Raw genomic sequence first — 288,358 nt, 5'->3', positions numbered from 1 at the left:
ATACCATATTAGAACATTCTTGCTATGGGTATCCTTGAAGTAAAAATCATATGATGTGAGGCTAACAATAAAGTCACCAGATTTATTCTAAAATTCCATGTTTTTAAGAAACTTTGTTTTATATTATGTCCCTTCAAATTCTCTTCTGCTTTTGTTTCTTTGTACCATAAATACAGTGAAGTCCATTGGCTAAGTCAGCTCCTTCCAAACTGATGTTTTGTTACATAGAGATTTCTTTATGCTGTTATCCATGATAGACAGCTTGCCTGATAATGTAATTTAAGATTAGGAAATGCAAATACACGTCTATTGAGTCTTACAAAATTTTGAAACTTACTCTTGTTTTTTCCTCATCCAACATGAAACTGTTGATTGTTCTTTGCAATCCAGCAAGTTTTTGTCTTGAGACTAGAATTAGTAAAAAAAAAAAAAAGAAAAGAACATCTTGGGTAATGTATTCATTTTTATTGTCTCAAGCTGTAGCCAAGAAAGTTTTTAAGTTTTCCATCCATTGAGATCTTGTATTCTTTCTGTACATAATTTATTGTAATTGTTTTGAAATATGTCTTTTTATATCTTGTCAAATAAAGTTCTAAATATTTCACTGGATTGTAATATAATTATTTAGTGCACTATGAGTCTGAAAACAAAATGGTGTTATCTCAGCTCTCTTCTAAACAAAAGTGAGGCCAGCAAGTTTAGGATTGTAGCTGATGCCTCTACGTGATTAATGACTCTGAAATTGTTAACTATCAAACAATGTATCATGTCAGCAATACTGAAGGAGAGTTTAGTAAGGAGAAAATGTCTAAGTACTCAAACTTTTACCATCTATACACAAGGGAGATATCAAACTATTTATTTTTTATTTAAATTTATAAGACTGCCCAACTTAAGGAGATTCTGTGTAGCTATTTTTTTTATTCATCAATTCTCTGAATAAAGCAACCAGGATTAAACTTTCTAATTTTTTATTACCAAGAAATGCCTTCCAGCTCGGAGAGAATTTTATATGGAGGATATTTTCTATCAATCTTACTTTCCAAAACCACTGTGTTTCTCAAGGGTTTCAGTTTAACCTTAAATGAAATTGTATTATGTAAAGCAATTTCTGAATTTATTATATGAAGGTGATGAGAAAAGTTAATCCATCTCTAAATTTTAGGGCAATGTAACATAGCAACTTTGAGATAACTTATCTTATTAACTTTATTGTAACTTGCATTATTTATATCTTTATTTAAACAATACCAGTTTTTAAAAGATGATTGGTTACATCCTCATTATTACCTGCTTTAATATTTTTCATTTTGAAGGACTACAGCTGTTTCCATTTCTATTTGCAGGACTTAATTTCTGATTCCCCAATCATTTTAACTGCTCTTCTCTGAATCTCTTCCAATTTCTGTGGTTACTTTTCTTTTTGAAGAAAAAGTTCTCAATCACGTCAAGAGAGAATTAGGTAAAATGCAGTAAGACTGAACAAAAAATGTTTTGTCTCTATATAGTTACTCTCAGCATTTAAATGGCATAGAAAAGATTCTTATCAGCAATATAAAGTTATCATTATTGGCTTTATACCCTACCTTTACACCTGAAATATAAAATCTAGTTCAAAAAATTGACAATTGAATTAAATAAATACATAAAATATAATATAGGACTATAAATAAAGGTATTTTGAAAAGTTACATTTTATCAATAGAAATGTCTAATGCAGTCTTTCTCAACTGCGGCTAGGGGTTCTGTTAGAGACTGTGATTTTAAAAAGAGGAACTTTTTTGTAAACTGCATAATGCTAGCAGATTTATTTATTTCTATTTCACATTTCTAAACTGCCCATCTTGCTGAAAGAGGGACTCTGGACAGTGTACAGTAAAACATCAAAATATTTAAAAAGTATATAAAATTAAAATGTCAGAGTTAACATTTTAGAATTAAAAATGTAAAAGTTATAAAAAAATTAAGCAGGCAAGAATAATTAAATCCTGTTAAAATTTTGTTGTCAAAGGCAAAGGGGGATGGTTCTCATGGCATCAATCAATTCCATAACTGTGTGCTCTTTTGGGCTCCTCATGCAAGACTTCACAGCTATGTTTTAACTCCTTTTCGGAAGGCCAGGAGATTGGGGGCCTGTCTCACCTCTAGGGCAAGAATATTCCATAGTGTGTGGGCAACAGCAGAGAAGATGCTCTTTCTAGAACCCACCAAAATTCTTTAACTGATAGGGTCTGCAGCATACCTTCCCTGCCTGACAGGTGGGATGGGCCAATGTGATGGGACGAAACTGATTTCCTAGGTAATGTGGCCTTATGCAGGCTTTTAAGCATGAGGAATCAGTTGTTAGCTGTTGTAAACATCACAACATGTGGATTGTTTAGATTAAAAGTGAATTCTACTGTGAAGTTTTTATATTTTTTATGATTTTTTCATAGGGGTTTCCTGAGAACTGAAAATTATTTCAAGGATTCCTCCCGGATAAAAAGATTGAAAAAGGCGGATATAAAGATAAGAAGACATCATGAGGATGCACATTTGTAAGTACTTTTTAACCAATGACTTCTTTTTAACTAATTCAAAATATAGTTAATTACATCAGTACTTATCTCCAAATTAATCTTCAGTCAATCAGAATAGAGCTGAAAGGGATCTTGGAGGTCTTCTAGTCCAAATCTTCAGGGCAAGCATAGCTCTGTTCATCTACATTTCTTCATCCAAAATTAGGCTTTGCATTCTTGATTAGTAGAGCTCAGTTCTTAAGTTGTAATCTTTAAATTGACCCACATCATTCTATGATCTGAAATATTTTCTAAAATTCATTACTCATTTCTTAATTTGCTCCTAAGAACTGGTTATACAGATACAGAATCAAAATTAATGTTGCGCTTTTAAAATAATATAGATTTATAGGGTCTTAATCAGCTTTTTTATTTCTGATCACTCAATGTCTTTTCCACTTAATTCATCTTTGCCTTCATATTTAGTAAGTTCTTCCCTGCTATAAATAGCTATATTACATCTGCAGATATTTGCTTTGCTGATCTTAATCAGTAAGAAAATTATTTTCAAAATTAGTTGACATTTTTATAATATCCTCAAAAATATCTCATCAACATAACTTCTATACTCCATTGTATAAAATTCAGTGAGCATGCCTATTCAGTTTTTTATTGTTCTTATGTTCAGTTTTTGGTTCCCACTGATTTCTGTTGGAAAATATACTTTGGAACGCACTCTCTGCTGAACTAATATTATTTCATGTCATAAACCACTAATCAATGGCATCAAAAGTTCTAATAAATAAATAGAAGGGATTATTTAATTTTGGATGGATGAACTACTTGATTTTCCATGATATTAAGTAGCCTTGGACAAGGTAGATACTTTGCCAGATTCAGTCTTTTTTTTTAAACATTGGTGTGATGGACTACAGTGAAGTGGTAATCTCCCGGGAAGGATGGAACACATTCCAAGGAAGGGACTAAGACAAGAGACAAGCCTGGAGCTGGATAGGAGCACAAGAAGACAGTTAGGATAAAAACTCCCTAGAATTTCCAGGATACATTTGTGAGAGTAGTAAAATCTTAGTCTGAAGATTTTGTCAAATTGGTTTGAGCAAATAAAGAAATGAACTTTGGATGGATCATTCAGTGTTGTCTTTGGGCTGGGCAGAAAATGTTCCCTTTATAGGATTAGATGAATAAGAATACAGGAAAAGCCCTTCCACATCAAACAGTATTCCTACAGTGTTGTATCAAATACCTAAAGGAAGTTCACAATTTAAGTAATGAATTCCTTTCCCTTTTGTTCCTCTCCTAGATATGGTAAGTAGAGTCAAAATGCTTCTAAATCTACAAAAGTGCTTTTAGCTATTATGACTCACACTCATATAGGTTGTTTTCCATGAATTGCATAAACTTTTTAAAAAGTATCTTTTGCACTATTGGCCATAGGGACAGGTTTTGCATTGTTTTCTTCTGCTTGACTCTCCCATCAGTTTCACAAGACGACAAGATGTTCACAAGATGTTCATAAGATGTTGTTGTCACATAGCAACATATCTGCTTTCTTCAGATAAAATAATGATACTACAATACTGGTAACATATATTTTTGCTGGTATCTAGATCTGCATAATAAAGTGTTTATTTTGTCCTATACCTTTTATGGACAAAGCAGTAGCAAAAAAAATTTTTAAATTTTGTGGGAAAGTACAAAAATGGTTTATAGTTCAAATCTTGGTAACAATTTGTTTATAAACATTTCCATCGGATAAAATGAAACATTTTAAAAAGCAAATGTAAGTTTTCTATAAAGTTTGTCTCGGCTGTGTAGCCAACTCATGATTGTTCCTATTCTGATGTTTTGCTCTTGAACTAATAAGATTATTTATTTATTTATTTATTTTATTTATTTTTATTTAATTTAATTTGTATACCGCCCTTCTCCCGAAGGACTCAGGGCGGTGAACAGGGCAATAAATACCAAAATACAAAAATTAAAAAAAGATTAAACCATAGTGCCCAAATACAATAAATAAATTACTTAAAAACAATAATTAAAACCCAAACCCATCAGACCAGGCTAGCTTGTTCAAACAAATAGGTTTTTAGATCACGTTGGAAGGAGCGAAGGTCGGGAGCTCAACCGGTAAACGGTTCCAAAGGTCAGGCGCACCCACAGAGAACGCCCTCCCCCTGGGGGCCACCAGTCAGCATTCTCTGACCGGTGGCACCCTGAGGAGGCCCTCTCTGTGGGAGCGCACTGGGTGGAGGGAAGTTGATGCCGGCCGCAGGTGCTCCCTAAGGTACTCCAGACCCATGCCATGTAGGGCTTTGTAGGTCATTACCAGCACCTTGAATCTCACCCGGAAGGCAACTGGAAGCCAATGCAGCTCACGGAGCAGAGGTGTAACATGGGAGTATTGGGAGACCCCCAACACAACTCGCGCGGCTGCATTCTGCACCAGTTGGAGCCTCCGAGTGGTCCTCAAGGGCAGCCCCATGTAGAGAGCGTTGCAGTAGTCTAACTGAGAGGTCACGAGCGCATGAGTGACTGTACGCAAGGCATCCCGGTCTACATAGGGCCGCAACTGGTGCACCAGGCGAACCTGGGTGAAGGCCCCCCTAGTCACAGTTACTATATGATCTTCTAAAGAAAGCTGTGAATCTAGGAGGACTCCCATTTAACATAACATTTTATGTTGAGGTTTTAATTAAATTCTGCTTCTATTTAATTTCTTATCCATTTATATTGATTCATTTATTCATTTTACCTATAGTCTATTCCACAACCAAAATTGGCTCTCAAAGCAGCTTACAAATAAATTCACATGCATATATTTAATGTGTGGGGAAAAAAACCTACCCTCAAGCTATTCATGATACATTTCTGGTTCCAGATTTGGTCCTTAGAAGAAGGGGGGGAAAGGATAACAGATGCAAGGTTTGTCTTATGGGAAAAATACCTAATTGTAGAATTTTACTTAATGTGAAATTTATTAGCTAACAGTTACTTGTTTAGTCATGTTAATTCTTTGCTGTTATGATAGAAGGTTTTCCTTAATTTTGAAATAAAATGAAACCTTACTCTCTAGCTCCAATAATTTTATAACATGTATTGACCATTTCCATTAGGTGTTGTATTAGTTTCTTTTAACCAAAGTTTGGCACTAATTTTAATTTAAAAATGTTTGTTCTGCTTTGTTCTCTGTTGTCAAGAATAATTTGACCAAATTATGTTCTATCATTGTGTCTGAACATGATACATTCAACAGTATGTGATAACTATAAAACTGGTAATGCAAAAGAACATAGATTTTAGTAGTATAATTACTACTACTACTACCGGTACTTGCACAAGCATTAATATAAACTGTGAATTTACTAACTAATCTCAGCAAAATTGTTTAGCTGTTTAGCTGTTTCTTGTATTTTAAAAATGCCTTGAGTATCTTAAATTTTGAATTTATCATGATAAATCTTCATTTTTCGTTGTTTTTCTGAAAAGAATTCCAAGTATCACATTTAAAAATAAAACAATTATGACTTTTTGATATAAACAGACTTTACATTTACACATTTACTTAGATCATTTATACCTATTTTATAACTAATGTTTATCCTACAAATATGAACAAAGGATAGTTGAAAATACATGAATACATGCTACGGTATATATCATGAAGGTAAAAGATAATTAATATGTCTGCTAATTATATTTAGCTAGCAGTTCTCTCTCTCACTCTCTCTCTCTGTGTGTGTGTGTGTGTGTGTGTGTGTGTGTGTGTGTAAAATAGTACACAATCTTCACATATGATATGCTATTTTCTTACTCATTCATTCCTATAGACCTTTATAGACAGCCAGTTTGATGCAATGGTTAAGAGATCAGGCTAGAAACCAAGAGACTATAAATTCTAGTCATGCCTTGGGGACAATGCCAGAGATGTGATTTTGGGCTAGTTACTCTCTCAGTCTTAAAAAGTCTTGCTAAGAAAACTGCAGTTGTCAGGAATCAACATTAACTCAGACAAGTACCAACACATTTACACACACACACATTTACACACAGCACAAATCTTTTTAAAAAGGATATTAATGGTAGGAACTGCTGTTATTTTGATAACCTTAAACTGTCATTCTAAAACACCAAATGGTCTTTATAAAATTGTTACAATATATATGAAATGCTTTAATCTTGATATTTGCCCATTGAATATACCTGAGCATTCTAGTGCCACAGTCCCTCATCCTTATTAAGCATGCTACAAATGTTCAGAGACTACAGTTTCCACAATACCCAAAGATTATGAGGATTGGCTATTCTAAGAGTTCTAATCCCATTTCATTTGTAAATCATTTTATTTCTGTTCATTTAATCAGTCAAGACAACATTTTTTTTAAAAAAGTTTAATTTCTGATCTTCTGTGAAGAATCTAGTAGGGTGGCCAGCAAAATATCAACCTGGATTCTCTCACCCTGCATTTCACCCACATCATACAGCTGTAGGCAATCTCGGGTTTTATGAGTGATTTCTGTCTTAACTCTTTCTTTAACTCAAATTTATATGTAAGTCAAAATCTTGTACTTACACACAAGCCGCCTATTACTAAAAATGGTGGATGGTGTATTCCTTCCTCAAGCTGACTAATTGCTATAGCTATGAAGTGTTTTCATAAAATTGGTAAGGTTGCAATTCTCTGGCTGAGGGTTTAAGTACCGTGACTTTTAGCATCAACATTGGTTGTTTAGTGGTTGTTTCTTATATGTTATAAGAATCCTCAATTTATGACCACCATTTAGTTGAGGACTACCTGTAATGGGGCTGGGTTTTTTTGTTTTTATTATTGACTTCCAGACTACAAAAGCAAGGCAGGTAAGGTAGGTAAATAAACTTAAAGAAGTAACTAAACCAACCACTTGTACTACCTTCTTTGAAGCAGGTTTGTTCTGAGGACCTGAGAATCCACATCTCATTTGCCTACCCCGCTAAAATGTTTGCAGTTGGATTCCAACTATTGCCAACATAATAAAAATTAAAAGGCCTATCGTGGAAAAGTCTTTTCAGCTATGCAGTCTATTACATGTGCAACTACTTGTTTCCTACTATACCCTCACTATAAAAATCTTGTCAAAAACGTATATTTAACAGCAGTCACTGCCTGATCATGTATGATATTGCTCAGGTGCTTATTTCTCTGCAATTGATAGATTTATCCAATAAATACATGTACATACTGTATAAAGTGATGCACATCTATCAAAATGGATATCAAATGCATGTCATTATCATATTATCTACCTTAGTAATGGATTCATTCCACAAATTAACTCTATGGAAATATTGTTAGCATGATCATTTTTAGTCACATTCTAATGTTACACAGAACTGATTCATAAATATGTCTCTGTAGCTTCATTTCAGCTGTGATTCCCTTTCATTCCATAACTGTACAAAAATAAACAGAGAAAATATTTAAGTATATATTTTAGCCCTTCCTAATGGCACTGTTTCCTGATGAAGTTGCACATGCTTTATCTTCATTCAAAGCCAATACACTATGCCCTCTTAGTTTTAGGAAGTTGAGACCATACTTTGCTAAATGTCATTGGTATTTCGTGTTCCACTTGTAGTGTTTAAAATGTTCGGTTTCATTCTCTTCTTTCAGTAGTTTGTTTTTATCTGACTCAAGTCTTTCCATCCATTACTGCTTGGGGACTTGAAATATAGTACTGGAGAAAAGCAGTCCAACTCTGACAGCACAGCATGTTAAAGAAGTAGCAAATGCCATCTTGAACAAGAACTAGAGAACACTTCACAAACTAGAGGTCCTTTCTTTTTGTTAGGTTCTGCCAACAACATATTGTGAACCATAAAAGACAAGAAGTTCATGCCATATTACTTTTTGGCACATATTTACCAAAATAGCTGATAGTTACCTATATTGCACTGCAAGATTGTTTGTGCTTTAAAATGCTTTCACCAACACAATATTTGTCATTTCTGACAAATACTTTATAGCTGACTGACATCCCTTTTCTAGACACAATAGTCATTGTAACCATTGGATGTTCTTTGGCACTCTTTTTTCCACTGGAATATTGTGTGCATTATGAACAAAATACATTTTCTTATGAACTATCTTTCATGGCAAAACAAATTTAAACAATACTATAAGATGTGGATACTTTACAACTTTTTGGTACTTATCTTACAGACAGCAGTCCTAGTAGTACAGATAAGCCTGCATCACAAATTAGCAGTTTGTTAAACTGAAGTGAGTGTTAAATATAGATTAAGTTTTACCTTCTCCCCCTTTGATTCCTACTGTGTCTTATATTTGATCTTTCCATATTCAGTATGTACCAAATACTTGTATCTTTTCATAATATTACCAGAATTTTTCAGGAATATATCTAAAGCTGTATATATTTGACCTTCCTTTTTTACTACCACATGTTTCTGATGTCATGCACAATGTACTTTTCACTTCCCCCAAAAAAATATGATAGTTAAGCAGAAAGAATACATTTAACATTCTCTTAAATGTATGTGTATATAACAATTGAACAAATATAAAATTATTTGACCATCTTGGTGACAGACTTGATGAACAGGCAATAGAAAACCTCTGTTAAAAGAGTATAAAACAAAACAAATATATTTACCCATCTTGGATGTTGGGAATACATGAGTAAACTTAAGATGACAAATTCAGGGGAAAATGTTTAACATCCCTTTAAAGGCTCTTTATTAATTTTATATAATTCTCCCTAATAAATATCTATTGAAACAGAGAGTACCTGCAAATGCAAAAATATATGTATCCTTTGTGCAGCAAAAAATTAGCATGACCAAAGAGAAATGTTATTCTCTTTTAATAATTGATATACTTATTTAATTGTGCATAGGGTTAGATCAATTTGGTATTAGCAGTAAAAATGCTTCATGCATGTCAAACAATTTTCTAATATTGGAGACAGGACAGAAGATAAGAAGTACTTTTGGGGGTATAGAAACAAAAGGACCGGACCCCTTGACTCAGAAAGAATAGAAACATGCTCTGGCTCTGTCCCTCTTGCCCCATGTGGTTGCCCTTCTGTTGTTCTCAGCTCAGAAGAGAGATAATTTTAAGTCATCATAAGCTATACAGATTCCTGGCCACCTTTTAGTGCAGCCTTTTCCCCCACAGTTTGCCCTACCCATTAGCATTTGGCTTCAGAGTTCTTTTCGTGCCCATTATCTCCTCTTGCCCCATCTCTCTTTTTGACACCAATTTCTCTCCAGGTTTCCAGCAAAATAAAGGAGAGAGGAGAGCAGCCAGCCACTACTTCATTTGGGGAAGGCAAGGAAGAATGTTTGTGCTAATGCACTTTAATAGTATTGAGGAATGTATCTTTACCTTCAAATGCAACAGCTGCAACTTTTTCCTCCCGTATAGTGTCTAGAAAAATAACAATGGATGCTAAACTGGTCTTTTGTGGCTTATTTATAGTTTCCCTGTGTGAAGTTTTCCACTGCCACTGATCTAAGAGAGCAATTTCAGTTACCTCTCTAGTTACATAATCATGGCAAAATCTGCTTCTCTCGTTGGCACTCTTTCTTGTTTTTCCATTTTCATTTCCAAAGTCTTGTTTTCCCATTTTTTTATTTCAGATTATTTTAATATAGGAGATAATCAAATGAGATGGTGAATAAGTTAAAAAAAATCAACCTAGTGAAACCTACACAGAATCCTACAGTCCGCTATGCTGCAGCACCTTCACAAGTGGTTATTTTCTCTGCTGGCTGGTGTCATCCTGAAAGTACATGATAGACAGCTTAACCACCTTGTCGGTAATGATTGTCACAGTCACAACTCAGGGTGGTAACTGCAACTTGGCAGTGTCTCAGGACAGGCAAGTTAGGCATAGTATAGACTCTACAGGGCTTTTCAACCTTTTCACCCATTGTACCACTTTTAGGATATGGCGACATCCAAGTACCACCAGTCGCCTAGCAAGGTGTCAAAAACTTGATGACCAGGTAGTCCTCAACTTACAACAGTTCATTTAGTGACTGTTTGAAGTTACAATGGCACTGAAAAAAAGTGCCCCCCAAGCCACAGCCGAGCAAGACACCTGCCTGCCTGCCCGGCGGCACTCTTCCTCCTGTCCGAGGTTTTAATTGTTGTGAGCATTTCTGTTGATGATTGGCAGTGGGGGTGGGGGTGTTTAGTTTTTATTTCCCCCATTTGCTGGGTAGTTGGAGCAGGTTTTGGTCACTTCACATGACCCTGGGACACTGTGACCATAAATATGAATCAGTTGCCAAGCATCTGAATGTAAATCACAAGACCCTGGAGATGCTGCAAGATTCCAGCTGATCAGTGCTTCTTCTGGGCTCTGTCGGGCCTCGGGAGCCCGACACTCGAGGGGGGGCCCCTCCACCCCCCCCGGCACCCCCTGCCTTCCAGCCGCCGCACTCACCGGGCTCCTCGGCGACAACACGATGTATACGGGAAACATCCTCAAAGCGGACACGCAGGGCATCCAGGAACAGCCCAACGTCCCCGAGTTCACGGGCGTGGTCACTGTAGAGATCTGCTGCCCAGGTTGCAGCCTCTCCCTGAAGGCACGCGGTGACCGCCACCACCATCGCCCACTGTGACGTGTAGGCCTGGGCATACCCATCCAGATGGTTAATCACCTGACCCAGGAACATAGCCAGGCGGTCGGGGTGGCCATCATAGGTTATGGTGAGCGGTGGAGGTCCCCACACCACACCCGGACCCCACTGCCCGACAGGTGAAGGGGCCTGGGCCTGGGTCGCCCCCGCCGGCCTGGGTGCCGGACGTGCAGGGCCCCGATCAGGTGTTGGCCACGCATCACGCCCTCCTCGCGCCCGCGTGGATGAGGGCCGAACGCCACCCTCCCCGGGCACCTTGAACTTCGGGCTGGCCAGTCGGAAACGGGACGTCACTGGCTGACTGGCTTTCTGTCACAACCCGTCCTGCAGTCTGAATGGGTGGACTTGCTATCCTTCGCGGGAGTGGCCTACAACAACGCAGTGCATAGCAGCACCGGGTTCTCCCCCTTTAAGGTAGTCACTGGTTACGAGTTTGTTCCCATCGCAGGTTGTGACCAGGGGGCCCCTGCATCCTGCACACCTAGGGAATGGATGCACCGGTTGGAGGAAGTGTGGGGGATAGCAAAGAAGGCGTTAGAGCGGGCTGCAGGGTCATACAAAGAGCAGGCAGACAGATCCTGGACTCCCGGAGACGGAGGGGGCGGGTGCAATACTTGGTGCTCTGGAAGGGATACCCCATGGAGGAGGCCACCTGGGTGCGGGACGGGGATGTGTGCGCACCACGCCTTCTTCGCGCGTTCCACCGGAAACATCCGGGGAAGCCGGGGGGGACCCAGGGGGGGACTGCCGGTCACATAACGGAGTACTCACCTCTCTCTCCTTGCATTCCAGGTGGGCCCCTGGTAGAGGGGGCAGCATGTCGGGCCTCGGGAGCCCGACACTCGAGGGGGGGGCCCTCCACCCCCCCGGCACCCCCTGCCTTCCAGCCACCGCACTCACCGGGCTCCTCGGCGACTCGAGAGGCTCCGGAGACCGCGCCGCCGCTCCAGCTGCTCCCAGACGCGCCGCGGCTGCCGTCTTCGCCCGGCAGCGCGTCTGCGCGGGGCTCCCTGGTTCGCGAGGCTCCGGGGGCTGCGCCGCCGCTTCGGCTGCTCCCAGACGTGCCGCGGCTGTCGTCTTCGCCTGGCGGCGCGTCTGCGCAGGGCTCCCCGGCCTACGGCGTGTCCGGTAGAGGCCCGGACCAACCCAGCGTCTCGGCGGCCTGGGAGGCTTCGGGAGCTTCGGCCGCGCAGCAGAAAGCTTCGGAGACTCCGCCGCTGCGGCTGTCTCCTCCGGCCGATGCCATGCCTGCACGGGACTGTGTTGTTCGGGAGCTGGCGAGGCCATTAGGGGACGGGTTCCTCCCCGCCGCGGTGCCCGGGTGGCTGGAGGCCTCGAGCGTGGACGACGACAGGGGGGTTCGGAGTTGGGCGTGGCAGGGAGGGGGTGAGGGGGAGGAGCACAGTGGTGGCAGAGCACGGGAGGGGGTTTACCTGACTGGGCGTCGGGCGAAAGGCCTTGTAGGGGAGGGGTGGGGAAGATATGGGGACTGGGAGGGCGTGGGCGTGTTTGGGTGGAGTATGGGTGGGGTTTTCGGGTGTGTATATAGTAGCGTTGGCTGCAGGTAGCGGCCAACGCTGGCTTTGTTTCTTGTTGTGGCTGTTGCCTTGGACAATAAAGTGCTTCCAGACCGCAGCGGAAGTCTCTCATTCCTGTGTTCGGCACTCTGCCCTGCTTGCTGCAGGACGGGTTGTGACAGGCTCAGCAGAAGTGCCAAGATCAGCACCGAGCTCTAGCTGGAGCCTGGCACTGATCCTGGTGCTTCTGCTGAGCCCTGACAGCCCTGCAGCTCTAGCCATCTCTCACTCAGGCTTGTGCGGTGCTGCCACCAGTTCAACTCATTCCCGTCCCCTGCTACCACTTCTCTAGGATGGTCGCGTACCACCTGCCAGGTGCCAATGTACCACAGGTAGTACCCGTACCACTGGTTGAAAAACCCTGGTATAGACTAGCAAAGGGTCAACAAATTTTATACTGGCATTGTTTTATGCTAAGTTATGGAAGGGTGACTATTTATCAACTGCAGAATGCGAAAGAGGTCATCATTCAGAGTTGCTGTACTACAGTCTCCATCTTGATCTTTAGCAAGAGGTTAATGTGAACTTGAGACCAATCAGTTTAGAGGGGCACATGATTTTCATCACTGACCTATTGATTAATTCTGATTGATAGAAATTTGCCATGTTGGGTCATTGAGTAAGATAAGATTTTCAAGCAGACCATATTCAAATCCATACAATAAGCATGTAAGTTTAAATGATATAAGTTTAGTACTGGAAGAGAAACTTGTTCCACACCATTCAAGAATGCAGGATATGAAATAGTGAAATTAAATTTTATCAAGGCAGATTTCAGTGGAATATTAGCGGAGAGACCCCCTCAGTAAAAGCACTGGATAATGGTACTAGTAACTAGTTATCCAAAGAGATAGTGGGCTCTTCTTTGCTGAAGGTATTCAAACAGGAGCTAAAGGTAAAGGTAAAGGTTCCCCGGCACATGTGTGATAGTCGTTTCCGACTCTAGGGGCCGGTGCTCATCTCCATTTCAAAGCCGAAGAGCCAGCGCTTGTCCGAGGACATCTCCGTGGTCATGTGGCCGGCATGACTAGACGCCAAAGGCGCACGGAACGCTGTTACCTTCTCACCATAGTGGTCCCTATTTTTCTACTTGCATTTTTACGTGCTTTCGAACTGCTAGATTGGCAGAAGCTGGGACAAGTACCAGGCGCTCACTCTGCTACGCGGCACTCGGGATTTGACCCGCCAAACTGCCGACCTTCTGATCCACAAGCTCAGCACCCACTGAGCCACCGCGTCCCTTATAAACAGGAGCTAGATTAGCTCTATTAGGAATATTTAATTTGGATTTCTGCACTGAATAGAGGTTCAGTTCATGGCTGAAATGGGTGCTTCCAATTCCATGGTTCTACGAATCTAAGGCAAAATGTGATAGATTAAAGCTGTATTGAGGGCAGGACAAGAAATAATGGATGTAAACTAATCAAGGAGAGAAGCAACCCGGAATTAAGGAGAAACTTCCTAACAGTGAGGACAATTAACCAGTGGAACTGCTTGCCTTCAGAGGTTGTGGGTGCTTCATTACTAAAGATTTTTAAGAAGAGACTGGACAGTCACTTGTCTGAAATGGTATAGGGTTTCCTGCTTGAGCAGGGGGCTGGACTAGAAGACCTCCAAGGTCCCTTCCAGCTCTATTCTGATTCTGATATATCACAATAAGATGCTGATTTGTTGAAGATGCTACAGTAACAAGTTCATTCAATACCCTATAGTACAAAGTGTGAATTAGCTTATGGAATAATGCAAAATCAAACCCTGGCAATTCTACATGAGAAAAGTCCTTATGTCTGTGGTGAAAATATGGGGATCTTAAACAGTCATAAAATATATTCAGTCAAATACACTCAGAACTAAGGGATTGAGTAACTCTGTGATATTTCCTTGTGTCTCTGATAAAGAGCAGCAAGGCATTTATCACTGATTGTATTTGGAAGAATTACATTGTACTTCACAATTTGTGTTGTTATTTTTGCCTTCTGGAAAATGCTTGAGTACTGAATTTTGTTCTATTCTTGTGTAATTTATTGCTACATTTAAAGTTTCCTTCAACACACTAAAATCACTATGTGCTATAGAAGATTGTTAGACCTTCTACTTTGATAGATTTCTGAACTTTAAAGATAATACTGAAATACATCTGCTTCTCCTGTTCAGTGGTTTTATATATATTATAGGGTCATTTTGGGGTCAATTGCTTAGGTTTTTAAAATACACATTTCTGATAGTTTTACAAATATTTTGATTGTGTACTGAGCCTACCTTTACCTTTATGAAAATAATTTCCATAACCAGAATTAGAATAATTGATTGACCCTCTAAAATTAGTCTAATCAATCCGAATTATAGTGAGTCATGAGAAAAGAACAGAGCACTGCAGAAAGGAACAAAAAGTTTCCATGTATTTTCATTGTTAATGATTATAATGATTTTTAGGATTTTATCCATTGTTTTAACCTGTTGTAAGCCACAAAGAATAGCTTGTTCTGTGACATGGGCAGTTATACAAAATAAATGAATGAGGCTTGAGGACCTTTTCCCAGCTTCAATTGGAGCACCAGTAGCAAGCATACCTAGTGTGGGAGGACCAATCTGTAATAACTCATGCCTTCATTATCACCCAACTGGATAGCTGCAGTGGACATTTGATGCAGTGCCATTAATGATTTCTCTTAAACTGCAACAAACCCAGATGTGATGGCCTGCATGCCTACCTGATTCTGGCACTGGGAATACCTAGCATCAACTCTGCAAGCCTGCATGGGCTACTGAGTAGTTCCTGGGCCCAATTTAAAGTGTTGGTATTGACCCACAGAGCTTTTTATGGCTTGATGCCAGGTTCCTTGCAGGATCACTTTCTCCAACCAGAAGAAGCTTAACTCACTAGAGTTTGTAGTCATTTATAATCCTACCTTTCTGAAAGAGAGTCAGAGGGCTAGGAAACATTGCTTTTATACATCAGTGTTTTGGAGTATACTCCCTATGGGTATCAGGTTCCTCTCTTTGTGCTGGTCCTGAAGAAACTGTTGAACCTGAAATTTTTACAAAGGAATTCTCTTAACCATTGTTGAGAGAGAGAGAGAGGGGGGGGGGAGAGGGAGCAAAGCAAACAATATTCCTGCTCTGTAGTCTCCCACCCCCACCAAAAAATAATGACCTTTATTAGGAACAACCCTGTAATCAGTATAAGAATCTTCCTAGATTCTTCAGGCTGAACTTTTGTTTGTTTTCGTAAGGCAAGAATGTGGTGAGAGGTATTTTGTAGCATGATAGAAAAATCCTATGTTGAAATGTAGCATATAAAATTGGGCTACATCAAAATATCATTGCAAAATTAAAATTCAATAACTCAATACCTCAATATTTCCTAAGTGAAAAAATTTAGGTATAAATTAGGTCTCCATCAGAGACCTAATGGAATGGGGCAATATGGATTTATGATATGGAGTATTCCACTCTATTCTCATACAGTACTCAGATTTTTCAATGTCTATGGAAATTCTCAGTCATCCAGGTCATGGTTGTCCCAAAGGGACTTTTTCAAAAGGCAACTGGACTGTTTCTGTTTTTGCTTAAAGATGTTTCACTTCTCATCCAGTTCTGGATGAATGGTGGAGAATGGAAGATTTATATTCTTTGCAGTTATCTGGTCATTAGCACTCTTTCTGAAAGTTGTTGAGGCAACTTGGAGGTTTATCTGTGCCCTCAGGGTCATCTGAATAGTGCAAATGGGTGTGGAACCTTCCTGGAACTGCTGGAAGGGCTGTGTTGTAAACAGGAGACAGGTTGTGTCATATTCCCCCCCCCCTTTGAGAGAGGGCTGTTCAATCTTAATGTCCACTCAAAGTCCACATTGTGGACAGAGAAGGCCACTAGTTTGAAAAAGGAGTCAAAGAAGCCATCCACATTAAGATTGTGGTGAAGGGGGAGCGCGTGGGGGGGGTGTTGTCTGCCTTTCAGTCATTTCATTCCTGGCAACTGCTTGTAGTTTTCATCCCCCAGTGTATTAGTAGGAAAAGAACTTTGTGAATTTGCAAAAAGTCTAAACATATAAAAGTAACATAAAAAGCTGCTTCATTAGCTCTGGCAGAATAGGCATGTTATGAGACTTGTCAATTAAAGATTGTCATCTGGTGGGACCTGGTAAGAGAGACTTCTCTGTCATTGCACTTATTCTGTGGAACATCCGTCTACTGAGAGGTGAGATTATCCTCAGTCTTGTTGGCCTTTTGCAGAGCCCAGAAGACATGGCTGTGTTCACAGGTTTGAGTGTTGGATTGTCATATTGTTTGACTGGTGTGTTTTTTAACCTTAGCTGCTATTTATGCATTGTTGTTGTTGTTGTTTACTTTTGTCAACTGCCCATAGTCAACCTGGTAAATTGGATGGTATATGATTTAATATAAAGGTAGCAAAATTAAATAGCAGTAGCATGAAAAATTATTGCTACCAATGGAAGGAAAAGGGTCACAATGAAATCATTACAGATTTCCAAGCTTCTTTTTTTAACAATAGATTTATATGTCATATTCCAGACACTGTGTTTCTACATCTTCCTCCTGAAAAACTTATTGCAGTTAACACATGATAACATTAATATTATTTTTGATATTTTCATCTCCAAAAATCACCATTTTACAAGGAAGCACTCTACAACTGTTTAAGGTAGTAGACGTAAGTTAGCTGTAACTCAGGAGATTCAGGCAAATCTATAGCTAAATTAATGGCTTTCATAAATAACTAAAACAAAGCATTTTTGTTTATTTGCTGTATCCATTTTAAGACAGTTCTAGTGTCTGTCTGAATTAACTGCGTTTTCTTTAAAAGAAGGAAAGACAAAAATAGTGTCAGAAAGAGAGTAGTATGTGTTTCCTTGGTAACAATGTATTAGTTAACTTACAAAATGGCAGCCAATGTTTTTAACAGCAGAGTTTTAGGGCATTTTCAGATATTTTCAGATAACCTGGATCACTTGGGTCTCCACTGAACAATGGGCAGAATTCCTGGATCTTTAATAGATGCTTCATCACTTCAGCAAGAAGGAAAATTTCTTGCTGGGTAAACACTTTTATGTTTGCACAGGAAAGTACCTGCAAACTTGCAGCATTTTTATACTATTGAGTCAGATATGTTTATGAAACTCAAAAATCTAAGATGATCCCACGAGTTTTGCAAGAAATTTCCAAAATGTTCTCATATGATTTTTCTAACATTAGATTAGTGCACTTTTCATTGTCTTCTAGCTGTTTGTGCACATGTGCCTTTAAAAACATAAAAAGGAATATCGTGACTCTCCGGAGCTGACTCAGGTTTCACCTTCACACAGCTGGTTGATATGCTAGACTCTAGAGGCTGTAAAAATGCCGTTTTAACCCTGTATTTAGTTGACAACATTATTGTGTATTAAATTGGACCTTTTAACATTTAAAGTTAAACTTTTAGCTCGGCTATTTTAAACAACATATACATTATAAGAAAAACAAAATATTTATTATTTAGAAACAATAATTATGGAAGTAAGTCTTTGGTAGCTTAGTAGGACTTAACTCCCTGATAAGAATTGATAGAGGTGATTTTGCATTATAGCATATATGTATTTACATTTATACAGTATTTAAATAAAGATAAGATATGCTACAGTATTATCATCAGTATTTCAGCAAACTATTATAGCTATATTTTTACAAGTTGGCAGTATTGATTCATCAACAATATTTGCTATTTTTGTTTTCGATAGTTATTTCACATCTCTAAATCCAAAAGCTCGATGAAAGATAAGGATATTTTATTTAACTTGTTTTGCACATTATGCAAATAACATACCAAGCCCCACCACGCATTGGTAGTATACATTCACTGCTTTCTTGATTAAAAAAATAACAGAATTCATGTTTTGTGATTAAAGTGAATTTAACATAGTAGAGCATTTTGATGCATAGCTTCTTCTTCTCAAGGATGGCTTTTCAAGGCTTCTGCGTTCTACATGTCTATAATCTGTCACTCTGCTGTAACATAGGTTGCCATATGAATAAAAGGATTCCTTGCAACAATTCGTTTTCTGGTGAGACAAGTGGGCTAAGCACTATCAAACAAGTCTAGCTCTGTGACTTTAGTTTCAGGAAACAGATTGGGAAAGATGACTCCCTATCTTCTCGGACCTGGCTAGCTGGAAAAGGACCTGTTGCTGATTCTTGCCAACTGATCATGTTCTCTGTCCAGGCTGTGAAGTATTGCTACTATGCAGATCAAGGTTTTGCTATCATGTGCTTGACCTATATTTTTCTCTGAAGTGAAATGCAGCAACCATCTTCCTTTAAAGAGAGTATGAAGAAAGGAAACAGTAGTGACAGTAGGTCCTCCATGTACCTTAGTTTCTAGTTAGATTAGCAGACTGAGACTGAGCCAGTCACTTCAGCAAGTGGAAACTAAAGATATATATCACTTGTGCTGAGTCACTAGTTTTACCTATAAATGTACTGTAGTAACTTAGCACTAATTCTAACCCTAAATAAGAATTTATAAGCCATAGTAGTTGGGTTCACCCATCATGATAAGACAAAAAACAAACAAATACATTTTTGTGATGCCAACAAGCTGTACCTTACTTAGCAAGCCTGGCTTAGACTAATATGAGAATGAATCTAAATCTTCCAATATACTACATACTATGAAATACAAAATGTATCTTCCCTTCAATGCAAGAAGTTTTAGTGAGTATGAGTTGAAAGGTGCATTGGGGGTGGCTATTCCTGTCTCAGGCAGTGAAATAGTTTGGGCTGCTTCTGGTTCCACTTTTCCTAGCATCTGAATCTCTTTTTTTACATATTTTTACTGGTGGAATTTGAATGAATGCAAACCAGATGCTGTTAGCTTTGTGATGCATTTTGGCAGACTTTCACTGTTCCCTGCATTCTGTTCCTACACAACAGAAAATACTGGAATCGATGTAGTATCAAGATCAAAGTGGTAGGCAATTTAACTTAAATCTTTGCTCCAAGTGAACATGATCTTCTTTCTTGATTATCTGTGGTAATGTCTTCAGAGGTTGTGGGTACTCCATCACTAGATGTTTTAAGAAGAGATTGGACAGCCATTTGTCTGAAATGGTATAGGGTCCCTTCCAATTCAGTTATTCTGTATTCTATCATTCAGCCACTGTAAACATTACTTCTGTCCTTCCTTCCTTTTTTGAAAACAGTTTCACAGTGATCTGCTGTAGTTTAAGCCATCATGGATGGCACTTGGGAGGTTTACCCAACCCCAACCTTTCTTATCATATTTTACCTACCCTATAGATTGAAAATAGAAAAATGACAAGAAATGGTGTTCTTAGAAGAAACCTGTTTTTGAAGAATAACCAATGAGGTTTTTCTACTTTCAAGGACAGATAGTTAATACCTCATTATAGTAATTCTCTTGTTCCTGTTTGCGTAGCATAGCTGACTAGAGCTGGAACTGTTAAAGCTAAATGTATCTCCTCTAATATTGGTGTGCTTAGCTCTTCATAGGATATAAACAGCTAAGGTAATCAAGATAAGCATGTCATATGACAGAGCTTTAATCAAGGTAAGCATGTCATATGGCAGAGCAATTACACTAAATTATATTGCAAATTGTAAATTTATATATGATTGGAATATTCTTTGTGGCTTGTAAAACACACTCTATGTGGCATTTAAGTTATGATTAGAGTTAGGACTAGCTTTAGTTTAGATATGGCCTAGCTATGTGTGAATTATGTTAGGGTTAATTTTTGACCCAAACATTCTGTTAAATTAATCCATCCATAAAGTTATTTGGAGGATAATTGGGACAAAGGAAAGGAGTAGGATATTTCTTTTAATATGGTTTCATTTTAGAATCATTTGCACAGCATCAGCAGGATTTATTGAATAAAATTATATTACAAATGAAGGCAAAATTATATTCTCGTTCTATACATTTGATTTCAGTAAAGGAGAAATCTTCCATCCTCTCTTCCATTCTTTTCTGAAGTACATTTAAATGGAAGTCTATTCCAATATTAATGGTATTATTGAAGATGAGATTTAACAATCTAATAAATGAAATAAATCACAAAAAAAGTTAAATATTGAACCAAGAGATACAGAGATATTTCTCTTAGTTCACTTTTCCCTATCAGAAAACAGGCACCATATTCCCCAAGCATTTCATAAAAATCAATTGTATATATGCATGTGCAAATACTGGGCAGTTTTATAGGATGCCTAGAAATTCATAGAAAGCCAATTTGGTGTAGTGGTTAAGTCATTGAGCGAGAAACCAGAAAACTGAATTCTAGTCCTGCCTTAGACATGAAGCAAACTGGGCAAACTTTAGCTAGTCACTTTCTTTGAGCCCTAGGAAGCAATGGCAAAAAAGGTTTGCCAAGAAAACTTCAGAGACTAGTTCAGTCAGTTGCCATGAGTCTTGACATCAAACCTGACAGGAAGGAAGGAAGGAAGGAAGGAAGGAAGGAAGGAAGGAAGGAAGGAAGGAAGGAAGGAAGGAAGGAAGTTTTAAACTATTTGTGTATCTTTCAGATGACAGAATCAAAGCATCAGTTCATATCTATTATCAGTTATTTGTTTTATGAACTGCAAGAAAATAGCTGGAATTTTGACCAGATTTAGATTATAATACTGTCAGGTGAAAAAGAAAGTACACCCTCTTTGCGTTCTATGGTTTCACGTATCAAGACATAATAAAAATCATCTAGTCCTTAGCAATTCTTAAAAATAACAGAATAACAGAGTTGGAAGGCACTCTGGAGGTCCCTTGCTGAAGCAGGAAACCCTATATCATTTCAGACAAATAGCTGTCCAATCTCTTCTTAAAAACCTCCAGCATTGGAACGTCCACAATTTCTAGAGGAAAGTCATCCAATTGATTAATTGTTCTAACTATCAGAAAAATTCTCCTTAGTTCTAGGTTGTTTCTGTCCTTGATTAGTTTCCACTCATTGCAGCTGGACAAAGATTATGTTGGATAAAGATTTCGTGTGTTAGTCCAACAGAAGCTGTAAATCCAGGAGAACACCGAAGTCATGGACCTGCTACTTCAAGGGTGGTGCAGCTCCATTTATGGTCAATACAAGGTGTATGGGGAAATCCCAATGAATAAACATAGCTTTAACTTGCGCTCAATTTAAGTTTGTTCTCTCCCCTCTGGGATCCAATAGATTCTAAGCACTGCAACAAGATGAAGTGTGGGGCTCTCCATTGGAACCTAGCACTCTGATGTACAATTGGGTATCATCAGTATGCTGGTGATTCTAGATTCTAAATCACCAGATTGCTTTCCCCAGCAGTTTCATATAGATGTTAAATAACGAGGGGAGAGAACCAATTCCTGTGGCACTCCACAAGGGAGCAACCAAGGTCCAGCCTCTCTTCTCAAATCACCATTGACTAGAACCAGTGACTGAGGAATGAAAACATATAAAACAGTTGCTCCAATGCCCAACCACATAGCCAGCAAGCTATTGTGGTTGATGTTTTCAAAAGTATGAGAATTCTAAAATAATCAGGACAATGTACAACCTCCATCCAAGTCCCAATAAAGTTCATCAACCAGAACAATTGATGCCATCTCAGTCTTTACCCAGATTGAGACTGTACTCTGACTAATAATTAATCCAATTTCTCTAGTGTGTCCTGTAGTTAGACTTGAACAACTTTTTCCACAACTTTTACAAAAAAGGAAAAGATTGAGACTGGGTTGTAGTTGTTTAAATTTCTGGATTGAGGGAGGACCTCTTCAAGAGGGGATAAACCAGCCTCTCTTTCAGGGGTGAAGGCAATGAGCCTCCAGAGGTTTTCACAACTTTCTGGATCCTGGTTACAACATCCCCCTCTGTCTATCTGAGAAGCGAGGAGGGACAAAAATCCATGAGTGAAACAGATATCCGAGAGAGCACCCTATTCATTTCCTTGGATGTAACAACATTAATAAAAGCCAGGTAAGAGAGCAAGACAGTAACCCCACAAGAATCTGCCCAAGTAGAATCAAAACTACAACAAATTTGATTGACATTAACAAGCGAAATATCAAGAAAATCAATCATAGCAACCCAATAGTAATTCAGCCAGGTGGCTCCTACTCAAAAGGGCATTGGTCACGCAGGAAAGAGCTGCTGGCCAGCACCTTGCCAATGCAATAAGGGAGAAGAAGCAAGAACATTTCATCTAATTGCTACAGAATTATCTTGAAAATGAACTCGTACCTATAGTCGGTCAAATTCAATCTTCTTTGTCCTTCCCCTATACTCCAAGTATCATTTTGCTTGCTTCATTTCCTGTATGGCCTCGGAAAACCAAGAAGTCAGTCAGAATTATATACTGATTTCCTGAGAAGTCTCACTGTGTTCTGTGGAGCTTCCTTCAAACTTGTGGTATAGGACTGAACCTCAGTTTAGTGAACGTATAATGAATACAAGGTGATTGTATTTACATTAAGAATGTTTACATTAGAATACAATTGCTTGTTGCCCAGAAAATTGGATATGAAGTAATTACTGAAATAGTAAATACTTCAAGAGCCACATTCTTAATTGTAAGCAAAAAATAAATCTCTTAATAGCTGATATAATTCAATGCTGATATAAATCAGCAATACTGAACAGAACTAGTTGGTAAAGAATAAACCAATTCAATGTGTTGCATCTTCAAGGTGAGGGACAATTCTTTATATTTTGTGCATTTATACATTAATGTGCCAGAAAGTTCCTTGGAAGGTTTTTCTCAACATTGTGGTTTTTCTGATGCAAAAGGAAGAAAATTATGGTTAACATAAATAGACTGCTAATAAAGAACTTCCTACTTCACAGTGATTGGCCACATCTCCTGCTTTGGGGAATGCAGAAGTACTGGAAAATTATTGCACAGTTTAAAACACCTAGTTAGAGTAACATTTTCTTTCTGAGATGCATTAGTAATTTCATGTTGTGTTTTGCAGACAATCATGTTTTACCTGATTAGGCTGTAGTTAAAATTCAGAAGCAGGTCAGTGCAGAAAGAATAAAATATTCTAGACTGATCAGATTTTGCATGGAGGCAGATTGGCATAAAACTGTGCACAAGTGGAATGTGGTGTCAATCCAGTCTGTTAATAACATTAACTTTTCTATGTGATTCCTAAATTTTACAGAAAATACGTTGTGTGAATATTTTAATGAAGTATGTAGTGTAGGCAAGTGTATCTTATTCATAAATTCATAAATACTCTAAGCAGAAAATATTAAAATTCTTGGTGTTTATCAAAAAAGATTCTGTAGAAAAATTCCTATAGAATAAGATCTTATTTATATTTAATATTCATATTAGAGATCAGGTTTCAATTTCAGAGTGATTAAAGAAAAGAGAGAAATAGATCTGCTGTACTGTGTATTACAGCTGAGCAGTCACAGTTAAGATTGTAAGAGAGATTTTTGAAATCCATGCAGAATTTCCATCAGGTCACTAAAGGAATAATTATGCTTGTGTGCAGTTAATGTTGCCTGACTATTTCTTCTGACCCTTTGTGTCTGTTTCTTTCTGTGCAGTCCTGTTGTGATCATACAGTCTGAATCCAACCTTCTGTAAAATGCTCAGAATGAAAACCTCCAATGAATTATTTGTTTTGCCTATAGAACAGAAAGCTTACTATTCCTATACAGCATAAAGATTAATATAAGAGAAATGTTGGCCACTTGAATATATGCATTCTTCAATGTCTGAAACAGCTTTAGCTACATTTCTGTTGTTGCCCAGATATGCTTTGCTGTTACATCAGGCAATATATTTGCCTGGGTTCTTGTAAAGGTTGCGGTAGGTGGGGAATGAAATGAAAATCCTCAGTCATTCATAAAAATGAGATAACAATATCCTTTTCTAATTCTTCTTCCTCTTTCTACTTTTAAAGCTAGATGACAATACTTGTAGTACATGAGGAAATTGGATTCAAAATCTTTTTTTTTTAAAAAAAGCTATATATTATTGTACTGGTTTTATTGTTGTACTGTAAAATGAATTTGGATATTAATGAAAATTAAGAGACAGATTGGAAGCTTGGTGAATAGCGTTGAACACAATCTTAAAATGCAACTCACATTCTTGTCTCTGTAAACCTAAATGGTTATGCAAGAATGCAACTCACATTTTTCTCTCTGTAAACCCAAATGGTTAAAAACAAAAAGCAGCAAAATCTCTGGCTTTCCTCTTGCTGTAATTTTGATGGTATTTGATTTCTGTTTGAAAACCTATAGTTCTGTTTCTAACTGCATTGCAGAGAATATTCACATCCTATAAAACCTTGGGCTGCAATACATCCAAATCAATGGGGGTTTCAGGAGAGACAAACCAAAACCTAGCACTGATTATTTTCCCAGGCATAAAAGATTCAGAAATAGATTTTTTAAAAAATGTATGTACAACCTACATTCTATTGAAAAAGGTGACTTTTCACAGATTCATTAAGATGGTCCAAATACATAACAATATACTACTATTCAGATTCTAACTTACATGCTCTATTTTTTTAAAAAAAACATTTTTTCTTGTATTTATGTGTTTAATGTATAAAATTGAAATACTCTTTATTAACTTTTTGCTGATATCTCATAAAACATTACAAACACACATCCCAAATTGTGAAGAAGCATAAAGCTCCACCAGTTTCATTTTAAAAGCCCTAGCCTTTCTTTATATGTAGCAACAACTCATACAACTGGAAATTGTTTTCTGAATACCATTATTTTCAGACTTTTCAAAGGCTTGCAGTCTAAGTTCATCTCAAACTGTTCACAAGACCAAAATGATTTTTTTTATCCTCAAATTAGGAAAAACTGCACTGAGAATTAGCCATCGAAATTTATCTTGAGGTTTAGCATTGCTGCCAATTTTGTCCTAGGACAACCACATTTATTGCAATAAAATTTATATAAAAACAGTAATATTGAATGGAATTATTGTCATCATCATCATTAACATCTAAACATGCATTAAAATACTGTATTTCTTTATGAATAATATCTCAATCACAATATACTGAGAGCCAGTTTGGTGTAGTGGTGAAGGTGCTGACCTAAAAACCAGAAGACTGAGGAGTTCTTAGGCATGAAAGTTGATTGGGTGACTTTGGGCCTGTCACTCTCTCTCAGCCCAACTCACCTAATAGCCTGGCTGTTGTGGGGAAAATTGGAGGGAAAAAAGGAATATTAGATATTTCACTGCCTTGAGTTATTTATAAAGGTAATAAAAGCAGGATAAATATCTAATAAATATTGCATTGTGTGGGCCATTAATAGGGTTGTTCTGCAAATTGTCCAAAACACAAACCAATTTGTTTTGCTTCAGCAGCCATTTTAGTGGAAATATGTTCTGCATAATCACTCCTGCTCAGTTAACATGGAGATGCTCTTAAAGAGCTACCTCAGAATTTTAAGGGCAGCATGATTTGGGCAGCAGATTTGTTGTTTGTTTTCTCATGAAATATTTGTACAGTACCAATATTCATTTATTTACCTATTATTTGTTTATTAAATCTACACATTATCAAATCAAAATAGAACTACATTGACTTACAATCAAAATAAAGCCACAGTAGCAACAAGATATATAAGAGATCTCTTAGATCAAACTCTAGTCATGAGACATATAGACTTAAATCCTACAAAAGACCTGTCAAAACATTTTATTTACATGCAATTTAATTACTACCCATAGAAGTCCCCCATCTAATCATGTACATAAATGACATGGTAAATCTCATTTTTTTTGTATCTGTTACCTATAGCACAATAATAAAACAGTTATATGGCAAAACCTAGCTTGAAGAATCCTATCAACATAACACCCCAATCTGGAGATAAAATATTCTCTACAATCACATCTACATATGAACATGAAATTCCAAATGTTTAAACACCCAATAAAATAATCCATAATAACTCAAAAACAATAAACAAGACTTCTTTCAAAAATGCAAGGAATATATCTATCAAAATGACTATAAATCACTATGGAACAATTCTCACTTTGCTGATTTCTGGAAGCCTATATTACACGAGACATCTAATATTTAATAAAAAACTTTATGAAGTTGGTGTTATTAGAAAAAAGCCCTTTCTCATCTCAACCTCTTTAATTTTTGCAAAATATTGAACAACAAAGAGTTTTTCTCCACTTATTGTGTCACTCAAGTCTGATCTATTGAGGAAAGTAGTCCTAGACATATTTTGATGCTGAAATATATTGAATGTTATCAGTCAAAAAATGTACTTTGAATTGCCCTATCACTTGCCAATGAATGCTTTAAGTACATAATGTTCTATGGGCAATTGACTAGCAAATGGACTGCAGCATGCTATACTAAATGCAAATTCCAAGTGGTTTTCAAAGGGAACCCCATATTACAGAGTTCCCCAACCTTTCCAGCTTTGCAGACTGGCTGGGGGGGAGGGAATGATTCTATATGAGTGGTGGGCACGTGTGCCTGCCACTGGGCAAATGGAGCACGTGCACACACACTTGCTCACTGCTCATGTGACCTGGGGGTTGGGGATTCCTGCCATATTGAATGCAACAATTCAGGTATGTAGGGGAAAAGGTCATTGTTATAAGATCTTTTTGTCCCCAAAAGAACTGCACCTAATATACCAGCCACATCTGGGAAAAGAGGCCTGTGACCATGGCTTTCACTTGGCATTCCTGCAGGAACTAGGACCTCTGTTCTCTCAAGAAAAGTTGACTCTGGCAATACCAGCTGACTGTGGCAAAATTCTACCTTCTTGGCTTTAATTTCAACAGTTTCATCTCATTCAAATCTAAAAACTATTCTGCAAAACACTGCACAAGTCTGTACAGGTAGCCTTTGATTTACAAGCACAATTGGGGCCAGAAAATTCCTCGTTAAGTGATGTAGTAATTAAATGTGGCTCACCTGATTTTATGAACTTTTTTACCTTGGTCATTAAGTAAAACATTACATGACCATGACCTTCTCTTCTGGCTTCCCCATTGACTTTGTTTGTTGGAAGCCATCTGGGAACTTTGCAGATGGAAATCACATAATCAGAGGGATTCTGCAAAGATAATAAATGCAAGGATTAGTTCTAAATCAATTTGTTCAGCACCATCATAACTCTGAACAGTTGTTAAACAAATGGTCAGCAATCAAGTACTACCTGTACTTACTGTTCAAGCAATACAGGCATGAGGGTTAAAAAAAGCCTTTTGTGAATTAAAAATAATATATTGGGAAACTGAATACTGAACACTACATAAACGTTTGTGGTTCCATGAATTACTATGATCCAGCTGGCAAAAGATTGCTTGGAACATTTCTATAGCTTTTCTGATTAAGCTTTGGTTTTATCTAAAGTATCATTTTCATTTGCTTCAGTAATAAATATACAGATAAATAAAAGGAAATGCATATTGCAAAGTTTTATTAATTTATTGCATCTGATTAAAATTATTATGTAATATATGAGAACATGACAGAAGAAAACTAAACATATATACATAGTCCACATTATTATATATAAAACTAGTTAAATGATAGCCTAGTTAGTCACTGAGATCATTTTTCCATTTGATTAATAAAATTGGTTTGGCTTTGATTTGTTATGTGAACTAAGCACTGTGACTCATTTCAAAAATACTGGTTAAAATGTATCATGAATTAGCACAATGTGTAAATCCAGCTATTCTCACCCAGAATCCATATAATAAAATAGCAACTTGTCCATTATTACTGCATCTTTGTTTTGATTTTTTCCTGATTTAAACTGTCCCTTGCACCATTACTGTGCATGAATTTAAACAAAGGTATAGCTGTAGGTTACAGAACCATACTGCCTTCATTTATGGTGATAACTTTTCCCAACCTTCTTTCCTTCCTTTCCCAAAGCATACCTATATTTTAGTGCAGCTTTAAAAAGAAGTAGCATGTTCTTTAAAAGTAGTTTCTGGAAGAGCATGCATAAAGAATGAATCATGTCATGGAGACGTTAAGAGATGTAGGCAGAAACAATTCACAAAGCCAGTAAAGAAAGAAAATATCTCTTAATTTGTGTCAGTATTCTTGTAGCACCTTAAAGAATTAATATATCTCTAATGTCTTTAGTTACACAAATTGATTAGCACATCTACTGTATGATGTATATAGTTGAGTGGAGGAAAGTTGGTTATATCCAAGAAGCACCAGTGTGAAAACCATCATCCACTTCCCACAAGGTACCCATTTCATACCTGATACAGAATTGCCCACAAGATTTGTAGTAAACACAGCATTATATTGATTACCATGTTGTAAAACAGCAGCAATTTCATTTCTGATAAATAACAGCTTTAAAAACACTTGGAGCTTTGCTGAAAATAAATGTTCCCTCTTTTTCCTGATGAAGACCCACATAACATGTAGAATTTATCATTGCCTGTATTAGATAACAGGTCTGCTCTTCTAATGAACCTGTTATAGATATTTATAACAGAATTGGAGAAGCATCCATCCCCCTAACATCCCCTAATTTTAGTGATTAGCATACAAAGAGAAAAAAGGGTCAACCAATATTTTTAATAACATTTGGCTCTTCTAAATCTGCTGCAGGTCATGACTAATTCAGACAAGATGACATCATCTTGTCAGTTGGCTTGCAAAAGGAAAATGGTGCCTTTTATATTAAGTCATACTATTTAAATGACTGGTGTGGGGGGTTAGAGAAATTTTGGAAAAACCTAATGGAAATATACATTTTTTAAAAAGATTCTTTCTTCCAATGCTTAGCTTTCCTCTTCCTTCACAGTGAAAAGAACAGGCATGTTCAGCAAAGCAGCCTTGCACCATACCTCCAGGTACGTAGATTCAGTTCAGCAATAGTCTGGCTGTCTGGGAATTTCTAGAGTTGTTCACATATCCCACTTCTATAACAGAAATTTCCATTTTGATTTAGACATCCTGCCCCCATTCCATAATTTATATAGACTGCATATTTTTAAAACTCTTTCTGAAGTACTGTACATACTTACATTCTATTATGCACCTGTCAATCTTTTTTAAAAAAAAAAACTGGAACATTTTGGAAAGCACAATTTTACATCAGCGGTGTAGGTTTTTAATACTACAGGTTTGCACTAATCACCATGGTTTAAGATAATTTTAAAAGAATCTGTTCACCAAAAAACAAAACAAAACCCCAACCCACATCTAGTAGTAATCTGGGACTTTTGTTGGGAGACAGGAGGCAAAATTCTTCCAAGCAAAGTTCTTCCAGAAATATCCTGATGTGTCTTGATGATAATTTTCTCCTTCAAAGAGGAAGGCAGAAGAGATTCTGATGCTAACCAATAGTTAGCTAAGGGACAGAAGTAGGAATATGCAAGAAATGATTATCCAAGTCATTATACAATACTTTGATTATGGATTTAAGGAAAAGTAAAACTGAGTGTAAAAGGGACGCAGTGGCTCAGTGGGTTAGGACGCTGAGCTTGTCAATCAGAAGGTCGGCAGTTTGGCGGATCAAATCCTGAGTGCCGCGTAACAGTGTGAGCGCCTGTTACTCGTCCCAGCTTCTGCCAACCTAGCAGTTCAAAAGCACGTAAAAATGCAAGTAGAAAAATAGGGACCACTATGGTGGGAAGGTAACAGCGTTCCGTGCGCCTTTGGCATCTAGTCATGCCGGCCACATGACCACGGAGGCATCCTTGGACAAGCGCTGGCTCTTCGGCTTTGAAACGGAGATGAGCACCGGCCCCTAGAGTTGGAAACGACTAGCACGCATGTGCAGGGGAACCTTTACCTTTACCTTCAAAACTGAATGTATAGTCCAATATCTTAGTCTTCCAGAAAGCAGATCTAAACAAACCAAGAAAAATTATAAATAAAATTCCATGCTAAGAGAAAAGTGTGAAAAGTTGTTCAAGATCAGTGGACATTCCTTAAAAGAGGCACACAAATGTAAACAATTCCTACGGTGAAAAGAATGGAGAATAGCAGAAGAAGCCAATATGACTGCCCCAAAAGCTTAAGGACTATCCAAAAACAAAAGTGACTGCATATAAGAGGAAGAAATGAAGTGTACAGACAGGAATCCTGGAACCCTAGAGATGGGGGCAAGAACATTTAGCACTTTGTGGTTGGCAAAGTATAGAAATCAGTGAAAATCACTTTTTACGATATATCTTGTTCCTCATTAAAGCTTTTTTATTTATTATTCTCATTTCAAGGCTGTCCAACTGTGTATTATGAATGCTGTTGTGAACCCCTGATAACTGTGATCATCTCCCTTGGAATTTAATTGTATGCAGACTACTTGTTGCAGATTTGATTCACAGGCTGTCTCAACCGCAGCTACTCCTTGCAATCCAGATGAAAGGCTTTATCAGCAAGTACAACCAGGGCTTTTTTTGTCATAGAACGCTCAGAACAGAGTTCCGGCACCTTTTTGGGATGGAACCTTGTAGGATAGGCAAGGCGGGTTGTATGACATGTGTGAGTTCCAGCACCTTTTTCTTTTACAAAAAAAGCACTGAGTACAACTGTAACTGATTTAATGATTTACAACCAGACTGTTTACTTTCTGCTGGAACTAGTTAGGCTATAAAAAGAAGACAGAAAGAAAATAAAAAACTAGTTAGAGACTTCAACAAAATGAAACTTAATAGAGTCAAATGCAAAGTTAGGAGAAAAATCAAAACAGAATGGGAGATAACTGGCTTGTCATTGTACTGGTGCAAAAGTTCATACAGTAATAGCTGATTACAAGCTGAAGGTGAAATAGCAGTGTAATGTAACTAGGGAAAAAAGAAGAGGGATGCAATTGTGTTCTTCATGAATACAAGAACAATTTTTAAATCACAAGAATTAATAGTTCCAGCTTAGTCTGCATTGGTCAATCCCATTTGAAGTATTATGTGGGATTCTGGGAACTACATTTTTAGAAGAAATCATACAGATTAGATTGGTTCCCTGATCACCCTTGTTTCATACGAGGATGATTAGGGAACTAGAAACTAGATTCTGTGCAAAAAAATGGAAGAAACAGGAATGTTTAACTATGGGCAGATAAAACCTGAGAAGCTATATGACAGAACTTTTCAAGTACCTGAAAATATTCATCATTCAAAGTTTGTTCTATATTGCTTCAAAGAGCAGAACTTTGGTCAATAGATTTAAATTACAGTAAAAACAGATTTCTTGGTTCCAGCCTTGTCTTGGTTAAGGTGGTAGACTAGAAGTAGAGAGATCTGACTATTAGTGCTGTCTTCAGCAAAGGAAACAACTTGGTCACTTTGGACCAGTCACTTTCTCTCAGCCCTAGGAAGAAAATAATTAGGCCACTTTTGAAAATATTACCCAAAAAACTTTGTGGACTTGTTCATGTGGTCAGCAAGATTAGATACTGACTTGAAGGCAAAAACAAGATAAAGCAAAACAAAAAACAAATTTCAACTGATATAAAAATTACACGTTAACAGTAAGAGCAATTCAATATTAGCATCAAAAGTTTGCTCCTGCTCAAGAAGCTCTTCAAGAAGTGTCTAGACAGCCATCTGTTTCAATCTCAATTTCTGAATTTCCAACTGAGCAGGATTGGACTTAATAATCTAAATGGTCCCTTTCAATTCAGGGACTCTGTGTTTTTACAAATATACTAAGCTGTGTCTGGAGTTAGCCATGAGCAAGCTGCTTCTCAAATGGTTCAGTGTCAGACAACACAGGGAGCTGACCAACCACAGTTTGAGTATCCTGCCTTGTAGAATAAACACAGCAACTATGTTCTCTCTCTCTCTCTCACACACACACACAGAGAGAGAGAGAGAGAGAGAGAGAGAGAGAGAGAGAGAGAGAGAGAGAGAGAGAGAGAGAGAGAGAGAGAGAGAGAGAGAGAATGGGACAGGAAGAAAGAGTTTGCATTCTGTATTTCAGCATTTCTATGCTGGGCCTCACTGGGGGGGAAAAAGGACATGCATAAGATTCTTTAGCTATTTATTAAAAGTGAAGCCAAGTTCTTCGGTCCCCACAAATGTCTGGATTTGGTTAAAGTTTGGGAAAGCAAAGGAGGGCTTACATCAAGTTGTCTTAAAGTAAATTGTTTCTGCTGTATTTAAATGACAATAATAGAAAAAATACTGTCAGGACCAGAATTTAACTACCTTTCCATGACATAGTCTGAAATCTTATTTAGCTGTTTCTTTAAAAAAAACTTGTCTAGTCAAGCCTTGGATATCACATATGGCTTCTTTATTCAACAATTTAATAACTGTCATATACAAATATGAAGACAAAGTGACTTGAAATAGGACAGTGACTGAGTTAATACAGTGCATAAGTTATAATGTAGTTTGGTGAACCAAAGAGTTGTGATCTGTAATGTTAGATTATTTTTAGCATACTACATAAAGCTAACCAATTGTGATTTATTCAACAAGTCAGGTTAAATATACTATGGTTTAGTACATGGTGTGAACCAGTCTATTTGAAAGCCAGTTCACATGAACACTCAGCATATTTCAGTGTTTCAAAAGTATGATTTTGATGAATTTATCACATTTCCACCAGAGCTAAAACTCAGTACTGGATAAGTTTTGTCATGTAATTTTAAACATAGTTCTTCAATGGTTTGGAATCAATCTATCCTTTTTATTTGTACATATTTCTCCCTGAACTATGTTGCTCCATGAAGTGCTGCCAAACTCGCCCATCACTAATTATTCCAGTCAGGTGGTCAGGAAAATAGAAATAAAAATCACTTTGTTCTAACATAAATAAGATTAGTGATGCTGGGTCAGTGTCCTGACATAATTATCTTGCTGGAAATAGGGGAGCTGGTAATCCCAGTTATTGAAGCATTGGAAGCGAAATCTGCTACCTTTTTCACCAACATTGGTCACTTATAAGGTTTCTAAGCAAGCCGAAGACATAGTGGCAGGGATTATGGCAATATCAGGCACTCCAGAAATGCCTTTAAATGATTTATGATCATTCACAAAACTCATTCTCTGAATCAAACTTTGGTTTGCTCATGTATCCTTAATTTTAATTTATTATGTAAGGATTGCTTTAATTGTACAGTATCTTATTAATTCTGCAAACACTTCCAATCACTGGTCAGAAGACAATGATTTAGTTCAGGATTGTCAAACTGCCCCCTCCCCTCCCCCCCCCACCCAGATGCGTCATGCCAAAACCATGTCCACTCCATTGCCAGCTACAGGGGGGGGGGAGTCAGGATATGTCGCAACACGTCACGTGATGTCGCAAGTTTGACACCCGAAATTTAGTTGATCTATTGATTGCCAAGGATCAGTTCAGAGAATGCTAAAACTCTTGAAAACAGTTATTCTACAGCACTGAAGCATATAAAAGTAATATAAAAGATCAGAAATAAAACCAGAGGTTGAAAGAAATCTGTTGAATATTATAAGATGAATTGAGAGTCACCTTAAATAAAACCACAGCAAGCTTATGTGCTTCAATTAGATCAATTATTTTACCTATCATGAAGCTCTATTATAATTGCTGTCTGAATTCTGGACACCCTAATCTTAGCCATTATACCCGGACTTTAGTGTTTGTATTTTTTTTAATCTGGATTTGGTTATAGATCTTTCCTTCTCTATGCTTCAATTACACATACATCATGAAAATGAACTTCAAAGTATGATGATTCATAATATATTCAACATGGCCTGCTGTGAATCTGGTAGTATCATACAATCATTGAGATTGGTAGCTACTAAGAGCCTGATCCAATAATCTATTAATTTGTCTAATTACTTTAGATAATTTTTAAAGGAATTAGATAAATTCTTACAGGATTGGATCAGACTCTCAATGGCTAGCAATTTCAATGATTGCATATTGCCCTCAGATTCACAACAGGCCACCTTGAATGCATTATGGAGTGCTTATCTCCATACCTGATGGAAACAAGTTCCATAATTTAAGTACACATTGTGAAAAGTAGTATTCCTTTTTATCATTTTTGAAACTCACCACTTTCAGCTTCATTGGATGATCTCAGGTATAAATCTCAAGGTTTTGCAAAAATATGAAAGTGGTGCTTCACAAAGCATGTTAGTGCTGGTGAAGCACCTCTACCTGAAGCCTTTGGAAGACTTACATGGGTGCTTCAAAAACATTTTCTAATTATCTTTATGTCTGGTAACACAATAGTTCTTCTAGGTCTGTCAGCAAAGCAAATTCACAGTGCATGAACATACTTACACAAGAAGTGTTTCACACTTTCAAATGCTTTGCACAGCCCTATGATTATCTATTAGTTTCTACACCTGCAGATTTTTATCAGCCTCCATTATCTCCCCTTACTTGCCTTTTTCTAAGCTAGAAAACCACTATATTCTGTTCTTATAAATGAGATATCTTCTTTGGCAGTGGATGTTGGTACTCGGACAAATTGATTTAAATCAGATTTAAACCAGGAAAACCTTCCTGTTGGCTCAAACTACTTTATAGTTGAACTGACTGCTTGAAGAGTTAAGTTCACTTACATTCTAACCTATATTCTAGGTTTTAAAGCTAGAATGTAGATTTTGTGTATCAGTAATGCTTAAATAACCATTATGATTCTTTCCAGCTGCTTCTAATTTGTGATTTGAAATTCTTGTTCATCAACTGGCAACATATGTATCCATAAAATCACATTATTTTAGCTAATCTTTATTGTGAAAGGAGGTGTAATTGTTTTTATTGCCATGAATTGATATCATCTTAACTTCTTGGACACTGCAGAGATATAAATATTTATTAATAAAGTTGTATTTAGTGGCACTTAATGTTCCTCTTTTGCCTTTCAACAATGTGGACAAATGTTTCATTTATTCCCATGGTTGTTTCTCACTTTTAACAAAGCGTTATTGTATGAATGAAGGCAAATATACCTGCCCCAGGATAATGTTGCAGGATCCAATCTGCGTCGGTCACTGGGATCAGAGGTTCTCTCACACACATTTTGATGTCCCTAAGGATGGGCTCCAGCACAAGTCTGCAAGCTCGGAAGACTAAATCTCTGGTCTAGTAATCAACCCAGATCGGATCTTGTTATCGTATGTTTAGGACACTTTCCCTCAGGAACCAATACATGAGTTTCTCACTGCAGTTCTGCATCCTTTGTTATTCATTGGTTGTATGTTCTTTGTAATTAGGCTAATTGGGTATTATGTTTCCTATTCAAAGAGCCTAGACATCTGAGTAAGAAGATTTTAACAATTGTTGCACATCATAGACAAATTAGGCCAATTGTACCCACTTTCAGCATCTAGATATTTATACTCCTATATCTTTCTGTGTGGATTAAGCTATACTAATTTCAGACTTGGTCCTGTTGAGGATATTGACTCATAATAATAATATCTGTTTTTAATAAGAAGATTACAATCATATTTATTCATGGCACAGTTAGAATTTACTAGTGACAATTCATCAACAGTAGTTGCTTGTGTACTACCTTATTAATGCTTTTTTCAATGGGGTGCTCTCCAGATTTTTGAGCTTGCAACTCCCAGAAATCATAGCCAACATGACACATATTTTAAAGCAGATGATACAACTTGCAGAACTTGAGCCACATTATCTAATTCACCACTGGCTGTGGGACTCTGCAGGGTGATTTAAAAAAAAGTCAGGTTGATGGGTGTGATTGTACAAAGCTCTGTCCCTGTTTTACATATGTTGCATGTGCTACGTATTTAACAAACTGAGAATTCTGGGAGCTGCAGCCTCAATCTATTTGGAGAACGTTAAGTTGGGAAGACACAGTTTATTGTAAGTCATATTGGTTTTGCTACATATTTGGCTGATCTCTTGTTTGCTATGTAATCACTTCTCCATTTAAGAGATTTGTTAAAAATGCTGCAAATTAGTTAAAGAGAAAATCACCTTAAATCATATGCTATATGAACAAAAATATATAGTAATGTAAAATTGTTTATGAAAAATAGTGTATTGGGTTGCAATTGTTATTGGTTAATTGAGCATGCCTGTGATATTTTATTGTTCCTCAATTCCCTGGGCCTGCCTATATATGCTTTAGGAATTCTTACAGATTCCCTGGAATTACTACTTCTATAAGTTTCAGTAAAGCAAGCAGCAGGAAACCTTACTCTTGATTCTAGTGACTTTTGTTCGAGTAGTACAAAATACACAATAGAAGTTCTTTAAAAGCATTTCTCAAGCAAGAAAGATTTTCTATAACATTTTGCTAAAATCTCTTCACAGGAAGCAGTTTACTCAGTCTAAAAATTATTTTCAAGAAACATGACTGACCACTGAGTAATTTTTACAGTAGTTTTTGCACAGCCTTTTGTGGTAAATAGTGTTGTTAGCTGAACAGAAGAGTGACTAGACTTCACAATGAATAGGCCTACAGGCAAGTTCTAAAATACCTCATTGCCCAACACTACTCAAGAATTCTTTTATTATGAACACAGCACATAAAATTCCTAGGCAAGCACCACACTAGAAACATAAAGAAGCCCAGTTCTATTTAAAATCTTCAGCATTCTTGAAAACTAGAAATCTACTTCTGAAAATACAGCTCTTTATGTCAATAGAAAATTGTATTTATGTATTACTAGGACAACCTATGCTTTAAATATGCACAGTGTATAGCACTCCTCCTCTTTCTTCCATTTTAATAACAGGCAAATAGGAAAAATATTTCTTAAAGCTTCATTGGTAGTTCTGCTGTTTACAAAAATGGAAGCCAGGAGATTGCTGTGTTTATCCACTTCTGGGCTCAGATGAGCAGCATTGACCCCATTATTATAATATTAGTATTTTCTCTTTGTATAAAGTTTCCGAGAACATCAGATGCAGTCTAAGGATATGCATATGTTTCAGGTTTTAGATATATGTCACCTACTATACTACATATAATGTTCTGAAGCTTCCCTTGGATCTCTGACATATCCATGAAAGGATGTGGTAAAACTTTTTCTTTATCATGTTGCTTCTCCCCAGAATAATGTCAAATGGTTAAAAAGTACCCCCTCTCCCCACGTTCACTATATTTTTACCTCCTTGCTTCAACAGCATGAAGTTGTATGTTGTATGGTATTGTACTTTGAAATGAGCATGTAATTCTTGTCACTTGTGAGAATCATCTACAACCAGAACACATATTTTAAAAATGCAGGGGGTGGATAACCTTATGATGAACATGTACGTATATTATTTGGGATTTTAGGCGAAAAGGTTGAGAAAAAAGGGTAAAAAAATTGCTTCTGTATGTATATTTACAACAATTTCTTAAAAATAAGAAGGCAATTGTGGAGGGCCAGTTGGTAATAACCTTCTCAACCACCGTCCTTAAAAAGAGGTAAGGGACCTGACAAAAATGAACCAAAGGGTAGGATCCAGAAAGCCTTCTTGACAAGAATGTGTACCAATGCCACTTTTAATAGTGCCAGGAACACTCCCTCCTTCAAAGATGAGGTACCCATCATCAGGACACACCTACATGTCACCTCCCTGGGTGGCCTTGACTAACCAGGAGAGGCATAGATCTAATTAACAAGTGGCTGTGCTTATACTGCAGAGCATCCTATCTACTTCCTCAGATCCCTAGTTCCTAGGCAAATCTAGACAAGCCTGGATGCAACTAGATCCATAGTGATTCCAGAGTACTCTGATTGTTCCATATGTTCTGGAATACTCCATGACTGGGATGTCAGTTACTAAGCAAAAATACTTTTTAACCTTGTCCTTTACGTTACTTGAAATATATTCATTTTTTGTCTTGGAAGAGGATGCAACCTCTTCTTGTTCGCTTGACAACTGAATTGATTCTTTTAACAGCCATGGCAAAAATTGCTGTAAAACAGGTTGCAACTCACTTAACAAATGTGTTGCTTAGCAAGGGATATTCTGGTTCCAATTGTGATTATAAGTCAAGGTCTTACCTGTACTGTTATTCTAGCATTGGAGAACCAAAGAGAGTCTCTCTACTCCGTTTTATCACACTCTAGACCAGGGGTCTTCAAACTTGGCCCTTTTAAGACTTGTGGACTTCAACTCCCAGAATTCCTCAGCCAGGCACGCTGGTTGTAGAATTCTGGGAGTTGAAGTCCACAAGTCATAAAAGGGCAGAGTTTGAAGACCCCTGCTCTAGACTGTGTCATTTCCCTCCCAGGTTATTGTCCTCCTTTCATTCTTTTTTCTTTTGTATTGGGCCTTTTGGGTCATGAGTTGATAGGCAATTATTATTTTTAATATGCTTAGAATAGATGTTTGAGAAACTCTCTAAATTGTTAATAATGAATGATAATTTATGAGAAAATTTAAGTAACTAGGATTGTGACTAGATAATTTGGAGTGTTAGAAAATGGACTTTCTTCTCCTGCAGATTCTGCCCTGATAACAATATTTTGACAGTCTCGTCATGGGAATAATAAGATCAGACATTCCATTAAGTTGGCTTCCTGTTGGTTCTCTGCTCTTTTCCCCAAAATCAGCTTCTCTAACCTTCAGAAGGGCATAGATGAACAAAAACATGTTTCTCCTCAGTCCTGCACACAGCAACTCTGCTTTCAAAATTCAGAATTCCCACTGGCATTCAGAAACATCAGTATCAGGAAAGAAAGAAAAAATATATGCAGTAGCAGATATGTATCCTCAAAGTATGTCTGAAAAAAGAGAAATGAGGAAAGCCTTCTTAAAAATTGATTAACTGAATTTGTCTTTTGTTATAAAACAGTTAATATTGTCATTCATATTATCACAGTCTAATATGAAAAGACTTATCTGCATTGAGTGTGCTTAACCATAGAACACAGGTAGCTATTATAGGCTGGGGATTGGGAACTGCATTTGGATAATGAAGCTAAGGGGCTGGAAATGTGTCCTGTAATAAAAATACAAGATTTTATCTTGTTTTGTTGGGTTTTTTTTTCATTTCTAAACAGAAGGTGGAATATGTTCAGTACATTTGTGCAACTTTGGGATCTGCTTGGATGGGAAATTTTTCCTGACCATTCTATGCTATCTGGAGGAAAGAAGCAAGATATAAATACAAGGACTGATTAATTTATTTATGGCACCTGACGACTGGGCTTTTTTCCCTATTGTACTTTGGTGTAGTTACATACTGGGACTGGGTTTTGAGAGAGAAGTGTTGTTTCTCCATAAAAGCTGTTTTTCACAGTCTAAGACCATGATAAAATTACCTACTGTTTTTCAGGAACCTAACACTGAAATTCATCTGTGTTACTGCTGGTGTTTCTGGAGCTGCAAGAGGCAGAAACATGGTGAGGGCTGCATGAGGTCTATAAGTCATGGATTGCTCTCCTCTCTTCTAAGTCAAAATGTAAATGCATTGCTAGCTGAGAACCATAAAATTAAAGGCTAGCTATTTAATAGCATAATAAACCTTTTCCCCATCTAATAGCAGGCATTCACAGTTACAGTTCATTACAATGTGCTTCTTAGCTCTAATTGTCCCTCTTCACACATTTAAAATTCAGTAACCATCATCTAACATTTAATATCCACAAAGTTAAGCTGGTAGAGTGACTCATCATTAAAGACCAAAGTCATTATATCTGATGTTTCCAGGACCACCGCAAAATGTCTTGAATAGTGGATCAGTTGCTGCAAAGCAAAAAGTAGTTGCAGCTATTCGATTCTGAGTACTGTAGTATTAATTACATGGGTTAGAAAACAAAGGGTGATTCAACAATGCCCTAGGTAGCATTGCATTTATATTTGAAGTACAAATCTTGTGTCTGTGGTTATGCTCTACATTTGTGATGTTCATGAGATTTCATTGTTACCATCCACTGTGAAGATCTGATGGCTGAACTATGCCTAAAAGGTAGCTAAAAATGAATGATATTCTTTTCTCTTTTTGACATATTTTAAACCAGATGATACAACTTGCAGAACATTAGATAATACTCAGCCACATTATCTAAGTCGCCATTGGCCAAGGGACTCTGCAGTGTGATAAAAAAAAAAAGTCAGGTTGATGGCCGTGATTGTGCAAACCTCTGCTCCTTTTTTAGATACCTTGTATGTGCTATGTAAGGGACGCGGTGGCTCAGTGGGTTAGGACGCTGAGCTTGTCGATCAGAAGGTCGGCAGTTTGGTGGGTCGAATCCCGAGTGCCGCGTAGCAGAGTGAGCGCCTGTTACTCGTCCCTGCTTCTGCCAACCTAGCAGTTCGAAAGCACGTAAAAATGCAAGTAGAAAAATAGGGACCACTCCGGTGGGAAGGTAACAGCGTTCCGTGCGCCTTTGGTGTCTAGTCATGCCGGCCACATGACCACGGAGACGTCCTCGGACAAGCGCTGGCTCTTCGGCTTTGAAATGGAGATGAGCACCGGCCCCTAGAGTCGGAAACGACTAGCACGCATGTGCGGGGGAACCTTTACCTTTACCTATGTGCTATGTATTTAAGAAGGGATGGGGCTGCAATCCCACACTTGCAAGCACCATCTTGATTTTTATTTATTTATTTATTTTGCTGTTTCTCCCCCTGGGGAGGCCTCTTCTATTGCCATGATTTCCATAGAGATTGGGAATTTTATTCAGCCATATTAGGAAAAGAAGAGGTTGCATTTCACTAAAGCTAAAAGAGAAGAACTACCTTAGTTATCTTAGCAAACTGTTCTGAAAGCCTTTATCAATAGAAGATCAATTAAAAAGTATGAAATAAATAAATATTAAATAAAATTCCCTCTTTAATCTGTCTTTTTCAATGAGAAAAAAAGATAACATGTTTTCCTTAAAGTTGAAAAGAGTGCAGTAAAGAATAAAAAACGTAAGCAGGCAAATAGCAAGGAAACAAAGGTTTAAGAACTTGCTTTTCCCTTCCCTCACCTCCTCTTCACTTTTTTAAAAATTAAAAACACAAAGTAATGGTAGGAGAATCACAGAACTTCCCTCTACGCATATCTTAAATCAAATACTGAAAACGGGATATAGAAAAATGAAAGTAGAATAGTAAACATAAAATATAGGTTTGTATAACATTTTCTTCTTGAACAAATAATTATAAGAAATCACACATGTATAAAGATTCTGTTTAGGGAATAGTTTAATTATAAAAATGAAATTCATTTAAGCTTAATAAACAATTTAATTTAAATAAGTCTAGTGTTGGCTTCATGATATAAACGATGCAAAAACAATATTAGTTCAATAATGCATTTGGGCATAGTGTTGTGCCAATGAAAGTTGGTCCATACTGGCTTGTTTGAGGGTGAATTTCTCAAAATATCTCCCAAATGTTATCCTGCTATCCCATTATCACCATTAAATTCAACTATATGGGCAGAAAGATTAACAGTACTGAATTGCCACTATACCACTATTTTGTCAATTCTGTGTATCACCCTTGTAGGCTTCATGATTGGTGATTGGTGGACAACAATGAAATTGCTTGACTGTTGGTATGTTATCTCTGGTTTTGGAGATAATATTAGTTTTCTTATTGTTTTGCTGGTGTAACCTGTAGCTATGTAGACTAGTCAATACAGTTCTGATGTATCAGCCATCAACATAAAAGCTTGTGAACTCATATCGCAGTTTAAAATGTTTTAGTCTACTAGTTTATTATTACTTTTATCATGTTGTGCAGGATAAGTCAGGATTAATTACAGTTAAATAACTGTAAGAATAATTATAACTACTTTGTTCCTCTGTAATATTTGATGTGGACATGGTAGAATGCTACCTGGAGAACTTAAACACCATCCAACATTTGTTTTAGAAAATGGAGTCAGGTTTTTCCAAAGCTATCTCAAAATTGTTGCTTTGATAGTGTATTTTTCCACTTCAGATGCTGCTGCTTGTTTCAAAATCTTTTAAGTAAACATAAATTAATAGATGTTTAAAATTGTATGCACATTGAAGAGATTAGTAACCTCAATCATAATATCTCCCTGAGTGCAGGCCAGATGTTACATTCTGATACACTTGAACAACCCCAGTTACATCCACTTTATTGGGGAACCTGCAACATTTGGATTTTTACCAAGTACAAAACTAACTAAATGCTTCGTCTCTTCTATTAGTGGGTTGAGGATGGCAAAGCTCATCCTATCTCAGACGTACTCATATAACTTTAATTCTCTCTTTCTCCTTTTATTCTTTCTTTCCTACATAACATAAATAAAGACAGTTTGGTGTAGTAGTTTAGACACCAGGCTGGAAACCAGGAGAGTGTGAGTTCTAGTCCCTCCTTAGGCAGGAAAGCTAGCTGGGTGACTCTGGTTCAATCACTCTCTCTCACTTCTCAGCCCAACTCACCTCATGGAGTGGTTGTTGCGGGGAGAATAGGAGGAGGAAGGAGTATTAGGTATGTTCACTGCCTTGAGTTATTTTATAAAAATAATATATGCAGAATAAATAAAATTAAAAAAATAATAATATACAAAGCCAAGTATTACTGTACCTATGGCAGGGGTCCCCAACCTGTGGGGATTGAAATCAGGCAACAGAAACAGCTGGCAAGCGCATGCATGCATGCCCACTTACGCGAACAGTAGGTGAGCATGTGTGCACATGCTCCATTTGCATGAGCGGCAGGGGCACATGCACACAGCTCACACAGAACCATCCTTTCTCCCTCCCCCCCATGCTGGTCTGCAAAGTCGGAAAGGTTGGGGAACTCTGACCTACGGCACATAGTATATAACTATATAACCATCATAACAATCCCATATCCAGAAGTAAGGCTCATTTATTTCAACTGACCCTATTCCTGATAAGTGTATAGTTATATAAGATTGTTAACTTGTAATTTTCTTATACTGATAGAAATATACTGATCTTATCATGGTACAGCCACAAGGAATACTTAGGAATTCTTCTTACAATATTTATTTCAACAAATATTTGTACTGCTGTAATCTCCCTTTGATATTATAATGATGATGTACAATGACTGCTTATATGGCATGGTTTCTATGATACTAAGTTAATGCTAAGACACACAAAAAAAGTGAAAAATGAACAAAAGTCACACAGTTCCAAGAAAGCCCCTGCCATTTGCATTATTATATCTCTTTGCATTGCAGATGCAAATATTGCCAATTAGTTTCCCAATTTTGCTAGAAAATTAAAACTCAGGAGAAATGAAGGACCTAACCTAAAATATTTGTAGGCACTATACATTTTTCTGATTAGACTTGATTCCCATTATTAACCTAAATAACTGACATAAACTGGTATACAAATTTAAAAGTTATAAGGCTTCATAAATTCTTTGGTCTTTTGTTTATATCATTGTTTAGATTCATTGAAAATAAATGGTGTACTAAAGCGTGGTTGAACAATTTACAAGATTCCTTCCTTCCTTCCTTCCTTCCTTCCTTCCTTCCTTCCTTCCTTCCTTCCTTCCTTCCTTCCTTCCTTCCTTCCTTCTTGTAATGAGAAAATGAAACATGAGAGGGATCTCGGAGTCCTAGATATGAGCCAGCAGTGTGCTGCAGCTGCCAACAAAGCCAACATGCTGCTGGGCTGCATTAACAAAGGGATAGAATCAAGACCACGTGAAGTGCTAATACCACTTTACAATGCCTTGGTAAGGCAGTTTTGGTCACCACGATGTAAAAAAGATGTTGAGGCTCTAGAAAGAGTACAGAGAAGAGGAACTAAGGTGATTAGGGGACTGGAGGCTAAAACATATAAGGAACGGCTGCTAAAAATTGGGTATGTCTAGTTTAATGAAGAGAAGGGTGAGGGGGGACATGATAGCAGTGTTCCAATATCTCAGGGGCTGCCACAAAGAAGAGGGAGTCAAGCTATTCTCCAAAGTGCCTGAAGGCAGGACAAGAAGCAATGGATGGAAACTAATGAAGGAGAGAAGCAACCTAGAATTAAGGAGAAATTTCCTGACAATTAACCAGTGGAACAACCTGCCTCCAGAAGCGGTGAATGCTCCAATACTGGAAGTTTTTAAGAAGAGACTGGACAGCCATTTGTATAGGGTTTCCTGCCTGAGCAGGGGATTGGAGTAGATGACCTCCAAAGTCCCATCATCATCATCATCATCATCATCATCATCATCATCATCATTGAAATATAACCCTAATCTCATCCTCTCATCTGTATTCCTGAGGAAGGGGTTATAGAATGGAAATGGCTGAGTGTCCAGTGGTCTCCAACATTCAGCTAAGAGGAATATAATTGGGAGTCAAGGAGGAAAGGAACAATCAGACTGATTCTCTGTGTCTTTATATAAATATATTTTGTCCTAACATTCCACAGAGGAGAGATCTAATAAAACTCCTGTAGAAACATAGTTCCTATTTCAGATTAAAGAATACCCAAGTAATCTGCAGTACAGTATCTTATTTTCTCTACTTTGTATTGTCATATGCCTGCATATTCTTTCATGTTACATATTGAAAGAAAAAAAATATTCTATATATGTTTATTATGTTTATCATATTTCTTTCATGTTACATACTGAAAGAAAAAAGTATTCTATATATGTTTATTATGTTTATCATATTTCTGTAGGTGGATAGTTGTAATCTGTCAGCATCTAACTTTCACCTTTGAGATTCTCATTTTGAGGCTAAAGATTTTATTATTCATGTCAAGGTTTGGGCCATACATTCCTTTAGCACTGCATTGTTATACTTGTTTTTCAAATATCAATCAAAGATTGGGGTACCTCTTTTCTCCTGTTTGGGAAACTGCTAAGTTTTTTCCAGGTCAAATTGGTCAGCTAACCAATGTATTAAATTTTAATTACTTCTGGTCAGTTTTGTAATGCAGACAAGTAGTCCTTGATTTATGACCACAATTGAGCCCAAAATTTATGTTGCTTTAAGTTATTAACATGGTCGTTAAGTGAATCTGGCTTCCCCGCTGACACTGCAACCGTCATATATAGCCAGTTGCCAAGAGTCTGAATTTTGATCATGTGACCATGAAGCTGCTGCAATAGTCGTAATTGTGAAAAAACGGTCATAAGTCACTTTTTTCAGTGCCATTGTAACTTTGAATGGTCACTAAACGAACTGCTGTAAATGGAGTACTGTCTCTAGTGAAAATTCTTAACTTGAATTTTCTTTCCTTAAATACAGTAACTACCATCAATCCTACCAAAGTTGTGTTCGCCTGGTGGGACTGAGAGTACCAAGACTCTGAAACATCTATAATTCCTTAAAAACAATCTTAAGCACCAACTGGAAATCCTCGCCCTGATCTTTGAAATAAAGTAATACCTGGAAGGCAGGTCAGGACATGTTTGTGTGTTTCGTTTATCAAGCAGCTGTCACAAGCAGGCTACAACATCAATAGACACCAGGTGTCTATTGTTCTCTCTGTCATCATGTGAGAAAAGCCTATTGTCAGTATGGCACCTAGATATTTTATCCAAGGGATCTTGGTCTGTGACACTATTGTCAAGTCTAACTGAGTCAAGTTTGTCCATTTTCCATTATTAATTGAAAGCAGGAGGAGTAGAGGGTAGTTTTCTATTTGTGATCAGTGAATAAATGTTTTCCTTTCTCTGTCACTTCATTCTGTCAGCTCCATTCTTTGTTTCCTGCCTGTAATTCTCTCTTTTACCTGGACAGACCATGTTCACCAGCACTTTCCTTTCAAGGTACACTCCTACCCATGTTCTGCCATTGTCATTCTTTTTCAGACTTCTCCCATTTTAGTCATTCTTTATATTTGTTAGATTGGCTAAACATTGTACAAATGAGCCAGATGTTTAGAGTGGATATACTGCCTAGCTGCTTGGGTTTTTGTCACCAAAATTATAAAGTTAAATGGGAAGCTGTAGGAATTGTTCCCCATGTTAAACAATCATGAACAATATATGGATCGGTGTAAATTTGCTAACGTTCTGGAAAATGGATCTGTATTTCAAGAAACCAGTAAAATTTTCCTTGAAGATGCTAATTAGTAATGTAGCATAGTTCTAAATCTTGATTGTTAGCATTAGAATGCATTCAAAATAAGCAAGATAATAAGAGAATGCACTGTCATTATAAGGGCATAAATTACATACACTTGGGTATGCATTTCTTTGTATATTCTTTTTAACTAGTTAACTCTTTAAACTAGTAGTTGTAACTAAACTAGTAGTTTTTGATGGTCAAAACCAATTCATCTTTTGATGCTCATTAAAAATAATTTCCTTATAAATGGAATGTATGGTTTATTCCATCTCAAAATCCAACAAAGTAGGGTTTGTTATCACGAGTGAAGATAAAAACATTTCTGGGTATCTTTAGTAAATTCAAAATAAGAAATCAGACACAGTGCATTACAGGTAGTTCTAGATTTACGATTGTAAGTGAGACCATAATATGACTAAAGACAGTCATAAAGCAGATCACCATGTGACTCGCTTTATGACTGATTATATGATTTTATGACCATTTTTGCCACAGTCGTTAAAGTGAATACCAAGTCATTAAGTGAACCCATTATTCATTATGGACAGTTTTTGCCAGAAACCAGAAGTAAATCATAGGTGATCATGAGGAGTCAGACATCAGAACTTAAGTCCCATTTTTGGGTCTTGTAATTTCAACAGCAGATATAACTATATACAAGTATAGATACAACTATATACAAACACTACTTGCATCAATATTGAATACTTTTATCAAGCACTACTTATACTACTAATACTTGTATCAAGCACTACTTATATCTATAGTTCCCTCATTTCCTCCCTGGCCAGCATAAGTGCTTTTTTCTAGCTGACCTATCCACAGCATAGTAGTTATGATATCTTTGATTTAACATCTGACCTCTTAATAGGGGTTGCTCCATACAGCTTTGGTAGTTGTTCAAGGGCAAAAAAATCTTGTTCTTTCAAGCTGGTCCCAAATATCTCTTCTTCATCTCACTTCTTACTTTCTTGTCCCTGCCAGTCAATCCAATACCATTTACTAATTGCAGTGCCTTTTAAGCATTATTTGCTCATTCTTTTCTTTCACTATCATGTGAAATTCTGACTTTGCTTACTTTTATTTTTTTTCTTTATTTCCTTCCACACATTTTTTTCCTTTTAGAGTTATGAGAAATTTTAAATATTTGAATGCACATTCTTATTAAATAGTAACATCAAAGAGAACAGTTTCTAATACATCTCATAAAGCATCACAATACAGTGTGCATTTTCTATTTCTATTATATATGCAGCATGTTTGACTAGTTTTCCAAACTGAAGCACACTGAGAAACCCAGAAAGTATAATTGCAGTTGTAGAACCATGAACTAGTTCAAGTTCAATGAAGCGGAATGGTATGTTAGCCTTAGCAAGTTTTCTTCTGAATCTTTTGTACTATTCTACATCTTTCCCCTTGAGTGGGGAAAAAAATCACTGCTGAGACCTCAAATAGGTAATAGAATCAATAGAAGAAAATATATGTAGCTTAGAGTTGAACGGTGGAGTCTCTGTACTTGGTTGTTTGCCAGCAGACATTTCATTATCTGACTAAGTAACATCATTAGTACAAGTGAGTATGCGGGTTTACCCATTTATATACAGTAGCTTACCCTGCCAGTGTTGGTGGAGATGTGTAGGCTGTTGGAGAGGATGCGTTTTGGTCTTATTGTTTCCTTTTTAGATATTTTTATTGTCTCTTTAAAATGGTGTCTAAATGTACTGTATTTTATCTCTATGTGTTGATTGATGGCTGATTTGTCCAAATGCCAGACTTCCAGGAATTCCTTAGCGTTTTTTGGATTTAGCTTGGTCTAGGATGCTCATAGTTTCAATTATAGTTGAGTCCTTCTATGTGTTGTGAGGTTAAGGAGTTTTCATCATGTCTTCTGACTGCTAGTGGGTGTTCATGAATGTGTTCTGCTAGTCTTCTGCCTGTCAGTCCTATATAGGGCTGTTACAGTCTTTACACTGTATGTTATAGATGACACCAGTTTTTTCTTCTTGGGCTGCTGGGTCTTTTGATTTACTTAAGATGGTATGCTTTTGTTGGTTGGTATGCTGCTGCAATGCCATGTAGATGTATTAGTCTGTTAATCGTTTCTGAGATGTTTTTAATGTATAGCAGTGTTATTCTTTTCAGAGCTTGTGTTGGTTGTTCTGTAGTGGGCTGAATGGTCAGGCACTTTTTGATAAAATTATATGGGTATCCATTTTGTTGGACGAACATATATTTATTTATTTATTTATATAGGCATCTGTTTGTTGTTCTGGGTTGTAGTAGTATGTTTCTACTTGTCTGAATAATGTTCTTACACAATTCCTCTTGTGGGAGGTTGGGTTGTTACTTTGGTAATGGAGCACTTGGTAGTATGAGTTGTTTTTTGGTAATTTTATTTTCAGCGTGCTGTTGTTTTATCTGCTGATGAGGATATCCAGGAAGGGTAGTGTGTTGTTATTTTCTTTTCTTTATTCCTTTAAAGAGATAGTTGGTTGTTTCATATGCTTCCTTAAGTTCTTTCATTTTTATTATAATGAAGATGGCATCTACATAGCAGATCCATACTTTTGGTTGTAGGTGTGGGGGTGCTATGGTTTCTAGACACCATATTACAGTCTCTGCTATGAGTCCTGAAATGGCAATTTTCTCGGTGTTCTTCTGATCTGCTGGATTATTTGTCCATCAAACTACAATAATCAAGAAAATGATGTAAAGTGGGTTGTTCCTGGAATTTTGCTAATAATAGTTGGACTTTGAAGACATTTAGACCATTTGTTGATTTTTTAAAAAAAATTATAGATATTTTGATCCAAGATTAAAAGAAAAATTCAAAAGAAATAAACTGTAAATATTTTGTAAATACAAAAAAACTTCAAAAACCTTGTGGTGAGAGTTCAGTACTAATGCAAATCAAATGAAAGCACGGTCACCATTCAAAAATACATCATGTTTCTTTACAAGGAAAGTGATTCAAAACAACATAAATCAAAGGTAAAAAGAAAAAAAAGAAGAGGGAGTTGAAATAAATCAGCATTCAACCAGCTGATCAACTTTTAAAGATAAAAAGCAAAGTGAAACAATAAATTCGAAGTGAAAGTTAATACCCAGGCTTTCCTAGAAAACGAGCTACTGAAAGGAAAATGGATTTGCTTAGAGACTTTCAGACCCTTACCACAGGGAACTGGAATCTTCAAGACTTCCCTTCTCAGTAGGTCCATGGCAGTCCAAAAGTCATCTTGGGTCATTCTTAAGTGCTCCCATTCAAATCCAGGGAGCAATACTGCTAGAGAATTAGCTTGGCAACAAAAATAGCAGATCATTGGCAAAACAGAAGAAAAGCTCTTACCATACAGCATCCATCTTGGGGAGAAGTCCAAGGAATGGGCAAATGTGGATGTTTGATGGTTTTAAAGATATTGTTCAAGGATGTAAGCCGTTTCGAGAAAAACTCCCTTTTTCAATTGACTGATGGTGAATTTGTCAGTGCTGATGGTATTCAAGTGGTGCTCCAGTTGTTTTAGGATTGCATCTAAAGTGCCTATTACTATTGGTATTGCTTTTGCTTTCTTTTGCCACAGTCATTCTATTTCTATTTTCAGGTCTTTGTATTTTGTTATCTTCTCCAGTTCTTTATCCTCTATTCTGCTCTCTCCAGGTACTGTATGTTCACTATGCAACAATTATTAAGTCTGGGCTGTTATAGGGCTGGTGCCTGTCTGTTTGAATTCTAAGTCACGAAGCATTTTAGTTTCTTCATTTCCTATGACTTTCTCTATTTTATGATCTCACCTGTTCTTGTTTGCAAGCAAATGATATTTCTTGCAAATCTTCCAATGCATCATTGTTGCTTCTTTGTCATGCTGTAGTCACTCAGTGTGATCTTCTTGTCTAACGAGGTGATCCACTGCTTTTTTCAGTTTCTTTGTAGAGGCAACACTTGCTATCTGTTGCTGTCTTTTCAATTCTGTCTTCGTATGCATTTGTTCTCAAGGCTTGGTCTTATGCAGCTAGAATTAGCCCCTGTCTCTTTCCTGAGCTTTCTTGCTCTTAGCCATTCCCAAATCTTGTTATTATCTATTTTCGCTACTATTTTTTTAATATACTAGCCATGTTAAGGCTTTGTCTTCCCATGCCTCTTTTCTGTTCTTCATTTAGTCTTTCTTGTAGGCCAGTTTGGACTCTCCAGTACTCAATAGGCCTTCCTCATATACTAGCTTCTTCGCTATCCTTCAGTTATTCATGCAATGCCCCTTTTTCCTCTTCAACTACCTGATGTACTTGCCACATTCCACACCCACCTACTTCCCTTGGTAAGTAGTCTGTCAACATCACTGTGTGGATGAAGGGCATGATTCATTGTTGTTATTTTTATGGACTTCCTGTTCAGGGCCTTCAGTTCTGCTCGAGTCCAGTCCACTGTTCCAGCTATGTATTTATTGACTAGAATTGCACAGGTGTTAATTGCCTTGATGATATTTCCTCCACTGAGTTTGGACTTTAAGATCTTCATTCTTTTGATGTATTCATTTCTAACATTTTTCTTGATGTTTTCAGCTTGAGGGATGCCCAGATATTTGTAGTGATTGTCTTCATCCATAGCACATCTTGATTCCTTCAGTTTCCTCCTCCACCTCCTCCTCCTCCTTCTGCGTGCAGATCGAACTTTAGACTGCCAAAAGAAGCCAATTTCTTGGCTTTGTTGTTTTCCACTAATTTTCCCCATTTGACGGTGGGCATGGCACATTTATAAGGGACGTGGTGGCTCAGTGGGTTAGGACGCTGAGCTTGTCGATCGGAAGGTCGGCAGTTTGGCGGGTCAAATCCCGAGTGCCGCGTAGCAGAGTGAGCACCTGTTACTCGTCCCAGCTTCTGCCCACCTAGCAGTTCGAAAGCACGTAAAAATGCAAGTAGACAAATAGGGACCACTACGGTGGGAAGGTAACAGCGTTCCGTGCGCCTTCGGCGTCTAGTCATGCCAGCCACATGACCACGGAGACGTCCTCGGACAAGCGCTGGCTCTTCGGCTATGAAACGGAGATGAGCACCGGCCCCTAGAGTCGGAAACGACTAGCACGCATGTGCGGGGGAACCTTTACCTTTACCTTTATGGCACATTTATCCAATCTAAATTGCAATATCTTGGCTATATATATGGACAGTGTTGAATAGCAATTCTATTTCAGATGGTGTTTTTACATGTAGCTTCAAATCCTATGTTCCTATGCTGTTTGGGCGGTTTCCTTTCTTCTCAAGTGGAAAAAGCTTCTTTTCAACTAGATGCTGATGGACTGCATCAGCTATCACATTAGTAATTTGAAAGTTGTTGATAAACAAGTAATTGGCTAGTAGTTGCCTGGTGTTACCCATTTGCTGGCTCATTCATTATCAGGTAGGTTTTGTCATATGTTAGCCACTCTTCTATTTTGACCTCCTTGCAGTATGTTGTTAAACTGCTTAGCAATGAGTGGGTGTAGCTCAGTCAGATGTTTCAACCAAAAAACATGCAGTTCATCTTCACCTGGTGCTCATCAATTCTTGATCTTCCTTGATCTTTTCCACCATTTCTGCTGTTATTGTAAGTTCTTTCATTTCAGCTTCTTTTTTATTTTTATCCACTTTCTTTAAATAAGCTGCATTCTTGTTGTATTTCTTTGGATTATCCCAGAACTGCACTGTTTCTTTGTCAGGTGTTGGCTGATTCATTGCATACTTTGTTGTTATTATTGTTGCTGTTGTTGTTTGTATCTCACCTTTGAGCCCTGGTGGCACAGTGGTTAGAATGCAGTATTGCAATCTAGCTCTGCCCACAGTCTACAGTTCGATCCTGATGGGGCTTGAGGTTGACTAGGCCTTCTATCTTTCCAAGGTTGGTAAAATGAGGACCCAAAATGTTAGGGGCAATATGTTGACATTGTAAACTGCTCAGAGAGTGCTGTAAAGCTCTATGGAACAGTATATAAAGGGCTATTGCTATTTTACAAATAACTCAATGCAGTGAACATATTCACACTTTCCTCCTCTTTATTTTCCCCTCAACAACAACCCTGTCAGGTGAGCTGTATTGATAGAAAGTGGCCCAAAGTCATCCAATTGTCTTTCATGATTAAGATGGGACTTGAATTCATGGACTCCCATTTTCCAGCCTGGTGACTTAACCACTAGACCAGGGATAGGCAATCTTGGCTCTTTTATGGCTGGCGTGGACAGCATGGCTGGCTCAGGAATTCTGGGAGTTGAAGTCCACAAGTCATAAAATAGCCAAGGTTGCCTACCCCTACACTAGACCAAATTGGCTCTCCATAGTGTATTTATGGTAGGTTGGCTTTGGAGATGGGTCCGTCACTTTTAACTGATCCAGAATGTCATTGCACTATTCTTGCCCAAAATCATATTTGCAGCAGTAATCACTTTGTACAAGTTTCATTAAAAATGTTGGCTGTCACCTTTAAATCCTAAGTGCATCAAAGCTTGGGACTGCCTGTTACCAGAAGAGCCATTATTTAGTCAGCTAACACCTTTGTTCTTAATAATGCTAAGCAGTTCGTTCCAATGTCAGTTGAAAATCTGCCTGCTTAAGACTTCCAAAGAAGAAATCTCATTGCAAATAAAATTTGTGAGTATGACCATCATGATGATTAAGAACTATCTAAGAAGACATTTGGGTCCTTGATATTTTTTTTCAGGAACCAGCTTCTTGGACTATTGTTTCTGCTCTGCCTTTGATTTCCCACTTGCAATTCAATCTCAAGTAGCAAACAACACCATAAGAGATAGGATACAAATGTAACAAAAAGTCATTGCTGTTGTTAGGGTTGATGTATGTCTTTACTTAAGGTTGTAACTTTGTGGGGGTTGCCTTTACGTTTCTGGTTTCAATTTTTAAGAGAAGTTTCCCATAGAGCAGAATTACTGCTATAACTAATTATATGCAGCATAACACAGATGTAGAATTGCTTTTGCTGCAGTGCTCGGAACTTAGGCTGGTTAGAACATTAGGTTCACACAACACAGTAAAACAAATCACATTAGGGTTTATGGTACTAAATGTGTGAATCCAGGCTTGCCCTGTGAGAGAATGGGAAGGTAATTTCCAACTTGAGATGTTTTTACACACTAATTTTCTAATATCTATTCCTACTTTTTACTCTAGAACGGTGTCAAACTGCCAGCCCATGGGCCGGATGCATCATCCGGAAGCCGTGCCCACCCCATTGCCAGCAATGGCAAAACTCTCCCGATACGTTGCGTGATGTCGCAAGTTTGACATGTCTGCTAGAAAAAAATGTTTTTACATATGTTTTTCTTCCTAACTTTTCTTCCACAAATGCAGGACCCACTTTTTTTTTTTTGATAAACTGAAAGTTGATCCATTGGTTGTGACAGGAATTAAACAACCAGCTTCTTGTCCAACTCTAACATTGTGGACTGACAGTAACTAGCCAAAAGGCACAGCCTGGCTTTCATGTGGTAAGACAGGACTAAAACTCATTTGGTTTCATTTGCATCTTTAGCTAGTTTTCTCCTTTCACATATTATTTTTAAGAGACATTATAGATCAATGGTGGTGAACCTATGACACGCATGCCAGAGGTGGCACTCAGAGCCCTCTTTGTTGGCACATGTTCCATGTCCCAGAGATGGCAACCGTCCCTCTTCAACCAGCCACCCGACGTCCCACGTGGCCAGATGCATTCCAGCACGGCTGGTTTCCCTCTCCCCCCATCCCATCCCTCCTAGCCTCGCATGTTCTCCTTTTCCCAGGCATGACCCACTGCATCACCTCCTCAGATGTCGGCCAACTGTCCAGCTCAGAGGCGGCTTCTCTGAACTGCTGGCAGTGGGCTGCGGAGCCCCAGAGTGCACCACTTGAGGAGCCGGCAGGCTGTGGCTGCTGTCGGACACCATCAGCCCCCATGCACTCTTTGGCCTCTGTGTGTGGGAGCCGATGGTGTCAGGCAGCAGCTACCCCAGCCCCTGCCTCGCTTTGCCCTGTGGCAATGGCACCCCCGCCCTGCCTCGCCTTACTTCACCCCGCAGGATGAGCGCCCTGCCCACTGTCCCACCTGCCAGAGACCCCCTGGATCTCTTCCAACCCTGCCCGGCACCCACAAATATCCCTCCCCATGAGCAACATTGAGGTGACCATGCCCTCTTTGGCCACACCCAATCAGTCTGCCATGACCACCACAGCCATGCCCACCCAGTGGGCCATGTCCCACCTGGCACCTGGCGATAAATAAGTTGGTCTTGAGTTGCAGTTTGGGCACTCGGTCTCTAGAAGGTTCACCATCACTGTTACAGATCCTCACAAAACTTAAATTTAGATATGTTCACCATATAGCCATACTTATTGTTTACGTAGCAAACATTGTTCTAGTGAATTTCCTAAGTTTAATTATTTTCACAACTTTATTTAGTGTTCTGTTTCCAAAATCAGAAATCAGCTTTAGTTTTTTATGAATTACTCTATTTACTAGCATCTCCCTGGCGTAGTTACATTTTAAATATTTAAATTAGGGTGCATAGTTTAAAAGTCTTTTGAATTAAAGCAGAAGTAATCATAATTATGAAGCATGCCTTTACTTTATTAAAGTTTGTCAAAAAACTAGATAACAGATCCTGGTCTGAAAATGATCTGAAATGCTGTTCTATGCTGGCCTTCTTCCCTGAGGGCTTCACCATGAATCTGTAAACCAGTTTATTGTTACAAACACTGGGGCTGGCCAAGGGGGGATTTATTAAATCAGATTATTTTATTCATTTTTTATTTATTCCATTTTTATAGTTGCCGAATTCAACCAAGTGACTCTGGTTTATTTATTTTAAGGGTGCCCTCTTGATTCCAAGAAGGAAGCTGTTGTAGGTAGTGGTACCAAGAATGATGGAAACTCAGACCGTGACCTGGTGTACAAAAACAGAAAACTATTTTCTTTGAATTGAGTTTGGTAACATGGCCTGGCCTGATCAGACTTTTAAGAAGGCAAAAACTGAATTCACAAATATTATTGATGTTTGTAATGCAATCAGCAGTGGCTTTAAGATGCGTTTATGATGACATAATACACCACTGCTGCACAATTTGAATCAAGTGCATCACGAAAGATTCAGATGGTTCCAGACTGATGGCTCCTAGAACTTCCAATCACTGTGCTGGTAGTCTGTCTTTTCCTTCTTAGTTGATTTCTGCAGTAAGAAAGGGGAAAGAATCAGCAGGAAAACATGGAAGAATAATACATAGACAGTGATGTCAACTGGGCCTCCATGAAAGTATACAAAGGACATGGGACAACTGTCTAATATGGCTTCATCCTGAAATTCCCTCTGTGGTTCTGGATCTCTAGATTTCAGGGGGATCCAGTCTGCAAAATGCAAAGCCTTTCTTAGTACCGTTTCCAGAGACTTGCTATAATGTTTTTTTTTTTAAAAAAACATCTCTGTACATTTGGTGAACCAACTCTGCAATTTCCGCTGGCCTGAAAATGGTTGTGCCGACGGTTGGAGACTGAGGGGCATAGTCACTCTCGCAAATATTTGTAGGACGTGTCACTGGCTGTGTGGAAGTTGGCTTGAAAAAACGCCTCTCGGTGTAGGAACTGGGTCAGAAAGGCACCACCGGCACAGGGCAGGAGGCTGGTGCCGCTTGACTGACGGATGGACGGGTGGGGGACTCGCCCGGCCCTGGGAACGCTGGGCTCGCGGAGGGGGGGGCGGGCGTGTCCCCAGCGTGGTGAGAGAGACTCCAGGTCTCTGAATAATCGCGCTCTGACTTGTTGGGGGGGATTCAGCAGCGGCTGGTAACCATTCTGCTCGGAAAAGACGGAGGGAGCGAGGTCTGTCGAAAGGAACATCTTGCTGGCTAAGCGGGTTGCGAGGTTGCATGGCGAAGAGGGTGACGAAGGCGCGCGAAACGGACGAAAAATCCCCAGTCGTCCTGGGTGGTGCGGGCGATGGAGTCCAGTCCGCAGTTTCCGTCTCTCCTCAGTAGTCTTAGTCTCTGGCAGCGGCGGAGGGCGGAGAGACAAGCGCACGGAACAGCCAGTTTTTTAAAATCCTTCTAGAACCGTTTCTAATTCCCCCTTGCGCCGGGGAAGGGAGAGCGGGAGGGGGAGGAGGAGCCGGAGGCTGGTGGGGGGAGGCAGCCAGCGGAGAGGAGGAGAGAGAGCAGCCTGTCCTGGTCTCTGCGTGTCAATCACAGGGCGGAGGTGTGTCCGAGCTCGCAGCGGGCCAATGGCGTGTGTGTGTGGCAGCGTCTCCATGGTGACTGGGCTGTTCCTGGGGAGGCTGTGATGGGTTGACAGGTGCGTGACAGTCGGAGCTCTCTGCAGGCATGTACGGCAAAGGCAAGAGCAACAGCAGCGTCCCGTCCGACAGCCAGGCCAGAGAGAAGTGAGTACAGCCCGCTGGACCGCACAGCCTGACTGGGCGGGGAGGTGGGCGCGCGTACGCCCCGCACAAAGTAACTTTACCGCTTATGAGAGAGGGGGCCTCGCTCGAGACCGGGGAGCTTCACCCCGGCGCGGGAAAGAAGAGGAGATCGAAGAGGCGGAGGGGGGCAAAGCTACAAGTCGGGGTGTAGAGTGGAGGGTACGCGCCACGCTTCCGAGCCTGGGGAAGAGAAGTGCGCCGGACCTGGTTCGGGAGGCGGGGGAGTGGGTCTCGGACGCTCTTTCCCGCGTGGGCTGGGAGCAGGACAAGACGGGACGTGTCTACTGCGCTTTCCTTGTGCTGCAGATGGCGAGGAGAGACTATAGCCGGGTCTGAGGGGAGAAAGTGATTCCGACAGACGGCGTGGTGCCTGGCTCCACGCGAGGGCAGGGTCGGATTAGCGCGGAGGCTCCGGGTCCTCTCCCAGTGTTTTGGTTTTGTTTCTCCCTGCCTTCGCCTCCGTGTTTTATGGTGTCACTTTGGGGGAGGGGGAGGAAAATGGTGTTGGAGTAACTTTGGTAACAAAAGAGTCTGCCGTGTGCTCGTGTGAAGCTTCCGCTGGAGGGAAAGAAACAAAAAACCCCAACTCCGCGACATTCAACTCTCTTCTCCCGCTTTCCCCCCCCCCCCCCCACACACACACCGAAGATCTAGGGTCTTTTTCACTCCTTACCTTTTTGCACAGATCTGCAGCTCTTCCTTTGGGTCTCTAAGGGATAGGTGCTGCACGCATTTCAAAAATACGACGAAGTAGTTAGTAGTTTCTGTCTTTCAAGGACCTGGTATACAGGAAGGGCTTGTTGGTGAAATCGCGATTGTTGAGGGAAAATGTGAAATCGAACTGTAAAGTGAAAGAAGATTTTTTTTAATAAGCAGTTGGGTCTGGGCTTGGAGAGGATTTTGGAGATAATCCTGGGGTGGTAGACGTGTTGATAACAGTAGTGAATTGGAAGTCCTTTACAATATTGATAAAAGATCCATTCTCCGTTTCCAGAAAGGTACTTAATTTCAATGCAATAATTATTTCCTCAGTTACCAAAAAAAAACGGCCATCAAAACTTTTAAACTAAGCATGAAATCTCATGGAAAACATGAAAAAATATTTAGATAATTTTGCTAATAATAATTTGCTATTTGCTATAATTTTTGATTGTTAACATAAGAAAAAGTACAGCCAAACGATTAGATTAGAAAGTAGTGATAACACATTACAAGTAAGCAACTATAAAAGATTGTTTTTTATATTGTTTACTTGTGAATTAAAAAGTCCTGTTCAAGTTTCAGTTTTCACATTATTGTCAGTTGTAGTTACAACTTTCATTTTCCTCACTGAAAATAGTAGAACATAGAACAGAGTTGATTATGAAGGATTTTTTTTCTCTTTTTTTCTTTTTTTGTTAGCATATGCCCAGCAGAATCAGAAATTATTTATTGCATATTTTCTTTTCTTCTGAGCAGACTTTAGTAAAGTAGTGTATTAGATGCAGGGTGAAGTGTTTGAGTTATGGACATGTTTACAGAAATGGTTTTGATATCTATGATTTTTTAAAATGTCACTTATGTAACTTTGGAACTTTTACACAACATGAAAATGAATGTGCAAAGTAAGATTGAGCAGTTTCTCTTGAGGAACTTTGCATTGAATCTTCACCTAAAGATTTTCTCCCTTATAGCATTCTGAAAAGGATAGTTACTTCCTGATTCTAAAAACAAAGAAGTACGCCAAGTGATTTGTCCAATATTTGATATTGGCATAGAAAGAATACAAAGATAGGGACTGAAAACTAAATTTGAAACAAATTAATGGATGTTTAAAATTTGAAACAGTGAATCACATAAAGCTAAATAAGTTTACAATACTGTATAATAAATTCGTATCTTTTGGGATAAAACTATGTAGCCTACTGATTGTTATGTGTTTTTGACAATTCATAAATTTGCATTAACTCTGGTTAATGAAAGCCTGATTGAAAACAAATATTAAATTACCATTTTGGGTAATTCTTTATATAGAACTTTTATTGTATTGGAATTCTTAAAAAGTCTACATGTCTGAAATATTGTAGGACTTTATCAGTATATAGGGTATGTTGAGCTACTATCAAGTAAGGAATACCCTTTGGTGTGAAGTTAGGGGAACTGCTAGATGGTGCTGTTTGATCTAAATACATTCTTCGCCCCATTATTTACAGTTTGCTATACTGTCTGGTAGGGCTTTTTCTCCTGAATTTATACAATATTTTAAAATGATAAATCAGAAATACTCTGATATAAGCAACTTAGAATTGGAGGTTATGCTTGAGTCTGTCAAATTGAATAATATAAACAGTAAAGTACATTGTTATTAAATCATTTATATAAAACTGTTGTTTTATTATCACATTTTTTTCAATATGTCTTTCCTCCCCCTCTTAGGGCCAAAGTTCTTTCTTCAGAATTTGTGGAGTTCAGAGGAAGGAATATAATATAATATTCTAATCTTTTTATACATGCATGACCTGAGCATTTCCAATACTTTAGATATAATTAAGCATTGAAAAATGGTACATTCTGGTTAACATTTTTTTAAAAAAAAATTGTTAGAAAAAATGCTGTGGCTTCATATTTCTTGAAAAAAATTTTATGTAAATAGGCACAGGCTATATATAATGGTGGCAACTAGTCTGTTTTAAGGATTAACGTCCATTGTCTATAGAGGTTATATTTATTTAAGCAGATCCATTATTAAAAGGGTAATTATACAACTTTAAGCATGTTCATGCAGAAATAAATCTCAGTTTTAATATATCTTGTGGGTACATAATTATTTTTGTGATTCTAGCATAGCTGTTTAAATGCTAAAGAATTTATGTTAAAAAAAAATAATAATAATACATTTTGGCTAGTCCAGCTTTGGTAAACTAATACATACTGTAACAATTATATAGACAAGGACAGTTCTACAATGTGAATCTGTGATCTAAGACTATATGCTCATGTTGTGAACCTGTTGATGATGAAGACTTATCTGTTTATGGTTAAGATTATATGTTTAAACCAGACATGTCAAACTCGTGATGTCACATGACGTCACACAATGTATCAGGACAATTTTGCCATTGCAGGTAATGGGGTGGGCATGGCTTCTGGATGACGCATCTGGCCCGTGGGCCGGGAGTTTGACACTCCTGGTTTAAAGGATGAATTAAAGATGCAGTCAATTTAACTTTTTTTTTTTAAATTCCATTTATATCCCGCCCTTCTCTGAAGACTCAGGGCGGCTTACAAGCTTAGCAGTATGTCTAAAGCATTCCATATGTGTTTTCCGATTTCTTGCTACAATTCATGCTAGCATTGTTCTGGCAATGTTATAGATTCAATGAAGGAATTTAGTGTGTTGGAGAATACTAAGCGGAGGAGTCATCTAACTTCAAGAGAGCAGCCCCAAAAGATCCATGAGAGCTTCAAATAACTCTTCTCCTAGGAACACCTGCAGAGGTTGTAAACTTAAGATAAAATTTTCACAGATGTCTATACTTCAATACAATAGTTGCAATGAACTTGTCCATTATTTCAGAGATCAGTCAGCACAAATTTGATCTGTATCAAAGGTTGGCTGAATGGGGGTCTATTAAATTGAGGGTTTGCTGTAATTTGTGTCTTTCACAAAAACCTTAAGATTGCTGCCAAATTCCTATAAAAATGTTTTAAAAGATCTGTTTCATTTTAATAAATACTTAGATTAGGTTTTGTGTAGGAGGCCTATGGAAAGGACTCTTGACTGCTAATCAAATAAATGAAAGTTCGGCCACAGGGAACATAGTTTAAGAAATGCAGAAGCATTGTCTGTATGCTTATGCGGGCTGTTTTTGCCTTTCTATTTCTCCATGCTCAGATTAAGTAAATACGACTTCAATTAATCATTGGTCCTTATTCAAAGCCAGACATTTTCATTACTAAAACAAGCAAATTCAGGTTTGTAATTAATGTAAAAATACTTTCTTGTTTAGATTGTGATAACTATAATTCCCTGTTTTATAGAAACAGTAGTTAAGGTTTATGAGGTAATTGTGGTCGTTCTAAGGGACAATGATAGAGAAAGGACTTGCTTATTAGATATATTTCCCATCTTTGATTCAGGAGTTCAACGTGACATACATAGTGTTCACTGTTCTTTATTTTTTCCATAACAACAACCTTGTGAGCAGACAGACACTGAGAGATCGAGAGACATCCAGTAGTCTTCTTTGGCTGAGGTTGGTCTAGAACAGGGTTTCCCAACCAGGGTGCAAGATGATATTCCAGGGGGTGTGAAAACGGGTTTTCAAAATTATATGCATAATTCGTTGCCATTATTTCGAACATTTGTAAGGGGTGCGAGACTATTATCAGAAGTGTTCTAGAGGTGCGGGGTATAGAAAAGTTTGGGAGCTGCTGGTCTAGAACCTAGGTTCCAGTGCTCCTATCTTAACCACTATATTACATGGGTTTTCTGGAAATAAACATAAACATCTCATGATCAGTTAGAAGTGCATAAAAATGCCACAGAGAATGGCTTAACATTCAAGTGTCATTTGGGATTTTGGAAACTTTATTTAGTTTAATTATGGTTCTAGCAGCTTTAATTTTGACTATTCTAAACAAAATATGCCAACTCTGAAAAGAAAAAGTAAATACATTTTTAAAATATAAAATTAACTCACAAAGTTAATTTTTCTTTAAATTGTTAAGTGATGTATCATGAAATGAAGACGGTGTCTTGTGGAAGTACACCATTATGGGATTTAACTTTCATTTCCAAAATTCCATTGACTTGGAAGTGCCTTTTCTTCCAATACAGAGGAAAATGCTTAAAATAAGGAAAAAAAGTCATTATGGATAAAATGTGTGAGGCAACATATTTATTTGTATCACTAAACATTCATTTTGAAATGGTGCAGGCTCTGTTCAGAGAATTTAAAATAGGCAGCATATTACCTTGCCTGAGCAGGGAAGTTAAGCAGGATCAGATCTAGTTAGTACTTGGATACTAATGCAGGCTGAAAGCTACACTTAGTTGTAAAAAATTCCAGAAACGGGAACAGCAAACTGGTTCTGAATTGCTGTCAAGAAAAGGGTATTGACATGTTAGGAAGTCTCTATAACTTAAAAGCAACATTGGTTGCTATTGATAAGGATGAAGAACATTTGTATTGGGCTTTTGTGACTTTTCTCTCTCTTTTAATGACTGTAGCGTTAAGGATTTGATGCATTCAAAATGCTTTCTTTTGAGAACACAGAAAAGCTTGAAGGTTTTATGAGAAAGAACAAGATTCAGAGTGAAATAAGAAAGTAAGCTCACGTTCTTAGGTTATTTAAATTGTACCAGAAATTCAGGTTTCTTTTTAAATACCAATCAAATGTTCAGTATTCTTAGTGAGATGAGGAATAAGCATTTGTAATGAAAGCCAGTTAAAACTATTTTTGTCCTCTGTATATTTCTGAAAATATATTTTACAGTTAATTCAATAGAACATTGTTGTATCTCTATTAAATACAAATATTTTTAAAGAACAAGTTTAGGGAGCTTAATAGTTGAGAATGCAGTGTGCTCATTTGAAAAATTCCAAAATTCATTCTCTGAAATGTTCTCTTTTTTCTTCCATAACTTTCTGATCTGTCTGTTCTGAAGGTGGATTATTTTTTTTAGAAGTGGTTCTTTTAGAACAGGAGATGATTCATTGTATTGCAAACATGGCCAGATGCCAAAAAAGGTCCAATTTAGTCTGGGCACATCTTAAATTTTGCAAAACATGTTCTGTTCCAAAACAGCTGTGAAAAAGGACAAGCTCTTTTCATAATGACCAGATTAATATATTTTGGGAGATAATCAGAATATGTTTTGCCCAGGAATGTTCTGCAATGGACATCAAACTTTTGAACATAAGATGCTTAAAATGTGTAACTGAGTCATGTAGTCATGTATGTAATGGCTCCTTTTTGAACGGAATTTTTTTTCTGAAAAAGTAGTATTTGAAGATTTTTGTTTTGTAAACAATATACTAGTAGTTTATAAATAAACAAGGCAACAGATGCAATTGATATTGTGTACTTTCCTAATGATAAATATGATACAGAAAGGTTAAAAGAACACACTTTTTCCATCATAGAAAAATAGAGTTGGAATATGTTACCCCTGCTCAATGCAGGATCTGCTAGAGCACGGGTGTCAAACTCGCCGCATCACGTGACGTATCATGACTTTTTTTGCATTGCTGGAGGTGGGGTGGGCGTGGCCTCTGTATGATGCAACTGGCCTATGGGCCGGCAGTTTGACACTCCTGTGCTAGAGCATCTCAGAATGTGATCGTGTAGCCACTGTTTGAAGATCTCCAGCAGTAGAGAAGTCATTCCTTTATGTGGCTGAATGCATATTGTGTTGGCTGAAGCTCATGTAGTCATGAGGTTTCTTATGACACTGTCCTGAACTTACTTAAAGTATGTTCGGATTCTGTCAATTATATAACTATAAGGACTATATCACTTTCTGTATTTGAACAAGCATTTAATTCTAGAAGTTTTAGAAGATTATTTAGGAATTTAAATTTTAACCTTACTTCAAGTGCTTTACTCATTTTTAAATTAAGTACAGTTATTATATAGCACAGACATGTCAAACTTGCAACGTCACGTGACATCGCGTGACGTATCAGAACTTTTTCTCCATTGTTGGCAATGGGGTGGGCATGATTTTGTCATGACACGTCCGGCTCGCAGGCTGGCAGTTTGACACCCCTGGTATAGCATGACACATCTTTTGAATAGTTAAAGCCTTGGTTTCATTCTTATTTAATGAGCATTTGTCCTGTTTTTGTAGTTTTAACACAAAAGAAATTGGGGAAGATGTACAGTTCACTAACAAGCAAGGTAGTAACTGGGTTCATGCATCATTCTAAGTCAGGGATTGGCAACTTTTCTTTAACACAAATATAACTTGCTCAGCAGGATGCATTCTGATAATAGGGTAGTTTTTGTTTTTCCCCTCAGAATTTCTTTTTTGGCCCATTAAGGATCGAAATGGGAGCAGGACTTTTCTGGGAAGTAAATATTTGGCAGTTTCTAGGAACTAAACTTTTCATAATAGAAGACCTTTAATACTAAGAAAATTGGTGACTGCCTGTTCTATGATTTTAGTCCTATATATCAGTTTCAAAACTTGTATTTCTCTTCTTTTTTATCTTAATGAATTGAGAGTTGCTTCTTTCTCATGATGAAAACTGGTTGACATCTGTGCATAGCTGAAACTAATTTGCAGTGAGGCCCCTGACTATGTCAGCCGTAGGTCTCACATATGAAACTGTACACAAAATTGGGAAATAAAAGGCTTTTGGGATTAGATTAGATTAGATTAGATTAATGTGAAATACTTTTCTTGGAAATGTTATTTAATTATGTTATTGTTATTTAATTAGAATCAAATATGAGCACCTAGAAAGGCTGGCACAGGCTATGCATGAGTTGGGGAGAAGCACAGTGCAGGTGAAAAAATATTGGGATGGATGGCATAGCATGGGTTGAGCACAGGAAGGCCAGGGGGATTTAACTGAGCGGCTTACCCTTTGATTTTGCTTGTAGGAAACCAAGAGGGAAGATTACAAATGGCAATAATGTGACTGTGAGATACGGCAACTATTGCACATATCAGCTAGTTGCCAAATGCCCAAATTATGATCTTGTGACCATGGTGAGGGGCTGCAATGACCGGAACTTTAAGGAACAGTCATAAGTACCAGCCATTCAGTACCATCAGAATTTCACTTACTGAACAAGATGAGAACTACCTGTGTAATTTACAGGTAGTCTTGGACTTTTGACCAGTCTCCTAGCAACTGTTCAATGGACCTCCACAGAGCTACTTAAAACCCCAGATTCGAAGTTATGATGCCCCCCTCCGTATTTTGCACACTCAGCAACTGGCCTACATTTAGAGCTGTTTGAAGCATCCCATGATCATGTGAATACAATTTACAATGGCTTTTTTTGCCAGAAACCAGAGTTTACTTCTGGTAAAATACACCTTTTCAAGACAATGGATTTGCTTAATGACCATGGCATTCATTTTACAACCACCATATTGCTTTAAGACCACTGCAGAAAACGTAGTAAAACCAGGTGTTGTCATGTGGTGACCCTCTTAATGACCTGCACAACTTACAACTGTAATTCTGGCTTAGTCTTGGTGCTAAATTGAGGATTACATGTAATGTTAATGGAATTCCAGCCTTACAATTAGTGATGTAGTTTCTGTGTTCCTGTAATTAACTATAAATACTACAGTCATAAAAAACTGAATATATTAGTTTTTCAGAGTCAAATATATGCATATCTTTGAATGAGGGGTCCTTGGTGCTCTCTGAGCTTGTTTTATTACCCTAACTAGGTAACATCATCAGTGCTAGTAAGGAGTGATGTTTGCTGTCGGTTTATATTCTGGTGTCTTACCTGTCAGTGTGTGTGGGGTGGTCTTAGGGATTCTTTGGTTGGGCTGAAGTGGCTCAAGAACCACTCGGAGACAGCTGGCTTGGTCTAACAGTTTATTGAGGTACCGAACACTCAGGTGCTCCGCTTCTGCTCTTTTATAGTCGGCAGCCAGCTGGCTGCACCAATCCGCTGCTCGTTCTTCTCCCGCCAGGATTGCTGAGCCAATCGGCTGCGGTGTGTGTTTTGACAGCTTTGCGTCCTCGTGGCGGTTTGCGCATGCGTCGTGGAGAGCTGCGCTGACAGTGGAGAGCTGTCAGCTTGCTGCGCCTGCGCCTTCGCTGGTGGCAGCTTTTGACAGCTGTCAAAAGCTACCGGGTGTATTCCTGTCATAGTATTTACCTCATACAGCGGTTAACATTCTTCCAACTCTTAATACTAACATTAACAATTAACATATAACACAGGGCTATTTGCTAATAGTTCTTTGGCAGTTTCTAGATTGGGGTATTGCTTACTTGATTGTTGGTATGAAGTTGACCTTGGAGTTAATCTATGGTGATCTGAGTGCTGATTACTGGTGGAGAGATGCTGGAGTCTTTTTCTCTTTTGGTCTGGTTGATTGTCTCTTTTGCATAGTCTGTAGATGTTGTTAATGTCTATGTGTCTATTGATGGCTGATTTGTCAGCATGCCAGGCTTCTAGAAATTCCCTGGCATTTTTGGATTTGGCCTGGTCTAGATTGTCACATTTTCCTAATTGAAACTGGTTAAATCTGTCTATAAGGGACGCGGTGGCTCAGTGGGTTAGGACGCTGAGCTTGTCGATCGGAAGGTCGGCAGTTTGGCAGGTCGAATCCCGAGTGCCGCATAGCAGAGTGAGCGCCTGTTACTCGTCCCAGCTTCTGCCAACCTAGCAGTTCGAAAGCACGTAAAAAAATGCAAGTAGAAAAATAGGGACCACTACGGTGGGAAGGTAACAGCATTCCGTGCGCCTTTGGCGTCTAGTCATGCCGGCCACATGACCACGGAGACGTCCTCGGACAAGCGCTGGCTCTTCGGCTTTGAAACTGAGATGAGCACCGGCCCCTAGAGTCGGAAACGACTAGCATGCATGTGCGGGGGAACCTTTACCTTACTAAATCTGTCTATATGTTGTGAAATTAAAGAATTTTTGTCATGCCTTTTGATGGCCAGTTGGTGTTCATGGATGCATTCTGCCAGTCTTCTGCCTATTTATCCTACATAGTGGTTTTTGTAGTTCTTACATTGTATGTTGTAGATGATTCCTGTGTTTTCTTCTGGGGTTGCTAGGTGTTTTGGTTTGTTTAGGATATTTTGAACTGCTTTAGTTGGCTTGTGTGCTACGCTAATTCCATGTGGTTGTAGTAGTCTATTTGCGGTTTCTGAGATATTCTTGATGTGTGGCACTGTAATTCTTTTTAGGGTTTGTGTTGGTTGTGCTGTATTGGGTTGAATGGTCAGGGACTTTTTGATGAAGTTGTGTTTGGTATTCATTTTGTTGGAATTGTTGTATAGATCAGAGGTCCTCAAACTTTTGGGCACAAGGGACCGGTTCCATGAAGAGAGGATTTCCGCAGACCGGAGGGTGCAGGGTTTTGTGTGCTGCCTGCATCTCACGGATGGGACTTTGCTTGATTGTGCGGACCGGTTGCTGGCATGCTGTGGCCCGGTACTGGTCCACAGATCGGGGATTGGGGACTCTTGCTCTTACCACTATTGCAAGTTCTCTGTTCTTTGCTTGTCCCAAAGGTGCTTTTTCAAGAGGCAGCTGGACTTTTCTTGTTTTTCATTAAAGACGTTTCGCTTTTTATCCAAGAAGCTTCTTTAGCTGTGACTGGATGGTGGGGAATGGAAGATTTATATTCCTTGCAGACAGCTGGTCATTTGCATTCTTTTAGAGAGTTGTTGAGGCCACTTGGAAGTTTTTCTGTGTCCACAGGGTCACCTGAGTAGTGCAAATGGGTGTGGAGCCGCCTTGGAACTGCTGTAAAGACTGTTGTGGAGCTGTACTTTCTGCAGGATGTTTTATGCCCTGTGTCCCTTCACTGTTGAACATAAGTGCAGGCTGTTGGGGATGAGTCTGTGTGGTATGCATCTCAAACTGAAGCACAAATGGTTCCTGTAGTCTCCAGTTTTTCTAAAAATCCGTTTATACTCCCGCACCATTCGAAGGGTGTTCATCCCAAAGTGCATACTAAATCTCAATGGAGATTCTCGGTAATCCAGGTATGGTTATCCCAAAGGTGCTTTTTCCAAGAGCAAGGTGCAGTTCCAAGAAAGTTCCACATCCTTTTGCACTACTCAGGTGACCCTGAGGACACAGACAAACCTCCAAGTGGCCTCAACAACTCTCTAAAAGAATGCAAATGACCAGTTGTCTACAAGGAGTATAAATCCTTCCATTCCCCACCATCCAGTCAGAGCTGAAGAAGCTTCTTGGATAAGAAGTGAAACATCTTCAAAGAAAAACAAGAAAGTTCAGTTGTCTCTTGAAAAAGCAGCTTTGGGACAACTATGACCTGGATGACTGAGAATCTCTGCTGATATATTCTTTGTTTGCTATGATTATACTTTATTCAGCATGTTAGTAATTTTCCCCTTAAAATTATATTCATTGTGACAAGGAGAACACCATTAAATTTTCTGAGTTGGTTTCAGCTTAAGTCACAAACTAACCACAACTCAGGTTCACAGGGGAATGTGTAGATAATTACTAAAGCCTTCTTTAGATTTTAGTAAAATAATCTTAGTAGTAATCATTTTTTATAAAACCTTTTATGTAAAAGCATTTGTATTTACAGGAATATGGAATACTGAAATGAAGTTATATGAATGGAATGAAAAAAAAATGATCTTAAATGTACCCTACATATGTTTGTGTGTCAGTTTTTAAGTCAAGAAGTACTTAAAACCCATTGCTAACAATTATATTCTGCTTATTCAGAGTCCAATTTTCATTTCCATAGAGTATCACATGGAATACTATGTGCACAATTTTGATCTTTGTACTATGTACACATCATAATATTTGAATATCTTTTCCAAGATTTCCTTCATGGCTGCTCTACTAAATGCTAATCTGTGGCATATTTCTTGACTACTTGTTCCTTTATAGTTGATGACTGATCTTAAAAGGCAGAAGCTACCCATGATTTTAATATCTTCCTTCCCAATTCTGTGGCTGGTTGTTATACCTATTGTTATTAGTTTGGTCTTCCCTATATTTAATTTTAATCTCATTTTTTCACTGTGTTCTTTGCTTTAGGGCTAATGTTTTACATTTTCAGCTATAAGGATATCTTTAGCATAGTACAGGTTATTGAAGTTTCTTTCTCTACTTTTGTGGCAATTGTTAAATGAATTCCTGAATCATTAAGCAAAAATATCACAGTTGTTAAGCAAACCCATGGTTTGCTGTGAACTGGTTTTCGGCCAAACCCGTTATAAAATGCAGTCATGTGACCCAGGTCCACTTTAAATGGCCATAAATATTGCCAAGAATCTGAAGTACCAGTCATGGGACCATGGCGGAGGCCTGACCATCAGAACTTTGAATCCGGGTCATACATAGCCCCTCCAGGTGGTACTTATGCTCGTCTGTTGGAACTTCAGTCGATAAGCAACCAGCCGTAAGTCTAGGAGTACCTGTAATAAAATTAACTAAATCACACAGTGGGGCAAAAAATTCTGAAAACTTTTTTTAATTAGGTTATTGTGAATAAGTGATACAATTTGCTTTCCACTTTAAATATTTTCAAGGCAATATTTTTGTAATGCATTTGACTTGGGTCCCTCTCCTCTGTACTAGAAAATTTATATGTATATTGTTTACATAATTTATACACAACATACACATTGTTTGCTGCTCCCATAGAATGCATTTTGTTTAGATGATTTTTTTTATTTAGGTGAGATATGTTCATGACTGATGCTCAATATTAATGTACTAGTATATTTGTAAACATGACTATATTTTGGAAGAAAAATATATAAAAAATCTCATCACTTTTTCTCAGCTTCAGTGGAATTGTCTTGGATTGTTTGTGAAGATTATAATGAAAAATTGCATTTTTATAAGAGGATGTAATTAAGCATTGAACCATATTTTAATGCAAAGGGGGGGAAACGGCTTCTGGAGTACTGAAGTGGATATAGCATAAGGTTCTTTAATGCCATGCTATAGTTATATATAGTCAGTGTTAAATAAAATAGTTATTGTACAAAATGATTGTTAAGTTACTGTAGTTAGCATAGTCAGTTATAAGCTATTTTTCCATCACGTTGTCCCGAACTGAAATTTAAGTTACCAACCCTAAATGTCAGCAATAGCCAAATCAATCTCCAGAAATATTAGGCCTGAATAACCAATGGTTGAATGTGAGAACCAGACTATATTGATGGGTGGAGCAACAGGAAGTTTCTAAGTCTGGAGGGAAAAATATAAAGGTTAGCATGTATGCTTGTGCTAACCTTAAAAATGTATTCTGTAAATCTTGTATTGATTGTTATTAACAGTCTAGGGAGAATTTGATGGAGAACTCAATGAGCCCAACAATTCAGCTATTATTATTTAGAGATCCAGACCCAATAAAATTATTTGTCTCTTTCTCTGTCATCTCTGAAGAATTTTTTAAAGAAAATATATATTTGTATGGGTGTGTGTACATATGCACAGAGGTAGCAAACAAACAAGTTGTAAATTGCTGTTAGAAATGTTGGAACCTGCCAAGAACACTTCAGTCTGTCTTTAGAAATTCCAAATTCCTTCGTATCATTTAATGTGGAAAAAGCAAACTTTCAGAATATAAACAGGAAGAGTAGTATAATGATAATAGTACTGTTTCTCCATAACCAGCAGTGGAATATCTTACTCAGCAGTGATCAAAAATACTTACATTTTTTTTCTGATGTATATATATATATATATATATATATATATATATATATATATATATATATATATATATATATATATATATATATATATATATATATATATATATATATATATATATATATTAATGGATATATATATATATATATTAATGGATTGGAATATTTGCAGTTTTTTAACTTAAAAAGAAAAGAATGAAAATAGCTTAAATTTGCATCCTTATATACATAAATTATACAAACTACACAGTATCTTTCGAACCAAAACACATATCTAACATAGTTTTTAAAAAATGTTACATGAGACCTCTTTTGGAAACGGTTGCCTTGGATTCGATATAATTGGTGTGAAACTTTATTGACAACTTGAAAAATGATGGCATTTCTGATCCAGCCTAAGATTGTGTTGATTTTTATTAGTTGTGGAAGAGATAATAGGGAAGTAAGAGAGGAATTGAGGAAAATGGCTTCATAACTGTCATACATTGAGAGAATACAAAGCCCTCATACATTATGCTAATTGGAGGAGTTACTCTGGCATACTACATTTGGACTCAGTTAAGATGCAAAGAAGAAAGGGTCATAGGTGAACTTTTCTCCCATAGCTAATTGCATCCCATTAGGGAGTTCTGCCTCATGGCTGAAAGAACTAGTTCTTGATATACTTAGTTTAATATAGTATATTATGAAGCTGGTTTTCTGTGTCTTTAGAATATTAACCATAAATACAGCTAACATAGAAGACTCAAAATCCATACCATTAATTATTTGTACAAATTGAAATTTTATAATGGGATGTGCATTTTGGTGGTTACTCTTGGAATCTTAAATATATGTTGGTGCTTGAGCTATCAGTTAATGTCCTCCCTTTTCTAATTTTATTTCTTCTATATCATGTTTGCCTCCCTCAACTTTTAATCCTGAAAAATGTATATAAATAAATTCATTTCAGTGTAGTAACGTAACTTAATCAGAATAGGAGAAGAATTTTTATATGCAGTAGAACAGGGTTTATACTCTCCTGTAAAATATTCACTATCTCTGTCCCTTTAGGGAATAATTGGTCCTGCTTACTGAAGTCTCATTAAATTTCTAGCAACAGGTCACAGGAATAAATATATTACAGGCCCTGCTGAAGGATGTCAGCTCTCTGTGCCTGCTTAGATTTTGGCAATAAATTTCCACCAACATAGGGCATTCTTGGAGTTACAGTATGTGAATCCCAAATTGAGGAAGTATGCTGAAATAAGCATAATTCCAATAAATAAACTTTATTTGTGGGCAATTATACATAATAGGTTCTTAAATAATGGAATGCAATTCCCTACATGAGAGTGTATTTTTAAATTAAATTAATTTGAAAAATTAAATTAAAAAATATTTAATAGTGAACTTTTAAAAATATTTGCATAACTATTTTACAAAATGTTTACATGTATTAAAATACCTAGTGAGAAAAAAGTTAATAATTTTTTGTGATTTGTTTTGATAAAGCATAATGCATTTTACGGATTGGGGTTTAGTTGGATTTAAATGGATGAATAACATTGGTTTATATAGAATACAACCTGTACCTGATGATAAACTACTATTGGATATTAGCAGTGCAAGAGCAAGACCATAACTGGATTTGCTGCTACTATGGCATATATGGTTCTGCATGTTCTTGCTTTTTTTTTGAGATATATACAGTCTGCACTTATTTCTTTGTACATATTTTATGTACTTCCAAGTAGTTCTTGAATTAGTAGTTCCCAACAAGCGGCGCCGCTGCCCATTCCAAGAGGTGCGCGCGCACCTCTCTGAATGAGCGGAGGTGCGCGCGCACCTCCCCAAACCTTTGGAGAGGTGCGCGCGCACCTCCGCGCGAACGGGCAGCGGCGCCGCTCTTTGGGAAAGCTGTTGCGGCACGTTTGCAGGCTGCCGAAGGCGGTAGCTCTGCAAACGGGCTGTCGCCGTCGCGCAACCGGGAACCGGTTCCATCACACATAAAAAAAATGTCAACCGTGCGTGTCCACGCATGCGCAAGAAAAACCCATTTTGCGCATGCGCAAAATGTTTTATGCGCGTGCATGGACGCACGCACGCGGCTCCCACTTTTTTTTATGTGTGATGGAACCGGTTCCCAGTGGCTCTTTTCGTTTTTCAGGTTGCTGACCCCTGGTATAGGGTTTCCTGCCTGAGCAGGGGGTTGGGCTAGATGACCTCCAAGGTCCCTTCCAACTATTATGATGATGATGATGATGATGATGATGATGATGATGAAATTGACAACTACAGAGGCTGTTATTATAAGCTCCTACATTTGATCCCCAAATTGCTGTTTATAGTTTGATTTTCTAGCAGATCTTCCAAGAGAGCACAGTATTACATTAGATTTGTTATTATGAAAATTTCTTTTCCTATATATTTCAATTTGGGATAAACAAAAAAACCCCTATGCATGTAACAGTTGGCTTGGCTGTTTTAGGTTTCTTGTCTTTGCATAGAACAAAATAGGATTATTTTCTAGGCCAGGGGTGTCAAACTGCCGGCCCGTGGGCCGGTTTCATCATACCAAAGCCACGCCCACATTGCTGGCAATGCAAAAAGAGTTGCGATACGTTGCAACACGTCATGTCACGTGTCGAATTTGACACCTGTATTCTAGACAAAAGTGGACATTGGTACAGGCTGAGAAAAGAGGGAAGGCATTGGGAAAATTGTGGCCAGGGAGTCAGTGTGATAGTCCAAGCTAAAACATCAGTTGTGACTGACGAAGTGGGGTGGGGTAGGGTAGGGCAGGTACTAGGCTGAAATATTAATGATGATAATAATAGGCAAATGGAAGGAAAAGTGCTGAGGGGTCAGGGCTGGGTAAATGCTGTGAAACAGGGAAAAGGGACAACATGAACTAATCTTGCCATACCTTGATTTTATTTCACCCCAAACCTGGGACAAACTGGCTCAGTCTTCAGTTCACTTTGGCAGACATCACAGAATGTAATGAATGGTTTTGATTCAAAGTAAAACTTTTTCCCTACTTTGTTCTCAACTCTATTTCTGATACTGAAAATAAAATATTATACAAAAAGAATATGACTTTATAAACCCTAACATCAGAGATTTTATTTGGAATCTTTTAAATAGTCTGATAAAATATTAAAAGAAATGCAGGAAAGAACATTATGTACAATAGATTTGCTTTCTAAAATACATTCTAATATTTGCGATAATTCTGCAGATTATTTGCTAAAATGCTATATATATTGCTATGTTTATTTGGATAATTGCATACTTTAAGGTTAGACAAGTTAACACCTGATCAAAACTATCTGAGTAACATGCTAATCAATGATTGGAATTGTTACAGAATTAGGGTTGCTATTGGTTGATAACTAAAAAAAAAACCCTATTCTACAAACATGTATTTTCTGTTTTGGAGGGTGTGTGTGCTTTTCCAACAAGTTCATGTGAGATCTAGCAACCACATTTTGAAAGGTCTGAAGTGTAAAACAAGCTTTGATTCAATAGGGCTGTTGCACAAGGTAATTTTAAAGAATTATGTAAAAAAAACATAATAGTCAAAATAGTCAATAACAGCAGTTAGCAAAATAGGATGGTAGAGAGACAATGTCTTTAGAAATACATAAGGTGTTTTTTTAAAGTAGTGTTAGATTGTAAATTAACATGAGAATAGATATATTCTACTGCTTAGCTATTATACTTAGCTATATTATACTACTTAGCTACTGCTAAGCTTGTAAGCCGCCCTGAGTCTTCGGAGAAGGGCGGGATATAAATGGAATTAAAATAAATAAATAAATAAATAAATAAATAAATATTAGAATACAGTATAGTATGATTTAATTTCTAAATTTCAATTGCAAGTGCTCTTGATTACTTCAAAAACAATTTTTTTCTGTTGGTAACTGTAATTCGTCATATTTTAAGCTTTGAAAAGTGGTAACACAGGGAAAATGGTAAGAACTATGCAATGTTAATAAATTTAGCAGGAAAAAGGCATAACTGGAAAACATCCTGGCATTATAAATGGATTGCTGAAATGATTAAAACAGAGTAGAAGGTAATGTGTATCTTCACTCATATTACTGGTTGTAATAGCAGAGCTTACTTTTTAGGCCTTTCAAAATATTCCCCAAAGGCACTCTATAAGACGTTAATTATTTAAAGGTTTTAAAAAAATACATTTTGAACTTTCGTCTTGACTTCTCCACACATTCCTATTTTATAGAAAACAAACAGTTTGGGTTCAATCCTCAACTTGATGTAAAGCATAGCATTGTATGATGTTAACTGATAATCACTAGCCCACCTTACTTACTTGGAACCTGCAATTCTCTAGCATGATAGATGGAGAATCCACAAATGGGTTAACTCTGTCTTCCTGCCCAATTAGACTAAGTCAGTCAAACTTGCCACATCTCTCCTGGCCAGGATACCTCACAGTCACGACTTAGTCTGTGCCCAGAATAGATGTGATTTTGGCTCCCAGAAATCTTGCTGAGTCATCTCTTCTGAGTAATTGAGCAGGTCTTGTGTGTGTGTGTGTGTGTGTGTGTGTGTGTATGTATTTATTTCCCCCTCGTGGATTCTTCAATTAGCATTCTTTTCAGGATTGGAGTTTTGCCTTTCTCCTTCCAGCTGTAACTCCATTTGGCTTGTAGCTCTAATTGAGCTTCAGCCTTCCAGAGGTCTCAACTGTTTTCACTGTTGCAAGTCCGTGGGGAAGGTTTTTCTCAATTAGATAGCTTTCACTGTAGTTTTTTTAGGATCTTATCTTTCTCTCAGAAGCCCCAGGCTGTTCTTTCGTGGCACTCTAGTTGCGGCTGCCATTTTGAATTCCAGCTTACCAGCAGCTGGCTGAGAGGAGGCTCTTCGTCAGAAAGCCTCCGCTGCCTTTTTCAGCGTGCTGATAGCATCAGAGGCATGCAAAGACTCTCAGAACTGCCTGCCTTCTCGCTTGAATTAAGGGGGAAGGACAGGTTGCTTCTCTTTTTTCACTAACAGCAGTAGCAGCCGCCATTTTGGGTGCCACGATCGCATTGCTTTTACTCTCAAAAGGCTTGTGCAGCCCTCTTTGCTAGCTTCTGAGAGGGGGGTAGATTTCAGACCCCCCAAAAAACAGGCTTCAAAGGTGCTTGCCTTCCAGCACAGGGAAGTTGGTCCCTGAGCCTCTGGTCAGTTCGCAGGGGTCCTTTTTCAGGCTCCTCCTCTCCCAATCATTGCAGAGGGTTCTGTTTTCAGATTCTTTCTGACTGTAGGACAATAATTGTTTGCCTTGCCTGAAACCTTTCAAAGTGGATGGTCAAGTACAGGAGGCTTCAACTGTAGCTCTAGGCTCAACCTAGCTGTTTCATTGTCTATTCCAACAGAAGACGTGTGCTGGCCGTGCCATTCTTGGCCTTGCCGCCACCAACTAGGACCAGTGAAGCTGGCTGTTATCACTAAGGTGATCTGTTGCCACTAGGTTTCTACATGTGAGCTGGCTGTTATCACCGAGGTGATCTGTCGCCACCATAGACTTGGCCTGTGCTCCAAAGGTGCTTCAACTAGTCTTAAGGCCATCAGGAGCTTTGCAGGTGTGCCAGTTGTCCATTAAGTTGGGCCTGCAGCCACCATTACCATAGAGTACTTATTGATCCCTGGAAGTGGCACACAGCCTCAGATCAGTACTCTGCTCCTCTGTTTGAGATCTATCTCAGCATTCCACTCAGATATCTCCAAATTGTGATGGCAGACAACACCGCACCTCAGGCTTCACATGGTGCCCCCAACACTCCTGCGCAATCAAAGCATAAGTCCTCCAAAATGGAGGCTCCTGGAAAGCTCAAGGCCAAAGCCAAGGCCATCTTTGGCAAAAGGTCCTCCAAGGTGGCAGAGAAAGAGGCCAGCAGGAGGCACCAGGCCTTAGACAGTTTGCCAAGGCCTAGAAACAGGGTACGATGGGTGCTGAACAGGTCTCTTCTCCTCTGGCAGAGGACTCTGTATTTGGGCCACAGCTTGCTCCTCCCTCATCTTCCCAGAGGGTCTGGTCTTCGGAGGGGGATGATGATGACCAACCTTACCTTCCCAGGGCTGAGCAAGAGGAGATGGTTTCCTTTACCCAGGGACCAGGTATCCAACTGACGCCTCCAGTCCCCAGAGAAACGCAGTCCAGGCCCGAGTCCACCTTTACGCCCACAGCAGCCAGTCTTCGGCCCTCAGAGGCGCAGGGAGTGTGGTCACTGGAGCAGTTTCAGGCTTTGATCTGCTGGGCGGTTGCCCAGGGATTGGCCTTACAACATCAACAAAGGTATGCACCCGAATTGGTGGCCTCAGTGACAACACCTTATCTCCCCCAGTTGGGAGCACCAGAATATTCTGACCCTATTTCTCCCACCTGGTCTCCTCGCAGCAGAGTATCTTTTTCTGAGGAGTACGACCCGATGGAAATGCTGCTCTCGGAGGATGAGGATCTTATTCCAGACCCTCCTCCCTTTGTTGGTCTATTCAATCCGGCACTCTTTAAATCTCTGTTTCATAAGGCCAGCGCTACTGCTAAGATTGGTCCTGGCCAGGCTCCCCATCCTGGTCCATCCACCAGCCAAGACACAAGGCTGGTATTTTCAGAGCATGTGGTCACTGAGCGTCACATCCCCTGTCCCCCTCTCTTCCTCAAGATGGTACAGAAGCAATGGGGAACACCTGGCACTTTTCCCTCTCTAGGGGGGATGGACAAGAAGGGTTTTAATGTTGACCCGGCCTTGTCGGAAGTGCTAGAGGTTCCTTCTGTGGATGAACCTCTGACTCCACTCTTCTCCTCCTCCACGGTGTCCGGTGATATGGCTGAGACCTTGAAGGCGGAGGACAGGAAATCTGAACTTTCTTTCCGCAGGACCCACCAGGCCTCAGCATGGGCGGTGAGGGCAGCCACATCCACCTCTTTGCCAGAACCTCCCTTCTCTGGCTCCGCCAACTTCAGGCCAGAGTACCCCTGGAGGAAGTCCGAATGCACCAGGACTTAGCCAAGTTAGTGGCTGCTTTGGAGTACATGGCAGACGCATCTCTACATGCCACCAGGTTCTCTTCTAGGGCCATAGCCTCCAATGTTACCGCTCACAGGCTCCTGTGGCTCAAACACTGGCGAGCGGATGTTAAATCCAAGTGGCACTTGGCAGCTGTCCCTTACCATGGTGGTCAGCTTTTTGGGGAGGCCTTGACACCTTATTTGGTGGAGAACAAGGACAAGCGTAAGGTGATGTCTCATCTTAGGTGGGCAGATAGACGGCCTATCCCATATGTCCGCAGGCAATTTTTACGGTCAGGATCAGGATCAGAGTTTGCTCAGCCCTCCCGTTCCTTCCCTCCCAGGTCTGACCGTCAATTTGAGCGACCAGGGACCAGAGACAGACCCAGGTCGCAATTCCAAGCAAAACGGCCCTTTCGAGGCACGGGGGGGCCGTTCCTTCAGAAAGTCTAAATGATTTCAGGGTGGTCTCCCCAATTGGTGGCAGACTGGCGTTTGTTCAAAAATGGGAGGCCACCACCACAGACGCTTGGGTCCTCAACACTATCAGGAGTGGTCTGTTCCTAGAATTCATGTCTGTCCCCCCAGAGTGCTTCATTCCTTGTCCGCTGTCAAAAAATGCAGTCAGGAGGGCTCTCATGTCAGAGGCTATTCAGCACCTCTTAGAAATAAGGGCCATAGAACCAGTCCCGTATGGGCAGCTAGGAAGGGGATTCTATTCCATCCTCTTTGTCATTCCGAAGACGTCTGGAGGATGGAGGGCAATGCTCGATCTAAAGGGGCTGAACGCTCATCTCGCATACAAGAAGTTCAAGATGCAAATACTACAGTCCATCTTGGCCAGCATCAGGAGGGGAGACTTCCTGACGTCCATCGACCTCATGGAAGCATACCTTCACATTCCCATCCTTCCCGCCCACCAGAAGTTCCTCAGGTTTTGCTACAAGACTCACAATTTCCAGTACAGAGGCTTACCGTTTGGCCTTTCGTCAGCCCCAAGAGGGTTTACCAAGATCTTGGTAGTGCTGACCGCGCATTTGAAGTCCATCCCAGTACGCATCCAGTGTTATCTGGACAACATTCTCATCCAGTCCCTATTGGTCCAGGCGGCTCAATCGGACCTGGCTTTGTCTATCAAGACTTTCAGGACCATGGGTTCTCGGTGAACTTTCAAAAGAGCCAGACAGTTCCCTCAACCTGCCTTCATTTGGGCATGGTCATAGACAACGAACTATGCAGGGTCTATTTATCTCAGGAACAACAGTACAGCATTAGAGCTCTGGTCCTTCAGGTCCAGAGGGAGCGTGTAGTCACCCTGGCCGTTCTTTCCCAACTGTTAGGGAAGTTGGTTTCCTGCATGGGCCAGACTACATTCCAGGGACCTGCAATGGTTCTTGCTCCCATTTCAGACACTGGGCACCAGCTCCTCCAACCAAAGGGTAAGAGTTCCGTCTCGGACCCTAAACTCCCTCCAGTGGTGGACCTCGCCAGCGGTAGCCAGGGGCTCTTTGTTCCAGGAGCCTGTTCGGATCACCCTGACTACCGATGCCAGCCTGTTTGACTGGGGGGCACATCTAGGGTCTCACTTGGCTCAGGGCCGGTGGTCCCAGTCCGACCTACAGCACAACATAAATTGGTTGGAGCTCAGAGCCATGCATCTGGCCCTATGCCACTTCTGCAACAGGGTGGCGAGACAACATGTTCTGGTCCTCACGGACAACGTGGCAGCAAAAGCCCATGTGAACCGGCAAGGGGCTACCCGTTCCAGGTCCCTTATGGCCGAGGCCCAACTGTTGGGCTCTTGGGCAGAGACCAAGCTCTCATCACTCAGGGCCAAGCACATCTCGGGGTGGCAAATCAGCAGGTGGACTTTCTCAGCAGGTCGACAGTGGATCATTCCAAATGGTGCCTGCATCCCGGTCTCTTCGAGGAGTTATCGGAGAGGTTCGGTTGGCCGGTACTGGATCTGTTCGCTTCTCTGGCGAATTCCCAGCTTCTGAGCTTTTTCTCCTGGTTCCCCTCTCTGGGGGCAAAGGGAACGGATGCCCTCCGCAGCCCTTGGTCAGGGGGCTTGCTGTATGCCTTTCCGCCTCTCCCTCTGATACCGGCAGTCATCCGCAAGTTACTGCAAGAGCGGGCAGAGGTGATACTTGTTGCAGCACACTGGCCAAGACGGCCGTGCTTTGCCGACCTCATGAGTCTGTCAGTGTCTCCCCCGTGGAGGATTCACTCAGCCAGGGAGCTCTGCATCATCCAGAACCCCAGTGGCTCCAGTTGACCGCCTGGCACTTGAGCGGCGGCTCCTGACACATGAGTCTTATTCATCAGAGGTAATTACGATGATTCAGGCCTCCAGACAGCCTACAACAAACAGGATCTATGACTCCACTTGGAAGAGTTTCTGTAGTTGGTGTGCAAATAACCAGTTAAATCTTTCGGCTGTTACTATCCCAAGGATCTTGGACTATTTATTGGAGGGGCTCAATGAGGGCTTGGCACCCAATACCATCCGCCGACAAGTAGCAGCTCTCTCCACCGTATTTACATGGGGCAATTCAGAGGCATTGGCTAAACATCCTATGGTATGCTCATTTCTCAAAGGAGCGACCAACACGAAGCCTCCAGTGGTTCACCGGTATCCCTCTTGGGATTTGTCATGGGTCTTGCAGGCTCTTACCTCTCCTCCATTTGAACCCATCAGCATCTGTACTCTGCGGTTCTTGACAGTTAAGGTGGCCTTCTTGATAGCTGTCATGTCGGCTAGATGCATTTCTGAATTGGCAGCTCTCTCTGTCAGACAGGACTTATGCGTTTTTCATGCTGACAGGGTGATCCTTCTATTGGATCTCTCCTTTATTCCTGAGGTCAATACCTTATTTCATAGAGTGCAGGAAGTCATTTTGCCGGATTTTTGTCCTCATCCATCTCATGCCTTGGAACGGTAATGGCACACTCTGGACATCTGCAGGGCTTTACGCCACTATATTAAGGGGACAGCGTCTTTTCGCAAGTTGGAAGCCCTCTTTGTTTCCTTTCAACCCTCTACTATGGGGCGGAAGGGTTCTGCCTCCACTATAGGCAGGTGGATCAGGGCTTGTATTGCAGGGGCGTACCAATCTCATTCCCTGTCAGTTCCCAGGCGTATCACTGCTCACTCATAGTGCTGCAACTTCTGCGGTTTGGGCGACACAGGCGTCCATTGAGGACATTTGTAGGGCGGCGACATGGTCCTCGCCTTCCCCTTTTGTGAGGTATTATAAACTGGATAGGTTTGCCTCCGTAGACGCCTCATTCGGCCGGAGAGTGCTGCAACAGGTAGTGCCACAGGGTGGAACACAGGCCCAGACTGATTCCCTCCCATAGGGACAGGGCAGCTTTGGTATGTCCCATTCGTGGATTCTCCATCTTATTATGCTGGAGAAGGGGCATTGTCTTACCTGAACGCCTTTTCTCAGCATGATGATGGAGAATCCACACCCACCCCTTTAGTGTCCATCAGGTCCTGTGTCAGGGGTATGGGAGCCAACACGTTGGACTGTCGTCATTTGCTTCGCCTTCGTCATGACTGGGAGGTATCCTGGCCCAGGAGAGGTGTGGCAAGTTTGACTGACTTCGTCTAATTGGGCAGGAAGACAGAGTTAACCCATTCGTGGATTCTCCGTCATCTTGCTGAGAAAAGGCATTCAGGTAAGACAACGCCCCATCCTTGATGTTCCAGTGATTTGAAATAATGTGGTTTATGTGAGCTTCCCACAGATAGCAGCATATTCCCCAATTAAAAGTTAATATGAAAGGCCAGTGACAGTTGAAATAGAAGGTCTTCCTCCATTACCACTCCCGTTATTCATTTCCTATTTGAAAATATATTTGAAATGCTTTCACACTGCTGCAAATCACTTAGATCCATGTAATATCAGTGTTGTACTCTATTTGGATTATTACTATTTACATTTTTAATGCAACCAATAACAGTAATCCTCAGGGAGGAGTACTAAACAAATATCACTTTCTTAGGACTAAGTGCCTCATTTGCACAATACAGAGTATCAGAACTGCTCAGAATATTGTCTTGGGGAATAATCCAGTGTGTTGATGTTATTCTGTACCTCCCGTTTGGCTCCACCTGACACTAGGAATGGATCTTTTCCAAATCATGATACAGCTGTAAGCTCTATTTTATTCTTTTTCTTATGTAGAGAGCCCATATTTATTGTTATATACACAAAAGGAAGAGTACAGACAGTGCATGTGAGAGAGCATATGATTTGTATATCCTTCCATTTAAATAGTTAAGGCATAGTAGTTTGAACAGAGGAAATGTATGGTAATATTATAGGCTTTGTATGGTTGGAGCAAGAATAAAATCTTGAAGTTTATTGTGCTTTTTGCTCCTAATTCTTCTCTATTTTGGGATTATTTTGGACCAGTGCCGGACCGTGGCAAGCCACAACCTGGCCGTGCAAACAAATAAAGCCCATTTGCAAGATGCAGGCAGCACACAAAACCATGCACTCTCTGGTCCGTGGAAAAACATTTCTCAACAGAACCACTCCATGGTTCCCAAAAGATTGGGGACTTCTGTTTTATGATATCTAACCTCTTTTTCCTTCGCAACCACCATTTTCTGAAAGTAGTCTTAGGCTGTTGTAATGAAGGATTTGATATCACCTAAAATGTTATAAAAAATAGAACACATGGTGATTTTGTTAAAATGTAAACAGCTATGACAATTCAAAAAATCAAAATAAAACAATAGTTAATTGTATGTCATATTCACTAAAATTAACATTTTACATGTTTTCATGAAGCTGGAGGTTTTTAAATTACATCTTTCTTATCTTTGCAAAATACAAATACTTTTAGGAAAACACTCCTATTAATTATGCCAATTGGAAAATCACTGTAGATTTTGTAACCTGATGAGCTTTCAATTTAACCTTTAAAATTAAATTAATGAAATGTATCTGAAAATGCCTGAAATATGCAATAATTGCTATTGCTGCATGGTTTACATTAAAATTGTAAATACCAAAAAGGTTTCAAATACTATAGCTCTCGGATCTAAAAGAACAAGACTAATATAAAGAGCACTCCCAGAGGTGCTTAATTTTACATGGTTTTATGCCCTGCTTTTTTTCCAAGAGGTTACTCTGAAGAGATGCCCAGGTTACTTCATGAGTTTTGTAACTAAGTATGGCTTTTTATTAGAGAATCCACATCCAACTCCAAGATATCTATGATATATACTTCCTTTTTCATAAATGACCTTACTGCTAAAGAGAGATGACAAATTGCATCATCAACTCTATATTTGTATACTGAATTAGGTATTTAGGATTGACAGTAATTGAAATAAAATAAAAGTGATTGTGCTGACTCATTTAAAGTGGATTGGGCGATACTTTCACATGTGCTTTTTAAAAATGAGAAGGGCAAAGCCATAATATATATGATTGTAGCTTATGTTAATACAATAATGTGTATTGTAATGTATACTTTTATTTCATATTCCATGATACAAACATATTCCTACAACAGTCTTTAGAATATTTTTGACAACACAATCATTTCATTATTTTAACACATTCACACCATCTGTAGGTAAGCAAGGGGCAGCTGGCTTACACTAAAAGAGACCATTGGTCTATCAAAATCAATTGCTTGCCCCCTTACGGATTGGTAACAGCTCTTAAACATTTCAGACTAGATTGGAAAGACAGTGTTTTAGAAATAGTGTGAAAACCCACAAAGGAGTTTGAAGAATGTCTCTTGCAGTAAGACTGGGAAAAGATGCATATATTTGACCAGAGTTTAGAACTCTTTTTATTTTCTTATTCTAAAATCTTTTTTTAAAAAAATATAAGTTTTTACATTTTTACTACAAGACATACAGGTGTTGTGCCTTGTTGATGTAGGAGAAGGATTGGCAAGGGGCAAGGGTTCAGCCTAAAATCACTATATAGCCACATACAAACTAGTCCATCCCCTTTTGTCTACCATTGACCCTTATCTAACTCTAACCAAGTCCTGACCATTAGTTGAGAAGATTCCTGTGCATAGGAATCTTTTATGCCTGGCAGTTGCACATGTAATGATGAGTACAGTAACAACAATAATAAGAACCTGATTGTGTCAGAGAACATTAGGCCTGACCTTGAATTTTCCTTCTGTCCCCCCCCCTCTCTCTCTATCTATCTCTGTATATCTATCTATCTATCTATCTATCTATCTATCTATCTATCTATCTATCTATCTATCTATCTATCTATCTATCTATCTATCTATCTATCTATCTATCTTATACCCATGACTGTAATTCTCAAAGGTTAAACAGTTTCTGATATGAAGAAAAATTAATCTTTAATATAAATGAGAAGAAATGTTGCTAAATGGTCAAAGGACAAGTCAGGGAGTTATTGAAAGCTGCTCTTACAAAAAGGAAGATATAAGTTCAATAAATTAACAAATATTTTCCCCAGTATCTTGTCTTGATTAGGAATCTTCAAAACAGAATACAAAAATAGATTGGAATTCACAATAGAATAATTTATAGTACATAAAAATACTACTTTTTAGCATTAAAGCCCACACTAGAATATCCTTATGTTTTGCATAAAGGACTAGTCCGAGAGAAAGATGCTCCACCATAAAGATATATCCTTGTAACCATTGTAAATCACTACAGAATCTTTCAGGCCTTGATAATTGTAGTGAGACTACTACGTTCTCCACCCCAACTATATTTCCTTAAAAAACACACTTGATTCAATAACACAGCCTTGATTGCTTTGCATACAGCTGTCTTCTATGGGCAGAACAAGTACAAAGTCACTTTTAGGTGCAGTGTTATTCATAATCTTTTAGTCACAGTTTTGCTGTGGAGTGGGGGGAGAGAATAGGGAGTTATATATTGACTATAAAAAAAATTATTTAGCATGTATAATAATAACAATAACAATAACAATAATAATAATAATGTTTGAAGGGATCTTGGAGGTCATCTAGTCCAACCCCTGCTCAGGCAGGAAACCCTATACCATTTTGGATAAATGGCTATCCAGTCTCTTAAAAACTTTCAGTGTTGGAGCATTCACAACTTCTGGAGGCAGGTTGTTCCACTGATTAATTGTTCTAACTGTCAGGAAATTTCTCCTTAGTTCTAGGTTGCTTCTCTCCTTGATTAGTTTCCATCCATTGCTTCTTGTCCTGCCTTCAGGTGCTTTGGAGAATAGCTTGACTCCCTGTGTTATATTTTATTTTATTTTATTTTGGACCAAAAGACCCATTAGGGCTTATTTTCAGGGATGTCTTATTTTGCGGTCGCCCGCCCGCCCACTCACTCCATCTCATTGTCTGGTTGCTTGGGGCCGCAATGGGGCAAGAGAGCATGTTGCACCATTGTTGCCACCACGAGGCGAGGCAGAGAGTGGAGCTTCTCCATATCCCCCGCACCCATGCACCTCAGGGCCCCCAGAGCCACACCACTCCCCGCTTGGCAACCTCCCCTCACTTGTCCAATGACCCGCCTGCCTGCCTCTTCCCTTTTGCTCCCCTCCCAAGCTGGACTGCCATGTTACAAAGGAAGGGGGGGAGGTACGGTTGCCTTACCCGGTCCCCCTCTGCCATTTTGGAGCCAGGGGAGTAACTGTAAAAGGCCTCCGTCGCCACTGTGCATCAGCTGCATCCGCTGCTGGAGGGGCTTTCTTCAGTCCCCGCTGCCCCACCCTGCAGATCACCTGCCGGCGCCATCAGCCACCTCCACCTGCTGCTTGGGTCCTGTATTGCTCTGCCTGCTTCCTGTTCACCACCTGTATTGTATGGTTTTAATGGCACCAGCTCTGGAGGCCGGTGGTAGGCTCTCTGCATCGTCCCTGCCACGGGAGAGTTGTTGGCTAGAGTCATGGCAGCACGGTCTTCGCAGCGCCCCTGCCACCAACCCTGGTATAACTCTCCTGTGACTGTGAGAGAGAAAGAGCCTACCACAGTAGTGTCTCACTGTTTGTGGATCCTGGAAAGTCGCCTTCTTTACACAGTAATTCCAGGAAATAAAGCAGCAGAAGGCTATCTTTAGAGGAAAACAGAGCGAATCTAACTATGAGTAAGGACCATTACTGAGGATTGTCTTATAAAGATACAGCAAAATGTATTATTTTTCCACCCCTATTGCATGTATAGATTGTTGGCTGATAGCTCTGTTCAAACTCACCCATACCCTGAGTGAACGGAGGGCCATTGTGTTTGACAGATAATCATTCAGATCTGCTCTGAGGTGGAATCTGGTCATGTAGAATCTGTGATTGAAGCATTGTTTGGGAAAAGTTTGAATCTGTTGGTCAAGGCAAATAAGCGAATGGAATCCTTGGGGCTGTTAGTGCAGGTACTTAGATCCAGGGCACTGTGGTTGATCAAAGCTTTCCAAAAGATATGTGTTTGGGTCCAGGCAGTGTAAATCCATCATTGAGTAGGAGAGTTTTTACCCTGTCTTCAACCTTCCCTTCCTAGTTCTAATCTAGCATTGATCACACTTGCATGTTACCTTTGACAGAATTGGGCTAATATTGGTGCATCCTTCTAGTTCTCCTTGATCTCTTAGTGGGCTTTGAAATCATTAATCATGTATCCTTCTAGCCCTAACAAGACCTGGCTGTGATTTTGTGCCCTTGGCCCCTGCTCTGAATTTCTATCACTGGTTCTAGATGGGAATAATATTTCCGCAGCTTGACTGTCCTACCAAATAACAGGTGACAGTCATTGTTAGGAGGGCCTTTGCAAAAATCCATCTTGTTTGCCAAATTGCATGGATTTCTGGAGAAGTCCTTGCTCAGGATCGCCCCTAATCTCAGTTGCTGCAATCCATTTTCTAGACTGTCCTTGAAACCGCTCAGAAGCTACAGCTCATCTGAAATACAGAGATGTTTGTAACTATGGGTCAAATTCAAGAAAATCTTCAATTTTTAAGAGTCCACAAAAAGATAAAAACAAGAAAGATATTGATAGTACATCAGATTCAGAAAATTGAGAAAATATGTCCATTGGTCACTGTAGAAATTAGTTTAGAAAGAGGAAACTTAATTATTAGCCCCTTCCTATTTTGTGGCAAAGTTAGTTGCCCAGTTTTTGCTTAATTTTAATGTATCATACATTGAAATGTATCTAGTATGATACACGTATAATAAAAATATGTATTTGTTTATTGCATAGTAATTTATATGCCTCCTCTTGCTAGGACTGCATGTAATATATTTTGCTTTCCTCAAGTAACTTGGTTATGCTTTAGTTATTTTATTTCATTACATTTTTTCTTCATGCTTGTAAACTACTCTGGGAAAATAATCAAAAGGCAATATTAAAAAGAATCTTAAACTAAACATCAGGGTAAATTATAAGTCCACAAACAGTAGCCTTCATGTTATCATCTTTCTTCTTAATTTATTAGGACGTAATGACAAGACGTTCCTATTCTAGTGTCTTCTGGAATATCCCTATTACTACATGACAAAGCTCCTGGGAAATAAAAGCTTCTCAAGGCATCCCAATGCTTTGTATGGTGTAAGGGTACCATGGAAACTGTATTCCTCAGAGCTGTTATGGATGCTGCATAGCAGTGTTCCAAGAATCTCGAGGGAAGAGAAAAATTTCTGCTGAGATCTCCTGATTTTTCTTGCAAGCCTAGGTGGATATAATCAGAATTGAAACTGATATCTGAGCAAGAGAAGATCTAGTGGGATTGCAATACAGCACTAATTCCAAATAAACATAAATATGGTTAGCTATTAAAGTTTGGTAGTTATTAACTAGATCTTGGTGTAGCAGTTCTTTTTTTTCTTATTAACTGGGTGTGGTTGACAATTTGGAATAATTAGTTCTGACCGAGGACTTTTTTGTAAGTTAAGAGGTTTTTCCATAGTGAAAACCTACAAAGAAAAAGAAAAGAAAGGAAGTGCTATTATTATTTTCATGTAACTTTATACGTAAAAAAAAACTTGCCCAAAGAGAGTTCTGTTATTAGGAATGCTATTGTCCCATTGTCTGATTTTAATGTATTCTTGTTCTGGAGTAAAATTAGTATTGTTTGACTTGTTATGAACAATACGGCGGTGGAATTGTCATTAGAATCTAGAATTAAATGCCTATACAGATAAAATATACATAAGCATCTACAAACACTGGAAAATAAACTTTTCTTTTCTACATTAGTTTTCATCTCTCTCCATTACTATCTAGGGATATCTTATGAGTGTTAGATATTTATTTATTTATTTCCCATCTTTATTATTGTTACAAATAAGGCAGTGAACATATATCCACCACACCTCCCTCCTCCTATTTTCCCCACAACAACCCTGCGAGGTGGTTTGGGCTGAGAGAAAATGACTGTCCCAAAGCCACCCAGTTGGCTTTCATGGCTAAGATGGGATTTGAACTCATGATCTCCTACTTTTTAGCCTGGTGTCTTAAGCACTAAATGAAACTGGCACTACATGCATTTATATATATTAACAAAATATATTGTTAGCTTGTTTATACAATATACTATGTTGTATATATATTTTTTAAATTGAGGAAATTTACAGACAGTAACAAATCTGTATATGTTTAAACGTGGCCACTAACCACGTCCTGTTCCAAGATACATGTTACAGATTACATTATTTCTCTACACTGCTTAACATTTCTTGTGTTGGGCTATATAATATGTGTCATTTCCGGTTGTTCATGATAAATTTTGATTATATTATACAGGACGAAAGTTAGATTTTTTTTATTACTCTAGTAACTTCTTGTGGTTCCAGGAATGCAGAGAATACAATTACAATGTTTCATTTTGTCTTAAGAAAATGAAATATTGAATAACAATTGGCGTGTTCGGTACTTTAAAATATTTCTAATGAAAACTTTAAAAACCTCTAAGGTTATTCAATACACAGAGAGTATCTTACATTCAAAACATTAGTTCCTCCTCCATCTATCTTGTTGCCATCGTCAAAACCCAGCAGCCATAAACAATAATTTACCCAATGATGTTCATGTATCAGTATTGAACTGTAACTCCCATATCCCTAGGCAACATAGGAACAGACGAAGAAAATCATATCATTTGGTGGCTTACTAGAACCTAGATTGTAATGGTACTTTTACTCCATATTCATTTTATTTTATTCTAATATCTATTTTATTCTAATATCCATTCCATATAAAACCAGTGTGGTCTTCATACATACATACATACATACATACATACATACATGTATAATCTTGTATGTATGTATGTATGTATGTATGTATGTATGTAAAATAGCAAATAGCCTGTGTTTTTAGGCTGAACTCTTGAGGAAGCAATGCAGTCAAATAGCTCTGAAAGGATTATGGGCAACAGGGCAAGAAATTTAAGCAAAATGCTCAACCTGTCCTTAAACATTCATCTCTGAGATCCTGTGAGACAATCTGGCCTCCTCCACTGAGCACATAAGCTTTCTATGGTAACTGAGCAGTCTTGGGAACATATTATTTGGTTTAAATGGTTACTGACTGATGCTTTATGCATACGCATCTACACTCCAAAGCACCCTTCTAATCTGAAGTGCTCAATACAATTGCATATATAATAGCATTGTTTACTGGGGCTTTTCATGTATAAAGGAGATTTAATGTAGTATCCTTTCTATCTGATTTTTCAAAAGTTCATAGGCATATTGACAAGCAGTTAATCTTTAAAGAAAAACTGATGGTAGGGCTGTGAAGCACTTTCAATTGAGAAGGGACAAGGGGGAAAAGGGACCAATCTCTAGAATCTGTAGAACCCAAAACCAATCACAAATCCCAAGAAAACAAATCAAACAATGAGATGATAAAAAAGAAAAACTCAAACAACAATCGGGATGCAGGAAACATGCCCATGGACAGGCATAAAAGTCTTAAATGCTTATATACAAATGCTCAAAGCTTGGGGAACAAAAAGGGCAAACTAGAAGCAATAGTAACACAAGGGAGGGTATGACACAGTTGGCATAACAGAAACCTGGTGGGACAAAATCCACACTAGAATGGACTGATGGATGGATACAAATTGTTCAAAAGAAACAGGTCTACAAAAAGGGGGAGTTGCACTATATGTAAGAGAACACTACATATCTGCAGAAATACACATGATCAAAGATAAAATCTCTCCAAAATGTATATGGGTCAATATAAAAGAGAAAAAAAGTGACATTACCATAGGTGTATATTACAGGCCACCCAACCAATCAGAAGAAATAGATGAACTTTTTGCCAACCAGTTAACAAATGCATGTATGACACATACCACAGTAATAATGGGAGAATTCAACTATCCAGATATCAACTGGATATTAACAAACTCAGAGAGAAACTAGGAAAGATCCCATGGATAAAAATCCTAAAGGGGAAAACAACCCAAGAAGTGTGGGAAACCCTGAAAAATGTGATCACAAAAGCCCCAGACCAGCACAATACCATTGAGAAAGAAAAACAAGAAATCCAAGAAGAAACCAGCAAAGATCTCTCTAACAATCAAAGACAAAAAGGACAAAGACAAAAAATGGAAAGAGGGGCAAATAACTAAGGCCGATTATCAGCAGACAGCCAGAACATGAAAAGATGAAGTCAGGAATCAGAGCCTCAGAACAAACTAAGACTTGCAACAGAAATCAAGGACAATAAAAAAAGTTTCTTCCAACATATTAACAAGAAAAAAGTCAAGGAAACTGTAGGCCCACTAAAGAGGGAAGATGGCAAGGAAATAACAGGCAACAGGGAGAAAGCAGAGCTGCTTAACTCATACTTTGCATCGATCTTCACACAAAAAGAAACTAGCCCAACATACCAAAAAAAAACACAAACCACTGCAAAAGACATACTAGAAACAAAAATTAATATAAAATGGTAAGTGAACACCCATCCGACGTTGACGAATATAAATCACTGGGACTCGACAGATCACATCCCAGAGTTCTGAAAGAGCTGGCAGATGTTATCTCAGAACCATTGCACCACATCTTTCATAAATCCTGGAGCACCTGTGGAAGTACCTGAGGATTGGGAAAGGGCTGATGTGATTACCATATTCAAGAAAGAAAAGGGGAAAAAAAGGACCCAGGAAACTACAGACTAATCAGTTTAACATCAATACCTGGGAAGATCCTAGAAAAGATAATCAAAAAACAGATCTGTGAACAACTAAAAGCCATCAAAGTCATAACCAGTAGCCAGCACGGGTTTGTTAAAAACAGATTATGCCAATCTTATTTCATTCTTCGATAAAATGACTAAACTAGTAAACCAGCGAAATGCTGTGAACGTAGTATACTTAGATTTCAGTAAGGCATTTGATAAGGTAGATCACAACCTACTCCTTGGTAAGCTGGAAAAAGTGGAATAGACAACATCACCACCAGATGTATCTGTAGCTGGCTAACAAACCGTACTCAACGATACAAGTACAGATTGGGCGAGACCTGGCTTAAAAACAGTAACTGTGAGAGAGACCTTGGAGTCCTAGTAGATGATTACTTGACTATGAGCCAGTAGTGTACAGCAGCAACCAAAAAAGCTAATACAATCCTGGGTTGTATAAACAGAGGAATAGAATCAAGATCACGCGAAGTATTAATATTGCTTTATAAAACCCTAGTAAGACCACACCTGAATACTGCAGCCAATTTTGGTCACCATATCAAAAAAGATGTTGAGAGTTTGGAAAAAATTCAGAGAAGCAACTAAGATGATCCAAGGCCTGGAGACTAAAACGTACTAAGAACGGCTGCAGGACTTGGGTTTGACTAGTCTAAAGAAAAGAAGAAATAAGGGAGACTTGATAGCTCTATTCCAGTATCTGAGGGGCTGCCACAAGGCAGAGGGGGCCAGGTTGTTCATCAAAGCACCAGAGGGAAGGACGAGAAACAATGGTTGGAAACTTATCAAAGAGAGAAGTAACCTGGAATTAAGCAGAAACTTCCTGACAATGAGAACAATCAACCAGTGGTACAGCTTGCCTCCAGAAATCATGGGCGCTCCATCCCTGGAGATTTTAAAGAAGAAACTAGACAATCAACTGATGGTATAGGTTCTCCTGCTTGAGCATGGGGCTGGACTAGACCTCCAGGATCCCATCTCATTCCATTCCATTCCATTCCATTCCATTCCATTCCATTCCATTCCATTCCATTCTATTCTATTCTATTCTATTCTATTCTATTCTATTCTATTCTATTCTATTCTATTCTATTCTATTCTATTCTATTCTATTCTATTCTATTCTATAAGGGAAAATATGCTTTAGAATGCACAGTGAATGTTAATGTTGCACTTGTTGGCAATTCTTTACAGGTGTTATACATTTTCCTAGGATTTGCACAGATGACATACCAAGAAAATATGTTTCTTTTGAGGAAGTCCTGTCAGGTGTAATGTGCCCAATCTGATACATTCTTTTTCTTTTGAATCTGAAGTACTGTGCAACTCTAAAATGTAGATACAGTAATGGCCAAAATTGTGGAAACCTTTTGGGAAAAGTGTACAGCAGAAATGCCATCTTTGGTTAAGTTTCCGCCATTTTTTCTTCTAATTTCGTTATAACTATAGCCTTGTTCACTTAATAATACTATTTTACATCACTTTCTGGGCAACCAGTCAACTCTGCACCATTACTTTAATTTTATTACTTTTTACAAGCTCACTAAATGAAAGAAAAAAAACCCAACCAACTTGATAGCGATCACATAACACAGTGACAAATGTCCTCCTCTCAGCTTCAATACATGACATTAATAACTGAATCCTACTGTGATCTTATTGGCTCATTGCCAAAACAAGATGATACCTGATTGGCTCTCTAAACACTCATGCTCATTGGCTACAATTAGATGAAGGAAAGCTACCTGATATCAACCTAAGCAAGTTGTGCTTCCTTTTTCTGGTTATTTGGCTATAACTTCATAGAATACAGTACAGATAATTGAACAAACTTTGTTGCATTACGTTTTTGATTAAATTATCTTTCCATTGATATATAATTTTATGGTACTACTCCCAAAAAAGTGGTATTAGCCATCAAACCTCAAAAATACACTTTTCCCCAAAAAGTTTCCACAATTTTGGCCATTACTGTAACTTGATCCTGAGAAAGCCATTGACAAATAGTTTTTTTTAGTGATAATATTTAAGCATTACCTGAAGTATATATAAAATGCACTGCAGTTAACTCCAGCTCAATAGCATAATTTGAAGTCTGAAAAATGCAATAGTTACTGTATGTATGATGATTTGTGTTCACATAGTATGCCAAATGGGGATGTACCACCTTTGAGAAAAAAATTCCAGCAGAATTTAATGAATTCTGACAAGTAGAATTTTTACCTGGTTGTGAAGGATACCTACATTTGGATTCTACCAATAATTATTTTCACTAATAAAAATACTTTGCATACATAATTATTTGTTTTTAGTTATTTATGCTTCCTTTGAAGACATCTCAAATGGTATAAGTGAAATATTTGTACTGAATAGCTGAACATTTTCTTTAATTGTATATGAAGAACACTCAGATTAAGTTATATTGATCATGATCTAAAAGGTAAAGTGTGTTACACCAGAGTACAGGCAGAGTCCAGAAATTCACAAAATAATTTTATGTATTTCAATAGAAATTTCTTTTTATTCCATATGTTCTTGTCAGAAGAACATATGTGGTATAAAGAACTGTACAGAAAGAAGGGAAATAGTAAAATCTTTACTGAATTTTAAAGTGCTGCCAAAGAAATAAACAGTTCATCTGTAACTAACTATCTGGCACATAGAGCTGTATTGGCTTATGTTTATCCTTGAGAATTTATTTCCATAGCCATGTCCATTTAAATTTTAAAACTGATACTGTAAGCCTCTTTCAACCAGGAATATTTAAAATGTGTATCACTGTTACAAACATTAAGATATATAATTTCATATAATATATATTACATTTACAAGAGTATAAACAAGAAGTATTGATAAGGAAAAGCAGCATTTGTCCTTCGCTAGCAAAAATCTAATGTAGGGATGATTCTTCTCCATGTGTACAATTGTAGCACTGTATTCCCAATACTTTCAAAATAATGTCAGTTTCAATCCAATGATTAATTCACACTGACATAGTGTGAATTTGTAGTTGAGTTTAGTTCGTTTTTTAAATCTTTTATCTCATGCTGGATTATCAGTTCATAAGAATATTTGATACCTTTGGCATCATGGTAAGTTGATGTAATTCTTAAAAGAACTAATTTCTGCCAAACACAGTAAAGATAGTCCTTGACTTATGACCACAATTGGGACTGGAACCTTGATAATTGAGCAAAGCAGTCATTAAATGAGGCCTCCCTCATGTGACCATTTTTCTAAACAACCATAAATTCTGGCTGTCCCAGTTTCAGTGGTTAAGCAAATGGAGTTGCCTATTGAAGGAGGGCAGGCAGCTCACCACCATGCACAGAAGGTGACTCCTGCACTAGTTTAAAGAAACGAAGTGGGAATTGCAAAGATCCCTACTTTGTTTCTCCAGCTCAGTGCAGGAGTTCCTCTCACCTCTGTTTGTGGAAAGGAAGTTGAAGTTTGGAAGCCTGTCGTTCTCCCAATGCAGGAAGTGGCTTTGCCCAATGGGAAACAGCTGAGGTTTAGCTCAGAGATCTATATGTAGGAGAAGCAACCTACATCACAAGACCATCAGGTGCAATTTGGAGACCCATTGCAGAGTGACAGGTATGCCTAGTTCTTACCATGTTGTGGAAGACCTCAGAATCTTTTCAAGGACTTTATGAAGCAGTTCAAGAACAAGGCACCCTATTTACAGAATGGCAGGTGCACATTGTTTCCAGAATTCCTCAGAATCTTTCCAAAGGCTTTCTGAAAGTGTGGGATTAGATAATGGCAGGTGTGATTTGGAGAAACAAATGAACAACCTTGGAAAGAAGAGCTTGCTTGCCTGCAGCTGCCTTACATAAGTCAGGCCAGGTGTGCCTCATCATTAGCAAGAAGAACATGGTGAAAGTCAGGTGTGGTAGAGACTGGGGTGCAGCACGGTTGGGGCTTTGCACTTGAAGTGACACCCAATAGTGGTGCTATTTGTCCTGGGATTGAAGTACAGTAGAGGCCTGAGGATAGTGACATCTGACTGAGACTATTGGAAGGCCCTGGGCCACTAATTCAGCCTTTAGAGCTGCCACCACCATTGAGGAATGCTACTGTGCAGTGTGGCCAAGGGCAGAAATGGGGGGAGGGGAATACACAGGTGAAGGGAGTTGGAAGCAGTCCTTTACCATTGAGGTTCAGGACTGGGGAGGGATTGGGGTAGGTCTCAGCTAATGACTGGTAAAATTTGCTTAACAACAGCAAAGCATTTCAGTTGCTAAGTGATGCATTTATATGACATCCAGCTTTATGTTTAGCGATGGAAATTCTGCTCCCAATTGTGGTAAGTAGAGAACTGTGGCTCTAGTAAATGCATACAGTCAGACAAGATAACCACATACATTGCAGAAATTCTAAGGGTGAGACTGCATTAGCTACTTGTATGTAAATTCAAGGAGCCTCTAAGCCATGATGGGAGACTTAATAGGCTTCTCAATGTTAGAAGAAAATGTCCAATATTACAACAGTGTGGTACTATGGTTAGTTTATTAAATATGCTCTATACAAGAGATGAAGAAAAATTCACTGGAAGTGGAGTTGTCCTGTACAACAGTGAGTGAGGGTACTGGGCTCCATAAAACAAATCACAGATGGAACAAACAAACATATTGCACTGGTTAAATCTGTAGTTGCCTGGATCTTAGTCTCCAGGATGTATTCAACCAGATCACCAGTCAATTCTTTTGAATAGTGTAACCCACACTTCATGAGACCTTGGAAATTTAAACTCATTCACAGTAATTAGATTTTCTCTGTCCCTGTTTCTATCTATCTTAAACTTCAATCCTGCGTCTTCAGAATTTTATAGTGGGGCAAATCCTTTGTTCTTGTTGCTGCTGTTATAAACTGAATAAACTTAAGAAATTTTACCTTTTTTGTTACAGTTAGTTGTTTAACACATTGATTAAAATGCTGATATAATGGTTTTTTCTTTTAAACATATTTAAATATTTTTGATACTCTTAGTAATCTTTTCTAACTCATCCATTTCAAACATTTTCTGTAGAATTCTGACTTACTTGTCATTCTTCTCCTTAGTAAATTGTTCTTTTTATCTCTTGTATGTGTTCGTATTGTTTTCAAAGATGCTCAGATAATTCTTTGTCTGCAAAACTTTAGCTAGATTGTTTCATATGTAAAGTGAAATAAGCAATTTCCCCCCTTTTCTATTCCAAGAGGTGATGATAATTCTAGTAACAGCTAATTTATAATATACCAATAAAGCTACTTAAAATTGTCAATCTCTTGTTTGAAAAAAAACATGCATATTGTACTGAGGAATCACTGTAAGTTTAACAAAAGATTAAAATACTACATTTTAATTTAATAGTCAATACTATGAAATATATTTAGTAACTGATAGAAGATATGCAGTAATGATCAGTAGTTTATGTATTTGAACTTTTCTGAAATACTCACATATTAGTAAGGTGGGTCCCTCTCTGTATGAGCTTGCCCAGAAGAAGGGAATCCCAGGGGAGTTCTTTGATAGCCATCCCCAGTGGCTCTCGAGAGACTGTAAAAGTAATGCCACTGGCCTGCTCCTATTCTCCTTAATTTTTAAGGGTAATCTCCAAATTTTGGGAGGTAAGGATAAGAATTACACATACCCTTATACATACCACTCGGCCAATTCAAGTAGCGTACTGGATCTCTTTTGTGTGTCTAGAGATAAGGCTGACCTCTTTTTGGAGGTCACAGTACACCTTAGCGACAATAGCGACCATCAGCCTGTAAGTGTGACATTGCAAGGCCGCTCAGATTTAAGACCATATAACATGGCTGACAGATGGCTTGCCAAAAAGGTAGAGGTGACCCAAAATAAAAGGTTAATTTGGGCCAAAGTTGATACTAAGGCAATATTAGAATGCCTTAAAACAGAGAATGCTACTAAGTGGGCTAGAACAATCCAGTCATCTACTACTGACTGGATGTCAGCCTTCAATGCATTCTCCAATCTCTGTAATATACTGAAAAAAACACCTAACAGCTAAACCTGCTACAAAAAGAGCCCAAGTGGGTAGACCTCGCTGGTTTAATCCTGATTGCCAGCGACTGAAAAAGAAATTGAAGGCAGCCATGAGGCTTTCCCAGAGGAATCCTACTGCCCATATACAAGCTAAGATGCTGCACACAAGAAGGGAATATAAAAAAACTATAACATTAAAGAAAAAAAGTTTTGCCATTTCAATCTGGTCAGAACTCAAGTTGGCTGCCAGAAGTCATAACTCAGTATTATTTTGGGACTCTGTAGCAGGTATCCTGAAGGAACGGAGATTTGCGTTTGACATACCAATCTCTGCTGCGGACTGGGAGAATTATTATCAGTGCTTGTTTGCCCCCACCGAACCGGTAAAGAAACTATCTTTAAACAGTGATTTAGTAAACCCTAGAACTGCCCCCCCTTGGCCACCAGTCTCAGAAAAGGAGATACAGTCCATCATTAAAAGCTTAAAGAGCAATAAAGCCCCAGGTGAGGATTTTTTACCAGCAGAATTATTTAAGAAATTTCCCATTTGGCGGGGCCCTGTATTGGCAGGTCTTTTTACACACATAAATAACACCTGCCATATACCAGATGGGTGGAAGATGGCAATAGTTGTCCCCATATATAAAAAAGGGAATAAAAAGGATCCTAGTAATTACAGGCCCATCAGCCTGATTGACATTATAGCAAAAATATATGCTAGGTACCTTTTGAACAGAATTGAAATCTGGGTAGAGGAAAACAACATCCTCACAGAAGAACAAGCAGGTTTTAGACAAAACAGATCTACTATTGATAACTGCTTTATCTTGAACCATCTAATTGCCAAATATGCCTATAAGAGGAGACCCCTGTTTGCTGCTTTCATAGACCTTACAGCAGCATTTGATATGGTAAATAGAGAACCACTATGGAGTAAACTGACTTCTCTTAAAATAGAACCCAGACTCCTGGCTTTGATTAAAGCCCTTTACACAAGTACCTGTTAATGGGGCCCTGACTAACAGGATTCACACAAAGGGATAAGGCAAGGGTGTATCCTGGCCCCATTATTATTTAATTTATACATCAGTGACTTGCCAGGGTTAATGAAGTATACCATGGTACACATGCTGATGATCCTAAATACTTACTGTAACAGCTTGCTTTATGCTGATGATATGATTTTATTATCATACTCATAAGTAGAATTACGTAGGCTATTAAGTTTCAGCTCTTATTGCCAGGATAACTCCCTAATCATTAGCAAATCTAAATAAAAAAATAATGGTGCTTGGAAGAAACCATCAGAGACATAAGTGGCAATTAGATGGTGAACCAATTGAACAGGTTAACACCTTTGTATATTTGGGCGTAATTTTTTCCAAGACTGGATCTTGGGCCTGCCATCATCAACAGAGTACATTTAGAGCAAAAGCCCTTTTGAATTTACTGCTCAAATTAAAGAACCATAGTTACCCAGCGTCCCTAGCCCCATTAATCAAGGTTTATAAGGCTAAGGTTACCACAGTGCTCTTGTATGGAGCAGAAATTTGGGGTCTTCACTCAACCACAGTCCTAGAACAAACACAGTCCCAGCATTTGAGATGTACTTTGGGTGTAAATCCAAGAACATCTGCTGCAGCAGTTAGAGCTGAATTGGGAATTCATACAATTCATGCATTATCTAAAATTAAGGCTTATGACTACTGGTGCAAAGTTAATGAAATAGAGACTGATAGACTCACCAAGTTATGCCTACTAGAGCAAATAAAACTACAATCACAAATCTCCTGGATCACCAAACTAACAAATTTTGTAAGAAGCTGTGGCCTTCCTGTCTCTTGCGTAACAGGAGAACAATCCAAAAAAAGAGTTGCCCAAGGAATTAAGGATATAGAAGCACAAACTGATATAGCTATCCTTAGTAAGGTGGGTAACTGGATGCAAATACAAACGTACTTTTCAAGTAGACAGTTAATTGAAGTTACAACTCCCAAAACATCTTAGGGAGATATTTACGCGAGCGAGATTCGAACAGCTTGACACAATGGTCAGATATGGGAGATTTCGTGCTCTACCCTACAATGAGCGTCTCTGCATTTGCGGAGCGGCAGAGATAGAAGACCTGGCTCACATCCTATTTGACTTTTGCCTGTATAAGAGGGTGAGAGACAGGTATCTTGGTCTATATACCAAACGAATGACCCATTGGGATCCCCATATCAAAATAACTTACCTTATGTCCAGCCAGAACTTGAAAATAACATTTAACATAGCACAGTACTTAAACAAAATGGTTCTGCATATGGGACTGATCGGGGTAGATTGCAAGGGCAACTCCGAAATACAATTTTATCATATTTTATCTATATCTTAAATTATTGTACACTATTACAATTTCATTTTACATTGAATTTTATTACCATTTCATTTTAAATCGTATTTTATTCTAGTTCCATTTTAAATTGTATTTTATCAAATTCCATTTTAAATTGCTTTTATCAAATTTTAGTAACAATTTTTTGCTGGAACTTTGCACTTTGATATGGCCCAAGGGCTAATCAATAAAGACTTTACTGTAAAGACTTTACTGTAAAGTACTCACATATTAGTAAGGTGAAAAACCTCTAAATATTTATTTCAGCTTTGAAAATCAGATTACTTGGTTCAGAGTCTTGAAGTCGCAAAATTATTACACTCTATTATTAATATCTTTCATGGCATGACTTACCTGTTCAGTAATGAATGCTGCAGCTTCAAACTGTCACATTAAATTTGAATTGCACATTTGTCAGCTAAATAGAAAGATAGTGAGTAGCATGTGGTCTGTTGCAAATAATGTCAAAAGAATGCTATGTATAACAGCATGCATCACCCACTTTGGTATATAGAAGTGAGAGTTGAATACATCAGAAGAAACATAAAAGTAAATTAAGTGCAGTTAGGATGGATTATTCATGTGTTTAGTAAAACTAGAAGAGAGAGAATCAAGCATGTATGAATGGTTTTCATTGCCACTTTTCAGATTACTATATCTTTTTGACAGATTGATTCCTAAGAGCAGTTTCTTTGATACAGTAATCTCAAAACAGGCCATTGTATTTCAAACTATTTCCCAACCTACTACTAATATAGAACATGATGGGAATTTATTTATTTAGAGTTGTAGACTACATCAACGTATTCTAAAAAAAGTTGAAAAATAAATGGTAATGAAGAGTCCTTGGTGCTCTCCGAGCTTGGTTGTTTTCTTGCAGATGTAACATCATCAGTGCACTGACCATACAACCAATCATAAAAAATTGTTAAATTTGTATGCCAACTGTCTCTCAATGACTCTGGTCAAGGCTGTTAAGAACAATCAAAGAAATTACAGTAATATCAATAAAACATAAAGATAAAAGATGGCAAATGTGATAAAGTGTGGCATCTCACCTCCCCTTGCCAAAAGGCTTGTGTAAGGAGCCATGTCTTCAGGGCTTTTCTAAACAACAGCAGAATAGGAGCAATATCAATCTTGGGGAGACCTTGTTTCAAAAGGCAAGCACTACTACAGAGAAGGTGCGCTTCTGAAGTCCCAACAGATGGCATATAATTAAAAGAACCCAGAATACACAAGATTAATTTGGCGGGGAAAATTATATAAAGACAGTCTCTTAAGTAATCATGTAGGGTTTTATAGGTAATAAGCAGCAGTTTGAATAGCAAACTATCAACCAGTGTAGCTCATGAAGCAGAGTTGTTACATGGCCATATTAAGGTAAGCATATTATTCCTTGCACCACCACATTTCTGGACTAGTTGAAACTTCTGAGTGATCTTTAACAGTAGCTCCATATAGAGCATGTTGTAGTAATCAAGTCTTAAGGTGACTAGGGCATGAAGTGCTCCTTGATTTAGGAAAGGGTATGACTGGCACACCAGATGGAGTTTATGCAAGGGCCTTCTGGTCACAACCTATATCTACTCTTCAAGTAGGAACTGTGATTCTAGAAAGATGCCAGATAGCATAAAAATTTTGAAGGAAGATGTGCTATCCCATGCAAACTCAAAGATGGAGTATCCCCAGGCCCAGATGGCTCAAACAGCCACAGCCATGTGGTCTTGGGAAGTTTGAGGATAATGAACAGAAAGAATTTTGAGGAGGAGGAGGAGGAGGAGGAGGAAGAGCCGCAACCAAGACAGCAGTCAGATAAAAGAAATCACAGTCTGAAGTAGAGATGTAATTTGAGAAAGCATCTCAGACAGGACCCTCCCTTACTAGTTCTCACAAAGCTAATGAGAAGGAGGGGAAAGCATATTCAGACTTGCAAAATTTTCTTAGTGTATCCTTATAGTAAAAATAGTATTAGCATTCATGACTTTGGTTTCCTAGTCTGGTCTACCTTGAAATGTTGACATTGAGTTGAAGATGGCTCTCCCCATTCAAAACGACATAGCATCCAGGCACTGGAACAGAACCTTGGCAGCCTCAATTGGATGACCTGGGATCAATATAATTAGGTATTATTAGTATATTAATGATATCAAACCCCAAACAGTACACAACAACACTACACAAAATCTACAACAGTTTCATTTAGATATTGAAGGAGAGAGGGAGTAGAGGGAGTAGAATTCTATAGCACCCCTCACAGAAGGGATGTAAAAAGACACTGGAACCAGTCTCCCCCCAAAAAGATAATCACCATAAAAAGGGCTTCCAATCCCCAACACATGGATATAGCTCAGAAGTGGTCAATGACATTAAAAGTCATTGAGAGATTAAGTAATACAAGGATGGAGGTATCATTGCATCCAGTCTTCACCACAGATTAACAATAAGCGCAACCAAGGCTTTTTCATACTAACTCTCAGCCTGAGATTTGGCCAAATGCAAAGGACAGAAATGTACAAAATGTACAAAATTCTAATCTACATGTTAGTCTGATAGAAGCAGATGAATCAGTATCTGTATTCAGATAATTCTCCTGGACATTTATTTATTTAACAATATTTTTTACCATCATCTCACAAGACATTCACAAGTCAGTTATATTAATGATAGAGAATGCTGAGCATTTCCTTATATTTCTGCTCTAGAAATGTATCTTTAAAATAGAAGATAATCTGGTTTCTTTCAAAACCCGTTACTTAAATAAAACTCACATATGTCTCTAGCACAAGAAATCTTTAAGTTTTTTTGTAATCTGGGCCTAACACATCATATTGGTCATACATTGTACTTTCTAAAGTACTTGGTAAACTTGCTATCTGTGTCAAGCAGATAGAATTGAAGTGACAACAATTTAAAAAGAACTAGTTCCTCCTACAGTTTTTGGTTGTGAGCCCTTAAGATGTAAAACACTTGTTTCTGCTTTTCACTGGCACATGTAATTTTGAATATGGCTTTTATATTAGCATTATCCATGATATCTATTATTATATATTTTGTTCAAAGGAAGGTATCTTGTCATACAATAATTGGTTTAATTTTGGTTTAGATGTTAAATACTCTACTTACACTGATCTTTTGGCATAATGGTTATGTCTTCTGTTGACACACATCTATTTAATAAAAACAGCAGTTGTGTGAGCAGTGTGCTGTTTTATATATTATTGCTTAAGATTTGACAACAAATGGAACAGATCTTTGCAAAACCATATTAATTGTTGATTCTGGTATATGTCTTAATTTAGCAATTTCCTTTATAACAAAGAATAGTAACAGCAAGTGCAAATTACCATTACCATACTTTTCTTTCCCTGTTCTTTCTACTTTGTTACAGTTACTAATCTGCTTAAATCATCTATTAAATAGGTCTGCTATACAATTTGTTCATATAAAAAAATAAATTCTCATCTGTGCTACGACTTCTAATTTAAGTTTTTCATGTAAATGGAGCAGTACAAGATCCATATAAATAGTTGTACATTGGGAGAAAAGCTATGATAAAGATGTAAGCCGTCTCCCAAATCTTTGGAATCTTCCCCATCTTATTGAAACATCTTAATAGGAGATCAACAATACCACTGCCATCAAGAACCCCACAGTATTTATCAATTTGCCAATTTCAGTGTCTCCTTGCAGTATTAATATTTTGCAGATGACTTGCAGTAATACAAGAAAAAATTCAAGAATACAAGTATATTAACTCCTGCCTTCTCTTCCCTGAGGTGAGATTGGCTCCTACCCGCCTGATGTTTTGAAAGAGCCTTTATGAACTGGCTCTTATCAAATGGTTTGGGAACCCAGTGGGGTACTTTCATACCCTATCTCCTTTCCCTTTTCACCAATTTTTTAATGAATGTTGGTCTTTTTTTCTAGATATTAAATATGTTATTAAACAATGTTAATATACTCATTTAAATAATGATAATTCTTTTAATGAAAATGTATACATGCATCTTATAACCAATCATTCTCAATCTATCATACACTGCAAACATCTTAGATAGTATCATAGATATATTTTTAAAATCTGATTCAACTTGTGTAGACAAAACTGAAGCATTTAAGCATAGTCTGTCTTTTCCTGTATAAGTAAACTGGGAATGTTATTAAAACTCACTCTCAGCTTTATTCCTTGTTATATGTGCACAAGCTCCCAATGTGTGGTATTAGTATTACAAAGTTTGGAACCCCTCATGACGAGTAGTTGAAGATTTAATTATTAAAAGTAAGTTGTATGTTTGTTTCTAGAGTAACCTCTAAACTCAAAGAAATGTATTCAAAAGAGCAGTAATATCACAAATATTCATATAATTGAGGTGTATAATACCTCAAATTATTTTAACTTGCTACAAATAATAACATATTTTGCTTTACAAGTATATAGAGTCTGAAGGTTCTGCATGGGAAGAGCTATTTTAACCTCCAGTAACCAAAAATCTGGAGGAGTCTTGCAGCATCTTTTCAGACTCACATATTTTATTAATACAGTATTAACATAGGTAGTCCTTATAGCCACAGTTGGACCAGAATTTCTGTTATAAGTCCAAGTAAGTCATTGTAATTGTAACTAAAATCATTATATGGCTAAACCGATTTTATTTGGTTTTCACCATGACTGTAAGTCAAGTCGCCATGGTCATAAATTGAGCCACGTAGTTGTAAATCGAGTCACATGATCATAAGTGAAAATCCAGCTTAATTAATGGTATTTGTTGCCTGAAACCATAATACCGTAACACCTTTTGAAGTTAATTCTTTCTTAAGTTTTCCAGGTTATGTATTTATTTATGTGGTCTTTTTATTTAGGTTTAATTTAAATTTTATATTTTGCTCTTAGAATGCTGTAGGGCTCTTTGGAAAACTTTCCTGAAGTCTAGCTATTGATTGATTAATTAATTAGTTAATTACAGCAATCAAAAGGTATTCTATACTCAAACATTGTTATTGTATTCTCTGTCACTCTCACCATCTTTTTTTATATTCTAAAATCCTTCAAATCTGGAGATGTGAATTTTAATTCCAGAGGAAGGGAATTTTGGAAACTAAACCAGAAATATAGAGAAAGCCTCACAAATGCAGTACAGGTGCTAGAGTTTGCTGGGATGATGGATTGTTCAGTTTTCTTATTTATGACCTGGAGTGTCCTATAGAAAAGCCTTAATTGGCCTGTGGACAGAAAGCTACTAAATAAATAATAATTAATAATAACTAGGGATCCTACCTTATTAGTTTAGCTATTTATCATCTCTGTAAAGGAAATTTTTATAGCTAAAGCCTTGTGCAAGTTTCAGTTTTTCAGAACATATTGTGAGAATGACTGAGGAGCCAAGATCTTGCTTTCTTTGAGTCCATTTTAGTATGGAGAGAAAAATAAACCTTGCAATTCTATTAATTGTGGAGCTTGTTATTTGTTGAGTGTGCTTAAATGTTGGGTTTTTCACTGGCATCATATAGTTGGCCAGGGTGGGTTTTTTTACTTGATTTTTTTTTCTAATTTCCCACGTGATTACGTTCCTCTTATAATAAATAATATTGGAATTTTAGAATTATTTAATGCCTTGGTTATTCTTAAGTGTACAATTTTTGCTTTGGATAAAGAGATTTATTTCTGTGATGATGTTTACTATTCCTTTCTTACTCATTTTCTCATAGAGATATGAACCTCCAGTGCAATTCTTCAACTTCTGACTAAAAAGATAATGGCAGTATGAAAATATAACTTGTCTTTTTCTAACATTTATATTTATTTTTTCCTCATGTTGCCTTTGGGATATTAAGAGGAAGTTGCTTAAGCAATCATAATCACAACTTTTCCTGAATAATGGGTCTGTTTCAAAATATAGCAAAATTGATTGCCATGATGTTATATTTTTGTCTACTTTAATCCTTTCTCACTTCTCCCATGTTTTAAAGTGTTAATTTAACATAAATATTACCACTGCATAACGTTTTTAGAACTACTGTTAATTTTGCTTGTATCAGTCGGAAACCATTAACATAAGCCAGCCAAATCTTTTCCTGTGGTCTTCCCCTTGCCGTTCATTCTACTTGACTTCTGAAATATTGGGGTGTTGCTGTTTCTCAGACAAGAGTTCCATCTGGGTAGTTATCGTAAAAGTAAAGATGTCCTTTTAGGAGATGCACATCTCCCCCCTCCAAAAAAAATCCTGTGAAGCTAAATGGGGCAGAATAGGGTTATACCTCCTTAGAAATACATTTTTAAATAAATAGCTTTACTTTCCTTTTCAACCAGATCTGCTAAGCCTAGGTGATTTTGGGGTGTGGTGCTAGTAAATATCCAACAGTGGAGTAACCAAGAACTACATATTTTTATTCTAGCAGATGCAGCACAATAATTACTGGGGGGACATTAGCTCAGAAGTCTCCAACCTTTTTGATTAGGCGGCCCAGAAAGGGATGTAGGCACCACTATGTGCACGTGTGCAAATGGGCCACATGCGCATGCAAAAATGAGCCCCATGCATGTGCGCACAAATGGACCGCATGTGAGCATATATACACACAGAAACAGTTGCATGTGAGCACATGCACACACACAAATGGCTGCATGTAAGCACATGCAAATGGGGCTGCGCAGGTGCAAGTGCTGCAAATGGGGCAGCACTGGCAGGATGCTATGGGCGGCACTAGTGCCGGTGGGACACTGGGGTGGGGTGACGTTAGCCCCGGCGAGATGCTCAGGGTGGCGGTAGGGCCAGAGGAATGCTTGGGGTGGCGCTAGTGCTGGCAGGACACTCGGGGCAGCGCTAGTGCCAGCAGGATGCTTGGGGTGGTGCTAGCACGAGTGTGTGTGTGGGGTGAGTGCGTGCACTGACCATCCCTTCATGCAGTCAAGCGGCCACAGCCTGGTAGTGGGCTATGGCCCACAGATTGGGGACCCCTGCCTTAGCTGCTCCAAGTTATAGGAATGGGGATGTAGGCATCCCAGAACTAGCAATGATTATTAGTAAGCAAAACAAAATAAGCAGAGGGTCAGAAAAGGGGAATCTACATATGACTATCCAGTTGAACAAAGCAGCACCAATAAAAAATAAAACATCCTGATGCTTCTGCCTATACTCTTAAGGCTCAGACAGCTTACTATATGAAAAGTTCTTAAGTTGCACAAAAGCTTAAACCGCCGCTGGAGTTCAGGAGTGGGGGAAAAAAGGAATTCCACCCCCTCCCTAAAGATGAAAGGCTTCTCTCTGAGCTGTAAAAGAGCTAATTGCCAATAAATCCACATCTACTGAGAAAGAAGAGGGCTTTCTCACCCAGTTTAGCTATTTGCTGTCATTCTGAGCTCCGTCTTCAACAATCAGCTGGTAATGGAGAATCGCATGAATGCAGTCCTCCTTTCTTCTGCTGATTCCAGGGGCTCCTTTGGCTCCAACAAGCTGGCTACCACTGGCCTGTGGTCCTCAAAGCATCACCCCTTGGTGGCCACCTCTCCAGGGCGGCTTTCAGTCCAAATGGACCCATCAGCACAGGAAAATTGGACTCAGGGAGAGGAGAATCTCTCCCCCGGATCTATTCACAGCGACATCACTGAAGACACTCAGCCCTACTTCGCATTTGAGTGAGAAGACCCTGAAAATGGCTTCCGGTGTCAACTGACCTGGACTAGGTTGCCCCAGGGCTACTGCAGTAGTCCCACAGCTTTTGTGGCCTCACCCCGAGAAACCATTCTCCTCCAGTACGTTGATGACCTTCTTACAGCAGGAAAAGACCAAAAGATGACAGAGGGGGTCTCTGTTGACCTCCTCAATCACCTTGCAGACAAGGCATATACAGTATCCCAGAAGAAGGTGCAATGGGTATTCTTGAGGTCCAATACTTGGGATACATCCTCAAACAAGGGAAAAAAATCACCTCCAATTATCATGCCTTCAGGTCACAGCCGCTCTCAAAATCCCAAGCAATGAGAAGCAACTAAAAACCTTTCTGGGCATCACAGGCTTTGCTAGACTTTGGATCCCCTTGTACTCTCTGTTAGCCAGACCACTTTATCAACTGACTCAGAAAAACATGGCCTGGGAATGGACAAGGGAACACTAGAAGTCATGGCAAGCCCTAAAGGATGCTCTCACAAGAGCATCAGCTCTCGCCTTACCTAACCAAAGTTGAGGATTTGAAATCTTCTTCACAGAACAGAAATGTTGCTCCAAAAATTGGGCCCCAAAAAAATTCCAGTAGCATATTTATCAAAAGGCCTGGATAATGTAGTGTAGGCATGACCTAGTTATTTGTGAGTGGTGGCTCAATGCATTGTTTTTTTCCTGCCTTTGTCAATTGAACAACATAAAGTTTGCTACAGTAGGAGAAGCTGATTGAGGAAAGTTCAGGTTTAAAAATTATCTGGGTGTAGCTGGGGGCTGCATGAAAAATATTCTTTAAAAGAATCCCCTAATATATCTATGGAAGATATAATTGAGCAGCACTCTTCTAACTATTCTTAAGTCCTTCTTGATCACATAACTGTGTGGCAACAGCCCTGCCTGAGCTGCTCGACACCCTCTCAGGGTTGGCGGTGGACTTCCCCAGGCTTATAGTCCTGGGTGACTTCAACCTGCCATCACTGGGGGGGTCGTCGGAGTTAGCTCGGGAGTTCATGGCTTCCATGACAGCCATGGGCCTGACCCAGGTTATTGAGGGCCCTACTCACGAGGGGGATCATACTCTCGACCTGGTGTTCCTGTCTGGACAGTGGTTGGATGATCTGGGAGGGGGTTCTCCGTTCATTACCCCTCTGTCATGGTCAGATCATCATCTCCTGAGGCTGGTTTTCCGTCATGCCATCCCCCGCCGCTGGGCGGCGGAACCGACCAGGTGGTTCCGCCCCAGGCGCCTAATGGACCCGGACCGGTTCCAGAGGGCGCTTGGGCCGATACCTATCACCCTTACCCACAGCCCAGTCGATGCTCTGGTGGAGGCCTGGGAAACGGCTGCCACGAGGGCACTCGACTGCATTGTACCCATGCGACCTCTGACTCGGCGCAGATCCCGCTGGGCCCCATGGTTCTCTGTGGAGCTCCGGGAGATGAAGCGTCGGAGACGAGGTCTAGAGAGCGGTTGGAGGTCCAGCCGATCCGAATCCGACCGATTGCAGTTAAGAACCTTTATAAGGTCTTATCTTGCGGCGATAAGGACGGCGAAGTCTAACTACTTTGCCGCCCTTATCGCGTCCGCAGATAATCGCCCAGCCGCCCTGTTTAGGGTGACTCGCTCCCTCCTTAACCAGGAGGTGAGAGAGGATCCCTTGCAGGGACGAGCCGAGGAGTTTAGTCATCATCTGGCGGACAAAATCGCTCGGATCCGGACCGGCCTGGACTCTGACTGGGCAGAGTCTGATGTGGAGGAATCAGGCGGTCTTGAGCATGTTATCTGGACTGAGTTCGACCCTGTTTCCCCTGATGATGTGGACAGGATCATGGGGAGACTGAGCTCCACCACCTGTTTGTTGGATCCGTGCCCCTCCTGGCTAGCTTATGCAGCTCGGGAGGGAACACGAGGCTGGTTCCATACAGTAATAACTGCTTCTTTGAAGGAGGGTGTCTTCCCTGCCGCCTTGAAGGAGGCGGTGGTGAGACCCCTCCTCAAGAAGCCTGTTTTGGACCCGGCTGTTTTAAACAACTATCGTCCAGTCTCCAACCTTCGCTTTCTGGCGAAGGTTGTTGAGAGTGTGGTGGCGCATCAGCTCCCTCTGTTCCTGGAGGAAACTGATTATCTGGACCCGTACCAATCGGGCTTCAGGCCTGGACACAGCACGGAGACGGCATTGGTCGCGCTGGTGAATGATCTCTGGAGGGCTAGGGACAGGGGTTGCTCCTCTGTCCTGGTCCTATTAGATCTCTCAGCGGCTTTCGATACCATCGACCATGGTATCCTGCTGCGGCGTCTCAGGGGGTTGGGAGTGGGAGGCACCGTTCTACGGTGGTTCTCCTCCTACCTCCAGGGCTGCTCGGTCGGTGTTGACAGGAGGGCAGAGATCCGCCCCGAGGTCTCTCATTTGTGGAGTTCCTCAGGGGTCGGTTCTCTCGCCTCTCCTGTTCAACATCTACATGAAGCCGCTGGGCGAGATCATTCGTGGTTTTGGGGTGGGGTATCACCAGTACGCTGATGATACCCAACTTTTTCTTTCCACCCCGAACCAACCCAGTGATGCCCTCTCCGTGATGTCCCGGTGCCTGGAGGCGGTTCAGGTCTGGATGGGGAGAAACAGGCTTCGTCTCAATCCCGCCAAGACTGAGTGGCTGTGCATATCGGCGTCTCGGGTTAACCAAGTTATTCCACCTCTAACGATGGGGGGTGAGGTGTTACCCCCCGTTGATAGGACTCGCAACTTGGGCGTCCTCCTGGATTCACGGCTCAATTTTGAAGATCACATAGGAGCCGTGACCAGGGGGGCTTTTGCACAGGTTCGCCTGGTGCGCCAGTTGCGTCCCTATCTGGACCGAGACGCCCTACGCACAGTCACTCATGCGCTTGTGACCTCCCGTTTGGACTACTGTAACGCTCTCTACATGGGGCTGCCCTTGAAGACCACTCGGAGGCTTCAACTGGTGCAGAATGCGGCCGCGCGAGTTGTAATGGGGGTTTCCCGATACTCCCATGTAACACCTCTACTCCGCGAGCTGCATTGGCTTCCGGTTGCCCTCCGGGTGAAATTCAAGGTGCTGGTTATCACCTATAAAGCCCTACATGGCCTGGGTCCGGGTTATTTGAGGGAACACCTGCTGCCGGCATCAAACGCCCTTCGCCCAGTGCGCTCCCACAGGGAGGGTCTGCTCAGGGTTCCGCCGGTGAGAGATTGCCGGCGGGTGACACCCAGGGATAGGGCCTTCTCAGTGGGAGCGCCTGCCCTCTGGAACCAGCTGCCGGTGGAGCTGAGGACTGCCCCCGACCTCCGATCATTCCGCCGGGGCCTGAAGACCTGGCTCTTTGAGCTCCCGGGCCCAGGCTGAGGAGAAAATTTTAACTGGGGTTTTTAAGTGTACAGGGTGAATTTAATATTTTTTAACTGGTTTTTAACTTTTGTATGTTGATTTTTAATTCCCTGTAAACCGCCCTGAGTCCTCAGGGAAAGGGCGGTATACAAATGTGATAAAATAATAAAATAAAATAAAATAATAATAATAACCACAAGTGGGTGTATTTTGTACCTCACATTATTCCTACTGTGCTTAATAAGCACAAGAGGAAAGCAGATGCATGTTTTGTTACCCAGAAGAAAATAGAGATATCTTCCATGGCCATTGGAAAAGGCCATAGTTTGCATTTGGAAAGCTGAGGAGAGGAGATGGGTACAAATAAGAACTTTGTGTATAGGAAAGCCACTTCCACAAATTATAATTATTTCCATGCAAAGAAAAATTCCCAGATTGTTACAACACTACCATTCCTAATGAGGGGTTGTGACAAGAGTTTGAAAGGGGGAGAATGCTGCTTAAATCTGCTTAACAATTAGATGGGACATATCTGCTAAAAGATATATTTGGGCTGATAAATGCTCACAAATTGCTGGATACTTCTGAAACTAGTTTGGCCAGTGTGATTGATCCCTACCTTTCTAGTTGAAAGGTTATTAGTAAATTTGTAGTAGAATTATTGCAGATCTGTTTATGGAATCTCTGTACTTTATCCAGAAGTAGTTTTTTTTAACTGTAAATTATATTTACAATAAAATATTGTAAGTCTTACTGTAAATATTGTAAAGTGCCTTTTCTTAATGTAAATAATTACAAATTACAAATATTGCAAAACAGCATAAATACCCATTAAGCTTTCTTTCAAAAAAAAAGTCAAATTTTGCTAAGCTCTTCTGCTTTGTTACTTCCATTGCTAGGGAATATGGTACAACATAAACTGAATTGTGTGTGCAGTGCTCACTTGTGAAAATGTCAGTCTTAAATATAAATGTTGTCATAAATATAAATGTCCTTAAACAATAATACACAGCCATTTATTAACTGATAACTGATTAATTTCTTTAATGAATTATTTTGTTTCAGTTTATATGTAATATATGTAATATAAACTGAATGAATATGAAGATAACTTGTTTATTTTGCTATAAATATTTTAATCTAATTTTAAACACAAGCTAAAATTATGAAATTCAAGGTTTCTAGTGCAGATAACAGTTTTTCATCATGGTTCACTTTGGAAGAGACTTCTGTGTATATTTTTTTCCTGATTTCCATTGTCAAGGGGAAATCCTTAAAGATGGAAGTAATCCCTCATGTAGTACAGCTATAAGTTACATTTGCTTAAATGGTTTAATTATTGTCTGATTTTTAAAAAGGCAACAGATTATTTTGGAACCTTATAAAAGATTCATGCAACTACTTTAGTTATACAAAATATATAAAAATAATAAATATATAAAATATTTTGTAGTATTTTAGTAGCTATTAGGTAGGTAGTATTTAGTATTAATATTTATAATGCTACTACAAGTAATAGTATTTAGTACTAATAGAAGGTAGTATTTTATGTAATTGGCAGAGGGATCAGCAACATCAAAATGATATTTTTAACCTAGTGATTGAAGACCCACTTTTTAGTATCCACTGTATAAATCAAAGGCATTTAAACAAGGATAGAGGTTTGATAGCCATTTATATTTGCTTCCCAAGGGACACCCCTACCAGTAGATGACAAGATTGAGTCATTTTCTTTGAAATGTTCTGCAAGAGTTCCATTAATAACTGACATGTGTAAAAAGAAATCTTCCAGATAATCTAACTCAGGGGTCCCCAACCCCCGGTACATGGACCAGTACCAGGCCACGGCATGCCAGCAACCGGTCCACACAAACAAGCAAAGCCCCATCTGCAAGATGCAGGCAGCGCACAAAACCACACACTGTCCGGTCCGTGGAAATATCTCTCTCTCCATGGAAGTGGTCCCTGGTGCCCAAAAAGTTGGGGACCTCTGATTTAGCTTTGAACAGATGCTGGATAATCCCCTGTTATTTCTCTCCTACTCTTATTCAGTAGGTTTTCATTTAAATGAAACTGAGTAGAAAATTATCCAAAACTATAATAGCTGAAAGTGTTAGTCAACAGGATACTTTACCATGTTTACCAAAAAGAAAAACAGCCTGAACTATAAGAAAGCATCTCACCAAATCTTTGTCTATCACCATACCATCTTTAAATTATTTGGGGGGGGGGAATAGCTTACAAATAACTACAAGTAGTATTCAGGTAAATATATTACTTCAAATGGAAAGTGAAGGAGTTAGAAAAAATACCGTATATACTTGAGTATAAGCCGAATTTTTCAGCCCACTTTTTGGGCTGAAAAAATCCACTTCGGCTTATACTCCAGTCAACAAAAAAAAAAAAGAACTTACCGAGGACTTTCGCGCGGCCGAGCTACTTTGCCTGACGCTGCTGGGGTCGCCCGGGTGCCTCTGCTCACCCTCAGCAGCACCTGGCCCGGAATCACATGCGAAACAAGCCCGGCAGAGGAGCCGGAGCGGCGAGCAGAGGCGCCCGGCCCAGATCCTGCAAGGCCCGGCCGAGACACGCCCCCAGCAGCGGAGCTGCTCCGGCTCCTCTGCCGGGCTTGTTTTGCATGTGAGATACTTTGCCTGATGCTGCTGGGGTCGCGTCTCGGCCGGGGCCTTGCAGGATCCGGCCCGGGCGCCTCTGCTCGCCCTCAGCAGCACCTGGCCCGGAATCACATGCGAAACAAGCCCGGCAGAGGAGCCGGAGCGGCGAGCAGAGGCGCCCGGCCCAGATCCTGCAAGGCCCGGCCGAGACACGCCCCCAGCAGCGGAGCTGCTCCGGCTCCTCTGCCGGGCTTGTTTTGCATGTGAGCTACTTTGCCTGACGCTGCTGGGGTCGCGTCTCGGCCGGGGCCTTGCAGGATCCGGCCCGGGCGCCTCTGCTCGCCCTCAGCAGCACCTGGCCCGGAATCACATGCGAAACAAGCCCGGCAGAGGAGCCGGAGCGGCGAGCAGAGGCGCCCGGCCCAGATCCTGCAAGGCCCGGCCGAGACACGCCCCCAGCAGCGGAGCTGCTCCGGCTCCTCTGCCGGGCTTGTTTTGCATGTGAGATACTTTGCCTGATGCTGCTGGGGTCGCGTCTCGGCCGGGGCCTTGCAGGATCCGGCCCGGGCGCCTCTGCTCGCCCTCAGCAGCACCTGGCCCGGAATCACATGCGAAACAAGCCTGGCAGAGGAGCTGGAGCGGCGAGCAGAGGCGCCCGGCCCAGATCCTGCAAGGCCCGGCCGAGACACGCCCCCAGCAGCGGAGCTGCTCCGGCTCCTCTGCCGGGCTTGTTTTGCATGTGAGCTACTTTGCCTGACGCTGCTGGGGTCGCGTCTCGGCCGGGGCCTTGCAGGATCCGGCCCGGGCGCCTCTGCTCGCCCTCAGCAGCACCTGGCCCGGAATCACATGCGAAACAAGCCCGGCAGAGGAGCCGGAGCGGCGAGCAGAGGTGCCCGGCCCAGATCCTGCAAGGCCCGGCCGAGACACGCCCCCAGCAGCGGAGCTGCTCCGGCTCCTCTGCCGAGCTTGTTTTGCATGTGAGCTACTTTGCCTGACGCTGAGAAGACCCGCTTGGGCACTCGGGTTGGTGTCAGTCTCCGCAGGCCCTTCTCGTTTCCAGGAACGTCAAGCGCGCTTGGCTCCCCACCCCCACGGCAGGGCAGGGCAGAGACTTGCTCGCCCTTCTGACGGCCCTGAAGAGAAACGAAGGGCTTGCAAACTCCCCGCGAGAAGCTGGGCGAAGCGCGCGGCTGGGCGAGTGTGTGCCTGCGCGCGTATTTACGAAAGAAACGCTCCGAGAGTTCTTCTTTCTCCGCCCCCTTGGGGGGAACTCTAGCGACTGCTGTAGCCGCGCTTCTCTTCTCGGCTCCGAAAATAGGGATTTCTACTCTCTCTCTCTCTCTCTCTCCCCTCCCCACCCCGCATTTTCCTGCCTCTTCGATTGCGACAATAAAAGGGCGAAGGGTGCGCTGGTTTCTTCCTCCTTCCTCCCCCCCTCCCCTCCCCGATTGTCAGGTGAGGCAGCTGGAGGTCTGGCCGGGAGATTGTAGCCGTTTTGAAACGCCGCGTCTTGAAACGCCCGATCAGCTGATTTTCGGGTGGAAGAGCCGCGGCTTGAATCTGTTTGCATCTGCCTGAATTAGACCGAAACGGCCTGAATTTGACCAGAGTTGCTTTGTAATGGCTGGAGGAACTGCAGAGGAGGTCTTGCCGGGAGATTGTGGCCGTTTTGAAACGCCGCGGCTTGAAACGCCCGATCAGCTGATTTTCGGGGCGGAAAGAGCCACGGCTTGAATCTGCTTGTATTTGTTTGAACTTAACCAGAAACGGCTCGTAATGGCTGGAGGAACTGCAGAGGGAGTGAATGCTCCAGCCTGGAATATTTGGAAAGGCTGGGGGAACCGGATGAACTGCAGCTTAAGCGACTGTTGCCGGAGGAGCCATGGCTTGAAACGCCCCAGTTTTGGGGCAGCGTTTGCTTGTTCCGGGTAGAAAAAACGCTGTCGACCCCGGCATCTTTTGCGGGGATTTCCCATTTCCCGTGGCGAAACCAGCCGAGCCCAAGTCCACCCTTTCTTTTTTTTCCACGGCACGCTCGGTGCCTTTCCCACGATCGTGTCTCCTTCAGATCTTACGCAAGCTTCCTCGATTTCCTGGTGTGTGTGTGTGTGTGTGTTTCTTTCTTATTCCTCCCTTCTCTGGTGGTTGGAAAGGCGTGTGACGCGCTTCGACAACAACTCTGCTGGCTCTCTCGGTGGGAACCTCCCATCCTCTATATAACCCCATTTCGGCTGCTTCGCAAACTGCTTCCTCCACCCCACCCCACCCCACCTCACCCCTCCCCGCAAAAGATGCCGGGGTCAACAGCGTTTTTTCTACCCGGAACAAGCAAACACGCAGGCAACCCTGCACTATTCAGCTCAGTGAAGTCACGCTTGGTTAAAAAACAGATTTAATAATAATAATAATAATAAGAAGTTGGGCTGATCAAATGTTTCAATAATGACTGAAGGAGAGCTGCTTGTACCTTGGTCTTTGTGCTGGTGTCTTGACATGCCAGTGTTTTTATTTGTTCCATTTATTCCATTTGATCAGCCCAAAGTACAAAAAAAAAACCCCAAAAACAAGGTCTAGTTTCACGGCGATGAGCGACCGGAGTGCCAATCAATTAGTTAATTCATCAGTTCCAAAATCAAGATCACACCGGCAAGCTTTGTCAGTTGTCACTCGCGGCAGTACAAATACACTAGTACGGAAAGCTGCCGTTCACTTTCGGGGGGAGGAAAAAAAACAACAACACCGCATGCTTTCCGCCCCGAAAATCAGCTGATCGGGCATTTCAAGCCGTTTCAAGCGTGACTTCACTGAGCTGAATAGTGCAGGGTTGCCTGCGTGTTTGCTTGTTCCGGGTAGAAAAAACGCTGTCGACCCCGGCATCTTTTGCGGGGAGGGGTGAGGTGGGGTGGGGTGGGGTGGAGGAAGCAGTTTGCGAAGCAGCCGAAATGGGGGTGTCAAGCCCTACGGGGACCAGGGGAGCACTTCCAACAATGCCCGCGCAGCACCGAAGGCCCATTGGCACCCGCACCCCCCAACTGTTCGGCGGGCGAACGCCAGACCCGCTGCCGCACTTACAGCTGATCGGCGGCCGGAGGAGATTGTGGACGGGCGCAGAGGGTCCGCGTCAGCACAGACCTTGCATGCCGCTACAACCGCCAGGTCTGCGAAGCAGCCACCCACACTCTCCAAGCCGCCATCGGACCCGAAAAGTCCCGAAAAGTCCCGTGAGGCCCGTGCGACCGTCGGCGGCTGTTTCTAGCTGCCGCTCAGTTGATCGCGCTGCGTGACCACCGGTAGACGTCCCCGGCTGCCCCTTAGCTGTTTGTGCCGGCGCGGAACCTCCGCAGCCGCTCACAGTCTCCTTCAGCCGCCGATCAGCTGTCTGTGCTGACGCGGACCCTCTGCGCCCATCCACAATCTCCTCCGGCCGCCGATCAGCTGTTGATCCGGCCGCGGAACCTCTGCAGCCGCTCGCAGTCTCCTTCAGCCGCCGATCAGCTGTCTGTGCTGACGCGGACCCTCTGCGCCCGTCCACAATCTCCTCCGGCCGCCGATCAGCTGTTGATGTGGCCGCGGAACCTCTGCAGCCGCTCGCAGTCTCCTTCAGCCGCCGATTAGCTGTTTGTGCCGGCGCGGAACCTCCGCAGCCGCTCGCAATCTCCTCCGGCCGCCGATCAGCTGTAAGTGCGGCAGCGGGTCTGGCGTTCGCCCGCCGAACAGTTGGGGGGTGCGGGCGCCAATGGGCCTTCGGTGCTGCGCGGGCATTGTTGGAAGTGCTCTCCTGGTCCCCGTAGGGCTTGACACCCCCATTTCGGCTGCTTCGCAAACTGCTTCCTCCACCCCACCCCACCCCACCTCACCCCTCCCCGCAAAAGATGCCGGGGTCGACAGCGTTTTTTCTACCCGGAACAAGCAAACGCTGCCCCAAAACTGGGGCGTTTCAAGCCATGGCTCCTCCGGCAACAGTCGCTTAAGCTGCAGTTCATCCGGTTCCCCCAGCCTTTCCAAATATTCCAGGCTGGAGCATTCACTCCCTCCGCAGTTCCTCCAGCCATTACGAGCCGTTTCTGGTTAAGTTCAAACAAATACAAGCAGATTCAAGCCGTGGCTCTTTCCGCCCCGAAAATCAGCTGATCGGGCGTTTCAAGCCGCGGCGTTTCAAAACGGCCACAATCTCCCGGCAAGACCTCCTCTGCAGTTCCTCCAGCCATTACAAAGCAACTCTGGTCAAATTCAGGCCGTTTCGGTCTAATTCAGGCAGATGCAAACAGATTCAAGCCGCGGCTCTTCCACCCGAAAATCAGCTGATCGGGCGTTTCAAGACGCGGCGTTTCAAAACGGCTACAATCTCCCGGCCAGACCTCCAGCTGCCTCACCTGACAATCGGGGAGGGGAGGGGGGGAGGAAGGAGGAAGAAACCAGCGCACCCTTCGCCCTTTTATTGTCGCAATCGAAGAGGCAGGAAAATGCGGGGTGGGGAGGGGAGAGAGAGAGAGAGAGAGAGTAGAAATCCCTATTTTCGGAGCCGAGAAGAGAAGCGCGGCTACAGCAGTCGCTAGAGTTCCCCCCAAGGGGGCGGAGAAAGAAGAACTCTCGGAGCGTTTCTTTCGTAAATACGCGCGCAGGCACACACTCGCCCAGCCGCGCGCTTCGCCCAGCTTCTCGCGGGGAGTTTGCAAGCCCTTCGTTTCTCTTCAGGGCCGTCAGAAGGGCGAGCAAGTCTCTGCCCTGCCCTGCCGTGGGGGTGGGGAGCCAAGCGCGCTTGACGTTCCTGGAAACGAGAAGGGCCTGCGGAGACTGACACCAACCCGAGTGCCCAAGCGGGTCTTCTCAGCGTCAGGCAAAGTAGCTCACATGCAAAACAAGCTCGGCAGAGGAGCCGGAGCAGCTCCGCTGCTGGGGGCGTGTCTCGGCCAGGCCTTGCAGGATCTGGGCCGGGCGCCTCTGCTCGCCGCTCCGGCTCCTCTGCCGGGCTTGTTTCGCATGCGAGCTACTTTGCCGGCCACTGCTGAGGGAAGATCTCTGGAGAGGAGCATAAGGTGAGCTGCTGCATTTCCCAGCCTCGGCTTATACTCGAGTCACCAACTTTTCCCACTTTTGGGGGGTAAAATTAGGGGTCTCGGCTTATATTCGAGTCGGCTTATACTCAAGTATATACGGTAATAAAGACACAATAGGCTATACATGTTATTTTTAAAAATTACACTTAGTTTAGGTAAGGCTAGATTTTTTTGGGGGGGGAAAATCTTTTAAAAAGTAAGCTTTCTTTTGTTTGTAGGACTTTGTAAGGTGCAAGGTAAAATCACTGAGATGTCAAATTGAGAAAAATGTGTATTGTTTATTGGAAGAATCCTGTCATCCAGATTATTCTAATTTCTGTAAAATCAGAAAAATATAGAGAATATTTGTAGAGAATAATTTGTTATTCATTTTTGAAAAAAAGATGTGGGTGCCTCTTATTTGGTTACTATTTCTCTTTATGCTCTATATCAAACTTTTTATTTATTGTATTTATGTTTTGATAAGTTGCATTCCCAAGGTGCTAGAACTTACCAATAGTATTTATGTCTTGGCAGTTGCTTTATGGCAAATAACCTATGTCCCAACATTAAATGTGTGAGTGGTCTTTAGCTCCTCCTTAAGCTATAATGCATGAGACATGAACATATCTACAACATACCCTCTAGTTCAGAAGACTGTTATGCTAGATAGAAGTATTTTAAAGAAATAGGCAATCTTTGATAACTACAAATAATAACTCATCACTTCCTATAAAGTTACAATTCTTACATTTCTTATTCTGTAGCCCACCCTTACTATATGCAAAACCGTACTGACTGACCATTATTGATTTTTCAGTCCTAGAATTGATAATAAATATGTAAAGAGTTACCAGAGCTTTATAAAAACATGTTTTATTTTAACTTTGATCAAGGATGCCAACTTATATTTCTTTTTTTTTACTTCTAACAAGTTTGAACTTTAATTCATTCATATATTGCCTTTCTTAAATCTTACCTTGTTTTATCTTTTGTATTTCTTCCTTGGTTTACAAAGCCTCAACTTCTTTTGTATATCCAGTAAAAAGTCCCTATTAGGGTCATTCACTTGGCTGCATTCAAATGTAGTAAAAAGTACTGGGACCCTCAAGTTGAGAATTAAAAAACAAGCGGGTTGATATCTTATGGGCCTTTAGATCCAAACATACATTCATCTTGTTCATAACATGCCTGATATAACAGATATTGCTGTTGGCTAAGCAACTAGGGCCAGTACAGTAGTTCCAGCAAGTCTACAGGAAAAAAAGTTATTTGCCCATTGCAAACGTGCAAAAAATGAAAACATCCCATGACCATGTCTTTAACACAAACAACCATATCCATGGGAAGCGCTTGATGGATAAAAACATCAAATCCAGTTTAAATATCTGCCTGGATGTGCAACCAACCGTAATAATAATGTGATAAGAATTGAAAAGGCATCATGGTTAAGAATTTATTTATCAATGTTCTGTGCTGCTATAATTACAGATATGGTATATTGTTTACTGTAAGCATAGCTTGTGTGGATAAATATAGATTAATAGTAATTGAACATTTCTCCAGTTGGGCATATGTCCAAGATAATAAAATATTGACAGACTGCTTTTTTCATAAAAGCTTTTTAAGCTCTGCTAGGATTTTTGAACATATTTAATATTTTGGATGTAAAATAACATCTTTACTACGTGTTTCTCTATTTAATATATCTTACAACATTCATTTTGGAATTATTAAATAATTATAATTTTAATAGGTTTTCTTCTGTTTCCAGGTTAGCACTATATGTATATGAATATCTTCTCCATGTAGGAGCACAGAAGTCTGCACAAACATTTTTATCAGAGGTATGTTTTCTAATCTTTTCTTAATTTTGGATTAATAGTATTAGTCAACTTTTTTATATTAAAAATTATCATTGACTATAGAGAATCATGGTTCTCTGTCATATCTAAATACATTTAAATACAAAATATTTAAATGAAAAATGTATAAAAATCCATTTTTATAATTATTGGTTGTGATAATTTTTAAGGCCTTAAAAATTGTAGCAATGTTATTGATCATGTTACATATCAGGTAAGAAGCACTGGGCCTGAAACATTGCTTATCACTGTCAGAATAGTCTTTATTTTAAGCCCAAATTAAAAAGAAAAAAAATTAAGCACACACACACACACACACACACACACACACACACACACACACACAGAGAGAGAGAGAGAGAGAGAGAGAGAGAGAGATGTGGTTAAGAATTATACATATGCAGAAGCCACAACGTTATTCTCCTTCCACATATGAAAGAAATGTTATATCATTACTAACAGTTATTTAATGGTTGTCCCCAAAGTGTGGAGTCTGTGTGGCTTAATAATATATATATTTATACCATTTTGAAGTATAAGGGATAAATAACACAAGTAGATGATAGTATGTGCATTATAATGCAAACAAAATTTTCTTACTCTTCATAGTTATAGGCTAAATGTCACTATTATAAACATAGTAATACATTTGAGAAATATAATAGAGTGGGTGAAATGTTTCTTATAGTGAAAAGGTTATCCTATATGTAATATTTTCTTTAGAAGTGTGATTGGAATAAAAACAATGTAACATATGAGGGCAAACATAATTACAAGAAATGAGCCAGTCCAAATTTCTACAAACCCCCCCCCCCCAGATTAAGCTGGCTGTACTTTCAGGAAGTGTAAAACAGTTGCCATAACTAGCAGATAAGGAGAAAAAAAGAATCAATAGTTAGTTGCTGGTTGGTGGACTGAGTGTGTATTTTGCTCTGCACATATTTAGTCTCTTTTTCTGTCACTGACACACAGAGCTATGCCTATACACTCAAACTTACCTACTCCCTCAGACACAGAAGACCACACATATTCAGACAACAGTTGAAACAGTGTTTTAAGATTGATCTGTATTGATTTTAAAAGATCCATCTTTGAATTCATTTTAGCTAAATGCTATTGTTGTTTTCATGTGAATCTATCTTGCCTAAATAAATAATCATTATTTGCACTGGTTTTAGATAAGATGGGAAAAAAACATCACATTGGGCGAACCCCCAGGATTCTTGCACTCTTGGTGGTGGTAAGTGTTTCAGTTTACAAAGATTGTGTTGGTTGTTAAAGTATTATACCTGTACAAAATCTGATTTTTATCAAAGGTAGCAAGAAATTTTGCTAATTAATTGGACGATTAGTGTCAACCTCATTTAATATTGAACTTTTCATTTCCTGGAAAAGATAAAATTAATTATGCAATTATTTCAGTTTAACCTTGCTCATTTTTCTTTCAGCAGGATTGATACTCAAATTTTCCAGATCTATGTTTTTCCCCCTTTAGATGTTCCCATAGAACTACAAACATACACCTAAATTAGTTTGATGTGACAACTGCTTGTTAAGATTCTGCAGAAATGCCAGCACATATATATGTAAATCGTTATTGTTAGAGATAAAGTAGGTTTCTGACTTCAGAGCTCTTTAATATTTGGGAGCATCTGGAGTGCCAATCACTGGCTTCAAAACGATTAATGTGAACAGGTGATTAAACCTAATTTATATGCACACATTGTGCATAACTGTTGTTTAAAAAAGGACGGGCTTTGATTGCCCAGTTATTCCCACAATTTTGAAGCCAGTGAATGTTGCTGTCAATTCCTCTATATGTGTACAGAGAAGAATTCTGTATACCAGAGCAACAGTATTAATTTTAGGACAAGAGGAGATTGTGGCACCTGCCACTGACACAAATGAGAGAATCCTTTGCAGAAGAAAATAGGGCTGTACATGTAAGGGATGTTACCATGTAAGTGTAAGTACAATCCTTATATGATATTCATTAAAACAATTTCTTTAATTTTCATGCTTCCATCTCAGTGTAATAAAATGGTGTGGCTGCTTAAGAATAATTTTAACTTAATGATTGGCCTCTTTCAAGCAGTTGCATTTTTTTCACATTCATGAAAAAAGAGAATGCTTTAATGAGTAGCAAAGTGGTGGCTTGCTCACACTTGTACATCTTTAGAATTGCTGCTAATCATTTGTGAAACAAGTATGGAAAAGACTTTGCTTTGGAACTGCTCCTGCCCAGCCCTAATAAGATTAGCCACCTTTTAAATGCTAGATTTCAGAGCAAATACTAATTTACCATTATCTAGATTTCAATTTTAGACTTAGGAAAATAAATATTATATATATGTTTAATTTCTACACTATTATTTGATTTCAAAAGTATGTTATATTTATTATATAAGGAAAGGATTTAAGTTAGTTGTCTTTTTTTTATTAGATGGAAGGATTGTCTAAACTAGGTGACCAGCAGAGGATTCCAGGGTTGTAGTCTAGACTAGAAAGTTGAAAAAAAATCTTAGAAGAAAGCAATGCTGTATTGTTGTCAAAAAAATCTGCAGAGAAAATTCCAGAAGCAGAGCTCAAGACAAAAATACCAGGGTATTTTTACCAATTAATGCAAAAGAAAACTAAAGTTAGAAATAAGAGCTTAGGTTAGATACTCACTTTTAAATAGATATGTATTATAATAGTATTTATAATTAATAAATATTTTAAGAGACTTTTAGCTACCATGTGTCTTCAATGTTCTCTTCTCCCTTTCAGTCCTTTATATATATAAAAAAACTCCCCTGGAGCTTCAGAATGTAAAATTGTTTATGACTTTGTATGATGTTCTAATGATATAATGGTAACAAAAATCAGCAATTTTCAAATGTTTTTAGACAAGAATTGCCCATCTCAACTGTTAAACAGTTCTGGAGTAAATATTGGTGTTTTAAAAAGACAGACTTTATTTGGTACTTAGATGCTTATCAGTTGCCTGATCCTTGAATGTTTTAATTTTAACACAAATTAAATTATAATATTAGGATATTTATCTGCATAGCAGTCAATTAGGCTATCACTGTAATTATTCTTAAGTATGTGTAGTCCCAACAAAATGTGAATGCTGCATACATTTTGCTTTCACAGTATGAAGACGGTAATAAAGTAGTAATTACTATAATATATGTGTATAGATAGGATATACCTGAAAAAAATATAAGTTACAAATTGGGCATTCTTTTTTATTTTTAGTGTGTTTTGGGATCTCTATTGTGCAGCTCCAGAAAGACGTGAAACATGTGAACACTCAAGTGAAGCTAAAGCCTTTCATGATTATGTAAGTTTTATGCTCATTATTTACATTTTGTCTGAGCTTTGTTTGGAAATGATAACAGTTATGAATTTAGTAATTTTCAATGTGCAGGAAAAGCTAATGCTTCCAAATTTTTGTATTCTCTTGATAGGTAATGGAAATGAAACTAATATTAACCTTGTATGCAGCATAAGAGTCTGTTTTATGTAGGTTAGCAAAGGTTCATCCTTAAGAGACTTCAAGATAACAACCCTGTTGATAAGGTCAAAGAAGTCAAATTTTCAGTTAAATAAGGGTAGTGTTGGTAAGGAAGAATAAAAAGAGGATGTATAAGTAAGATGATATTAACTGCAACATATTGAAGAGCAAAAAGTATTATCCAATTATACTGTTCACTGCATAATTAATGGGGAAAATCATTTAAGGAAAATTGAAGCTGAAGAAACAAAATTATCTAGTAATCAGATGGCTTGGTTTTGTAAATGTTTAGAAGTGGACTGGAAGTGGACAACTAGCAGATATTTTAACACAAATTCATATCAGTGGAATCAGTGGAAAGGCCTTGCATCTATTCCTTACAGTATGAAAAATCTTCAGTATGAGAAATTTCTCATGAATAACATTGCTTTTGGTTTTAACATGAGATTATTGAAATACAACTTTTTGCTTTTCTTGGTCGTATTCTAAAGTACATTGCTGAAAGCAAAAATTACCAGGGCCTATGTATTAGGTGTGATTGTAAGCAAGTCTGTTTTGAGTTAACATTTATTCCTGAAAATAGCACTTATAATGTCAGTTTAGTGGCAATCATGTGTAAAAATTCTAAATATGACTAGGCTTACATTAAGATGTTTAATTATATCAGAAGTCAATAATGTTTTGAGCCAATTGCATTCTTATAAATTTGAAATCATATTAGGAAGTTTTAGCTATTTAACAGTTATGGTAAATATGAAAATCACAACAAAAACAAACTGATAATTCTGCTCCCTGTCACTCCACCGCTGGATTTTTTTTCTTCTTTCACTTCCAAAGTAATGGCTACTAGCACCCATTATTTTTATTTTCTAACAATGACTGAAGGTCAAATATGGCACCCAGAGGCATTCCTAGAAATAAAGATAGTGTGAAAATAAATTTGATCATCGTATTGCTTATTTTTTAATTATAGCTTCCTAAATAGAAAGTGCCTGTCTTTTAGTTACAGATTCATAATCAGATGATTTGTTTAGTAAAAGAACTGGTTAAATGTATAACAGCAGGACTAGCTGACATAAATAATGTTGTCAAGTCTTACATTCCCTGTTGTTCTTTTCCTGATTCCCATCCTGGTTCTAGCTATATAGTATTATTATGAAAGAATATATTGTGCAGTTGGACCTCTTATGTTTAAGAAAGCAAGGGTGTTCAATATCAGTTTGCTGAAGAAACAATCCTTTTCTAAGACATGGTAGCAGGTTGAATCGAATATTCTGAAACATAATAATAATAGCATCTGAAAAGGTCATTGTAACAGCAGGACATCATAAGAAAAAGGTACATAATAAAGGCCCAAATACATTTAGATATGGGCTAAACGATCTTGGAATGCATTCTAATTATAAATAATTAGGGCTCTACAGTGCTTCAGATTCAAAAGCACAAATACAGGAGCACAAATATAGAACCTGGCTGCTGCTTCTTAAAGCAGACATTTCTGTGATTGTTTTGATATGCATCCAGAGTGCTGCACCCCATAAATCTTTATGGGCACCACCAATCAGTATATAGAAATGTCCTCTAACAATTTTGATCCAGCTTTTAGAAAGTTTCCATGTATGTATAAATGGGAACATTCTTTGTTGCACCTTTTCTAGTAGTGGAATGTTGAAGAAACAGGTTTCTTAAAGAGATTTGGAGTGTTCTATGTTTGTGTTTTGCTTCAATATCTATTTATATAACACAGCCTGAGACATAATTGTGAACTATAGAAACATGCTTACCAGCAATTGGAACCTTCTGTTCAATCATGTCCGATTTTCAGGAACTGTCTGGACTTGCAGTTTTCCTGGCCAGGTTTTTCAGAAGTGTTTTGCCATTGCCTCCTTCCTAGGCCTGAAAGAAAGTGACTCAAGGTCACACAGATGGCTGCATCCCCAAGATGGGACTAAAACTCACAATTTCCCGGTTTCTAGCCTGATGCCTTAACTACTACACAAAACTGACTCCCAGCAATTGAATAGCTGTAGCAAATAAATCTTTTAAAAAACCCAACCATGGTAAAATCTAAATTGCTTCTGTTAAAGTATTCTGTTTCCCTTTTAATCTAGGCTGGGTGAATAATTTCATGTAGGTTGCAGATGCAGATGGCTGTGATTCCTTTGTAATTTTTGACATTCCAATTATGTGTTAAACTGCTTTGTCCTGGCTGATTATCTGATTACATATATGCCAAAAGAGAGATATATGTTACAGAAATAATACCATGGATGTAGCAGTGTCACATACTCTGACAAGCTAACAATTATGTAATTCTAGGTGATCCTTTGAATATTGAGCATATTGTTAAAATTGTGCATATGTGTTTCAAAAGAAGCCATCATATTGCCTATGGAACAGGCTCATTCTGCCATAATTTGACCCTTTAATGATATAAATAAAAAATGGTAAAGTAGTTCACCAAAATCTTATTTCATCAATGGATAGGATTGTTAGTAAGATGAATAAAATTCCCTTTATAGTTATTGTTTAATTAATTTTCCAGATTTTGAGTTATACATTTATGTAGAATTTGTTTGAATTAGTTGTTAAATCAGTTAAGCAATCTCAACTACTCATTGATTGGTTAAATCAGTCTTAATTATTACCTAGTGATATTTTAAAACTTGAACTAGAAGTTTGCAACTTAAACAAACCAACCCTCCCCCCCTGCAAACAAGAAATGTCTTTGGAATTGTGATACCAAGAGACATAGATTTTAAAATCTATAAAAGTTCAAGGTCATTGACCAACCTCTCATGCAACAATATGTGAAATCAGATTGTTTATTTCTGAACTTGTGGCCAGGACATATAAGAATACTGTTAGGTTGGAAACAGCTATAAAAAACTCCATAGTGAGAGAGAAATGTTCTAACCCAGGGGCCTGATAAATCCAATGACTTCTAGAATGCACCCAAGGAATTTCTCACCTCATTTCTTCATGATAATGTTGAAATCTTGGCTAATCAAAGAACATGAAGACTGCCTATGTGGCTGACATTATCCATTCTATGTCTAGTTCCCTCTAACAGAGCTAAATTGTCACTTTGGTTTATTAGACATTTGAGAGCAATGAAGCAGATACATAGAAGATTGAAGTAGAAATGAGTTCTTGTGATGAGTTAGACCAGGGGTGTCAAACTCAATTTCATTGAGGGCCGCATCAGCATTGCGTTTGCCCTCAGGGGGCCGGGTGGGTGTGGCGTGGGTGGGCATGGCCTACTGGGTGGGCGTGGCTAGAGTGCATATGGCCTACTGGGTGGGCATGGCCAGCTCTACATCGTTCGCATCAAGGGTGCCTATGGGGGCCCGGGCAGGAGTGGGACAGATCTGAGGGTCTCTGGCAGAAGGAGGGTCTCTGGGCCAGGGCCAAGGCAGTGGGGGCCGTTCCCTCACTGTTTCCAGGATGGCTTCGCGGGCCACATGAAACCACTTCATGGGCCGGATCCGGCCCCCGGGCCTTGTGTTTGACATGTCTGAGTTAGACCAAACACAGAATGGTGCGTATTTTAAAGCCCATCTAAAATCTTACTCTGTGGTAGTAGATGCAGTAAAGAGGGATTATTTCTCTGCTTCCATTGCATCTGCACAGAACAAACCAGCAATGCTTCTCCGTACTGTATGGCATCTCCTCCATCTAGATGTTAGGTCGGGGAGCCTGAACAGTCGGAGGCTCGCTGTGAGCAGTTTTCATTGTTCTTTGCAGACAAAGTCGATCGGAGTTGCCTTGACTTGGACTCCAGTGTTTGGACAGGTGATAGGAGGTAAGGTTGGTAATGGTTCATATGGATTCTTTTCATCTTGTAAGATCTTGGGGATATGAACAGGATATATGGAGAGATAAGAGCCAATACTTGCTTACTCAGTCCTTAAGCTTTCCTCCTAGTATCTACATTAACCAAGTTGGATTGGCCCTTTGGTTAAGGGAGGTGAGAACTGATCTTTGGGGCAGAGGATGTATTTCCACCTGCTTAAAGAAGCAGTAAAAAAAATCTTTACTTAAATAAGCCCTCTATTATTTTGGAAAATCTATGCAACTATAGGCTAGTCTGAAATATTTTATTTTGAGCCAAAGTTATTGATAATATGGTGGTCTTACAGCTCCTAATGTTTGGGGTTTTTTTTGATAATTTGAATCCCTTTCAATGGGTACTTTATCTGGGATATGATACTTAAATTACTTTATATATATAGCTGTCATGCTATAGCTCTTTTTTTTTCTAGGTAGTTCAAATTTACCTTAATATTTTTCACCTCATAGTTTTAAAGGCTATAGAATCTCTGTATTCATTGCCATAAAAGTAGACAAATCATGGTATCTTTCAATGCAGTCGGGCAGAATTTGGCCTTGATAGCACCATTTTGTAATACATGCAGTCCTTTGTATTGTAATGTTGTAATACTAGATGGCTTCTGTTCAATATGTACATTATTATCTACACTGAATGCCAGTTAGAGCCTGAATATCTCAGGGGCTGTTTTTCTCACTATGAACTTACTCAGTTAGTCTGACTAGTAGGGGAGGAGGCGTTGTTCCCCTTTTCCAGAAGTTCCTGTATGTATATGGGAGAAGTCCTTCTCCTGGTTGGCCCCCAGGCTATAGAAAGTTTACCCCCGGGTTGTGTATTTGGCACACAGTTTACTAATATTTAGAAAAATGACAAGGCATATTTATTTTGCAAAACTTTTGGCACTATTAATTTATTTTAACTGTATCAATTTGACTTTGTGTTCTATTTTGTATTTTGCTTTATAATTGTAAGCCTCCATAAGTGCTTATTGTGGCCAAAAGTATTGGACTTTACCATGAAATAAATTAAAACTGACATAAGTAAATGGCATCTACCTTTTTTTATTCCAAAGTCCATAGTATGAACACTTTGCTTTTAATATATGATTTCTGATAAATAAGAAAACAAATAAAAATAGCATGGACATAATTATTGGTACCTTAATTTAATATTTCATAACATACCCTCTTGTGGCTATCAAGTGCTTCTTGTAGCTTTGAAACTTTTATACTTCTTAACTGGCAATTCGTCCCACTTTTCTTGAACAAAGAAAATACTTAGTATTTTCTAAGGAAACAAGATCAATGGATGAGTGCTATTATCTCAATTAGATTAAATAACTGGAAGAGGAAGGAAAGAGGAAGAAAGGAAGAAAACCAGAAAAATACAAATCTTCCCCAGCCCCTAAAATTACTGCAGGAGGATACCCTGGTCAGTGATATCAAAGGTCACCAAGAAGTCAAGTAGAGCAAGGAATGATGCATTCCCCCCATCATACTTCTGTCAGAGGTCATGAAAAGTGAGATCAATATTGCTTCCATGTCAACAAAATGGGAAAAGGGTCCAGATAATCTACTTCATTGAGGATCCTCTTTTCAACCACATTCCTTAAAAAGGGAAGGTTGGATACTGATTTAGATTTTCTAGACCTAATAAGTATGACCAAAGTACACAATGAAATTTGCAGAAGAGTATGCCGTAGCAAAATAATAAAGAAAACTTTGGCTTTAATGCAGCTTTCTTCAACCTGGACCTTCCTAGGTGTGTGGACTTCAGTTTCTGGAATGCCATGTTGCCCAAGTTAGGGAAACAAGATGATATATAACTTAGGGTAGCTTTCATGGTATTGTTCATTTTTGATACATAGCTTGATGTTTTGGGATATAAGTGTCAAGCCAGTTGAAATAATAACTGCAGTGATGATTAACATGAAACTGGACAGCTACAAAAGTCCCAGTGCAGCCACTTTGGTAAAACACTATTTTACCAAAAAGAACATTGTAAAGGAAATTCAGAAGGACTAGATCTTTCCAGAATAGCTTGGATTATTTTAAATGACAATTATACTCTCAAAGTCAAAACTAAATCAACATATTATGGTTTAATGTTATAGCAAGCATTGCTAGATGTTGGCTGGGCTAATGCACTATGGTAAGCCAAGATGTATCTTATAATTTTCTGGTTCAGTCCATTGATTTTTGTCCAATTATTGGATGCTGTTATTTACAGTTTAGTATATTGTGTCAGCCTAGGTATTTGACGATGTTCTTTCACAAGATAAATCCACTTTTTTATTACTAGAACAGTCATTTTAATGTTTCATGAATCAAATAGAAGGAAGTATTTTGCAAAGTTAATTAGTTAACAGCTGGCTAACATTGCCTGGACCTGGAAGCCTAAGTAGGTTTGTTCCTGATTATGTAATAGATAGAGAACACAGAAATGCTGGGGCTATAGATTTCACAAGTTTGTTCAAAGAAAAAATCAAATAGGAAAAGTGATTTCCATGCTGTTTTCAAGCAAACTGCATGGATCTTTCCTAATTCACTGAGAGTTGAGTTTGACTGAAAAGAGACTTTATTTTTTATATGTATTTTATATTAGTCTCTGATCAACAGAATTCTAATGATATCATTTGATTTCACTAGTTTTCTAGTATCAAATACAGTGAATTGTGAATGTCTTAGAAAAATAACAGCATTTGTATTTTGTAACCTATAACTAAAATATGTATTATTTTTATTGAAGATATTAAACATTGTGCTGTAGAAAATAGCTTCTTTTTCTGACACTAAAGAACCAGTACTTTAATAAGTTGTGAGGCATTCAAAGCCATTACCTGTAAGTGTACTAGAATCAACATATTATTGCATATGTTTGATGAACCATGGAATTACTTCAGTGTTCATTTTTACTTACTTGGTTTCTAAGAGCATGCTCTTGGGATCTAAATTTGGTGGTCAGTATTCTTTGTTCTAGTTGCTCAACAGTTTCTATTTAATATTGTTCAGTGGTTTTTTGAATTGCAACAGCTGCTTTCATTATGGGAATCAGAAAGACGTCCCATATTATAACATTTTCTTATTTGAGCATAATATATTGTAATTATATTTTTTGATGCTTTGACTTGTTCTTTTGAATTTAAGGTAAGCTTATTTTCAGTGGTGTTCAGAAAATTATCCTATTTCTGGAAATCATCTAAATGTTTTTGTATAACAAATAAGGTTGTGCATGAGAATAAGCCTATTACTAAATGAGTTTGTGGCTTTAGCAGGTTTTAAAACAAATAAACAGAAAACAATAATGCTGATTAACAATGTGTCATCTCAGGACAGTGATACATTTATTAAAAAGTCAGATTTTAAGGTCGAGAAAAAGGTGAAATATCTGGGGGTTATGTTGACAAATACAAAATTGTTTTGAAATAACTATGTGCCTCTTTGAAATGATATTAAAAAGAACTTACAAAGATGGGACAAACTGCATTTATCATTACTAGATAGAATCTCTGTAATTAAGACAAATGTTCTACCAAAGATGCTCTTTCTGTTTCAGACATTAGCAATACTTGCAACTGATATTCCATTTAAACAATGGCAAAGGAATATTTCCAAGTTCATATAGCAAGGGGGGAAAAAACCAAGAATTAGATATAAACTACTTCAATATGCTAAGGATAGAGGAGCTTTGGGTTTATCAGATTGGAAATTGTACTTTGATGCATGCTGTCTGGCCTGGCTAAAACAGTGGGTGAACTTCCAGAACATGAGGCTACTTGATTTAGAGAGCCATGAATTAAGGTTTGGATGGCACGGTTATTTATGGTATAATAAAGTTGAAGTGAATGTTGATTTTAATCATTTTGTTAGACATGGTAAGAGTTTGGAATAAATGTTAAACAAGGTTCTCCACAAAGTTGCCTCTTTGGGTGCCCCCCCCCGGGAAGCTTTCTTTAGAAAAGAAATGGTGGCAAAGCCAGACTGGTGGATTACTTTTCAGTTCTGGTGACTTTACCTTTAAGTCGAGGGAAGAGTTAGAATCAGAGGGCTATGTTACATATCGACAACTGAAAAAGATTTAAACTAGATAAAAATAGCTATGGGTTTGACTTTGTTAAAAAATAAATTGAAAATTTTATTGTGTGCTAGTGATGAACATATTATCACTAAGGTTTATAAAATGTTATTGAAACTGAATTTGGAAAGTGAATGTGTAAAACATTGTATGTGTCAGAATCCATTTATATCATATTCATAAATGGAATGTTTCAAACATTATTCCATGGATTCTGCCATCTCCCGAAGAGAAGAGAATAGATGTGTATTGAACCGGTATTAGACATTTCAAAGGAAAGGAGAAGCCTTTTGAACTGGGGAAACAAAAGGGGGGGCTAGCATCTGGCTTTTGTCACGGAAGAGAGCAATAAACATGAAGGGTCCTAAGTTCCTTTTTCCCACGAGAGGGATGATACGAGATAAAGGATGGGGGACTGACCAAATGGGGTTAAGGGGGGTTAAACCGGGAACTCTTTATAAGGGTTTACTTCGTGGAATAATATTAAGTCCTGTCTCGTTTCCTACAACCAAGCATGTCATAGTAAAGATTCTTTTTGGAATAGATTTGACTCCAAGAATTTTGTCTTCCTAAGACGTGGTTTGGGGTGGGTCCTGACAGTATGATTCAGTGGGCAAGGATATAATGTGATGCTTCAACAACAATATGTGGACAATAACAACTATGTGCACAAAAGGCTTAAAATTATAATTTATAATAATTTTTATAAGATGATTTACCACTGGTATTTCAAATGAATGTTGGAAATGTAAGTGTAAAGAAGGGACCTGTTATCACTTATGGTGGACATGCAATAAAGCAAAGAAATATTGGAGCAGGATTAATACAGACAATTCTTAAAGCAAAGATAAAGATGAAACTAGAAACTTTTCTTTGGGGCTTGATGGAAAAAGACTTGGGGGGAAAATTTGGAACTTTGATCTTATATATGTTGACGGTAGCAAGATTATTGTATGCACAAAAATGGAAGGACATTTCAATTCCCACTATGGACAAATGGCTACAAATGCAGTTGGCAGAGATGGCTAAGTTGACCATTTTGATTAAAGAAAAAAATATAAGTACTTTTGTTTCTACTTGGAGACTGCTTCTGGGTTTTGTGCTTGAGGTAGAAAAAATGAAACTTTGATTTTGGGTTTTATTGATTAGATTAATTTGTTCTTATAGAAATGGCTAGTTTATACCATTATGGAAAAGTAAAAAGTTGAGGTTCGATGTTAATGCTTTATTCTACTGCAACAGAGGAAGTCGGAAGTCAATGTCTTGTCTTTTCTTTTCTTCTCCCCCCCCCCACTTTTCCCTCTCCACTGTGACCTATTATTTGCTTTTGTATTTTTGTATTTTATTCTATAATCTAATTAAATGCTTAAAAAAAGAGAATGAACCTATTAGCAGTTTAGAAGTCAGAGTACATTTAACCAAGCTATGGATAATGTCTGAATAACAGAACCATTTTGGGCTTTTAGTGACAAACTGGAATTGCTATCTTTATGTTACTATTATCTGGGTGAGATTCAAAGTGCTGGTGATGACCTATAAAGCCCTAAATGGCTTGGGTCCGGGATATTTGAGGGAACACCTGCTGCCAGCATCAAGTTCCCTTCGTCCAGTGCGCTCGCAGAGGGAGGGTCTTTTCAGGGTGCCGCCGGTAAAAGATTGCCGGCGGATAACACCCAGGGAGAGGGCCTTTTCTGTGGGTGCGCCTGCCCTCTGGAACCAGCTGCCCGTAGAGCTCAGAACTGCCCCTGACCTACGCTTATTCCGCCGGGATCTGAAGACTTGGCTCTTTGAGCTCTCTGACCCAGGCTGAGAATTTTAACGGGGGTTTTATTTTCAGGGATAATTTAATCTTTTAATTCTCTTTTAACTTTGTATTTTATATTGATGTGATTTTAAAATGCCTTGTAAACCACCCTGAGTCCTTCGGGAAAGGGCGGTATATAAATGTAATAAAATCTAAATCTAAAATTATGAAAGTTATATCTTGTTTATAATTGTCTCTTGTTAGGCCAAGATTGAATTGGCAAGAAAACTTGTAATTACGAGTTGACAGGTAGTTTTTGCTAATGGTTCTGAAACAAATATTCAGGATTCAAGTTACTGTATTTATATTCTGCAATGTTTACCCCTAAATAAGAGTTGTGCTGTTATAAAACACAGATAGATAGGATCCTCAAGAATTGTAGGGGAAAAAAATAAGGAATGGGTTAGGGTTAGGGTTCTTTCTGCACATGCTCTCTGCTTTTGTTTATTAAATAATAATACAGTTAGATAAATGGAATTGTTTTACTGTTGATCACGAAAGAAATCTGAGTGATAATCTGAAGACTTTCATAGAAGATAAAAGGATGCTATATAAGAACAAAAGCAGGACTTTGTTCAGAAAGCATGATATGCATTGAAAATCTTCAGCAAAGATGAGCACTTTTGAGTTAGTATTTTTATTTAATCTGCATTTTATAGTCATGTTTATGCTTGTGTTACTCTCTATTATAGCTCTATTCTTTGTTATAGAACCACAGTTAATACCAAAATATTATAGTTCATAATATAAATGCAGAAGTATCCTTTCTTTTTAATGATATTTAAATGAAAAAAATGGACCTATGTCTTTGACTCCAAGTTACTGGTACATAATAACTCGGTACACCTAATATGTAATATGTAATTGAAGTTTCAAAGTCATTGAATTACAAATAGTATATTTTACAAAAAAATATCCATAGGTAAGCCTGGCTAAGTTTTATACATTGTAGAAATGCAGGTTTTTCATGTTTGATGTTATGTTATGTTATGTTATGTTATGTTATGTTATGTTATGTTATGTTATGTTATGTTATGTTATGTTATGTTATGTTATGTTATGTTATGTTATGTTTTCTGTGAATACATGCAGCCTCCTGCAGTAACTGAGACTTGGCCTTACTTTGTTTAGTTTTGCATTTAAATTGTGAAAATAAAGCAATATTGGCTCTCAAAAATAATGCTATTCAGTTAATTTTTTATTTTAATTTTAAATGTACCGTAATTGCACAAACAGCACTTATGGGGCTGTTGAAAGCAGTTAGCTGGTTAATGCTCAGGTCTGTTACCTGAATGAAATTGAAATTCCGTAATTCATAAAATATATTTTTTACTTATTAAGTAACTAAAAGTATTTATTTTCTTATATTGTAAGTAACAATATATTTATGGTTACAAAATGGTTTACAAAAGTTATTACTAAATATTGATTACTGTACTACCTTTGTTATTTATTATTTATAATATACTTCCTAAGGATTTAACATACCATTTTCCATTAGTTTCCAAGCAAAAGAAGGCCTAAGACACTCAAGATAGTTTTCTAATGATGGGAATTCTCTATGTCTGTAGTCAACATATGGTATATTTGTATACCCATGTTTTCATCTCCATACTGCTGCCTCCACCTTAATTATAACTAGCAAATTGTAATATAAGTGGTCCTCGACTTACAACAGTTCATTCAGTGACTGATCAAAGTTACAACAGCACTGAAAAAAGTGACTTATGACCATTTTTTACACTTACAATCATTGCAGCGTTCCCATGGTCATGGGATCAAAATTCAGATTTTTGGCAATTGATTCGCGTTTATGACGGTTGCAATGTCACAGGCTCATGTGATCACCTTTTGTGACCTGACAAGCAAAGTCAATGGGGAAACCAGATTCATTTAACAATCTTGTTACTAACTTAACTGCAGTGATTCACTTAACTGTGGCAAGAAAGGTTGTAAAATGGGGCAAAATTCACTTAACAAATGTCTCACTTAGCAACAGAAATTTTGGGCTCAATTACGGTCATAAGCCAAGGACTACCTATATGGTGTTTTAAGTGTTTATGCTTAGGATTCTGAAAAGTTTTCAAGACACAGCAAAAGCTTACTTAAATCATAAAGCAAATGATTTGAGCCCTCATAATTATAATTTTAAAAATGTATACTATATTCTAGGCACAGATCTCAAAAAAGAATGATAAAAGTGTTCCATAATAATGATCTCAGAATAGCAAAAGTTCTCCCAAAATAAAATTTAAAAACTCCTTGGATTTAAGTGAAAATTTATTTGAATTATATCTCAATAAGGGATGTCTTTGGTAAGCTTAAACTTATTTCCCATATGTAAATATTATTGTTCTGCAATCTGGCTTTGATTTAACTTTTCTCAACATGGGGTCTGTATTATAAAACATGCCTCAAATAAATAGTTGGTGTTGTGGTATTTTTAAGTTCTTTGTATGCGTTTTTCAATCCTCTTCTGTTTTCTTTCTTTGAGAAATAACTATTTGGTATTATCCCTTAGAGGTTTTGTCCCTTAGAGAAAATATACTGGAAAAATATTAAACATACCTTGTAAATTCAGAGATGTTTTCTCCAAAATTATTGAAACTGGGAGTAATTAGAATCTATATTAAGCAGCGATAACTGAGCCAAACATTCAGTTATAAGTTATATTTTCAATATCACTCTCCCCTAAACAACTCTGTAACATTTAGGCTAATGTACATATTATTGGGTTTGTCTCATGTGAAATAATTGTTAATCATATTTGTAAGAACTTAAAGCTCATAGAGAGGGCAAATATTCTACAAAGAATATTTCAGTCTTACAAACTTTATATATAGAGCACCAATTTCATTCCTATGAAAGCTGCGCTAATGAGAAGACTGCATGAAACAAATTTAAACCTTGTTTGTTTATATTCATTATTCAGTTTTATTCTTTCTCTGCAATTCATAGTATTAACATTAAACATGTTGCTTTTACTAACTTGAAAAACTTCAAATAATTTCAGATCTTATATTGTTTTGAGTACCAAATTTGACTAAAAACTCAGACCTATTAGATTAGAAGCCAATCAAAATAAGGTTAATTATTTTTTTCATATACTCACACTCAAGCTCTGCCAATTGATATCACATGTGTTAAAAAAAGAAAGATTTCAAACTAAGCCAGTACTCAAAGCTAACTCCAGATTTATTTATTTATTAACTTTTTATGCCACCCATCTCCCCGATAAGGCAGCTTACAGATCATAAAAAGATAAATGGGGAAATAATTAAAAGTTTAAAACTCTGCAAAACAACGGAACCAATGAGAGATGGCATGGGATGAGATTTGTTGATTTTACCTTATATTCATTTGTGATATAAAAATTTCCTCACAAGATAGCTAATTTTTGGTTAATGAAGATGGCTGAATCATATTGCCCATATCTCTTGATGGCTGAATTCAAACATGTAAATCATGCATGTTAAATTTGTGCAGACCTGACCATTCTTTTTTGCAAACTGATTATAAATCATGGTTTCAAATTTATGATTATGCAAGTCCAATAATTGTGGTGAAACTATGGTTTAATCTGATATATAAATCATGCCACAAATAGTACTTCTAGCAGTCTTTTAAATTGTATGAGCTGGTTATTTGATGGTTATGACAGCTGATTCTAAAGGAAGCCTTTCACTTAACATGGGAAACATATTTTTCTGATAAAGATGTGATGCTATTTTAAATTTAGGGCAATAGTTTTCATGTGTGTTTTACATTACATTACAGTGCATTATAAAACATCATATTAAAAAAAGCCCAAGGACATTTATATGTCTACAGAACAACTGAAGGCCTTGATCACATGTAGTGCCTCATCCACCAACTATAACTATGAAGGAGCTGGACTTTCCCTAGTGTCCAAATTCTGACCAGAGAAACACTTTGCATAATCAGTCAGGAAGGGCATATGGAGAAAGCTTAGCCTAGGCTAGACTATTGGGAAGTGAATTGCTCCTTGATGTTGTTGGACTTTCAGTTAAGCAGCATTAAGCAGCATTTTTAATTTTTGTATTGTTGTTTTTATTGTTGTTAGCCGCCCTGAGTCCTTCGGGAGATAGGGCAGCATATAAGTCCCAAAAATAAATAAATAAATAAATTATGAAGCCAGTGTACTGGGCAATTGAAAGCACAGTATATAACACTTTGAGACAGAACATTATTGCAGTACAGATAGTTCTCGACTTACAACCATTAGTTTAGTGGCCATTCAAAGTAATAAGAGCAGTTTAAAAAAGTAACTTATGATCAACATTCACACTTAGGACCATTGCAGCATCTCCCGTGGTCACATGATCAGAATTGCGGCACATGGAAACTGGCATATATTCATGACAGCTGCACTGTCCTGTGTTTATGTGATCATCATTTGTAATTTTCCCAATTGGCTTCAGACAAGCAAAGCCAATGGGAGAAACCAGATTCGCTTAACAACTGCAATGATTCGCTTAATAACTGTGGCAAAATGGTCATAAAATGGGACAAAACTCACTTAACAACTGCCTTGCTTAGCAATGGAATTTTGGGCTCAATTGTGGACTACCTGTAGTGTATGTTAACTACTTTTGAACCAGTGTATTATAGTATAATGTGGGACAGTTAATCAAGTGCTGTTTAATCGCAAAGCTATTTTTATTTCTTTTGTTCTGCTCTCTTAAACAACTCATAGAAGAAAACAATTTTTATTTGTGCTCTATTTGGGACATGTTCCAGAGACATTGGTTTTAAGCAGGGCTTTTTTTAAAAAAAAAAAAAGGTGCCGGAACTCTCATCTTGTTCATCGTTTATTTATATAATTTTATTTATATATTTATATAATTAAACAATTATATATTCAGTTCTTAACATACATTTAATTTATTGTATTTAAGGCAAATGTTCATAGAAAATTCCAAACTCTTGTCCAATTCTCGTCTGGCAAATCTTCTTGACTCCTTTCCTTGCTCTTAGTATCTATGGCCGAATATTGTCCTCTGACTAACCACAGATCAATGTACTTTGAAGGATCGAAAAGTCTCAGAGGTGGTCCGACAAGTTTGATGAACAAAAGTGCTGAAATTGTCTTAGTCTTTAACGAAGCTCTTGTTGAGGTGGCAATTAGATTCATCTGTGAAAACCCACGTTCACATTCACTTGAAGAAATAGGAATGGTATTCAGATGCAACAGTTTTTGTGGATATGTCTTTTCGAGAATGTATTCACGGAATCCACGAATCATTTCTCTTTCATTTAGTTGCAGTCTGATTGATAAGTTTCTAATTTCCACTTCTCCAAATGTCAGTTGAGTATTAACATCTTCAGGCCAATGTTTTTGATCAAGTATGTGAGACCAATATGCCAACTCATCGTCTTTCCTATCAAGTAATCTTTTTTCAATTGACTTTCAATTTTGTATAAAATATACTTGGATCAATGAGAGGATCCTTTTTTGAATCTCTTTTGTGAAGTAAAACTCCACGAAAGCGAAGATCACTTACAGCAGCAACAGCACATTTATAATAGGGCCCAAAGTTCTGTCTTCTTTCTTCAAAAACTTTTACCAGTATTTTTATTTTCTTATTTGCCTTATACAAGTCGATATTGTGGTCCTGTAGATCCAAACTTAAATCTGACAATTCTTGGAGAGCGTCACACATCATTCCTAGGTCCAATAAAAATTCTGTAGATGTTATTTTTATTTTCAAGCCATCATAAGTGCATTTATCATTTTTATCTCTTGTAGGATCACACATTGCTTGTTCAAAATGATACACAAGGGATTCAAAATTATTCCATACAGCCAAAACTGTACGCAAACTAGATGACACCCATCGGGTACTTAAAATTATTCCAATTTTCAGCAGCTCAGTCCCCAGTAATTCTGCACATGAATGCAACTCTCTGCTATTCTTTTGTGAAGCATGATATATGACATACAGTTTGTCAATAAATGATTGGAATCTATTTATTCCTAAAGTTTCCTTGGCAGCATCACCTACTGATAATTCTAGTCTGTGATTAGTACAATGCCAAACTATAATAGAAGGAAAACGTTCTGACAGCAATTTTTTCACTCCACTTTTACATCCCATCATCACAGCGGCGCCATTGCATGCCAGAGAAATCACATATTTTTTCAAATAATCTATCATCCCATAAGAGTAAATACATTGGAGTAAGGAATCAAATTTTCCTTCTGCTGTTACTTTTTCAAGTTCTACCAAGTCCAAAAACAAATTTACTGGTGAATTCATTCCCATACCTTCGATACAGCATCGAACAAATACTATGAGGGTAGGTTTTTTTGCTTATTGTGGTTGATTCATCAATGATCAATGAAATTTTATTATTGGATCAAACAATTTCTTTAACCACAGTTTTCCTCATTTCTTCACTTATATGATTAACAATATATAATCTTAAAGGGCTTGCCATTGTGATAGAAGATTGCTACCACTGCTCCAGGGTTTGGCTAACTTAAATGTGCATAGCATAATTAGATTTATTATTGTTGCTAAAGCTATGGATTACGGATTCACATTTCCCATGGATTGTCTTCTGTCCATGGGAGGGAAGCTTGGTAGATTCTAAATTTCATAATTTTAGCTATTCCTTTGTGGCAGGGTATATATGAGAACAAGCTGCAAAGGTCTTTAAAAACATGTTTCTCACATATTTATATTTTTGAATCATAAATATTAAATCTTTTTTCTTTCCAATGATCCAAACTAATGCGTTAGAAATATAATTTCCAGTTTTAGCTACAGTAAACAAGCAAATTACACTAAAGCTAAATTTAACGTTACTTGTTAAAGATATTTACTGTATTTCAGAATTAGTATTCTTTCAGTCACAATCTTATTCCTATTCAATTTGGCTGATTTTAAAATGTGATGTAAAATCATAAGCAATAGCACATAAAAAGAAAACAGCAGAAACAGCTGCAAATTAACTCAACAGTTCTATGCTTAGCAACATTTTCATTTAATCAAAGTCCTTGCTTTTTCCAAATCTATTTCAGGGTTTACTTTATATATACACAAAGAATTGGGAAATAAGTTTCTGGACTGGTTCAAATTTTTTACACATTCCAAAAATTTCAGGTAATGTATCTGTTCCATATAAATATAAAAGCATGATAGGCTCTGTATTTGTACAATGGCTGATTATCTCAGTGTGCAGAAACGTGGATAACTACAAACAGAAGTTGCAAGCCCTCTCCTTGACTTCAGAGTCATCCTGGTGAGATAGCATATAAATTTAATAAATAACATTTTTTTCCAAATGCCCCTATCAGGAATTGAATTTGAATGAAGTTTCAGAAAAGCAAATGTTCTGTGCTGGTGGTACTAAGCTCCCAAAGATCTAGCATGGGATAAATGAATTCTTCCTAATAAAAATAACTTCCTGCCTTTTTCTAATCATCATTTCTTCCCTACAGCAATTTGAAAAGTAAAACAAAGTGAAACAAATCACTACTCCCTCCATGCAGGGAAAATTTCCTTGAGTCATACTTGGATATCCTATTTGCAAATAATATCTTACTTACCTAGTTGAGATGGTGTAGATGGCGAGCAGCTATCTTATTTTCTGTCTCCCTTCGCTGCAACTTGCCTGTGCAACATTTGCCTGCCGGGTCTTTTGGCAAGCTCAGCAGCAATTCCTATTGGCTTCCAAAAGCCAATAGCATAGCTGACTCAGGAATTTTGGGAGTTGAAGTCCATGAGTCATAAAAGAGCAAAGCCTGCAATAGGCTTAAGCCAATAGCAGCACAGCTTGTGCAAAAGCTTTTTTTTTCTTTGCAAAAAAAAAGGTGCCGGAACGCCGTTCTGAGCTTCTATGAGAAAAAAAGCTCTGGTTTTAAGTGAAAACATCTTAGATTGTTTGTATTCTACATGATTGAAGAACTGCATCTTCCTATAGGGATCACACTGAACCTGAATTTCTGTAGAAACCTGTAACCCTGATTTGGTATAATACAGGTATTATAGGACTTGGGATAGGCTGATGTTGTTTGATGGTGTTAAAAATATGGTTAGAGGGTGTAATCTGTTCTAAGTAAAATTGTCTTTTGCGATTGACAAATGTGATTTTGTCAATGCTGATCCAGTGGTGTTCAAGTGGTGCTTCAAATGTTTTGGGATTGCACCCAAAGTGTCTATACTGTTGCCTATATCTTTGCCTTCTTATTATTATTTTATCCCACCTTTACATTTGATTAATACAAGATGGTGAGCATACCTAACAGTCATGCCTCCTAAAGTCACCTAGGTGGCTTTCATGCCTAAGGGAGGCCTGGAACTCAAAGTCTCCTTGTTTCTTGGTTAGCACATTCATCATCACACCAAACTGGCCTCATTTATAAAGCTTTCTTAAGGACAGTATTCTCATAATAAATTTCAAGGCCATCCATAGTTATCTATGGAGATTCTCAGTCATCCAGGTCATGGTTGTCCCAAAGATGCTTTTTCACGAGGCAACTGGACTTTATTTTCTTTTTTTTCAGTCAGAGATGAAGAAGCTTCTTGGATGAGAAGCAAAAAGCCTTCAGAGAAAAAAAGAAAGTCCAGTTACCTCATGAAAAAGCACCTTTGGGACATCCATAATTATATTACACATATGAATATAGTTTTGTAATAGTTTATTTTTCTGCCCTTTCTGAAAAATTTCACTTCAATTATATTTGATTAGGGTTTTTAAATATTTTCCAAATTGTATGGAAACTAAGTTTTTAGAAAAATGAAGCTGTCATAAATAACATTTACACTTTAAGTTGCTGTTATGTTGTTTTGCTTACTTTTCTTATTTTTCTTGTACTATAGTCTAACAAGAACATACTTACAAGAATTACTGTTCATTCCAATCAGTTTTTTTTAAAGAAAAAGCAAGGTTTAGTATATATACAACAACTGTCTGAAAGCAATTATTCATATAGGTTGTATTCCCTTTTTCTCTGAAAAAATGATTTGCGTTTGGTAATACATTGTTCCCTGTCAGCATTTATTTTTTTGCAGCACCAGTTTTTCAGTTCATACCACTAAATAATGTGCTACTGCTTTTTGAAATTTAATAAGATCTCTTCTTCAATGAAGTTTCCTTTCAAAATACTTTGTTGTTGAACTAATATACTTGGCTTTTAAAATCATCATTTTATCTTTATGTTCTTTATGTTAACCGCCCTGAGTCCTTCGGGAGAAGGGCGGTATACAAATAAAATTATTATTATTATTATTAATTATTATTTATTATTTTTTATTATTATTATTATTATTATTATTATTATTATTATTATTATTATTATTATTATTATTATTATTATTAGTGTGACACTTAGGAGATAAAAGTTATTATCTCAGTTTCTTGCCTGATAGGAAGTATTTATATGGTGAGCAAAAGAACTCAGAACAATAAGAACATCTTGTTGTCTACTAGCTGAACACCATTTTTTGCTACTCAAAATTATAATATGCTAGAATGGTATTGTAGTATATTTTGCATGTTCAAGAGGAAATAATAAACTGCTATGCAGCTGTTTTGTTTACTATTCATTATAATTCTCATTATTGCACTGTTGACCCTCTCTTAAGGATTCACTGGTATTGTGTGATGATCTATATACTAACATTCAAATCAACTTCAGATCTATTAATAATCATTTAACTATATCAGATCTCCAGAGACATAAAATTCTTTACTTGAGGACTTGGGAACTTTTGTTTTCAAAATACGTATATTCTCTGAATTATTGTTCAGTGTATATCTTTAAGAACTGTACATAATCTGTGGGTGCGCCTGACCTTTGGAACCGTTTACCGGTTGAGCTCCGGATGGCTCCCGACCTTCGCTCCTTCCGACGTGATCTAAAAACCTATTTGTTTGAACAAGCCGGACTGGTCTGATGGGTTTGGGTTTTAATTATTGTTTTAATATAATTTATTTTTACATTTGGGCACTAGGGTTTAATTTGTTTTTAATTTTGTATTTTGGTTATTTTGGTATTTATGGCCCTGTTCACCGCCCTGAGTCCTTCGGGAGAAGGGCGGTTATACAAATTAAATTAAATAAGTAAATAAATAAATAATTTTTAGTTCATACAGGCATAAATGTAGTATTTGTTAATATATTTTAGAATAGTTCATACCCATTTGAACCACTTCATTTCTTTTACTGCAATAGTTTATCAACAACTGTAGTTCTTAATATAAAGGACCTCATCTATCTTCATACCCTGTGCCTCATGCTCATGACTTCTCAAGGCAATTCCTGATGACTTAGGATGGCCAGTAATGATATAAACAAGCACAAAAGCCTACTCCATTATAAATGTAGTTAATTGGTCTGTTATTCTACCGCCATGTTTAATTAATAATTTAAAGTTTTTAATTTAAAGTTTTACTTAATGAGACAAAATCTTGATTACATGGGTCAAGGTCTAAAGTTTTGTAGTGATCCAAGGGTTAAACAGTATTTCTTGGGATCATTAGAATATGTACTATAATAGTGATTTAGTGCTATATAAATGTCTCTTTTATGAAGGAACTGAAGTGCACTAAAGGAGATATCCTTGAAAATTATGGTCTGATTTCTCTTAATCTTCATTCTCTATGAAAATCCTGTTAAATTATCAGAAATTTTATGTATGTCAAATGAAGAAAACTACTAAGACTTCCTTAGGTGTGAGTTTTACCATCTCAGTGGTGCTTACTTTTGAGTAGATATAAAATTATAGTCCCATAAAAATTACTTTCATGACCAGAATTTCCATTTCTAAGTGAGGCATACCTGATTTTATGCGCTTTAGTGAAATTTTAGTAAATAAATCACTGCAATTGTTAAGTAAATAACATAGTTGTTAAGTGATTCTGGCTTCCTCCATTGACTTTGCTTGTAGGAAGCTGCTTGAGAAGGTTGCAGATAACAATCACATGATCTGGGATGCTACAACCATCATAAATATATGCCAGTTGCCAAGCGGCCTAATTTTTTTCATGTGATGGCCATAAGTACAAAGACTGGTTATAAGTGACTTTTCAACACTGTTGTAACTTCAAGCAGTTATAAGGACTGCCTGGATGTGTCATATTTTTCATTATAATTTTTGGCTAAATATTGCAGATTATTGATCTAATGGTAAAAATATTTTCTTTTTTTTCAGAACTACAGACAACTGTCTTATGTAAAAATGCAGTTGTTAGCTCTTTATAAGTTAACCTAGGCAGCCAAAATGATAAACTCATGTACAGTTGTACCTTGGTACTCATTGTTAATTGGTTCTGGGAGGCGCGACAAGTATTAAAAATAAGAACCAAAAAAAACATGTGATATAATGCTTTGTTTCCTGTCTATCCCTTTTTCTATGTCAGCGACCTTTCCCGATTGGATGACTTCCTGTCCAGCCTCTCTGGCCATCCCTTCTTTTTTTTGCAGCAACCTTCCTGGCATGGCTAAATCCCTATCAGTTCTCCGCGACGATCTTCCTTTCCTGTCACAGTACTTCAAGTGACAAACAAACAATGAGTACCAAGGCAACATTTTTTTCATCAGAATGCATTGAATAACAAATTCAATGAGTTTTGAAATAGTTGAGTACTGAGGCACCACAGTATATTGAATATAGAGTGGTAAAATAGCTCAGTCTCCTTTCCTAAATATTTTCTCCTAAGCAGTTTTGTTCCTATGTGGAAACTAGTGAGCCACCTGAACTAAATTTAGAAGATTTCTCTCCCTGGCCCACTGTTATACTTTTCCAATTTCTGTCTTGGAAGGGATGTTGAGAAGAGTCTTTTATAAAAATGCAGTATTTAGAATGCAGTATTGCAGGCTAATTCTGCTGACTGCCCGCAGTTTGATTTTCACTGGCTCAAGGTGATTCAGCCTTCCATCCTTCTGAGGTCGGTAAAATGAGGATCCAGATTGTTGGGGGCAATATGCTGACTCTATAAACCGCTTAGAGAGGGGCTGTGAAGCAGTATATAAGTCTAAATGCTATTGCTGTTATAATTATGATTGATTATTTCTTTATGGATCAGACACAGTAGAAACTCTGAGCCATGTTTTATAATATTGCTCTGTCTACTGATATATTAGGAACAGGTACATTGCACCTCTTCTATTTGGCTTCCCAGAACATAGACAATTTTTTTATCTTCAACTACTGCTAGCTCAGGAGTCCCCAACTACCGAACTGTGGCCTATTTGCAACTGGGCTGCCCGGTTCCCCTCCCCCCCAGCCAGGCTGCCAAGCCACAAACGTTGGGGACCGCTGTGCTAGCTAATCAGTACAATTTTACATGTGGCCAAATTTTGCTCTGCTACCTTTTAAGATCAGAAGATAAATTCTGATCCAGCAAGAGAAGTACTCTGACTTTGGAGTAAAAAAAAATCCTAATTGGTTACTGTCTTTTCTTTTTCCTTTAATTGACCTTAATATGCTTTTTTTTCTTTTTCTTTTTCTTTGCTTTTCTTTCTGTATTTTAGTCTTTGAGTATAAATTGAATAAATGAAAAATGGAAAAAATATTTTTACTGGCACCAAGATTTTCAAATATAGTTGTTTGTGAGAACATAAATTTATTTTTGGTAACAGAGTAAAGCCTTTCGTATATGACACTAACAGTGTAAGTGCACAGTTTTTTTGTTTTAACTGATACCAGAAGTTTTCTTCTAGTGAGTCATACTATTGAACAAACTTTATCTCTGAATCACAAAATAAGCAGCAAATAAAATTGATGAATATATAAATAAATCTCTCATTCAGAACGAAACTTTTTTGTGCCTCTAGGAAATATATTGTAACAAGCTTATATCAACCCTACTAGAAGGACTTGAAATCCTAGGACAGGGGTAGGCAACCTTGGCTCTTTTATGACTCGTGGACTTCAACTCCCAGAATTCCTGAGCAGCTGGCTCAGGAATTCTGGGAGTTGAAGTCCACGAGTCATAAAAGAGCCAAGGTTGCCTACCCCTGTCCTAGGAGGATAGCATGGTCAATTACATTTAAAGCTTCCTATAGATTGTGAAGAAATAGTGGGATCACATTCCTCTCATTTTGTTACTGTTGTAAGTCATCCACCAGAATGATCAAAATAGTAAAATTAAAATTGATTAAATAGTTCTAGATATCAGCTTCATCCAAATGCTTTTGGAGATAAATGATCACTAGTTTTCACCATGCAGGAATGGAAGATTAGAGATAATTATAGTTACAAAAACCTCCAGGGCTGAAGAAGTCTTTCAATATAAAGTGTTTAGCAGTCTCCTTTAAGCAAATGGGAAAATATCACATATCTAAAGAGGCATAATGAAATACAGGTAGTCCTCAACTTATGAGTACAATAAAAGGTAAAGGTTCCCCCACACATGCGTGCTAGTCGTTTCCGACTCTAGGGGCTGGTGCTCATCTCCATTTCAAAGCCGAAGAGCCAGCGCTTGTCCGAGGACATCTCCGTGGTCATGTGGCCGGCATGACTAGATGCCAAAGGCTAACGGAGCGCTGTTACCTTCCCACCGTAGTGGTTCCTATTTTTCTACTTGCATTTTTAAGTGCTTTCGAACTGCTAGGTTGGCAGAAGCTGGGATGAGTAACAGGCGCTCACTCTGTTACGCGGCACTCGGGATTCGACCCGCCAAACTGCCGACCTTCTGATCAACAAGCTCAGCGTCCTAACCCACTGAGCCACCGTGTCCCTATGAGTACAATAGAGCCTGGCAATTATGGTTGTAAATCATGATGGTTATCATGCTAAGTCAAGAAGGACTACCTGTATTGAATTCTTGAAATTAGTATATGTTGCCATGTTGCTGAATCTCTAATATTTCTACTGTCCAAAATAGATTTGAATTTATACCAGCAGAACCATAATAATTTATCACTTATTTATTGCTCAGTCTAATGTTTGTTGAAAGTTTCCCTATTACTATAAAAATTGTTTAGTCTATAAAGGTTATATTCTTTCAGAGATTTTATTTTTGCCAAACCATAATAATCATCCTGATCGACATATGTTATTAGAGGAGTTTAAGAAAAAAGTATCCTTTAACAAAACACTGTATTTACTTTTTCAAACAATGAAGCACTGTTTTTAATAAAAACAGTTTCAATCAACAGTTTCAAATATTACGTGTGAAAAAAACATCAGTTTATAAACTTACCTGACTCTAACATAATTTCAATATGAATCCATTGTTTAGAAGATAATAATAAATGGAATCATATGCCTAACTATACTGCTTGATAATGTATTAAATTGTGCATGCCCAGCCTCCCTGTTTCTGAGGTCTATATAAAATTCTTTTAATTTATTCTCAGTTTTTGTGCATGAAAACAGAAGCTTTACATTTTTCTTTGTTAATGCCTTAAAGCCTGTTCTGGAATTACCATTGGGAGTCATTGAAATAAAAAGTTAATCATGCAAAAATTTTCATTTTAATCGCTGCAATTTGGCCTTCAATATGAAAATGTTTTGAAACCCAGATTTCCATCTTTATTTAATTTCTTACAAGTTGGTAAATAATTATTTGTAAAGATTTTATTAATATTTTAGTTACAATAATGCTTAAATATTTTAAAGATTTATACACTGTTGGAATTCCTGAAACTGGAAATGTGAGTGTATGAAAAACCATAAAATGTGATTTATGAATAATATCTGATAGTCCTGACAGCGAATTCCTCTATATCCTTCTTAATATAGCTAGCCGAATAAACAGCATTTGAGAGAGTCAATATCATATTATCTGCAAATATATTTAAAAGATATGTCTTATCTCACATTTTTATCCTAGTAATCTCATTATTAGATCTAAATCCTATTACTAGCGCTTCTATAGTTAGGTTGAATAGTAAAGGTGACAAAGGACAATCCTGTTTAGTACCTCTTAAAATCATAATGAGATCTGAATCATAACTGTTAAGACTTACCTGGGCTTTAGATGGTCCACAGATAGGTTCAATCATTTTGCAGAAGGCTGTTCCAAATTTAAATTTAATTAATATTTGTTTTAAAAATTGCATTTTGAGAGAATCAAAGGCTTTAAATATCTAAAGAACCTATGGCTAATGAAGATGCATTACTTCTGCTAATTTATAAAGTATTTAATAATTTCTATATATTGCAGGTTTCTGTCAAAGGTCAGCCAGAGTCTATTTGAGTTGTTCGTATACACTTTCACTAGTTAAATAAATATCATTTGTAGCGAATAGCAGCATGATTAAAATAACTGAATGATGTCCATTAACATATTTTATGGCATTGATTTTTACATTTTGATTCCTGTCATTCTTGCAAAAATTAAGATGTCTTCATCTCAAATGAGATGTTTTTGGAATTACTAAATATAATTCTTGGTTCTTAAAGAGATTACAAAATTATGTTAAATAATTCTTCAATAAGATATACAGTTTTTCTTATAACTCGGAGAGCACCAAGAACCCTGCTACTTTTATCTGCTTTAAGCATGGCTTGTATCAATTACATAAGCTGCATAAGCTACTACCGCTTGATTTCATGGCTATTTAAAAATTCAATTTCATAATTTATAGATTTTGATATACTAGAAGTGTCCTTCCCTTTTCAATTTGTGAATCCATATTTTTATTGTACAGTGTTATTGTTGTACAGTTTGACCAATTCCAGGCACTTCAATAAGAATAGCAATAGCAATATATATTTCTCTTGTGCAGAGTGTGAAACATGCATTTTATAGAATCACAGCATTACATTAAAGCGGTAAACAGTGTGATTAAGATTAGCAATTAGAATGGATCCTAAATGTTTTATATGTATATTGTTGTTTAACAACTCTGATAGGAAAAATGGCTAATGTACAGTATATTCAGCTAGGAAATTGAATGGGAAATGATATTGAGTAATAGATGGGAAAAGAAGCAGATACTAAAAATAATTTATAGTAAATATTATGCAGTCAGCTAATCATATATTTATGTGTATATTATTAATGATAATGAAAGTTGATTCTTCATTTGGATATCTCAAAAATATCCAAGTCCTACTTATAATTTTATCCTTATAAATTAAAGAGTAGTAATTCTAAAGGCTATCAGAAAATTTAACAAGACGTAGTTTTGCAGAATTGAAAATAAAAGATTGTTAGATTAAACAGCTTCAGTTGCTGAACTTTTGAGAATTCAGTAGGAAAACGTGGAGTGGCAGGCTGGAAATTATTTCTATTGCTTTTTTTATAATTTTAATCAAATAACAAGATTTTTTTCATTCCTTATGTCCCATCATTATACTAATGTACTTCCCCTTTCTTCAGGAAGTATCTAATGGCATTTAAGGGAGGCAAAACTCATTAGCTTCCTTCCTGACTAATGTAATTTTTATTTCCTGTTGTAACTGTGGCCTCAGCCAAAACCCACAATATAAATAGAAAAGACTACGGTATGCAAAATAACAGCTGAAAAATACAGTGCATAAAATATGATGTGGACAGTCCACTGGTTTTAATATATTTCTGCATATCCATATCATTCTGTGTTCCTTTTTTATTCAGTCAAATATCTCATTATGTAGTGAATATTGTGATGATAGTACAAGGACTTTTTACATTTTATTTGGTTGATCTCAGTACCTAGCTTATTTGCTATGTTAGGCTGTCAGCCAAGGTTAAAGAAGAAGGAGGGGGAGGGAATTATTTCCAACATGCAGGAAGATTTTTTTACCTTCTACAACTCACAAAATTATAGTGTCAATGCTGCTAACATCGGATGTTCTTGCTTTGACAACAGATGGAAATGCAGCCATTTTCTCTATTGCTTTTAGAATTAAATGCTGCTGGGAAGGGGAATCGGGATGAGAGTCCAGCTAGTCATAACAATAATAACTTAATTGTGGGAACCCAAGGACATTGGGCCCAGAGCTGATAGTATTTTGGCAGGCTGGACAGCTGGGGAGAAAGCCCACGGTTCAAGCTAATTGGGGAATGTGATTTATGACTGTTTATTGGAGGAGGGAATTGCACTTTGTTAACTTTGTATCCAGGGCAGGGGGATTTAGTTTCTGGTTTCAACTATGTAGTGCTGATACTTTGTTTCTCAAAAAAAAAGATTCTTTAAAGTAAACAATGCCTCAAAGTTCTTTTGAAAAGTTTCATCTGTCAGAACCATGACATTAAATCAGAAACTACAAATTTTACCTATCTTGGGGTCCCAAGCCCCAGTCGCTGTCCCTAGAGTTGAGGGATAGACCGACAAAGACTCGGGGAAGATCCCAACATGTAAAAGAAAGGGACGCCTGAAACCAGCACCCCGGCAGTGGCTGCTACCTCAGGGGAGGGAGCGCATGCCAGCGCGCCGGTGGAGAAGGATCCTTTTCAGGTCTCCCAGATGGGAGCAAGGCCCAAACCGCGAGGACAGCTGATCTAGTTATTGGAATGGAACTTGTCCAGTGGAGACTCCAGACACCTCGAGACGGCCTTGCCACCATCAAGTGCTTCAAAGGCAGGCGAGGTCGAGCTGCAAAGAGGGGCTTCCCGCAAGTCACGTTCCCCGGACTGGTGGAGAGCCATGAAATCAACTACCGCTGAGGACTCTGGTGAGTGGAAGTACCTGTCTGCAGTCCATAGTCAGTCAGTGGAGAAGTTGGTGGAAAGATTTGAGGAGCTGGAGATGAAAAGTGGGGAACAACCTTCCCATTCCCCATACGCAAGTGATCATGATGATCGGCGAGGCAGCCACCAACTCATGCCGAGGGGAAGCCCCAGCCCCACCTGCATAGGTCAAGCAGCTTCCCCGTCCATGAGGCCACCTACTATGGCTTCCAGCTAGGGATGCACAATCACCCGCAAGTCAGCAGCAGTGGGGATGGCAATGGCCCCCAAACATGCAGCAACACTGGAAGGCCTGCAGCAACTGGGGGTGCCATTCCAGCAGCCATTGAGACCATTGGGGATCATACAGCAATTGGGGATGCCATAGCCGGCAGCGCAGCAACAGCCGTAGGGGTGCCAACAGCCCCCGAATGTGGAACAACCGCTGGGAGGCCTGGAGCAGCAGCCACCATGGGGATGCCAGCAACAGTTGGGGGTGCAACATCCACAGTGGGGAGGCAAGCAACCACTGGGAATGCAGGCTCCCTGGGGAGCACAGCAACCGCTGATGGCGTCACTCCTTAGAGCAACTTCGATGGAGACCCAGAGAAGCTGATCTTCTTTCTCAACCAGGTGCATTCCCACACGAACCGTTGCACCTATTTTTACCCAAACCCAGCTGCTATGGTCGATGTGGTGGCGTCCTATTTAAAAAAGGAAGCATCCAAGTGGCTGAATAATTTATACAACAAGTAAGCACCTGAATTGGGGGGCCTCCATCTCTTCCTTCTAGGACTGAGAGCAGGATTCAAGGACCCATCCATTGCCCTCAAAGCGGAGGAGCAAGTCCATAAGACAAGACAAACTGGCAGACCTGTACTGGAATACGTGTCAGAGTTTCGCAAGACAGCCGGCCAAATAGAGAAGTGGCCCTAGTTCATCACTTCAAGAAGGGACTGGATAACCACCTCTCCCAGGCTTGTGTCTACCGAGCAGTTCCAAATCAGTTGCAAGAATGGTACCAAGCAGCAGTAAGACTGGACATCCAGCTTGCCCACTATAAAAAGCCCCCACTGCAGGAAGCTGGGCCGAGGTCAGATCAACCCAAATGGCTGCCACTCCCCCTGATATCCTCCAACCTCCGTGGCTCTGAAACCCCAAGTGACCTGCAGACCCACCAATTAAATGCTTCAGATATGGACAACAGGGACATCGAGCAGCGAGCTGGGGAGAAAGCCTGTGCTTCAAGCTAATTAGGGAATGTGATTTATGACTGTTTATTGGAGGAGGGAATTGCACTTTGTTACTTTGTATCTAGGGGAGGGGAATTTCTGGTTTCAACTATGTAGTGCTGATACTTTGTTTCTCAAATAAAAGATTCTTTAAGGTAAAGAATATCTTGAAGTTCTTTTGAAGAGTTTCATCTGTCAGAACCATGACATATAGTTTCACTCACTACCCGTACCTTCTTTCTGAATGTACAAGCAAAGGCAGCTTGATAGATAAGTTTAAAAAATTATATGTTTTAAGAATCAGTCATATTTCCCTGATGCTTGGATAAATAAGCAGTCTTATCAGGTACATATTTAAAGGGAAAAGTGATTCTAATTTTAATAAACTGTTTATTAATTTAGCATAACAAATATTTCTGAAAATCTTCAGGCCCTAGTTCATAATTTCTGTGGCAATCTATAACTGAGTGTTATCCACATGTTGATGATTTGAACTGCTGAATGACTTCCCCTAGTGGTTTCATATAAATGTTAAAATACACAGGATAAAGCATTAAATCTCAAAGCAGCCTACACTGGAATTCCCAGTTCTCATGTGATGCACAAATGACCAGGCTCAAATTATCTCATTTTGTACACATTATGCAAATTCCTACCTCTCTGGCTAAGGCTCTAATGCTGGGAAGATTAAAGTAAAGAATGGACAAGAGTGGACTCAGTTACAATGACAATGGGTACACTCATTGGAAAATCTGAAAGATAAGACCAGGTACAGATTGTCACAGAGAAAATCTAACTATGTGGTTGCTAGAAGTTGACAATGAGTTGAGGGCACATAATCCTGGACCACCAGCAAGAAAATGGGATCCCATTGACACAGATCAGAGTAACCAATGCTGTTTCCAGCATGAATCCAGTGGAGAGGAATTCTTTTTTTTTTAATCCCATTTCTATCCCACCCTTCTCCGAAGACTCAGGGCGGCTTACAATCTAAGAAGCACAAATCAATGTGCTTAGCAATAGCCTTCATTCTATGTATATGCCTGCTTATTAGGGCTTTCACGTCCCCCCAAGTGGCGTTTTAACAAAATTTTCAGCTTATTGCCCCCAACAATCTGGGTCCTCATTTTACCTACCTCGGAAGGATGGAAGGCTGAGTCAACCTTGAGCCTGGTGGGACTCGAACCTGCACTAATTGCAGGCAGCTGGTGTTACTTAAGGAGGCATTAGCCCACTGCTCCACCAAGGCTCCTTTTAAAACTTTTCCCCTATTTTCAACAGATTCATCACCAAAATTTGTATTAGCATGATAAATTTGTTGTTCACATTACAGAAATATAATTTATTTGGGTTTGGCTTACCCTGATTATGACCTTTACTTTTAGTTGAAAGCAGTGACCATTTCCAGGACAATCAGAACAGAGACTAGTGTCTATCTAGTCTGACTTTTCGTTCCTTTGCCTTAGATAATTATAGTCCTCCAGTTTAGGAAGTAGTATAATTCATCTTTAAGATCTTGACAGTGCTTGGTTACTGGTTCTCATATCATTGAGTTGCTTTCTTACAGAAGGGCATTACATATCTGCTGGAATACATAAAATGGTATTTGGTATTTCTGTTTGTGTATCCTTCCTGCCTTACATCTCCCTAGTCTTGCAGGTTGAACAATATAAGTGCAGTGTTTCCATTAGCTGGAAATGGTTCGCTGCACTTATGAAACGCTGATTCAATACAATACATTACGTGCAATAAGCAACTTTCATCCACTTTTAGCCTTATAGAATAGATCATATATTAAACTAATAAATCCACCTATGCTAATTTCAAATTATCTTCATAGTAAATGATGTAGAATTGCATTATTTACAGGATTACAATATTCAGTGGTTTCATAAAATAGAATTAGGGAGATAAAATGATAACTATTTTATTTTGATTTTATTTTATGTTTTTTTTAAAATCTTAACTCTATTAGATCTTAGAATCTCTCAGGTGGCTGAAATATAAGTTTTATTTGTTTTTAGCTAATGTAACACGGAACTAAAGACAACCTGTGATTAACAGGGTTACTCTACTCAACTTCATAATTTTTTTTTAGGTTTCAATTCAGAATATTTTCTAACCATTGTATCATTTTTGATCACACTAATTACTTCTGAGTTATAACTGGCATTTAACCTTTGAATGTAGTTTAGACATTGAATGTAGTAAAAAACATCTAAAATGTATGGCAATGTTATTCATATCGTATTACATTTGTTCTACAGTAATATATACAGAGCAGATTCAAGATCCTGTCTCTGAGCTTTTAAGACATTAAGAGTTTAAGATCACATTAGCTAACAGACCTACTAACATATGCATGACTGTATTTATACAAGCATTAAGAATGGCATCAGAATTCCTTTTCTCTGGCCCTTCTCAGAACTGTTAGGTGCTCGGCATATTTTTTTCATCAATGGCCCCAAACTTTGGAACTTCTAATTTGAGAAATGTTTGGTTTCTTCAGTGATGTTTTCTTTTCTTTTTAAAAAAGATATGTGGTTGTTAAAATTAAATTGAATTGTGCTTTAGCTTCTAACAACTTTTTTACCTGTTTGATTTTGCTGTTTTAGTTATATTTTCTTCATTATTCAGGTTCTTCTCAGTGTAGAACCTCAAAGGTAAATTTAGAATACCTTACATAAATTATCTCTGGAGTAAAAATGTTTTTTACCCAAGATAAAGAAGATCACTCTGATTTAAACGTGTTTCAGAATACTCTTAAAATGTGTTATTTGTTCTTCATTTTTCATATATAAATGGTTACCTGAAATAAAAAAATAAAACTGCCACATAATATAGAAATATTAAACATGCAAAGCTTTTATGGCATTAACAATATAAAAATAGGAAATTCTAATTACAGCTTCAACAAGTTTAATGTTACCAAACTTTTACAGTAATTAATTCCCCAAAGAGCTTTAGCCTCTATGGATAACTGCTCTAGGGTTATAGAATAAGAGGGAATGTTTGTTTGGAAGTTAAATGAGGAAATTCAGACTTCTCTAATGATTGCCTTTATATGAATAGAAAATTTTCATGTAGTTTTCTTGTTTTCTTAGTTCAATTTTTATACAAAGATAGAAATAAACACAAATAAATTGAAAGTTTATTAAGAACTTCTGGGATTTGGTGGACAAAAGTGCTAAAATGTTGGATAGATCTTTCCAGGCTTTCTTACTGCCCATTTTGACAAAAATATGCTCACAGATCTAGATCTCCATTCCCTCAGGACAAAAGATTCCCAACCAGACAACTTGATTGGATGCACTGAAACTTAACCTCATAGGAAGAATTGTTACAAATGGGTTTATTTGTAATCCATAGAGAGGGGAACAGTATTGTGACAGAAATGTTACACAGAAGAGTTCCTGACTGCTGAAACAATTCCAAGCAGTTGATAGTCCCACTGCATACTTGATCAGTAGTTTCCATGAACAAGTTTAATAGGTACCGTATATACTTGAGTATAAGCCGAATTTTTCAGCCCACTTTTTGGGCTGAAAAATCCACTTCGGCTTATACTCCAGTGAACAAAATAAAAGAACTTACCGAGGACTTTGCCTGACGCTGCTGGGGTCGCGTCTCGGCCGGGGCCTTGCAGGATCCGGCCCGGGCGCCTCTGCTCGCCCTCAGCAGCACCTGGCCCGGAATCACATGCGAAACAAGCCCGGCAGAGGAGCCGGAGCGGCGAGCAGAGGCGCCCGGCCCAGATCCTGCAAGGCCTGGCCGAGACGCGCCCCCAGCAGCGGAGCTGCTCTGGCTCCTCTGCCGGGCTTGTTTTGCATGTGAGCTACTTTGCCTGACGCTGCTGGGGTCACGTCTCGGCCGGGGCCTTGCAGGATCCGGCCCGGGCGCCTCTGCTCGCCCTCAGCAGCACCTGGCCCGGAATCACATGCGAAACAAGCCCGGCAGAGGAGCCGGAGCGGCGAGCAGAGGCGCCCGGCCCAGATCCTGCAAGGCCCGGCCGAGACGCGCCCCCAGCAGCGGAGCTGCTCCGGCTCCTCTGCCGGGCTTGTTTTGCATGTGAGCTACTTTGCCTGACGCTGCTGGGGTCGCGTCTCGGCCGGGGCCTTGCAGGATCCGGCCCGGGCGCCTCTGCTCGCCCTCAGCAGCACCTGGCCCGGAATCACATGCGAAACAAGCCCGGCAGAGGAGCCGGAGCGGCGAGCAAAGACACCCGCCCGGGTCCTGCAAGGCCCCGGCCGAGATGCGCCCCCAGCAACGGAGCCGCTCCGGCTCCTCTGCCGGGCTTGTTTTGCATGTGAGCTACTTTGCCTGACGCTGAGAAGACCGGCTTGGGCACTCGGGTTGGTGTCAGTCTCCGCAGGCCCTTCTCGTTTCCAGGAACGTCAAGCGCGCTTGGCTCCCCACCCGCAGGGCAGGGCAGGGCAGAGACTTGCTCGCCCTTCTGACGGCCCTGAAGAGAAACGAAGGGCTTGCAAACTCCCCGCGAGAAGCTGGGCGAAGTGCGCGGCTGGGCGAGTGTGTGCCTGCGCGCGTATTTACGAAAGAAAATAGGGATTTCTACTCTCTTCTTGGCAGAGGAGCCGGAGCGGCGAGCTCCTCTGCCGGGCTTTGCATGTGAGCTACTTTGCCTGACGCATCTCTAATGACTTCAACTTCGGGTGCTAGTTAGAATTTATATCCAGATTGCCTCTCAATTTACACACCCAGAGCCAGAAATGGCATTTTATCCCAGCAAAGTGACCAAGAAGAGAGTAGAAATCCCTATTTTCGGAGCCGAGAAGAGAAGCGCGGCTACAGCAGTCGCTGAAAAATCCAGCAGCAGAGTTCCGCAGAGGAATAAAAAGCACGAAGAAAAGCAAAGGAAACGGTGAGGAGGAGGAAGAGAGACGCCTTGGCTTCGTGCAGCTCTCTCTGGAGTAACCGTCACAGCGGCTCCATCGTGTCTCCAAGGTGCAAAGCTCCTCCTCCCCAATGCCTTCCTCGGGAGCCCTCGGGGCTTTTGAGAAACTCTTTCCCGCGGCCTCGGCATCAGATTCCGCCGCCGCCACCGCCGCCTCAGCTGCGGACGGCCGAAGGCCCAGCCTAATCAGCCGCCAGTCCCCAGGGACCCGAGAGCTGGCACATACGGGTCTGCCACACGGAAAGCAGGGAACAGGGTAGTTAAATATGGCTCTTCCCTGCCACGTTCTCAGGTTACCTTGGCGCCCCACCATCGCCACGGCGGAGAGAGAGAGAGAGAGAGAATTGCGCGCGAGCGAGCCCGAGCTAGAGTTCCCCCCAAGGGGGCGGAGAAAGAAGAACTCTTGGAGCGTTTCTTTCGTAAATACGCGCGCAGGCACACACTCGCCCAGCCGCGCACTTCGCCCAGCTTCTCGCGGGGAGTTTGCAAGCCCTTCGTTTCTCTTCAGGGCCGTCAGAAGGGCGAGCAAGTCTCTGCCCTGCCCTGCCCTGCCCTGACGTGGGGGTGGGGAGCCAAGCGCGCTTGACGTTCCTGGAAACGAGAAGGGCCTGCGGAGACTGACACCAACCCGAGTGCCCAAGCGGGTCTTCTCAGCGTCAGGCAAAGTAGCTCACATACAAAACAAGCCCGGCAGAGGAGCCGGAGCGGCTCCGTTGCTGGGGGCGCGTCTCGGCCGGGGCCTTGCAGGATCTGGGCGGGCGTCTTTGCTCGCCGCTCCGGCTCCTTTGCCGGGCTTGTTTCGCATGTGATTCCGGGCCAGGTGCTGCCCCGGCCGAGACGCGACCCCAGCAGCGTCAGGCAAAGTAGCTCACATGCAAAACAAGCCCGGCAGAGGAGCCGGAGCAGCTCCGCTGCTGGGGGCGCGTCTCGGCCGGGCCTTGCAGGATCTGGGCCGGGCGCCTCTGCTCGCCGCTCCGGCTCCTCTGCCGGGCTTGTTTCGCGTGCAAGCTACTTTGCCGGCCGCTGCTGAGGGAAGATCTCTGGAGAGGAGCATAAGGTGAGCTGCTGCATTTCCCAGCCTCGGCTTATACTCGAGTCACTAACTTTTTCCATTTTTGGGGGGTAAAATTAGGGGTCTCGGCTTATATTCGAGTCAGCTTATACTCAAGTATATACGGTAAATGATTTATTATTACTTATTTGAATTTATAAGCTACCTGACTCAATGGCCCCTGATAAACATAAATAAATATAATTGGTAACTAATTGGTAAATATAAGTAAAAGAATGGCTGGGGAACCTGGAGCATCCAGCTTCCCTGAAACTAAATCGGGAGTGAAAGTGTTTGTACCTGGTCATTAGATGGGAGGGTATGGTCCTAGAATGGGCCAGCCTAATCAATTGCTGTAGCAAACTCTCAAATTTTGACCATGTCATTATCAGCCACTTCTTCCACATGGATTTGATTCTCTACAAGGAGCTTCTGTGTTAAAAAGTTAAAAACCTGGAGTACTACAGGCTGTCTGCAGCCTGCAACTACAAGAAGCTTGCTAATGAGATACAGTTAGAAAAAAAGTAGTGAATTTCAGTAGTCTTTAAATCGAAATCTGTGTCTAGATCAAGATGTAGCTACTTCATTCACAGAAATTTATCACTGTATATGCTCTTTAACTAAGTTCTGACTCTTCCAATATTATCACTGTCCAAGATACTAAATGAAGGAAGTATGCATAATCGCCATCCTTTTTACTGTTGGTGAGGAATGTCTGAACTTTGAATTATGATTGCATTGGGAATGCTGATAGAATTACAGGTTGTTCGTGTTGGTTACATGTGTGTGCACGAAAACTTTGCCTGTTTTCTCCCATAGTACTTCAGAAGAATCCTGTGGTTTGCAATCTTGTTTGAGCTCAATGTATTCAGAGTCCTTTTAAAAAAATATTATTAATCTAGAACACAGATTTCTATTTTTTTAAGAACTAAAATGTATCTTTAGGCCCTGACTCATTTTTGTGTATTCTTAGGTGGCCATCATAACTCATAATGATATTAAAATGACATGTGTCAATGATGAAGTTACATAATTTGTATCAATACACTATAATGTCTGATACTAGTGCATAAGTCATATCATTTACACAAAGATGTCTTGATTCATATGTCATTTGCCCCTCCCTTGACCCCTCCAGGGGTGTCTACATACTTATTCCTTAAACTTGAAGAATTAATTTCAGCTTGGATTTGATGTTTTGTTTAATTTTAAAATGAAAAACTACTCATTTTTTTACATTTTCTTGAATACATTTAGTTCATCATATCTGAATATTTTTTTGATTTGATAATACTAATAAATATAAAAGCCAATTTCACTCTATTTTTTTAGATGTTCTACTCCAAATTAGCCTTTAAGCTCCATTCATAATTCACTCACTCATGAACAGAAAGTTAAAATTAATTCTCTATAATTCTGCACATATTTGCCCATCTGCAATTTTCTTTTCAAGCTTGAAATAAAAGTCTAAGTAAGTGACAGTAACTAATATTTATCAATAAAATGAATCTTAAGTTGTATTATGAATGAAAGCAAATATACGTGTCCTAGGACAATGTTGCAGGATGCAGTCCAGGTCAGTCAGTCACTGAGATCAGAGATTTAGTCTTCCAAGCTCTCTGACTTTGCTGAGTCCATCCTCAGGAAACCTCTCTCTAGTGGAGTATGTGATTTGGGCTATTCTGTATGTGGTATTTATATGGTTCCTGGTTGTATGTGGCTTTTTAGTTGTTGATTGGGGTGTTTATAGTTGGCTATTACAACATTGGCTGTTGCTTCCTTGTGCTCCAAGCTCTCGCCTCCTAAGTACTTAATAAGTTGGTGGTACTCCTCTTGACTGATGAGCACTCGTCTTGTCTGATGAGGGGCCCATTTCCCAGGCTTCGTTCACTTCCCTGGCTATTTTTGTACCTGCTCATCTGACAATCTTAGTAGCTGCAAAATTGAATGTACATCCATGTTCATTGCAATGTGAGGCTACCAATGAGTTCAGGTCTCCTTATCTGATTGCTCACTTGTGTGTTCTTGCAATCTGGTGGTTAGCTTCCTCCTATATGTCCTACATAGTCACAAGGGCAATCCATGCAGGGAAACTGGTAGATTACACTGTAAGTATCTTTACAGTGCATAATTTGTCCTCATATGGTAGCCTGTGGGTGATGTACGATGCCTACTTACAGATCTAGAAGCTTCCTTCTACTACTTCCAAAATGTTTTTGATGTTAGAAGGGTGTGTCATGTAGTTGGTCTTGTAGCTTGTTTCTTCCTTTCTTTCCCCATCATGTTGCATAGACAACTTGTAACAAATGCTTGTGGGTACCCATTCTGCCTGACTTGTTCATGTAGGTACCTCCTATTCAGCTGTTTAACTTTCTGGGTGCTACAGTGGGTTCTCACCCTGTCATGTAGTGTTCTGATGGAACTCTTTTTATGTGCCCTTATAAGATATTATATACTGAATATATATTCCTTCAAACTGTATTTTGAGTGGTACCCATATAATCTGTAAGAAAGTGATATTGGTTCCATCTTGGGTACAGCACTGCTTCTATAGGCTTCTGACATTATCTGTGATTCTCTTAGGTATCTTGGCAGAGGAAATCTTTAAATTTTTATATGGTGGCAAAAATGGTAGTCAGCTTAGCCTCCATTGTGAACAGTGTAGCTTTTGAGACTACACAATATTTAATTTCATAGAATATCTTTTTGTTTTCTCTTATGTATTTTATTTCAGAACAGTGTCTTAATGGAAGGTTTCTCTATCTTAGCAACTTTAATATGTATAGGACTTCAACTCCCAGAATTTTCCAGCCAGCATATTCTGGGAGTTGAAGTCCACACATAATGAAGTTGCCAAGGTTGAGAAACACTGAAAAAAATTATGCTGTATTTAATTAAAATCTGCAGAAACTTTCTTCTCAGTTGACTAATTCAATACTATGTATTGGTAATATAAGATATATCCTGATATGATGATTCACCTGTATGGAAACTATGAATTTATATTTAAGCAAAATGTCTGACATATAGTAGTTTATTGTTGTTCCATGTAATGTATGTGTGTTAATAAAACCTTATTAATAATTTAGTCAACTATTAAAAGCAAAAGCTTTCTAATAGCACTCTCAGGTATGAACTCCACCTCCTTGCTACAGCCTCCAATAGATAAAACCAATCAGTCTTTCTTCACAAGTGGGGATCTAATGATGTCAATAAAAAGTTGCATAAGTTTAATCAGCACTTATAAAATAGAGTTAACTTATTGGATAAAGATACTGGAGTATGTATTACTGTTCCTGCTAGATTTGTCTCAAATGAGCTAGAGTCTTCTAACTTGGCCCTTTTGCACACTGGCTGAGGAATTCTGGGAGTTGAAGTCCATAAGTCATATAAGGGCCAAGTTTGAAGACCCCTGAGCTAGAGAGTGTTGAGTTTAAGCTTTATTTCAGGACAATAGTTTTTTTTAAGTATAATGGTAGCTCATTTGTAAATTCTAATACTAATGTATTCTGCACATGCCCATTCAGAAATAATTCCTACAGTGGAATTTACAGTCCAGGTAAGTAAGTATAAGACTGTAGCAGTATTCACTAATTCACATATCACTATTAAGAGAATAACTAGATGGATATTTCTGTGTTAATTAGAGCTATTTATTACAGCTATTAAAATGGAATACTTTACCTCTGTTCATTACTTGACTTCATAATTTAGATTTAGCTACCACAGCAAAAAGGTTTGTAAGTACTATGTTAGCAGAAAAAAAATTCACTATTTACGCATGACAGAAATATGGTCTGATGCTGGGATGATTAAGTACTTAAACTTAGGCCAGAGCATGGAATCTACCAGCACAGTGTTATTAGTTGTGCCAAAAATATCTTATGCGCAGCTAGACAGTCACCAGCATATAAACTTATTTCACTGCTGCAGCATTTTCCTCTCTTGCTAGAGAATACAATTACTGTGTATGTTTGCTATTTATGATTGTTTGCAAAGATGTTGCATAATAGAACAGTATTTTCTGAAAATAATTTTAAATAAAATTATGCCTGCACAAACCTTAGATACAGATGCTATTTATATTGATGCTTTGGAGTCTCAGAAATACAATTTATTTCAGTCAGGTTCATGCTATAATACGGATATGGAGAATTGCTTTGAATTTTAATCATGCAGTTGTTTGTTTTTTTAGGATTCTAACATTTTCTGTTTATTGTTTTTTATTTATTTTTAATAAGGAGTAACAGAACATGTTTGACTTCATTTGTAAATTTAGGTTACCGTATATACTTGAGTATAAGCCGAATTTTTCAGCCCACTTTTTGGGCTGAAAAATTCCACTTCGGCTTATACTCCAGTCAACAAAAAAACTTACCGAGGACTTGTGCGCGGCCGAGGCTTTGGTGCTTCCGGGATCGCCCGCACCTCTCCCAAGCCACCGCCGTCCGAGACCTGCCGAAGTTTGGGGAGGTTTGGGGAGGTGCGCGCGCACCTCCCCAAACTCCGCGCCTTGCCTGCCTGCTTCTTTCCGCAGCGGAAAGAAGCAGGCAGGCAGGGCGCGGAGGAACGGAGACTTGCCGACGTTTGGGGAGGTTTGGGCGCCTCCCCAAACCTCGGCAGGTCTCCGTTCCTCCGCGCAGACCTGCCGACGTTTGGGGAGGTTTGGGCGCCTCCCCAAACCTCGGCAGGTCTCCGTTCCTCCTGCCGACCTTTGGGGAGGTTTGGGCGCCTCCCCAAACCTCCCCAAACCTCGGCAGGTCTCCGTTCCTCCTGCCGACCTTTGGGGAGGTTTGGGCGCCTCCCCAAACCTCCCCAAACCTCGGCAGGTCTCCGTTCCTCCTGCCGACCTTTGGGGAGGTTTGGGCGCCTCCCCAAACCTCGGCAGGTCTCCGTTCCTCCGCGCAGACCTGCCGACGTTTGGGGAGGTTTGGGCGCCTCCCCAAACCTCCCCAAACCTCGGCAGGTCTCCGTTCCTGTTTGGGGAGGTTTGGGCGCCTCCCCAAACCTCCCCAAACCTCGGCAGGTCTCCGTTCTTCCTGCCGACCTTTGGGGAGGTTTGGGCGCCTCCCCAAACCTCCCCAAACCTCGGCAGGTCCCCGTTCCTGTTTGGGGAGGTTTGGGCGCCTCCCCAAACCTCGGCAGGTCTCCGTTCCTCCGCGCAGACCTGCCGACGTTTGGGGAGGTTTGGGCGCCTCCCCAAACCTCCCCAAACCTCGGCAGGTCTCCGTTCCTGTTTGGGGAGGTTTGGGCGCCTCCCCAAACCTCGGCAGGTCTCCGTTCCTCCGCGCAGACCTGCCGACCTTTGGGGAGGTTTGGGCGCCTCCCCAAACGTCCCCAAACCTCGGCAGGTCTCCGTTCCTGTTTGGGGAGGTTTGGGCGCCTCCCCAAACCTCCCCAAACCTCGGCAGGTCTCCGTTCCTCCGCGCAGACCTGCCGACGTTTGGGGAGGTTTGGGCGCCTCCCCAAACCTCCCCAAACCTCGGCAGGTCTCCGTTCCTGTTTGGGGAGGTTTGGGCGCCTCCCCAAACCTCCCCAAACCTCGGCAGGTCTCCGTTCCTCCGCGCAGACCTGCCGACCTTTGGGGAGGTTTGGGCGCCTCCCCAAACGTCCCCAAACCTCGGCAGGTCTCCGTTCCTGTTTGGGGAGGTTTGGGCGCCTCCCCAAACCTCCCCAAACCTCGGCAGGTCTCCGTTCCTCCGCGCAGACCTGCCGACCTTTGGGGAGGTTTGGGCGCCTCCCCAAACGTCCCCAAACCTCGGCAGGTCTCCGTTCCTGTTTGGGGAGGTTTGGGCGCCTCCCCAAACCTTCCCAAACCTCGGCAGGTCTCCGTTCCTCCGCGCAGACCTGCCGACGTTTGGGGAGGTTTGGGCGCCTCCCCAAACCTCCCCAAACCTCGGCAGGTCTCCGTTCCTGTTTGGGGAGGTTTGGGCGCCTCCCCAAACCTCCCCAAACCTCGGCAGGTCTCCGTTCCTGTTTGGGGAGGTTTGGGCGCCTCCCCAAACCTCCCCAAACCTCGGCAGGTCTCCGTTCCTCCGCGCAGACCTGCCGACCTTTGGGGAGGTTTGGGCGCCTCCCCAAACCTCCCCAAACCTCGGCAGGTCTCCGTTCTTCCTGCCGACCTTTGGGGAGGTTTGGGCGCCTCCCCAAACCTCCCCAAACGTCGGCAGGTCTGCGCGGAGGAACGGAGACCTGCCGAGGTTTGGGGAGGTTTGGGGAGGCGCCCAAACCTCCCCAAACAGGAACGGAGACCTGCCGAGGTTTGGGGAGGTTTGGGGAGGCGCCCAAACCTCCCCAAAGGTCGGCAGGTCTGCGCGGAGGAACGGAGACCTGCCGAGGTTTGGGGAGGTTTGGGGAGGCGCCCAAACCTCCCCAAACAGGAACGGAGACCTGCCGAGGTTTGGGGAGGTTTGGGGAGGCGCCCAAACCTCCCCAAACGTCGGCAGGTCTGCGCGGAGGAACGGAGACCTGCCGAGGTTTGGGGAGGTTTGGGGAGGCGCCCAAACCTCCCCAAACAGGAACGGAGACCTGCCGAGGTTTGGGGACGTTTGGGGAGGCGCCCAAACCTCCCCAAAGGTCGGCAGGTCTGCGCGGAGGAACGGAGACCTGCCGAGGTTTGGGGAGGCGCCCAAACCTCCCCAAACAGGAACGGAGACCTGCCGAGGTTTGGGGAGGTTTGGGGAGGCGCCCAAACCTCCCCAAAGGTCGGCAGGTCTGCGCAGAGGAACGGAGACCTGCCGAGGTTTGGGGAGGTTTGGGGAGGCGCCCAAACCTCCCCAAACAGGAACGGAGACCTGCCGAGGTTTGGGGAGGCGCCCAAACCTCCCCAAACGTCGGCAGGTCTGCGCGGAGGAACGGAGACCTGCCGAGGTTTGGGGAGGCGCCCAAACCTCCCCAAACAGGAACGGAGACCTGCCGAGGTTTGGGGACGTTTGGGGAGGCGCCCAAACCTCCCCAAAGGTCGGCAGGTCTGCGCGGAGGAACGGAGACCTGCCGAGGTTTGGGGAGGCGCCCAAACCTCCCCAAACAGGAACGGAGACCTGCCGAGGTTTGGGGAGGTTTGGGGAGGCGCCCAAACCTCCCCAAAGGTCGGCAGGAAGAACGGAGACCTGCCGAGGTTTGGGGAGGTTTGGGGAGGCGCCCAAACCTCCCCAAAGGTCGGCAGGAGGAACGGAGACCTGCCGAGGTTTGGGGAGGCGCCCAAACCTCCCCAAAGGTCGGCAGGAAGAACGGAGACCTGCCGAGGTTTGGGGAGGTTTGGGGAGGCGCCCAAACCTCCCCAAAGGTCGGCAGGAGGAACGGAGACCTGCCGAGGTTTGGGGAGGTTTGGGGAGGCGCCCAAACCTCCCCAAAGGTCGGCAGGAGGAACGGAGACCTGCCGAGGTTTGGGGAGGCGCCCAAACCTCCCCAAAGGTCGGCAGGAGGAACGGAGACCTGCCGAGGTTTGGGGAGGCGCCCAAACCTCCCCAAAGGTCGGCAGGAGGAACGGAGACCTGGGGAGGTTTGGGGAGGCGCCCAAACCTCCCCAAAGGTCGGCAGGAGGAACGGAGACCTGCCGAGGTTTGGGGAGGCGCCCAAACCTCCCCAAAGGTCGGCAGGTCTGCGCGGAGGAACGGAGACCTGCAGAGGTTTGGGGAGGCGCCCAAACCTCCCCAAAGGTCGGCAGGAGGAACGGAGACCTGCCGAGGTTTGGGGAGGTTTGGGGAGGCGCCCAAACCTCCCCAAAGGTCGGCAGGAGGAACGGAGACCTGCCGAGGTTTGGGGAGGCGCCCAAACCTCCCCAAAGGTCGGCAGGAGGAACGGAGACCTGCCGAGGTTTGGGGAGGCGCCCAAACCTCCCCAAAGGTCGGCAGGAGGAACGGAGACCTGCCGAGGTTTGGGGAGGTTTGGGGAGGCGCCCAAACCTCCCCAAAGGTCGGCAGGAGGAACGGAGACCTGCCGAGGTTTGGGGAGGCGCCCAAACCTCCCCAAAGGTCGGCAGGTCTGCGCGGAGGAACGGAGACCTGCAGAGGTTTGGGGAGGCGCCCAAACCTCCCCAAAGGTCGGCAGGAGGAACGGAGACCTGCCGAGGTTTGGGGAGGCGCCCAAACCTCCCCAAAGGTCGGCAGGAGGAACGGAGACCTGCGGAGGTTTGGGGAGGCGCCCAAACCTCCCCAAAGGTCGGCAGGAGGAACGGAGACCTGCCGAGGTTTGGGGAGGTTTGGGGAGGCGCCCAAACCTCCCCAAAGGTCGGCAGGAGGAACGGAGACCTGCCGACGTTTGGGGAGGTTTGGGGAGGCGCCCAAACCTCCCCAAAGGTCGGCAGGAGGAACGGAGACCTGCCGACGAGCCGCGGCCACACAGGGTATTCCTGTGTATTCAGGCTTGCAAAATGGCGGATCGAGCCTCTGCTGGCGGCAGAGGCTTGCAGAACGGCGGATCGGCTTATACTCGAGTCAATAACTTTTTCCAGTTTTTGGGGGTGAAATTGGGGGTCTCGGCTTATACTCGAGTCGGCTTATACTCAAGTATATACGGTATATAAACTGGATAAGGATAATTTAACTTTTGCTATTAACTAAATTTAAAACTTCCAGTCTTTCAGACACAAAATGAACTTCCAATATTTTCTAGAGAGAGAAAAAACATCTGACCGTATGCCAAGGTGTAAATAAAAATACTTGTAATGGTGAAATTCAAACTAAATAATTATCTTTGCTTTATAAGGGAGACTTTTTAAATATATCATTCAAAATTCAGGTATACTTTAGATGAAAGGATTAAAACAGTTCATTAATGTGCAGTTGTAAATATGTCATTGCTGAGTTGTTTAAAATCAATACTGCTAAATTCTAATACAACCAACTTGCAATTCTCTAGATTTTAACTAGACCTAAGCTTTCTTTTCCCCAAAAATGAACCATAATATCCATTTGGACTTTTAAGGTGCTGAATCAGTTGATTAATACTTTGGCACATGTCTCTTATACTTAAGTTCATGTGGTCATAGTGGCATAAAACTAAATCTCCTAAGGTTCAAAAGTTCTAATCCATTATAGGTCATATAGATTAAAATCAACACTTCTTGGTCCATAATCAAATCATGCATTATAGTAACTTTTAATAACACAGATTAACTTAATTACATTAGTTAATTAAAATAATTAAGTTTGCATTAAACTGCATGAAGCAAATAATTGATTCTCTGCTAGTTGATAGGGCAAGTTCATAAAGCCACAAGATCTAAACCTATATATGGTTTGGCTTATTTTTTTACAAGCTTCATGTTAGTTTTGTTAATCTATTTAATTTTTTTCATGATATCTCAATTACCTCTCTATCCCATTATCATGCATAGAAAAAGGATTTAATATGATTTCCTTCTTTCTCTACATTGCTAGCCTATAGTAGAATTGTTGATCAGTTTTTTTTAACTTGATGGTGAAACCTTGATTATAACAGCAATAGAGCTATAATAAAAAACATGTTTTATGGATTCCAATGCACTTGTTTCTTTTTTCAGGTATCTATCTGCAGTGGTACACAGTAGATAGCATAACATCCTACACTGGATTTATTGTTCCAGCTATAAAATATTTTGTCTTTGCCAACATAGTAACTAAGAACAATTATCATCTTATTGTTGTTGTTGTTGTTAGCTGCGAAGTCGTGTCCGACCCATCGCGACCCTATGGACAACATTCCTCCAGGCCTTCCTGTCCTCTACCATCTTCTGGAGTCCATTTAAGCTCACGCCTACTGCTTCAGTGACTCCATCCAGCCACCTCATTCTCTGTCGTCCCCTTCTTCTATTGCCCTCGATCTTTCCCAGCATTAGGCTCTTCTCCAGTGAGTCCTTCCTTCTCATTAGGTGGCCAAAGTACTTGAGTTTTAGCTTCAGGATCTGGCCTTCTAAAGAGCAGTCAGGGTTGATCTCCTCTAGGACTGACCGGTTTGATCGCCTTGCAGTCCAAGGGACTCGCAGGAGTCTTCTCCAGCACCACAGTTCAAAGGCCTCAATTCTTTGGCGCTCAGCCTTTCTTATGGTCCAACTTTCACTGCCATACATTGCAACTGGGAAGACCATAGCCTTGACTATACGCACTTTTGTTGACAGGGTGATGTCTCTGCTTTTTAGTGTGCTGTCTAGATTTGCCATGGCTTTCCTCCCCAGGAGCAAGCGTCTTTTAATTTCTTGGCTACAGTCCCCATCTGCAGTGATCTTGGAGCCCAGGAAAATAAAATCTGTCACTACCTCCATTTCTTCCCCATCTATTTGCCAGGAATTGAGAGGGCCAGATGCCATGATCTTGGTTTTCTTAATGTTAAGTTTCAACCCAACTTTTGCACTCTCCTTCTTCACCCGCAACAAGAGGCTCTTTAGTTCTTCTTCACTTTCTGCCATTAGAGTGGTATCATCTGCGTATCTTAGGTTGTTGATATTTCTTCCGGCAATCTTAATTCCAACTTTTGATTCATCTAGCCCTGCCTTTCTCATGATGTGCTCTGCATATAAGTTAAATAGGCAGGGCGACAGTATACAGCCTTGCCGGACTCCTTTCCCAATTTTGAACCAATCAGTGGTTCCGTGTCCAGTTCTCACTGTTGCTTCTTGATCCGCATATAGGTTTCTCAAGAGACAAATAAGATGGTCTGGTACTCCCATCTCTTTAAGAACTTGCCACAGTTTGTTATGATCCACACAATCAAAGGCTTTAGCATAGTCAATGAAGCAGAAGTAGATGTTTTTCTGGAACTCCCTAGCTTTCTCCATGATCCAGCGTATGTTGGCAATTTGATCTCTAGTTCCTCTGCCTCTTCGAAATCCTGCCTGCACTTCTGGTAGTTCTCGATCCACATACTGCTGAAGTCTAGCTTGTAGGATTTTAAGCATGACTTTACTAGCATGAGAAATGAGTGCAATGGTGCGATAGTTTGAACATTCTTTGGCACTGCCTTTCTTTGGAATTGGAATGTAAACTGATCTTTTCCAATCCTGTGGCCATTGTTGAGTTTTCCAAATTTGCTGGCAAATTGAGTGTAGCACTTTTACTGCATTGTCTTTTAAGATTTTGAATAGCTCAGCTGGAATACTGTCACTTCCACTAGCTTTGTTGTTGCTCAGCTTTTCTAAGGCCCACTTCACTTCACATTCTAGGATGTCTGGCTCGAGGTCAGTGACCACCTCATTGTGATTATCAGGGACGTTAAGCTCATTCTTGTATAGTTCTTCTGTGTAATTTTGCCACCTCTTCTTAATCTCTTCTGCCTCTGTTAGGTCCCTGCCATTTTGGTCCTTTATCATGCCCATTTTTGCATTAAACGTTCCCTTCATTTCTCCAATTTTCTTGAAAAGATCTCTGGTCCTCCCTATTCTATTATTTTCTTCTATTTCTTTGCACTGTTCATTTAAGAAGGCATTCTTATCTCTTCTAGCTATTCTCTGGAATTCTGCATTCAATTGGGTGTATCTTTCTTTTTCTCCCTTGCCTTTCGCTTCCCTCCTTTCCTCAGCTATTTGCAAAGCTTCCTCAGACAGCCATTTTGCTTTCTTGCATTTCTTTTTCTTTGGGATGGTTTTGGTTGCTACCTGTTGTACAATGTCGCGAACCTCTGTCCATAGTTCTTCAGGCACTCTGTCTATCAGATCTAATTCCTTAAATCTATTTGTCACCTCTACTGTATATTCAACAGGGATATGATTTAATTCATACCTGAGTGGCCTAGTGCTTTTCCCTACTTTCTTCAGTTTAAGCCTAAACTTTGCAAGGAGAAGCTCATGGTCTGAGCCACAGTCAGCTCCTGGTCTTGTTTTTACTGACTGTATAGAGCTTCTCCATCTTTGGCTGCAGAGCATATAGTCAATCTGATTTCTGTGTTGACCGTCTGGTGATGTCCATGTGTAAAGCCGTCTCTTGGGTTGTTGGAAAAGAGTGTTTGCTATGACCATCGTATTCTCTTGACAGAATTCTATCAGCCTGTGCCCTGCTTCATTTTGCACTCCAAGGCCAAACTTGCCTGTTATTCCAGTTATCTTTTGGCTTCCTACTTTAGCATTCCAATCCCCCATGATGATAAGAACATCATTTTTTGGTGTTAGTTCTATAAGGTGCTGTAGTGCTTCATAGAACTGGTCAATTTCATCCTCTTCAGCACTGGTGGTTGGGCATAGACCTGGACTACTGTGATATTGAATGGTTTGCCTTGGATTCGAACTGAGATCATTCTGTCATTTTGAGGATTGTATCCCAGTATTGCTTTTCCTACTCTTTTATTGACTATGAAGGCTACTCCATTTCTTCTGAAGGATTCTTGCCCACAGTAGTATACCTGATGGTCATCTGAATTAAATTCACCCATTCCTGTCCATTTTAGTTCGCTGATACCTAAGATGTCAATGTTCAGTCTTGTCATCTCTTGTTTGACCACGTCCAGTTTTCCTTGATTCATGGATCTTACATTCCAGGTTCCTATGGAGAAAAAATCTTTACAGCATCGGACTTTCCTTTCACCACCAGACATATCCACAGCTGAGCGTCCTTTCGGCTTTGGCCCAGTCGCTTCATTCTTTCTGGCGCTACTAGTACTAGCCCTCTGCTCTTCCCCAGTAGCATATTGGACGCCTTCCGACCTGAGGGGCTCATCTTCCAGCGTCATATCGTTTTGCCTTTTGGTACTGTCCATAGGGTTTTCATGGCAAAGATACTGGAGTGGTTTGCCATTTCCTTCTCCAGTGGATCACGTTTTGTCAGAACTCTCTGCTATGACCTGTCCGTCTTGGGTGGCCCTGCACGGCATAGCTCATAGCTTCATTGAATTACGCAAGCCCCTTCGCCACAACAAGGCAGTAATCCATGAAGGGGATCATGTTATTACCTTTGTTTAAAAAATCCTAATACAAGGAGACATTAAGACATTTAGTCTATATAATTTTTCAATTATTATGTACTATTGGAAGAATCCATTACATTCAAAATTGGCAGCTCTTTCTATAAAATATGGTAGTAAAAAAAATTATAGACCTTAAAATATCTTTATGAGGCTAGAAAATAGTTAAAATTCCTTTTCTCTTAGTGCAAAATTGATAAAATCCATTCTAGCAAGATAACCTTTTTATTTAAACATTTTCATTTCAACAATTGTTTTTAGAAATGATTCCACTGGGGACAGAACAGAGATTTTAAAAAGAAAAACATGCCACATTCAAGCTCTGAACTTCTGTTTCCCCCAAGTCTCACTCAAATCAGTTTGCTTGGATTTCAGAGTTAGGTGGTATTAAAGAGCAGAATTACAAGAAGCAAATCTTCAAGATGCATATCATTTTGTGGTGAAGTAGGTCATTATGGAATGAAATGGTGATTAGAGTGTAGAATAAACTGAAGCTATGTCTGGTTTGCTCTTTGCTTCTCTTAAAACTACATTTTAAAGCCAGTTCTCTGAAAGTTAGGCTCTAAAAGGTAGACAAAAAATACGGCTTCCAGAGAGTGCATTTAGAATTGGTTAGATGTAAATCCTATATATAGAAAGCTTGTCCAAGTGGCTTTGCATTATAGTCAAGACTTCAGTTGTTTAGAAATGCTAACAAATATGATATTGGGAAGCACATGATTTTCCTAAAAACTCAGAATTCTAAATATTCATTAAATAGTTACATACACATTTTTGACAAGTTTTATAAACAATCATATCAAAGTTGTTAGAAGTAACTACCAATTATAAACAGACCAATACTGAGGTATTCTAAAAGTAACCTAAAACCATGTTATTTTCAAATTAAGACTGTGCCTCTTCATCTTTTATTTTTGATTTATTAATGTTATGGCTTGTTTTATTTTTGTACAGATCTCTCCATTCTAATATGGAAAGTTTTTTACTCATTACAAAGAAATGATTATGAGATGTTGCCAGAGTCGTTTTTTGTGACCCTTGCCAAGGAGTGACAGTGATTTTTCAGAACAATACGTTTCAGAAGGAACAGCCAAGACTAAACAATGCCATTGCTTGATTTATCTTTTATATTATTTAAAAAGAATAGTGGCTGTATGAGTAACATTAATTATGTTCTTGAAGGTTAGATATTCTATATGGTTATAGATCACTCTGCTCAAATAGCTGTATGATCCATTGCTTTGTTGCTATCTCATGTACTATAACGAAGTCTATATTTTTAATATCCCATTAGCTTACATAGGAAATAGACTACAAAAAAAATCAATTTTTATAAACAACGCAAATTGCTGAGTAGTGTTTCTTAGATTATAAAATTAAGAACTTTTGCAATACTGCAGATTGAGAAGTAGGAAACTACTAAATATACGTCAATCAGTTTTGTAATGTATAATATAAAACTACTCAGTATGCAACTTTTCTAGAACAGTTACTGTGAAGAGATAAAATTTAAAACCCTAGATTACAGATAAACAAAAAAATACTGTTGCATCATAATTAATGGATGATGTATGCAATTATCAGTAAACTATGATGATGCTTCAGCTTCATAAACACAGGAAGATATGCTTAATCTGAAATAGAAGTAAGAATTCTTGCAGAGAAAGAGGGCAGCAAGAAATTATTTTAACACTAAATTATGGTTAGTGCACTACATGGAAGTCCACATATAATTACTTTAAATATTATTTTTATAATGCTGCTTTAGATCTTTAAAGAAAAGTTTATTTTGTGAATTACACCAATGTTTTATAATTTATTTGCAGCACATTGAAAGAAGTTTCTAGTTAACTTTTTTTATTTTATGTGTAATTGTGATCTATTTTACATAATCACATAGACACTATTAAAATGGATACAAAGGTAGTTTGTTACCTGCCATTGTATGCTTGTCTGTACAGACATACATACCGTTTGATACCACTTTATCTCTAGTTCTAATTTTTAATGTAACAGTTAAATAAGTGACTAAACTAGATTCATCTGCAAAAACAAATGTTTGCAATCTAAACTTCCTGTTTTCACCCATTTTTGTGAAGTCTATAGAAAAATAGCATCACCTTGTGTCATCATAGTGTAATTTAGTTTTACACACTCAAAATTAATGTGGTATAGTTTCTTAAGCTGGGTGTTATGCTAAAAACTCAATTCAAATGAACTTTACATATTGGGTGCAAAAGTGACACCCAGTGGCCAATTCTATTCCATGGGAAATTATAATTCATTTATAATAAATAAATCCTCTGAGCTCATAAGAGTATGATGTTAGAAATCTTTTCAGACCAAATACAGCACAAAAATATAGTGTTAGAAAGACTTGTATCAATCTAGATGTAATGGTAATTTGAATAACTGGAAGAAATAACAATTTCTTTATTGCAATAGAGGAGCTGTATTTCCTGCCTACTTAGTTTGAAAGGTGTCAGTAATTAGTGAATTTCATCCTTGGTTCACTTGAAAAATGGAATATCTTTTCTTTCAAAAGTTAACATTTTCTAAATACCATACAAACCTATACTATCAATTCATTTTTCAGCAATTTTATTTCAGAGCTTTTTGTAACATGTAATATAAGTAGCTGTACATTTGCCAAAAGGAAGAATCCACATTGTATAGGAAACAAAAATAAAAGTAATATTCTGCATACTCTCAATTTTAATGCACATTCAAAGTTCCATACTGTGGAAGAAAATTATGATAAAGGCTTCATCTTACCCTGTTATCTAATCAACGATCAGCATGTTAATTTATTTCTTCCTGCAGCTGCTGTTTTGCATTAATTCAGGATAATCTAAATTTAGTTGTATTATAACATATGTTAACTTCCTATAAAACAGAATTCCTTAGGATGAGGATTTTCAAACTAGACCATGACTCCCTTGGAGGCTACAAGCTAATTTGAGAGGGGTGGTAAATGTATGGGGACCAGAACATATTAAAGAATGCCAGAAGGAAACTTCAGCATAGAGGTCTAACTTCTGGGGATGATGGATAGAAAGAATCTGTGCTGCACATGGCCCATAGCTGACAGGAAGGAGAGGTACAAGCCCAGATGTAGGTGATACCCCCTCAAAATTGAAACCAGAGAATGTCAGTAAACACACTACATTGGTTATCTGCTGGTACAAACAGCACACGCTCACTTGGCTTCTTCTGCCATCATTGGCAGACAACTGGCAGGAGCAGCAAACAGACTGATCAAAAGCTATCACATCAGTGGGTGACTATATACTTAGCAGATTGGAGGAAGACTCATTCTCCACTCCTGGTTTAGCAACTAAATGTCAGCCTCTTCCTCAAATACTAGGTTACAAGGCTTTTCAAAGACCTTGGAACCCTCAAAGCTGTAACAGTCATCCTCTTTCCATAGCAAAGGTCATCCAGCCTCTTTTTCAGGCAGTCCCTCCCCCTCTCTAATTGTCTTTTTTTTTTATTGAAAAGTTTTAAAATACAATTTTCCTTTAAGAATCCCCCCTTCCCCCTCCCTCCTCCCCCCCTACCTCCCCCCCTCCCCCCCTCCCCCCCCGACTTCCCAGAGCTAAATACAAGGTATATATATAAAAAGCAATCATAAACAATCATATACTAACAACTATAAACTCTAAAATCCATCACTCTCTAGCTTATAAAGGATAAAACAAGCCTTAATAATATTGAATATGTATAAAAAGAAACTAAAATAAGAAAAGAAAAAAAAACGAAAGAAGACTTATTCAAATGCTACATAAAACTTCTTAACCCTATACTTGTTCTGGATAAACTCAATCCATTTTGTCCATTCCATAATATAGCGTTCTTGCGAATGATCTTTCAAATAGGCCGAAATCTTCGCCATCTCTGCCAGGTCTGAAACCTTTAAAGTCCACTCTTCTATGGTCGGCAGTTCCTCTTTCTTCCAATATTGGCCTATCAAAAGTCTTGCTGCCGTGATTAAGTTCAACATCAACTTGGTGTCCACAACTGTAGCGTCTGCAATTATTCCCAACAAAAAAAGTTGCGGACAAAACTTTATCCTCTGTTTAAAAATCTTCTGCATATTCCACCAGACTTTTATCCAAAAAGCCTTAACCTTCTTACATGTCCACCATATGTGAAAATATGTTGCATCTTCATCACCACACCTCCAACATTTAGGCTGATAATTCGGATACATACTTGCAAGCTTTTTAGGATCTAAATGCCATCTATAAAACATTTTGTAAAAGTTCTCTCTTAGATTTTGAGCTTGAGTAAATTTCACGTTCCTCACCCAAATCTTTTCCCACGTGTCCATTGTGATAACTTCCTGGATGTTTTGGGCCCATTTTATCATACAATCCTTAACAAGCTCTGTTTCTGAGTCAATCTCTATCAATGCAAGATATATCCGTTTGATATGTGCTGGTCCCTGATTTCTAATTTGCTTTATCAAATTTTCATCAGTCATTGTAAATCCATTTTTCTGGTCTTCTTTCCACCTGGCCCGTAACTGAGTGTATTGAAACCAATTGTCTTGAATATTAGAAGGACTGTCCTAAGATCCAATCGATCCCAAGAGGGTTATCACAGCTACTGGATCATCATGTTTTGAATCTATTAAAGGACTGACTAGAGGATCCAAATTGTGGGTACCATAGAAAGCAAGCACAAGTGCTTTGTTATTGTTAGATTATTGCTGTTACTTTAGTTTCTTTTCCTCCTTTCTTCTTTCCTTTTAAAACGATTTCCCATCCCCTTCCCCTTTACCATCCTGTCTGCAAAGCTTTGGTTAAGGGAGCCCAAATTTCCAAAGCGGGTACTTAGCAGGAAGGTACTTGTCTCAGGAATATAGAAATCCCAACTACTTGCTCCTCTGGCATAGTGGAAAAGAGCATGCAAAGTAAACTCCCCCTCAGGGGTAACCTTCCCAAGCCATCAGAGATCAGCCAGCTTCCCCCTAAGCAAGGCTTCATCAGCAGCAGGGAAAAATTCAGTTCCCATCATCCCCAGCCAGATGCTTGGGATAACAACTTGAGATTCTAGATTGCAGTGCAAAGAGGAAGGGGATTAGAAAAGGTTTTATTCTTCCTTCTGTTCTTGAAGTATCCTCATCATCATCCCAACTTTTGTTGGAATCATGGTGCTAACAAGTTTGAGAACCCCAGTTTTAGGGCTGAAAGCTGTTATGTGGGAGACTAAGATTGGATCTTCCATCTTTTACTAGAAAAATAGTGTGGGATAAATATAGTTCTTTTTCATCAGATACATACTCTTTTGTTGATTTAATTCTTATGGCTCAGGCTGTTATTAGCACCTGAGTGAAAGAAGGATAACTAAACATGGTTCCCAATTTCATACTGCAATTGTTTGCATCATTTATCATATCTAATTTGATTTCTAAGGCATCATTCCACATATATAAAGTTCATTATATTTTTAAGAAGACTGTTTCTTAATAGATTATAAAATTACACTGATACTGTGCATTCAGTTATAGAATTGTGTTAGTGTATTTACGACAGAATTCTTTCATAATGTTTTGTATTGAATATTAGCTGATTAGCTGACATGCTTCTTTTCTGATCGTAAGCTACCAATTGGACTGAGTTTTAGGAGAACCTTTTGTAAATGCACAATTTATAAGTCTTTGTTTAAACTAAATGAAGTTCCTGGTCCCTGAGTTTTCCCTTTCAATTGTGAGTGTAAGGCAGTAATTTATTAAAGAAATCTACGTTTGTATTTAAGTGTTTCACTTCTGCACTTTGAAAATGAGCACTAATTATTTTAAATGGAAGAGAAAATTAAATCTGTCATGCAGAGAGTGTTCCTTTCTGCCTTGCCACACTATGGTCAAAGTAGTATTTTGGTTTTATGCCTATTGTGTGCAATGACAAAGGTTTATTTTTCCTTTGTTCTTTTCAGAGCGCTGCAGCAGCTCCCAGTCCAGTGCTAGGAAACATTCCCCCAGGAGATGGCATGCCAGTAGGTCCTGTACCACCGGGTTTTTTTCAGGTATTCAGAAAAAATTGATTATAGGGCTTTCAGAACTTAGAGAAGAGAAAGTAGCATTTTTTGGCACTGCCATGAAAGAATACCATTTCTTCCATGAATGAAATGCACTATTTAAACCGTTAGGATAGAATAGGTTGTTACTATGGATTTTCTCAGTAGAAAATAAGTTTATGCTATTTATATCAACAGTGCAAACTTAAAATCTACAATAAAATGTTAAATGTGCAGTGATAACTTAATATAAATGGGCCAGAGGTGACGTTGTATGATAGAAGAAATTGGTTGCTTGCTTTGCTACTTTGTCTAGTAGAGTTTAAGTTAAATTGTATTATTTTGATACTTTATTAAAGATATATGCTACAGCAAATAGTAGCTTAATACTGCTAGGCAAGTTCAAACTAGCAATTTGTAATCACACATCATGACCACAGGACACTGCAACCAGTCATAAATGTGAGCTGTGTCTGTAAGAGGGAGAGGTGATGTTTTCTGATTGTTGGAAGGCCATAAAGCACCCTTTCCAAGGCTGTTGTCACCTCAGATCATCATTAAAAGATGAGCAAGTCGAGGACTACTTGTATATCAAATTATATTTAGTGATGAAAGCATTAATTGAGAACCAATGTTTTATCTTTCACTAAGAGGTAAAACAAAGCCAAATTAATAGAATTGTATTAGCTTTTGTGGATAAAAACTATTATCAAGGATAGTGAAAATATAATTATACATATAGATTGTGTGTATGTGTGTGGGAGAGAGAGACAGAGACTATGATCATTCACACCTTCATTCACAACATTCACACTGAGTATTACTGAGAACTGCTGGACAATCCAAGCATTTTAGAGATGTGCCCAACCAAGTTGTAGGTACTATAATTTCTACATGGTTAAGAATCGGGTTGGGATAACACTCCTTTTATAGGACAACATATTTGAATTTGAACGTAGAGGCAGTATGGCTGAAGGATAAGAGCATACATGTTAATTTGGGCTATAGGCAGAAACTGGCATACCGACTATCCTGCTACTTGGCTTCTTGATTTTTATCTGATATACAGGTTTGTTTGTCATCTCCTTCCTTTGGGTGTTGGATGATTTCATTTTTCTTGCCTTGAGTCAAAAAAAAGTCTCAATATTTGAAACCACAGACTTATCTCAAGTAACCGATGGTCATATATTTGACCTTGTACTTGTCTCAGGGCAGTTATGTGATGATTTAAATATGGAGAATCATTTAACTTGGTGCTGTGTTCACATTACTATTCAACTTAGGATGAGGTGCTATCTGGAAGCTGCACAGGGTTGGTCTTGTCCACGTACTAAATGGAAATGGACGGATCCAATTTCTGGAGGATAAGTTTTCCAGTGGCCTGAGAGGCAGTCCTCTTGGTGACCTAATAAGTTTTGATACTGGAGACAAAGTGTTACTATTTTTCCTGTCCTATTGTGCCAATAAGATGCCTTGTTTAAAGTAGTAAATTTCATTTTAGGGAAGGATGAGTCAGGAGACCTCCTATCTAAGTGATTGTTTTGCTCAATGTTTTGCTGATAAAAGATTTGTCTCTATCTTGACTCCCCCAGACAGAATCAGAAGTGGTACCATTTATAGATCTTTAACCCTATCATAAAACTATTGCATTTTATTGCATACAACTCCAGAGTCCTACTTTTTCTTAAATTCAAAAATTCCTGGTGAAATTCGTGGTCATTTTACCCAGAATATAAAAATATTTTAGGTAAAGGTAAAGGTAAAGGTTCCCCCGCACTTGCGTGCTAGTCGTTTCCGACTCTAGGGGTCAGTGCTCATCTCTGTTTCAAAGCCGAAGAGCCAGCGCTTGTCCGAGGACGTCTCCGTGGTCATGTGGCTGGCATGACTAGACACCAAAGGCGCACGGAACGCTGTTACCTTCCCACCGTAGTGGTCCCTATTTTTCTACTTGCATTTTTACGGGCTTTCGAACTGCTAGGTTGGCAGAAGCTGGGACGAGTAACAAGCGCTCACTCTGTTACGCGGCACTCGGGATTCGACCCGCCAAACTGCCGACCTTCTGATCGACAAGCTCAGCGTCCTAACCCACTGAGCCACCGCGTCCCTTAAAAATATTTTAGACTTATGCAAAATTTTACTTTAAAAAATACATAGCTAATAGAGAGAGGTTTATGACCTAGTTCAGGGGTGTTAAACTCAATTTCATTGAGGGCTGCATCAGCATTGCGGTTGCCTTCAAGGAGCCGGGTGGGTATGGCCAGGGTGGGCGTGGCCTGGGTGGGTGTGGCTAGAGTGCATATGGCCTACTGGGTGGGCATGGCCAGCTCTACATCGTTCGCATCAAGGGTGCCTATGGGGGCCTGGGTAGGAGTGGGACAGATCTGAGGGTCTCTGGCAGAAGGAGGGTCTCTGGGCCAGGGCCAAGGCAGTGGGGGCCGGATCCGGCCTTGTGTTTGACATGTCTGCCCTAGTTGATAAAAATGTATTTAAATTTACCATTAATTTTATTTTTGTTAATTCATTTCATTTTGGATGTATGATAATACATGGATGTAACATTGCACTGAGCTCTTGAATTTCTCAATCAAGTATGGTAAAATTATTTTCACCTGTATTGAATATACGTATCTATTTGTTGCATTTTTGGGAAAAACTATGTAATCATTTTTCTCTTTAACGAACTCATTTAAAATGTACTAACTAATAAGAAATATTTTTGGTGCATTTTGAATATATATTTCTGTATTCTTTTTGTTTTCTGTTCTTTTCTACGTTTCTCCTTTATAAATAACCTAAAGGTAAAAAATAATCGATAAAAAATTCCAAAATTAGTTAAAGAATTACTAATCATTTTTAAGAACTGCTCAAATCTGACTTCCAGATTGTGTTAAAGGCTGAGAAAAAACGTATTAGTCGAATATAATAATGTTATTAAAAACGTCTTGGTGAATCAAAAATATACAAATCATAAAAGCAATAGATGTCTCCTTGTGTAGGTAGGTGTCAGTCTGGTGCATATATCTTTTAGGTGGTGGGACATATGCAGAATACTTGCAAAGTAGTAATCCAAGCTGGCATAAATTAGTATAATATGCTTGGAATAAATCTGAGCTGTGGTCGTATTTTTGGCATAGTTTTATTCTGTATGCCACCGAGAAAAAAGGATTCTGTTTGAGTTGGGTAGCCGTATAAATCTTAAGAATAAAATAAATACTAGCTACAATGTGTCAAAAAGTTATAATTATCTGGGAATGCTGCATGTGACATGTATATAACTAGAGTTGACAACATAGTCTATATTTTCTTTATCTTACTAAAACTTATCATGAATAATTAAAGAATGACAGAATAACAGAGTTGGAAGGGACCTTGGAGGTCTTCTACAACCCCTTGTTCAGGCAGGAAACCATATACCATTTCAGACAAATGGTTGTCCAACCTCTTCTTAAAAATTCCAGTGTTGGAGCATTCACAACTTCTGGAGGCAAGTTGTTCCACTGATTAATTGTTCTAACTGTCAGAAAATTTCTCCTTAGTTCTAGGTTGCTTCTCTCTTTGTTAGTTTCCATCCGTTGCTTCTTGTCCTGCCTTCAGGTGCTTTGGAGAATAGCTTGCGTCCCTCCTCTTTGTGGCAGCCCCTGAGATATTGGAACACTGCTATCATGTCCCCCTTCGTCCTTCTCTTCATTAAACTAGACATACCCAATTCCAGCAACCATTCTTCATATGTTTCAGTTCCCAGTCCCCTGATCATCTTTGTTGCTCTTCTCTGCACTTTTGCTAGAGTCTCAACATCTTTTTTACATCATGGCGACCAAAACTGGATGCAGTATTCCAAGTGTGGTCTTACCAAGGCATTATAAAGTGGTATTAACACTTCATATGATCTTGATTCTATCCCTCTGTTAATGTAGACAATATCACTAGTCCATCTAGTATTGGCCATGGAATTGGGAAGAATGCAAATTGAGTGTAAAAGGTTTAAATAATAATATGAAAAGAAAGGAATGAGAAAGGCCATGTATCTGCCAACCCAACAAAAGGGGGAAGGATGTAATTGATCTGAGTGAAGGTGGTCTGATTCTATGGGGTAAGATTGGTATATAGCTGCAAGGAAATGAAGAAGTAGGTTTAATTATAAATGGGATAACTGAAATGTACGGGATAAAATAGGAATTGGTGTCTTCTTTATTGTTGTAGGTGCTTATGGTGGTAGAAGATAGTTGTATGCTACGTTTTAAAAAGATGACAGTGGAAGAAGAACCAGACATTCTGCAATGTACTGAATGAAGTAAATCCAGTAGAAAATATTCTTTTAGAGACATGAAAGGAGTGGGTGGGAATTATGACAGAATGTGGAAAAAGCAACCTATTTGATGAATATTTTAAAGAAATAGAGGCTTATGGCAGTTAGGACATGATCTGATATTTGGATGGCATGGATATCTATGGTATTATAAGGTTAATGTAGATGTCAAAATTAATTATGTCTGGCAAGCCATTGTTAAAACATGGAATAAATATAAATCTAGGTTGTGCCCAAAATATCTTTGTGGATTTCAGCACAAAAAGCATTTTATAGACCTCAAATGATAAGTAAACATAAATGGTAGTATGTAGTACTTTGATGTGCTATATTTTTTCATTTTCTCCCATTAATGGACCAGTCATTTCCTTGACTTTTTTCTTGTTTTTTATATGTTAAAAGAAGCTTTATTGTTATTATTATTGACTTGATTATTATTGATTATAGATTAAGAAGATTATGATGAATGATGAATAAGATGATTCACAGGAATATCAAGAGACAATATTTTCAGAGATGATCATTTTCAGCAAATATATCTGTGGTATCATTACATACCAAGTGTAGTAGGAAAAGTATTTTCATTACAAAAGAGTAAACAGGCACATAATAAAGGAGTACATATAAAAGAATACAGTGATGATAGTAGCCCCGAGTCCACAGCCTGGTGTATTCCCTATTGTGTGCCTGCTTACTCTCTTATTCTCTCCAATCTCACAGCTCTGTGAAAGTGAGAGCAACAAGTCGGGCACAGAAGAGAATCCCTGTAGAAATCAATTGTCATTCCTCACCGATGTTGCAATGTGGTCAAATTAGAGAGGAAGGGATTACAAAAGAATAAGCAGGCACAGAATTGTTGTTTGTATAGGGCAATCGTGGCTCTCAGCCCTAAGCGCTCATGGGATTATTGGCTTCGTCTTCTAAATGAAGTGATGTAACAATGCTTTCAGTGTACAATTTTATTGATTTATGTTGTACAGTAACACATGGTATTAGTAACAAAATGATTTCCAGCTGTAGAGACCTTGAAGGCAACAACTTTTTGTTGTTGACTGAATTTATCAACTCCGCCATTGAGAAACTGCTGAAAGATTAATTTTCAGGGACCAGAGGGCATTATTAAAGAGCAATTTTATAAAGTGAACAAAGGTAAAATAAATTGCAGAATTTTATACATGTGAGGTACAACTGAACCTGAAATATAATAAGGACTTTTGGGGGAAATTGACTTAATAAGCAGTTGACATATGCATTGTTTGTAAAAAAAAACTTTATGATAATGTTCAGCCTTGTTTTAAAAACGAATATTGATAGGAACATCAGAAGAACCAGTACTTTTGTGTGTTTTTAAATGTAGAATATTTAGAAATCAAAATTGGTTCTAAATGCATTTTAACTGCTTCCAACTACTGAACAATTACATGCATTCCAGTCATTTGGCCTTTAATTGTAGGCAACAATTAAATGTACAGATACATGCAAATAATTATCATTACTCAGTTGCAATTAATTTTTATTCGTTATGGTTAGATGTATGCTTATGCAAATAGATGTATGCTTATACACATTCTCCATGCATAAATTATGCTACGCAAGATTTGAACATTCTGTTTGTTAGATGATCATTGTGTCATTTTACATTTTCTAAAGATGAAGGTAGCAGAGGGTTTTACTAAGGGAAGATTAAAATATATGAGTTCAGCACTGATGCATTGAACAGTGCCATAGATGTATGTACAAAGATAAGTGGAAAGTCATCCAGAAAATAAAATACACCTTGCTGGTATGAGATACACTGAAAAAGATTTAATTCTGGGCAATCTTGTAAAACAAATCTATACAATAAAATATTGATTAAATTATTTATATTAGTAACTAGTAGTGACCAAAAGGTGTTTCAGGACAAGAAAATATGAAATGTTTAGCCTTCAATTTGCTAGATGTTAGCTGCAAGAGATAAAATCTGTTTTCCAGTTTCATAGGCATAGTGCCATTTTATACATATGTAAACTCCATTAACTATTTTACCCAAACATAATATATTTTCCGCATGCTTCAAATCCCACTCAAATTTAATGGACATTTGGGTCTAGCAGACTTTTCTATCTCCCATGAGTCCATTAAATCAAGAATTTGCTTAATGTGAATAATATTTTTATTCCATTTTGTTATATAGTTACAAATTGGCAAAGTTATCACTTATAGTTATAAATCAAAATGTAAAAATAGGTGTTGAATTTAAAAGTAATATTTATGTGTTTTTGTGAAAGTTTATAAAAATGTATAATGATTATAAGAGTACGACGCCATCTTGTGGCCACTGTATTCTCTGCAGAACAGATTTGATATTATAGTATTGTACATATTATGGTGTACATTCCAGAGAAAGAATAAAATTGCTAATAAATAGAGCTGAGGAATTAGAAAATGGGGTGAGGTATGACATCAAAGTGCATTTGGTTTTATTTTAAGAGACATTGATAAAATATTAACATGGAATATATTTGGTGGAGGTGAAGGAAAATTTTTTTTTTCCTATTTTCTTTTCCCCCCTCTTTTTTATGGTGCTCTGCACTTTATATATTTTAATGTGTTTTGGGGGTTTTGTATACATTTTATCTGTTTAATATAATTCTTAATAAATTATTGGGTAAAAAACAGCAAAGATACTACATTGGTAATATAAATTGCTAATGTAGTAATGCTATTGCTACTACTATTAAAGTTTTTAAAAGTTGAATATTAATGGATGGTTATAATTTTTTTCTTCAAGCTTTAGTCTATAAGGTCATTTGAATTTTGGATTACCTTAATTTACCTTGTGCTATTGATAGTAAGTCTTTCTATAGCATAATATTAGTATAGAAAAGCTGTTTGTCTAACTGAAATACTTTCCTTTCAGGCCTTCAAAACTATGCTTAAAGATTCAGAGGTTTCTTCCAAATACATGACTTTCATACATCTACAGTGACTAGAGCTTTCTCTTTATATTTACATTTTTTGTAATTCAGGAAAAAATAAAAATACAAAACAGCAAACCATGTGATTCTAAAATTATTTTTATACAAAAAAGTTACTTTGCTATGTAACTCAACAACACAAAGTCCTAAGCTGATTAAATAACTAATAAGTGTTTGGATTGCATGGTGGCAAAATATCACTCATTCAGTTCTGGCTATGTAAGGTATTTTTTAAGTATAGATAGTCTTCAGCTCACAACCATAATGGAGCCTGCTCATGATAGTCATAGACTGTAATGGTTGTAAATTGAGTCATCCATGTGATAATTTTTTTACCTTTTTGCTGTGGTTGTTAAGCAAATGCTGAGATCACAAAACAATTGCTGTGGTCATTAAACAAACCAATGTTTTACTATGGGCCAATTTTGCCAAAAGTCAGAAGTAAATACTAATGTTAGGTAAAGTACAGTCACATTGTTACGGAATGCTTCAAATGGCCACAAATGTAAGATAGTTGTCGATCACCAGACTTCAGTTCATGTGACTTGAGGGCGGGGCTGCCATCAGAACTTTGGTACTGGGTCATAAATACTCCCAGAGAGCTCCGTCATAACTCTGAACAGTTGCTAAGCAACCAATCTAAGTTGAGGACTACCTTTATTTTTAAAATGTCTAAAAATGGACCACGATTTTCTTCTGTGAATTAGTTTTATTAACAGTATATGCATATTTGAGTTGGAACAACAAAGTGCCATTTGATGAAATAGCTGTGAAAATTTAAATTACTTTAATCCTGGTTTTGAGCACTTATCATAGCTCAACCAGAATGAATGTTCCCAGAGGCTAGTTTTCAGGCTCTTAGAATTGCCAATCTCTGGACAATTCCTGAATTAGAAGAGAAAGAGATATATAATAATAGCTAGTTTATATGAACTTGTTTAGGAAAATTTCTGACCGTTATTTGTCAAAAATCTGCAGACAGTTAACATACAGAATGTTAATAAAAAATAAATAGAAGGCTTCCGAAGCCTTCAGAAGTTTCCAGATCATGGTCACCATTAGCAACGCATGCATTTTGATACAGATGGCCATATAGCTAAAGCAGTATGTAGTTACTTTTGAATTAGATTTGTATCTCTATTTTTATTGCATTTTTTTCTGTTTTGTAGCCTTTCATGTCTCCTCGATATCCAGGAGGCCCAAGGCCACCTTTAAGGATACCTAATCAGGTAACAGTTTTTTTAATCAGTGAAATGCCGAATGCAAAGAAACACTTAGCTGGGAAAGGCAAACTTATATGCATTTTGAAAACAGCAGGTCTTAAAAACTGCATTGATGATATAGGTATTTGACATGTTTATTGTATGAGTATATCATATCCAAAGATGTTACAGTAGATAAATAAATTCTTTATATAAAATATTGTCTTTAAAATGCCGTAAATTTAATTTGATTTTATGGGAAAATCTTGAAATATACAAAATAAGTTGGGATTAGTTGTAAATGAAGGTAATTTTGGATTCCCATTCTTTAAGGATGAAATTATAGGATTTTTTAAAATGAAAATAGATTGCATTTTTTTAAAAAGTAAATATATTGAAGTAGAAAATTTCTCTGCAAACTTTTTAATAGGCACTAGGAGGTGTCCCAGGAAGTCAGCCATTATTGCCTAGTGGGATGGATCCAACACGACAACAAGGTAAATTATCAGTGGAAATATGATCAATAGAAATAACTGAATAAATGACTTCGTATCATCAAACTTCCATTTGTTTATACATTGGAACGGTATCCAGAATATTGTAAGAAATACATTCATACTATTATTCTCATGATTTAAATGTAAAAGGGAACAATTATTTCTGTGTAAGTAATTCATGTTTTATTTATTTAGCAAATTTATATGGCCACCTATGGACATGATTCTGGGTGGTGTACAGCTAACAAAAGAATGTACAACCATTAAAAACTTAAAACAATAAACATAATAAATAAAAAGTCTTGCAGGAGAATAACAACTATCTCGGCAAAATACAACCATCTTTGAACCCATGGGATCCATAAAGTTGTAGGGGGTGACTTCACCTCAGTTGGAAATGATGTTCCAAAGAGCAGAAGCCACAGCAGAAAAGACACATCATCTAGTTCCCATTAGATGGAACTTTTTAGGAGATAGGACCTACAAGTTTTGTTTTTCTGTCTTCACCGAATCATGTAAGATTGTAGATTTTCATGTTTCTGAATTGTTATTGATTGTGGGGTGGCAGGGTTATCTTAAAGATCCTTTTAACCTAATGAGATTTATTAGCCTTTTTATTAGTTTTAAATAATTTAAAATACATCCTGCTGCTGCACATTATTTAGCTGTTGTACAAGATGATATATTTAGTTGACAAAATTCATATTGAACAACTCTTAGTTATGTTGTGCAGCACTACTATATCTAAATGTGCTGTATTTAAACAAAAAGAAATGTCATATGTCTGTCTATCACCAATACAAATTGCAGGGATAAACGCATTCCCTAAATACTGTTCTCCTAAATTTATTAAATAGGCAGTTTAATTAAAATAAAGTTTGGGGGGGAGGGAATCCTATGTTTTTAAGCAAACCCAAGTGAGAGGAATGGGAGACATCAACTTAGAAGAGGAATTCTCTTTGAATCTGAATGGAAGAAAAATAATTTTTCTGAAATTATATCTGACACAACTTTTTCCAAAATATTTTAACCATAGGGAAGACAAATTTGCACTCCGATGAAAATGCATTTATAATCTGAATCAATCTGATTAAACAAAAATTGTATTTCTATTTTTTTTCCATGAATCTTTTAGGTCATCCAAATATGGGAGGACCAATGCAGCGAATGACTCCACCTCGGGGAATGGTCCCACTAGGCCCACAGGTATATTGCTCTAATTGTCTTTCATGTGATCTTATTTCTCATAATTTCCTATGAGAGAAAGAGAAGCAAAGAGATGTATTCTTACAGTAAACATATTCTGCTACTTGAAGTTATTCTACATAATTTCTCTTAAAGATTTGAAAGATGAGAACATGCATACTTTTAGTTAAAAATCAAACATAAATTGCTGTTAAAATTCAGAGGGCCTAAAATCTGTCAGAACTTTATACAGTTTTGGTGTTTAAAGCCTGAACATTTAATTTTAATATTGCTTTAGAATGTTACATGGTTTTAGAATTATCTGCTATATTTGTTCATGTGCATTTTTAAGCCATCCAGAGCTTATGTATTTATAAATAAATAAAACTTTTGTACATATATATCCCATTTATATATTAAAGTTATGATTGATGTTAGTAAGAACATACAGAAGCAGTGTGTGCTTGATATTGGGAGCAAATGTTAGTGATACAGTTGTAATAGAATTCTGTCAATAACTTACTACATTACATTCATTTGTTCTTTGCAAAATATTTTTCAAATGTTTTAATCACATTTATTTAGTTGAAATAAATATGGTTAAAATATACAAATTATTTTACTTCACATTAATTAAAGTTGACTAAATAAAGCATCAGGCTTTCAATATTTCTTTGGTTAATATTACATCATATCTGCAATATTATATTACAGATTCCTCCAATAAATGCAAAATACTTTCTAAAAAGAGAGAAACCATGAAAGAAATCAAATGGATATTTTTGCAGATTTTCCTTTGTATCCCTTTGAGGAAGACCAAGTCAGGAAATAAATGTCTCAAAGATTACTGGAACTCTTATTATTTCTTCCTCATTCCCTTTCCATGTTTACCTAACAGCTGTTGAATACCTTCTTAAGGCTCTATACTTATTTCTTAACTCATGCTGGACAAAATCTCTCAGATTTTCATTTTTAAAAATCTTTTCCCCATTTCACCTTGCTCTTAATTTGTGAAGTGGATCAAAATCCAGTCAACAGAATTTAGAAAAGCAACAGATAAAAATAAACTAACAAAAGCATAGCATTCTGTGAAACTTATATTTATAACCTTTTTCCTCAGATTGTTTTTAATCAGATAAAATTGTGATGACTAAAATTTCTAATGATGGAACTATCAAAACAATTTTCTTACAGAAACTGAAATAAGAACTATTTTAATGGTTTTAGACAATCTAGTCTAATTATAGTTCCTAAAAGTAAAATTTATGTATAGCAGTCACTAAATTAACATTATATATTTATTTTAAAGTGACCAAATTATAATAATGGACAGATCTGTGGAAGAGTATAGTTTTTCAAATAATTAGAAGAGAATCCAGTTTATGCTGCTGATACGATAAATAGTTAATTTGAAAGTGCATCTTTATATATAAATACAGCACTGGACTATTTAACATTTACATGTGTTTTCTCTGTTTATTGAACAGTCCATTGCTGTAAAATGCTTTTAAGTAAAAATATGTTTTCTTACATAAGTATAAGTATATATGTCTATTGTTAAAGTTAATAAATCTATTATTAATAACAAAAGCTTACTCTTAAGAGCTTAGTTTAAAACTCACTCAGTCCCTTAATATTAGAATATTAAGTCAGCATTCATGAAATGGCAAAACCTGCCCTTCACTGATAATTGTGCTAGCTATTATAAATGATATAGTCTTTATTAATCAATTAAATGTGTTTACTTCCTTTGATAAGATAATGTCAGAAGATAACGTAAATAGGTTTTTTTTAAAATCAGAGGGAGTATAGAAATAATTGTTTATAAATTGAGCAGTTAAAAATCTAACAATGAATGACACTGGCCGATCCAATTAGCAGATGTGTAGGGAAGTCATTAACCTGCTGTCCTTTTTTTTCCCCCTCCTCTTTGGTTTTGTTTTTTTGTTTTGTGGTAGTCTGACCCTTGGTTATCGTTGCAGAACTATGGAGGTGCAATGAGACCCCCACTGAATGCTTTAGGTGGCCCTGGAATGCCAGGAATGAACATGTAAGTAATGTAAATTGCACTAACACACAATAAGGAAGTTGTCTTTGATTAAAAGTAATGACAGGGATGTAAGTGCATTTAAAATAAAGACACACAAGCATGTATCAATTAACTGGCAAACAATAATGACAAAATCCCTAATCGCTACCCAAACTAACACCAACTAACAACCAGTTCAATTGGAGCAACACTAAAATCATCAGCCATGCTACCACCCACCATGCTCGTCAGTTCATTAAAGCCTGGCACTTCACAAGCAATTCCATCAACAGACCTACTGATCTACAGCCAGCATATGAACCTCTCAGAATCCAAATCAATCAGCCATCCGGAGACAGCACCAACCATCAAGCCCCTCCCCCCCCGAGTTCACTTTTCAATGACCCTGACTTGACATAACCTCACCGCCACAAGACCCATTACCAACATCACATTGATGACTCATTCCTGACCCACTAATTCACACCCTCCAATGACCCTTACCTAAAGTACCTCCCCATCACAAGCCTCTCTCTGATAACTCACACCTGGCCCATCACAAGACCCTCACTTGACAATCCCACACCTGAAACGGTCTTCCGTTTTGCCACCCCCCGCCGTGGGTGTTTGGAACCACTCAAATGGTACCGCCCCAGACGCTTAATGGATCCCCAAAGGTTCCAGGCGGCGCTGGGGTCCCCACCTGCCTCCCTCACTCACAGCTCGGCCGAGACCCTAGTGGAGGCCTGGGAAAGGACGGCCACTGAGGCCCTTGACCGAGTTGTACCCTTGCGGCCCCTGACCCGGTGCAGATCCCGTCGGGCTCCATGGTTTTCTGCGGAGCTCCGGGAGATGAAGCGTCGGAGACGGGGCCTAGAGAGCGGTTGGAGGTCCACCCGATCTGAACCCGACCGATTGCGACTAAGAGCCTATATTAGGTCTTATCTCGCTGCAATTAGGGAGGCGAGGTCTAACCACTTCGCCACCCTTATTGCGTCCGCAGATAATCGCCCGGCCGCCCTGTTTAGGGTGACTCGCTCCCTCCTAAATCAGGAGGTGAGGGAGGATCCCTTGCAGGGACGTGCCGAGGAGTTTAACCAACATCTGTCGGACAAAATCGCTCGGATTCGGACCGGTTTGGACTCTGACTGGGCAGAGTCTGACGATCAGGACACGGGTGGTCTTGTCGATACCATCTGGGAGGAGTTTGATTCTGTAACTCCGGAGGAAGTGGACAGGATCATGGGGAGGCTGAGCGCCACCACATGTTTACTGGACCCGTGCCCTTCCTGGCTGGTTTATGCAGCCCGGGAGAGGACACGCAGCTGGTTCCAGGCAGTTATATCGGCCTCTTTGAGTGAGGGTATCTTCCCCGCCGTCTTGAAGGAGGCGGTGGTGAGGCCTCTCCTCAAGAAGCCTGTCCTGGACCCGGCTGTATTGAACAACTTTCGTCCTGTCTCCAACCTTCGCTTTCTTGCGAAGGTTGTTGAGAGTGTGGTGGCGCATCAGCTCCCTTTGGTCCTGGATGAAGCGGATTATCTAGACCCGTACCAATCGGGTTTCAGGCCCGGGTACAGCACGGAGACGGCATTGGTCGCGCTGGTGAATGATCTCTGGAGGGCTCGGGACAGGGGGCATTCCTCTGTCCTAGTCCTATTAGACCTCTCGGCGGCTTTCGATACCATCGACCATGGTATCTTGCTGCGGCGTCTCAGGGGATTGGGAGTGGGAGGCACAGTTTTACAGTGGTTCTCCTCCTATCTCTTGGGACGTTCGCAGTCGGTGTTGGCAGGGGGGCAGAGGTCGACCGCGAGGTCTCTCATTTGTGGAGTTCCTCAGGGGTCGGTCCTCTCGCCTCTCCTGTTCAACATCTACATGAAGCCGCTGGGTGAGATCATTCGTGGCTTTGGAGTTGGGTATCATCAGTACGCTGATGATACCCAACTTTTCTTTTCGACCCCAAACCACCCCAGTGATGCCCTCAACGTGATGTCCCGTTGCCTGGAGGCGGTTCGGGTCTGGATGGGGAGGAACAGACTCCAACTCAACCCCGACAAGACTGAGTGGCTTTGCATACCTTCGTCCCGGGTTTATTCGGACATTCCACCTCTAGTTATGGGGGGTGAACTATTACCCCCCGTAGATAGGGCTCGCAACTTGGGGGTCCTCCTAGATTCACGGCTCACTTTGGAAGACCATATAGGAGCCGTGACTAGGGGGGCCTTCGCACAGGTTCGCCTGGTGCGTCAGTTGCGGCCCTATCTTAGCCGGGACGATTTATGCACGGTCACTCATGCGCTCGTGTCCTCTCGTCTGGACTACTGCAACGCTCTCTACATGGGGCTGCCCTTGAGGACTACTCGGAAGCTCCAACTGGTACAGAATGCAGCCGCGAGAGTGGTGTTGGGAGCCTCCCGATACTCCCACGTTACGCCTCTGCTCCGTGAGCTGCATTGGTTGCCAGTTGTCTTCCGGGTGAGATTCAAGGTACTGGTAACGGTATTTAAAGCACTCCATGGCATGGGGCCGGAGTACCTCAGGGAACATCTGCTGCCGGCATCAAGCTCCCTGCGCCCTGTGCGTTCCCACAGAGAGGGCCTCCTCAGGGTGCCACCGATCAGAGAATGCCGATTGGTGGCCCCCAGGGGGAGATCCTTCTCTGTGGGCGCTCCGGAGCTGTGGAATCAGCTACCGGTTGAGCTCCGGATGGCGCCCGATCTTCGCTCCTTTCGTCGCGATCTCAAGACATTTCTGTTTGTACAAGCCGGCCTAGCCTGAGGGGGAGTGTTGGGGTTATTTTATTTTTCGTTTTTTAACTTTTCTGGGGGTTTTTAGTGTTGTATTTATATTGTTTTTAACTAGGGCAATTTGTTTAATCTTATTTTAATGTTTGTATTCGCTATTTTATTCTGCCCTGTGAACCGCCCTGAGTCCTCAGGGAGAAGGGCGGTATATAAATGTTATTAAATTAAATTAAATTAAATAAGTAGAACACTGACACAGACATCCAGTAAAAACTGCTGAACATGTTACCTAGCCTGGCAATGAAATGTTCGGAAATCATCCCTCAAGCTCAGAGAACAAACCTTCACCCTTAATGACAATGTATCAAAATGCCAATAGGAATTTGTTCTTTAACTGGTGGAGTAGTCAAAACATTTCGAGCATAAAAATTCCTTGAAATACTCTGGTGGTTTCAAAGTTCGGCAACTCAACAAGCTTCTAGAAAATACTTGAAATATCTCAGATGTAGAATGTTTCACAACATGTCATATTCAAAACATTTTGAAATAAAACATGTCTGCATATCCATTTTATCTGGCATTATATGAAACCTTTTAATGTTCAGTACATTAGAAGCTAACAAATCTTTGTGGTATGATTCATAGGGTTTTATTTCATCAGCAGCAAGACATCAGGTGAAGATTTCAAATATGCTTAAAATGTCAGACTGTATTATTACTTAGTTTGATAGTCCATCATTTCTGTTATGAAATATACTTTTCGCAGTCCCTTTGAGCTTTTAGACACCTATAAACTTGGGAACATATAATCTCTCAAGGTAGATTTAATCCTTATTTTCTATAATACTAAGAAATAAAAGATGGTCTTACAGCCAAGATTAATATTGAGGCAAGTGTTAAAATTGAAGAAACATTTTTCAGAGATTTTCTTAAAATGTAGTATATTGATTTTTGGTGGGGGTTGAATTATACAAAGTTCAATAATGTGAGAAGTATTTCAACCACATAGTGTTCACAGCTTGTCTCTTTTTTGGTCCCTTTGAATCAGTGTTGACTCCTGGTAATTGCCTAGACTTGTCCCTGCAGGTTTTTTGGCAAGATTTAGGAAGCGGCTTGCCATGCCTGCTTCCTAAGGCTGTGAGAGAATGATGGGGTGACCCAGCTTGCTTTGTGCCTAAGGCAGAACTAGAACTTTCCCAGGTTCTAGCCTTGTTCCTCAGCTACCAGAACAAACTGGTCATTTCATAATAATGTAGAGGGAATTAATTTTCATTAAGGTGCAAGTACTGCAAATGATAGCAAAGTTTTCTTTTTGTTTTGTAAATAAAGGATTTTATCAATAGTATGATGCATCCAGCAAGAAAATGAAACCTACATGGCATCATTAGTGCGAGAATAAATTTTAGAGGTTTTGTGTATAGTTATATAAAGCTGTAATTGATTTTTAAATATTTTTAATGTTTTTTGTTTTATTTGATAAATTATTTTGAATTTTTACACTGCTTTAGTCATATGACTACGTGGTATACAATAGTATCTTTGAAACTTATTAAAAATCGTACATCTTCACATTCAGTGTAATAAAATAGTGTCATTAATTCATTGCTTATACTGATGATATAATTTAGCAGCAGTATGACAAGACACTTTACTATCTCAAATGTCTTATAAACAACTAGGTTTTCAAAAGTTTGCTAAATGTTAAGAGTGAGAGTACGGAACTTAAATCTCAAAGTGGTGTTCCACAGAAGGGTTTTGCAGTGATGTTCACCTCTAAGTCCCCTCCCTTACCTTATGAAGAGTGGGCCCTCTCAACAAGCACTCTTGGCAGTCACATATTTGGGGTGCAATATGTTACTATTTGTAGTAAATAATCTTGTAGATAATGAAGTCCAAACCATGTAGGGCTTTAACTTTGATAACTAGTATCTGGAGATATATTTTGAAAGCAAATAGCAGCAATTCAGCTCTATAATATTGGTTTTATGTACCACATCATAATCTCAGTTAGTATGTGGGCAACTACAATTCTACATTAACTGCAGTTTCTTGACAGTTTTTAAGGACAGTCCTGTGTAAAAATGCATTACAATAGTTCAAACATGTGACAAGAGCACATGACCTTAACTGTGTCTTATATTCCATGAATGCCTGAATGAAATGAGGGAAAGGTCCTGGCTAAAGCTTCCATCTGCTGTTTCAGCAGAAGCTGAAACCCCAAGATTACATACCAGCTGTTTCTGGGGAATACAGACTAGAAAGAACTAAATTGGATGGCCTCCAAACCAACAGTCATTCAGTTTTGTTAGAATTAAGTCTGAATCTGGTTTTTTACCATCTAAATCCTTATAGCCTCAAGTCTTCTACCAGATCATCTAGGTGTCAAAGCGGGATGTCAACAATGTATTGATGAGTCAAACCCTGTAGATACCGTTTAACAGACTGTCCTAGATTTGATAACTTCCCCTATATATGATTGGAACTACCTGTTCTGGAAAGAGTGGAATCACTGTTGAATGGTGTCCCCAATTCCTAATGTTTGCCAATAGCCCAAAAATATGGCATGATTGATGATATTGAAGGTCCTCAGCAAATCCATCAAGACTAATAATATGTTCTCATCCATATCTTTATGTAAGAACAATCAGTGTAATTCTTGTCCATTGCCCAAGCCTGAATCTTTACTGAAAAGAATAAGGTAGTACTTTCTCTAGGTTCCTCTGCAACTGCCACCCACCACTTTTTCACAGGAATGGAAGGGTGGAGATAGGTTGTTGGTTATGAAATATAGTTGGATCAGAAGCAACAAAGCAAAGAAAAAATAGAATAGTTTTGGCCCATTAGTATAATTGGGTTCTTTATATCTAGTTTTAGAACATGTGGAGAACAGATTGTGTTTATGTAGAAATATTGAACATTTAAAAGGGTTCACAATTTGTAAGCACAGCTGTAGTTTAAAGGTATAACAATAAGATAAGAACATCGTAACTAAAATGATATGTTGTGTACACTTACTGAATTTATAAAGACCATACAACAACTCAGAATTGGTCAGGAAAGATATGGTAAAGTGTGATGCTTCTTAAAATTTTGGCGGGATGGATTATTTTATAGATATACCTTAGACTGATATTTACTTGTCAGAATATCATATAAAACAGGTGTCCCCAACCTATGGTCCGTAGCCCGGTCCCAGGCCGCGGGCTCTTGGCCAGGAGGCCACAGAAACAGCTGGCTGGTGTGTGCACGCATGGGTGTGCATTCCCCCCACTCATGCTACCACCCCTGGCCCCATTTGCACATGCGCACGGGTGCGAACAGGGATGCTAGCACAGGACATGTGTCCGCAGCCCATTTGCGCGTGCACAGCTAGCCTGGGTGGTTTGTGCAACCATTTGCACATGCGCACGGTGCCAGTTCATTCCACATGCACGAACGGGGCTGCTAGTGCCACGCCACTTGCATGGCCCCATGTGTGTGTGCTCACCAATTTTGAAGCTCCTCTCCTTCCTTCCAGTCCTTGAGCCCAGAATGGTTGGAAACCTCCGATATATAAAATATCTCAGTACAATAATTCTAGGCATATATTGATTGCAGTTACTAATACTAATCCGTATTAAGTTCTTGTTTTAAATTCTAAATGAAAAACGAAATCAGTATCAAGTGTACTTACTTTGTTTTTTCAGTAATTGCATTTTTAAAGAATATCAATAACAGCCTAAAGAATTTTGCTTACACTTATTAGTTTATCATTAAATAAGCTTTATTACTTATTTAAACTGAAATTTGATCTTTATTTTAGGGGTCCAGGAGGTGGTAGACCTTGGCCAAACCCTACAAATGCCAATTCTGTGAGTAAATATTTATATGAAGTGTTGTCCTGTTAAAAAGAAGTGAAAGCAAATTAATCAAAACATGCTTGTTTTATCAGTTTTTCCACATAGTAACTGTCTGGTTGATAATGATATTAGCTTTTATAAACCCAAAAGGTCTTTTTAGAGATTGTACTTGGTCTTCCAAAAGATACTAAAGATTGCTCTTATTTCAAAGGGCTTTAGATAATATGGTAATTTAATTATTTGTATACCTGATTGCGTACCTAAAATATTAATAACTGCACAATCAGATCAAATTTATTGTTTCGTTTATAGTTGACTTTTTAAAATTTTTATTTTTTTATGAAATTCTATATGTAAAGTTAGGATAAAACTAATTGTAAAAAATGTTTTTTCTACAGGTAGTCCTTGGTTAACGATGGTAATTGGGACCAGAATTTCTGTTGCAAAGCAATGCAACTATAAACCATGACATTATGTGATTGCATTGCTTAGTGACAGCAGTCCCCATTGCCATCATTAACTGAATCCCACAAGTAATTAGGTGCAAGGACCCACCCCGATCCAAGCCATTCCCAGCTTGAACCCTCTCAGCCGTAAGCCTCAGTAAGATAAGGGACTGCCTCCTCTTGAACTCCCTCCACCTGCCTATCTCTACTCCATCTGTGACCTTTTGGCTATCTGCTTAACTGCTACAACCAGCAACACCCACCACCCAGCCCTGTGCACCACTACCGTACTGTTTGAGTCCTTCTTTTGCACTGTCTTCTTTCATGCTGGTGCAGCCAGAGCTTCTCTTATACTCTGTTCAGGACTTTCATTCATACGCCAACCAGGGCCTCTGTTTGTGCCTCACTCAGGATTTTTCACTGGCACATGAAAGATGACCCCAGCTGTAGCAGTGCAAAAGAAGAACCCAACTTGAAGACCCTGGACAGGACATTAATTGAGACCCTAGTTAGTGTGTGAATAGAGACCTTGAGTAGGCACAAGAAACGTCCCAGATGCACCAAAAAGGGGGATAAAATGGCCAATATAGTAGTGGCATCCAGCAGGTGGGCAAGTGGCCTACAGGCAGTTGTAAATGCGGGCGAGTCTTAGTGGGCCTGAATTTTGTTTACCTGACCACAGAGGTTTTTCGGGGAGTAGTCATAAGTCCCTTTGTTCAATGCTGTCATAACTTTGAACAGTTGGTTGAACGAATGGACATTGAGGACTACCTTTAATTCCATATGACTGATTTTGTTTCAACAGTACCATTCCCTTTCTTAATACGTTTAATTAATTGAAAGAATGGATATATTCTTTCTTTTCTGTAAAAACTAACTTTAAAATAATAAAATAATATTTATAAAAACCTTGTTATTCTATCTGAACTGAAAAGAATAGCCTACTTTTATTGTCTTACTGTCTTTTAGATACCGTACTCTTCTGCTTCACCTGGGAATTATGTAGTAAGTATGTGTGTGTGTGCACATCATTGTGTGCATACACCATTCTGTTCAGTTTCAAATATAGATGTTGAATTGCTAAGAAAAAAGCACAAGAACATCAGTTATGTCTGGCATGTATTTCTAGTACAGTGGTATCTCAGCACTCAAATGTTTTGAAACTTGTCAAATTTGGTACTCAATGCATTTTGACACAAAAATATGGTCCCGGTATTTGTTGTTTGTTTGATACTCAATGCACAAGCTAGAACCTGCTGATGTCGATTGCCTCCTGACTAGTGCATTATTCCTTATGGAAGAAATTGTGTATTCATTGCACTTCCCAATTGACAATGAGTACTGAGTTACCAATGTATATTGATTGTTATTATGAGCAGAACAGTTGATTCGATAGAGAATTATTACAAAGGGGAAAAATATATGATGGTTTCTTAGTCTACCACAGCCAAGAATAACTATTTTTTTCTTGTCATGTTGAAAATAGATATAATTATGAGAAAGTGGAACTAATTCTTTAATATTTACTTTGGTTACAAAAACCAAAATTGCTATGTGCTGAACAGGAAAAACAGAGAAGTTCAAAAATGGAAGTTCAGTTATATAAAAGATGGAAAAAAACAACATAAATAGAAAATTAGAGCAGTCTTCAAGGTAAAGGGTTAATAGGAAGGTATGTGTTCAAATTTGGAGCAAGATAATAAAGAGAGATGCTAGCAAAGTTCTTCTGAAAGAATTTTGTTAGTTTTATGGAATGTCACAGCTAACTAGAGAGAAAAGTACCCATGGGCTGAAGCCTCAAGTCTTTTCCATCAGAATGAAATTGATTCCACCTGAATCAAATTAAGGAACAGTTATGAATTTGAGTTGATCTGGTGATAAAATATTTATTAGCCGAATAATTGTATTTTGCTGAGCGATTCAGGTTTTCTTGCTGGAAAAAGCAAATCTCTGAGTGACATTGTACCTATAGGTTACCATTTGGAAAATGAAATGGTTAATGATAAATTGTTGTTTGATTAAACAAGCTGTTATTGTTTAATCAAATCTTTTAATTATGTTGCTTATATAATATTTGTGTGTGTGTGTGCACGTTACTGATTTACCTTTCTTTTTTTAAGGGTCCACCGGGAGGTGGAGGGCCACCTGGAACACCCATCATGCCTAGTCCAGCAGGTAGATAACTTTAATGAGGAAATGAAATGGCAGTGTTTGATACAGCAATAGTTTAACATTTTCTTAACATTTCAATAGAATTCTCAACCATTGTAAATCTTTACAGAACTTGGTAGATTGTAGATATCCTTATTTTATATGAATATAACACACAATTTTACTTATAGGATACTGCCTATCAGCCATACTCTCAATCTGAAAGAGAATTCCTTAATTTTCCCAGGAATGAACACAAATTGTTACAGCTTCCTGTATCACAGGGAATAGCAACATTTTGTTGCATAAGTCATCAAGAATATTTTCAAATATAATGTCAAATTAACCTATAGTATTGTTTTTTTATTAATTACCATATTTGCCTAAAACGGCATTAATGCAAAGCTATGAAATAATGTGTAATTTCCTTGATCTTGTCTACATTTTCAGAATGCCGTATTATAGTTTTCCTCACTCTGGGAGTATTTCTCTCAAACATAATAGTGAATATAAAACAAAAATGCTGGCAATATTTTACTACTGTATTTATCTGGAAAAAAAGTGATAACTCTGAATTTAAGATAATTCCCTGAAAAGAAAAAAATACTTACAAAAGCTGATCTGGTGTCAGGTAGTGTTTACCTCTGGCAACTACCTGGACTAGTTCTTGCAGTTTTCTTAGCAAAATTTCAGAATTGCCATTGTCTCTTTCCTAGGGCTGAGAGAGCATGACTGCCCAAAGTTACCCATTTGGCTTTTCCCTAAGGTGGTATTAGAACACATGGTCTCCTGGTCCTTAGCATGGTGCCTTAACCATTACCCCAAACTGGCTCCCTTTACAGTCTTATCTAACCTAAAATGATGGCTTACTAAAGTTGCATTATTTAGAAATAAACCTAGGTTTTTGTCTGTGTTTTTTCCAGATAAATAAAGTATTTGTCTTATTTTCTGTTTTTTGCACAAAAAATATAGATGATTTTATTTTTAAATAGTTAAAGCATGTATTTAAAAGCTTAAATATAGGTTAATACACTGACACTTTACCAAACAAAACTTTAAAAACTCATCCTATATTCTTATTATTGCTCTGCATCTTTTTGTATTTCATAAATAAAATGCATACAGATATTATCTACAATTCTACAAGGATATCTCTGCCATTAATCCAACAATTTCGCTTACTTACAGAATACAGGTAGTCCTCAACTTACGATCACAATTGAGCTCAAAATTTCTGTTGTTAAGTGAGACATTTGTTAAATGAGTTTTGCCCCATTTTACGACTTTTCTTACCACAGTTGTTAAGTGAATCACTGCAGTTGATAAGTTAGTAACCCAGTTGTTAAGTGAATCTGGTTTCCCCATTGATTTTGCTTGTCAGAAGGTTGCAAAAGGTGATCATATGATCTTGGGACACAACAACAGTCATAAATATGAACCAGTTGCCAATGATCTAAATTTTGATCACATGACCATGAGAATGCTGCAAAGGTCACTTTTTTCAGTGCTGTTGTAACTTTGAACAGTCACTTAATGAACTGTTGTAAGTCGAGGACTACCTGTACTTCATGGCGATTTTGAAAGTTAACATCTTACCTCACAATGTCATTACTCTTTCTCTAAGAAAAATAAAATACAGTACTTAATCGTGACTCATTAGGAAAACCTCTGTGACCTTTCACTCAGTGATCTGGACTCCAATATATCGTTACTACTTTGAAATAAATGCCTACTATGGGTGGCTGTAGATCAGGGGTCTTCAAACTTGGCGCTTTTATGACTTGTGGACCTCAACTCCCAGAATTCCTCAGCCATGCACACTGGCTGAGGAATTCTGGGAGTTGAAGTCCACAAGTCATAAAAGGGCCAAGTTTGAAGAACCCTGGTGTAGATATTGTGAAGTATCTTATACTTGATTTATAGAATGTTAATAATCATCCAGTTGGAAATGTCTTTTGTTAAAAATAACAATTATTTTCATTGATTTCGTTGAAAGTACTTGGTTTTTAACAGCCTTTTTGTTTTCAGATTCAACCAACTCTGGAGATAATATGTACACTTTAATGAATGCAGTACCTCCTGGAGCCAACAGACCTAATGTAAATAACAGGAATAAATACATACATTTAAAATTATGCCTCTCAATTCTAACATTTTAATAATTAAATGTTCTAATCATCCATCTGTCTGTCTGTCTGTCTGTCTCTATCTATCTATCTATCTATCTATCTATCTCATCTATCTATCTAGTTATTTATTATAGAGATATCATAGACATTTTCTTAACCTCTTTCTTTATTACATCCTGTGAGTTGCATTTTCTCTATCATATTTTTTCCTCTTTGTTACAAATTATTTATTAACATTTTTGGAGTATGATGCATTTGCTTTTTTTGCAGTTTCCAATGGGACCAGGGTCTGATGGTCCAATGGGTGGATTAAGTGGAATGGATTCACATCATATGAATGGATCATTAGGTAAGAATATAATTTGCCTTTTTAAATCTTGTGCTAGGTAATGTATCCAGTTTAAAAAATATCATATTGAACTGTTTCATTACTTTTTAAAATTTTGTCTGCAGTTAGAAATTACAGTATATTTAATATGCTGATGATACTCAGCTTTATATCTCAATCACAGACCAAACAGGAAATGCTGTGTAAATCCTGACCAGGGCTTGGAGGCTATGAGAGAAAAATAGACTGAGGTTGAATCCCAGCAGATTGAGTTACTGTTCGTAGAAAAAGCCATTTGTTCTATGGAAGTTTCATTTATTTATCTTGACAAAATTGCACTTTACCAGAAAGAACTAGTGTGCAATGTGTGCGTTTTCTTAGATTCATGGCTTCTGCTAGAATATCAGGTAGAAACTAGCCAGGAACATCTCTAACCAATTTTGGCATATCTGATAGGGACTACTTTGGACTAGGAAGCACAGAAGATTTATAATTTTCTTATCTCCCAGGTAGACTACTGCAATTCACTCAACGTGGGACTGCCCTCAAAATGACCTAGAAACTCCAGTTAGGGCAAAAAAGATATTATCTATTGCTCTTGCTAGCCTATAAAGTAGAATAGCATCTCTTTCATGAGAGCTGCTCTGGTTGGCAATAGGTTTCAGTTCAAGAAGTTGATCCTTAGTTTACCACCTTCAGTGGAAAGAATCTAAATAGTCTGGCCAGGACAGAAAGCTGCAGCTCCCCATCCTGAAAGTGATTAGGAGATTTTGAAAACTAGAAAATGGCTTTCTCTGTAGGAGTCATCTCACTTTGGAATAATTCATTGTGTCAAGTCTAGCTAACCCACATCCTTTTATACATCAGCCATCCTCTTCCACAAAGCTTTTAGGGATTGAGTTTAAATGGAAGCATGCAGCAGCCTTTAAAAAAATACTTATTATTATTAATAATAATAATAATAATAATAATAATAATAATAATAATAATAATAATAATAATAATAATAATAATAATAATAATAATAATAATTTTATTTGTATACCGCCCTTCTCCCGAAGGACTCAGGGCGGTGAACAGGGCAATACTTGTTAAAAGACAAAATACAAAATACAAAAATATAAAAATTAAGAGAGAATTAAACAGAATGCCCACAACTCTTACGATTAGTTAAAACACATTAAAAATAGGTTAAAACACATTAATAAAACCCAACCCCATCCCATCAGGCCAGGCCAGCTTGTTCGAAGAGGTGAGTCTTTAGATCGCGCCGGAAGGAGCGGAGGTTGGGCGCCATCCGGAGCTCAACCAGAAGATGGTTCCATAAATCCTGCGCGCCCACAGAGAACGCCCTCCCCCTGGGGGCCACCAGTCGGCATTCTTTGACCGGTGGCACCCTGAGGAGGCCCTCTCTGTGGGAGCGTACTGGGCGGAGGGAAGTTGACGCTGGCCGCATTATGAATTATGAATGGTTTAGCATTCATAATTTTTATGGATATGTTTAATGGGACTATTATAAGACATCTAGATTTGTTTGAGTAGGCAGCATTTAAATAATTGTAATAGCAGGCATGCTAATATCAATGGAAAAGGCATATTTTATTTATTTATTTAATTGGATTTGTATACCGCCCTTTCCCGAAGGACTCAGGGCGGTTTACAGGGAATTAAAACAAGAAATACAAAAATTAAAACAATTAAAAAGATTATAACAGTCCCTGAAAGAATAAAACCCCCAATTAAAATTAAAATTAAAATTCTCAGCCTGGGCCAGAGAGCTCGAAGAGCCAGGTCTTCAGGTCCCGGCGGAATGAACGGAGGTCGGGGGCAGTCCTCAGCTCCACGGGCAGCTGGTTCCAGAGGGCAGGTGCACCCACTGAGAAGGCCCTCCCCCGGGCGTTACCCGCCGGCAATCTTTTACTGGCGGCACCCTGAGAAGACCCTCCCTGTGGGAGCGCACTGGACGAAGGGAACTTGATGCTGGCAGCAGGTGTTCCCTCAGATATCCCGGACCCAAGCCATTTAGGGCTTTATAGGTCATTACCAGCACCTTGAATCTTCAGCATCTTCAAATAATAAACATTATTTGAACAATACCGTTTGAGATAGCAGCATCAGTGCAAGTGCAAAATGAAATAAAATTACATAAACCCTATTCTTTATGTAATTTTGGGATTACATAGAGCAGGGGTCTCCAACCTATGGGCTGAAGCCCGGTACTGGGCCGCAGGCTCTTGGCCAGCAGTCCACGGAAATGATTGCTGCTCTCCCCTCCGGGCTGTGATTCTGGAAAGGATGGAGAACTCTGACATAGAGCATTATTCCTTACATTCTTGTAACCTCTTAGGTTAGAATTTCTAAAAACATTTTAATTTCAATTCTTCAGAAAGCAATCTGAAAAAGTACTAGGATCTTAGACAAGAGGGAATGTGAGGCCTCTAAATTTAAAATCATCAGTGCGGCAAAGTGAAAGATGTTGATTTAAATGAATGTATTGTTTAAATTGGTTTAATTAAATTGAGGGGTTTTTTTTAATTTAAGGCTCAGGAGATATGGACAGCATCTCCAAAGTAAGTACACATTTAATTTTCAACATTGCTTTTCCTCTAAACAAAAGGACTGTTAAAAATACTGTTTTAAAATAAAAATGCTGACTTTGAAGACGTATAAAAATATTCCCAATTTTCCTAACAACAGAAACCTGAATATGTATATTGCAATATGTATCTGTGGCTCGTGAACTAAAACCTAATTTTTATTAAAGTGGCTTGAGTTTTATTGCTACATTTGTGTCTCAAACCACAGAAATGTAGATATGAGCCTTCTCTCTAAAAACAGATATAAATTAAATATATTTTCCCAGGTGGTTTTCCTTGACTTATAAGAGTTTTCTCCTTAAACTATGGGTGACTCTGGCTACAATGTGTTCTTTTCGTTTTCTTAAAGTTCACTGTTGATTTTCTCAAAGACAACTCCTACAGACATATTCACCACATTATTCACTTTCAGGAAAACCGCACAATACAGAACAGAAGTAAGGGATAGTCAAAGAAATTAAAAGCATGAGATAAAAAGAAGAAGAAAACTGTTACATTAGTTTTAGGCCTAAAGTGTTCATTACTTCTTGGACATTTCATCCTTACTTCTCGCACATCCATATACAATTCCATTATCATGACATTTATGTATTGAGTCAATTATATGACATATCTGAGTGCAAAAATATATATTAATGTACCCAACCAAACATCTTTGCTATCATCACTAGCATTCCTTGCACATTTATCCACAATTAAACAAACAAGGGGATAACATATCACCTCACTTCCTGCTTAGTACTGAACTATGTATTAAGTATTCAAGTTATTTTCACAAATGCCTTATTTCCTTTATATACTGCTCTTATCATTTTCAGCAATCAACATTCAATCAATATTTATGCAAAACATTCCATAATTTAAGCATATTTACTTTATAATATGCTTTAAATCAACAAACATATAGTGAAATTTCTTTCTCACATTCATACATTTTCAATGACTTGCTGAAAAGCAAAACTACTCTTCTCATAATAAAACCAGACAGCTCTTAACAGATTTGCTCATTATCACCTCTTTAAATCCAAATTCTGCCATATGCTTCTCCAGGCACACTTAAATAAATCCCCCATAGTTTTTGCATCAGTTCCTGCTATCTTTTCTTTTGTGTGATGAAATAATAATTACATGACATTCAACAAATCACACAGCCACTCCATGAGGAAGCCATAATCCATGTTTTAACACTTCTCCAGTTAACCATATATACCTGCAGCTGTAGCTTTTTTCAGCAACCTTATGGCATGTATAAATTCATTTTAATAAATTTTGTCTTAAACATTACTTTTAATCCCATTCATTGTTACATGTATCTTGCTTAGTTCTCTTTACAGAATTCCAAAACAATATTAACATCTGTTAACATTTTCTTTCTGCTACTTATCTTAAACCATTCTTGATTTCTTTGACTATATACTTGAAACTTTCTTTTTTTCCATTTCCTTTTCTCTCATTCTTATTTCATGCAGCATTTTCAAGTGCATTTTTATAACTCAAACATTCTCTTTTCAGAAGCATAATTCCATACATATCTGTGATACTCTGTAATATAATTATTACTTCTCTGGTTTCCATATACTCTCTGTTTTCATCTTCTTTCCATCATTCTCTTGGGAAATTAATCTGTCTTCTCATTTTTTTTCATACAGGCTCATGTTTTACTGTATTCATTTTTACTTTTACTTTCATTCCTTTCACATTTTTTCTTGTATCATTGTTTCCAAAATCTATTCTTAATACAGTGAATAATTTGTCCACATTCAAAACTTTTTACCACCCTTGAATTCTTCACTAATCATAAACAATCCAATCAATTAACCGCTAAGATTCATTGATTTCCCTATTGAACATATGAGGAAACTTGTTTAAATGATGGATTTGAAAGAAACTTTTTTTTCCAAAGCAGCTATTCACCAGTCACTATTCTCATTCTCTTTTTGGTAATGACCCAACCACTTTTACTGAACTCTTTGACCTCGTTCCCATCCATCTTTTCAAAATAAGTACTTATATCTGGTTTTTTCCCATTCTTATTATTCACTCTTAAGTTAAGGAAGTTAAAGTTAAGGAAGAAAAAAGAGGAGGCATTTCATGTAAGGTGCCACTTGGAGGAGGGGCCATAATTTCATTATGATACCCAAGGTACAATCCTACTTGATAATTCTGCTCAGTTGAGGTCTTCAGGGGAACTCAACCAAAGCAGTTAAAATATGTAATGTATGCCTAACTTAAATACAAATGTGTGTCTAGAATCATCATAGAATTGGGCACCCTTAAAAATGTAAATAAAATCCTGTCTCCCATTCTGTTCTGAAAAGAAGGGATGAGGGGTGACATGATAGCAGTGTTCCAATATCTCAGGGGTTGCCACAAAGAAGAGGGAGTCAAACTATTCTCCAAAGCACCTGAAGGCAGGGCAAGAAACAATGGATGGAAACTAATCAAGGAGAGTAGCAACCTAGAACGAAGAAGTTTCCTGACAGTTAGAACAATTAATCAGTGGAACAACCTGCCTCCAGAAGTGAATGCTCCAACACTGAAACTTTTTAAGAAGATATTGGACAACCATTTGTCTGAAATGGTATAGGGCTTCCTGCCTGAGCAGAGAGTTGAAGTGTCCCAAGATCCCTTCCAACTCTGTTATTCTATTTGCAAAAGACATCTATTTGTTCCAACACAATCTTCAGAAAAAGAAAGATAAATTGAAAACAGCTCTACAGTATTGAAAAGAACATTTTCAAAACTTTTGAATACAACTTTTACAATCTCTGACTGATCAGTTAAAAGAAGATGGATTGGTTTCATGTAAACCATGTAAACAATGCCTTGAAGTTCTTTTGAAGAGTTTCATCTGTCGGAACCATGACACTGCACATCTGTCAGCATTTCAATGCTAACAGGAATGAAAATGTCATGGTTGGCTTCAGGACAGTTTTTAGATTTGGCATTTCTTGTGCTGTGGCCCTAAATCATCAGCCCTACCATGACTTTGTGATTTTTGCCAAGGTTATAATATGGACATGAAATATAAGATAATCCTTATTGAATATGTGTTTCTCTCACCCTTAAGAATGAGGAAATTGTACTTGTGGATGAAAGAAAAGTATCTCTCGCGGGATGCTTTAAAAGAGTTTCATATGATTTATGCTTTTGATCTTCTTGCTTTGTTTTCCAAATAGAATTCTCCAAGTAATATGAGTATGAGCAATCAGCCTGGGACCCCTCGAGATGATGGTGAAATGGGGGGTAACTTTCTAAATCCTTTTCAGAGTGAAAGTGTAAGTACTGGATTTTTAATTCTGGGTGTTCTGCTGGTATACAACTCCACCTCATCATTTTAGGTGCTGCCATTGTAAATGAATTAGGACGACCAGTATGAAAGATGTTTTGCTTGAAATGTAGCTGTTTCTTAAAGAGATTCTTTTTTTCTCAATGTATTGAAATAATTGATAGCCCCAACTTCTTCTACAAAACATTTAGCGAACATTGGACTAGATATTCTGCACGACATTTCCTGACTTGATCCTTAGGATATATTTAAAAGAACAACTGAGGTATATATTTCCATGTTGTAGGTTAGAACAATTTTACCCAATTTGAGGTTATAAAGACAGAAAAACAATCAGAAATATATATGGCATACTAAACAGCAGAACCAAACTATAATAAATGATATATTTCATGTTAAATTATGTCTTGCCTATGGATCCAATTATTACGGTATATGGAAAGGATTATAATGATGAGGTAGTTTACAAACAATGAAATGGAAATAATATTCGGAGCTTTACAATTAACTTGTTTAGGCCATCTAGTGTTTTTTAAGATAAATGTTTGCCAACTGCTTATTTTATGACTCTTTAAAATATACAATTTTGGAAGAGTTATTTGATTCATATTTAATTCTAAATAAAATAATGCTTGTCTATCAGTCCATCAACAATTTTGTTCTAAATGAAATTAAATTTTGTTAGAACTAACAACTTGCTACAGATAGATCTGACTTTCTTATTACTGTTTACATTAGGATGTTCAAAAATTTCAATTAAAGATTACTATTCCAATAGGATAATGGGATATAAATTAATTTATAGTTTATAAATGTTCTTATTCTTAACATGTTTTCATGTATAAAAATAATTTTGTTTTTTCACTTCCAGTAAATATATTTTTGATATAAATTAACAGTGAGAAAAACACTTGTACAAAAGTTATATACAATAGTAATAACTTGGATTTAAGGTTTATCGTTTCAGATAACTGGCTTTATAATTAAAATCAGATTTTCATCCTGTGTGATTAATACAATATTTCTTCCTTACCATGAAATTATGATTCACTTTGAAACCTAACAGAACTTTTTCAGTTCAAGAAAATGCATAAAATTTAATGCAATCGTATTTCTAATCACTTTGTATAAATTATTACTATGGCTAGCCCTTCATTCAGATCTTGATGTTAATCAACTAAAGAATCTCCTTCTGAAACAGTATCACAAGCCCTTTTAACATAGTGATATACCATAAAAAAATTGTAGTAGTTCTTCAGTTACTGAAGTAAAATGATGAAATTAAAGTATTGAAATCAGCATTGTTTTACTTTGTTTAAACCAAGAATTCTGTGTAACTGTAAAGTAAGAATACATTGGATGAAGCATTTCAGTAACTTGGTCAAGAAATTATAAGTAACTCTTAAACAATTTCAGTCTCCAAGACATAGTGGAGCTTGGTTGTCCGATGCCCCTGTCCGCATCCATGCCCCAGACTAGGCCATTGTTATATCATCATAATAGTTTATTAGACTGAAATCTTGTGCAATTTGGTGATCTTAGGAAATGTTACAATTTTTAATATTATAGTGGAAGCACCACAGGGGAAGGGTAACAAGGTGTGCTGGTGATTGATTAATAGTACAAAAACATGTTCTGTTCTAAATTTCATACCGTGTTTCCCAGAAAATAAGACCCAGTCATATTTTTGTTTGGATCCAAAAGAGGCCCCAGGTCGTATTTTCAGGGGAGGATCTTTTCCACTCACCTCGTAGCGGTGGTACTGACAGCCCCGCCCAGCTGACCCACTTCTTCTGCAGCCAAAGGAGCAGCTTCATTCTGCAGCTGAGAATGGAGCTCGGGCCTGCATTTTGCCATCAGAGGCCTTTCCAGAAGGTCTGCATAGCCCAGAACCAGAATCCATAGCTCGCTTCTTAGATGCAAAGGCCTTCTGGAAAGGCCTCTGACGGCAAAATGCAGGCCCGAGCTCCATTCTCAGCTGTAGAATGAAGCTGCTCCTTCGGCCGCAGAAGAAGTGGACCAGTGAGGCAAGTGTCGATCCATGGGAGGCCTGGTTGCAATGGTAAGCTCCACCCCCACCCTAGCTTGATTTTTAGGGGAAGGTCTTACTTTCGGGGAAATACGTTATACTAATTTAATTACATTATTTTAATAGACATTAAATATATACACATCAGTTTGCACACAATTTCCATATCAAAGGCAGCAGGAGAAAACAAAACTCTAATGCCTATCATAAATCATGAGAAACTTAAGGGGTTTCAGTATCCAGATATTTCTATAACTATTTTGCTTAATCAAATATTATATGGCATGCAAAATTATAGCCAATAAGGTATGACACTTATCTTCATTGCCAAGCCAGATACATATCACATTGTTAAATTGTTATTATGTTAAATTAGTAATAATAGTCATATGTTATTATTATTAAATATGATACTTGCATTTCAGATTCACTATTAGTATCTTGGTAAATGAGTTGCAGCTAAAATGTGAATTCCTATTTTTCAGTATTCCCCCAGCATGACAATGAGTGTGTGATCCAATACCAACTTTCTTCATGAAGGCTGCACTGAGTTGGCCCTCTCCAGAGAGCTACTAAAGAAGAAAAAAATTTCATCCCTGTGTACAGTTTAACAGAAAAGATTTCTGCCACATTTGGACCCACCATTATTTTCCAACCATCTTCCCTGTTTTGTGAAGAAAGTGGGTCTTGATCTGGTTTCAGCTATGTGGCATATCAGAGCTGCCCAAGACTGAACTGCAAACAATTATCTGTGTATGTATATGTAGGGATAGGTGTATGTATGTGTGTGTTACAGAGACATAAATATGAGCACATACATATATAGACCTTCAGGACGTTGTAAAATATTATCACATGACATCTTAAGTAGAAATAAGAAATAGGGACTTTTATTCCATCTTTTTTATGTTTACATTTTATCTTTCGAAAGAACTGCTTCCTTCTTCCCATCCAACCTGTTTTGTGCTGTGTATATCACTGCTTTATAAGTTATTTTTTTAAAAATGATCTCAGATACATTGTTTTTGTCACTGTCAGCCATCATCGTTAGGAATAAAATTGCTTATGAGAGGGCTTTCATAAAGTTTTACTTAATACCAGTAATCATGTGAATTGCGGACTACACTTGCTCAAGAAAAAAAATATTAAGTGCGTTAAACTTGTTCTTTGCCTTCCTGAAATTGAGAAAAAAAGAAGAGTTCTGTGCCCTACTTCTTAATAAATGTCTAATACTGCTATACTAAGCATATTTTCATGGTGGTAAACATTGAAACAAGTTTACTCCCAAGTTATATGACTAGGATGCATATCCTTTAATATTTGCTTTCAAGGTATGACTGAGTTTAGCTCAACTTTTTGATCTATGCAGAGAAATACAAAATACTTGTTGGGCTTTGATTAAAGTGCTGGAGCATACAGGAATAAAATTGGCAGGATTACAATGTTGGGGAAATACTTAGTATGATCTTCCACAGGTGTTCTAATTATAATAAAAACAGCTATAGATTATATTGCTTATGCACAATATTTTCCTCTAATATTTATCATAATCTCCCAAGATTACATATGCATACTCAAATTATTTCATATGCCAAAGTGAAAGAGACAGCAAGTTACTTTACCTCACTATACTTACTGGCTTTATTATTCCTATCTCCATCTCATTATATTTTATCAATATTATTAAACCACTTTGGATATTACTAAAATCAGTAAACTTAAAGCCCTATATGATCAGTAAATTTATTACATAATTTTTTAATTTGGCTTAAGGTACATCTGCTGCCTCAGAAACAAATGCAGCTATTAAATCTGAAAATAATTTTAATTGGCTTTATGTTAAAAGACCAGGGTAAATTTAATCCAGTATCATATTTTTTTGAGTTCCAAATAACAGAAATTTAAAGTGCTTTATATGACGAAAGCATGATAATTTCCCCATCCTGTTTTTGGCAAGCAAATGATGTGTGAAAAAACTATATCTATTCCTATTTTCAATTTTGCTATGAGAATTACCCATTTTGTTTGATAATTCCCATATAGTAGCAGCTTCCATTATCTGCATATCTTGTATTGTAACTTTCTACTTCCATAAATGTGGAAGTAAATGTGCTGCCTACAAGAATTTATTTCCACCTATAAGAAGGAACTAATTTTACATTAGTTGCTAAAGTGGCATTGCAATCTATTCATGTATACTTCCTGCTGAAATTGCAATGAAAGACTTTGAACAAGCAGCAGTTTTACACTTCTTTTTTAAAAAAATGGGAGGGGAGATCATTCTTTAAATTGTGTGCTGGTATTGAAGAAAACTTGGGGCAGTATCCAGTCATGTCATTCCAGGCAGAATAGAATTCACCAGTGGAACATGTTTCTTCTCGCCTGCCAACCATCAAATCTGCTCTGGAGGATTAGGAAATCATATAGAGCAAATTTAGATTGTGCCAGAAAGGTTAAAAAAAAGGGAAATGAAGTCCCGTCATGGAAGCAAAATATGATACTTACAAAACTTTGGACATGTCTCTTAAGTATCACCATTACTTCTAAATTAGCCTTGAAGAGCTGAGTAAAGTTGCAATGTGTAACCTAACACATATTTATATTTTTACAAAATTAAATCTATGATTCCAAAGTATTTTATTTTCATTTTATTGAACACTCAGAACAAGACAATAATTCTAGTTAGTATCCAGTGATGTTATTTTATCTGGAAAAGCTTTTTGATTCAGCCAAACCTTACATGAATGCAATGAGGGAAGAGATTGTCTGTTCTTTTTCAAAAATATAATCCAGGAAATTGAAAACAAAATGGGAAGCAGGTCCTTTCTCTCCCTTTTGTTTATGGGAACTTCTGCTGGATTAAAGTGTCTTCTCAGAATTGAAGGGCAGATTTGGATATGATTCCTTAACCCTAATACTTAATTTTTCAGATATTCATTTTATGCATGTAAAAATCTGTGCCTATTTTTTCCAGTAACTCATTTCCAGTACACCACATAAAATGATAACTATGAATGCTGTGCACATAATATCTAATGACAATGCTAGTTATACATTGTATTTTTGTTTAGATTCTTCTGTATGTTCTAGTAAGTTATTTATAGAATTTGGCAATATGAAGAACAAAATTAAAATAGATTATTGATTTTCAGTCATTGATTTATTCCTCATATGTTAAAGTTCCACATGTACTATTTGTGGTGTAGTCCTATATGAACCTTAATGCCGTGATTCTAATTCCCACCCCCAGACCAGTGCATTTAGAACAATTAAGATGAACTTATATTTTATCTTGGGAATTTTTAATGGAATTTCTCCAAAGGCCAAGTGGAAACCATTCACAAAACATGATACATATATGGACTTCTTAAAAGGATTATATGTGATCAGAATATCAGCTTCCTTTTGTATCCTGCTTAAAAATATTGTGAAAAAAATCAAATTTATTCCTACCTATCTCTTTAGAAATATTCTGAAAACTTTGCTAGAAGTTACTGGTGAAAATGATAAGTAAATTAAAATTGATCTCATAACCTGGAACATTAGGTGTGGGTGTGTGTGTGTGTGTGTATGTGTGTGGGTGTACATATATATATATACACACATTCATACAAATTTAAAATGCCTGAAATAGATTGGGTATTATTTAATAAACATACAGGATATAATCCATTTTAGTAGTTCCTACATAAAATGTTTAATATGAATTTAAATGATTGCTTTAAATTTAAAATCAACGATTGAATTTGGTGTGGTTTTCTTTATTCTCACAACTTGTTGCACATAGTTTCAGAAAAGATGGTGTAATTTTCTTTACCTCTTTTTCACCAAGTCCTATGCTTTAGCCACAATGACAGCCTACCACATAAAAGGACATGGTCCTTCAAGCTTCTAAGTCACAGTAACCAATTTCTAGTTGGAAGATTTTCATTTTTGCCTGATTCATCAGATTATCATCAGCTGAACCTTTGGTTGCCACTATCCTGGCCTGATTGGTGCATCCCAAATACTTTCTCATCTCTATACAAGATCCTAGTGGAAAAAAATAAACCTAGAACAGCTGACATCCAAAAGCACCTGATTTAGTTATCAGGTGCTTTTAGTTAAAGCTTCCAACTGAGCCTTTTGTTTTTAAGAAAAATGTAATGCTGATTTAAAATGCATATTTCAATCCAGTTACAGTAAGCAATGGGCTGACTCATGTAATGCCAAGCAATCAAATCCTAATTCCTTAAAATCCTGGTTTATAGGGCAAGCACAAATCATACTCTTAATATAACAGCCATAAATGATTTTCCAAAACTCAGAATTAGCCCATTAAGTCATGAAGAGAGGAAGGAATAAGCACATGGCTTGCATATGTAGCACCAAACAATTAATAATATACCAAATCCTTTTGAAAACAGGAATGTAAATTAATCATAACTATAGCAAGAGAGTGGCTATTTGGTTAATAAGAGTAGGTGTTTCTATCTATGGATTACAATCTAGCACCAAAACTCAGTTGACTAAAAGTCATTACTATGTTTATCATAATTGTGATTATATGTCAATATGCTGGATGTAACAAAACTATGAAATTAGATGATGAATTTCGAAGAGGATTAAGTTGTACATTTTTATTCTTTTACATTGGTGTCACACATTTTTGCCAATAAATATTGCACTGATTTTTTTATGAGTCCTAATGTATTATATATTTTTCCCTGATTTCCTTTTTGAAGAAACTCATTATGGGCAGACCTAGCATATAGTGTTTAATAAAAGTATCTCCATGATATAGGGCAGGGGGCCAGATGCGGGTCAGATGTGTCATGCCAAAATCGCGCCCACCCCATTGCCGGCAATGGGAAAAATGTCGCAATACGTTGTGACACGTCACATGACGTTATGAGTTTGACACCCCTGATATAGGGTGATCTGGAAAAAGTATTTTTTCATGCTATTCATCAGACATTATTGCACAAATTAAGCCTTCATTCTAGTCGACAGTATATACTGGAATTTTAAGCATAACTAGTGAATAGTTATGTATGTTAATTCTTTTGGTACATTAAATATTTAAAAAAAACAAGATGAAACTTGAAGTGTTTCAGGTTACAATTTAATATCAAAATACAAAAATTCATATTTCCAGCTTGAATACAATGTAAAATTGTGATTATGAAATACACACTTCTCTAAAAGTTCTGATGTACATATGGAGATCTATGCAAACACAAATTCTCTAATTCTTTCAGTGCCAAGGAATATCATTAATGCATTTTCACATGGAACATTTCCTGACTGTTGAACAGATTGGTCAAGTCTTGCTCCTGTTGAAAATTCCTTATACTAAGTGAAGCCGGTCTTTTTTCATTGGAACTATCAACTAGGATTTGTTCGAGTTCAAGACTGCTTCAATTATGTTATCCATTATTTGTGGCATTAGGATTTTATGCCTTTCTAAATAATGGCATTCTAGATAGACAAGCATTTCTAATAATTCTACAGATGTCCTGTGCAATGTCAGTATTTTATTTTTAAAAGATAAATGGTTTCCCTTTTTAAAGTTAATTCACAACAAAATAGATCAAAATTAAAATTAGGAAAGAACATGATCAGTTTATAATTGGAATTATTCTGGACATTAGATTCCAATTGTACCACTAAAATAAGTCATTTTCTAATTTAATGTGTACTGTAATCAAATCTCAAGTGCTTATGGCCATACTTTGAATATGTGAGCATTTACATTTTTTAAAAAAAAAACTCAATTTAGCTTCATTTAGAAAAATGTATAATATGATATAGAATTTGGCATGAGAAATAATGGCTATATATGCATTGGGATTTTTAGGATTAGTACTTAAGGCTTGTTTAATAAATTTGCAAATGATTGTCCTCTATTTCCAATCACAATTTAGTGAGCCTTATCAAGCTAAAGTTAAATCCCACAATTTGAGTGGGAAAATTAGCTTTTATTTCATCACCTAGGACAGGGGTGTCAAACTGCTGGCCTGCAGGCTGGACGCATCAGGAGGAAACTGCGCCCACCTCATTGCCGGCAATGGGGGAAAAGTTCCAATACGTCATGTGACATTGCGAGTTTGACATGTCTGACCTAGGATAACTACTACAGTTGCTATTTTTAGATCCTTAGCCAGTTGTCTTTGTATATATCTACTGAGTGATGTTTAAGACCAGATTTTGTTTTTGTTTTTTAAAAAAGTGGTTCTGGCTTTTAGAGTTTTAAACATTTTTACACATTTAGAGTTTTGTATTATAAAAATATTGATATAAACAACTATTTCATTTATTTGCAAGTAAGAGGGAAACTATAGTATACTATACTAGAGACTACTATACTATAGTGTAGCAGAAATACAGGATTTTCCTAGAATATAAAGGTAAACTAAATAAAGTTTCAGCTTTTTATATGTGATGAGAGAAATTTAGAACGTTTAAAGTACAAGTTTTTATTATGTAGCAAACCATGTGCATTTCTGCAACCAAGAGTATGGGCAGTAGTAAAGCTTATTTTCAGTGCTTGCTATCAAAATATTATAGAAAAATTATTTGGTTAATCCATGCTTTACTTTGTACCTATATTCAGCAAGTAACAATACACACACTCCAAATTTTAACATCAGATCAAGAACTAATTAAGTTCATTATTTAGTTCCATAAAATGGCTGTTACGTTCCCAAGAAAAACTCATACATACAAACAACCTAAAAATTCTTTTGCATTCCTAATACTTCAAGGGCTGCAATCTCTGAATATTAAAAGCCTTATCAATTTATAATCTCCAGTAGCCATAAATAGGTGAGTTTGAAACTTGCTAGTCTGTTAAGCCATCAATTATAAAATTACAGACTAATGAATGTATTGAATAAAAATGTTATTATGCTATTGTCTGAAAGCAATTAAATGAAATTACCATGAAAGAGATTTTCAAGTACTTCTGTTGAGAAGCTGTCTTGTCTTCCTCCTCTCATCAAAGTGCCCCATACCACATCTGTTTCATATCGCATCACTCTTTTGAAAAACAAGTGAAATATCAATACTAAAATTTCCACAGAAAAAAGCTCGTTTCAGTCTATTGTCCATTAATTTATGGTACTGTATCTCTATATGTATTTTCACTGAAAGAAAATGCATCACACAAAGGTTAGAATATAAGGAATAGAGGAAAGAATTTGAAAAGGTTGATATAAATGGATATGTACATGCTTATGTCCATATTTTACATGGTTTTCCCAAGGGGTTTATTAAGTATAATTTATTTTTAAAAAACTGGTTGACATTAACAAAAAACTGTCAAAGAGGATGATAAAGTGTTAAGGCTTAATAAGTGTTACAGTTTTCTATGGAAGATAAATGTATTATTTAAATCTGTAAGTTTCTTAATTTCTCACTTTAAACAAATTCTGAGACTTTCAAAAACAAATTTTCTCATGAATTTCCACATCATGACACTGAAGTTCAGATTCTTATAATTCAGGAAATAGAAGACAGAATTGAGGAATATGAGTTATGAATCCTCCCTTACATCCATAGTGGAACAGAAAACAAAATTCTACAGAGTGTAAAAGCAAAGTGTTTTACAGAAATCCAATTATTACAGTAGATAAAGCTGACTTTTTAACATTCAGAATGGATAATGAAATTGCTAGGGGTAGTCCTCAACTTACAACCACAATGGAGCCCAACATTTCTGTTGCTAAGCAAGAGAGTTAAGTGAGTTGTACCCCATTTTACGAACCTTTTACCACAGTTGCTAAGCAAATCATTGCAGTAGTTATGTAAATCATGAAGTTGTTAAGTGAATCTGGCTTCCCCTACTGACCTCATCGGAAGTCAGCTGGGAAGGTTACAAATAGTGATCACATGACCCCAAAACAGTGCAACAGTCATAAATACCAGTTGTCAAGAGCCAGAATTTTGATCGTTTGACCATAGGGATGCTGCAATGGTGGTAAAGTGTGAAAAACCGTCATTTTTTTTTCATTTTTTTCAGTGCCATTGTAACTTCAAATGGTAACTAAACAAATGGTTGTAAGTCAAGGACTATCTGTATTTACAAATGATGTACTTTAGTATGTTAATTTATTAAGACGTTAGAAATTGGAATCAAAATACATCAATAAACAGGGGCAGCATTTTGGGCTGTGTATGGACTTTGAAGACACTATTTTGGTTACAGGTCCAACTATGTGTGACCAAATATAGTTTAGTGGAATTAATTATATTACTTTAGTTAAAATTGTCCTAGTCACAACTAATTTTTAGAATGTGACTGCTTTAATAGTTTCAAAATGTATTCTTTATAAGTCGTGTAACAATTACTGGCAAAATTTATTATAGTATAACTTGTCCATTCAATCCATATAATGTATTAAAGAAGCTACAGATTTTATGAAATATGTTCAACTATATTTTAACTCCTCAACAGTTCTGTCCAGAAGTAAATTCTATTGTATGTATATATAAGGTTTACAATCAAAAATAAGTTTGCTTTAGGTATGTATGAATCTCATGGAAAGCTAATATTCTGCTGTACATTAAAATGGTTTGTCTAGTAAACACTCATTTCAAAAATTTAAACAAAAATTAGACAATATATAGTTTACAAGTCATGTCTCTCAATATGAGTAATGTTCATACTGATTAAAAAGAAACATTCTAGAGGCAAATATAGGGCTTATAAGTGGAATTTATTCCCAATACTTCGCAACATTAATATGAGACCACATATTAGCACAATGGTTTAATGAATTGAAAATACTCTTAAAGTCTCACCTATTTTACAGTGATTTTCTGTACAATTTATTTCTCTAGAAAGGTTTTAGACATTCTGTAAATTACATTTTTAAAAAATCTGAATTGAATTGTAATTCTAAAGTATTGAATACAATGGGCGATGCAGAAAATCTTTTAGTCTGAGAGATCTAAGCTTGATCATCTTTCCATATTCATTATAATTTTATCATAAACACATCATCTGTTTTTATCCAAATCGCTCTCTTTCATCTGTCTTCCTCTGTTTTTTTATTTATCAGCAAGCATGTCTCCTGTTTTCATGTATTTGGAATTGGCCCCTAGCAATTCATTTTGCTGTTCATTCATGTACCCTTCAATCATGAAAGAGGAAAATTCCAGATCATGGAAGAAATTTTACTGCTGTTTGATTTTTACAGTAAGAAAATCAATCCAGCAATATTTCCTGTGATTTCCAACAAACCTGTGAAAAAAGCTATTGTTTTTGAAAACAATTTCAGTACTATATAATTTGTAGGGCTCAGTTAAGAGAATTTGGAATAAATGATATTATAGTCAAAATTATCTACAATATGCATTGTGTTAACACTTTCTATTTTTAGCAATCCCTCTCCTCCACTTTTTATACTAAAAATTACAGGCTTTTGCTTCCTTTTATTAAAAAGAAACTTTTCTTCCTGACTTTACATACCACCAGCATCTCATTCAGTGTCCTATCACAGGTACCAGAAATACTGTAAGACTGTGTGCATACAAAAATTGGCCTATTTTTGCAGTAATTTACATCTAAGTGACCTTTTGTACAGATTGTGAAACACTATTTAGAATACAGCATGTATATGTATGTATGTAGATCTATAACATACCACTGTATATTACAATATATGTATTTACACACATGCATATCATGCTCTCCCCCTGGTTTATCTGTTATTTTCAACTCTTGGCTTGATTCGCCAAGAGAATTCTAAGAATTCTTCCAAGAATCACAAGCATATAGCTAAATCTTATCGAAGTGCTTAAAATTTGATGAAATACAAATTACAGTGGAATCAATAAACTTGGATTGTGGCAAACCAATGGCAGCTAATGTAAAAGTTCTGACCAGGCAAAATAAATTGTAACAAGTATATTTTTCCTGTTGGAGCATATTAAATATTTTACTGCACAGTTCTTTGAACATTAACTTTTTACAGTGTGGCCTAATGTGCAAGAAACCACACTCCCAAATGACTTACGTTGCACCAGCTCACCTAATTGTCTAAAATGTCATTCAAGCCATAAATTCCTTTCAGATGTGTTTTTGTGCAATCAAGACCGTTGTGGTCAAAGTCTTAGGTATAGACATTTTTCACCATATACAGCTTGTATGTATGTGCTTTGGCACAGAACTGGACATATTAAGTCTGGTGTCTTTTCTTTCCTTCCTTCCTTCCTTCCTTCCTTCCTTCCTTCCTTTCTTCCTTCCTTCCTTCCTTCCTTCCTTTCTTCCTTGGTATGTCTTTAATTTCACCTACTGTAGTCTAAATTTTTATTATGATCAAATATTTCATAAGCATATTCTTTGACAACAAGGAAGTGATACAGATACCTTGCAAGTAGATATGATGTCAAAACTAAGCTGAAAACAGAAATGTTTTGGCATTAAATCTTTTTAAACTGTTCTAAATTGTAATTTCGTAGAAGTATAATTTAGAATTATGTGAAATGTCTGAACCAACTGGGAAGTTTTTGAAATAAATCACTCAGCAATCATTTTATAAAATTTAACTTCTAAATGCACTATGATTTATTACAAATATATATTTTCTTCTGCTTGCAGATATGGTTGTTCCATTTTGTGATAGGTTTTAAACTAAGACAGTTGATTTTGTTGCACTGTGTAACTGCATGATTTCAGCAAGTGTACATATGTACCTGTGCAACATTATTTGGGGTTTTGTATTTGAATTTCAGTATTGATTATTTTTGTATTTTACTTTACCTGTACTGGAGTTGTTGTAGACATAATTTATACATATGATTTAAAAACTGTTTTTCAATTAAAGTCTTTAAATTGTAAAATTTTGTTGATGGAAACTCATTAAAATGGTATAAAATTATATTAACAATTGTGTTTTAATGCTTTCTGTATATAAAATGTATTTATCTGTTTTAATCGTGTTGTCTTGCAATTTTGGATACATTTTAGAATAAAGTTTCATTTTCCAAAATAAGTTGTATTTTAAAAGCTATCTCTTTTAAAAGATATCCAGAAGTGGTCCTAAAAGCAACATTAAAATAGAATTGTTTAAAATTATTTAAAGGTAAGTAGTTTAAGCATTCTGGCTAGGATGCAAACAGCAAAACACTGTCTATGTTCAGTCAGCATTTTTTTGGATCAACTGATACTATTCTGTGTGTTTCAAAATAAGTTTGATTTTAAAAGTTCATAGGAAAAAAGACATCCATTTTGCTCTCTGAGTTCATGGAAACCTAACCATAAACCTATGTGGAGTTTTCACCCAATGGGATTTTCCAATGGATTTTACCAGGATAGATTTAGAAGGTGGCCTGGGAAAGTTTCAGCCCTCTTCATCGTAACAGGAATCTGTCCATTATACTCTCTGAATTCATGGAGATCTAACCCTAATCTTAAATGGATTTACCCTCCAATGGAGTTTTCCCATAGATTTTACCAGGAAATGTAGAAACGGTGGGCCCAAAATGTCTCCGTCCTCCTAATAATAGAATAACAGAGTTGGTTGTCCAATCTCTTCTTTAAAACTTCGTGTTGGAGCATTCAACAAGTTGTTTAACTGATTAATTGTTCTAACTGTCAGGAAATTTCTTCTTAGTTCTCGGTTGCTTCTCTCCTTGATTAGTTTCCATCCATTGCTTCCCTCCTACCCATACCAATGCACTGGGAATCTGTTGGTGACATCCATTTTACTCTCCAAGTTCACGGAGACCTAACCCAAACCCCAACCCTAGACAGCTGGAACTCAAAAGTTCTTAAAAACTGGTTTTGCAAAGAATTTGGAATGCTTGAATGAAGATTTGGTATAGATTTGAGATGTAGGATATTGTTGTTAGTACAGGTAGTCCTCGACTTATGATTGAGCCCAAAATTTTTGTTGTTAAGTGAGACATTTGTTATGTGAGTTTTGCCCAATTTTACAATCTTGTCACAGTTGTTAACTCACCAGTTGTTAAGTGAATCTGCCTTCCCCATTGACTTTGCTTATCAGAAGGTCAAAAAAAGATGGTCACATGACCACAGGGTAGTGCAACCATCATAAATACAAATCAGTTACCAAGGATCTAAATTTTGATCATGTGACCATGGAGATGCTGCAATGGTTGTAAGAGTGAAAAACAATCATGTCACTTTTTCAGTGCCATTGTAACTTCAAATGGTCACAAAATGAACTGTTGTAAGTTGAGGACTACCTGTATAACTGTATTTTATTGACATATTTATATATTAAATTATGGCATTAATATTTTGAGTTATTTTGATATATTGTAGTTACTGATAATACTGATTCTCTGCTACAAGCTTCTTAATTTTACCTGAAATAAATCTGTTCCATAAATCCTGTTCTAGGGAGACTTTCATCTTGGATAATCCTTCCATGTCTTTGCAATAAAAGTAGTATGTGGTCTGTTCATTGAGTCTACTTTTAAAAGAGCTGGCATATTTTATTGCAATAGCTATTGCCTGTCAGATTTTATTGATTTTCCCCCCTTTCTTTAGAAAATGTGGCAAAGATTTTGCCAAGAGGTATTTGTAGTTACTCTTATTTTTGTATTAAAAACACCTAATTCATAGATGCAGAACATTTAAAGAAACAAAAGTAAAAGAAATCTCAAATACAAAATGAATAATGCCTGATATCTTGATGGAAGCATCCTAAGTATAATAGTTATATTTAAGATTGTTTCTTTTTAATCTCATAAACCTGCAATCCTATAATCCTTTATCTTGGAATAAAGTTTATAGAACTCAGTGACATTTCTTACATTTCTATAAGACCAGGTAAAAATGTATACGGTGCAGCCTAAATTTCACTGAAAAAGCTTGACAACTTTTTTCAGAGCATACATAGCTGATTAACTGAGAGATAGCCCATGCTGGAAGCCCAAAGATTGAGAGTTTGCCTTAGGCACAAAATCAGTGGGACATCCCAAGAAGAAAAGAAATACAAATTCCAGTTTAAAGCTACCAAATTGTGGCACATTGAGCAACACTCCAGGTGTTTGACTAGATAATCAGCTTTACACTTTTTCCCCCCTACACTTACTTGATGACTTCCAGCATGGGAACAATCTGGCTTGATGGCCAAAAAGACTGGGAATTCCTTACTTAAATCAGTCTCTGGTATTTAAGAATCTTGGACAGGATCCTTGAGGGGGAAAAAGATGCATAACATGTTGTTTTCCTAAGGTTAACTTTCAACATGTGGACTTTACACCAGGCTTTTCTCAGGACAGACCTCTTCAGAGGTATTGGGTTTACAAACTCCCGTACCTTTAATGAAAAGAAGGACGAGGGGTGACATGGGTGACATGATAGCCGTGTTCCAATATGTCAGGGGTTGCCACAAAGAAGAGAGAGTCAAGCTATTCTCCAAAGCACCTGAAGGCAGGACAAGAAGCAACGGATGGAAACTACTAAAGAGAGAAGCAACCTAGAACTGAGGAGAAATTTCCTGACGGAACAATCAGTGGAACAACTCGCCTTCAGAAGTTGTGAATGCTCCAACACTGAAAGTTTAAGAAGAGATTGGACAACCATTTGTCTGAAATGGTATAGGGTTTCCTGCCTGAGCAAAGGGTTAGACTAGAAGACCTCCAAGGTCCCTTCCAACTCTGTTATTGTTATTATACAGCCTGCATGGGAGTTGTTGCAAGAGGCATCGGAACAGACTTGAAAGGCTTCGGGGTTGGAGAAGGCAATTCCAGGAAAAGTCGTCAAGCAGCGCGGTAGCTGAAATCGTCTGGCTTAAACGATGCGCCTCACCTCGCTACTCGTTCCAATTATTTCGTAGGAGCTGAATCGACGCAGCCATACCTCGTTCGCAGCCACCTGCCACAGCTCGGGAATGAGGGGAAAGGTGAAACTGCCGCACTCCTTCCACCCGTGGCAAAAGCGAACAGCCGGGTTGGAAGGTGCGACCGGCTTGCTTAAGAGGCCCAGAAGCGTGCCGGAGCACATTAATCACGCCTGAGCGCCACAGAACCGGGGGAGGGAATGCGAAACTCCGGGCGGCATCTGCTCTCGGAGGCGCCGCGGCAAAAGAAAGCTCGCCGGCGAAGGAGACGGTGCCATGGCGAGCGCGCAAGTGCACATGTGCCAAACCCTCCTTACCGCTCACACGAACCACCTCGGCGAGCTCAGCCCCGGTCAGCTTCTCAAGTGGATCGATACCACGGCGTGCCTGGCCGGTAAGAGCAAGCCCCTCTTTCCTCTCACGGAGCACCTCCTTCTTAGAGCGACGTGCATTGGGGATCCCATCAGCAGGCTCGGTGGTGGGTGGGGGGGGGGGAGGAAGACCGCAGAAAACCATTTGTTGCAATAATCAAATAAAACAGCAAAAGAAAACAAACTACTATTATATAACCCAGCATTTCTCAACCTTGGCTTGGCAACTTTAGCAAACAGAGTTTTTTTTGTCTGCTATTATTTACTAAAGGATTCTTGCTAAGGTTAGTAGTTCTGTTTTTCAGACATTTTAAATTGGGTTGGACAATAATTCTTCATTTTTCGATTATTGTAGTTATTTGTAACTTTACCATTAACGTAACTTACCTATCTATCTACCCATCCACTCTGGAATATTCAGTATAAAGCCCCTGATAATTTTCTGGGTAATCCAAATAATACTTTGCAATTGAATTCATGAAATAATAGCTGGACTAAAGAACATTCTGTACTGTATGAGGAAACAGTATTTTTAACAGACTTTAAGAAACCAGCAACAATAAGCATCCCTGTTATTTACAAAATAACTACTTTGCAACTTTGGTCCTTAACCATTACTATATATGACAGTGCTTAACAGATTATAGGCATGTTGGTTTATCTTGGTTGGTTGGTGCATCTTGGAACTGCAGTCCCAGTTCATATGGATGTCCATAGATTGGGGAATGGTGATTTAATGTCTGACAGTTTAATTGGATAAAAGCTGCAGGAATAACAATAAATTATATATAATTATAATAAATAATAAAACTGCCATTTTATTTATTTATTTGTATCCTGACTTTATTGTGTTTTCATTAACTCAAGGCAGTAAAAATATCCAACACACCTTCCTCCCCCTATTTTCCCACAACAGCAACCCTGTGAGATGGGTTGGGCTGAGAGAAAATGATTGGTCAAAATCATCAAGCTGGCTTTCATAGCTAAGGCGGAATGTGAACCCATCATCTCCCACATTCTAGCCCAGTGCACATTAATAAATTCACCATCAATCAATTGCAAAAAGCAGTTTGGCTTGAAACAGTTTACATCTTGTGACATACCTTTAATATGATTAAATAGCAACATCTGCCTACTCCAGGCCCTTGGGAAGGACTTGATAAGGGTGTTATGTACTGGGCTCTTGAGAAACACCACTTGGTTTACTGTAGCAGCTAACGGCTCTCCAGCAACTCAAACTACCAGTCTCCTGTGCTGCAATTGGCTATCCCCAGGTGGCAATGGTTGATTCAAACCTATTGGCTGCCACCTAGGGGCTAGAATATATATTACGTCTGGTTGCGCAATTTGCCTCAGTACAGTTCCAGCATAAAATAAACAATGAGTTATCCTGTATTCAGCTTCGTGTCTTCATTCCTGCACCAAAGAACCCGCTATTTAATAGTGGCAACGAAGGTGGGATCCTGCTTTGCTGATTAAAGAGCTGAAGTCCATGAGGGAAAGGCAGCACATGCCACAGGGAAGAGGCATTTCCCCCCCCCCTCAAGGCCGGCTAGCAAGCTACACTAGCAGCCTTGTACTCAGAGGACCCATTCCCTAAGCCTAGAAGCAGGATCCAGAATATCTCAGGAACTAGAAAGAAGAATGCCGAAGGTTGGCAAATTGAGAGAGTTCGACGTAAAACACCCGGAGGAATGGCCATCATATCTATCGCAGGTAGAAAACTACCTCAGAGCCAACCAGATTGCGGAAGAAGGACTGAAGGCCGCAACGCTACTCTGCGTATGTGGCCCAGCTACCTTTGATTTAGCCGAGAACCTTTTCACGCTGACACCAATGGAAGCGGTCTCTTACACAGATCTCAAAAAGAGGCTAACCGGGCACTAACAGCCCAGGATGTCTGAGATGGCTTGGCAATTCAAGTTCGACCAGAGAGTGCAGCTTCCCGGGGTTGACAGCATCAGAGTTCATTGCGGGCCTAAGGCAGGCCGCACGCCTATGTAAGTTTTCAAATTTAGAAGAGCATCTACGAGACCGGCTCATCTATGGCCTACGGGGCAGAACGCTTCAGCAGAGACTATTTGCTAGGCCTAATTTAACATTTTCTGAAGCACAGGATGAGGTGATGGCCGACAAAACTGCCGGGGCCGCCGTTCAAACCGTACAGCCTACCAAATTGACAAAGTTAGAAGAAACGGTCCACCGTGAGGACTCCAAGCGCACCGAAGGAATCTTCGAGAAAGAAGAACCTGAAATCAACCGACTCCAAAAGCAACCCAACGTGCCACACTGCAACGGCCAGCCGCGAGAGGACAATTACAGGGCAGCTCTCTTACCGAGATGTAAGGGGTGTGGTGGCAACCATTTCTGTGCCAACTGCAGATTTTGTTCAGCCATGTGTAGAGCTTGCGGAAGGACAGGCCACATCGCAGTTGTTTGCAGAGCCTGCCAGAGAGACCAGCCACCCAAACACCAGTCGGAAGAACCGACAAGGAGAGGTACTGGGGCCCAGGGTCCAGTTAGTGTGGGATTCTTCAGAAGCTGTAGAAGCGTATGCCGCACCGGGGCTCAACGCCTCCTCAAGTCCAAACTAAAGCTCTTGGTAGAGCTACAAGGAGTTCCATGTAAGATGAAATTAGACTCCAGCTCTGCAGTCTCAATCATTTCTCAAGACACTTTTAACTTCGTGTGTAGGCACAGTAACAATTGGGCCAAACTAAGACCCTCAGATATAATTCTAACAGATTTTCAAAATGCTCACGTTAAAGTTAAGGGAGAAGCCACCTTGTTGGTAAAGTTTAAAGGGTTTGGGGGGCACCTGGATGTAATAGTAGTAGGGGGCCAGAGAACAAGTCTCATTGGACTCGATTGGTTTGAGGCTTTAGGTATTCAGATTACTGGCATAAACCGGACACAAACTGCAGACTTCATGTCAGTGTGCGAGGAATATGCGGATGTTTTTGATTCAGCCCTAGGAACATACACAGGCCCGCCTATCTCATTTAAGCTAGATCCCAATGTAGTTCTAATCAGGGTTAAGCCTCGCAGGGTCCCCTTTGCCTTAAAACATAAAATTGATTCCAAAATTGATAAGCTTGTAGAACAGAGCGTGTTACAGCCTGTTGATGGGGGAGTGGGAAACTCCTATAGTCACTCCACTTAAAGCCAACGGGGAAATTCATATTTGTGCTGACTATAAATGCACATTAAATAAGGCCCTCAAGCAACACGCTTGCCTGGTCCCAGTGGTCAGCCATATTTTAGCCTCCTTGCAAGGGGGTACTATTTTTGCTAAACTTGATTTAGCACAGGCCTATCAGCAATTGCCGGTTGATGAGGCCACAGCCGCGGCTCAAACGATCGTGACTCACAGAAGGGCATTTAAGGTTAAACGCTTACAGTTTGGAGTCAGTGTTGCACCGGGTACTTTCCAGGGGATCATGGAGTGTACACTCAAGGGTATTCAGGGCGTCTGCCCTTATTTTGATGATATTCTTATTGCAGGGGAATCCTCAGAAGTGTTGTCCAGTAGGCTCAGGGCTGTTTTGCAGAGGCTTCGCACAGCAGGCTCAAATTAAAAAAGAACAAGTGTAGTATTGGGGTTTCTTCAACAGAATTCCTGGGTTTCCGCATTGATGCTAACGGCATTCACCCCGCTGATTCTAAACTAAAGGCCATTAAAATGGCTCCTAGGCCCAAATCAAAAGGAGAGCTGCAAGCATTCTTGGGTCTCCTAAATTTCTATCACATATTTCTACCTCATAAGGCAGCAATAGCAGAGCTCCTCCACAGGCTTCTAGACAAGAAAGCTCCATGGAAATGGACTAACTTACATGAAAAATGTTTCCAGGACTTAAAAGCACTACTGTCAGAAAAGTCCACTGTAACTCATTACAAAGAGTCTAAACCTGTATGTCTTGCATGTGATGCATCTCCCTATGGGGTGGGGGCAGTTTTAAGCCACATAGAAAAAAATGGGAAGCAGGTTCCTATAGCATTTTACTCAAGGACTTTGTCCTCTGCTGAGCGCAACTATGCTCAGATTGACAAAGAGGCCCTGGCCATCGTTGCTGGAATAAAAAAATTCCATGATTATTTATATGGCAGGGATTTCACAGTCTACACTGACCACAAATCTCTGTTGGGACTGTTCACAACAGACAAACAAACCCCCCACATACTCTCTCCAAGAATGTTGAGATGGTCTATTTTCCTATCTGCATACGATTTTAAATTAATTCACAAACAGGGCAAGGAAATGGGCCATGCTGATGGCCTCAGCAGACTACCACTGCCACTAATGGATCCAGATCCAGGTCCTGCTGCTAGAATATTGTCCATACAGGACATACCTGAGTTTCCTCTCCATGCAGGGGACATTGCTGCTGAAACTGCCACAGATAAAATACTGTGTAGAGTGTTGTCATGGGTATACACGGGCTGGTTGGAATTTCAGAGCTATTTTGTCAGGAGGCATGAGTTATCTGCCCATAAAGGGTGCATATTATGGGGAAACAGAGTCACTTCCCTAAGAGACAGGGTTTTGCAATCAGTACATGAAGGCCATCCAGGCATTGTCAGAATGAAAGCTTTAGCTAGAAGCTACCTCTGGTGGCCTGGCCTTGATAAGGACATTGAGGCTCAAGTCCATGGTTGTTATACATGCCAGAAATCTAGGCCTGAAATGCCACAGGCTCCTGTTCACAGGTGGGAGGAAAAGCACACTTCCTGGTCTAGGGTTCACATAGACTACGCTGGGCCTTTTCAAGGACAGCTCTTCCTTATAGTAGTGGATAGCCACTCCAAATGGCTGGAAGTAATTCCAGTTCCTAACATGACTACTGCTAGGACCATCCAGGTGCTGAGAAAACTCTTTGCCACACATGGGTTGCCTGATGTCTTAGTTTCAGACAAAGGGGCCCAATTCACTGCTGCTGAATTTCAGACTTTCCTCAGAGCTAATCTCATCAGACATGCAACGTCTGCACCTTTTCATCCATCTTCTAATGGTCAAGCTGAATGCATGGTGAGGACAACGAAGGAGGCACTCAAGCGCATTGTCACAGGTGATTGGCATCACAGATTGGCAGATTTTTTACTCTGCCAGCATTCTACGCCCTGCACTGCCACAGGTAAAAGTCCTGCAGAACTACTTTGGGGGAGGCATTTGATTACTAAACTGGACAGGTTGCATCCAGACAGAGTGGCAGAAGAAGCCTCTCGACCAAAACCCCAAGGGGGCTGCACATGGGCGATTGGGTTTGGGCCAGGAACTATGGTCATGGGAATCTGTGGGTTCCTGGTCAAATCACCAAGGCATCCGGACCCCTATTTTATGAAGTGGGGTTGGAAGGAGGGTGAGTTGTCAGAAGACACATTGATCAGCTCAGGAAACAATTTCCAGAACGGCCACTAAGCAAGGACTGCGTCATAAGTCCCTCCCAAGGTCCTCAAACTTGCGGCCAAGCCAGCCCTCACATGGACTACCAGGACTTTTCTTTCTTAACTGAGATGGAACCAGAGGGAGAACCGGGGAGCTCTGGAGTGGAACATGGACCCCCTGAAGAAGCAAGCCAACCGAACGTCAGCAACCACTGTGCCTAATCTGCTGGACAGATTGGGTGGGCCAATCTGGAGAAACCAGCCAGAGTGCATCGAATCCCCTTGACTCAGGAGCACAAAGGGACACAAATCTACCCAGCCCACGGGGTAAGCTGGTAGACCACAAAGTGATGGGAACTCCGAGACATTCCTCTAGGGCACACAAGCCTCCTTTGTATCTTGCAGATTACGTTGTAAAATAAAGAGCTACGGTATATATTGTTGTAAAACCTGTTGCCACTAGACTACAGAAACTAGAGCTATGTTGTAACTGCCTATTACTGCAAATGGAAGCCTGATCATTGAGATGTTGTTTAATCTCATTGTAACCTACATTGTTTTTTTTTGTTTTTTTATTATTATCACTTTACTTTTGTGTGTTTGAATAATGAGTCTTGACAATCATTGAGATTAATTGATGTTGTCATAGTCTGATCTAAGAGGGGAGGGGTGTTATGTACTGGGCTCTTGTGAAACACCACGTGGGTTGCTGGAGCAGCTAACGCCTTCCAGCAACCCAGACTACCAGTCTCCTGTGCTGCAATTGGCTATCCCCAGGCGGCAATGGTTGATTCAAACCTATTGGCTGCCGCCTAGGGGCTAGACTATATATTGCGGCTGGTTGCAGCCATTTGCCTCAGTACAGTTCCAGCATAAAATAAACGATGAGTTATCCTGTACTCAGCTTCGTGTCTTCATTTCTGCACCAAAGAACCCGCTATTTAACAAAGGGGACAAAAAAAGCCAAATCTAGACTAAACATTTGGCAGACTATGCAACCAATCATAATAATTCAAAGGAAAACATGCTTATTATCATGTAAGAACTGTGGATTCCCATTTTCTACTTCTTGACTTTTTAGATGCCTCCAATCTAAATTGCAGAATCTCAATTGTATATTAATATATTAATTATAATTGTTTATTTAAACTGACATTAATCTATTATAACTAACTATTACAGCAATGTAGAAGGAAATCAAGAATACCAGTATCAAGTCATTTTGACAATTATTCTTTTAAGAATTTTTCTTCCTTTTGGGATATTTTAATTGCAAACCCACTAATTCCAGTTTCTAGCTCCATTAAATAATTTATATATTAATTTCTTTGTGTTTTGTTCTTACAGTTTACCTACACATTCAACATGGATTTGCTTATATCTACACTAAGCTGCTGGTTGTAATTTTAAGAAGTGTATGCTTTGTAGGCTTTATAAAACATAATTAAATACTTCATAGAACATACTGTAGAATCGTAGGCTTGAAAGGGACCTCGAGGTGTTCTAGTCCAGGGGTCAGCAACCTGAAACAGTGAAAGAGCCACTCGGAACCAGTTGCCTCACAAAAGGAAAAACTTGGAGCCGCAAAAGTGTGTGCACATGCGCGTACATGCGTGCATGTGCAGAACAGGGTTTGACTGAAGAGTGGAGCCAAGGCCAGATATGCACCTACCCTGCATATTTGAATTGATTGGTTGAACTTTTTTAGTCCCACTTTTTTTTTTTTGGACTGCACATGTCAGAGGACTGGGAGCCACAGGAGACGGCTGAAAGAGCCGCATGCGGCTCCAGAGCCGCGGGTTGCAGACCTGTGTTCTAGTCCAACATCCTGCTCAAGGCAGGAGACCTTATACCATTCCAGTCAAATGATTGTCCAGTCTATTTTTGAAAACCTTCAGTGATGGAGCACCCACAATTCTGGAAGGGAAGCTTTTCCATTGATTAATTGTTCTCATTGTCAGAAAATTTCTCCTTACTTTTAGGTTGGATGTTTCTTTAACAAGTATCTACCCATTACATCTTGTCCTGTCCTCTGGTGCTTTGGAGAATAAATAAACCCCTTTTCTCTGTTACCTATCAAGTACTAGAACAGCCCCTCAAGTACTAGAAGGCAGTTATGGTGTCCCCCCCCCCAATTCTTCTCTTTGATAGGCTAAACATGATTCAGAATCAAACTGCCATACTAAACTGAGAACTTAGCTGGCATTACATAAAGTTCTCTTCCCTTTTACTATGAAAATTATAAATTCTTGTAGCTCCTTAGATGACAAAGAACAACCAGTGGAACAACTTGCCTCCATTCACAGTGTTGTGAATGCTCCAACACTGAAGTTTTAAAGAAAAGATTGGACAACCATTTGTCTGAAATGATATAGAGCTTCCTGCCTGAATAGGGGGTTGGACTAGAAGACCTCCAAGGTCCCTTCTAAGAAATAATATTGAGCATAAATATTTATCTAAAAATTTATATAAGGCAGATTTGTAACTTTAGCTGGATCAAGCCTTAGCTAACCAAGAATTTGCACTCTCTTGGAGAGAGATATTTACAAAAACTGAGCAGAACATTATGAATAAAAGCTTTAATTAAGTGCAAGTCCACTTTTATTCATACGATTAGCAAGAATTCCAATGAAAACCCCAGTAATCTTTTACAGACTTGGATTTGTATGTTTCTAATGACTTACACAGTAGGCATCCTAAATTTCTACTTTAAGCAGTATGGAGGGGAAGATTTTTCCCCATAGAACAGTTCTAATGCTGGTTGTTCTTTTATGATTGTCTTAGTTGTTCCTAATTTATTCTACTCTGCTTTATTTAAATATTTAAAATCTGTGTAATATTTAAATTGCTTACCCAGTTTTATGGTAACTTGTGCAATACAGTACATGATTTGAACATTGTAAATTGCTTCCCAAAAACATTATTTTTGACAGTTAGTATTTAGTATTCTTCAGTACAATAAAGTCTTAACCCTTTAGTCATTCTTTCCTACCCAATTCTGATTTTCAAGAGAAAATTATATATTTAGTAAAACTGATTTTTGGGGGGAACCTAGAAATGGAAGGAAGCATTCTGAAGCACTCAATTGAATAAATTGAAATTAGAATGTAAAATAATTTTAAAATCATGATAACAAAATATGGCAAAGAGCGAGACTGTATTTTTTTTCCAAGTAGGGAGAAGTACATTTTATGGTATTTGCATATTATATTTGTGTGCTGCTGGATCAATCTTAGCTATTTAATAGGAACAGAAAAGAAGCATAGCACAATGAAATGTAAATGCATGCTTTTCCCGTATGAGCTCCCAGGTTTAACCCAGTTATCTCAGACCACAGATAAGGTTTCTGAAATTTAGTGCTGTGATAAGGGAGTCATCTGACTTGGAAGAAGGAAGTGTATTCCTTTATCTGCAGTCAGAGAACTCTCAGATCATGAGCTGATTTGTCATCCCAATTTTTATATAAACTGCACCCAAGAAAAAGAAAGGCAGAAATTATAATTATTCAGTCAGTCCACTGGTCATTTTATCTGAGCTGCAAGGGTGTGAACAGTTTCTTCATCATTTTAGCATTAGTATTGTACAAACATTACATATTTTTTTCTTTTTCCCCCCTACCATATAGACATAGTAACACAGTTCTTGGCAGGCCTGTACAGAGATGCCTGAATAAGTAGATGTTATTCTCATGAAAATTATTGGAATGTTGCATGCAGCAATGGATTATTTTATATTGTACAAACTATCATACAACAATGCATTCTTTAATATATCTTAAAAATATCTTAAGATAAACCAACTCTTGCTTAAAAGTTATTGGATGCTGATATAAATTTATACGATGTCTGTAACTTTTTCCCCCAGTATTTAATTTTACCTCTAATAAAGTCTGTTTTCTTCTAAGCTGAAAAACATGCTGGCATTCCCTGTGTAACAGCATCAGTGGATGACATACAGTTTGAAGAGACAGCCAGGTACATCTTATCAAACCTTACTATAATTTAATAGTTTTTAATCAGTATAAATAAACATAGAAATACTGACACTTTGGATCATGATTCATTGTAAAAGCATTAAAAGAAAATAGAAAATTTAAATTTCTATAGAAATATTGATCTTTTCTACTCTTAAAATTAAATAAAACATTCACTGTGAAAATCTGAGAGTTGCAACTTAATTTGTTTTGTTTCTTGCAGTTTAATTCTTAAAAAATAAATTTAAATTATTTTTAGAAAGATATTTAATTCTTAATTTTTTGAACTGATAATGAACATTATTGATAAATTTAAAAGTCATTGTCACATTTCTTGTATATGCTTAATGAATTTATAAAATGGTTATTCAAGAAAGTCACTTCCTTTCATGTACTGAAGAAAGAAACTTCATTCTCTGTTATTTTCTCTAAATGGACTCCAGTTGATTTCCTCCAAATGGTTTGAAATGAGAAAAAAGTGGAAGAAGAATCAGCAGATGTAGCAGTACAGTCCATTTGAAAGGGAAAAGGGCTGATTCAGTTATTTTGACATCTCCAGTTGCATTGAACCTAAGATTACATACCCCAGAAGCACTGCTGTGCATAATTATCTTTAGTGAAAGAAAAAGAAAAGAAAATGTAAAAATGTTCCACAAAATTGAACACTTAAAGGTTTGTGACTGCAGTTTAATTTGATGCTAGGTGGGAAAATAACAAAATGTTCAAAAACAGAGTGCATCCCTACATGCTACATTTGATTTTAACCAAAAGCCAAGACTACATTCCAGATTGTAAGCCACTTGTATGGATTAAAAGGACAATAGTGATTTATTTAAATTAATTTCCAAGATTCCTTTGACAGGTGGGTATACTTGCCAATAGCATAACAAAAAGTGTTCCAAAATGGGGATTTTTTTCTTTATAAATTTTAGGTGTGTTCTTTAGATTTCTGAAAAAGTGAATTATAAGGAAAAGAGCTTTTTCTGCAATTGCCCCCACCCTGTGGAATATTCTTCCCCTGGAGGTAAGGCAGATCCTCACTTTCCTGGCCTTTTGAAAAGGAGTTAAAGCATGGCTCTGTGGTCTCGAATGAGGAGTGCAGCTGTGGCTAGTGCCCTGAGGAAATCCTCCCCCCTTTGCCTTTTAACTAATTTTAATAGTGTTTTATCATCTTTTTATATACTGTTTTTATATTTTAATACTTTATTGTACACTGCCCAGAATCCATCTCTGAAGGAGATGGGTGGTTCAGAAATTTGAACAAAAAATATGTTACTAAATTCTCAGGACAATTGAGTCCTACCCAAAAATGCTTTTTCACTAGAAAAATGAACATAATACATGTTGCAAATTGGCTATAATATGGCAATATTTTAGAGCAATTATGTACTATTCTATTTTGTATATAGGATAGCTATGTTTGGTGTCTTTGGATCATGGAATTTTCAACCTTTCAGAAGAGAGAGAAAAACAAGGGCCTTTCCCCCCTACATTATAGAATCATTTCCTATTTTTACATTTTTATTGCACAAATATTTGTACTTTAGATTCTTTTCTTCTTTTTCCATTTGTTCCTGGATCCTTAGCAAGAGCTCCCAGACTGCTACATTGAAAAGATTCTCATCAGTTACAAATGAAACTGCAATGGTCTGTGACAGGGCAATGTTCCTTGTATTCTAATTCCCAAGGTCTGTGTTAAAAATATGCACTTTGGTTGTGGTGGAAAGGAAGTAGTACACTCCCAACATTGAAACAAATAGCCTCAGGGATAATGATGATGATGATGATGATGATGATGATGATGATGGAAGGGACCATTTTGGACAAATGGCTATCCAGTCTCTTCTTAAAAACTTCGAGTGTTGGAGCATCCACAGCTTCTGGAGGCAGCTTGTTCCACTGGTTAATTGTTCTAACTGTCAGGAAGTTTCTCCTTAGTTCTAGGTTGCTTCTCTCCTTGATTAGTTTCCATCCATTGCTTCTTGTCCTGCCCTTGGGCGCTTTGGAGAATAGCTTGTGTCCCTCCTCTTTGTGGCAGCCCCTGAGATATTGGAATACATGTCCCCCCTCGTCCTTCTCTTCATTAAACTAGACATACCCAATTCCAGCAGCCGTTCCTTATATGTTTTAGTCTCCAGTCCCCTAATCATCTTTGTTGCTCTTCTCTGTATTCTTTCTAGAGTCTCAACATCTTTTCTACATTGTGGTGACCAAAACTGGATGCAGTATTCCAAGTGTGGCCTTACCAAGGCATTGTAAAGTGGTGTTAATACTTCACGTGATCTTGATTCTATTCCTCAGTTAATGCAGCCTAGCACTGTGTTGGCTTTTTTGGCAGCTGCAGCACACTGCTGGCTCATATTTAAGTGACTGTCCATTAGGACTCCGAGATCCCTCACACGTTTACTACTATTGAGCAAGGTACCACCTACACTGTACCTGTGCATTTGGTTTTTCTTGCCTAAATGTAGAACCTTACTTTTTTCACCATTGAATTTCATTTTGTTAGATAGCGCCCAGTGTTCAAGTCTGTCCAGATCCTCCTGTATCTTAAGCCTGTCTTCTGGAGTGTTGGCTATTCCTGCCAGCTTGGTGTCATCTGCAAATTTGATGAGTTCCCCATTTATCCCTTTGTCCAAATCATTGATGAAGATGTTGAAGAGCACTGGGCCCAGAACAGAGCCCTGGGGCACCCCACTACATACTTCCCTCCTGCAGAAGAATAGTGCATGTTTAATTAGATCCATCAGTGTTTTCTTATAAATATATAAATTCTTTTCTATTGTGATCATTAGAAAGCACTGGATTAAATTTGGTATTCTGGTCAATTTTTTATCTGTTTCTTTGGTCTCTTAATTTTAAATAAAAAAATATCAATATAGAAATTGGATTATAAACATACATAGAATATCATTGGATGGAGTATCACAATAATTTAAATAGGGTTTATGTAGTGCGTTCTGATAAGGTACATTCTTTGAAGACCCAAGGTTCTAGAGAACAAAAGCAATGACAATAGAATAGAATAGAATAGAATAGAATAGAATAGAATAGAATAGAATAGAATAGAATAGAATAGAATAGAATAGAATAGAATAGAATAGAGCTGGAAGGGACCTTGGAGGTCTTCTAGTCCAACCCCTTGCTCAAGCAGGAGAATATATACCATCTTCAACAAGGTCCTAAAGTTACTTCCTACCTTCCCTAAGTGAAGCAAAATACTTCTGATTGAAATTATGTAGCGACTAATGGTCTGGCTTGGTAAAGTTTCCAAAGGTTCCTGGGTTCAGTCTCTACGACAGGGATCCCCAACCCCCATGTCACAGACTGGTACTGGTCTGTGGCCTGTTAGGAAGAAGGCCGCACAGCTGGAGGTGAGCAGTAGATGTGCATGCAAAACTGAAACCATCCCCCATTCCCTGGTCCATGGAAAAATTCTCCCACAAAACTGGTTCCTGGTGTGAAAAATGTTGGGAACTGTTGGTCTGTAGGATCAGGTAAAACAAACATAGTATACAAAGTGGAAAGTCTTAAGGCTTTGGAGAGCTGTTGCCAGTAAGTCTTCATGACATTAAGCTAAACAGACAAAACAGACTGGCATTTAGTTCTTACCTAGATAGTTCTAAATATGAATCCTAGTTTCAGATTTAAAGTTCTTTCTTTAAATGCGACTAATTGTGGAATGAGTTTGCCTGACTAGTATCTCTGTCACTGGCATTTAAGGAAAAAGGAGAACAACCTTGGTTTGCAGCAATATTTTTCTGGTGCAGAGGAAATCCTTACTCTTCCCCCTTCACTTCTGGCCATAATATTAAGATAGGACATTTGAAATTATATGATTTCTATAACAGTTATTTCCAAAACACTTAGCTGTACATTAGAGTTTCTGCAATTGCAAAACATAAAATTATGTGTTTTGTAACTATATGTAATTTTTTTTTAAAAAACAGAGTTGGGCAGATTATCAGCATTACAGCAAAGGTAAACAGGGCATTCACTACCAGTATGGAGGTAAGATATTGTATTTATTTGATTTAAGTTGAAATACTATATTTTATTATTTAGGCAGGATGAATCTAGTGAAGATATGAATTCAGGTAAATTCCATCACAGATAGCCTTTTCTTCATTCATTTCAAACCTTTTTAATAGATTTATTTTCCAAATTCAGCATTATACTAAATATCTGAATAATTGAACAAAACATTTTTTTCAACATTTTCAGTTTCATAGAAACTGAAGTTAGTCTATAAGTGATTCTGTGCCAGTCATTCTCAGCCCTATGTCCTATAAAGACATGTTTGTGCAGTTAAAATAATGAGGCTATAGCAGTAAACCTCTAATAAAAGATGTGATAAAGCTTAAATAAACAAATTGAATTACTGTAATAAATACAAATGTCTAGAAGACTAGAATTGCCATCACAAAGTGATGTGATTGTAAAGCAGGATATGATGTGAATATGAATGCCCTGCTTAGCAGTGGCATTTACAGCATGGAATGGGACAACTCAGGATGGCCAGCTGGGGGTGGCCAGGTTGGGATGGCCCCCTCACTACTACCAAGATGCCTCTGCCAACTCACTGCTGCCAAGTTGTTGCAGGACAACTGAACATGGGCAATTCACTGCAGGGACAATTTGCTACAAGTGCCCAGGAGGGTGAGCAAGCAAGCAAAGAGAGCCGGGTCGATGGGCAGGCGAGCAAGCAAGTGCACGGTGGCAGCGGCAGCCAGGAGCTTCCCATTTTCACATCCCCGCTGCCGCCATGCTAAGCTCTGGGCCATTCAGAGTTCCGACCCCCAGCAGTTGATGGACAGGGTGGTGGGAGGGAAGGAGGTGGCAGCCGAGGGTTTCCCATGGAGGATGTAAAATCATTATCAGGCCAGGATGGTGTCCGGATTGGGATGGGGATCCTAATAGTGCTGCATAGTCACTTGGGGTTATGGTATATATATGAAAAAGATAGAGCTTCTTATTTTCATTAAGATGAAAAGAATAGTTGTTACTAATACACTTGTTCACAATTATGTAACTGCCTAGAATTCAACAATGGCTTTGTTATCTACCCATAGGTTGGTGTCAGTGTTACGTTACAGGATCCCTTAACTAATGTTCAAAAACTAATTTGTGTGGCTTTCTCTACATACGTTGCAAAGCCAGTAGGAGAAGAGAAGGTAAACATTTCAATGAAAAATTCTAATGTTTCTGTTCTCTAACTTTGTGAACTTGCCACAAAGCCATTATTATTGAGAATAAAATAGTGAAAAATTTTACATTTTACTTTTGAGTAATAACTTCATTGAACTTTTGCAAACATTTTCTTTCACCTTGTATTACTTCCAGAAATTTCTTTTTTCAAATAATGTGTTTTTATAATTCACTAATATCAAACATTCATTTTGCTTGCAGATATTAGCATTGTTCCTAAGCTGCCATATTTAAATTTTTATTTAAAAAACAGTCCATTTTCATATATACCATTGCCAGTGATCTTGGTAAACTAGAATGTGTAAGACAGTGGTGGCGAACGTATGGCACATGTGCCAGAGGGGGGCACTCAGAGCCCTCTCTGTGGGTACGCGCGCCTTGCTTTTTGGCTAAATTTTCACAGGAAAAACCCATTTCTCAAGCCCCTTACTGGCGAAAATGGAGCCAAAGCGTGCCTCGCTCTTATTGAGAGCAATCTTGTGAAAACAAGGATGACAAAGGACAGCACAGTTAGTTCTGAAAATGAAATCCTTACATTGTGGAGTTCTCTGCCAAATAATTTTAAGTCAGTAAAAGCACTTGGGATTGCTTTTCTTATTTTGTTTGGATCATCTTATGCTTGTGAGCAGCTGTTTTCAGCTTTGAATTATATCAAATCTGACACCAGAAACAAACTAACAGATGACCTGAGTGCTGCATGTGTTACAAAGTATGAGCTAAGGTTAGACAAATTATCAGTATGCATACAACAGCAAAAATCACATTAATTGTTCAAAAGCATGCCAAATGCAAATTTTTACCTTTCAATAAAAAGTTGTTTGTATCATTGAAAGCTCTGTTATTGTGTTTTTCTTTTAAGACAAAAGATGTTAATGTATGAGATGTTTTTTTCTAAACTAAAACCTCAGTATTCAGGTTAAATGCCATGTTGGAACTTTGTGATAAATAAGTGGGTTTTGGGTTGCAGTTTGGGCACTCGGTCTTTTAAAGGTTCGCCATCACTGGTTTAGGACAATATTCAATTAACATGTGCTGCTAGGATAGATTTGTTTAAAGAATGGAAAGGCAATTAGATTTCTTTGTGTACCTGGATATCTCTAAAATCTGCAGCATTGCACTACAGCACTGAAAGATCACCTGAACAAATCTGGGGAGGCAATGAATGAATGCAAGATCTTTCATATCTCCATGGCTTCCATTTGTTGCAAGGATGTAGTTAGGGGGAATCACCTGTACACTAAAGCTGATGAGGATCATTGAAATCAAAGTACAATAATTCATTAGCTATTTAAGGACATTGTGAAGTGGGCTGCAAACTGAGCTTCAGAGTTTAAAGATGTAGAATAATCCCTAGCATCTTGCATTTCTAGTTTTTTTTTAATAAAAGCTAATCTCACATGATTTTTGTTTCCATGTTTAGAATATTGTATAAATTATTAGAAATTGCTTATTAAATGATTAATATGTTTTAGATTAGTAAATATTTTAGTTTAGCATTATTTAAGCTTACTACAGATGTGGCAGAAAGAATTTTTTATTGTTAATGGGTTCATTGTATAATTTTACTATGACTTGCTGATGCTGTTTGTTTTTGTTTTTTTAAAAAAAAATTAGATTAATTTAAAGCCAGTCAAGCTTCTCACTGTGCATGATTTCGTAGAGCACACTCTGGCTGCTGACCGAAGAAAAATTCGACTGGATCATGAACGTGTATTTAATGTTCTAATGGATAAATGTGGCGTGGATGATGGTCAGTAAAACAAATGTTATGTTCCTCATTTCCAATTCTCCAAAATGGGGAGAAGTTCCAACATTTCCCTGACTGCAACGTTTAAATGAAAAAGCCCTGGAACTCACAGCATTGTGTAATGTATCATTTATGAAAAATATAAAATATGAAAAGATATAAAGGCAAGCCACATGCCTATCTGTGAGGTGATATTCCTGCTTTAGATCTCAAAAAACTAGGAGCAATATAAACAAGCTTGCTATCAGCTTCTTGCTTTCTCTAGTTCAAAAAATGTCTGGTAATATCATAACAAATGTTATTAATAAACATAGCTGTCCTACAACTTCTCTTCAGATTATTGGCATTTTTCTTTTTTCAGTGCCATCTCCATTTTTTAAAAAAGTCTTATACACACTTAGATACATCACATGAACGTGCCTCTTTCCTTTGGAATTTATTATGTAATGGAGCAATGCAGCTGCATATTGTTTTGTTTCCATACTCTGACATCAACATAAGTTTCTGAACTAATAATACATGCATTGAAACAGAATCAAGACAAATGATAGAGTCCATTATTTCAATTTATTGAATTACACACACACCCTCACACACACACTTTGTTTATACAAGGCATATCTGTAGAAAGCAGCTTATGTATTTTTAGGTCTTCACTTTTAAGCGAATTGGGTCCCTCTGAACAAAAGTAGGTAAAGTAAGGATAAATTTATTAAGGGCTAAGATTGCTTTCCTCAAAACGAGTACAGAGTTCACAAAAAAGAAACAAGGCTTAGTTATATTGTTGAAATTACTAATTTAACAGGCTGATAAGTAGGTCCAAAATGCAAAGCAATCAGGTGGATCCAACTACAACTCTGGGATTATAAAACTGATGAAACTGGGGCAGAAGCCAAAGGCTTAATTTAGGTCAGGTGGAATCGTGTGACAGATTAGCCTGGTTGACATTTAAAACAAAAACACACATTTAATAGGAATATGTTCCTTCCTAATAATAGAAAGATACCCTATTTTCTTTCCAATTTTCTCTCTAAAATACATTTAAATGCCACTATAATTCTAACTAATCAATTTAGTCTCTAAAGATATATAGCATGATATCTTTAGAGATAAGAATCAATACAGGTAGTCCTTGGGTTATTCACTGACCATTCAAAGTTGTGACAGCGCTGAACATAGGGAACCTACAACCAGCCCTTGCAGTTCCAATCATCACATTGTCCCCATAGTCACTTGGATGCTCAGTGTCTAGCTGGCAGTTATAATGTTACAGTGAGCTGCAATCACATGATTACGATTTCAAAGTTTTCCTGGCCCTGTTTTTCTGCCTGCACTCCAGAGTGCCTGTCCTTGGTATCCACAACATCCTCCCATGCTCCAGAGTCCCTGCCATTGGAACCCCCCACCTGCCCACAGCAAACCCCATCTGTCCATAGCTCTGACCCCCAGCTTTCACATACCAGCCTAATTGTCTCAAGATCCTGCCTCTTACTTCTTAAGGTGACCTGTACAGTGTTGAAGTTATGACAGAAGCTTGGACTACTGTTGCTAGGTGATGCAGTCATATAATATTGTGCTTTACAGCAGCATTAACAACATATATTGCAATCCCAATTGCCTTCATAACTGGAGGATTTCCTGTAATAATAGTCCACATAAGAAATGTCTGTGCTCTAAAAGAATTTGGGAGTGATAGGATTTTTCTAATGCAATATAAATATTATCAATGTCTATGAATTTCAGAAAGGCTGTACTAGGATAAAACATTGTAACTTTGGTTGAAATGTAAATGTACCTGGAGTGTTTGGTAATTTTCCTAACATCAGAATCATATGTTCTAGACTATGTTTGCAGTAAAGAGGAAGATGTGGTTTACTCCGATTGCACTCATGTGCAGAGCATTGAACTTGTCCTGCCTCCTCATGCCAATCATCAAGGAAACACATTTGGTGGTCAAATTATGGCTTGGATGGAAGCAGTGGCTACTATTTCAGCAAGGTGCCTTTTTATAGAACATTCTTCTGTATTAGATATTATCGGACACATTTAGTTACTATGCAAAAATAAGATGAAAGAGTGTCTCACTGAATGTTCATCTCATCACACAGAGAATTCCATCATCCGCCCCTCCCCCCGCCGCCACCAATTGCTGGGTACATGCAGCTCTCTCTTTGTATGTGAGAGACATGAATTTCTATTAGAATTCCCTTCACACTCCAGTGGGCCAGATTCATTGTTAGGATGTTGGAAGTGTCATTCCCATTCATTATTCATGTAGCTCTCATTTGTAACCTGAACTTATGCACAATAATAACTGCTTTTGCTTCGTTGCCAGATAAATAAATCATTTTATTAAAATTGTAAGCTTATCAAAAGTTCTAGACATCAGAGACCCAAGAAAGCAATATTAAGCATATACACCAATATCTGTAATAAATCTGATTGGACAAAAAAGGGGTCATATTTGGCTGTAAAAAACTAAATAGTTGTAACAAGAAAAATAAGGAGCGCTACCTGTAAGGTTAAAATTCTTCTGTATTTTATGGAAATGCATTAAAAATATTGCTAAATGGTAACCAAAAACTGTCTATTCTGCTTGAGAAATAAATGACCTTGCTGCAAAGCTTTTGTAAAACAACTGACAATTAGATTTGATCTTTGGAAAGTGGCAGAGTTGCTATGGCTGCCGGGGAATAAAAAAAGGCTGTTAAAAAAAAAGGCTGTTCTCAAGACACAAAGTGAAGTTAAGCTCAGAATGGTTTATCTAAAGTTTATGGATGATATCTAGCACAGTTTATCAAGTGATGGAACTAATACCATCAATAAAAAAGAGTAGTTTCTCATCTGCCTTGTTGTTTCCCAGCATTAAAATCTGCCCTAGAGGACTGGTCAGTTTAGGGAGCTGTGAAGAATATTTCTACTATACAAGTAAAAGTCCATTGGTGAGGAATTTTATCCTTTGTTCGTTTTTAACCATCATAATACCAAGCAAACATAAGATCTGGAAGTAATCATTTATAATAACATCTATATAAAAGCACGAAGGCTTACTTTAATAAAATTATTTTAACTTTCAATAAAAATGTTAAGAATAAAATAAACAACAAACCTACAGTATATATCCTTCACATCTAGTCTGATATTAATCTGCTGGTGTCCTTAACTGTGAGTGTTGCAAATTAGATATTTAGCATTTAAATAGGAGGAGCAAATTATTCCTAATGAAATCCAAAGTAATTTGAATGCAATATAATGATGCTTAGTTATATTAATTAGAAATAGATAATTGTGCACATTTAAGAATTCTGGTACATCATAAAGAGGTAATTGAGTTCCACTAAGGATAAATAATGGCCCAAAACAATGTCATTGCTAAACAAAGGTTAAAAATTTCAGACTTACACAAACAGTAGGTTCTTAGCCCAAATGTTATAGAACATTTATGTATTAAAATAAATATAAACGGAAGATTTATTTTCACATATAAATGAAATGATTGGTGACTATTTGTAAAAATACAAAAGATGATTGTGTGATCATTAATGATATAGATGTTAGTCACTGCTTAAGAATTTGTTACTGACAAATTCCCTTATTGGTCAACATTTTCACCGAACTTTTCAAGAAACTTGAGTAATAAAAAACTGAGCAACATAGTTGGTGATGTGCCATTACTAGTCTGCTAATGTATTCATTGGAAAAATAAAATCCCAGTCCTTTTTCCAGCTGGGCTACTTACATTGGCATGGGAAGTTCCCATTTCGTTGTTTTCATATGACTTTCTCTTTGTAGACATTAAATACTACTTCTATGACATTGGGCCATTTTTAAAAAAATATTTTTATGTAAATCACTGGAGGCTACAACTGTTTATATACAACATTTCTAAAAGATTCAGTAAATCTTGTTAAATGTGGAGTAGCCCCAAATAAACTTCATTAAAATCCCTTTGGATTTATTAGCCAAGCAATATTGACTAATTATGAGATTGCATTAAAATGTTGTATCTATAAAAACGATATAGGATTGTTCCCAAATATGAACATTAAAACACAGTTCTTAAACTTCACAACTTCCCATTGAATATTTTATTTTCTCAGAGCTAGTTTAAACTTGAAATTAAGTTTAGAATAGAATAGAGCTGTAAGGGACCTTGGAGGCCTTCTAGTCCAGTCCTGATCAAGCAGGAGAACCTATACCATTTCAGACAAGTGACTGTCTAGTCTCTAGTTTTGTGCCGTATTTATGTAGAAATCTTAAAAAGTCGCATTGACATATTTTGTTTGCTTTGATTCAGCCGCCTGTGTCATCTGCATCCAACTCTGAAATCTGTAGATATGTTTAAATTCCGAGGACCTTCAACTGTTGGTGATCGCCTTGTTTTCAATGCTATAGTTAATAATACTTTTCAGAAAAGGTAAAATACTGTATCTTTATATTATGAATATTCACCATCTATCAATCTATCTCTATCTATCTTGATATCTATCTATCTATCTTGATATTTATGTATCCATCCATACAAATCTTATACTGTCTTGTACAGAATGCTTCAATGTCAAAGCTTCAAGTTTCAAGCAAGACTATCCCTATTTGCATTGTAATTTTGCATTTTTCCAACAGAATAATTGGTTTTCCTGTGCACTGGAAAGGACTGGAGTAGATCAACCTCAGCAATTTTGTCTTATGTGGACATTTATTTATTCATTGGACTTGTATGGCTGTCTTTCTTATACTGTAGGTAATTCAGGACAATCCATAAGGAACATAAAATGCCCCAGAAAGATTGCTGGGGAATTCTGGGAGATGGCCCAGAATTATTACTGGGGAATTAATAATAATAATAAAATTGGAAGGGACTTTGGACGTCATCTAGTTCTAGTACAACCACCCTGCTCAGGCAGGAAAACCCTATACCATTTCAGAAAAAGGGATGTCCAGTCTCTTCTTAAAAACTTCCTGAGTTGGAGCATTCACAGCTTCTGGAAGCAGGTTGTTCCACTGATTAATTGTTCTAACTGTCAGGAAATTTCTCCTTAATTTTAAATTGCTTCTCTCTTTGGTTAGTTTCCATCCATTGGTTCTTGTCCTGCCTTCAGGTGCTTTAGAGAATAGCTTGACTCCTTCTTCTTTGTGGCAACCCCTGAGACATTGGAACACTGCTATCGTGTAACACCTAGAACTTCTCTTCATTAAACTAGACATACCCAATTCCAGCAACCGTTCCTTATATGTTTTAGCCAGTCCCCTAATCATCTTTGTTGCTCTTCTCTGTACTCATTCTAGATTCTCAACATCTTTTTTACATTGTGGTGACCAAAACTGGATGCAGTATTCTGGGAGTTGAAATCCACACATATCTTAAAGTTGCTGAGGTTGAGAAACATTGGACTAGATTTCCCTAAAATCCAATCCAATTATACAGTTTTATGATTCTATGATACTTTGCATAGTGCTACAGCCTATTAATAAGTCCAGTTTCTGTTCTGAATTTTATTAGCGTATCAGCAGAATCCAGCACATCACCAAATCTAATTATGATAAGAGAAGATATTTGCAGAATATATTTGATAAAAGGTAAAGGTAAAGGTTCCCCCGCACGTGCGTGCTAGTCGTTTCCGACTCTAGGGGCCGGTGCTCATCTCCGTTTCAAAGCCAAAGAGCCAGCGCTTGTCCGAGGATGTCTCCGTGGTCATGTGGCTGGCATGACTAGACGCCAAAGGCACACGGAACGCTGTTACCTTCCCACCGTAGTGGTCCCTATTTTTCTACTTGCATTTTTACGTGCTTTCGAACTGCTAGGTTGGCAGAAGCTGGGATGAGTAACAGGCGCTCACTCTGTTACGCGGTACTCGGGATTCGACCTGCCAAACTGCCGACCTTCTGATCGACAAGCTCAGCGTCCTAACCCACTGAGCCACCACGTCCCATATATTTGATACCAGGCCCTAGTTTTTATATTTGATATACTATGTGGTGCTTTAGATAGCAAAGAAAATCATTTATCTAGGCACCTAATATCACAAATTAAAATATAATATTATACAATGACACTGATTAAATACTGTAATCTGTTTTTCATCTTAATAAACATCTACTGGTAAAGTTGTGTATAAATCAGATAGTTTAAATGTATTCTGCACTAAAAAATAATTCTTGTTAAGTAAATGTGCATAGTTTGCAAAATTAATTCTGCTTCTAAATATAGAAAGGATTAAAGATGTATGTAAATTATTTAAGCTTTGTCACTATAATCATGGAACCAAACATACTGTATTCACGTACTATAAAATATGAAATAGTCTCCAGAGGAAATAGATTTTATCAAGTACAGTTGTAGATTTAAATCTTTTTGGATTATTTTAACTGACATAATTGAAAATGATTCAGTGTTTTTGGGAAGGAAATGTATAGAAAGACTTGCAGGAATTTTTATTTATTGTACCATATTTTTCTGTCTCTTTCTGATAATATTTTTAAGTTAACAAAACATTTACATGGAAGTTTTTGGTATTTAAAAGAAACACAGAAAAAGGAAAGAGACAGATAATGGATAGATAATGCAAATCTGTATTTACATGAAATATACTGTGCAATTTTACTCAGTGAAATTTGCATCTTATTGTAGAACTTATTTACTTCTTTAGCCTGCCAAGCTGCCTTGTGTGCCTTCAGTGCCTTTTGAAAACTCAACAAATCCACTTCTTCCAAATTGGATCCACTGCCAGAAAGGATCCACTGCTGCCAATTTTGCAGCCCCAAAAGATGCTGCTGAGCACCTCTAAAATCTTCAGGTTTCAGCAAGACTGCCAGATGCATCACTGCAGCCACACTGCTAGTCACCAAACAGCTACTTGGCACCTCAGCTATTGTTTTGTAGCCCACAATTTTCAGTAGCAATGTGGCCCTTTCCCCTTTACAAGTTATTTTGGCCTGTATTAAATCAAGTCTTTTAACCTTTGTTTTGAACCTAACTTGATGTGTTAGGTTATCTAAGGCAATCATTTCCTTGAAATAGGAAATCCAGTGAGGCTGTCTCTAAAACTTGGTTGTTGAGTTTCTGTCTGAAGATATCCCGCAAAAGACAATCTACCACTTCTCCAGTAACAGAGTCATCTTAAGACAATTATCTGAACAGACATTTAACACCAATTCTACTGTAACTGAAACCTGTTAATAACTTGTCCTTTCTTCTGTTTTCTTTGTATTTGAAAAATAATGGCATGTTCTCTTCTATTCTCTCTTAAAGCTATCTACCTATTTCAATTAGTTCTTACAGGATGGCTGCATTCTACTGACCAATAAATCACTGCTGAAGACTTCATCCCATTTTTTAAAACTAAGTAAACACTTTTTTTTCAGTATTGAGGTTGGAGTTCGGGTTGAAGCATATAATTGTGAAGAATGGGCCAATGGTCAAGCACGGCATATTAACAGTGCCTTTCTTATTTTCAATGCTATAAATAAACAAGGAAATGTTCTTATTCCCAGAATAAGTTCCATGACCAAGGTGAGTTCTTTTTCAGCTGGAAAGGAAGACTAGATAATGACTAGATAAAGCAAGATTATTGCTTTTTGGAATTTTATAATTGCAACAATAATAGACTAGCAGAGGAAATTAAGATATATTGTAAATAACAAAATGAAAAGTTTTCTTGATTTGAATTCTTTGCGAGGCATTGATTCAGATTGTTGGGGGCAATTAAGCTGACTTTGTAATAATGCCGCTTGGGGTGTGTGTGAAAGCCCTAATAAGCAGGCATATACATAGAATGAAGGCTACTGCTAAGCTTGTAAGCCGCCCTGAGTCTTCGGAGAAGGGCGGGATATAAATGGAATTAAAATAAAATAAATAAAAAATAAATAAAGTTGTTTAGATTAATTTTTACTTGGATAATCATTTAGGTCAGTGAAAAAGAGCTAATTAATTTTGTTTTATTAATTATAGTGTGGTCTTAAGCTTTTCAGAGTGCTTCATAGTTTACTTATACATTTTATTCAAATGGTTGTTTTCATCCCTTGCTTTGTTTTATTGTAATGTTTATGTCACACACAATTTGTTACATGACCTGTGGCTATTCTTAAAGTTAAGAACAATGACATTTAACTAATATTATTTTTTTAAGAAAAGTTCACATATTATAGCTAATTTCTTGTTTTCCTGCTTTGTTCATTTGGAGGATGGCTTAAGAAGGTACCATGGAGCTATTGCACGTAATAAAATTCGATTATTCAGGTAAAAGATTACATGTTTAATAACTTATTTATAATGGAATCACTGTTATTTCTCAGTTCTTCCAGAAATGACTACTTAATTCATGTAATATCAAACAAATATTCAGTTTGAGGCATATTCCTGATAGGCTGTATGGAAAATATTTTGGAATGTTGGAGCAGAACAGATTCAGGAACATATTCCCGTGTATGGGGTTATAAGTGAAAGGGGACAAAATACCTATTGTGGTTTTGTAATGCTTCCAGTTTTGCCAGATAGTCTTCTTTATTACTATGTGTTCTTAAAAAATCAGCAATAGACATATTTTAATGCTTAATTAAGATTGCCATTTTTTTATCTAGTACTGTTAAATTTCAGCTGCAAAAATCAGGATAGACATAGATGGCGGTAATAATTTCTTACTATCTAATGAAGATTCAGATTTACACATTCAGTTCTGAGAGCTTTATCCTCACCTTGCATGCTGGATTTGGAATCACTGTTATTTCTCAGTTCTTCCAGAAATGACTACTTAATTCATGTAATATCAAACAAATATTCAGTTTGAGGCATATTCCTGATAGGCTGTATGGAAAATATTTTGGAATGTTGGAGCAGAACAGATTCAGGAACATATTCCCGTGTATGGGGTTATAAGTGAAAGGGGACAAAATACCTATTGTGGTTTTGTAATGCTTCCAGTTTTGCCAGATAGTCTTCTTTATTACTATGTGTTCTTAAAAAATCAGCAATAGACATATTTTAATGCTTAATTAAGATTGCCATTTTTTTATCTAGTACTGTTAAATTTCAGCTGCAAAAATCAGGATAGACATAGATGGCGGTAATAATTTCTTACTATCTAATGAAGATTCAGATTTACACATTCAGTTCTGAGAGCTTTATCCTCACCTTGCATGCTGGATTTAATCAGCACAAGATAAGTTTTAGCAATTACAGTTCTGTATTTTTCATTGATTGTTATTACAGTGATTGCTTGTCACATTTGTAAATGTAAACAAAAATTAACATTTATAAACAGTAATTTAAAAATATTTGGTTAGGGTAGTTTAAATCTATTTGGAAGTATAGGATACTCTTTGAAATCCATGTATTTCCTTAATTTACTTTTGGCTTTCTTTCCATTTCTGTATTACCTTCAGGAGATATGCTCTTTTAAAGAAAGAAACCAATTTCACACCTGATTTCTGGGACATTAGCAGCAAGGTACTATTTATATTATTTTCACAATGATATCCACCAAATAAATTGGATCATTTAGGGCAGGATGAGCAATCATTTTAAAGTTAGGACTCCTTTTTAAATTTTTGGCCTCAATTGCCAGGGATATGGAAGTGATGTTACAGGAAGTTCCAAGGCTGAAAGTTTATGCCTTTCTTCCCACATACCGCTTTTTGTGGCATGGAAATCCTTTTTTGGGGGGGGGAAAGTAGGTGGCGTATTTTTTTGGAAGCATGAAAAATGAAGCTGTGTTTAGAAGCCCTAAGCTGGCCAACCCTGATTTAATATATTTTTTGCAAAACATCAAAAATCTAGGGCTTAGTACTGTGTTTTTGGAATATTCTTATGTCCTACCAAACTGGGTTTACTTATTATCAGAATTGTTTTAAAATTAACAAGTTTTAATATAATGCTGAAAGCAGAGAAGACAGCAAGTATGTTTTATAGCACTGATTTTGTGACTAAGTAATGGAAATTAAAATCTTCCATCAGAGGCATGTGATGCAGAGAAGTCTGTATCAGGATTTCTTTATATGTGTTCCTAATGTGTAAATTGTGTAAATTATGGTGGCAATTCTATACTTTTTTAAAATTAGCTCTATTGCATTGAATGCAGTCAAATTTAATTCTGAGCATCTTCTTTGGGCTCAGATTTAGTCCATCACTTACTGCAGGCTTCTTCAACCTGGCACTGCCATATATCAACAAGACTGCAACTTAAAGAATGTCCTGTTAGCATGTTTGTTTAATTTATCAGAGAAACAGATAAGAGGTTTACTTTTAATTTGTATTGTCTTTATCATTTAAAAGATCGCAAGCTGGATCACTATCTTTCTCAACACTGTAGAGAGAAAAAAATCTGTATTTTCTACCTGGCTACAATTAATTATTGTCTGTTTTAAATTTCAGTCACTCATAATCAAAAGCAATGTTACAGCATTGACATTCTTGGCAGTAAAGCCTGGATGGGAGATATGTATGACTCTAAATCGTGTAGGTACTACCCATGTATTTTCTTACAATAGTCTTAAGAATTGTGTGCATGTAAAGGCCAGAGTTTTAATTGTTTCTTTTTTTAAAAAAAGAATTCTTTTACTGGGAGTAAAAGTAACTGAAGACATGAGAATTAACATAAAGGAGATTACATGCATTACAGAAGCACTCTTTTCCCTCCCTTAGTCATCTGTTCATGGTTTCTCCTATTTTTCTTGGTGATGACAACAAAAGTCCCTTTCAATCACAAAAGATCCACTACCTTCCTGCTTCTGATCAATCTCTTACACTATAGAGAACTGCAGAAATATTCATCAAATAACAGAACTGTACTCTTTCCCATTGGATTCACTTACCAAGAATATATTGTAAAGCAAAACATGATCATTACTAAACTATTCAATGTTCAAAACATGCCTTTTCAGTACCTACGGGTTAGGAATAATAAAGGCTGAAAAATGATGTGATTAAGAACCATCACATTACTTCAGCCACTATAGAAAATACTTTCTACAGGCATGAATTTGTTTATCTTTACATTAAGACAATGGAGTTGAGCTAGAACTAACACAAAGTAATTTCTTTGTAGTCCATAAGATATAACTGTTTAGGGTTTGCTGTAGACTTTCACTTTTGTAGAATTAACCTAAAAAGGTGAAAGATGCAGGTAATACCCGAGTGACGAGTGTTCACCTAACGCTTGTTCAAAGTTACATGATGATGCCCCTAGTGCTTATGAGCAAGTCCCAAAGTTACCAATATTGCAGCACCACGGTAGCCATTTGCCCTTACAAGCAACTACAGTGGCTCAGCAACATTCACCCTGGTTATTCCCTCCCTCCCCACCCCCACCTGGGTCTCCCTAAGCACCAGGCCTTCAAAACTCACCCTGTGAAGATTGAGATTCTTCGCTTTCTTGGCTGTTCTAGGCCTTCGGTGCATTCACAGGGAATGGAGGCCTAAGGTAACGCAAGATCACACGAGATCAGTGGGGCAAGATCTTACGCTACTGATCTCGCATGATCTCATGGTACTTTAGGCCTCTGTTCTCTGCAACAGAGAATGGAACCGAAGCTGTGGGACGCTTTCACGTGCCTCCAGAGGCTGGATTGGGGCTCTGGAGGCCTTTTCCAGGCCGTTGCAGGCCAGATCTAAGGCCAGGGGAGGCTTCCGGGGGCCCCCGCAGCCCGATCTGGGCTCTGGAGGCCTTTTCCAGGCTGCTGCTGCCTGAAATTGAGGCTGGGGAATGCTTCCATTCACCTTACGCAGCCTGTTCCAGGCTCTGGAGGCCTTTTCCAGGTCGCTGCAGGCCAGATCTAAGGCCAGGGGAGGCTTCTGCCCCCGCGGCCCGATTTGGGCTCCACAGGCTTTTCCAGGCTGCTGCCGCCTGAAATTGCTTCCATGCACCCTACGCAGCCTGATGCAGGCTCTGGAGGCCTTTTCCAGGCCACTGCCACTCGTATTTGAGGCCGAAGAATGCTTCTGCAGCCCCCTTGCGGCCCAGTTGGGCCTGGAAAAGGCCTCCGGAGCCCAGATCAGGCAGCGGGGAGGGGGGGTCGCAGAAGTATTCCCCGGCCTCAAATTCAGGCAGGCAGCAGGAACCACAGCAGAGAGAAGACGGACCTTTTCCAGGTGAGTCCAGCACAGCAGGGAGGGGGAAGCATGTAGTATCTTAGTGGGTCGGGGAGGCCTTGGGGGCTGTTCCAGCACTAGGCCCTCCGTGGCCTTCCCTATCCTGAGATACCTCCCGTTCGCTTAATGAGCAAGGAAATGATCTCGAACGAGATTCTACGAGTTTTTGAGTTACAAGTGGAATGGGCAGGCTCCATTACACTCGTAACTCAAGGACTACCTGTAATTGAGAAAAATATAATCATTGATATATTGTACTATGATTCTTATTAGTCTTATTTATATAGTTCGGGGAAAATGTTTTATTTGCTAAGCAAATTCATTATCTTAGTAAAACATTTTGTAAGAAAAAAATTGCTAAAATAAATATAATTAATTCCCTTTCATGTTAGTAGCAAGTAAACTTAAAGACCCCAAATCTGCAGGAAACAGCGGCAGAAAGTTGATCAGAATTTTCAGAATAATTTTCCCCAATTTAATGCCCTTGATATGTTTTAAGGTTACAAATACTATCATTCTTGGCTAGTGCATATTGAAATCCCAACATATTTCATGTGTAAGGGTTCAAATTGAGGAAGATAGTTCTAGTGTATTCACTGCAGAGATTCATATATATGAATAAAATTAAACAAGGGTCTTCTAGAAGTTCACTGTGATTACTAAACATAGAAGAATAAGTAGATAACATAAGCTATGCTTAATTTAAGGAGAAAAAATTTGCCCATTAAATGAGTTTTTTGAATCTGTAAATTACATATTAAAGATAAATTTTCAATATTTCTGTGATACCTATTAAAGTAATAAAATGAGTTATTACTTGTCTATTGGATGATACCCTGCCTTGGCTTATAAGACTTTATTCTACTAATGATCCCTGAGATTATTCATTCTTCTTTAAGTACTTGAAGTTTACCACCACATTAAAAGACAAACAATTGTAAACTAAAGTTCAGTATTCTGCATTTTGACAAGTTTGTGACAAAGGCACTGCAATGTCAGGAATTTGTAAAGGATGCTGAATTTTATGTCTGGATCTAAACCCAGAATTGGCACAGAGATAGTTTTGGCTACTCTAATGGAAGCGCTATGGCCCCATTACATGTTCATGAATCTCTCCATGGCTTTTCATGCTATAATCCTTTTGAAACGCTTGAATGAGCTCAGAATTGCAGGGGAAAAGTATTGCCTGCTCTTACGTTTTTAGGTGCTACTGTGAGACATCTGCATAGCACCCTAGGAATTTTCACAGGAGGGAGGAAGGTTCTGTCTTATCTCCTGTGATTTAATACCCATTTAAAGTTGTTGGAAAAGATCATTATTATTATTTTTAAATTCCATTTATATCCCGCCCTTCTCCGAAGACTCAGGGTGGCTTACAAGCTTAGCAGTAGCCTTCATTCTATGCCTGTTTATTAGGGCTTTCACACACCCCCAAGCGGCATTATTACAAAGTCAGCTTAATTGCCCCCAACAATCTGCGTCCTCATTTTACCTACTTCGGAAGGATGGAAGGCTGAGTCAACCTTGAGCCTGGTGGGATGCGAACCTGCACTAATTATATGTATGCTGATGCAATATGGATGGAGAACATAGTGAAGCTGAATTCAGATAAGACAGAATTGTTGCTGATTCCAGAGACTAGTCTCTTAGACAGTTTCTCAACAATTACAACTTAAGATCTATGGACTTCAACTCCAGAATTCCCTAGCCAGTGTGCTATTACTAAAAACTAAATGTAAAGGAACATCTTAAAAAATCCATCTTAATCTTGCATTCTAATATGCTAATATGTGATATAACCTGAAAGTCCTCTTTTGACAACTCCTTAGTTTCTCCCCCATATAAAATAAATTATTGGTGATAGGTTTTTATTCCCATTCATGTGGGAATACAAAGCAAATCTTCAGCAGACTATTTTAAAAGTTGGTCAAATTGCTAGGGAGCAGGTTATTCCTATTAGAAACTTTCATATTTTTATCTCCGTATCTATACATGCTATTAGTCCCATTGCTAACTTTTTTTTTTAAATCAAGGTGAAACGGCTACTTTACACTGAATGCAATTCTTCTACTTATTTATTTATTCTCTTGGCACAATTCCTTAATCTATATATCAGGTTCTGACCTAAATCTATTTTATCTATAAAAACTGAATTATTGGTCACAATATTATATTTTATTGTTCTATAATACTTGACTTACTCCTTTTTAGGGAATGGTGCATACTTATTTGGAAATTGCTTTTTAAAACTAAATGATTTGTAACCTTAGTTTGAGTGATTGCATAATTCAGCATTAAAAATACATTTTTCCCTAGACAAAAATGTATACTTTGGAGGAGGAGGAAAATGCTCTGTCAATCAAGGTTGAAATGCAAATACAGATACCTTCAAAACTGGCATTCTTCCTTTTATCTAACTTCTCACTTCATAAGCATTGGACTAAATACCACTTGTAAGCATAATTTTGTATCTTTTATTTAGTATCAGTTCTTATAGTCTGATTTTTAAAAAAGATGGCATTTTGACAAATCTTCAATAATGTGCACTAGTTTAATGAGAATACAAATAAAAAAGACTGAGCATGATATGTGAAATCATAGCAATATTTTAATTTGAAATAAATGACTGGATTTGTAAAAAAAAAATCTCTCTTTAATTCATCCAACAAAAAAAGCCTGAGGCAATGTAGCTTCAACAATGTAACCTGAAATAGAACTGATTTCCACAAATTGAGATCTAAAGGTTACATAATGTCAATGACTTTTCAGTGATACCCAAACATTTCTATGTGCCTTATATGCTTGTAGAAATTGTAGAGTCGTGGAGTGTGTGACTGAAGAGGACAAAATATACCACATTACATCCTCCGCATCAGCTAACAGAAATAAACACAGAGATTTTTTAATTCTTGTGTCTCAGAGGGAACCTTCTAAAACAGAGTAAGTATCAAATTTGAAAATCTTTGATGTATGCGTGTATGTATGTGTGTGTTAGGGACGCGGTGGCTCAATGGGTTAGGACGTTGAGCTTGTCGATAAGGTCGGCAGTTTGGCGGGTCAAATCCCAAGTGCCGCATAACAGAGTGAGCGCCCGTTACTTGTCCCAGCTTCTGCCAACCTAGCAGTTCGAAAGCATGTAAAAATGCAAGTAGAAAAATAGGGACCACTACAGTGGGAAGGTAACAGCGCTCCGTGCGCCTTTGGCGTCTAGTCATGCCAGCCACATGACCATGGAGACGTCCTTGGACAAGCGCTGGCTCTTCGGCTTTGAAACGGAGATGAGCACCAGCCCCTAGAGTTGATATATATATTTAAGTATTTAGATTACCTTGCTAGGCCCCAAACATGGGACAAATCTTTATTTCCTGTTTCAGCCTAACCCAAGGCCATCCACAAGCAGTGGTCACAGTAGTGACAGCTCATATTTGTGTAAATTTTTTTTGGATTGCTATCAGTCTCCCTTAATTCTTTGTTAGCAATCCAAAAAAATGAGCCCAGGGCAACTATCCCAGCAAACCAGTCTTCTGGCTATAATTGTATACTTAATTCTTCATTTAGCCATTTCTTTAGTAATGCATTATAGAGGCAGCCATGGCTACTTTTCAAGATGCAGTGCTGAGCAGCAGTAGAAGAAATGGAGAGAGAAAAAGAAAGTAATAGTAGAAAGGTCTTTCTTTAATCTAGGCCACCAATCTATGCACATTACAACTGTCATACATTTGTCCACTTAATGTGCAGCTACATAAGCAAAGACATTTATCTTGCCTTATAATTAAAATTACAGCCTTAAACTAGCTGTTCCCCACGTTATGAACATATTTTTTGTTAATGGTCATAATACTACTTATTCAATTTAGAGATCCTTACATAATAGCTGTGAAGTCAATTGCTTTAAATGAAGCTCTGCCTGCTAATCAGAACTACCACCAGAATGAAATCCAGTGTGCAGGATTCCTCATCCACACCCATGAGGATTCCTCTTTGGTAAGTGGTTTGAAGTTACAATCTTTTTGTAGGTTTTGGTTTCTTTCTCTCTCTCTCTCTCTCTCCCCGCCCAAGTGAGATATAAAAATAATTCAATTCAAGACAACAGCACACAGAGCTGTGATTCTGCTTTTCAACTAAAGAAATTGTTCTAATGGAGAAAGGAAAATGCTGAATGGACTCTTTCAATTCCTGTCTCTTTCTCACCAGCATTTGTGGGGGGTTTTAAATTTCCATACGCATTCTTGGTGATTATATTGGAAATATTCACCAAATATACTATGAATTAGACTTGATTCTTGAAGTATTTGATACACAATCATGTTTTTTTTAAAAAAATAATCTCCATGATTTTATAAAGAAGTACACTCAAAATGACACATTTTTCCTTTTTATCACTTTTAGAACTGTTACATAAATGAAATATTTATATATTAGTTTACAAGTTACAGTACAAAAGAAATGGGATGATATAACTTGAAATTTTTTTTAAAGGGAAGCTATTAAATTTCTCAAAGTAGCATCTGTGTGAATAAGTTGCTTTTTGAGTGCAGAAATATTTAAATTTCCTTTCCATATAATTTTTCATATTGTAATTATCTCATTACAAAATCTTTTTGAGATTAGCTGGGTTGAACCATCTGATTATCAGTGAACTTTCATATCCAAGCATAAACTTAAATTTGGCCTTCCAATGAACACTAGCATTCTAAAAATGGAGCCCTTAGGAAATGATTAAAACTAATATGCCTGTCATGTTTAGAAAGAAGCTAAGTAACCATATGAAGTTTAGAATCCTCCATATTTAGTGCAATGTGAGTGCTGGTTATAGCATGGATTAAATCACAGTGACCTTCTATATATTTTAAAGGTTTCTGTCTTCTTCCATGGTATACATAATATCATGCCTTACTGTGCTGGAAACCTGGCTTCTCTATGGGAATCAATTGAAGATATGGCATCTATGTGCATCCAGTTCTTAGAATCGGAGAGCAGCAAAACGAGCTACATTTAGTACACCAATACAGTACTGAAAATGCTAAAAATCATTGAAAACTTTGTGGATGAACTTTCAGTCTAATAGAGCTATTGCCATCTACTTATTTGAAATCATCACTATGACAATTGCAGTATCATCCAAGACTAACTGAATGTTTGTCCATCTAACCATCTTCCAAATTTTACAACCATCTTAAAAATGATTAAAAAAATCCTTGTAAATGCAATCTATATTATTATATTATTTTAGATGCAAATGTTTATTTTAAAATGAACTTAAACCTGATATTTATTATAATGTGTGTGTATATTAGGACAGCCTAAACCATATATAGTTCACAACCTTGCAACTGTATTTCTGTGCAAGTCATTTTGGCACAAAAGTTCTGTATATTGAATCAGGCTAGTTAAAAAATGTGCTAGCTTTAATAAAAATGATTGTTAATTATAATTTTATATTATAATACCTGATCAATATGATAATAAAGTTTACACAACATTCTGTTAGGTTCTAGCCATCGTTTATTTAGAAATAGCATTTTCATAAGTAAATATTCGCTTAATGACCACACCACTGAGCGACCAAAATTCCAATTCCAGTTGTGGTCCAGGATGAATATTACCTGTACTGAGCAAAGGCCAAATGATTTATGTAATATTTGGAAAGATTTCCTTCCACTTCAAAGCTAACGGGCCAGCCAGTTTTCGCCATATCCTGTTGAAAGGCTTTTTGTTCTTCTGCAGGTTGTTTCTATTTAGGCTAAATTTTATCACTAGATCAATACTTAGAAAACAACACGTAGTTTTGGGAACTCCAAAAGCGTATGGTTTTTATTTTAAGTCATAAATTGAGAAGTATTATAGAGAACAAGAATGGTCAAAAATGAACAATCTTAGGTACTTTTGGTTTTCCTTTTTGTGGCCCAGGGTTTTCTAGAACATCTTGATAATCTGCACTCATTCCTTTTATCCATCGACCAACAGTTACTGCTCGATCTATTTGGGAGAAGGGGGGGAGGAAGAGGAAAAAATGTATGAGAAATCAACTGTCTTTTATTCCAGGATATATAATCCAGTAATTTGTATTTGATGCAATAGTGATTAAATATTTTATTTTTATCCATGTTAAAGTTAGATCAACTTATAAGCTTTCTAAGAATTCAAGTTGATTAAAATATCAGTATTTATATTTTCTAACATTTCCAGCCTTTACACACAATTGATAAACCAAAAGCTACAATGCTATTATTTTATTCCAATTTTGTTCTTTCTACTCAAAAATAAAACTTATGTAGATGACTCCTTCAACAATTTGTAACAAGAATTCCACAATGTGTGGCTAATCAATTTCTTGATACTATTACTATGAACATGATATTCCACTTCTGAAATTCTTCAGTGTGTGTGCGCGCATGCGCGCACGTACATGGTTAAGTGAATCTGGCTTCCCCATTGACTTTGTACAAAAGATGATCACATGACCCCAGGACACTGGAACCGTCATAAATCTGAGTCAGTCACCAAGTATCTGAATTTGATCATATGACCATGGGGCTGCTGCAGTGGTCATAAGTGTAAAAAGCAGTCATAAGTCATTTTTCTCATTGGAGTTGTAACTTTGGTCACTAAATGAATTGTTGTAAGTTGAGGACTACCCTGCACATGTACACACACAGAACTGTGAGTGTTGTTCTCCAGCTGTAATAGCCAATATGTCTTAGAACACATTTAAATGGAATAGATATCTAATGACATGTTAAAAGTTGGATAATATTGAGTGGCACACATTAAATTTATCGATACAACCTGAAACAAGGATGGTTCAGTGAGTTTTGTAATTATCTAGCCAGAGTTCATTATAGAAACCTCTCTCTATATAACTGCCTTCTTAAGAAACAGAAGTTTCAAGCTTCTCACCTAAGCTTTGATTTTCTGGACAGTCTCTTTTAAAATGCTCCACAGATCCGCAAATCCGACAAGACCCTCCTATAAAAGCATAAATATAAATAACTGAATTTAATGAAATATATTTGGATTGCATATGCCATGTATGATAACTGTACCTTTATTTTTTTTAATGAAGCATAAATTACAATGGGGGAGAAACTGATTTTTTTTAAAAAAATGTATTTGCCAATGAAAATTACAATATATTCTACTTCAGCATCAAAAGATTCTGGCCTTTAACATAAGACTCATAATTATTTATAATTAGTAACAGACTATAACAGTTGATGAAACACTTTCTGTAGATTAGCATTTATCATGTACAGGAGAAAAGGAAAGAAATTCAGATAGACAATAACATCTTTGGCAATTCTATGCCTAACAATGGCTGGATAAAGACACATTATTTTTGAATAGCAGCCCCATGCCCATACTCCTAACTATAGTTCTGGAGAAGTTTCCAAGATTATGAAGACCCCTTTCCTTTTATCTACTTATTTCAATATCCCTTATCCATGATCTGTTTTCCACCATCACAGCCACACAATGTACACAATAAGGAAAAACAAGTAAATTTTAAGATGTGTTTTACTTTATTTTTAACCCAGCCTAATCTATCCCATTGCTTAGCTATTTTAACAGTTATATCTACTACATCTTCACCTACTACTTCCTCTAGGTGGGCATTTTCAGCTGCTTAAATATAAAAGAGGAGGGGGAAAGGATACAGAAAAGGTACTTTGTGAAAATCCTTCCTGATAGCTGTTCACTTTGACTAAGGAGATTAAAGATTAAAAGATTTCTTTTCTTGAAAAGACTAAATCAAAGATTTCTTTCTGCTTCATTTTTTTTGCCAAATTAAATTCTTCCCTGAAGTTTAAATTAATAAGAATTTTACCCAATTCTTTTTTTCTGAAATTTATTGTTGCAAAAATTTGAAAGTACTTTTTCTTGTTACTTTGTTTTTTTTACTCTTGGTTTTTATGTTCTTTGCAAATCTTTTTAAAACATTTTAAGAAAGGAAATGCAAATTAAACTGTTAGCTGTATTTGTCCTGTTTAAATTCTGAAAAATTCCTGACATTCTAAAGATATAAATTAATACAAACATCCCAGGATTCCTTTGTCAATTACCGTTCTCATATAGTAATTTCTAACATTTCTATTCCTGGAAAATCTATAATATAAATAGAATGTACTACTGAAAGTTCATTAAAATTATTTAGCTAGTATTGTCTTTACTAAGTAACTTGTCAAACATATCCAGCCCTCATTCTTTCAATATAGGCTCAAAGATGCACTAAATAAGCACAATAAGATACACATATGTGAACCTTTAACTCTCCAATTGTATTAAGACAATTTCAAAACTTTTCATCTTGCTGCAGGATTAAATGAATTCAACTTGAAAAGGTAAATAAAACCCACATATATGTTCTAATCTCCAAAAAGGACACAAAGTTTTTCTTGGAATAGAACTAATATGGAAAAGATCATTGGATGTTGCTCATGTATAAAATAATTGTGTAAAGTAATTTCTTGCAGAATTCTTCAAAAGAGAGAATTTGTAGAATTTATCAAAAGAGATCTACACAATGTATTTCTTTATAAAGCAACTGCATTCACTCAAGCTGTCAAGATAAGAGAAATATTCTGAAGCATGTCAACAATCCATTATTTATTTATTTTTAAAGAGGGATTTCAAACAAAAAAAGTAGCCTTACCTTCAGCATAAAGTCCTTTAGGATTATCAGGACATGACCTTGACAGATGGCCCATTTCCCCACAAATAAAGCATTTTGCATATGGAAATTCCCCTGAAAGAAATTCACATACTTTGTGTCATAATCCTAATTTGGAATATTTAAATCAATATTACCCTTATAATTGATGATAAACATTTATCATGCTGAGAACCATAGTTATTACACATACCAAGAGATGGATCTATTTTTGCTTTGCATTTGTTGATTTCATGTTCAGTAGAGCCACATCGGTAACAAATTCCGGTTCCCATATCTTGGCTTTCTAGGACAGCTGGACAATCTGCAACCCCATGTCCTGGTTTTCGACAGTGGAAGCACACCTTTGATAGTAAAAGGAGAATTACCATGTGAATCCATTATGGACTAAAGACATTTTTACACTAACCGCTTTTCAACCTAATCTTACCATGACATATTACAAGTAGAAGCCACATACACATATAATCAGTCTCCCAATAGAAATGCTTCAGGGAAAGGATTTTTCTCAGAAGACTTCCTCTTCATAGCACTGTCTGAATCCATTACTATTCACTTCTATACTAATTACATTTGCATTTTATTTAAAAATTGTAATTTAACCCTTACTCTGAAGATTTTTTCAAGTGAAAAGCCATTCATCTCACCTGATCATTCGTGTGTGTGTGTGTGTGTGTGTGTGTATGTGTGTATGTGTATATATATGTATATTTAATAAATTTAAAAACTGGAATCCCAGGTGAGGTAGACATTTGAAATCAGTAAAAATAAAATAAAAACAATGAACTCTGGGATATAAGAAAAAATTCTTCCTTTATTGCTGAGCTTTCATCAACAAGCTGTTGACATCATCAGAGCAAGGGCTGAATGATAAGGGAGTCAGTACATACACTTATATGGCAGTTATAACGGTCAAATTGTGGAATGTTTGTATGGCCTATTTTTGACAAGCTCGTTCATGTATAATCACAGTGGTTCCGGCTTTGTTGGAAAAGGCCGGTCTCTGGTTGATTTTTAAAAGTCGCGCCTAGCGTTTAACTGGTCTGTTTGTTTCCATCGGCCGTATTCTCTCGAGCTGCTTCGCAATCGTTCTTGTGGAGTGCGATTGCTTCTGAGTACACACATACATACAGGGCTTTTTTCTCATAGAACGCTCAGAACAGCATTCCAGCACCTTTTTTTTGCAAAAAAAAAAGCTCCCTCTATTGTCTTTAGGAGTAGGCAATCTTGGCTCATTTTTATGACTCATGGACTTCAACTCCCAGAAATCCTGAGCCAGACACACTGAGGGGAAAGCGAGAGGTTTCCAAGCTGAGCCATGCTGGCTCAGGAATTCTGGGAGTTGAAGTCCTTGAGTCATAAAAGAGCCAAGGCTGCCTACCCTGCACTAGAGGAGGACATTAAAATTATTTACAAGATTACTTCTTTAGGAACTAAACTTTTAGAATCTAAAACAGCTAATTCAAAAAAGCCAGGAGGAAAGAACACATTTTTCATCTGCTTCTACCTTTTGGAAGGTAAAATTAGATAACAAAATAATCTATTTCCTATGTTAACATCTCTGCAATGAAATCAATAAAGGTAACAGGAAAGAAATGACAAACATTTTTCTCAATGCAATACGTCTAATTTAGCTGATGCTAGAAAAAGTATCTTTTGTAAATACTCTTGAAAACTATTTTGAATCTATAACCATTTATTTCAACTAAACCACTTTAAATTAAACAATTCTTAGGAATGAAATATTCTTAATTTGGACTTTACTTTTACTGTTTGGACTGTTGTGTGTTTTGAAAAATAGATTATTTAGAATCTAGTTATGTTGCACTTCAGTCTTTAAATAATTAACCTAGTATATACATAACAATATATGATGTTTTCCATGGTGAGCTTAACATCAATAACAACATTTATTAAAAAGGCTAAAATAATTTCTGGTGGTATTATCTGTACATTAAAAGTTTGTTTAGTCACAATCTTTCACTTTTCACATTCTGGACAAGCAGTGGTCATGTATCCTAGCAAAAGATGTTACATATGTGCATAAGTGTAGTCAGTAGCATATGCCTTTTTAAAAATATCAAACATGCAAAGAAACAAAAATAAGTCCAAAATATCTGTATTATATCTAGAAATGCCAACTTTGCAACCAATATTTCTCATCCTTAGCTATGGCACCCTAAGGATACCTGCATACATGCAAATGCTTCTCTGGGATCAGTAACGCAGCAGGGATTGCTTTTTCCTTCCAGTAACAGATTGCTGGGAAATACCAAACATGGCCTTGAGAATTCCAATGTTTGTTACAAATTTTTCTGGATGTGGTTGGAAACAGGCTGTTTGGTGCCAGAGACCACTGCCACGAGGAACACAGCTCTGGGTCGGGGTTTGGAGCAGCTCCGGGTAGGGGCTCAGCACGGGCTGCGGCGTGGCAACTGCGGGGAGGGGAATCCCCACGGCGGCTGTGGGGAGGGGAATCCCCACGGCATATGGCTCCGAGCCGCAGGGGTGGGGGTGCAAAGAATGGGCGGCGACACCGTAGCAAGACACCAGCATCACTTCCAGTGACAGCACCTCTGAGTTCCGGCACCTTTTTTTTTGAAGCATTGTAAATTATATATATATAATTTACACAATTACCAACTTAATCCAAAGAGAGACACCCACAAAAACCCAAGACAGAGAACAAGAAAATGGCAAAACCCTCCTCCCATACTTAAAAGGGACCACAGACAGAATCAGCAAGATCCTCCAAAAACACAACATCAAAACAGCATTCTACACAGACAGAAAAATATCCACCATCCTAAGAAACCCCCAAGACATAATTGGGTTAGAAAACCAAGGAGTATACGAAATCCCATGCACCACCTGCCCCACCACATACATCGGACAGACCAACAGAAGAATAAGTGCACGCATTGAAGAGCACAAAAACTCACTCAGAAAGGGAGAACAAACTTCATCCCTGGTCCAACACTTTGAAGCCACGGGACATGAAATTGATTTTAAAAAAACCAAAACTATCGCCAAAATTGAACATTTTAACAACAAAATAATCAGAGAAGCCTTTTAGATAGAAAAACGCCCCCACAGCATGAACAAATGAGATGATACCTCTCGCCTACCAGCCATTTGGAAACCCGCCTTGATTGACAGACGAGTCCCAACCACCAAGAATGATACCAGACCCAAACTCATGATAACATCACATGACATCACCACCACACAACCATTCAAAAAGCAAATCCGAACCCACAATGATAACGACGCACAACCACAAAACAGAAACCTAACTACAGCTGCAACATCAGCCACTTTAAACCCCTCCAAACCACACAATAAGCAAACTGACACCCACTATAAAAACATGGCACCACCACAAACACGAAGCCGAACAAAAGCAGCACAACTCACCAGCTCAGGTCTAAGGCTGGCAGCTGAGACCAGCCCATCCACTCAAAACACACCCCCACCCAATCAGAACACCCCCACCATTCAAAACACACTCCCACCCAATCAGAACACACCTAATCCCCCACCCAATCAGAGCACACCTCCACCCACAGAACACACCCCCTCTGGCAGTTTAAAAAAGAGGAACAAACAGCCACTACCACATGCTTCTCCCAGAAGAAGGAAGCTGAAGCCACCAGCCTGAGGATGACGGATGGGATTCCGTCGAAACGTTGCTCCTACACCTTCAATTCTACGCGGGGAAAAACCCGAATGACCAAAGATCCATATATATATATATATATATATATAGTTCCAGAACACTAGTGATGAGTAGGCCAGAACAAAAAATAACATTTCATATTATTTAAATGTCATTAAACTTAAATATATTTAATGTGATTAGTTTCCAACCATTTAAACAACTTGCCCTTCCAATCTGGTAATAGCACTTGGAGGTATTTAGAAGCTGCATGCACTAATATACAGACAGCATTCTTCTGATTAAACTCATTTCTGTATAGGAACTTTCTTATGACCAGGAACTATCTGCTATTATGAGTTTCTTACAGAACACAGAAGCTGCATATTAAACAATAGCGAGCCAAGAAACCAAACCAATGGATCATTGAACAAATCAACCCAACTTCTCACTTGAGGCACAAATGACCAAGTTCAAATTAGCCTACTTTATATTATGTAAAGATTCAGCTCTCTGGAAAAGTCTCTAATGCTGGGAAAGATAGAAAGAAAAAGATGACAACCATCAGCATGGTGGGCACACTCAATTATACTGATGATGGGTCAAGGTTTGGTAAGGATCATCATGGAGAAAGTCTATAAGTGGTCACTAAAAGTCAACACCAACTTAATGGCATGCAATCAATAATCAATACTGAACAAATTTGTTTCTTTCCAGTACTGCTCCTACTTCTTACGCTCTGTCTGGCCCTGATGTATCCTCACAAAAATGAAACAACAAATAAAAATGAGACTGATTAATCAAAGTTATTGTCAGGCTACGGCAATTTTTTTTATCAGCCAGAAAATACTTGTTAGAGTAAAACACAATTGTTCACATTTTGTTCTTTTACAAATAAAAGCCTCCGTTCAACTCAGCTTATCTGGCAGAAAATATAAAATCAGCTTAGAGATTAAGTGCCAAATTAAGAATTTTATGTGCCAATTGTTCAGAGCAGGTTTTAGAAACAGCAAGTAATATGTCAATGCTGCAAATATTGACATGTTTTTGCACTGACAATGTCAGAGACAGCCTTTTGTTTAAACTGCTTCACTTTGAATCTTGAAGGGAGGGAATTTTTCTAACGTCTATTTTGAGAAGATAAGCACGGTACAGAATGGGAGGAGAGACCTCCTATGTGAAACTAATTGGATAATGTGATTTATGACATGTAGATAAGGGCGGGGATTGTGTGTGTGTGATGATGGGTTTGGGTGGAGGAGATTTCAGATTCTGGCATCCCTCCATGAGTGACGATGTTTCGTTTCATTACTAAGACTTTTTAGATAAATAATATGCCTGCAATTCGTTTGATTTGTCTTATTCATCGGAACCATGACATAATATTCTTGAAAAATATCCAGTTGAAAAAAATCAGTACTTGTTTTTAATGCAATTTCCCTTGAATGATATACCGGGTTCCCCTGAAAGTAAGACCTACCCCAAAGTAATCCCTAGCTTGATTTTTAGGGGTGGGCCTAATATAAGCCCTACCCCCAAAATATGCCCTAGTTTTTGGGTGGGGGGCATGGCTAAAAATCAAGCTAGGGTGGGGGGGGTTAGGGCTTACCATTGCAACTAGGCCTCCCATGGACCAGCCTACTTCTTCTGGGGCTGAAGGAGCAGCTTCATTCTGCAGCTGAGAATGGAGCTCCGGCCTGCATTCCAGAAGCCTGTGCAGCCCAGAACCAAGCTATGGATTCAATCCATAGCTCAGTTCTCGGCTTCACAGAGCTTTCGGAAAGCCCTCTGACTGTGAAATGTAGGCTGACCTCCATTCTCAGCTGCAGAATGAAGCTGCTCCTTCAGTGCAGAAGAAGTGGGCCGGCAGGGCAGGGCTGTTGGGACTGGAGGTGAATGGAAAACGCGCACACACACACACACACACACACACACACACACACACACAAATAAGACCTGGTGCCTCTTTTGGAGGCAAAAAAATAAGACTGGATAGCTGCAGTCACTTTTTGCACTTTAAGAAAAAAATATTAAACAGTGGGGAAAAAAGTAAAATAAGAGAGTATCTTACCATTATATTCTTCTTAATTTCCTGGCGTTTCACTCTCCTCTGTTCTCGCCGCTTGTCCTTTTTCAAAGCTGTTGCTATTTCTTCCTCTGTCTGATGACTATCAATCAACTGGCCATTGTGCAACATCTGTGAGTTCTGTTTTAAGTATTCCATAAAGCCATTGACATCTTCATTCAGGTAGTCTTTTTTCTTCTTATTTTTCTTTTTCACTTGGTTGTTCTTTAAAGAAAAACTATCTGGAAAGCTCTGCTTTTTATTTGTTTCTACGGCTCCAGCAGGCCCATTTTTCAGATCATCCCAGGGTGTTGCGTCTAGAGCCTTCTTGTTATGTGTGACCCTTGCTCGAGCCCATCTTGTCATGGCCTCATCCAAATCCTCCTGCAAAATCCATATGCTTACTGCCATTGATAAATTCAATCTGATTATAATAGTTATAGCTGCATAGAAATATCAGCTTATGAAAATCATGATTTACTGTATTTCTTCTTTCAAAAGCTTACACCAGCAAAAGAAGGCAGGCTATCCTACAATGCTTCCTGTTTATGTTTTTAATTTATAGAGGGATTTTGACATAGCATCTCAACATTTAATCAATGAGGAGACAATCATCTGATCACTGTACAAGGAAAGTGACCTAATTCTGAGCCAATAGCAGGAAGAGCTTCTAACACTTGATTATGGAAGCACTAAAACGTCACAAATTTTACTGTATATTTCATTCCAAAAAGTAACAAAAATGTAGCAGATGCTTTGTAGAGCATGACGATCATGGGGAACCAGAGCTTTCTAAATGGCATAGGCTACATGCCTGCTGTTATGGAAAATGGTGGAAAAATCCCTTGGTTTACGTGAGCAACTCTTTACAAATATTACAGCAGGTAGGTGGAGCTTCTGTTCCACCAAGAAATACTTTCTGCTCTTTAACACAAAAAAGGTGTAACAGACTGAGGAAAGGGCTCACAGTTGCAGTTTGGTACAAATTATGTTTGATAATAAAAACTATTAAGGTGCTCACCCCAAAGGAGACACTGAAGATCAGAACCTTCTTTTTCTCTTCTCAGATACACAGCCCACCTGACCAAACACACCAACACACTTTGTGAGATTTGTGGGGCTTTAATTAAGATATAGCCCTTAAGATAAAATGAGATTAAGTACAACTAAGGTAGCAGCAATAAATACTAGAGCAGTGAGAATACAGTCAATAATGCAGCAAAATACAGTGAATATAGATAGTACAGTAAGAAATTACCCTTTATGTTAGGCAATGTCATTTAACCTGAATGTCCTAATGTCTCTAATGCTAATGGATCTTAACTGAGGCACAATCCCTACCTACCTACTGGTCAGTGGTTAAGTGGCAGCCAATGTATGGGCCCAAAACGTTAGAGGTCTCAAATAGAAGACACAAATAAGTCACAGAAAGTGTTTCATGGTCAAATGGCCAATCCTTCTGACTTCCTCCTGGGCACTCCCTCTGCAGACTGGCAAGGTGGTTTATGGGGCCCACCTCTCTAGCCAGAGATGATGAATCAGGAAACCGCATTGGATCAGGAATGCAGTCACTCCTGAACTCCGCCATTGTTTTAGGACTGTTGCAGAGGGATGCAGTCCACAGCCCAAGATGCAGCAGTTCTCGCTAGGAACGTGTCCACAGCCTTAACAGTGTGACCCTCTGCTTCTTCCCTACTCCATGTAAATCCTTTTTCCCCCCATAGGCCTTTTTCCTCCAGTTCCTTACCCCCCCCTCCTGTTCTCAGTTCAAGGGGCCAGATTGCAGCCAATCAGGGAGTGCTGGCTGATTGGCCTATCAGAGATCAGCTGTTTCCAGCTAATTACCAAAGGTAGCAGCTGCAATTCTTGAATTTGTTAAGATGAAAAAGCTGCTGATAGAGAGCAGGGTTACACTACTTTTTAAAATGGATAAACGGATGATGCCTTCTTTTGATTTAGTGCAATCCAGCAAAGGTAGGCAGCTCTCAATTATAGTTACAAGATGGCTTTTTTACTTCCTGTTAATGTCCTCTGCCATTAGTTTTTTTTCCCAAAAGGAAAACAAGGAGTTTTTCCTAATGGGAACAGATAAGGTAAAAAGTTTCATTAATGGTTCTTCTAAGTATCAAAAAGCCAGAATTTATACCAAATAAAGAATGATCAACCTAAAGCCCAGTCCACAAATTGATCAGACTAGAACATGAGTAAAGGTATACCCTTAACCACATACACTCTTTTCTTGGCAGAGATGGTATTCCTACTTAACGATGGCTGCTCCATATTTAACCATAATATCCACCAAACTAAGATGGAAGGCAAGTAGTTAAGTCATGAATTATATTCATCCCAACAGGGAGAACTGTTGCTTGCTTACTTCTTTTTCAGAATGGCACATGATGTCCAATTTTGCAACTGTATCACCAAGTGAGAAAGGAAGCAGAGGCTCATCTTAATAGAATACAGCTGGAAGGGACCTTGCAGATCTTCTAGTCCAGCTCCCCGCTCAAGCAGGAGAACCTATACCATCTCAGACAAGTGACTGACTAGTATCTTCTTCAAAATCTCCAGTGATGGAGCACCCACGATTTCTGGAGGCAAGCTGTTCCACTGGTTAATTGCCTTCATTGTCAGGAAGTTTCTCCTTAATTCTAGGCTGCTTCTCTCTTTGTTCAGTTTCCATTGTTTCTCATCCTTCCCTCTGGTGCTTTGGTGAATAACGTGACCCCCCCCCCTCTTCTTTGTGGCAGCCCCTCAAGTACTGGAATACTACTATCATGTCTCCCCTATTTCTTCTTTTCTTTAGACTATCCAAACCCAAGTCCCGTAGCCATTCTTCATATGTTTTAATCTCCAGGCCTTTGATAATCTTAGTTCCTCTTCTGAATTTTTTTCAAACTCTCAACATCTTTTTTGTGATATGGTGACCAAAATTGGCTGCAGTATTCCAGGTGTGATCTTAGTAGGGTTTTATAAAGCAGTATTAATATTTCGCATGATCTTGATTCTATGCCTGTTTATACAACCCAGGATTGTATTAGCTTTTTTTGGTGGTTGCTGCACACTGCTGGCTCATAGTCAATTAACTGCCCATTAGGACTCCAAGATCCCTCTCACAGTTACTGTTTTTAAGCCAGGTCTCACCCAGTCTGTACTTGTCCCTTTGATTCTTCCTGCCTAAATCTAACACTTTGCTTTCTCCACATTGAAACTCATTTTGTTGGACAGGGTCCATTGTTCAAGTTTGTCAAGATCTTTTTGGATCCCAAGTTTGTCTTCTGGGGTGTTCGTTTTCCAGCCAGCTACAGATACATCTGGTGGTGATATTGTCTATTCCACCTTTTTCTAGCTTGCCTAGGAGTAGGTTGTGGTCTACCTTATCAAATGCCTTGCGGAAGTCTAGATATACTACATCCACAGTATTTCACTGGTTTATTAGTTTAGTCACTTTATCAAAGAATGAAATAAGATTGGTTTGGCGTGATCTGTTTTTTTTATTTTTTTTATTTTTTTTTATTGAAAAGTTTTAAAATACAGTTTTCCTTTAAAAAACCCCCCTTCCCCCTCCCTGCTCCCCCCCCTACCTCCCCCCAACCTCCCTCCCTCCTCCCCTCCCTCCATCCCCCCCTCCCCCCCGACTTCCCAGAGCTAAATACAAGGTATATATCTATAAAAAGGCAATCATAAACAACCATATACTACCCACTATAAAATCTAAAATCCATTACTCCCTAGCTTATATAGGATAAGACACACCTTAACAATATTAACTATATATAAAAAACTAGAATAAAAAAGAAAAAAAGACGAAAGAAGACTTATTCGAATGCTACATAAAACTTCTTAACCCTATACTTGTTCTGGATAAACTCAATCCATTTTCTCCATTCCATAATATAGCGTTCTTGCGAATGATCTTTCAAATAGGCCGAAATCTTCGCCATCTCTGCCAGGTCGGAAACCTTTAAGGTCCACTCTTCTATGGTCGGCAATTCCTCTTTCTTCCAATATTGGCCTATCAAAAGTCTTGCTGCCGTAATTAAATTCAACATCAACTTGGTGTCCACAACTGTGGCATCTGTAATTATTCCCAACAAAAAAAATTGCGGACAAAACTTTAACCTCTGTTTAAAAATCTTCTGCAGGTTCCACCAGACTTTTATCCAAAAAGCCTTAACCTTTTTGCAAGTCCACCATATGTGAAAATATGTTGCACCTTCATCACCGCACCTCCAACATTTAGGCTGATAATTCGGATACATACTTGCAAGCTTTTTAGGATCTAAATGCCATCTATAAAACATTTTGTAAAAGTTCTCTCTTAGATTTTGAGCTTGAGTAAATTTTACGTTCCTCACCCAAATCTTTTCCCACATGTCCATTGTGATAACTTCCTGGATGTTTTGGGCCCATTTTATCATACAATCCTTAACAAGCTCTGTCTCTGAGTCAATCTCTATCAATGCAAGATATATCCGTTTGATATGTGCTGGTCCCTGATTCCTGATTTGCTTTATCAAATTTTCATCAGTCATTGTAAATCCATTTTTCTGGTCTTCTTTCCACCTGGCCCGTAACTGAGTATATTGAAACCAATTTTGAACAACTTTCTCTTCTCGCAAGAGGCTATATGATTTCAAACACCAAACATTTCTTTCCAAACTGAGAATCTCCTTGTACGTAGTCAAATCATGTTTGAAGCCAGCATGTATATTTTCTATTGCGTGTTTTGGAATTGCCCACAATGGTATCTTGCAACTTAACTTATGTCTGTACTTCTTCCAAACTCTCAGCAATGCCTGTCTTAAAATATGCACCCTAAACACGTTATCTACCTTCTTATCATACAACAAATATGCATGCCAGCCAAACCACAAATCATGGCCCTCAAGATTTAATAACCTCCCTTGCGTCAAATTAATCCAATCACTTATTCCTACTAATGCAGCAGCTTCATAATATAATTTAAAATTAGGCAATTTAAGACCACCTCTCTCACGAGTATCCTGCATAATCTTAAGTTTAACTCGTGGTTTTTTCCCTGCCCACACAAATTTATTGATACCACGCTGCCATTCCTCCAAATTAGAATCTTTCTTAAGAATCGGTATCATTTGAAACAAAAATAAAAATTTGGGCAGGACATTCATTTTCACTGCTGCAATCCGTCCCAACAAAGACAATTGCAATTTTTGCCAACTCTCCAATTCTTTTTGAATTTCCCCCCATAGTTTTTCATAATTATTTTTATATAGCTTTGTATTAGAGGGCGACAAAATCACCCCCAAATATTTAACCCTCTTAACAATCTCAAATCCAGTTAATCCTTCTAAGAGAGCCTTCTGTGAAACTGTCATATTTCTAGCCAAAATTTTAGTTTTCTGTGTATTTACCTTAAATCCAGAAACCTTCCCATATTGTGTTATTATCTCCATCAGGTCCACAACAGAGTTCTCTGGCTGGGTCACTGTAACAACCAGATCATCTGCAAATGCTCTCAATCTATAGTCCTGATCTCCAACTTGTATCCCCTTAATTTTTTCCGAACTCCGAATCTTAACCAATAGTATCTCTAATGTTAACACAAATAACAAGGGCGATAACGGACACCCTTGCCTTGTGCCCTTCTCAATGTTACATGCTGCTGTCAAACTATTGTTAACTATAATTCGGGCAGTTTGTTTTTGATATAATGCCCTAATCGGCTGTAAAAAATTTTCCCCAAAATCCATTTTATCTAAAACTTTCAACAAAAATTGCCAATTCAATTGATCAAAGGCCTTTTCAGCATCTAAAAAAATTAGCGCTGCAGAGATCTGGTTGTGCCTTTCCAAAAACTCTAAAACATCAACTATATGTCTCACATTGTTTTTCATTTGCCTACTAATAAACCCCGTTTGATCCCCATGAATCACCTGTTGCAGAACCCTCATCAGTCTATTAGCCAAAACCTTAGCAAATATCTTATAATCTGTGTTCAAAAGCGATATCGGTCTGTAATTTTTAACTTGAGTAGCATCCTGGTCTTCCTTCGGAATCAAAGAAATAAAAGCTGTTCTCCAAGACGGTGGCACCTTTCCCCCCCTCTGAATTGTCTGAAACAGTTCCTTTAACGGCTTTATCATCTCAAATTGTAAATTTTTATAATAGGCTGCAGTCAAGCCATCCGTACCTGGCGCTTTATCCAACTTCAATTCCTTAATTGCTGTAAGAATTTCTTCTTCTGTAATCAGTTGATTAATCCCCTCTTTTTGTACTTGCGTAAGAACTGGGATGCTAGCATTCTCCAAATATATGTCAATATCTTTTACATTAATTTCCTCTTTAGTATATAATTTCGAATAAAAATCCACAAAAGCATCCTTAATAAGATTCTGTTGAAACACAACCCTTCCTTTATAGTCAATCTTATCTATATTAGAGGCCCTTTGTTTTTTCCTCAGTCTATAAGCTAACCATCTGCCTGGCTTATTAGCGTTGCAAAAAGTATTGTGCTTAGCAAACCGCAGATTGGTTGCCACTTGATCTGCCATTAATTTATCAAATTGTCCTCTTAGCAGTCTAATAGCCTCCTTGACCTTCACATCCTCTGGATTCAGAATCAAAGCCTTTTCTTTTTCCTTTATTTCATTCTCCAGTTCTTTCCTTCTAGTTTCCACTGCACGTCTATGTCTATTATTCATATATATCAACACCCCTCTCATATAGGCCTTGCTAGCATCCCAAACCATATCCATAGAGGTACCTTTATTCATATTAATCTCAAAAAAGTCCTTCATCCGCTGTTTGCATTCTTCCACATTTCTCTGATTTCTAAACAAATTCTCATTTACACGCCATGAGCGCCTGTCTCTTTTCTCCTTATCAATCTCCAACCAAACTGGACTGTGGTCAGAAATAGTTCTAGCACAAATCTTCACCTTTTTAGTTCTCAAAAAAAAATCATTAGTCAACAAAATAAAATCAATCCTCGAAAAAGATTGGTGTCTATCAGAATAAAAAGTATAATCCTTCTCCTGCAAATGCCTCTCACGCCAAATATCTCGCAATTCCAGGTCATCCTTCATTTCAAAAAAAGATTTAGGCAGTCTAGCATGACTTGGAATGCGCTTAAAAGCTCCAGCCTTGTCCAACTGTACATCCAAAACACCATTCCAGTCTCCCATAAAAATAAAAGATTTATAATCCAACTGGGTAAGCTTTGTGTGGAGTAAGCTAAAAAAATCAGCTTGTTGTTGGTTAGGTGCATATAATCCAACTAGAAGCGTCTTTTTACCTTCTAACAACAGCTCAATCATAACATATCTTCCATGCTTATCTGCTTCAATTAAGTCTGCTGTTAAGGCACTTTTAACATAAACAACCACTCCATTTTTCTTATTCTCTGCAGAGGCAACAAATTGCGTACCCAGTCTCGAGTTCAATAAATGCTTTTGATCCAAAACTCTAATATGCGTTTCTTGCAAACATATAACATCTATCTTAAATTGTTTTAAATATTGAAAAACTTTCTTCCTCTTCTGCGGTGAATTTAGTCCATTAACATTCCAGGTTAAGAATTTAGTTGCCATGCATATCCTCCCAAAGCTCTTGGAGCACAGCTTTGATAGGGCTAATTTCTTTAGGCCGTGCTCCTCCCACAGCTTGCATACGTTGTGAAGAATCTGAAGACTTTTGCTGATCTTGTTCTTTTATTTTCTTTGCTCGTTTTAAAGCAGCACGCGTTACTCTTTGCTCTCTAAGATCATCCAAAGAAGTTGTGGCTTGATCTGCTCCAGGACCACTTTCCTCTGTTTCATCCTCTTGATGTTCTCCTTCTCCCGTTCCCTTTCCAGCTTCCAGAAGTGTTGATGGGGTTGCTTTTAAGACATTATTGTAGAAATCACGCGCTTGCTTCACAGTAATCAGCCGATACCTTTTGCCTTCATGCATCACCATCAGCCCATCTGGGATCTCCCATCTGAACCTTATATCTCTTTGCTTAAGCTCATGCACGAGAAATGTATAGTCCTTCCTTCCCCTTAAAATCCTTGGAGGAATTTCTTTTAAAACCAAAACTTCTTGTTCAGCAATCACCACTTTAGCATCATAGGCAGCTTGTATAACTTGATCTCTAATCTCTCTTTTTGCAAAATAAACCACCACATCTCTAGGCAACTTTCTCTGTCTGGCAATCCATGAGTTCACCCGAAACACTTTATCCATAGCTACTCTTATTTCAGATGCTGGCTGGTTTAATACCACTTCAAGAGCCTCAGAGATCAGCTGCTTTAAATCTTCTTTAATATTCTCTTTTAACCCTCTGATTCTAACAGCAAACTGCATCTGGTAATATTGGGCTAGGCTTAACTCCCTTTCCATTTTGTCTCTTGCATTTTCATTCTCCCGTGCTTTTACTTCTAATATAGCGTTCCTTTGAGCCAGATCATCCATTTTTTCATCTAATTCTTCCACACATCCCGCCACTTTATGCACTGAAGACAAAATGTCTACCTTCATCACGCTGAACTTCTGTTCCATCCTCTCTTCCATTCTCTCCTCCAATTTCTCCTCCATCTGTGCAAATTTATCACCCATTGATTGATTGATTGATTCCAAAAGTTTATCCAGAGCATCTCGTAAATCCTTCGGTGTCAGCACTTCAGGAGGGTGCAACGCCTGCAGTGATGATTGTTGCACCGGCGAAGATCCACCGCTCCGAAGAGTTTTAGGGGGAGGTTTCGCCGCCATCTTTTAGTCCTCAATTATGACGCACTTTCACTTAAAGTTTAAAAAGTCCAAAAAGCTAGAAAGTATAGTAAAATAATCCTCTTCACCTTTCCCTCTTGTACCGCTCTGCCTGCTCCTTTAAATCATAGTTCTTTCTTCAGGCAGGGATGGTTCGCAGACGCCTGGCTCTGCTCCAAGAAGTTCGGAGCAGAAACGCCGGCCAGCTGGGAGCAACCCAGGCTTCGGGGGAGTTCAATCCTCCAGCCGCCCAAGCTCCACGCTCAGGCGGCCTCGGAGAACTCTACCCCTACCTGGGGCCTCACCCCCTCCTCTTCTCCCGAGGAGGGGGCTTCAATTTCGCCCGAACAGCTGATTGGCGCTGTTTCGGGCGAAAAAACAAACAGCTGAGCCGCGGGCAGCCAGGAGAGGCTGTCTTCGGCGCCGCGCCGCCACCGGAAGTCTTCTGGCGTGATCTGTTTTTAACAAGCCCATGCTGGCTACTGGTTATGATTTGTTTGCTTCTAATTGTTCGCAGATCTATTTTTTGATTATCTTTTCCAGGATCTTCCCAGGTATTGAAGTTAGACAGATTGGTCTGTAATTTCCTGGGTGTTTTTTTTTTCCTTTCTTGAAGATGGGAACCACATCAGTCCTTTTCCAATCCTCAGGTATTTTTCCGGTGCTCCAGGATTTTTGGAAGATATGGTGCAATGGTTCTGCAATAACATCTCAGTCATTCTAAACGCCTGAAAATTCCTCTGAAAATAGTTAGAACCTTGTAGGCCAGAGTTGCCTTACAAATGTTGGACTCCAATTCCCACCATCCTATATTATTAACCATATACCTAGGTAGGGCTGAAGGGATTGACATACATGACACCTGGAGGCATACTGCCCTCAGCAAAAACATAGCTTTTTTTTTGAAAGAAAACTTGCAATTGGCCATTCAGTGAATATTGGGAGCTCCAAAAAAAGTTGCACAAAACCCACCAAACTCAAATGCATTGAAATTCAATTAAAGCTAAAAAAAATAAAATGCAGTTAATATATTAGCTACCATCACAACAGCACTGCAACACTTTAAAAAGAAAACTTATAGGTAAGAAATGGCATGCTTTCCTGAAACCTGTTCTCCAGATGTGCTCCTTGAAAACTCCAAACTTCCAGTTAGTACCGGAATTCTGGGAATCGCAACACATCTGGTGACTCACTCAGATTGGAAAGACTAACACGTGGTCAGAGGCTACTGGCTCTTTTCCCGAGAATTTAGTAGTCGCTCTATGGGATTTCACAGCGAACATTTTCACAGCCTACCTAATGATACCGATGAAATGAGCGGCCGAGAGCCCAAACTGTCCGGGGAAGCCAATGAGCGCCAGCCGAGTTTCCTAAAACTCGCTCGCAGCAGTTCCCAGAATTTAGGCTGATCCAGATTACAGGAGCAGCTCCACCTTATCTTCCGCCCAGCGTATCTGACGGTCCGGAAGGTCTTTTCCACATTACGCAGTTGCGCGCCGAGAACAGAAAGTGCGGGGACCAATGCGACAAAACGCCTCCAGAACACTCGAAAACTACAGCCTGTAAAGGAAAGAGCGGTCGAAAAAAGTCCACATCTCGGCATCGCGTTTCCGGGAGGTGAACAAGGCAGCACTTTTATGACGTTACCAGGCAAGGGCGGAGTCAAAGGAATTGTCCCTATGCCAAGGGACTTAAGGCGCGGTTAATACGTAAATATTAATATTTTCTAAGGGTGGGGAAGCAGCGGTCGCGTTTCTCTAAATCTACCGACTTCTCACTGTTCATAACTACAAAAGTTGTACCATATGCTGGCATTTATGCAGTTATTCTGATGAAGGATCGCCGCTTGTGTTTTTTGCGCGGATACAGTTGACGTCCGCTTGTTTCTGACGGAAATAAAGTGTTAGTTGATCAGATAACTAAAACGTTTTTCTATTAAAACATAAATTATGCCCTACTTTCAACCATTCCGAACTGTGCATTTTATCTGGGGCTCTGATAAAATTGAAAATTACTTTCACAATGGATTTGGATGTCATGGAGAAAATCTATGTAGGTGGTTGCTAAGATTCGACGATGACTTCATGTCACTTAATTTGCATGTGGTTTATAGTGACATGATTTGATGGATATGCAAACTATTATGGAGGAAAGGGCTACATATTTTGCTAAGCAAAATTTTCCCCCACCTCTTCAGATATCACCAAATTAAACTTAAGGTTACTGATTCACCAGGGCCATGTATGAACTGGAGTATATAATCTTGTGTCATTAACTGGATTTCTATTCTGAAATGTTGAGGATAGTTTTTCTAAGAGAAGGATGAGAATGGGTCACTATTTCCCCAAGCATAAATCTTGTGTAAGATCCAATATTCTTAAAACATCTGTTGTTGGTCAGATCAATTTAGCAAGTTATTTTCCCTCCTGTCCTGCTTGGTTTACCAGGAACATTGTGGACTTTGATCTGACCCACTACATCTATGGCTTTTTACATATAAAAGCCATGTACTTGTTTTTTCAATGACTGTTGGTACAGACTGTTTTGTTAGATTACATACCATACAATAACTCAGCTGCAGGCTCCTCCTTCCCCTTTCCCCTCATCAATAATTCTGAGAAGTGAGCTGGGCTGCAAGAGTGTGGTTGATCCAAAGCCAGTGAGTTTATGTGGCTGAGTAGACCACAGCCTAGGTCACCCTGTGACAGTCCAGCACTTTAACTACCATAATACTGTGGTTGTCAAGAATGACCTTTCATATACAGTCATATTTTCTTCATAATCTTATGTGATTGTTTCCTCTTGAATATAAGATTTGAATATAAGTAATCAACTGTAAATTTTGGAATAGGAGTTAATTTCAAGCAGAAAATACTCAGAGTGCTATGTGCTTACAAAAAAAACGTAAACATGCTTTATCAAAGATATTACATTGGAAGTAATAGTTTCTCTGAATAGGTCACACCTCCATGTACTTTATTATCAAACTCTATCTCTTTAACGACTTAGAATATGTTCAAAGATGGTTTATAATGATAGTTATGGTACTAAAAGCAAAGCTTTAAGAAGAGAAATCTAAGGACCCATACATGTTGAGTATGAGAAGACAGCACATTTCATATGCATCTCTGAAGATCAAAAACTATCTCTAGCGTTCCAAGAACTTTGAAAGATATGATTCAGTGGTTCTGAGATCATGTCTGTCAGTTCCTTCAAAATTCTGGGATGTAATCCATTAGGACCCAGAGATTTGAATCTGTCAAGAGATGACAGGTGTTCTCTTACCTTATTTTTGCTTATTTTAATTTGCATTCTTGGCTGTCTTTTACGGTTTTGTTTTTATAATCTTATTATGAAATAAATATCATTCCAAACACCAAAGAACAACCATAATACCAATTTCAGTCAGGAGAAACCAAATAAATGTTATCAGCGCAAGAAGCTATAACAGTCTGCTCTAGGGATTGCTGTAAATAATTGGAACTACAAGAATTTCTTAATTATTTAAATATATTAATGAAATTATTCTATCAGTATGAATAGAATAATGGGGTATGGGGTATGAATCTTTAATTCATATTTACAAATAAGATTCTTAGTGGCATTTATCTTAAAAGTTTTATATTTTGTGTGATCTTATGTAAAATTAGGCATATTTGATTTCAATACATTTACATGTTTTTGATTTCACAGAACAGGGCTGTTATGTCCATAAGCAATAATGTAGAATTGCAGCTTGAAATTTAAGAACATATTAGAGAAATGTTCTGTTATTTCAGCTGCTTTATATGCAAATATAATTAATGAGGTTGTTGTCAGAAAACAAATGCATCTGCATAACAGTTAATAATGAGGGCTAGATGAATCAAAAGTTGGAATTAAGATTGCCGGGAGAAATATCAACAACCTAAGATATGCAGATGATACCACTCTAATGGCAGAAAGTGAAGAGGAACTAAAGAGCCTCTTGTTGTGAGTGAAGAACGAGAGTGCAAAAGTTGGGTTGAAACTTAACATTAAGAAAACCAAGATCATGGCATCCGGCCCTCTCAATTCCTGGCAAATAGATGGGGAAGAAATGGAGGTAGTGACAGATTTTATTTTCCTGGGCTCCAAGATCACTGCAGACGGGGACTGCAGCCAAGAAATTAAAAGATGCTTGCTCCTGGGGAGGAAACCATGGCAAATCTAGACAGCACACTAAAAAGCAGAGACATCACCCTGCCAACAAAAGTGCGTATAGTCAAGGCTATGGTCTTCTCAGTTGCAATGTATGGCTGTGAAAGCTGGACCATAAGAAAGGCTGAGCGCCAAAGAATTGAAGCCTTTGAACTATGGTGCTGGAGAAGACTCCTGCTTGTCCCTTGGACTGCAAGGCGATCAAACTGGTCAGTCCTAGAGGAGATCAACCCTGACTGCTCTTTAGAAGGCCAGATCCTGAAGTTAAAACTCAATACTTTGGCCACCTAATGAGAAGGAAGGACTCACTGGAAAAGAGCCTAATGCTGGGAAAGGTTGAGGGCAAGAGAAGAAGGGGATGACAGAGAATGAGGTGGCTGGATGGAGTCACTGAAGCAGTAGGCGTGAGCCTAAATGGACTCCAGAAGATGGTAGAGGACAGGAAGGCCTGGAGGAACGTTGTCCATAGGGTTGCGATGGGTCGGACATGACTTCGCAACTAACAACAAAATATTGACATGCCACTTCCCTTGATAGTACATATGGTATACCTCTTTTCAATACTGTGTGCAAATCCCTACAAGCAAATATGTGTGACAGCAAAAATATATGGCCCAAGGAGTATAATATATGAACTACAATTGCCTGCAGTAAAAATGTTGGCATTGTGATGTCCCAGAATCAAAAGGGATATTAAGTAAATATTTTATTATCTATTTATAATAATTGCATCTTTTTACTGAACATTACCTTCTCTGCTCTATAACACTTTACCAGTAGATGGCGATATGCACAAAGAACCAATTTGCTTAGCTAATTGTTTTCTACCCAAAGACTTCCATTTAAAGGTTGATGTCTATACATTTACCATGGGCAAATGGCACAGGGAATAGCATGTTAAAAAATTGAAATAAAGGGTAAAATGCTGCCATATTTTAGCAGTACTTTGATTTCTCATTCCCACTCCATCTCATCATATCTCTACTAATTAAAACTGTACATAAAAACCCTATACAACCATATAGGTGTTGCACCTTGTGATGTGCTTTTTTTATTCCAATTTAGTCTATAGTTGTGGAATTCCATGATCTTCTCCCACCCAACTCTTATTCAGAGCCAATCTTGCTCAGTAAGCCATCTGAAATAATAACATTTAACAGCTGGTTTAGAATCACCTTCAGCTGATGCTGTCCAGATGTACTGGAACCAGAAAACTTTAAATGGAAATAGGCATCTGGCTGGGAATTCTGAAGGATGTTCCAATATATCTGGAAGGTATTTAGTTGAGAAAAGGTACAATAGAAGCTTTCACATTATTTTTATTGTTAAAGAAAGAACGGGTTAGTTCAAGCACTGGTCTTTTGTATAAAACAGGGTCAAATGCAAAACCTTTCCATGTTATTGCCAAAAAATTAACATTGACCTAGCATATATTACCAAGACCTGGCTGGACTCAGAAGGGGACCCTTTCAGAGATTTGCCCAGCCAAGTTTGTGCCACCAGTTGAGAACCCAGGGCCGGGGTGAAGGTGTGATAAATGTTATCTGAGAATCACTTATGGCTTTCAGGGGCATTGCCCTCAGGTCACTGGTTATGAGGCCCTGTTCATTAAGTTGAGCTCTAGAGATCAGTTGGGAGTGTTGCTGTGGTACCAGTCTGCCTGCATAGCAACCTTCCTGCCAGAGCTTCTTGACTCCATCTCTGGATTGGCAGTGGAGTTCTGCAGACTTATGGTTTTGGGGAACTTCAACATGCTTTCCCTAAGAGTGTGGTCTGAGGTTGCCCAAATGTTCATAGCCACCATAATGGCCATACATCTATCTCACGTCATTCCTAGCCTGACACAGAACAGCAGTCACATACTTGTTCTGGTATTCTATCAGAGCAGTGGCTATATGATCTGAACCTAGGGGAGCTTCTGGTGTCACCCTATCATGGTTGCATCACGCCTTGATTACCATGAGGTTCTCTGGCACTGATATTCACTACAGGAAGGCTGGATCCATTAGATTGATCTACCCCTGGTGACTGATGACCTTGGATGGGTTTCAGAGGGAGTTGGGTGTTGTTTCTATTGGTTTGCTGCATAGTCTTGGAAGAAGACTATGCTGCATAGTCCTGGAATAAAAAGGGGCAGCTGAGGTGTTAGATCAGATTTCACCCATATGTCTTCCCCCCTCTCAAAGATCCTGGCATTCCCTATGGTTTACAGAGATTGAGGGAGATGAAATGAGAGCTGTCTATAGCATTGCTGGTGCGCATTAAGGACAAACTTGACAGAACGTGGTTAGAGCTGTTTTAAGGCTTATTCTGTGGGAGTAAGGATGACAAAATGGCTGTACCTCTCTGCCCTTATTGCATCCACAGATTGCTGCACCCCAGTTCTTTTCAGGTGACACAAGCCTTCTTGGGTAAAGGGAGTCTGAGGAACCTTTTGCAAGGTCATTCACAGAAATTTTCTTAGCATCTGTCAGATAAAATTGCTTGGATTCTTTCACAGTTAGATGCTGACCTTGTTGCAGGTCTGGATGAGATGCTTATTGGGGGGGGGAGTCTTGTCTGGTTATCTAGGAATGATTTGAACCTGTTGGACCTGAGGAAGTGGACAGGGTTCTTAGGACTGTGAAATTAGCCACATGCTCCCTAGATCCATGCCCCTCCTGACTGGTGGAAGCAGCCTAGGGGGTGTCGTATGAGTCAGTTGTAGAGAGAAAGAGGGTTCTTTGAGCAAGGGGATAAATTGGACAAATAAATAGGTTGATGGCGACAATACCTTTATTATGTATCCCCTGTGAAATGTGAAGCATATGCAGCCATATAATTCATGAGACTATATGAAGATCACATTTTTAAATGAAGATGCACAGCATTGATAAGACTGAATAAAAGAAATGAAAAAAGAAATAGATAGCTACAAAGGAATTCCTAAATATAGAGTGAGAATCTAGATGAAAGGACAGGAAATATGAAAGAAGATATCGGGAAAAGGAAACACTTGGTTGAATGCGTACAATTAAAAATTGATGTTGTTTCAAAATAATCATGTCTGCCAATATAATTCTATCTATGGGTAGTACATACGAATGACAAGGATTAATATGCGAAAAAACCTTGGACTTAAAGCTCCAGTTAATAGCAGGGAAGAGAGAGATGTTATATAAACAGATATAATTCCCAACAGCTACATAAACGACAGGTTTCCAGAACTGCTGATTTTCTTGCTTTGTTTTAGCATGTATTTAAATAAAATATAAAGGTTATCTTTAAGTATAGAAAAATACATTGTTTATTTGTAGCTGTTGCAATTTTTTTTTGAATTATTACTTTTGGTTTAATCTTATATATTGTTCCATGAGGGAAGACTTGTTCAAAACATAGATGTGTCCATATGTTCCTATATTCTTGTTCATGAAAATACAATCTGTAATCGTATTTTATTAATAATGGACAAATAATGTATTTTTCTAAAATCTGATTATGTTCCTAGCTGGGCATTCTAATTATGTTGCTTACAAGAATCAACATCTTCCTTGCAGTCAGCATATTTCTATGTAATAATAGAAGAATAATATATCCTTTGCTATATTAAAGTTTTACTAGCACAACTTTAATACGCATTTCCCAGTTATTATCTATAAGAAGAATTTACCTATATAAAACCTAAAACAGGAAACTTGTCTCTTTATCATCATACCCTTACAAGGTGTATACAAAAAGGACGATTCTCCTGTTTAGAGTTTTATATAGAAAGAATTGTCCTAATTAATTTTATATGGTATCTGGTTCCATTTCTTTCTACCACCAGTTGCAAATAGTCTTCAAATAATTAGCCTATCTATTTAAGACTACTGAAATTAAGAAACAAACTATATATCGGAGGGGCTACCTAATATGATCTAACATTAATATCATCTATTCCTCCTCAGAATAAAGCTGATAGAAACTCAATATCTCCCAGATCAATATAAATAGCACCAAAGCAAATACCACTTCAGTGGGAAGGCAACAGTATTCTGTGTGCCTTTGGAGTATAGCCACATGACCACAGAAATTGTCTTTGGAAAATGCTGGCTCCGTCAGCCAACAAATGGAGATGAGCTTTGCGCCCTAAAGTTGGACATGATTGACAGGGAAACCTTTACCTTTACATATGTCAGACCTTTGTACTTTGTTGCCCTTATTTTAGATAATCAGTGTTTTAGCATCTGATATAACCGCCCTGAGTCCTTCGGGAATAGGGCGGTATATAAATCCAACTAATAAATAATAAATAAATAAATAATAAATAAACCTATTATCAGAACAAAAGAAAATCTGAAACAGAGTTGAGAGAAATAGGGAAATCATACCAGATCAGGATTCATTTTTAAAAATTAAAAAAAAGCTTTCCATCCCATTTTTAAAAAATTAAGACATAATCGCATATTCCTTGGAGGTCTGGCAAGGCTTCTGAGCTGTTTTGCTTCCTGCAATGCATTTTCACCAGATTCTTTTCTCTGAAAAACACTTGAGCTGTTACCCTTGTGGCACTCCATGTGAAGATTTATAGCAGAAGCCAAAACAGGATGTACTTGGTTAAGATATAAACACTTCATTGAAAACTAGCCATAGGAATGAGTGATTAAAAACAACAAAGCTTTGTGATGGGAAGATACACCAAGCAAGTAGCTTCAGGAATCTAGGTTCCTTCACTACTGCCTAATTTGCTTATTATCATATATGCATGAAAGTCTATCTCCATATCACAGAACATTATGCATGATGAAACATTATTGAAAAATCAAACACATCTACAATATCTTGTAATCAAATGCAATCTTTTGTGTTGGTCTAATAAAACATTATCTCAATATAATTTTATCTGTTTTCTCATGTCCAGCATGACTGTTTTCAATAGAGCATGAAATAAACAACTTATATCTCACTTCATATGTGTCTGAATAAAAATCAGTAGCAAAATCCTAACCTGTAACTTAGCTTCAAATAAGCATTTGTGAAAATTAATATAATTGAAATCGATAGATTTTATTTCTTACTAAGCATAAAAGACTTTAGCAGATGTGAATTATAAATGTTATTTTGTGTTGAGTTTTACAGACAACAGACCAGAAGTTACATCTGGCAATCTTTTTAAATTCAAGACGTTGCTAATAGAAATCTGTCTTCTTGAAGGGACTTCCTGTTTGGAAGCATCGAGGCAAGTTGGAAAAGTCAGTGCTCGGCTTTCCAGCTTGATTTTTTCTTCATCTAACGACCCTTAAAGGGTCGAAAGTTGCCTTGGAGAGGCAATGAAGTAGGAGGGGCCTTCAGGAGCTCAGATCAGGGGGCACCTGATCAGAGTGAACTGTAAGACCCTCTGCAAAACGAAGATAAAAGGCTGTTTTTTATTGTCAGCCATAGACGCCTCCAGCGGGAAGCAGAAATCACAAATCAGAGAACCTGGGTGAGCAGATTGTTTCCTTTCCTTCTCTCAGAAGATTATTAATGTTGAATCCCTGGTGATAAGAGCTGGAAGGCAAAGACCCCCAGAAGATTTATGAGTGGCGGGTAATTATTTGGGGTGGAACAGATTATTTAAAAATATCGGACTTGGACATTGATAAATAAGCTGAGGACATCTAGTGGTGAAAAAAGAAGAATGGAATTTCTGTAATATTCTTTGTTGATAGAAATGTGACCTTGGGAAGAACAGCTTCAGTAAGATAAGGCTGCTTTGTTATGAGACTGAGTTTCAAAGCTACTTTTATTGAACTGGAGTAGTTTAAACAGACATTGTTTTTGCCATAGACTGTAAACCTCAAAATGACTTCATCTAATATTACCAGACTTACGAAAAAAACCTCTTCTGCACCCTCTGTTGGCCAATCCAGCCCTACAACACAGGGATCCATTGAAGCCATGTTAGAAAGGGAAAAGACCACAGTTCAAAGTGAGACACAGACTTCATTAAAATTTATTCAGGATCTTATCTTGAAAAATCAAGAGACTATGGAAAAACATCGCTTGGAGACACAAGGGAATCATAGAATTACGCAGGCAACATTGGAGAAGTTAAATGAAGAAATGATGGCTATAAAGGAGAAACTTGAATCTCAAAATCAAATGATATTACAAAATCAACAGAAAATATCTAAGATTGAAGAAAAAACAGGTGAAAATGACAAAAAGGTAGAATTTTTACTACAAGAAAATGAAAAGTTGGACAATGAAATTAAAATTTTGGAAATGACAAATGCGGAACATTATTTGAGATTCCAAAATATTCCTGAAGATAAAGCAGAAAATATAGAAGAGGTGATTATTGATATCCTGGAGGAGGCTCTTAAAACAGACCGATTGGAAATTTACCTTGAGTTGGACGGGGTTTTTCGCTTCAATTCAAGTTATGCAAGAAGAAATAAATTACCAAGAGTAGTACATGTACGGTTTGCAAGGAAGTCAACAAGAGATGAAGTATTGCAGAAAGTAAGAGATGAACCAATACAATATAAAAACAAAGAAAATTGGTCTTAAAACAAATACCTAAAAGAATTAGAGATTCACGAAGACAGTACCATTTTCTGACTACAAAACGTATAGCTAAGGGTATAAATTTCAGATGGCTGACACCAGAAGGCATTTTAATAAACTGGAACAATACAAGATACAGACTCGATTCAATTTGGAAAGCAGAAGATTTTGAAGAGAAGAATAGGTCAATTTTGGAGGAAGGAGTAAAAAGAGGCCAAGAGGAAAGTAAGGAACAGAAACAAGTAGAGGAAGAGCAGATCCAAGGAGCAACCGCATCAACAAAAGAACAGGAAGAGGAAGATCTTCAAAAGGGGAAAAATGAAAGACCTGCTAAAGAACAAAGATCTACCACATCGGTCAGATCAAAATATAAGTAATGGAAATGGATAAAGAAAGTGGAATTTTTTCAGTAAATATAAATGGACTGAATTCTTTAAATTGTTTAAATTGTTCTATATTAAAAGAAAAAGAATTTATGGAACTAACAAAAAAAGAGATGGAATTTTTCTTTAAAGAAAATAAAAAAGAAGATACTAAGACACAAAACGTATGGGACACTGCTAAAGCATATTTTAGAGGTATAGCAATATCGTATATGGCAAAGAAAAACAAACAGAGAAAACAGCAATATATATCATTAAGAGAAGAATTTGGAAGATTAGAACTAGAACTGCAAAAGAATCCCCAAAAAAAGACTTTAAAGAGAGATATGGACATGATAAAACACAAATTAAATTTGTTAGATTCAGAAACAGTGGCAGAACAGATAAAAAGAGCAAAGCAATTTTTTTTTGAAAACGCTAATAAACCGGGAAGATGGTTAGCTTATAAACTTAAAAAACAGAAAGAAAAAAATGATACACAATCTGGTGGATGGGGAAGGTTATTTACAATATAAAAATGAAGAAATTAAAAAGATAGTTAAAGAATTTTATAAAGACTTATATGACAAGAGGGAGATTCCAACAGAGAAAATTGTAAAATACTTAGAAAACAGTAACCTTCCGAAGATTCCAGAGACATTTAAAAATATATTAGATGAAGGAGTTACAATGATGGAAATAACAGAGGCTATAAAAAGACAAAAAAATGGTAAAGCTCCTGGTCCAGATGAACTCCCAGCAGAATTATACAAAAGTTTGCAAGAGATATTAAGCAATCCGTTGAAAGATGTTTGTAATGGACTTTTAATAGAAGCTAAAATGCCAGCGATGTGGATTGAAGCAAACATTTCTTTAATACCAAAAGATGACTCAGATCTGACTCAGATCAAGAATTACAGACCGATCTCACTACTTAATGTGGATTATAAAATTTTTACCTCAATAATGGCAGAGAGATTGAAAAGATATTTGGTTGAATTTATACATCCAGACCAAAATGGTTTTTTACCAAAAAGACAAATTAAAAGTAACTTAAGAATGATAATAGACATACTGGAATATTACGAATTACATCCAGGGAAACAAATGGCATTAGTATTTTTAGATGCTCAAAAGGCATTTGATAATCTCTCTTGGCGGTTTTTAATTTATCAATTACAAGTAATGGATTTTGGTCAGAATTTTATAAATATGGTAAAAACAATATATAGTAAAGTGCCAAAGTGATTGTGAACGGAGATTGTACTGAAAGCTTTAAAATAAGGATAGGCACAAGGCAAGGATGTCCTCCATCCCCTCTGCTATTCATTTTCACTTTGGAAGTCTTAAATCGAAATATAAGACAAGATATAGAAATTAGAGGTTTGGAGTTAAAAGGTGAAATATATAAATTACAAGCATTTGCTGATGATTTGGTATTTATTTTGGAAGATCCCTTGAAGATGATTCCAAAATTGTGGGAAAAATTGGAACAATATGGTGAAGTAGCAGGATTAAAAATTAATAAAGAAAAAACTAAAATAATAGTGAAAAATGTAACGGATAAGCAAAAAAATCGAATATCAGAGGTGGTAGAGGTACAGATAGTGAAAAAGGTAAAATACTTGGGTATATATTTATCAGCTAAATGCTCAACATTAAAAGAAGACAACTATATAAGACTATTGAAACAAATAAAGTTAGACCTGGAAAAATGGAAGAATTCAAAACTGTCTTTACTAGGAAGGATAGCTACAATTAAAATGAATGTATTGCCTAAGATTTTATTCTTGTTCCAGACAATCCCGATAAAACTTGGGGGACTTTTTTTTAAAGAGTTGGACTCCTTAATTCTGAAGTTTATATGGCAGGGAAAAAAAGCTAGAATAAAAAAGAAAACTTTGCAAGATACTAAAGAAAATGGGGGTTTTGGTTTACCTGAGTGGACTTTGTATTATCAAGCATCTGTACTGACATGGGTGAAAGAATGGATAATGCTTAGGAATAAAAGGTTGTTATGTTTGGAGGGACACAATTTACAGTTGGGATGGCACGCGTTTGTATGGTATGGGAAAAACAAAATTCATAGATATTTTCAAAATCACTGTGTTAGAAATGCTTTGATAACTGTATGGGAAAAAATCAAAATGAAAATATATGTAAAAATTCCAGAGTGGTTATCAACAATTGAAGCTTTTTCACACGTAAATTTGTTAGATTTTGAAAAAAAAACGTGGACATACAAAGATATTTTAAATATTGATGGGACATTAAAATCGAAGCAAGAATTGGAACATCAGGGTATCAACATGTCATGGTGGGTACATTTACAAATACAAAATAGATATGAAAAAGACATGAAAATGTTTGAATTTTATAAAGAACAAAATGTGTTTGATAAGATATTATTAGCTTCTGATGAGAAACTAATTAAAAAGTTGTATAACTTTTTGTTAACTTTAGAGATGAAAAGTGAACAAATCAAAGGGTCAATGACAAGATGGGTGGAGAATTTTGGTTATAATATAGAATTAGAAGAATGGCAAAAATTATGGGAAAGAAATTATAAATTGACAATGTCAACTGCATACAAAGAGAATTTGTATAAAATGTTTTATAGATGGCATTTACCTCCAGCTAGATTAGCAAAAATGTTTAAAAATGTATCAGGTAAATGTTGGAAATGTAAATGTAGTATAGGTACATATTATCATACTTGGTGGACATGTGATAAAGTAAAAGCTTATTGGAGGAAAATACACACTTGGCTAGAAAATATATTAGGAGAACATGTAACATTTAATCCTGAATTATTTTTATTAGGTATGCTACCAGGAAAGACTAATAAACAAAATATATACTTGGTTTTACATATTATAACTGCAGCAAGAATAAGTTATGCACAATGCTGGAAAAATGAACGAGTACCATCAGAAGAAGAACTAATAAAGAAGATACTGGAATGTGCAGAAATGGACAGATTAACTATGAGATTAAAAGATAAAGAAGAATCAGAATATTATGAAAGCTGGAACTTATTTTATAAATGGTTGGAAAAGATAACCAAAAAGTGAAATTTGTATATGTATTAATGGATTATGAACTCAGCTCACACGTTGTTTGGAAAATTAACATATGTATGTAAAGAATAAGAAAATAAAATATAAACAGGAAAAAAAAGAAATCTGTCTTCTCAATTACTCTATGTTTACTCAGAAATAAATCATACTGATTTCAACTGATTATTGTAAATGTGATATAATTGAAAAGGACCAAATTAGTAGCATCCAGCTGAGGATGTCACCTCCAGTTGTTTTTGTTTATCTTCAAAGTGGCTTTCTAGATCTGCTAATTTCTATCCCTCCTTCTTTCTGTCTCTTTTTCTCATACACAGACATCCCTCTAACTCCAATAGTTATGAAGAACTGTAACTAATTCAGGGTTGAACTATTTGAATCTTGGTGTTTTCTGAGTTTGGTTGTTTTCCTGCAGACATTTCATCATAAGGCTAAGTAGCATCACAGGTGCATAGAATGATAGGTCCGATAGTGTCTGATAGCGTTAACTAGTCTGGTAATGAAATGTTGGC

The 288,358-nt window shown here is 38.3% G+C and overlaps 3 protein-coding genes across 8 annotated transcripts; 2 read left to right on the top strand and 1 right to left on the bottom strand.

Annotated features, from left to right (window-relative positions):
• Window positions 1–56,916: 56,916 nt before the first annotated feature.
• Window positions 56,917–215,414, top strand: SSBP2 (single stranded DNA binding protein 2). Of its 4 annotated transcripts, none has more exons than XM_081321302.1 (17): window positions 56,917–56,993; window positions 119,346–119,418; window positions 120,615–120,676; window positions 122,680–122,764; window positions 176,227–176,316; window positions 184,743–184,802; window positions 185,206–185,272; window positions 186,408–186,478; window positions 188,440–188,507; window positions 195,033–195,081; window positions 196,485–196,520; window positions 197,636–197,690; window positions 199,695–199,765; window positions 200,066–200,144; window positions 202,665–202,693; window positions 205,900–205,998; window positions 208,524–215,414. In XM_081321302.1, the coding sequence occupies exons 1-17, from the start codon at window positions 56,935–56,937 to the stop codon at window positions 208,551–208,553; spliced, it is 1,083 nt and encodes a 360-aa protein (XP_081177428.1). In that variant the 5' UTR covers window positions 56,917–56,934; the 3' UTR covers window positions 208,554–215,414. The 4 variants fall into 4 exon arrangements, with proteins under 4 accessions (XP_081177428.1, XP_081177430.1, XP_081177429.1 ...); XM_081321304.1 differs by having other exon boundaries at window positions 188,416–188,507; XM_081321303.1 differs by lacking the exon at window positions 176,227–176,316.
• Window positions 215,415–222,040: 6,626 nt separating this feature from the next.
• On the top strand, window positions 222,041–254,936 carry ACOT12 (acyl-CoA thioesterase 12). Its single transcript, XM_081318853.1, has 14 exons — window positions 222,041–222,231; window positions 231,495–231,564; window positions 235,514–235,574; window positions 236,636–236,737; window positions 238,386–238,521; window positions 240,360–240,516; window positions 242,816–242,935; window positions 245,881–246,028; window positions 246,699–246,754; window positions 247,897–247,960; window positions 248,885–248,968; window positions 252,917–253,053; window positions 253,409–253,540; window positions 254,458–254,936. The coding sequence occupies exons 1-14, from the start codon at window positions 222,114–222,116 to the stop codon at window positions 254,660–254,662; spliced, it is 1,590 nt and encodes a 529-aa protein (XP_081174979.1). The 5' UTR covers window positions 222,041–222,113; the 3' UTR covers window positions 254,663–254,936.
• Window positions 254,937–256,139: 1,203 nt separating this feature from the next.
• On the bottom strand, window positions 256,140–275,245 carry ZCCHC9 (zinc finger CCHC-type containing 9). Of its 3 annotated transcripts, none has more exons than XM_081321309.1 (7): window positions 275,015–275,245; window positions 266,016–266,074; window positions 265,001–265,375; window positions 259,465–259,615; window positions 259,254–259,346; window positions 257,501–257,569; window positions 256,140–256,579 (listed from the first exon to the last, which is right to left on the bottom strand). In XM_081321309.1, the coding sequence occupies exons 3-7, from the start codon at window positions 265,358–265,360 to the stop codon at window positions 256,461–256,463; spliced, it is 792 nt and encodes a 263-aa protein (XP_081177435.1). In that variant the 5' UTR covers window positions 265,361–265,375; window positions 266,016–266,074; window positions 275,015–275,245; the 3' UTR covers window positions 256,140–256,460. The 3 variants fall into 3 exon arrangements, with proteins under 3 accessions (XP_081177435.1, XP_081177434.1, XP_081177433.1); XM_081321308.1 differs by having other exon boundaries at window positions 256,141–256,579; window positions 265,001–265,378; window positions 266,016–266,133; window positions 275,015–275,226; XM_081321307.1 differs by having other exon boundaries at window positions 256,143–256,579; window positions 265,001–265,378; window positions 275,015–275,244.
• Between the last annotated feature and the right edge of the window lie 13,113 nt (window positions 275,246–288,358).

This window comes from Vipera berus, assembly GCF_964194415.1.
Source record: "Vipera berus genome assembly, chromosome: 2".
NCBI classification, from domain to species: domain Eukaryota; kingdom Metazoa; phylum Chordata; class Lepidosauria; order Squamata; family Viperidae; genus Vipera; species Vipera berus.
Note: the sequence above shows the minus strand (reverse complement) of the source record. Positions and strands in the feature narration are given on the sequence as shown.

Coding starts and splice junctions, on each gene's coding strand:
- ZCCHC9 (XM_081321309.1), bottom strand. CDS start 265,360: ATGACAAGATGGGCTCGAGCAAGGGTCACACATAACAAGAAGGCTCTA. Junction 259,616..265,000: donor AAATTAAGAAGAATATAATG/GTAAGATACTCT, acceptor TTACTATCAAAG/GTGTGCTTCCACTGTCGAAA. Junction 256,580..257,500: donor TCCAGAAAATCAAAGCTTAG/GTGAGAAGCTTG, acceptor TCTCCCAAATAG/ATCGAGCAGTAACTGTTGGT.
- SSBP2 (XM_081321304.1), top strand. CDS start 56,935: ATGTACGGCAAAGGCAAGAGCAACAGCAGCGTCCCGTCCGACAGCCAG. Junction 184,803..185,205: donor CTTTAAGGATACCTAATCAG/GTAACAGTTTTT, acceptor ACTTTTTAATAG/GCACTAGGAGGTGTCCCAGG. Junction 196,521..197,635: donor CTTCACCTGGGAATTATGTA/GTAAGTATGTGT, acceptor TCTTTTTTTAAG/GGTCCACCGGGAGGTGGAGG.
- ACOT12 (XM_081318853.1), top strand. CDS start 222,114: ATGGCGAGCGCGCAAGTGCACATGTGCCAAACCCTCCTTACCGCTCAC. Junction 247,961..248,884: donor TCTGGGACATTAGCAGCAAG/GTACTATTTATA, acceptor TTTAAATTTCAG/TCACTCATAATCAAAAGCAA. Junction 253,541..254,457: donor AGGGAACCTTCTAAAACAGA/GTAAGTATCAAA, acceptor TATTCAATTTAG/AGATCCTTACATAATAGCTG.